The sequence below is a fragment of the Pygocentrus nattereri genome, chromosome 14, assembly GCF_015220715.1.
Source record: "Pygocentrus nattereri isolate fPygNat1 chromosome 14, fPygNat1.pri, whole genome shotgun sequence".
NCBI classification, from domain to species: domain Eukaryota; kingdom Metazoa; phylum Chordata; class Actinopteri; order Characiformes; family Serrasalmidae; genus Pygocentrus; species Pygocentrus nattereri.
In genome coordinates this window covers 19494811-19746004 of record NC_051224.1, presented here as the reverse complement: position 1 = coordinate 19746004, position 251194 = coordinate 19494811, and the positions used below count along the sequence as shown (strand labels likewise).

Sequence of the window (251194 nt, the reverse complement as noted above, 5' to 3'; positions counted from 1 at the left end):
GGAACGTTACCTCACTGGCGGGGAAGGAGCCTGAGTTGGTGCGTGAGGTTGAGAGATACCGGCTAGATATTGTCGGGCTCACCTCAACACACAGCTTGGGCTCTGGGTCCAATCTCCTTGAGAGGGGCTGGACTTTATTCTTTTCTGGAGTTGCCCATGGTGAGACGCGACGGGCAGGTGTGGGCTTTCTAATAGCCCCTCGACTCGATGCCTGTATGTTGGGGTTTTCTCCGGTGGACGAGAGGGTAGCTTCCCTACGCCTTCGGGTTGGGGAACGGGTCCTGACTGCTGTCTGTGCTTATGCACCGAACAGCAGTTCAGAGTACCCAGCCTTCTTAGAGTCCTTGGAAAGGGTGCTTGAAAGTGCTCCTCCTGGAGACTCTATTGTCCTACTGGGGGACTTTAACGCTCACGTGGGCAATGACAGTGAGACCTGGAGGGGTGTGATTGGGAGGAATGGCCTCTCTGATCTGAACCCGAGTGGTGTTCAGTTTTTGGACTTCTGTGCAAACCACAGTTTGTCCATCACGAACACCATGTTTGAACACAAGGATGTCCATAAGTGCACATGGCACCAGGACACCCTAGGCCGCAGTTCATTGATTGACTTTGTAGTCGTGTCATCGGACTTGCGGTCATGTGTTTTGGACACTCGGGTAAAGAGAGGAGCTGAGCTGTCAACTGATCACCACCTGGTGGTGAGTTGGTTCAGGTGGTGGGGGAAGATGCCGGTCAGACCAGGCAAGCCCAAACGTATAGTGAGGGTTTGCTGGGAACGTCTGGCAGAAGAACCTGTCAGATTGATCTTCAACTCACACCTCCGTCAGAACTTTGACCAGATATCGGGGGAGGTGGGGGACATAGACTCAGAATGGGCCATGTTCCGTTCCTCCATTGTTGAAGCGGCTGACTGTAGCTGTGGCCGTAAGGTAGTTGGTGCCTGTCGGGGCGGTAATCCTCGAACCCGGTGGTGGACACCCCAGGTGAGAGATGCCGTCAAGCTGAAGAAGGAGTCCTACCGGGTATGGTTGGCCTGTGGGACACCAGAGGCAGCTGGCAGGTATCGACAGGCAAAGCGATCTGCGGCTTCAGTCGTCGCCAAGGCAAAAACCCGTGTATGGGAGGAGTTTGGTGAGGCCTTGGAAAGTGACTTTATGTCGGCTCCGAAAAGATTCTGGCAAACCGTCAGGCGACTCAGAAGGGGAAAGCAGTGTGCCACTAGCACTGTATATAGTGGAGATGGTGTGCTGCTGACTTCGACTGAAGACGTCATTGGGCGGTGGAAGGAATACTTTGAGGACCTTCTCAATCCCACCGACACGTTCTCCAGTGAGGAGGCAGAGTCTGGGGACATGGGAATAGGCTTGACCATTACTGAGGCCTAAGTCGCTAAGGTGGTTAAGAAGCTCCTTGGTGGCAAGGCTCCAGGGGTGGATGAGATCCGCCCTGAGTTCCTCAAGGCTCTGGATGTTGTGGGGCTGTCTTGGCTGACACGCCTTTTCAACATTGCGTGGACATCGGGGGCGGTGCCACTGGATTGGCAGACTGGGGTGGTGGTGCCTCTTTTTAAAAAAGGGGACCGGAGGGTGTGTTCCAACTACAGGGGAATCACACTCCTCAGCCTCCCTGGCAAGGTCTATGCAGGGGTACTGGAGAAGAGAGTCCGGCTTATAGTTGAACTTCGGATCCAGGAGGAGCAGTGCGGGTTCCGTCCTGGTCGTGGAACACTGGACCAACTTTTCACCCTCTCCAGGATTCTGGAGGGTTCATGGGAGTTTGCCCAACCAGTCCACATGTGCTTTGTGGATCTGGAGAAGGCATTCGACTGTGTTCCCCGGAGTATTCTGTGGGAGGTGCTTCGGGAGTACGGGGTACATGGCTCTTTGCTACGAGCCATTCAGGCCCTGTACAAACAGAGCAGGAGTTTGGTTCGCATGGCCGGCAGTAAGTCAGACTTGTTCCCAGTGAGAGTTGGACTCCGTCAGGGCTGCCCTTTGTCACCGATTCTATTCATAATTTTTATGGATAGAATTTCTAGGCGCAGTCAGGGGATGGAGGGTGTCCGGTTTGGTGACCTCAGGGTCACATCGCTGCTGTTTGCAGATGATGTGGTCCTATTGGGGACATCAGGCCGCGAACTTCAGCTTTCGCTGGATCGGTTTGCAGCCGAGTGTGAAGCGGCTGGGATGAGAATCAGTACCTCCAAATCCGAGACCATGGTTCTCAGGCGGAAAAGGGTGGAGAGCCCTCTCTGGGTCGGGGATAGGCTCTTGCCTCAAGTGGAGGAGTTCAAGTATCTCGGGGTCTTGTTCACGAGTGATGGTACAAGGGAGCGGGAGATTGACAGGCGGATTGGTGCTGGGTCAGCAGTGATGCGGGCTCTTTACCGGTCTGTTGTGGTAAAGAAAGAGCTGAGCCATAAGGCAAGGCTCTCGATTTACCGGTCAATCTACGTTCCCACCCTCACCTATGGTCATGAGCTTTGGGTAATGACCGAAAGAATAAGATCGCGAATACAAGCGGCCGAAATGAGTTTCCTCCGCAGGGTGTCTGGGCTCTCCCTTAGAGATAGGGTGAGAAGTTCGGTCATCCGGGAGGGACTCGGAGTAGAGCCGCTGCTTCTTCACATCGAGAGGAGTCAGCTGAGGTGGTTCGGGCATCTGATTAGGATGCCTCCTGGACGCCTCCCTCGGGAGGTGTCACAGGCAAGTCCACCTGGGAGGAGACCCCGGGGAAGACCCAGGACACGCTGGCGTGACTATATCGCCCAGCTGGCCTGGGAGCGCCTCGGAATCCCCCTTGGAGAGCTAGTGGAAGTGGCTGGGGAAAGGGAGGTCTGGGCCTCACTGCTTAGGATGCTGCCCCCGCGACCCGAACCCCGGAGAAGCGGAAGCTAATGGATGGATGGATGGATGGATAAACCTACACTTTCTTCAACAAATACAAACACAATAAAAACATTCAACAAACACAACCCCATTTCCAAAAACATTGGGACACTAGAATGTAAATAAAAATAGAATGCAATTATATGCAAATCAAATTAACCATATTTTTAAAGGAATGTGCTATAAATACAACAAATCAAATGTTGAAATTGAGGAATTTTTTAAAAAAAATATTTGCCCATTTTGAGTTTACCGAACACATTACAACAAAGTTGGAATGGGAGCATGTTCACCACTGTGTTTCATCACCTTTTAACAACACTTTGTGTTTGTGAACTCAGGAGACACTGCTGTAGTTTTGAAAGTGAAAGTTTTCCCATTGTTGTTTGATACAGGATTTCAGCTGCTCAACAGTGGAGTCTCTTTTGTTAAATTTTTCATTTCATAATGCGCCAAATGTTTTCAGTGGTGAAAGGTCTGGACTGCAGGCAGGCCAGTTTATCACCTGGACTCTTATAATACAGAGCAATGCTGCCGTAATATGTGCAGAATGTGGTTTGACACAGTCTTACTGAAATAATCAAGGCCTTCCCTGAAAAAGACGTTGTCTGGATGGCAGCATATGTTGCCATATCATTTAGCTTTAATTGTACCTTCACAGATGTGCAGGTCACCCATATTTTTTTATTTACATTTTGCACAGAATCCCAACTTTTTTGGAAATAGAGTTGTACATACAAATCCACACATTCTCCAAAAAACCCAAACATTCTCCAACAAATACGAACAAACCCAAACCTGTTTTAGAATGTTCTCTTTTGTTCACACTGTTCTAGAATATTCTTCCCCTTTCGACTTGTCTTAAGTGTTCATACTACCAGGCCTAATTCACCAGTGTTTTTTTTTTTTTGTTTGTTTGTTTTTTTTTTTAATTGGGATTTGCTCTTAGCTAAGATCAGAATCTGTGCACACACAGGGGCACAAAGGTGTGAACAGTTCTGGGGTTTAAGAACACGTCATTCTAACAATCTTTTTCTTAGGACCTTTCTCAAGAACAAATTTAATAATAAACTTAAGATATTGAAGATATTGTTAAAAGAGGCCTGATGTTCTTAAATGTTCTTTGCTCTGTTCTCATTCATTGGCTGTGAGTCGGCCTGAAACACAATGCACCGTTGTGCAATGTCTAACACACATTTACTTGTTCACCACTCCTGGTTCTGGAGTACCATCTGCCCTGCACAGTTGAGTGTTTCCATGCTCTAAATCACCCACTGTATGTCAAGAAGGGCTTATTCATTAACTGCTTAGTTGCGTTAGCTGTGTTGCAAGCGGAGACAGTGCAGAGCAGGGGGTTTTACAGGACCAGGGTTGGGAAGCATTGTTCTAAAATTATTTACACCCATTCAGTGTTCTAGAATGTTCTAGTCCAATTTACTGTTCCAAAATGTTCTCACCCATAGACACTGTTCTAGAAAGTTTTCCTCAGTAGAACAGTTGGTTTTATTTGACTTTATAGTGAAAACTGAAACTATGGATTCTGAGAAGGGTTTGCTGTTAAATCCCTGCTCTATTTTTGTCCTCCTCGCTTCCCTTTGTTGTTTCCCTCTCTTTTTTTTATCCCTCCGTTTGTTGGGTGAGGTCAGCGCTTCTGTCTCTCTTAATCCCCAGTGGTGGTCGTCTTTCTGTCCCGGCGTTCACTGCTAATCCGCCCGTGGCCGTGTGCCGTAGCTGCCACCAGCCACTCTGTATAAAAAGCTCCCTATTGTTCCCCACCACAGTCTCTGGGACCCCTACTCCAGTGAGTGTGTGTGGCTGTGTGTGTTTGTGTGTGTGTGTGTTTATCGCTCTCGACCAAACCTCTTCTTTTGACTAAGGTAAAAAAAAACCTCTGATCTTTTACTCACTCAAATACTCACTGATTAAACACTATTGTGGGATGTAACGGTGAACTCACTGACATTATTAAGACTCTACTCTGACATCCCTGCATGACTGTCTGTAGGTTATCATTTATGACTACTCCAGCATGTATGCATGACCACCTTTATTTCCCTGTGCCTGCTGATTAAATGCTGTAATACATTTTAAATATTTATGCAGCACCGTAAAAAAAAATAGTTTATCATTGAGTTCTTTAGACAGATTAGAAATTATAAACAATTTGCAAAGTAAACAAGGAATGTAAGAGGGGAAGGACAGTAAAAAGAAAAGTAAAGTGTAAAAAAAAGGCTGAAATAAGACCAAAAAAAGTGATAAAATACAAATTACAGGAGAGAAAAAGAATGCATTTCATTAAAAAAGGAAACTACAGATGAAAAGAAGACAGAATTTAGTAAAATGTAATGTACGAGATTAAAAAAAATACAATTGAGTAAAAATACAGAATAGAAAGGCAATAAAAATTTTGTGAAATACAATAAAATGGAATAGGAAGACAGTAAAATTTAGCAAATTTCAAAATACAGAAGAAAAAATGTAGTAAAAGTCAGAAGTGAAAAGAAAATTTCATAAAATAGAAAATACAGATGTATTATATCTGTATATATGTATATAAAAAAGTAAAATGTCAAATGCAAAAGAGAGATAAAGACAATAAAATACAAAGTACAGATTAGAAATGCAATAAAAATGAGTGAAATACAAAACAACAAAAAAAGACAATAAATTAGTAAAATTTTGTAAAATGCAGAGGACAAAATTTTAGTAAATTTCAAAACACTGAAGAGAAATAGACAAAGGTTAACAAAGCTCAGAAGCCAGTGAGGACTCATGCGACTGAGCTGATGCCAGACACAATGGTTTTGTATTCTGTTGCTGTTGTGCCTCCTAACTGAACTATTAATAAAATCTACTCTCACAGTCATAATAATGCGCTGTGTGCCCTTGACTAAAATTAACCCCTGTACAAATCCCACAACTAATGCGCCCCCCAGGTACCCCACAGTAACTTTACACCCTCATTTTCTGTCGCTTACCCCACAGTATCATCCCCTAATGACCATCCCAATGCTTCCCCCTGGCCAATCGTTGCCCATCCCTTCACGCTTGTGTGTATTTACAGTGCATTACAATGAACAGTGGACTCTGCCATTTATGGGCGGCACACATGTTGTATATTAGCCTTTGTTAAATTGGCCATTGTGGCCTACAAGCGCCTCCTTCCAGGTCTCTGAAATCATTCTCTGGAGCCATTCTGATGCACGTCAGGGGGGAATTCTGATGAAAAGCACAATGTACAGCTGAAACAGTTTCAGTTGCTTACATCAGAACTGTTTTTGAAAAGAAGCTAATAGAGCAATGAAATTAATGAAAACAGGGATTTATATGGTAAAGATTAAGTACAAAAATGGTTGAGCTCACAAAAAAGTGAAAGCTAAAGTGAAAGCTAAAGTGAGCTCATGAGTTGTGAGGTGTTTTTAACTGAGAACGAAAGCAAAAGGCTGTCTCTCCACCATATTTCTGACCACTTTCACTTCTGAAAATGAATAAAATGACCTCAAAACTGTCAATCCAGAAGTTTCTTTGGGATGAGCCAGAGTCTTTGTGAAACTATCCAGCCAAAATCATTATTGGAAATAATTGATAGCTAAACTGTTGTTGGAAGCCAATGGAAAACTGGAGGGGGACGGGCGGCATTGGACTAAAGGTGCTGAAAGATACGTTCTTTCTCACCTCCATATGGCAAAGACACAAGTGCTATAAATTGTTTCAGATCTCAACGCTGAAGCAGATGGCACTCAGGCCACAGAAATAACTCTGATGTGATATTCATGTGGTTCTTCAGGAGAGAAAATCCAGAGAATGAGGCTCAAATGTTTCCTCTCTTATATACTCAAAACAGGAAACCATTAAACTCTGCATATAGGCCTGTAGGCGTCCGGACAAGCCATAAAGGCCATGATAGCGACTCGGTTCTAGGGAAGCGAGATGATGTCCCTGGTGCAAAAATAAAGTAAAAGGCCAAAGAAACAAATGAAAGAAGAGAAAGTGACAGTCATTGTATCTCATTCTGCTCCCACTGTCTTCACATTCCCACCTGTTAACACCCCATCGCTCTTGCCCTGAAGCAGCCACAATGATATCAGCACTTTGGCACAACACGGCTCTTTACAGCTGGTGCTGCTGCATATCATGCCTGACCTCCAGTTGGCTATGTCTGGCCATGGCTACCAACTGTCCTGACATTTCTCCACTTCTTTCCTGCCATCATGCATTCATAGGGATGCCAACGCCATCCACAGGTTTTTTTACTGCCAATCAAGGCTTCAACTCTGCACACTGATACTCTAATAACATCTTTTAAAATGTGTAAATACATTAATGAAGGAAATTTCTTAAACAGCCTAAAACATAAGCATTGTGGTGTGTTCAAAAGGATATTTCTCCATTCCATTCAAAATGCTGACAAAGAGACAAGGTTCCAAGTAACCCTTGTTCACGAGCCATGTGAAATCAGCAGCCCAAGCTGGCGATATTTTGTACCAATTCCACTGATTTTCCAAAATATCTGCATAATTCTTTGGTTAAGATGTAAACAAAGTCTTTCAGATGTGAAATTCTAGTACCTTACCAAGTTCAAATTCTTCACAGTGGCAGAGCTGGGAACCAAGCATCTCAAGAGTTTAATGCCTTAGCTGCTGGGGGGAAAAAAAAAAGCAAAGCTGGTCTATGGTGGTTTATGCTTGCCTGGTGCTAGTTTAGTTGGTCACCCCAGCCTGATCATGCTGGTTGACCAGCCAACATATCGCTGTTGTTGGATCAAAAACTTGTATCTCCAAAATTGTAACTTTACGGGAGAAGGAAAAAACATATTCTACTTTTAATGTAAGTCAATGGAACCAGACTTTTTTCCAAGTAATTTTAAGTCATTTCTTTTGGTCCAATCATCATGGAATTTACACAAAATATATAGGATTATAATGTCAAAAACTGAAAATGACAAAGATGGAGATTGAAGCTTTTGTTCCGACAGCAGCGATATGCTGGTTTTGGTGATGATCAGCTTATCAGCTTCCACTGCTGCTGACCATAATACCAACATCCAAAACACAACATCGCTGCTGTCAGAAAAACCTTGTATCTCCAAAATGGTAACTTTACAGGAGAAGGAAAAACTTTTGCTTGTTTTACATAAGTCAATGGAACCAGACATTTTTCCAAGTAATTTTGAGCTGTTTATTTTGGTCTATTCATCATGCAATGTACACACACAACATAAAGGGCAACAGGCATTTTCAAATTATGTAAAAAACTAAAATGACAAAAATGGAGATACCAGGTTTTGTTCAGACAGCAGCGATGTACAGTATAAGCTGGTTTTGCTCATTGCCAACAATGCTGGTTGGTGCTGGCTTTTTAGCAGGGTCTAAAAACTCCCTCACACCAATGAAATGGATACAAATACACCTGAGATATTGTTTTATGATAGTTTTGAAAAATGTTTTTGCCTAAAATGTTTATTTAATCAGTTCATGGTGAATAGGTACATGTATTTGGTCATGAGACAGAATAGTCCCCAAAGAAACCTTTTTTCGGATTTAACACTATTTTACTTCCATCAGCATTCAATATAAAAACATGGAAGACGTGTAGGTTCACTGGTCATTTTGGATAATAAATAAAATAGCTATATTTTTGCTGTCGACATAACAACCCCTGGTTCCTATCAGCACCACTGTAATGAAAATAGGGTTGGTAGATATCTCGACAATGAACCATTTCAAGCCAAATATGACTTTGTTTAAATCTCCAACCCTGAGTTACTTTTTGGAAAATTATTGCTGGAATTGCTTTTAAAGCATGGCCTCATTTCTAACCCCAAAGGTCTAACATTACATTTTCACTTCAGAAGAAAATTAAATACTTTTACAGCCTCAAAACCAAACATCCCTCTCCACACCCCCTCCAACTTAATATAAATGTATAGATCAATATTTTCCAGTGAAATTAGATCTACTGACCTCCAAAAAAGTGAAGTAATTCCCTAAAATGTGAAGCTCCAGATTTCAAATTTCAGAATTAATTACACCATTCAGTAAATGTTTTACGGTTATATTTGGCCCCCATTTTGGGGGGGCGAGGGGTCTTCTCCCTTCAAATTACTCTAAATCTATAAATCCCACTTTAATTTCTACATCATAATGTTTGTAAGTGATTGTGACAGTAAGTCTGCGTCTAGTGAACAGGAATGTTCAGTCAATAAGCTAGCATTAGTAAATAATTGTTTTGCAGCAAGCGATGTGATTGGTCCATATAAACCTTGTTCATGTGATGCATTTAGCTGTTACTGAATGCCAACTGAATGCAAACAAACTGGTGGTTGTGACTTTTCTGAGTGAAAGTGAACAAGTGAATGCACTGATGAGATCTGTGGATGTTTATTTTGTACATCCTTTAACTTTGTGGGTCAAGCAGTTCAAGACCACATTCTCTGATTCAAATCACAATTTTGATCCATACAATAATGAATAGATTTTAGTTTAATTTGAACTTTTTGGTCATTGTGTCACTTTTTTTTTTCTTGTTGTTTATTTTATTTCCCAACTTTTACTTCTTAACTAGTGCTGAGTTATTGTTTAACATGTTCTGTTCATTTATTTATTTCATTAGCATTTTATTGTTGCAAATTTTAATATTTGTTACATTTTTACCTATTAAATTTACTATTATTATTACTATTTTTATTACTTAGAATGTAATGTGTTTTACAGTCCAATTTCTGTATTGGCTTGGATGTATTCTGTATTGTAAATTGAGTTAAATTAAGGTTGATTGATGTCAATGATTCTATGTGTTCCTCTCTTTCTCGTAGTCACTTCAGGGTCTGATTTAATCATGTCTGATGTAGAGGAAGAGTATGAGTGAGTAGTGTTTGGTTTCGTTTTGATTGTAATCAGACTTTTTTTTACCTTGCTGTTAAATTGTCTGTAAACTAATAAGGTTTTTTTTAACATTTGGACAGTCTTCAGTTCCTTTACCTTTTTTCTCTCTTTTCTACTCTTTTCCTCAATCAGGGAGCAGGCAGAGGGTGAGTACCAGACATCAGGAGAGTGCTACAGTCTACAGATGACAAACAGCTGAGTGATGTTTCTAAAGCACTCCTGGATGTTATAGAGGAAAAAGTTGCATGATTGAGCTGAGAACAAGAGTTGGTTTTGGGATGGAATGACCAACGAGTTCTCAAAGGAGATGGCAAAGTTTTCATGGGGACTCACAGAGGAAACCTGTATTGTTTTCCTTGATCGAGATTCATTAATAAATATCATACACTGCTACCAAGCTGGAAGGGAGAAGACTAGCACTGGCGCTAACTCAACGTCAGTGGAGCTCAGCATGATAACTACTAATTCTGTTATGTCAGCTAGCAGATGCCAGCCACATTGGCCAGCGTGATGCAAGTAAGGCTGGGAGTCAATCACAGACATATTCAGTTTCTTGATTCCAGGCATTCAGTAACTGAGAATGAACTCCAACGCTTTGGACTTAATTCCACACAGAAGCATTCAGGTTTGCCCAAACCAAAGTGCCTATTTGAATGTCTGTCCTCTCTGTGGCCATCTTTGTAACAGCCTCAGGCAGCTATTCCTACTCATGCAAGACCTTATCTTATCTATTTGAAATGACTGGTAAAATATGACAAAACAGCCTAAATAGTTTGTGTTGTTTGGTTCAAATAACTAAATTATGTAAACCAGTGCATGAGCTTGTTTTGGATGCTGCACATGCCCCCATGAGGAGGAGGGTTTCCTGCTAGCGGCTTAACCACCAAACCGATTGGCTCAACAGCAAACTCATTCATTGTTTCCAACTAATGTCCGGTCTCCTCCTTTATAACAGCTCTGCTCGTGCACACAAAATATTGGCATAGAAATAAACATTAGAATAATAAACAATTTAGCCAACAATGAACAATTTAGCCAGCCACTGATAGTCAGCTAAATTAATTTAGCTAGCATTAGCTCTCAGGATTTACTTGCTAAGATCACACATAATTAATATTGTATGCTTTATTTTTGCCAGATATCCTGCTCTTTATCTTGATTTTCGGAAAGAATGTTTTTGTTTGGACTCTTGAAATTAACTCCATTGATTCCTATCAATAATGCTGAGTGATAGGGGACTCACCCACACAAAGAGAGTGAGGACTGTTATTTTCTCTTAGACTTCCATTGACGGATGGCTGTGGCATCATGGGTGATTCAACGCTTATGTGGTTTCTGAGCCTGTATGGCAAACTGTTATCTATAAAAATGGCCAAAACTATGGACAAAAGTCAGGCATTAAGATGATGACAACATGCGTCTGTCCATGTTTGTAGATCATATAGTCAGAAAATACATAATTCTAATATACATTACTGAACTGCTTGGCAATTTGAGGTAAATGTGTAATAATCAAGGCATGCAGTTAGCACCTAGCATCTATGCAGTTAGTATGCTAACTAGTGTAGATAAACTTCCATTGCTTGTTAGCTACATTGGTCTCATACCTCCAGTGCAAAACTAATGAAGCTAAATTCAGACACTGAACATGTCTTGACTGATCAACCACATTTGAGGTAGATATTACCAAACTGTGTAATATTTTTTATTTGGACTGTAAACATTTTTCTGTCTGCTATCATCTCTGTTAGAGGGAGAAGAGGAACAAGAGGAGGCTACAGGGCAGGAGGATGAAGGTGAGAAAGTTCAGCATTCAGTGTTCACACTCCAGTCATTCTTCAAAAGCAGAACTAGCCAACATTTGTAGGTTTCTTAGACACAGTAGAATGTTCTTCTTATCAGAAGTGTTCCTTCTGGGCTGAGAATGACTGGTGTGTCCTTCCTGGACTTACTTGTGATGTATCCTGTTTACTTTCATGTCAGCGTATAAATAGATACTCTTTTTAAAATGTCTGGATCATTTTCCATCATGTAAACATACTTTACTTTTCAATCCCATTCAATGGTTCCTTCTGGCCTACATCATAGAGCAAGAGTACACAGAGTACCAAGGTACTTTTTATTTTTTTAAGGTGTTTTTTTTTTCTTTTCTTAGGTGAAATGCTAGAACTAGCACACTGAATTCTAGGTCTCACTTTATTTGAATAGTTCACTATTGTCCCAGTAGATTACCTACAGATGGTCAAATTGTTAACAAACTGTATGTTGAAGCTCAATTGGTTCTAAACAGTGGTGGGGTTAGGATTTAGACCAGGGTGAGGGTTGGGTTTAGTGTTCGGGTTGAAGTTAGGGTTAGAGCCACGATTAGAGTTAAAGAAAATTATGGTCAGTTTAGTAGATATTTAGTTGAATGTAATTTAAAAGTAAATGTAGTATTTATAAAGCATCTACAGTGGACTATCCAAATAAAGTGTTAACTAATTCTGTTCTGACAGTTTAGTGATGCACTGAAGTGAAAATCCCAAATTCAGAACCAAAAAATTAAAATAAACTGGCAACAAAATTACAGAGTATATAAAAGAAATTTTATAAAAATATTACAGTATACTGGCTACAGTATGTACCACAAAATCCAACATCCTTGGAAACAGACAGCAGTTAGTCATCCAAACCAAAACATTCCATTATTTTTTAGCTATTCTCTACTTTTTTGCACTGTTGTTTGTGAGCTTTTTGTCACTTCAAAAGCTAAAGCTACAGATTTTGTTAGCGTGATCCTTTATGGATCTGTAGTTTTCCTGTGTTCTGTGTGTCGAGTGGGATGTTGTGTTCAAATGGTATCAAAGCTGTAATGAAATTCTTGAGAGCTGAAACTCTTATAGATACTTGACATGAACAGATATTATAAATCTCATGTCTAATGTCCTTCGTAGAAGCGCCAAATTTTGAAAACATTTTTAAGGGTTGAAATTTCTGTGCATCCCTAATAAGTCGTTTCATTCAACTGTTGTCATGTATTTGCATATTTGGAATGAAATTAATACCTTTAATAAGCCCCCCTCATCCCTTGCACTGCAATATATATTGCTGGTCAAAAGTTTGTGTATTTTTGCCAGAAGCTATTTTTTTCATATAATCAAGATTGTTGTTCATTGTAAACATGCATTTTAAAGTGCAGGAGCACACAATGCAGAACACTAAGCAAAACAAAGGGTAAAATCAAAGAAATGTTCAAATATTTTTAAACTCTTATATTGCTAAATATGCCTTGATGTGACCACAAAATGTTACATGTTTTGTTAATTTTTTAAGCAAAAAATAAGACTGTTCCTCCACAGAGGAAACATTTAGGCACCTTTTAATACACGATTAGTTTTTGTGGTGAATTTTAAAAGTTGGAAAAAAAATAAGACATTAAATGTGGCCTGTGCAAAAGATATACAAATATATACTGAGCTATTTACTGAGCACTATATACATAAAGTGTGTTCTGAGCTGCAGACGTGTTAAGTTATTCTCAACAAAGCAACAAATGTCATTTGACTGGGGGTGTTCACTCCATTGCAAAAGACTGTACATAGAGTTCATGAAAATCAGTTGCGTGCAGAACATGCAGGCAGAATGTGTTCGGTTTGCACCTGAAACTGGTGCAAAAGGTTTAACGCATTAGGCCTTCATAACAGTTTGCAACAAAGCAACAAACGTCATTTGACTGGGGGTGTTCACTCCGTTTCAAAAGACTGTACATAGAGTTCATAAAAACCAGTTGCGTGCAGAACATGCGGGCAGAATGTGTTCAGTTTGCGCCTGAAACTGGTGCAAAAGGTTTAACGCATTAGGCCTTCATAACAGTAGACGCCCACTTATATAGGTTAGTTGCAGGAAATCACCTAACATGCCCTTGCTGACTTTTAACTGGAAAACAAAATTAAAAGTAAATACCTTTACTTTTGGGTGGCCAATGAATGTTTCAATGACATTTGCAAGAAATTTACTACCGTTTTCATTTACAAATTAAAATTCTGTAATATAACATAAAAAAGCAGCATATTAAAGACTATAGTTTAAAGCATATCTGATGATAAAAACTGGTTTCAGACAGGTTTACTCAAACTTTTGATTACATTTCCAGCACATATACAGTCGTTTGCAAGTGTGAGCACCCAAATCAAATTACATCATTGATTTTATAATTGAACACAAGTTAGCACATCCTATAGAGGGAACAACTACTTCTAGAATGCAATTGCTGTTTTTTGTTGAATTTATTTTAAAAAATGAAAAAATGAAACATTAAATATGCAGTAGTTTTTGCACTTGTCACATGTAGCTGTGACTGAGTAATTAGGGATGAACTGTAGCAGCCATAGGCACCATACTTAAGGAGTGCTCACATGTTGCTCTGTGCTCAGTATTGAGTTCCCTTTTTAAATTATTCTTTGATTAGTTTGTTTTCCCAGCTCTTAGCCCATTTTCTTTTCTGAATTGCACTATTGTCCCCACTTCTACTTGCTCAACACTTGAGGCTGTCCTTTAGTGTCCACCAGGAGGTTCCTCCTGTAGTGTTCCCAACTTTTAACATAGGACTAGTGAGTTTGATCCTCATTCAGGGCGAACCTCCTGGGCTCATTACACCAATATGTTAAACTCAACAAATAAACAGTAATTCTGCAGTAACCTTACGGAATATATATATATATAAAAAAAAGACATTTATTAATTTGATTAGCGGTGCCAAACTTTTGCATGTGGCCTAGGACTGCTCTCCATTCCGTTTTGATGTGATATGTGATTGTAAATGTCTCAAAAACTACATCTCCCATCTACAAATGGGAAAAGCAGCCATTCACTCATCCTTTAGCAGACTTCCAGTTGTCCTCCAAATCCTAGTTTAGATGAAGTCCTAGTCTTGTCAGCAGCAAGCTGGTCTCAGATCAGTGTCTATGACCGGTTTCCACCACCATACTTCTCTTACAGGCTGTCCCAGCTGTGTGATGGGAAGTAGTTTTCTGACCTGCAGCAGTGAAAGCCTTTGAATACCACATCCATGTCAATTTTTATCTGTTTTGTTTGGAGCTTTTGTCCAGATTCTTTCTCTCTCTTCACCTCTTTGGTTCCATCTCTCTCTCCTTTCCATCTTTTCTCTTTTTCTCTAATTTTGTCATTGCTTCTCTGCTACTGTCTCCAGAGGAGACCCAGGAAGAAGGTGAGAATGTTACAAGTTCTCTTACATACCACTGACACAGCCATGGACCTCTGATCTTAGGCCATGAGTCTACTTTACCCTTCATCCATCATAGTGTTCAACCACAAATCACATAAAAAGACTTTTTACTGTAGTGTGTTTGTAAGCATGCCTGAGCACTAATCACACTGGCTTATTGTTTTGTTTGTTATAATGTGTATGTTGAAGAGACAAGTTCATTGAAAATGATCAGCCCAAACATACAATGTTGCTCAAATTTGAGAGACCACCGTTTTATTGAATTAATTTTCAGCCAAAACAGCCTTGAAGTTCAAATTTTTCATTTCTCAGCTTTCAGTTTTTCAAATAAATCTGTGGGGATATTTTTCCACACCTCCAAAGTAATTTTAGAAGTGATTTGCCATTTTCTGCCGAAGTCCATTGTTCAGCTTCTTTGCTTGATATGTCCATCTCCTTTTCTCAGTAAGAGCTTCTTGACAGCTACACATCCTTTCAGACCCATAGAGCTGTCACCATCTTCTCACAGTGGAAGGATGGACAGAAGCACCTGAATTGTTTTCAGATCTGAAGCAGCTTGATTTTCTCCTCTCTGTCAAAGACGAAAGCTTTAAGTGCTGTTTATCTGATGGTGACAGTGTTGGTGGTCTACCAGGGCTTGCCTGTTTGTTAGTGGTCCTATTTTCTCTATTTGTTTTTTTTTATTTTTTTTTATTAATTTTAAGTTTTGGGAATTCCTACATGTGTACATACAAGTAAATGAACCATGTGTGTCATGAACTTTACATTAACTAACTAGCAGATTGGCAGGCTTCGTTGACTGAGAACCCCTTGACTAACATCCTTGCCTACACCACTGCAGAGTTGGTTGACCTGAAGGTTACAGTGATTGATTTATCTTCTGTTAATGTCATTTTCTTTTTCTGCCTTTTTCTGCCTTTATTGCCCCACCATCTGTTTATCTCAGAGGAGGAACGGCCACGACCCAAGTACGTTCAGAAATATCTCTTCCAGTTTTACTTTCAGCATGTGATCAAATCAAATCCCTTATCTTTGAGTGTTACTCTGATGTAATGTTCACAAAGGTCACTGGATTTTTCGCTTACTGTTCTCTCTCTCTCTCTCTCTCTCTCTCTCTCTCTCTCTCCTCTATCTCTCTCTCTCTCTCTCTCTCCCCGCTCAAAACACTTTATCTCATCCATAACCTCCTCTATTCCCAGGCCAATGGCTCCTCAACTTGCGCCTCCAAAGATCCCAGAAGGAGAGAGGGTTGATTTTGATGTGAGTGTGATAGGACTCTGTTTGGCCTGTTTGGTGTCTGTTTGTTTAATTTGGCACTGGAGCTGCAGGACTAACAAGTAATGGAAGATAGCAAGATAGCAGCTAGCATTTTGTAAACTTCATGCTTAACTCAGCGCTCAATAAAGTGTACTTTAATAGTTTTGTTATATTTAATATATATTATATATTTAATATTGGATGATTATAACTTATTATGATTGTGTTGATTGATATTTGTATCAAAATGTGTTATTATAGCACAAAATTGACATTTTGTCAATTGAAAACAGACTTTTAGTATATCGGAAAAAATAGTCCCAGATAGCAAGCGTGTATCGGTCTGCTAGTTTGATGAGGTTGCCATCTCACTGAGTGACCACCCCAATTGTTACCCGCATACAAGGTCTAACGAGTACTTAATGTCCTTAAAAAGATTTTAAATACAGTATTTATTTTGGAAATATTACAAATATTATACTACTGTTATTACAAACTACAGAGAGAAAATATTACAGATACTGAGAGAAATATTACAAACTATTAAGAGAAAAGGAAAAATAATGACTAGGCATAATATGATTTTGTTGAAAATGTGGTTGCTGTCACTGTGCTGAATTAAAATGAATTAAAAACCCAGTTCCAAAAAATTTGGGAGTGTAACATATTGTAAAGAATGTGACGTACAAAAACTATGGCATATTTAATATGTTGTTTTATTTTTTCCAATATGTTAAATTCATTGTTTCCCAATAAATTGGGACACTGTGCAAAAAGTAAATAAAAACAAAATGAATTATGTGCAAATTATTTAAACCCTTTATATAAATGAAAATAGTACAAATACAACAAGTTGGATGTTTAAACTGAGAAATGTTATTGTTTTCTTAAAAATATATGCCCATTTTGAATTTGATGTCGCAACATATCTAAAACGCTTCATCACCTCTTCTTTTAACAGCACTCTGTATTTGAGAACTGAGAAGACTATTTGCTATGGTTCTGAAAGAGAAATGTTTTCCCATTCTTACTTGATATAGGATGTCAGCTTAATAGTTCGGGGTCTGCTTTATTGTATTTTTTTCACCTGGTGACAGGTCTGGACTGTAGGCAGGTCAGTTTATCGGCTGAACTAATATACAACCCTGCTATTATAATATGTACAGAATATGGTTTGACACTGTCTTGCTGAAATAGGCAAGGCCTTCTCTGAAGAAGATGTTGTCTGGATGGCAGCATATGTTGCTCCAAAACCTGTATATAATGTTCAGCATTAATGGTGCCTTCAGTCACCCATGCCATGTGCATCAATGCACTCCATACAAACATGGGTGCTCGCTTTTGAACTGTATAACAAGATGGATTAACAATCCCTCCCCTTTTTAGCCCATAGAATTTGGAATTCATGATTTCCAAAAAGAATTTCAAACAGTTACAGAGTGTTGCAGAAAAAAGGGGAGCTGCAGTACAATGGTAAACATGCCCATGTCCCTGTTGCCCATGTTGCTGCTATCAAACTCAAAATAGGCATATAATATTCAAAAAACAATAAATCTTCTCAGTTTAAACATTGTCATTCTCTTTAGTATTTTGTAAATATTGCTGTTTTTTAATTATTGCAAATTGTATAGTTTATGTACACATATTTTTTGAACTACTACTACTTCATGCTAGTTTTAACAGTTTGTATATCTTCACCATCACGTTTCTTAGCAGTCATGGTACAGTTAAACCTTAAGAAACTGTGTAAGAATTATATTAATCCTGACATCTTGTCTCATTGAAGTGGCTCCGAAAGGACAAACAGAATTAATGAAAGGGAACCTGAAGGGTGGAGAAAGTTTGATGCTGCATTAATACGTGAAGTAAAGAGGATTTTTGTTATTCTTTAGCATGTAATGTTGTGCTCATTATCTGAGCTTAGACTTTATATAAGAGCCTACTATTAGATCAGAGTGGAGGAGAGGAAGAGTTTTTCATGACTTTTAGTCATTTTGTGTTGTTTCCAACTTTCTTTTTCCAGCCATAACTTCTCTCACAAAAATATTTTACCCTTAAAAGCTTTCCTGTCATTCCTGAACTGAAAGTACAGACACATCTGTGGAAAAAAGCTTTTACAATAGCTTGTAATTGCTTATTATTTAAATATGTATTGAGGATGTTATTGTCTCTAAATGATTGTTTTGTGGTGTGATATTATTGTATGATCTGTGTGAGATTTACATTAATAATATTATCACATCATATATAATTTACATCATGCTGGCACACACAGGAACAAGTTTGCAAAAAGGCTTTAGTTTTTGAGGTACCCCCACCCAAGGTAGAACAAAGCACAACCATGTTTTATGTAATTGAATATCTCTGGCTTGTGAAGTGGATGGTTGTATGAAAATATTTTACTGCAAAATTTGTGTAATTAATTTATATTTGGATGCTCCCCAAAAAACAGAATGTGTGCAGATTTGGGCCTGGCTTATAGGTAGAGTGTCTACATTATTTTTTATATTTCAGAAAATAAAATTCAAAATGTGGCTAACTTTAGATTGACTGTGCACAAATACATGCTCTATTTCCTAAAGAAAATATAACACCAATATCTTTGTCCATTTCCTAAATACAGGCCTTTAAACATACGCTAGATTTCCTAAAGTATTCCTATGTACTCCTATGATATTTGATATTCGCTCGTCTATATGATATATAGACGAGCGAATATCAAATATCATAGGAGTCTGTTGGTTGAAATATCATAGGAGTCTGTTGGTTGAAATATCATAGGAGTCTGTTGGTTGAATTGTTTAACACAAAACACAGATTAATGCAAATCCATGAAACAATAGTAATTCAAAGATTTTGAAAAAAAAAGTAAAACAATTGGGTTTTAATTAATTCATATGTTCTGTGTTCAAAAATAAATAATAAAAAATTAAATGGTGGCTCCCAAGTTGTGCAACTGTCTAACTGTTGGCCCTATCATCAGGATCAGCACGCTTCCCCTCTCCCCTCATCACACAGTGCAATACTAGTCAGTGCAGGCGTCTGTTAGCTGATGTAACAGATCTGGTGGTTGATGCTTTCCTCCAAGCGCGCATCATCCAACATCAGCATAAAGTTAAAATTTAAATTTACAGTTAAATATCTTTCATTTAGTTTGTTAGTGTGCTCAGCTATTTAACATTATTTTTGCTATTTTGGTGGACTTTTCTCAACACAGCAGTGATGATTACATGTTTGTTTTTAAACTTTATTGTGCTGAGTATGGTCCATGATCTAAATACTATCTATGTGTTTGTGCACAGTCAGTGTAAAGTTGGCCATATTGTGAATTTTATTTTCTAAAAATATAAAGGATAATGCAGACACTGTCCTATTAAGCCAGGACTATATTTGCACATTTTCTGATATTGGGGAGTGTCCAAATATTAATGAATCACACACATTTTGCAGTAAAATATTTTAATATAAACATCCATTTCACAAACTAGAGATTTCAGATTAAAATGTGGTTGTGTTTTGTTCAACCTTGTGTGGGGGAATCTCAGAAACTAAGGCCTTTTTGGGAATTTATTCCTCTGCTAATGGTAATAGTGCCAATTAGCATAAACATGCATATTCATAGATCTTCGCATTCGTAAAGAGTGCCGATATTTAGGGATGTTGCTATGCTTTTTATTAGTAGTTTCTTGGTCAAAACAGTAACAAAAATGATAATTTATTATTCAACATAGTATATTTTTTATGGTGTAATTTATGACTTTATGGGAAAAATTACTCTTAAGTATAATGCTTTTGTCTGTAAAATTGGACAAAAGTATAGACCAAATTCAGGATTTGAGGTGGCTGCTATGGCTATTTTAGGTAGGAAACTATTTTCTTTGTTTCTTTCTCTCTCAACTCTTCAGGACATCCACAGGAAGCGAATGGAGAAGGACCTACTGGAGTTGCAGACGCTGATTGAAGCCCACTTTGAGCAGAGGAAGAAGGAGGAAGAGGAGCTGATTGGCCTGAAGGACCGAATTGTTAGTCTTGCCACCATACAGCTTTTGTTATAAGTGCATATGAAATTCTCTCAGTGTTTGCTTTAGGGGTCTTAGTTGTAACACTATGTTAAAACTAACTTCACCATGTGGAAAACTGTGCTTTAGCCCTGATCTGCTCTCAGTGGCTGTGTTTACATGCAGATTTTTGCCAATATGATTCATGTTCTGATTATGGATTAAGACTGAGGTGTTTATGCTCACTCTACTCTGTAGTCTGATGAAAATCTCTATTTTCATGAACACTACAAGTAATCCGATCCAAAATGATGCACATCACTTAGTGTAGATGTTACCATGAAAACCAGCAGCATGTGAGTCCAGTCAGTGAGATGAGCAGCAGTGAGCAGTGCTTGTGTTTTTAATTACTTTAAAATGACTTAGGAAAATGCCCTTCACATGTACTTATTAAAGAAGGCTGAGAGGAAGGCATCATGTCTGAGACACATAAGCTGGACATCCATCCCACCTTCGTCTTTTAAAGATCAGAGCATAAACTTTGTCTCCTCTGCAGACCAGTTTCTGCTCCTGCTATGAACCGTATAAACTTTCATTATGACATGGCGCACGTGATCGGAACATACTTAAACTTTCCGATTGGGAGTGTAATCGGATACAGGCGTTTACATGGCTATTATTCTTCTATTTAACATATTATTTACAAGATTACCCACCTTGTTCAATCTGAAATAAACTATATGTATTTCAAATGGCCTCAGTCAGACTAGTCTGCTTCTATTGAGTTGTTTATATGGACACATTCTATTCCGATTGTGCTATTAGTTGGACTATTAATGGGTTATTAGGCTACTGTCAGATCATTTCATGATTTATAATGTGGCCCAATTACAACCACAGAGAGGGAGGTTAAAATAATATTAAGTGAATTCTGTGAACACTTGCCTTTCTTTTTTTATGGTACACAGTCTTCAGAGTGAACCTAGAGAAATATCTGTCTGAAAATTTGCAGATGACGTTGCGATGGGAATATCAGAAAGTGATCAACAACACACCCAGCTTGAACCAATTTTAATGGCATAATATTTCCATGTTACTTTTTAGTCTGCATTAGTTTGTAGCCGGCTCGCTCACACATTATATCTGTTATGTATGTTAACTTTGTTAATATATGTCCATTTATTTATCTTAATATTAATATAATATTAAAATTTCTAGTATATATGTTTTAATACATAATACATTAAATAATACAATAAAATTGATCTTAAATGTATAACAAATATGTTTCTATGTTAACAAACATATTACTGCCCATTTTCTATTGATAAAAAAAAAGGCGAAGTTAATGCTTCTTCCACACTTTTGGCCTTCAGTACGTTTCTGTCTGTCACACATCCTGTCTCTATCCCCAACTTTTCCTCCTCTTCCCATTTGTCCTTTTCCCCATTTTTTTGGCTTGCCCACTCACTTACTCATCACTTACTGCTTCTTGTATTCTTTCTTGGACTTGCTTCTTCTCCCCATCTGCAGGAGAGACGTCGCTCAGAGCGAGCCGAGCAGCAGCGTGTGAGAGCTGAGAAGGAGCGAGATCGGCAGACAAGGATCGCTGTAAGATCCACATAATCGACCAACAAATATTAGTCTTATTTACAACACTCACTGCTGAAAGATGGATGTTAGGCCCTTAGATATTTACAAGAGATTTGCTCTATCTATACCCAAGACACTCACTGAGTAGTAATAAGCTAAATTTGATCATTTATAGAGTACTTTGTATTGAGAGGTGTCTGTCCCAAACCCAAACTACTACATTTACACTTGTAAAAGTAATTCTTACATTTGTTTTGTATCTTAATGTTCTTTCAAAGGATCTTTATTTCTTTTAAAGTGAAGTTGAAATATTTAGATTTATCATGAGTTAAATTAAAATTTTTTCATGTCACTAACAAAACAAACAGTTTTAATCCGTACTTGGAGCCTTATTTTAGCTCATTTTAGAGCTGGAAGTGAGATTACATCCCTGTCCCTCATGGCCACATGGTGAGCTATTCAGTCCCATTGTTTTAAAGTAAATGTGTTCCAAAGTTTGAAAATCACTGTGGAACATTTAAGTTATCACTACTGAAATACATTTTTTTTTTAAGTTAAGTCAACTTTTTTTTTCTATTGTAAGGAAAAATATTTAGATTTTAAACCTGCGTTTGCTAGTAATTTACTGCCTAGCGATTTTGAGTTTTGCTCAAAATGAGCTAAAATTGTCACTGCTGAAACGGTCACTACCAAAGTACAACTCCAATTCCAGTGAAGTTGGGATGTTGTGTAAAACATAAATGAAAACAGAATACGATGATTTGCAAATCCGTTTCAACCTATATTCAATTGAATACACTACAAAGACAATATATTTAATGTTCAAATGGATAAACTTTATTGTTTTTTGCAAATATTCACTCATTTTGAATTTAATGCCTGCAACATGTTCCCAAGAAGTTCGGACAGGAGCATGTTTACCACTGTGTTACATCACCTTTCCTTTTAACAACACTCAGTAAGCGTTTGGGAACTGAGGACACTAATTGTTGAAGCTTTGTAGGTGTAATTCTTTCACATTCTTTCTTGATGTACAACTTCAGTTGCTCAACAGTCTCCGCTGTCGTATTTTGTGCTTCATAATGCGCCACACATTTTCAATGGGAGACAGGTCTGGACTGCAGGCAGGCCAATCTAGTACCTGCACTCTTTTACTACGAAGCCACGCTGTTGTAACACGTGCAGAATGTGGCTTGGCGTTGTCTTGCTGAAATAAGCAGGATGTCCCTGAAAAAGACGTTGCTTGGATGGGACCATATGTTGCTCCAAAACCTGTATGTACCTTTCAGCATTAATGGTGCCTTCCCAGGTGTGCAAGTTACCCATGCCATGGGTACTAACACACCCCCACACCATCAGAGATGCTGGCTTTTGAACTTTGCGCTGATAACAATCCGGGCAGTCCTTTTCCTTTTTGGCCCGGAGGACACGACGTCCATGATTTCCAAGAACAATTTGAAATGTGGACTCGTCAGACCACAGGACACTTTTCCACTTTGCGTCAGTCCATCTCAGATGAGCTCGGGCCCAGAGAAGCTGGCGGCATTTCTGGGTGTTGTTGATATATGGCTTTCACTTTGCATGGCAGAGTTTTAACTTGCACTTGTAGATGGAGCGACAAACTGTTTTCACTGACAGTGGTTTTCTGAAGTGTTCCTGAGCCCATGTGGTAATATCCGTTACAGAATGATGTCTGTTTTTAATGCAGTGCCGCCTGAGGGATCGAAGGTCACAGGCATTCAATGTTGGTTTTCTGCCTTGCCGCTTACTTGCAGAGATTTCTCCAGATTCTCTGAAACTTTTGATGGTATTATGGACTGTAGATGATGAAATCCCTAAATTCCTCGAAATTGCACTTTGAGAAACGTTGTTCTTAAACTGTTGGACTATTTGCTCTTGTTCACAAAGTGGTGAACCTCGCCCCATCCTTGCTTGTGAATGACTGAGCCTTTCAGGGATGCTCCCTTTACAGTGGGGCAAAAAAGTATTTAGTCAGCCACTGATTGTGCAGGTTCTCCTACTTAGAAAGATGAGAGAGGTCTGTAATTTTCATCATAGGTAGACCTCAACTATGAGAGTCAAAATGAGAAAAAAATCCAGGAAATCACATTGTAGGATTTTTAAAGAATTTATTTGTAAATTATGGTGGAAAATAAGTATTTGGTCACCCACAAACAAGCAAGATTTCTAGCTCTCACAGACCTGTAACTGTCCTCTGTCCTCCACTCGTTACCTGTATTAATGGCACCTGTTTGACCTCGTTATCTGTATAAAAGACACCTGTCCACAGCCTCAAACAGTCAGACTCCAAACTCAACCATGGCCAAGACCAAAGAGCTGTCGAAGGACACCAGGAAGAAAATTGTAGACCTTCACCAGGCTGGGAAGAGTGACTCTACAATAGGCAAGCAGGTTGGTGTGAATAAATCAACTGTGGGAGCAATTGTAAGAAAATGGAAGACATATAAGACCATTTATAATCTCCCTCGATCTGGGGCCCCACGCAAGATCTCATCCCATGGGGTCAAAATGATCATGAGAACAGTGAACAAAAATCCCAGAACTACACAGAGGGACCTGATGAATGACCTGCAGAGAGCTGGGACCAAAGTAACAAAGGCTACCATCAGTAACACACTACGCCAAGAGGGACTCAAATCCTGCAGTGCTAGGCGTGTCCCCCTACTTAACCCAGTACGTGTCCAGGCCTGTCTGAAGTTTGCCAGAGAGCATGGATGATTCAGAAGAGGGTTGGGAGAATATCATGTGGTCACAATGAAACCAAAATAGAACTTTTTGGTAAAAACTCAACTCATTGTGTTTGGAGGCTGGGTCTTCCAGCATAACAATAATCCCAAACACACCACTCGGGCAACGAAGGAGTGACTCCGTAAAAAGCATTTCAAGGTCCTGGAGTGGCCTAGTCAGTCTCCAGACCTCAACCCCATAGAAAATTTGTGGAGGGAGTTGAAAGTCCGTGTTGCCCAGCGACAGCCCCAAAACATCACTGCTCTAGTGGAGATCTGCAGGAGGAATGGGCCAAAATACCAGCTACAGTGTGTGCAAGCCTGGTGAAGACTTACAGGAAATGTTTGACTTCTGTCATTGCCAACAAAGGTTATGTTACAAAGTATTGAGTTGAACTTTTGTTATTGACCAAATACTTATTATCCACCATAATTTACTAATAAATTCTTTAAAAATCCTACAATGTGATTTCCTGGATTTTTTTGTCATATTGTCTCTCATGGTTGAGGTCTACCTATGATGAAAATTACAGACGTCTCTCATCTTTCTAAGTAGGAGAACTTGCACAATCAGTGGCTGACTTAATACTTTTTTGCCCCACTGCATACCCAATCATGACAGTCACCTGTTTCCAATTAACCTGTTCACATGTGGAATGTTCCACAAAAACAGGTATTTTTTTAGCATTCCTCAACTTCCCAAGCTTTTGTTGCCCCTGTCCCAACTTCTTTGGAACACATTGCAGGCATCAAATTCAAAATGAGTGAATATTTGTAAAAAACAATAAAGTTTATCCGTTTGAACATTAAATATATTGTCTTTGTAGTGTATTCAATTGAATATAGGTTGAAAAGGATTTGCAAATCATCGTATTCTGTTTTCATTTATGTTTTACACAATGTCCCAACTTAATTGGAATTGGGGTTGTATTTGGTAACGTTTTGGTAGTGTTACGGTTGTTTTGGTAGTGAAAAAATTGAATTTGCAATCATTTATTTTATATATATATATATATATATATATTATATATTGTATTTTCGTGTAGATTTAATTCTGCTTTCCTGTAGATTTCAGTTCCAACTCTAATCTAATACAGCAAGGACTCTGTACAGGCCAGTCAAGTTTATCCACACCAAACTCGCTCATCCATGTCTTTATGGACCTTCCTTTGTGCGCTGGTGTGCAGTCATGTTGGAACAGGAAGGGGCCGTCCCCAAACTGTTCCCACAAAGTTGGGAGTGTGAAATTGTCCAAAATCTCTTGGTGCTGAAGCATTAAGAGTTCCTTTCACTGGAACTAAGGGGCCGAGCCCAACTCCTGAAAAACAACCACATATCATAATCCCCCCTCCACCAAGCTTTACACTTGGTACAGTGCTGTCAGACAAGTACCGTTTTCCTGGCAGCTGCCAAACCCAGACTCATCCATTGGATTGCTAGATGGAGTAGTGTGATTTGTCACTCCAGAGAACACATCTCTACTGCTATAGAGTCAAGTGGCAGTGCTTTACACCACTGCATTCAATGCTTTGCATTGCACTTGGTGATGTAAGGCTTGGATGCAACTGCTCAGCCATGGAAACCCATTCCATGAAGCTCTCCACGCTGTTCTTGAGCTAGTCTGAAGGTCACATGAAGTTTGGAGGTCTGTAGTGATTGACTTTGCAGAAAGTTGGCGACATTCATGCACTATGCGCCTCAACATCCACTGATCCCGTGCTGTCGGTTTACGTGGCCTACCACGTGGCTAAGTTTCTGTTGTTCACAATTGCTTCCACTTTGTTATAATACCACCGACAGTTGACTGTGGAATATTTAGTAGTGAGGAAATTTCACGACTGGACTTGTTGCACAGGTGGCATCCCATCACGGTACCATGCTGGAATTCACTGAGCTCCTGAGAGCGACCCATTCTTTCATTAATGTTTGTAGAAGCGGTCTGCAGGCCTATGTGTTTGGTTTTATACACCTCTGACCATGAAAGTGATTGAAACACCTGAATTCAATGGATTTGGATGGGTGAGTGAATACTTTTGGCAGTTCAGTGTCCATGCAAAACATGATTTTCTAAAATCAACATAGTGTCAGAAATCTACATACAGCACACCTAATATTTGGTTGAATATCTCTTAACAAGGTGAGCCTTGACTAGATGTTTTTAGTAGCTATTAACATTAACAAGGTCCTGGCAGAATTCTGGTTTAATATTTCACCACTCATCTTTGCAGAATTGGAAGAGTTCAACTAAATTTGTTATTTTTATGGCAAGGATTCAACGTTTAAGCATAGTCCACATATTGTCGATAGATATAGGTGAGGTCTTTGGAAATGCCTATCCAAAAACTGAATGTTAACCTGCTTTATCTGCTTGACAACCAGATTTGAATGAGATCTGGAGCCTATCCCAGCAGTCATCGGGCGGAAGGCACGATACACCCTGGACAGGTGGCCAGTCCATCGCAGGGCAGACAGACAGACACAGTCACTCACATCCAAGGGGAATTTATGTCCAATTGGCCTGACTGCATGTCTTTGGACTGGGGGAAGAAACCGGAAAACCCAGAGGAAACCCCCGCAGACACAGGGAGAACATGCAAACTCCACACAGAGAGGACCCGGGTCACCCGGCTGTGGAAATGAATCCAGGCCCTCCTCGCTGTGAGGCGACAGCCCTACCCACCGTGCCACCGTGCAGCAGTGCACAGTAGTTTTATAAAAAACTGCCCATTCATTTGAACTAAACACCTGGCATGCTGGAAACTGTAGTGCAGCTAATGGTAAAATGGGCTAATATTAATAAAAATTCAAACAAATCCAAATAGGATTGTGACACAGACCTGACTTCGTCCGTGGGCCTTGTGTTTGACACATGTGGTCTTGTTGATAGTTTGAGGTTGTGCTAAAAAAACATTCTGAGGTGTCATGTTCCAGTTCCACTGACAGGAGAACAGTCCCAGAGCATGATTCTACCACCACCATGCTTACCAGTTTGTACAGTGTTTTTGGGGTTGAATGCCTCACCTTTACTCTGCCAAAGAGCTCAATCTTTCTCTCATCTCCCCATAAAAATTTCCTCCACACAGCTTTTTCTTTGTCAAATCTGTCAGCTGCAAACTTTAGTCGAGCTTGAAGGTGTTGACTTAAGAGCAGGGGCTTCTTTCTCGGATGGCTGCCTCTCAGTCCATGGTGATGTAAAATTTGGCTGTTGACAGTGGTGTTCCAGCAGCTTCCTGTTAATGGCAGACTTATGCCAGACCATGTGAACTAATTTCCTCTCAGCTGAAGCTGACACTTGTCAGACATTTGCAAAGCAACTACACCTCCCAGTAACTTGTACTCACATACAATGGTTTGAACTGATGACCTTGGAACCTGGAATTGTGTAGAAATGGCTCCAAAAGACATTCCTGACATGAGTCGATTGTCCTTATCAGAGCTACACTGAGCTCCTGGGACTGTTCCATTGTGCTGTGTGTTGGTCAATCAAGTTAAAAAACATTTTGGAATTTTTCGCACCACTGAATTATTAATCTGAGGGGTGTATGTGTAATTTTGACTCTGTATGTATAATTTTGACTCTACGTTGTTTTAAAAAAGTAAAATCTGTGCATCAAATTCTTTTTTTTTTTTCTTTCTACAAAAGATGCATGTTGTACACTCTGCCTCGGAAAGTGAACATTTCAAAGAAATCACTGAGAGATCAATACTGCCGTGTGATTTCTTGACACTTATTAAGAAGTGATTAAGTCTTTTAGCTGATCGACTTTGCCAAAGTTGCAATATATTTTTTTTAATATCCTTCCTTTCGTGTCCACCCTCTGTTTCTCAGGAGGAGCGCCAGAGGAAGGAAGATGAGGAGGCAAAAAAGAGAGCAGATGACGAGGCCAAGAAAAAGAAGGTTTTGTCTAATATGGGGGCTAACTTTGGCGGTTTCCTAGCCAAGGTAATCAGCAGAGTCTTTCTGAGCTCATGTGAACTGTGCACTGACAACAAGCTGAGTGGTCTTTAGCCTTGAGAACACAGTGTCCATGATTTACAAAAAAGGTTATTATATAACATATGTTGATTTGTTGGACCACCGAACACTTTTCCACTTCGTCTCAGTCCATTTTAAATGCGCTCAGGCCCAGAGAAGGTGGCAGCTGTTTCTGGATCCTGTTTATGTATGGTTTCTTCTATGCGTTTTGGGCCCAAAAATCATGGCCAACCAATACTGGTTTTTGGCCTTGTCCCCTGCATGCGGAGATTTCTCCAGAATCTGAATCTTTTAATGTTATTCTGTACCATTAATGTTGAAAAGCAAAAGTTATTTGCTATTTTACGTTGAGAAACATTATTTTTGAATTGCTGCACTATTTGATTGTGCAGTCTTTCACAGAGTGGTAAATCCATTTTACTTCTGAAAGACTCAGGTTCTCTGAGATGCTCTTTTTATACCAAGTCATGTTATTGACCTGTTGCCAATCAACCAAAAAAAAGTGTGTATTTGTTTTTCAAAATAGGCAAATATGTTTCAGTAAACAATCAAATTTCTCAGTTTCAACATTTACTATGTTGTCATTGTACTATTTTCAATGAAATATAGGGTTTAAATGATTTGCATTTGCATTTTGTTTTTGTTGGGTTTTTTTTTACATTTTGCAGTGTTCCAACTTTTTTGGAAATGTACATATGGGGCATATATATTGCATCCTGACATCAAGTTTTTGTGTTTGACAGGCAGAGCAGAGGCGAGGGAAGCGTTTGACTGGAAGAGAAATCAAAAGGAAGACTCTGGCTGAGAGACGCTCTCCTCTGGGCATTGAGAACCTGAGAGAGGACGGTCTGCGGTAAACATACATACACATTCAAATGGTTTATCACAGTTCATTTACAGTTGTTTAGACATTTTCTGAAAATGTGCCTCATTTTCTCAATACACAAACTGCAGAACACCACAGATCTGACAGAAACTAGTCAAGCTCTTCATTCAAAACTCTTTTCCCCTTTTCAGAATAGTCTTACAAGGCTGATGTAAACAGTTCCACATGGTGTGTCAAGTACAGGAGGTCTTGGTCGCCAAACTGCTGGTTGTCCAAGTGGTTCCCAGAAAGTAAAAAGGGCTTTGTACATTATTGGTTTACTTTTGGAGGCAAACCAGATCTTTTGAGTTGGGACTGTAGCCACCTCTCACAGGAGGGTACTGCTCTCATTTCTTGCAGAATAGCACATTTTGTGTACAGTGGTCATCGGTGTAGGGCAGTCAGCCACTGAAAAACCAGGACCAAGGCCAGGCAGCAGACAGACTAGCTTAAAAGACTGCTTTGAGATGCCACATAGGTTCCATTGTGTCTGTTCCACAAGTCAAACAAAACATTTTGTACTAGTGAAATCAATATCAGTCTAGTTCAACTAGTTCATAATGACAGCACCTTTGGTTTAAAACTAAGACTGCTTAACATGAGATCTCTTATATCTAAAGCTATTGTTGTAAGTGAACTTATTACTGATCATGATTTTGATACTCTCTGCATCACAGAAACATGGATTTGATCCAAAGAATACTTTGCTCTAAACAAAGCCACTCCACATGCTACACACATACACACCACAGCCCTCATTTAAATGGCCGAGTTGGGGGCAGAGCAACCGTTCATACAAATACTTTAGGCATTAATCAGAAAGCAGAGTACAAATTCACTTCTTTTGAATCTTTCTTTTCTTTTTCTTAATATAAGTGATCAAAGAACAAATAAGAATTTATTTTATACAATAACACTCTCAAATAAAGTAATACTTTTCAAAGATTTTATTATATTTACATTAACAAACTACAGGGTCCACTAAGTGAAGTGTTTTTTGTATCATTTGTATCTATTTTAGACACCGTTAGTTTTACTCAAAATATAATGACGCTCACTCATTGCAGCCACGCTCTTGACTTCATTTTGACCTTTGGTGTAAGGTAGTTGAGCTGAAGTTTGCCTTTAAAAGCTGATTTTAGTTTTCCTGTGGGCAGATTTGCTTTGTGTGCTCAAACAGGTGGGCCTTAGGTTGGAAAAGCTTGAGAACCACTGTTAAGATGAGGTCTTTTTCAGGAACATCTGTGCTTATTTCAGCATTACAACACGAAGCATGCTCTCAGTGTTGTCAACATGTCACCACAGCATGGCTGTGTAGTCAGACAGTGCACGTGCTAGACTGGCCTGCCTGCAGTCCAGACCTTAAAAGCAAAGGTGGGGCTCCTGAGTAGCACAACCATCTAAACATTGACCCTTTCATCAAGAGATTATTTGTTAGATCCCAGATGCTACAGCCATCTGTGGCTGGGAGTCCAAGAGAGCACAACTGGCCCCGCTCTCTAGGTGGATAGGATGGCCCCCACTTCTCCCCCATCATTCAACACAGTGCTAGCTAGTGCAGGTGTCTGTTAGCTGAGCCTTGTGTTGTGCCTTCACCCTCCTACCACTGGTGGTATCATGTGATTAGGGGGTGGAATTTAGTACGACACCCCCCACCACAAACAAAAAAAGGAGAAGTCATGGTAAATACAGGGTGATTTAAAAAGATTCATCCAATTTTCAAATTATTCATTTTACTTGTAAATCATTACAGAACAATGCAGTAAACTGTAGATGGTTTAAATAAGCATGAAGTTCATTATGTAATTTTGCAAGTGCTCTCCTCCAGCTGTACAGACAACATCAAGGCCATAGTCAGGTTCATCCCATACTTGATTGAGCATGTTGGGTGTCGCTGCACTCACGGCTAGGCTATTTCAGGGGATCATCCAGTGCTGCGGAAACGAAAATGCACGCTCTGAGCTATTGGAGGTTCACTGACCACAAAAATCACACTGCACAGTTACAACGGATTTTCTCTTATAGAGAAGGAGAACGTAGAACGCTTTCTGCTGAGGATGTTGCCATCTCAGACTGAAGGGAGCTGTCTTCCACTGATAGTCAGAAACTCTATGATTTTCTAAGTGAAAGTATTCTAACACATCCTCTGCAGGGAACACACTTAAATATTTTAAATGATTTAAATGAAACTTAAATTATTTTCTGACCATTGAATATAACATGATGGGAAAACAGGGAAAACAAATAAAACATAACGTACAAAGTTGCCATAACTTTTGCGCAGGGCAGATTTGTGTACAAACCAGGGGTGTACAGTACCAGCAAGTGTTTAAAGCCCACAAAATGCTCTTAACGACTAAAAACATGGTGCCCGGGCTGGCTGTTTGCTTTTGGAATAGGGGGAGAACTTGTGTCTTTGTGAATGTTTTTGTCTGTTGTCTGTATCTGTAATGTGCATATTAAATTTTTTCAGTTTCATAGTTTGTTTTGTCTTTCTGACCATCTCAGAACAATAAAGGTAGTAAACTGTCACTGGGGCAGTACCCCTCTTGTCACGGGGGTGGGACCCTCAAGGGTACATCTCAGTACTTTCATAACTGTACTGAAATCCATTGAAATGATATTTTCTTGTCTCCCTACACCCCGTCTCGTCTTCAGGACTTTAATTTTAATGATCTGTTTTAAAACATTTGGTTATGCAAAGGTACAAATATGTATTTTTCACCTGGAAAAACCTATTTAAGGTTCACAATCAGACCACTGTTGTACCTCTGAGGGAATATTTCCGTTGTTTGTACCTTGATGAATGTAAAACGTACCTGCACAGAACCTTCATTTCTAACAGTGCACCTCTGTGGTCAACAGGCAGCGAGCTCAGGAGATGTGGAACTGGATCTACCAGTTGGAGTCAGAGAAGTTTGATTTCATGGATCAGATGAAGAGGCAGAAGTATGAGGTCAGCTGCTTTAATTGCTCTGATTGTTCCCTGGTTGCCATCTGAAGGACAAATGTGTGTAAAATGGGGAGATGTGAAAGTGTGAAAGACTGCAGAGAGAGACAGTAGTGTAGTGCAGAAGAAAGCAGTATTTGGGGCTGATGTTGTAAATGAATTTTCGTTACTGATGCCAATGTTCTTTGCTGCAGCAGCTGTGAATGTTCTCTAAAAAAAATGTTTGAGATCCTTAGGAGTCATTTCCTCTCCCTCGGTTTTATCTTGGCAGATCATTGTGTTGCTGAACAGGATTTCACATGCCCAAAAATTGTAAGTCACTCATATTTCCTCATATTACAGAGCATGAATACACCCACTTTATTGCAAGATCTTTTGCTTTATTGAGTGTGTTATTTCATTTCAAATGCTTTTGTCCACAGCAAAAAGGGCCACGGAAAGGGAAAGGTTGGAGGTCGCTGGAAATGAACTGGTCTGCTCTTCCAGAAGCTGCAAACAGAAGTTAAACCTGACAAACAGAAAACAGAAGTGAAAACAGAAAAGAAGCCTTTTTCTGTTCCTCTTCGCTCATTCACGCGCTTTTCCTTTTCTTCATTAAAAAGTCTGGAAGGGGAAATGTGATTGGGTGTATTCGTAATAAAAAAGCTCTCACATGCATTTATTTGCCTCCTCAGCTTTTTTACTATGAAATCAGACAGGGAAGTTTCTGAGAAGAACTTCCAAAACTGATGCATCACGTTCTGCTAATGTGGCTACTGGGGGCTTTTAAAGGGCCATGGAAAAAAATTATTTTCCTCATTTTTTATGAAATAAGAGTTTTGTGTTTTACGTAAATATTGTTAATGTTTCAAAATCTTTCAGGGAACAGTTCCTATATGGAAGCCAAAAACGGCCCATTTTGAATTTGTTGTGATGTCACAAAAACTAACATATTTACAGCATATTTACATTTACAGATCGGAGGTCTCAGGTCTAGAAATGAGATAAAGTGGCTGGATTTTAGCTCAGTAATCAGATTTCTCAGTCTGCACATGTGCAGAATAGACTGTGCCGAGATATAACAAAGAAATAAGCAATTGAAGCAATGTTGAAACCGATTACATGCTTGATAAAATGAAAGATTTGAATATTCTTCATCTTCTAGATAAAGTATATTCATATTTTCAGTTAAAATGGTGTGATTTTTTTTTTCTTTTAATTAGGCTACATTTACTTCACGTCTTCTTCTGTGAGTTAATTGGCTGGTTGCAAAACAGAAATCTGATTACTGTCTGACTTATGTGGACCTGGAGTTCCCCCATTATCTCATTACTTAAGTGCATGTAAACGCATTGATCAGATTACTGACAAAATCAGATTTTCTGCAGTTATCGGATCATTAAGTACATGTAAACACACTCAATGTTATGTTTACGACTGGAATTAGGACCAGGGTTAGATTTAGGATCAGGGGTTGGGTTTGACTTTGAGAGTTACAGTTTGAGAAAATGACTTTAATAGATGTTTATTCAGTGCAACCACTAATCTAAAATTGTATGCAAGGTTTGAACACCCCTGGTCAAACGTTTTATTGATTTTTTTTAAGTTCACGCATCCTCTGCAGGTAACAGGCTGAAATATTATGATTTTCTGACAGTTTAAGTGACCATTTGGATTTGTTTGCTGTATATAACGTTGGGAAAACAAAGAAAGCATAATGTATCAAGGTGCCATAACTTTTGCACAGGCCACATTTTATGCAAATATACAAAAACTGTGCATTGCAATGTTCAGATCTGTGTGAAGTTATATAGTACTTATTTTCAACAATTTTAATGTTAGATAAGTATGTGCAGTTTACAGCAGGCCAGATAAAAATGAATTATGATTTTTATTATATAAATATATATTATAATATATATTATCTAAAATGCAAAGAAAAATATGATATGGGCCCATTAAGCAGCAGCAGGGACAGCTACGGTGTGCTCGTACTCTAATGTAAGGTTTAAATGAGTTCTTTTTCTGTTGTGTATTGAGTTAGAACTTTAATTTACATTCAACAAAGACACTATTCTTTTAATATGAACACACTGTCATGCAGCAGTCTGACAATCAGACTCTTATTCAGCTATGATCAGTGTACAGGCCCAACAGTGCTCGTGTTGACCTCGTTGACAAGTGTCCTCAGTTGCTCTGTTAGCACTGCAAGTGTTCTGGTTTCTAATGTGGCTACTTTCTGCAGTATCTTGTGACAGTTTGAGCAGCAGAAAGAGTGTAAGGAGCCATGAATTTGTGAGGTCCAAAGCAGCCCAGTGCATTGTGTTGGGGCCTTCTAGGTCTAATGAATTATGGGAATACAAAAAAATAATTTCTATTTATAAGAATTATGATGTTTATTGCAGTTAAACCTTGCAAGTGTTGTAGTATTTCATTAAGGTTTGGTCAGAAATGGGTTAAAGTTGAACCAGTCAACTGAAAGTTGTCCAATCAGAATTCCCCCCTGTGGTATCTAGGTTACAGCCATTGAAAAGGACATCAGGAACTGAAAAGAAGGCCTTACACAATAGAATAACTACAGACATAATTAGGACATGCTAGAACAATCAACCAGTTCTGTTTTGAGCTGCGTTGGGTGGGACCAAATTTATGAGATAAAACGTCACTTTAGGCCTTCTGGAAGTTTTAAAAACTGACTGCAAATACGAGCCACAGTCTAACCAGGTTTCAGTCAGATGTTAGAATGGGAAAACACTGATTCATACTGTAAAGCTGTGGTAATTTGGTGACCAAAAGGTACTGATAAAGCAAAGGATTTGCAGTAAACAGTGCTGTATTATCATATGTTCATTGTTATATGACAGTTAGTTGAAGACATGAAGTTAAAAAGTTATTAAATGACCACAATACACAGCGGTCTCCTGGTCTCCTGACCACTGAATGGTCTCCTCATTCAGTGGTCAATGGTTGCATGGCAACAGTACTATACTCTAAAGGAACTACATTTCTTGGTGGAATACTTTTTTGTCATTTTTAATAATAAATGTTTATTATATGTATGTTGGCCACCGTTTTATAAAAGCAATAAGATTTTATCACCCTTCCCATGATAAAATCCCAGTAACGCACAGCCTCATGTGGCTTATTGCTTTATTATCATAGACAGAGAGTTTTATAGCCCAAACAGAAGTGTGATGGTTTACCATCTGCTTCTTTAGTAAACAGAATGTAGCAAAGAATTTGGGGAAATATAAAATTCTGGCGGCGGCACGGTGGCGTGGTGGGTAGCGCTGTCGCCTCACAGCGAGGAGGGCCTGGGTTCGATTCCCCGGCTGGGCAACCAGGGTCCTCTCTGTGTGGAGTTTGCATGTTCTCCCCGTGTCTGTGTGGGTTTCCTCCGGGTTCTCCGGTTTCCTCCCACAGTCCAAAAGACATGCAGTCAGGCCAATTGGACATGCTGAATTGCCCCTAGGTGTGAGTGTGTGAGTGACTGTCTGTCTGTCTGCCCTGCGATGGACTGGTGACCTGTCCAGGGTGTATCCTGCCTTTCGCCCGAAGACTGCTGGGATAGGCTCCAGCATCCCCCCGGACCCTGACGGAGAAGCGGCTTAGAAAATGGATGGATGGATAAAATTCTGGCAATAATATCTATTGATATATTAGGGATCTAAAGGCCAGCAGCAAGAGTGTGCACCGCCAGTATCTATAGCTGGAGTTATACCTGTCTGTGCTCACATAACACGGTTTGAAGCAAATATGTGTTTAGTCAAGCAGTCTGTCCGATGCTAAGGGCTATAGGCCTCCATTACCAAGAAACATGAGCTGCGTTGCTCCAGTGCATCTAGAGTAATAGAGGAAATGTGTCATTTTCTGCTGGAGAGATATAACTCCAGCACAAGTGTGTGTTTTGGACTGAGGCCCACCATAGCTTCACTCAAGTGTGACTGAGTGAGTGATTGAGTGTCTGAATCACATGTCAGGACATATATTTTTTCTGAGTTATTCAACTCTACAAGCCCTCATAAAACTGGGATTGCTTACACTGCCTCACAGGGATGTCCTGAACATGCCCGGCAAACCGTTTTTGACTTGCGTAAGTTGTTGGCAGATGGGTGCCCAGTAATGACACTCTTATTATTGCTATTGTAATCCCTGCCTTGCCCCTGGCAACTGTGTGTGGGAGTTGAGAAACAATGCATAAGGGTGTGAGGAGGAGCTTGCCCAAAAGCAAGACAGACTTTTGTTAGCTGTCTGTTGTTGTAACACACCACCTAGTGGCCTACAAGTGCAATACACTTTCAGTTTGTTTGACTATGTAAGGCAAGTGCTGGTGCTCTGAAGAGGACCTCTCTTGGTAATCTACTTAAAATAAAGAAGTAAATTTTGAAGATTTACCTGAATTTATCGATTCTCCGGCATTTTTTGTTTCAGATTTTGTGAAATCCCAAAGTCTTTGATCAACTTCTTACAGTAAATCACATGCATTTCACATGTGAAGTGTTTGAAAAACACATTTTCACAATTAAAAGTGTGACCTAATGCATAACGTGATGATTTTATTTTAATTATGTGATCACATGACAATGTAAATAACATGATCACATAATATGGATAGTATCATGTTACATTATGTAAATGTGAACATGTGACATGTCAATAATGTGATCATGCGACTGTGAATTACAACCCCATTTCCAATGAAGTTGGGATGTTGTGTCAAACAAATAAAAACAGATACGATGATTTGCTAATCCTTTTCAACCTATATTCAATTGAATACACTACAAAGACAAGTTATTTAATGTTCAAACAGATAAACTTAAAATAAACAATAAACAATTAACAATAAAATTTATCCATTTGAACATTAAATATCTTGTCTTTGTAGTGTATTCAATTGAATACAGGTTGAAAAGGATTTGCAAATCATCGTATTCTGTTTTTAGTTATGTTTTGGAATTATCATTATATATCATATTGGAATGACATTATCACAAGTGGCATCATGCTCCTGCGATCACATGTGACATAAATTATAAGTGACCAGGTGACATTACATGAATAATATACTCATATGACAATGTGAATAATGTGACAGTGTGGATAACAGTCACATTATATCATGTAATGTGATCACCTCCTCTCCATGGATCACCACCTTATCGTGGTGGAGAGGTTTGTGTGCTTGAAGGACCCTAGGAGCTATGTTGTCTGGAGCAAAAGCTCCTGGTAGGGTCTCCCATGGCAAACTGGTCCTAGGTGACAGGCCAGACAAAGTGTGATCCATAACCACCCCTATGAGGACAACAAAGCAGGACTTGTGTACCCTGCCCGGATCAGGGTTACCGGGGCCCCACCCTGGAGCCAGGCCTGGGGGAGGGGCTCGCCAGCGAGCGTCTGGTGGCTGGGCATTCACTCATGGTGCCCAGCCGGGCCCAGCCCGAAGGAGCTACATGAGTCCCCCCTCCCATCGACCCACCACCGATGGGAGGGGCAGTAGTAGGGGTGCGGTGCATTGTGGATCGGGCAGTGTCCGAAGGCGTGGGCCTTGGCGTTCTGATCCTCGGTTGCTGAAACTGGCTTTTGGAACTTGGAACGTTACCTCACTGGCGGGGAAGGAGCCTGAGTTGGTGCGCGAGGTTGAGAGATACCGGCTAGATATAGTCGGGCTCACCTCAACACACAGCTTGGGCTCTGGGTCCAATCTCCTTGAGAGGGGCTGGACTTTTTCTTTTCTGGAGTTGCCCATGGTGAGAGGCGGCGGGCAGGTGTGGGCTTTCTCATAGCCCCTCGACTCGGCGCCTGTATGTTGGGGTTTTCCCCGGTGGACGAGAGGGTAGCTTCCCTACGCCTTCGGGTTGGGGAACGGGTCCTGACTGTTGTCTGTGCTTATGCACCAAACAGCAGTTCAGATACCCAGCCTTCATAGAGTCCTTGGAAGGGGTGCTTGAAAGTGCTCCTCCTGGAGACTCGATTGTCCTACTGGGGGACTTCAACGCTCACGTGGCCAATGACAGTAAGACCTGGAGGGGTGTGATTGGGAGGAATGGCCTCTCTGATCTGAACCCGAGTGGTGTTCAGTTTTTGGACTTCTGTGCAAACCACAGTTTGTCCATAACGAACACCATGTTTGAACACAAGGATGTCCATAAGTGCACATGGCACCAGGACACCCTAGGCCGCAGTTCAATGATTGACTTTGTTGTCGTGTCAGCGGACTTGCGGCCATGTGTACTGGACACTCGGGTAAAGAGAGGAGCTGAGCTGTCAACTGATCACCACCTGGTGGTGAGTTGGATCAGGTGTTGGGGGAAGATGCCAGTCAGACCAGGCAAACCCAAACGTATAGTGAGGGTTTGCTGGGAACGTCTGGCAGAAGAACCTGTCAGATTGATCTTCATCTCACACCTCCATCAGAACTTTGACCAGATATCGGGGGAGGTGGGGGACATAGACTCAGAATGGGCCATGTTCCGCTCCTCCATTGTTGAAGCGGCTGACTGTAGCTGTGGTCGCAAGATAGGACACCAGAGGCAGCTGGCAGGTATCGACAGGCCAAGCGATCTGCGGCTTCAGTCGTTGCCAAGGCAAAAACCCAGGTGTGGGAAGAGTTCGGTGAGGCCTTGGAAAGTGACTTCGGAAAGTCGGCTCCGAAAAGATTCTGGCAAACCGTCAGGCGACTCAGAAGGGGAAAGCAGTGTGCCACTAGCACTGTATATAGTGGAGATGGTGTGCTGCTGACTTCGACTGAAGACGTCATTGGGCGGTGGAAGGAATACTTTGAGGACCTTCTCAATCCCACCAACACGTTCTCCAGTGAGGAGGCAGAGTCTGGGGACATGGGAATAGGCTTGTCCATTACTGAGGCCGAAGTCGCTAAGGTAGTTAAAAAGCTCCTTGGGCAGGCTGCAGGGGTGGATGAGATCCGTCCCGAGTTCCTCAAGGCTCTGGATGTTGTGGGGCTGTCTTGGCTGACACGCCTTTTCAACATTGCGTGGACATCGGGGGTGGTGCCACTGGATTGGCAGACTGGGGTGGTGGTGCCTCTTTTTAAAAAGGGGGACCGGAGGGTGTGTTCCAACTACAGGGGAATCACACTCCTCAGCCTCCCTGGTAAGGTCTATGCAGGGTACTGGAGAGAGTCCGGCTTATAGTCGAACCTCGGATTCAGGAGGAGCAGTGCGGGTTCCGCCCTGGTCGTGGAACACTGGACCAACTCTTTACCCTCTCCAGGATTCTCGAGGGTTCATGGGAGTTTGCCCAACCAGTCCACATGTGCTTTGTGGATTGGAGAAGGCATTCGACTGTGTTCCCCGGGGTATTCTGTGGGAGGTGCTTCGGGAGTACGGGGTACATGGCTCTTTGCTACGAGCCATTCAGGCCCTGTACAAACAAAGCAGGAGTTTGGTTCGCATGGCCGGCAGTAAGTCAGACTTTCCCAGTGAGAGTTGGACTCCGTCAGGGCTGCCCTTTGTCACCGATTCTATTCATAATTTTTATGGATAGAATTTCTAGGCGCAGTCAGGGGATGGAGGGTGTCCGGTTTGGTGACCTCAGGGTCACATCTGCTGTTTGCAGATGATGTGGTCCTATTGGGGACATCAGGCCGTGAACTTCAGCTTTCACTGGATCGGTTTGCAGCCGAGTGTGAAGCGGCCGGGATGAGATCAGTACCTCCAAATCCGGCCATGGTTCTCAGCGGGAAAGGGTGGAGAGCCCTCTCTGGGTCGGGGATGAGCTCTTGCCTCAAGTGGAGGAGTTTAAGTATCTCGGGGTCTTGTTCACGAGTGATAGTACAAGGGAGCGGGAGATTGACAGGCGGATTGGTGCTGGGTCAGCAGTGATGCGGGCTCTTTACTGGTCTGTTGTGGTAAAGAAAGAGCTGAGCCATAAGGCAAGGCTCTCAATTTACTGGTCGATCTACGTTCCCACCCTCACCTATGGTCATGAGCTTTGGGTAATGACCGAAAGAACGAGATCGCGAATACAAGCGGCCGAAATGAGTTTCCTCCGCAGGGTGGTTGGACTCTCCTTAGAGATAGGGTGAGAAGTTCGGTCATCCGGGAGGGACTCGGAGTAGAGCCGCTGCTTCTTCACGTCGAGAGGAGCCAGTTGAGGTGGTTCGGGCATCTTGTTAGGATGCCTCCTGGACGCCTCCCTTGGGAGGTGTCACAGGCAAGTCCACCGGGGAGGAGACCCCGGGGAAGACCCAGGACACGCTGGCGTGACTATATCGCGCAGCTGGCCTGGGAGCGCCTCGGAATCCCTCCCAGGGAGCTAGTGGAAGTGGCTGGGGAAAGGGAGGTCTGGGCTTCATTGCTCAGGATACTGCCCCCGCGACCCGAACCCCGGAGAAGCGGAAGATGATGGATGGATGGATGGATGGATGGATGTGATCACCTGTGACTGTGTGAATAAGTCACACTACATCATGTAACATGATTACATATGACAGTGTGAATTTCACATTACATCATGTAATGTGATGATGTGACAGTGCACATACAGTGCATCCGGAAAGTATTCACAGCGCTTCACTTTTTCCACATTTTGTTTTGTTACAGCCTTATTCCAAATTGAATTAAAAATCTTTTTCCTCTAAATTCTACACAAAATACCCCATTGTGACCATGTGAAAAACGTTTTCTCGAGAGTTTTGAAAATTTATTAAAATTAAAAAACAAAGAAATCATATTTACATAAGTATTCACAGCCTTTGCTTAATACTTTGTAGAACCACCTTTGGCAGCAACTACAGCCTCAAGTCTTTTTGAATATGATGCCACAAGCTTGGCACACCTATCTTTAGGCAGTTTTGCCCATTCTTCTTTGCAGTACCTCTGAAGCTCCATCAGGTTGGATGGGAGACGTCTGTGCACAGCCATTTTCAGATCTCTCCAGAGATGTTCAATCGGATTCAAGTCTGGGCTCTGGCTGGGCCACTCCAGGACATTCACAGAGTGGTCCTGAAGCCACTGCTTTGAGATCTTGGCTGTGTGCTTCGGATCGTTGTCCTGCTGAAAAATGAACCGTCGCCCCAGTCTGAGGTCAAGAGCGCTCTGGAGCAGGTTTTTATCCAGGATGTCTCTGTACATTGCGGCATTCATCTTCCCTCTATCCTGACTAGTCTGCCAGTTCCTGCTGCTGAGAAACATCCCCATAGCATGATGCTGCCACCACCATGCTTGACTGTAGGGATGGTATTGGCCTCGTGATGAGCAGTGCCTGGTTTCCTCCAAACATGACGCCTGGCATTCACACCAAAGAGTTCAATCTTTGTCTCATCAGACCAGAGAATTTTGTTTCTCATGGTCTGAGAGTCCTTCAGGTGCCTTTTTGCAAATTCCAGACGGGCTGCCTTGTGCCTTTTACTAAGGAGTGGCTTTCGCCTGGCCACTCTGCCATACAGGCCTGATTGGTGGATTGCTGCAGAGATGGTTGTCCTTCTGCAAGGTTCTCCTCTCTCCACGGAGGAACGCTGGAGCTCTGACAGAGTGATCATTGGGTTCTTGGTCACCTCCCTGACCAAGGCCCTTCTCCCCCGATCGCTCAATTTAGACGGCCGGCCAGCTCTAGGAAGAGTCCTGGTGGTTCCGAACTTCTTCCATTTACGAATGATGGAGGCCAATGTGCTCATTGGGACCTTCAACGCAGCAGTAATTTTTCTGTATCCTTCCCCAGATTTGTGCCTCGAGACAATTTTGTCTCAGAGGTCTACAGACAATTCCTTTGACTTCATGCTTGGTGTTTGCGCTCTGACATGCAGTCAACTGTGGGACCTTATATAGACAGGTGTGTGCCTTTCCAAATCATGTCCAATCAACCACAGGTGGACTCCATTTAAGCTGTAGAAACATCTCAAGGATGATCAGTGGAAACAGGATGCACCTGAGCTCAATTTTGAGCTTCATGGCAAAGGCTGTGAATACTTATGTAAATATGATTTCTTTGTTTTTTAATTTTAATACATTTTCAAAACTCTCGAGAAAACTTTTTTCACATGGTCACAATGGGGTATTTTGTGTAGAATTTTGAGGAAAAAGATTAATATAATTCAATTTGGAATAAGGCTGTAACAAAACAAAATGTGGAAAAAGTGAAGCGCTGTGAATACTTTCCGGATGCACTGTAACAGTCACATTACATCATGTAACATGGTCACATGTAACTTTGTGAGTGTCACGTTACATTGTGTAGCATGGATCATTTGTCCATGAATAAGTCACTCTACATCATGTAACATGATCACAAGTGACTGTAAATAAGATCACATGACATGTGACATCAAGTTAATAATATATGATTACATTAACTTTGCAAATAATGTTCTCGCATCATGATATGTGAATAACATGATCGTTACACCATGACTCATGTGAAAAGTGTAAATAATTCAACAATAATCACAAAGAAACAATAATCACATGTGAGAACTCTAAGCGAGGGATGTTGTGATTTTTCTGGAAAGGCCATCAGCTGGTTCAATAAATGTTGAGGAGCTTTTAATCTCGCATGGGGATTTTCATACAGTGACAGATAATAAAGTAGTGCCACTACACTGGCAGCATATTCCTGCTGAAAAGTAATCTGATATTAAAACAACTGCACTGTGCAGATTTTATATTTGATTGAACATTTTATGACAATGTTCTATAAAAACTTGTTTTGCATAAATTCTTTACCTGCCCAGGGGTCCGCTGGGTCTGCATTAGCCAGACTCACAGATCTGTGCTCTGAGGTTTGGCAAATTAAGAGTCCTTGTCAGAATAAACCTAGAGAATAACTGCAGGAGAACAATCCGAAGAATAAACATGCAGAACATCTCTCTAGCACTCAATGTATTGTATTTTTAATTCATAGATGCACAAATATTAAAAGCGATGGTTCTTTAAGGGTTCTTTAATAAAGAAAAGAGCTCTATATAGAACATGAACACTCAAAGAACACTTTGGGTGATTAAAGCATTATTTGCATCATTAAAGAGTTATTCAGATTGATGGAAAGTGTTTATATATGTATACATATACATAGAACCTTTTTTGAAAAGGGTTCTATACAGCATTAAAAAGGATTCTGCAAACTTCAACTAGTCCAAAACATCGCAACCAGGGTCCTCACTAAAACTGGAACATTTGATCATATCAGGGCTATCATCACTTCATTGGCTGCCTGTTAAATTCCGTATTGATTATAAAATTCTTTTATTGACATATAAAGCCCTACATGGGCTCGCTCCGGAGTACCTGCAAGACCTTATTTTCCATTATGAGCCATCAAGACTACTCAGATCCCAGACTGCTGGCTTATTAATAGTTCCCAGAATTCATAAGGCTGCAGCTGGGGGAAGAGCCTTTTCTTATAAAGCCCCCAAACTCTGGAATGATCTTCCAGAAAATGTTCGGGACTCAGACACAGTCTCAGTCTTTAAAGCTAAGCTGAAAACTCACTTGTTCAGTTTAGCTTTTGGTAGGTAATGTTCCCCCTTAGATAAAAGGCAGCAGATCCAGGGGTCCATGGTAATTATGGTAAACTGAGACGCTGTTGCTGTCATCCCGCTGCTCGCACACAGTCACTCAGGTTTGTGGACAGTGCCAAGGTTTGGTGATGATGTTTGTGGAGGGATGCCAAACTGTTTCAGAGTGCTCTCTCGTGTCTGTGTGTCCTTCTGGTTCTCTCCTTTTAGTTAAGCTGTCATAGTCAGATCTGCCGGAGTCGTTAGCCACAGTCTGGAAATGTTTACATCCCCTGTTTTACGTACAAACAGACAGAATAAAACTGATTCCCTCTCCCTGCCTTTTTTCAGAGTATACAATCACCCACATGTCCGGCCGGACACTGAAGGACAACTGACTGTCGAGCCCTCCTGCTACCCACTTCAGACCAGCTGCCCACGCCCAGCTACCACCACCTGCCTTGGAATAGCTGCCCACCCTACACTGATGTTCTTATAGACTCCTAGCTATTACTACTACCAATACTACTGCTATTAATATTAGTAATATAATCACTTGTAGGCAGTTTGACCAGAGGAGAATGGGTCCCCCCTGGTGAGCCTGGTTCCTCCCAAGGTTTCTTCCTCAGTTCAGCTCTGAGGGAGTTTTTCCTTGCCACTGTTGCACCTGGTTTGCTCACCTGGGGGTTTTTACATTCTTGTTAAAACTCTGTCTTTTCTGGAATTCCATGAAGCTGCCTTGTGACAACATCCGTTGTAAAAAAGCACTACAAATAAATTTGATTTGATTTGATTTGATTCTTCTGTTGTTACAGGCTTGACAATAGAAGAACCCTTTACGTCCATCTAAAGCACATTCTCCATCAATCTGAATAAGGCTTTAAAGATGCAAAGAACCCTTTAATCACACAAAAGGTTCTTTGAGTGTTCATGGTACATTAGCTATGAGGCTAATGTAGCTAACAGGTAATATCAGCTTTGCCTCAAGCTACCTGCATTCCTAAATCATCATATGCTTGCCTCAAGCCTTGTGGAGTAGTTAAATAATCCTTACAAGTCTTGCTTATGATGTTTCTGATGTCGCTGCTGTGGGAACAAAACCTTGTATCTCAAAAATGGTAACTTTACAGGAGAAGAAGAAAAACTAACTATACTTTTAATGTAAGTCAATGGAACCAGACTTCCATGTCATTTTAGGCCATTTCTATCTTTTCATTCACTATGAAATTTATACACAATGTAAAGGACAACAGGCATTTTATTCAATTATGTTAAAAGCCGAAAAGCGCAGAAAATGAAGATATGAGCTTTTGTTCCGACAGCAGTGATGTGTATACTAATATACACACACTGGAATGAGAGGTATCCACAGTTGTGCAATCACACAGTGACTCATCTAACTGCTCAGTGCTCCTCCCTCCTGCTGAGTGACCTTAGTGTCCTCTCTCTCATCCCCTCCACCCCTCTCTAATTCCTCACTCACATGTTTGGCTTAGGCCAGCTCTGCTCCTGGATCACGTCAGAAACAGAACACAAGATTAATCCAGACTCTCTGCTGTCGGTCAGCAGTGGCTCCGGCTCCACTGCACCCCACATACCATCGCACTGTCCCAGCCACCAAACAATGCTCCACACACATCAACCCTGACCTTTCATATAGTTCTACAGGTCAAACACACAGTTTTACACCTAAAAAGGGCCCAATCGTAGCTGATTAGTTGAGACATGCTTGGTTTCTTAAGTTTGCTTCTTCTGCGCTAGAACTATGAGGCTAGGCAACAAGTAATGGAAACTGAAGTTCACAAATTAGCTACAAATTAACTCCATACCTAAATCATCACATGCCCACTTTACAGCACGTTATCAAGTAATTGCGAAAAGCAGGTCGCAAAACTAAAACCAGCAGCAGCCACCATCTTGAAGACTTCCATCCATTGCAACTAAAATAATGGAAGTTTGTAACTGCATCACACATTTACTTCAAGCAATATCAGATGAGATCATCTCGAATAGACTCCTTATGTCATTTTTGACACTGAACTTGAGACTTTCATGGCTATAACTTCTGTGTTTAGCTATGTGACTGCTTTTCAGTTGGGGTAATTAATATTATACAGTGTCGGAAACACAAGCAAGTTAATTAGCTAATTAGCTGCTATTACCTGTTAGCTACATTAGCCTCATAGCTCATGTACACAAAAAAAAAAAAAAGAAGAAGCAAACTTCAGACACCAAACATGATTTGGATGATAAGCAACACTTTTGATCAGATGACAAATTGTGTAAATTTGCTTACTAGCAAAATCCTTGCTGTAATTTTATGGAACAAATCAATCATATCGCTGCTGTCGTTTTTCAGTTTTGGGCATAATTTGAAAATGCCAGTTGCATTTACATTGTGTGTAAATTTCATGATGAATGGACCAAAAGAAATAACTCAAAAAGACTTGGAAAAAATTCTGGTTCCATTGACTTACATTAAAAGTAAAGTTGGTTTTTTCCTTCTCCTGTAAATGTAGCATTTTGGAGATACAAGGTTTTCTTCCGACAACAGCGGTCTGTTAATCAATCAAAATTTAAATCTCACAGAAGTGCATAGTACAAGAAACTATTTGATAGCAGCCCGCTACATTTACATGAACCTGCCCTGCTGAAAAAACAACCATTAAAAAATGGTTGGTTCTTGAGGTTCCTTGTGGTATCCAGTATCACTTATGGTATTTTGTGTTTTCCTGATGGCTCGATATCACAGTGTTGATAGTAAAGGACTTTAATGGTTTAAAAAGGTATTCTGAGACTGGCATTTCCAAATTATGTCAAAAACTGAAAAAATGGAGATATGACGTTTTCTTCAGACAACAGTGATATATAAATAAAAAATACTTCACACATAATGTTGATTTTATCCTGTCATTGTATTTACAGTCATTATCACAGTTCAAGGATGGAAAACAGAACAATATTCAATACAATTCAATACAATATACACATTCACTATCAATATATATACACACACACACACACACACACACACACACACACACACACACACACACACACACACACACACACATGCACTCATGAACACAAGAAAATGTTCCAAATACAATATAGTGACAGCTCTTATAAGGACAGTAATAACGCTCCCTTTGTGTGGATGGTTTGGTTGTGAGTGCTTGTTCTAGTGCAGACAGGACGGGTCACAGGTTACTCACAGTGAAACGTGACAGAAACATCGTCAGAAACATCGTTAATGAAAGGACTGATGTGTGAATGTAAAATATGTGTTTCCAAAATTGCAGTTTTGTGTGGAGCGGAGGAGACAGGTGAGTAAATCCAATTGCTGGGTCCTCAGGTGTGTATTTATCACGTAGGTATTAGAGTCACTCTATGAGATCGGTGCCAAAAAGACATGCTATTTTGATCTTTTTCATGTCCAGTTTTCTTGGACTTCATAACTGCAATTACATGTGGCTCCCAACTTAACGAGCATTTTTGTGCCAAATAACACAGAGTACAGCCCCACCATACGGAAGCTGTGACAGGGTTGAATATTACAGGGCAAACAGGCCATCATACTCCCTGTTATCAAGCTTAGACTTTCTAACATTCGTTTTTCATCAGCAAATGACGTGACTTTTGTGTGAACATCGTAAAAATTTTGAAAAGAATAACTTTCTGTTTTTCTGTGTGTATATTTTGTGATGGAGTGGACACGTTATGTGTAATGGACAACAAACGATCAAAAAGCAACTAACTATCGATGTTGGCAATAAAAACAAATAATACACTATGTTGATTATATGCTTTAAATCTGTATATTTACACTTGGAAAAATATTTTTTGTCTCATGGCATCAAATCAGACTCAGATGACTCTCCTTTCATGGAATGACTCATTAGCGTACGGGAAGGTTAATAATGACAATCATGTTCTTCGTTGTTGTTGGAAGAAAACCTTGTATCTCCGTTTTTGCCATGTTACCCTTTACATTGTATGTAAAGGTCATGATGAATGGGCCAAAACAAACGACCCAAAATGACTTGGAAAAAAAGTCTGATTCGATTGACTTACGTTAAAAGTAAAGTAGTGTTTTTGGAGATATGAGGTTTTTTTTCCGACAACAGTGTTATGTAAAGTTGAGGTGATGTTTTGTTTTCTATGTAAGTGACTGTAAATTGCTGCTGTCTTAGAAGATAAATGGAGCAGATGTGAGCGTTATGTGCGTTTAGCGGATGGGAGCCTTCAGTGCTGCGTCCACCTCCTCCTCCGGCTGCAGGGTGTGCCACTGGGCCACGGGGCGTCTGGGATTGGCCAGCATGTCTGACCAGTGGCGCAAGCCAACTCCGCTGGCTCCATAGCCAATCCAGCACTTCCCAATAGCATCATTACTGCCCAGCTTATCGTAGTCGTACACTGTGATCAGCACCTGGATCTTCTGCAGAGTTGCAGAGCACAGACAATGTGAATGAACAGAGGTTCTTAATACTCTCTACTCAGCTGCCCCCACTTGGTTTAGTTCAGTATAACTGAGCCTTCTCACTAGCAGAGTGCTCTGTAATGATCTGTGGCCTCTGTGTGTGTATGAAGACAAGGGCTGCTAATTAATGAATTGGTTAAAGTTTTGTGGAATGTCAAAATCCCAAAATAGAGGTTTTCATTTTTTTAACTGTAGTCATAACAGAGTAATTACTGTTTGGTCTCTTCTTTGACAACATTACTGCTGTAAACAGAAAATTCCACACATAAAAAGGTTTGTTTAGCCTGTGATTGAGTAGCTGCTTGGATTCTGATCTAGCCTATTATTGATCACCTGTGACTAGTTATCCTTTTTATGGTTATCTTATTGATCTAGAATTAATTTGCCTATTATTGAGGAGGCTGCGTCTTATTGATCTATGATTGATTAGCATATGACTACCACGTGATTAGCCTAAGGTTAGCTGAAGATTGGCTAGCCTATTATTGTTTAGTCTATAAATTGTTAGCTGGTTAGCAAATGCTTGATTAGCCTATGATTGGTTGGCTGGTTACTCTATGATTGATTGGCCTAAGATTGGTTAGCCTTTTATTGCTTAGCCTGTAAATGCTTAGCTGGTTAGCAAATGATTGATAAGCTTATAATTGCTTGTCTGGCTAGTCTATGATTGATTGATTGGCTAGCTTGTTGTTCTATGATTGAATAGGTTATAATTGTTTAGTCTTTGATTAGGTGTTGCATCCACTCTCTCCTTTTTTGCAGCTCAGAACCCTCTACATTCTAACTAGCTGAACTAGCTAGTGATCTCAAATGATACTAGATAGGTCTCCAGTCCATCACTTCCCTCATTACTGCCATAAGAATTGCTGTCAGATAGAGTTGGCATCTCAAATGTAGGCCAGACTTATGCTATTCTACAGAGCAATATGTGAATGAAATAGCTAACTATTTCTTGCCTATGCGTAAGTCATTAGCAAGCTGTACTGATGCTGTGATCAACCATACTTTACCTGTATCTGTGCAAAGGGGATCTCAAAGCTGAAGCTTTCATTGAAGTACGGGTTCAGTGTGTTCTGTTTAACCGTCGTCTTCTTCTTTTTCAGGCGTTTCCCGTTGTGCTGCAGAACCACCTTTACAAAAGGATCTATGAGATGCAAGAATGAGCATAAATAAACAATGGTAATCGCTTCATTCACAAAACACAAAGAGATCTGAGAGCACATCTTCTCCACTCAGACACGCCTAACTACACTAATGAAGGGCTTGATTATTATCTGATGGCATGTTAGAGTAGTGAATATATGGGGTCCTTTGGAGTGGGATTGACCACCTGGTTCACGTGTGTTTATCCCAACGGTCACTGGGGTCCACCAAAATGGTTTACGTTATTGCTCAAACCCAGCTCCCATCACATCTATACCAGGTATGCAGATACATTAACTGCTTGGTTCATGTTGTTTTAGAGATCTATCCAGCACTTACCTGATAAACCACCCACATCCATCTTCTTGAGGTTTTTCGCCTCCATCACACAGACAGTAAGCTTCCCAGATGTGGGGACGTATCGCAGGGAGATGCAGATGTCACCTAGCTTTTCTTGCTGCTCAGAGAGAGGAAAGTAGAAAGGCAGATAGATAAATGTTCTAGTGCAGTGGTTCCTAACCTGAAGTACACTGGAGTACCTGCCTGACTGATTTCCCTGCTCTCACCTGATCCAGCTGACTCGTCATTGAACAAACTCTGGGTGGGAGTGGGGAGTCCACTTATGTGTACAGGGTAACAGTCCTCCATAGGCAAGGCTCACTGCTCAGTGGCGACTGTTCCCAATCCTACGCCTGAGGTCCCTGTTTTAACGAACTGGATTTTGACCATTGGCTAATTGCTAAACCCTTCATGAGCCGAACCAGGTGGGTTAGAGCAAAAAGTGGAGAGCACATGGTGTCCAGGGTAAGGACTGGGATCATTTTGCAATTCAAATCTGCAAGCACACGCAGTAGTCCAAATTTTTGTTCTGTTCCAGCTCTCAGAACATCTGAGCCACATGTCTACATAGTTGTGTCTGGCCAACATAACACAAAAGTTAATAAGAACAGGGATGTTTCCAGCACAAATAGAGTTGACAAAACTTTCTTTTTTCGATGGTATAGCCAATTTGATGCATTTAATCTCCATTTATATAGCTGATTACAGTTATAAAAAGTAACATATTTGACCAGAAATGTGTCGTTGGATGCCATCATGAATAGACAAAAATAAACAAGGAATTTTAACAACAGATACCTCACAAAAATGTCTTTGACTGTTGTTCATTTGCATCCAGCATTGTTGATGGACACAGCCCACAAGTGAGGTACTGGCCAAGGAACTGGGGGGTGGGGGATTTCATGTGGCATGCACGCAACACATAACATAGCAGTACTGGGGCCTTCATCAAGGGCCACAACAATGCAGACTCAGCAGTTGTCTACAACCCAAAATTCAGGGAAAATGCATGTGTTTATCAATTAAACTTGCCGACAAGCTGCAGTATGCTTGTAATCTGAATTACGCCACTATAGAAGAGCAAATAGCTCATTGTAAAAAAAAACAGAAAAAAAAAGTATGACCAAAATGGCACCTGCAGAGTCTGTGCATTGTTGACAGTCAAGGACTTATGTTGCCCTTTGGGACTGGGCTCAAGAGTTTCTAATGTGTGCCAGAAGAGAGCAGCTGGAAGCTGGAATATAGATGTGCTGGATAAGGGAACCCACTGACCGGGTTGACCCTCCATAACAGTGGTTCCCAGTGCTGGTCCCATAGTACAGAGGCTTTGCATACTTTGGTCCTTTGACATTTTAGCTAATTAACAAGCCTTTCCTGAGTTGAAGTGTGATAAATACACAGGACAGGGTTGAGAAATGCTGGTCTAGGAGGAAGACTACTTTACACTAACAGAAACAAAATCTCGAAGCCTTACCTCTTCTTTCTCTCCTCCCACCAGATCCTTCCACTCATGAATAGGCTGTCCGAGGTCAATGCTGTTCATGGGAATTTTAATCTCTCCAATCACGTCATGCTTACCGAAGCGGTCAAAGTCAAACACCTGCAAAACCAAAGTCTGCCCGGCCAGGTCGTTGAAAGGAATCTGAAGAAAGGTGACAGGAGAAAGTACATATAATGTCAAGGACAGCTGCCATTTCCCATGGTATACAAAGATAACAAAACAAAAAAATGGAGCTACAATACGACAGTAATGAAATATAAAGATGACATAAGATTGTCTGCTTTAAACTTGACACAAGTTTAAAAGTTAAAGAAGAATAAAAACTCTCAGCCCAGCAGACAGAAGGATGAACTTCATGATGTGAGAATGTGATGTAATGGCACCTTGAATATGAACGTTTCATTGAAAACAGGGCATAAGTTCTTGCGCTGGACTTTGGTCTCAAACTTCTTCTTCTTGTCAGGGAGCATGTACACTTTGACATAGGGGTCAGAGGTGCCACCTATATCCATAGCAGGCAGGTCTTGGGCTTGCAGAACACCAACAATGAGCTGTAAAAGAAAGTATTAAATGAAAATGTTTATGACCGCAAACTCAAATCAGGTTGGTGTGTATAAGGTGTTGTACACTGCAAGCAAGGGTTCTGTCCAGTTGTACAGTCAAATGTTTCACATGACTGTATTGTGCGGTGCTGTTGCCACACAGTGGCTCAGTGATAGCTGACAGGCTAATAGCTACACATGCCGCAAAACTCAGTCACTTGACTTTGTGCTGTCAGATATGAGTATTTATCCTCTAAATCTGTGCTGTTGAACATTAGCTAGTTGGAGCTGAGTCTCTTCTGTGGTGGATGGCCCTTTGACCTGCTAACTAAGCTACAGTTAGCTTACCTAGAGAACTACAGCTCCTAACCAAAGCTCAGGTTTGATTTTTCGGTTATTTGTCCCTCTAACACAAGTTGCTCAATTTTGCAGCCTTCAAATTCAAGTTATTAACATCTAAACTTGTATCAATGTAGCTTCTGCCAGAACTGAACCTGTTCTGTGGTGAGCAGAGCTGTTCACCTTTTAGGCAAAAAACTGCTAACCAGCTCTTCACTCCTGGTTAGCAGCACCATGTAACAGTTAGCAACTCTTGTAGATTGATGGTTTGATGAATTGGCATGGATTTTTTATATGCAAGACACACTTCAAATGCATTGCTTCATACAGAACTACATACCAAACACTAAAGAATATTATGCAAAAAAAAATTTTTGGTAATTTTTGTACATTTTCAAATGTATTTGATAAATACACTCTGGGGGAAAGTGTGAACTTTTGGTTTTGCTTTATTGTTTTTGGTTCTGAAATAATGCAGTACTCAGTGAATAACTACATCATTAAGCCATCCTACCCAAGTGCTTCTATGGCCCTGAGTATAGTTAAGTAATGAACATGTAATTTAAAGGCTGGTGTAGGAGCTTCTTACACTGTTAAAAGGATACACCCTGCTGTGATGCCAAATGCATCACCTCAGCTGGCAGCAAAATCCCCATTACTGATTTGATCAGAGAGGTTATTTCAGTTCATTTACTTCTAACATAAATAATCAACTTGGCTGGACTCATGACTGCCACAAAACACCAAAGTGTGATGTTGTAAAAAGTTTTACATTAGCAGATTCCAGGATTTATTGTTATTGCAGCTCTCAGGAAGAAAGAGATTGCAAAGCCATATATCTAAAGCAATGGCAAATTGTGACTATTTTAGATCTAAGTGTTCTGTTTGGGCCTTACATGTCAAAACTCCTCGTTTATAATGGTACTTTTTGCTAGTGTCAGTATGACATTTGAGTAATATGTTAGTATGTTATGCATGTATCAGTTTTAAAGTGACTCAGTAAAGAGCTCTGACACAGGGCTGCTGCTATTTTCCATTTCTACCAACTGACTGAAGCACATTGGTTAGACGGCCATTTGTATTCACAGTCAGTGAAGCTCTATTTAGAATTTCCAGAAGGTATAGTGACAATTTTCTCACAAAATTGGTCCCACCCATTGGAAATCAAAGTATGATCAGTTGACTTCTGGTTGCTAATCATATTAGCAGCTAATCTGACATGTTCGACCTTCTGTTCAGCTCCTGAAGTCCTAACCAATTGTACAGCTTGCTTGGCTGAATCGATCTAGATACCACAGAGGAAAATCCTAATTGAATCACTTTCACTGGCTGTTTCAAGAATTTAACACTTTTCTCCAGCCAAACTTAATGTGATACCTACAGGGTATTGAAAAGAAAATAAATAAAATTTACACACATGCTTTTGTTTATTTTACAGAAATTATAAGGCTTTCTCTGAAGGCCTAGAAGTCCTTGAGGGTTCTCTCTTGACCTAAAGCAGGTCATTACCTATTTGAGCTTTTTCTTTTTCACATGCAAACTCACTTGATTGTCTGTGAAGTTATAATCCAGAGTGTATTCCAGTTTGCCAAAGAATTCCTGCTCTTTTTCCTCACCCTCTTCCGGCTTAGCCTCCTCCTGAAAGGAAAGAGAATTAGAAGCACAGTTTCTCTTACGCTTCCTCAATCAAACAACCAACTGCAGCTAATCTATCATGTCTTTGCATGTTCATTTAAAGTACCATCAAACCTGGACCAAACACACTTTTCCTGGATCTGTTTATCCACAAAATCTAACCCTTCATTTTTTCTCACCGCGTCCTCCTCTCCCTCGCCCTCCTTTTTCCTCCGCCGGCGTCCAGCCTTCCTCTCACGCACTTTCTTTGCTTTTTTCTTCCCACCTAGACACTTCTTATAGATGCAGAAGGCAAAGCAGCCGACAAGGGCGAGGCCCACCACCACGATAGCCCCGATCGCCCACATGGGCACTGAAAGAGAAAGCCGGATTGGACAGAGTGAATGATTGGACAGAGTGATGGATGATGGGCAAGTAGATGGATGGATAGGTAGGAGAGTAAAAGGGAAACAAGTGGAAGTGAAAATGCTGACTTACATTTGATCTTGTGGTCTGTGATGAGTGATGGAATGGATGAAGAGAGAAATATGAGAGTTATGATGAAGACAGAGATGGAAGAGAATCTCATATTTTCATTTCATTTCATATATAAATGGTTGTAGACATGGTGACCACTGGTTCTTAACACCACCAATGGAAAGAAATCTGAGTAAGTGTTAAGTGTCTCTACAATTGACCATTTCACACCAAATCACTCTGAATGACCATTTATACCCAATCATTTCTTGAGAAGTTCTGAGATTCATCTTGTTTAAAAAATGAGCAATTCTAGTGTTAACTTTATTATAAATTCATTACAGTGCTTTTCAAATTCTAAATTATTATGGAATCATCTATTCATCAGCCTTCATTTTTTCATATCATACTCAGGTCTTCATTTTTTTACAGCTAACAATAAATTAGGGTCTCACTTTATTTGGATAGTCCAATATAGTCCCAGGTAAATTATCTACAGATGTTTAACCTCATAAATTGGTAAAACTGGTAAAAAAACTTGGGTTTATTCTAAACAGTGGTTGGGTTAGGGTCAGAATTTGGGCCAGGATTAGGGCTATGAACAGAGTGAGGGCTGGGTTTAGGTTTTGGGTTGAGGTTATGGTTAGGGTTAGGATTAGAGCAGGATTAGAGTTAAAGACGTTGATGGTCAGTTTAGTAGATATTTAGTTGAATGTAACTTAAGTTAAAAATTATCTACAAAGCATCTAAAGTGGGCCATCCACATAAAGTGTTACCTAAATTTGTTATAAAATGTTGGGTAACATAATAGAATAATTTCATATGCAGTATATATATATATATATATATATATATATATATATATATATATATATATATATACATATATATGTGTGTGTGTGTGTGTGTGTGTGTGTGTGTGTGTGTGTGTGTGTGTGTGTGTATTTTTGTGAAATCCCACGACTCGTGATTGTGATGTTTTATCATGTTATGATATGGGGAAAGTGTCACTGTGGAATGTGTAAATGTGCTTTATTGAAGCTGTCTGATATTATCTGAGCCTCTCACTCACTTGGAAGGTGTCCGAGCTCATTGAAGAACTTGTTCTTCATGTTCAGGAAGTTGTGGCTGTGGTGAGAAGGTGGAGCGGGTGGGGCTGGGGCGGGGGCAGGTTCTGCCTCGGGCTCTGCTGCCCTCCGCATGCGCTGCTGCAGGCTGACCAATCGCATGGCTGATCAGCTGCGGTGTAAGAACACAGACCTAGTTTGAACAGAGAGCCCAATAATACAGCAGAAGATTACACAGCAGATCCTTCATTACTGAATCAAAAACTGCACCTGTCTCTCTAATCTCACCCTCTTTTTCTGCTTCTCTCTCTTTTTTTCCCCCTCTCTCTCTTTGAGATCCCCTACATGATCTCTTTCCTAAGGTGCAGTGCCCTCTTAACCCTACCTGTCTTCACTACACCTTAATACTGGCCCGCTACGTTCCTCTCTCTTCATCCTTTTCAGTGCTTGGCATGAGTTTGTTGGATGGATTCCACTGTTGAAGGAATACTGCAATGTTTTCACACCTTTTTCAACCTGTCTGACACGTCCATACCATGCGGTCAGCTGCAACTAGAAGCCAATGATATTGGCCCAATACCGTTTCACCCCTCACCCCAATCATTTAGTCCTCAGCTTTGAATGTTCACGTCTTGGGGAAGGGTGCCCCAAGTTTTGAAATACAGGGGTAGGGCAAAGTGTTTGGACTACATGGCCTGCCAAATAAAGGTTTCTCAGAGACTCACTCCAAACAGAGTGATATGAGAAAAAAAGAAAAACCAGCAAGACGGCGGCACAAACGACCAAAGAAACCCACAAATGTAAGACTTTTCTCCTTTAAAAAATTATGAAAACTGCTGTATTGTCTTAGCTTAATGTCGTTTCGATGTACCATGGGCTTTTATTTCATAACAAACTTCTAAAAATTGCTAGTAGTTTGCTAATGTATTGGTAACTAGCTAAATTTCCCTTTCCACCTTAAATTGTTCAGCAGTTCTGACGTCTGAAGCGCCAGATTGTAAGTGCTGCTCCATTTAAGGTGGAATGGGAAAATTCAAACAAGAACTGGCTAATATCTGAGCATCATATCACCAAAGAATTAGAGGGAGGGCGATAATAGATCATTTCCCTCTTTTAAGGCACATAATTCTGTAAATGTAACTAAAGCCCAGCAGTGAGGAGCTGAACTTTACCCTCCTCTGCTGTCTCCAGTCACTGAAGACGGGCAGGGTCGCCTAAAGAGAAGAGCTAGTAGCCTGTTAATAAAGTAATGCTCTTCTTATTTGAGGGTTTATTTTGTAGAGGAAGATTTCAACCACTACCCATTGTTACTCACTTCTGAGGGGCAAGGTAACACTTGAAAACAAAGGGTATGGGTAAAAATACAAAATGGGATTGGGATTCCTTTAATATTTGATGTCAGAAAGTGCCCTGATGTCAGCACTTAAACCACTCAGGCGTTTAAACCAAAAAGTTTCACTATGTGCTTTTAACAATAGTTTGGAAAACTGTCACATCGTTATTTAGGCCAAACCTGCTTGTCACAACACTTATACACTTTTACACCCGGCATTAACATGATTCTTGGGTAGTCAGATCATAAGTGAACAGCGCTAAATACAGCTGTATACAGATCTTGGAGATGCACTGTGATTCAGTCACTTAGACCACCTTTGGAGGTGGTCGGTTTGCATATAACTACATTATGCGACCAAATGTGTTCCTAACAACAAAGAACCACTTAATCAATTACATCACCACAGCATCTGTGTAGCTTTTCTTTGTAGCAATCCATGCAATCTAAACAGGCTCAAACACGAACAACAACTTGTAGGACATTTTGTCTAACAACAAACGCAGCTGCGAACAGCTATAATTTCACTGTCTGCTAATGATTAGCTCACTAAAGATGAATGTTAAGAACTGGTGATTAGGGCTTTAGATGAACATGTAGCTTAGTGTTAGCTTATTATCACATAGCTGCTTTAAGCTAACAACTTTAGGCAGACGTTTTAACAGTAAAAATCAAACATTACTCAAAAAAGTTTCAAAGAACATGCATTATCCCCAAAACTTTTAAGAAGCAGTGCATACGTCATGAATTTAAGATGCACATTTGCTCCCAAAGTTAATTCTGGGGATTAGGGAACTGGGTATTAGGGCTAGGCATCATGGTCAATGTTACAAACTTACTATGTATCTGTGTTTTTGATATCAATCAAATTCTCATTTAAAAAGTACAGAAGTTCCTTTGGTTGGATAATCAGAACACCATCCCGACTTTCCGAGTAGGAATTCTCAGTTGAGGAGGCATTTTCACAAACGTGTGAGTAATCATTCGGCACACATTAGCACTCTCAGGCTGCACTCCACTCTGCTGCACTGTCCTCCTCTCACTCGCAACAGACGCGTAACGAGATTAATTGCCGATGGTAATCCACAAATCCCAGGGCTTAAGTAAATTAGGAACAGGCCAGTCGCTCTGCCCCTCCTCATGCTTATTCCCACTAAGCCAGCCACACCCCCCCTGCTGCTGACTCACCAGTCTGCCTCAGTTTTAGCCTCATCAAAGTTTTTTTTTCCTGTTTTCATTGTATCTCTCTTCCATGCAGTGCAATGGGCAGTGATACCCTACAACTGCACCAGCAGTGGTGAATGAAGTACACAAATCATGTACTCGAGTTAGAGAAACCCAAGGTAAAATATTACTTCAGTAAAAGTCCTTACTCTAGACCTCAAAATGAATAAAAGTACAAAAGCATTTGGCTTCAAATGTACTTAAGTATCAAAAGTAGTACTAAAAGATTAATTATGACTCTGATGTCCTGTTATCATTTTTATAACAAGACTTGGTTCATGATCTCAGTTTAGGTGAAAATCCTCCAGTGTCTCTCTTGGTAAACCAGTCTTTTAGTAGAACGTCATTAATTAGTGATGCTGACGTCTATTAAAATGATCATAAACACAAAACACTGAAGGCAAAGAGTTTCCATCATGGAGAATCGAGTGGCTCTGAAATCACTTTTACAAACAAGCAAAGTTTCAGTTTAAGATTACTTTGTAAATTAGTTACAAGTTGAATAAAAACTGGCTTTAAACTCAGGATCAGAAATAAGTTTCCTTTACTGTATTGATCTGTAGGTCTCTGTTCATAAACATTAACTAACCAAAACCAATTTACTATAAAATGAAAGTGTTTGTATGAATTCATAAAAAAAGAAACATGTCAGTCACGACTGCTTATGTGTACATATTTCTGTATTGTGGTCTATTTACAAAGTTAGGTTAGTTCATCATTTAGGTGACGTATGTGCTCCCAAATCTTTACACTGCTGCACTGACGTTGAACCGTGTGCTGCACTGGGTCGGTATGACCAACAGGTCAAAACAAGCTCAGAACAAAGTGACCGCTGTGCCCTGATTGGTGCTCTTGCTTTGCACTTCTTTTGTTTTGATATGTTACATTTTTATACACACACAAAACAAAAGGAACGACAGATTTTGAATAATGTAGTAGAGTAAAAAGTCAGATATTTGAGTTTGAAATGTAGTGGAGTGAAAGTAAAAAGTCGCCCAAAATGGAAAAACTTCAGTAAAGTACAGATACACGAAAAAACTACTTAAGTACAGTAACGAATTACATTTACTTAGTTACTGTTCACCACTGTGCACCAGTGCCTTCTCAGTCTACATATATACATAGTTGTGTTTTATGTAGCTTCCACCATTCTTTAAGATACATATCAGTAAGGCACAGTTGGCTCAGGTTCACCCTCAGGAATAGAGCTAGTGGGTCAGCTTGAGTTCCTATTGGCAGGCATTCAGGCTCTTTTCAGTGAGTCAGGTCATTTGGCTCAGCTCACCAATAAGAACCAACTCTTTCAGCTCCAAAATAGCTCTTTATTAAATAACATGGGGGCCTCATTCACCAATATCTTTTATGTTTTTTTCTTAAATTTATTCTTGAGAAAAAGTCTACCTTAGATTCATGACGTGTTCTTAAACCACAGAACTGTTCTCACCTCTGTGCTCTTAAGTGTGTACAGATTCTGTTCTTACCTAAGAACAAATCCCAATAAGAAAACACTGGTGAATGTCAGAATCTTTGTGAAAACTGTGTAAGTGGATTTTAAGAAGAAATGTCTGTATAAGAACAGTTGGAGTATGAGGCAGATTGTGTTTTTTCTCCCAAAGTTAGCCAGGTTAGCAATATTATCTACCATTTTACTTACAATACAACCTTAGTTTAACTTTTAATTTATGAATTAACAAAATCTGCATTGTTTTTTTAATCTAATGTTGATAAGTATTTTGACTGGATGAATTTCAAGAGGCAGGGATTAGAACTACATGACAACCACTAAGAACAAAACCAGAGGCCCTAAACTGATAAAACAAGCAGTAAGTGTTGGGGATGATGAGTGGGTGGAGCCAGTTGTTCCAAGGAGATCATTGAGGAGGGTGCTTTGATTTTCAGCCACAGCCTCATAAAATCTGCCCAATTTTTCAGTATTTCCTGTGTCCACTCTTTAACTTTATTAGAGCTTCCACTCTTTTCAGCAGACACACTTTCAGTTCCTCAAAGAAGCCTGCAAAGTTCAGTCTTAGAAGTTGGTTTTGCATTTTCTGATCCTCACAATCCAACTAATTCCAAACTCAATCAGTGGTGTTGAGGTCTGGACTCTGGGGTAGTCAGCCCATTGTTCAGCTTGTTTGTTTGATGTGTGTGTCTCCTTTTCTCAGTGAGGTTCTTCTTGTCAGCTACACATCCTTTCAGACCCATAGCACTAAGTTGTCTTCTCACAGTGGAAGAATGAACAAACACACCAGTGGATTGTTTTCAGAGATCTCTCAGAAAACCTGTGGATTGTTTTCAGAGATCTCTCATCTCTCAGAGATGAAAGCTTTAAGTGCTGTTTAAGGTAGTTTTGGTGTTTCTCCTTATCTTTTAATTAATTTATGAATTCTTCTTTGCAAAAGTTCTGTTTTTTTTATTATGTTATATGTAAAAAATACTTGTCTTTAATGGCTTTTTGACTAGCTTTTTGACTGGGAGTTAAACAAATGAAGGGTGGAAATGTGGATCTCTTATAGACAGTTACAAATCTCTAGTAATTAGACAGCCCAGTGATTTATGCCACACCCTAGTTTGCTGGAGTTTTAGGTTCAGTTCCCTGCTCAGGCAGTGCTGTGAGGCTGCTTTGAATAAGACTCCTAATAATTTGTTTTTGTATAAAACATGATTAGACTGGGTAAAAGTATTTGCTATATGCTGTAATTGAAATTCAACTTCACTCAGATTCAGGTTAATACTTTTCTATATTTAGGCCGAAGCCCCCATCTGTGCTCGGGCCCACAGTAAATGTTGTGAGAGTTCGAGGAGGTTGTTAGCAGAACTAATAAGCTTTGTGCTTTTAAGCAGTCAATAGAGGTGACACCACCACAGCCTCAGCCGAAGGTCAGCTTATCTCTGTGCCATATGGACTGAACATAATGATGCAGAAGGTGAGTATTATGGTCATGTAAAAGAGATCAAGTGAAGAGAACAGCCACATGTGAGAAATATTTACTTCCCTTCATAACCAGGGGGTGTTTCTCAAAGCAGAGTTTTGCAGATTAAAGGGCCAATATTGTACATTTTCCCCTTGAGGTCTACTTGTATCAATCCATGTTTAACCATTCGAATTGTATGAGTTCTCTGTTTAACTGTAAGAACTGAACAGGCAGTTTGCATTACTGTGCCTTCTGTGTATAATTGACCTCTATTGTGATTAGCTGCCCTATATTGTGCCTTATTAGAGCTAAAACACTCCTTGTAACATCAGCGAGAATGGGCTGCACTAAACCGCTATAGGCCAAATACACGTACATACATGAATAAAAAAAAGAAGCCAGAACAGACATATATTTAACAAAAAAGCCTCAACAACTTAATATAATATAGATTTCTTTTTCACTGTCTCTGCTCTTTGTCTTTATCATAGCTTCTATTTCAGGAAAGTCATTCTGTTTTTCAAAGAAATCTGCAGCCACACCCCCCGGTTCAAAGTTCAGTCTTAGAAGTTGGTTGCATTTTCTGCTTCTGGCTTCTGGGGTGGTCGGTCCATTGTTCTAAGAACACCAGCAGCTTCTTTGTTTAATTTGTGTGTCTCCTTTTCTCAATAAGAGCTTCTTGACAGCTACGCATCCTTTCAGACCCATAGCGTTGAGTTGTCTTCACACATTGGAAGGATGGACAGAAACCCCTGTGGATGTTTTTAGATCTGAAGCAGCTTGATTTTCTCCTCTATCTCTCAAAGATGAAAGCTTTAAGCGCTGTTTATCTAATGGGGGCAGTTTTGATGTCTATCAGGTCTTTCAGGTTGTTGTTAGGAGTCCCATTTTCTCTGTAGCTTTAATAGTTTTAGAAGTCCAGCTCTAGAAACTCCTGTTTTCCTTCCACTTTCTTTAGCCATGTGTGTCATATCTAATATCATATATAACCTGCATTTAATGACTGCTTTGACTGTAGGTCTAGGTAGCCTTTCACAATTAGCCAACACTACAGCACCAACTGTCTTTTTTTCATTAATTGAATGTACATGACCCTGACAACATCTGCACAGGAGTCAAACCAGACCAGTTTCCAGTGAAACTCTAGGCCTTAAAGGAAACCATCTTGCCATGTATAATTCTAAACCACTTTTGCATTTATCTGACGTTTCTCGTTTTTAGAAAGAGATGAAATGCGTCACGTGTCACTGAATAGGTGGACAGCTGCTCGCTGAGGCACCTTTTAGCCGAACAGCAGCGATGGGTCAGACAGGGTTTTGCTTTCATCCCTACTTTGTGTCCGGCTAAAACGGTCGTATTTTGGAGGATTACCGAAATACCAGACTACGTAAGAGCCAAAAAAATGGAATGAGAGAAGGAGGGAGGGCTACACGGCTCTGTCCAGCACACGCGCAACGCGGAACCAAAGCTTGGCGAGCTTATTACGCACAGCTTTTACGCACAGGTTTGCTGCCTAGCAAAACTGTATACAGGTCATACGTTAATGGCGAGGATGTTTTGCGTGCTCTGGCGTCCAAAAACGCGTAACTGATGTATTTCGTCCCCAGTAATGTGATAAAAAAGAGATTAAACCGCCTCTAGCCTGCCGTGCGCCTTTAGAACAGCCAGTGCGCGCAAAGACAGATAGACAAAATCGACTAACTAAAGTTTAGATGGCCTTCTTTAAGGCTTTCCTGTATATTTGAGCTCGCCTGGTGTATATAAATCCACATATTTGTAATAATCCGACACTAATAGAACAAGTATGTACACATGCACTATTAAACGTCCTCTAGTGATGCTCTATAATGAGTCATAACGCGCAAGCACAGCAGCAAACTCACCTGATAATGATCTCCAGTCACTCGTCTCCTCTTTTATAGATGGAAACTGGACACCTCCGCTTGGTTGGAGAGGATTCTTTGCGCGCGACCTGCACTCGCTCTCCTCTCTAATCTCTTCTCTGTCTGTCTGTCTGTCTGTCTGTCTCTCTCTCTCTCTCTCTCTCTCTCTCTCTCTCTCCCTCTCTCTCTCTGTCACTTAACTTGGATTAATCTTTCTTTCCTCTCTGGGCTGCTCTCTGTCCCCACTGACTGTCCTCCTGTCCTGAAACCTGTGCTTTGGTTTACTTGCGACACCAATTAACGTCTCTGCCATCAATTTGTCTTTATATATTCCTTTATATGTATCAACTGTCGCACCGTTTAAGGTAGAACGGACAATTCGAAAAAGTAGCTCTTAACAGTAAGTAGCAAACAGAAGCTTCGTGGAACTCTGTCAGTACAGCCTACGGCATTATATCACTTTTCATATAGTGCATAATCCCCGCCATTCTGCTCTTCATCCCATTGTAATTTCCCATCTAACTGTTCTGAGACCCTTTATAGTCTTAATCCGATTACTCGGCGAGCGCGCGGGAGCTTTATGGGATACACTGGCATATGCAGATGGACAAACTGATAAATCCTATTCGAAGATTTATGACACTGCGACTGGAAAGGTCAAACTCAGGACACGACAATATGTCAGAAGCTATATGTCAGTAAACGCCTCGAAATTTCAATCTCCAGCCACATTCAGAGGGATTTGGTAAAAATCTGATTGCCCTTTTATGGGAAACAGTACCCCCACGCGGTGGGAAGTGGTATTGCATGTTTTTAAAACCTCCACTTCCACACGGGGCGCCACTTGGCCCCCTCGGCCCACAAAAATTTTATTTTTTGAATAAGTTTTTTGTAAGATTGTTGATTCTCAATAAAAACTCTTCTGTAAGTAATAATGAAAGTTTCAAACAGGACCAACAGCTATTCAACTTGCGCTGTGTCACGCAACCACTGATTCTTCTACGTCTTCCATCATCTATCTATCTACATGCAGGGCGTTGTACGGCAAAATAGTGCTCTGTTTTACAATTTATAATTATTTTAACATTATTTCAGCACTACACTTTTGGATAGTAAATAAAATGCCTATAGTCCGTATCTCCACCACTGTAAAGAAATGAACACCTCATTATTCAGTAACGTTGCCGTGTGGTATTATGACTACCTGATGGCAACTGCTAATTCACCCTTTAACCCTGCAGGTTGACACGCAGACTGCTGGTCACCATAGCAACACCAACAACAGTCTCGCCAAGTAAGCAGCTAACGAAATGGCAAAAAGAAATATTTAAGATGTACATCGATAATTTGGAGACAAATTGACTTATGTGCATTTACAATCACTCCAGCTGGTTTCCTGATACATTTAATCTGCAACAAGAAACTGTCAAACACTAAACTGAAGTTAGCTTTTCATTCGCCAGCTTCTCGTCAAACCTTGAGAGACATTTTACAAGAAATTATTCCACTTTTGGAAATATTTCCTGCCAGAGATGCGAGAAAACTAGCTATAAAAATATACTAAATATATTAGCTATATAAAGCTATATATATATATATATATATAAAGCTACAGAGCAAATTAAGTCTGCATTTTCATTTATATTTTTTTAGCCTGTACTAGTACATTAGCATATACTGAGACATTGTAACACAGCCAAATGGTAAAACGGACATAAAATGTGGCTAAAAACAACAGGTGTTTTCTAATTATATCAAAAACGTCAAAAATGGAGATATGAGGTTTTGTTCTGAAAACAGCAATATTCTACTAATATTAGAGATTAAATCTAGGAAAAAATATACCACAATAATTTTAACTTCTTTCATGATACACGATATGTACTAGGATATTCACCATTCACAAAAACTGGAATGGCCAAAACACACCAGCAAAACCACAGTGCCACACAACATTAAGAACACCATGTTTCTTTGGTAACACTTTATTTGGCAGCAACCTACATAGACACATCATAACACCGACATAAAGATTGTTATAAATGGAAAGAATTTTGTCTGTCATTTTAGTTGCATTAACACAATGTCACTTCACAAAACATTCTGTGTCATATTGTAAATACTGATATAAGCTAGTTTATATATGCAAGTATTGCTTTATGAATACATCATTGCATGTTTAAGAAGTTCCTATGGAGGTAGCCTTCAAAATGTGTTACTGATTTATTTAATATTTGCCAAATATAAGCCATTATTTAAAAAAGAACGTAAAAACAACCAGTAAAAATAAATGAATAAAATAAGATATTGTCATAAAGGTCTGACGTCCAGTCAGCTGCTTGGACTGGGTAGTTTATGCGGTTAATGTACGCTGTTTTTTATTGTTTACAGAACCTCTATAATCTCTATAATTTTATGATATGTACAGTTGTTTTGGATGTGCTGATAATACCCATATTTTACTCGCAAAAGTATACTGTGGCATGATTTATCACAATAACAATAACATATTATCATATCACCCAACCTTATTACAGGGCACTGTATCATTCTGGATGTATCCTGGAATTGCACAGTTCTGGTTTGATAAACGCAGCTGTTTTCCCACTAATGTAAGCCTGTGAGAGACGTGGAGTCCAGTAATTGTACACGGCAGTTGTGTAAACCTTGACACACAAAGAAAGAGGAGTAATTACCTGTTAGCACTCTGTATAAACCCTCAACAGGCATGGCTTCACTCGGCCACCCAGTGGCCTACTGCTCACGTACACAACGGCTCATTACCACCTTCACAGGGTCAAACAGGGGACACTGTTTCAACAATTATACTGACCAAGTCTGTCTCCTGCACACTTTCAACACTGTTGTCTATATTTTTAAATCACTGTTTCTGAAATTGTATGTTGGTTTGATGTGAAACGATTCATTGTAGAGAAACGTAGCCACTGATTTCTGTGCGATATGCACATATAGAGCTACTTTATTTACTACCCAAAACACCAGTGAACCTACGTGTGTTCTCAGAGTTTTTAGTGTAACGTTGATGATGGAAATTTTATTCTTTTACATTTCATTTGTATCCATTTTGCTTGCAACACCCTGCATGAGCCTCTCCAATTCAGAAGCATTTCACAAAAAAGTCCAGACCTTCTCAAAACTGTCTTAAAACAATGTCTCAGGCGTCAAGAAGCTTATTCATAACCACTTTGTGTAATAAGTTTGTGAGGTAGCTTTTAGAGAGACATTAAACTCTTCAGACGTCTGGTTCCTATTGCCACCACTGTATACAGTTCTAACTCCCAAATTTTCCCTAGAATGCAATGTTTCACACCAAAGCTTTCTAAACAACTTTGTTTGCATCTTAACTAATTTCATTATGTGGTAATTCTGAGGAATAAAAACATTTGAATTTCCTTTGTGAGGTCAAATAACATTGATCCAGTGGAAACAGAAAGCAGGAATGGCCAAATGAAGGCCTGTTTATATGATCCTTGTCTACAGATTACTACTGAATGAAATAAGGTTGCATTATTTGTAAATTCTCAGAGACGCATTTTATCAAATTAGCCAAACGCTCCTACAGTTCAGACTAAACCCATCACGATCATGAAATGTAAGCGAACAATAAACTGCTAAATAAATAAATCTTTTTGTTGTTCTTGTTGATTGTAGGCAACTATTTAAGTATGAGCCTAAAGTAGTCCATTTGGCTGATCAGCTATCTAGCTTTCTTGCTATACATACTAGTCACTTCCAACGGACAACAGAAACATCTCAAGCTCAAATTAATGTTACTCACTGCTGGCTTCTAAAGGTGTTACAGCACCAAATCAAAAGTTAGAATGTTTGCTGACTTCTTAAGACCAATCGCACACTTTACAATAAACACACTTTCTGCCTTCGTTAACATGCATTTGCCTTAAATAACTGATGAAAACGCACCCAGTTCACTGTTTGCTTCAATGTAAGCATAGAATTGTGAAAGAGAGCAACGTTGAGAAATAACTGCAGCCAGTACAAGTAACAGTACTCAGGCATTTATGTAATAACTAACTGACCGAGTTCAGCTCAGCCGTGATTAGAGACAAGCTTCACTGAAGGAAAAAAAAAAAAGAAAGAAAGAAAACACCACGCACACCAAGCCTTTCATTTCCAGCTCAAAATGTTTATTTGTCAGATTTGTTCACAATTTAGATGTAGAGATCCTCCACAGCCATAACGAGATCTTTGTAACAGGACAGAGAAGACAGAGAAAAACCTGAAGCTACTGGTGATCTTTCACAACTCTTGTCTACACATTTCCTTGATTCCAGCTGGAGCTTCTGAAAGCACTGGATGAAGCCTGGGACCTAATTTAGCTCTTGCTCCCCAGAGTGTGCTTGTCAAACAGGTACTCGGCCATCTTGTTGTTTCCAGTGTCCATCTTGGTGAGGTTGGTGATGTAGTGACCCAGCTTTTTGATCATCTCCACCTGCTCATTCAGGTAGTGCGACTCCAGGAAGTCACACAGCTGTTGGGCAGAAAAGAATCAGACATGTATGGAAATGTGTGCCTCTTCACAATCAAGGCTTCATTCAGTTTGATGATTTCCATAGAACGAGGTGTTTTACACCATTTGCCATGTGTTAGGTAGCAGTTGGGTTTGATGTATCTGATGCCTTTTATTCGTGAAGCACTTTTCATTCATACAACACAGACAGAGCTCGGATAATAAATGTACATTTAGACATATTTACAGCAAATGGCAGATCCTTTTAGTAACTTACAATCTGATTGTTTTTACACAGGCAGGCAAAGGCAGTGTTAGGAGTCTTACCCAAGGTCTCTTATTGGTATAGCATAGCGTGCTTGCTGAGGTGGGGACTGAGCCCAACTCTGCACCATGGCAGGCCAGACAGTGGTGTTACCTGCTATACTATATCAACGAGTACTGTCTGCAGAATTATCACAATATGCGATATTGTGGTCTGTACTTAGAGCCTTAGCATATAGCATAGTCCTAAAAAAGTTTAAGGGTACTTAATTGTACATGTACACTCAAAGAACCCTCAGCATGATTAAAGGGTTCTTTGCATGATAACTGACAAGACTGTTCTAATTTCCACAGCGTCTCCTAGCACACATAATGAAACCCTAGTCATTCTGTGCAAACAGTAATTCAGGGACTCACATGAGGGTCACCCTTCTCTGTGGCGATCCTGTGCAGGTCCAACAGAGCCTGGTTGACCTTCTTCTCCAACTGCAGGGCACACTGCATGGCCTCCAGTCCAGTTCCCCACTCATCACGCTCAGGTTTCTGAAGAGAAAAGCATTGCTAAGTGACTCAGCTCATCTCTGATGTTGGAAAGCTTGGCCAACACTGTACAGTCCTTTGCTGTACTTGTTTGAATCAATTAGCACTACTTTGTAGTCAAATACTATTCTATATGAACACTTGAAGTGAAGGTAGATGCTTCTTTCTTATAGCAAGTATTGTCCGATCCAGTCCAGGGATCAAGTTCACATTTCACCATGTTGTAACCCACTGGCTTACAGGCTCCACTTTCCCTCAAGACTTTCCTTCTCTCCCTTCTGTGGATGTACCTTGATGTCCTGGAGGAAAATGCGTCCACCTCTCTTGTTCTGGAATTCCAGAAGCTTCTCAGCATGCTCGCGTTCCTCATGGCTGTTCTCCTTGAAGAAGTGAGCAAAACCCTTGAGGGCCACATCATCCCTTGAGAAGTAGAAGGCCTGTTTGGAAGGGGAAAACATCACAGCTAAGACTAGGAAATTATCAGGTTTTAAATACCAATTATACCCAACATGTTTGTTTATTGCTGTAAAGTAACTTCAGGCGAGGCACTAAGAATCTAACTGCACCGTTTAAAGTGGAGCGGGAAAATTTCGAAAAAGAGGAGCCAGAATGTCACTGAGCCTCAGGTACCAAAACGTCATTGCTGCACCATTTAAGGTGGAAATGAAAATTCGGGGGGAAAAAATTAAATTCACCTGAGGCGCAAGAATGTAACTACTGCACAACTTAAGGTGGAACGGGAAAATTAAAAAGACGCCAACTTCACAACTCACCATGGAGGTGTAGGTGTAGGAGGCGTAAAGCTCCATGTTCACCATCCTGTTGATGGCAGCCTCGCAGTCGCGGTGGTAGTTCTGACGGATCTGAGACTCCATTTCGACTGATTTTCCTCCTTTTTCTTATCTAAAGGTACAAAAATAAACTGTGTTGCGGAGCTGGTCTCCAAAATAATAAATAGTGCAGGACGAAGAAGAAGTTCCGTTCAATCACTGTTGAAGCAAGAACCTCCTGAGCGTCGTCCCAGAGCTGTGAGGTGGAGGCTGTTTGCGCTCAGTATTTATCACAGTGAAAAGCAGCGGGGCCGCAGCCAGCCAATCAGGTGCAAGGATCCAATGCTGACGTAATGCTGAATAGCCAATCCTAACCAAAATTGTCAAGAAAGTCAAGAAGGGGTTATTATAAAAATTACAAAAGATAATAATTATTAAACTTTAATATTGTATTTGCTCGGAGTTGACAGATCTGTGAGCAGGTTTGTTTGTTAGATTTCAGTGCAGCTCAGACCAAAACAGGCCCAGAGGAGGTGATGATGAACGGTGACGCAGCTGTTTTAAGGTTCGTCGCATTGGAAGCTAAAGCTGCAGCGATGGGCACCTCTGATTACTAGAGTTGTAAATAAAACAGCAACCTGTTTTAACCCAGAGAAATATTTTTGCTTGTAGAAACAAACGCCAAAAGACATTAACTAGCTGTCTTTTTGGATACCTACTGAAATATTACAATTTATTTATTAAATAATAATAAATTATTAAATCATTATTTATTAAAGTTGCAACATTTCCAAGCACTATGACTCTAAAACATCCATGCCAAGAAGAAAATATATTAAAAGTAGTATGAAAAATTAAAGTGTTAAAAAGATAAACAGCAGTGAAGGAATTGGAATAAAAACAGGTTAAAAAAACCTGCCTGAAAACTTAATAACTCCAAATAATTTCTTTTCAATGGTGGTGAAGGGAATCAGACGTCTGAAGCACTTCATGTCTGTAAGAGTTACATTACGTAACACTGTGACATGAAATACGTTGCCTGACACCTTGTCTCATGATGCTTTTGGTCTATTTCTATCTATCTGTCCATCTGACTGTCTGTCTGTCTGTCTAAATATCAATATATCTGTCTATTTGTAAATTTATCTGTCAGTCAATCTGTTTATGTGTCTGTTTGTCTGTCTGTCTATCAATCTATCTGTCACTCAATCTATTTATTAATCAATGTTTCTGTCTGGCTCCTGTTTCCCCTCACAGTCCAAAGACATGCAGTCAGGCCAATTGGACATGCTAAATTGCCCCAAGGTGTGAGTGAGTGAGTGTGTGTGTGTGTGTGTGTGTGTGTGTGTGTGTGTGTGTGAATGTATAAGTCTGTCTGTCTGTCCTGCGATGGACTGGTGACCTGTCCAGGGTGTATCTTCCCTTCTACCCAATGACTGCAGTGTCTACAAACTGCTGCACTAATAAAATGTTAGTGAAGTGCACAGTATAGAAAAAGGACACTGTTTGTAGGTTACTTTTCTTTATTTATGCATTGGGTTGTTTACATAGATGATGTAAGTAAATGAACATTTTCTCTGTGGACGTCATGCAGTGGAAACTCTCAGGACCTGAAGTTGTGCTGAGACATTATGACTCAGCATTTGCTCACTTCCGCACCTCCGTTAACTTCTCCAATTACTGGGAGAAGAGACTGAACACATGAACCAGGGCATGCATCACTTATACATCAGCAGCAGAAGAGATTAGCAGTTAATCACATCTACTCAGTCATATGTATTAAAGTAAAATGTTGATGGATTTGTACTTTCCTGAGTATTTTTACATAATACTTTTTTGTATCTTTGTGAGGAAAAGGATCGTTTTACTGGTATTTAAAGGTGCTGTAGTTCTGTACGGATCTCGTGTAAGTGGTGTTTGTTTGGACTGCAGTCATTATTTCAAATAGGTATGACAATAGGCTGCTTTATGCACATTACAGACTGTAGTCCATCTGTTTCTCTGCATACTTTGTTAGCCCCCTTTTCCCCTGTTCTTCAGTGGTCAGGACCCCCACAGGACCACGACAGAGCAGGTACTATTTGGGTAGTGGATCATTCTCAGCGCTGCAGTAACATTGATGTGGTGGTGTGTTAGTGTTGTGCTGGTCTGAGTGGATTTTAAACACCTCAGTGTCATTGCTGGACTGAATACATTGTCCAGATGTTTATTATGGCTATTTTTAAAGAAAATAGCAAGCTAGAAAGATGCAGTATTCATATATAAAAGGTAAACAGCACTTCACCTCATTGCAATTACACATTCATGCCTACTGCACTCACTCTGTGGCAAAATGCCTTTAAAAATTGTCAACCTGACCACAGTTTTACTTTCATAGACCTGTCAATCATCCCCTCAGGGTGGGGCCAACAGCAGAAAATACAATATGTGACTCTGCAAAAAGGAGAGGTGCTGTTTCCCTTCTATGTTTGGATATTGCGTGTGTGTACCTCGGTGTTATCTTTGATAATGCAATTTCAAATGCTTTATTACACTCTGCGAAATAAAGGTAGTAAACTGTCACTGGGGCAGGACCCCTCTCTCACTGGGTTGGGACTCTCAAGGGATCATCTCAGTACCTTTACTCAGGGAGTATAACTGTACCAAAATCCATTGAAATTATATTTTCTAAGATGTATTGACTCCTCATACCCTGTCTTGTCTCCAGCCTTTTTATTTTATTGTTCTGTTTTAAAACCTTTGGTTATGAAAAGGTACAAATACAAACTTTTCACTTTTAAAAAAACGTCTTTCAGGTTCACAATCAGCCCTTAAAACCACTGTTATAGCTTTGAGGGAACATTTACATTGTTTGTACCTTGATTAACAAAAAATGTACCTGCACAGAACCTTTATTTCTAAAAGTGCAAAGTGTCTAAATCTCTGTGTAAATAAAATGTCACAACTAGCGCATCAAATGGTAAATTAAAATAGCAAAACTGAATTTTAATTTTCATTTTGAGTCCAAAACTGCACATATAAATGTGACATTTAAAGTCAAATATGAGAATCTCTGGCTATTTTACATATTACAGTTTCATTTTAATTTTGCTAGTGATATGCTTTCATAGCATCATAGCACCACTGTGGAGCCATGACGTTGCCATCCAGTCTGACAACAGTTTTAAGGACATTTTTGAGTAAGCTCTACTTAAACTGCATTTTGTAGACCTAGCTTAGATAAAGCATTTTTTAAAAATCAATTATTTACTAATTAAGAGAACTTCTGACTAAACTAAGTTGAGGGGAAAAAAAGTTATGCAGAAACCGTAATTAAAATTTTAAGCTGATGATTTTTTTTGTTTACACTGAACACTGTATATGTGAAAACTTATTGGATTATTTGTCAATGTCAATAATGTTATTTTCTTACTTGAATGATGCAGAACTAACCAAAGACCTTGTAGGAAACCAGGCCATGACTAAAGACAAGCTTACTACCCACCCAGCTATGACCAGAGAGAGGGACAAGCTATATTCTAAAATCTTCCTTTTAAAAACAGACTCAAGAGTCACATGTTCAGGTCAAAATGTTTATTCATCAGATTTGTTCACAATTTAGTGTTAACATGTGGAGATCCTCCATAGCCATAATAAGATCTTCACAACAGGACAGAGAAGACTGAGTAAAACAGAGCTACTCTTGACCTTCCATCTCTTCAAGCCTGTGTTTTTCAGATGGAGGTTCTGTGAAGCACTGGATGAAGCCTGGGACCTAATTTAGCTCTTGCTCCCCAGAGTGTGCTTGTCAAACAGGTACTCAGCCATCCTGTTGTTTCCAGCGTCCATCTTGGTGAGGTTAGTGATGTGGTCACCCAGTTTCTTGATCATCTCCACCTGCTCGTTCAGGTAGTGCGACTCCAGGAAGTCACACAGCTGTTGGATACAGAGAGAGTGATAATCAGGCAGAGCTCACAGGTGATAACATCATATTAACTCTCAGTCTGTGAGTCTGATGTCCAGCTGCTGAAACTGCCACTGTCCAGCTCTAATCGGCAGCTTTTAATGACCATGTTTCTGATTGGTAAGCTGTGATTTTTGGTGGAGGGTTTATCTTGCCAGCGTAGGTGGCATTTAAGCACCGGTGGGCATCATTTTTGCTCGAGAGCCAAGAGCTTTGGGTACATTTGTGCTGTGTAAATTTCAAGGTTTTCAGTCCAGTAACTAAACAGAGACAATATGCACTAATCAGTGTCTTTATTTCATAATGCAAATGTGCCAGGTTTAGCCACTGTAGTGCTAAGTAGTAGGAACAATGCATTGTGACACTGTAGTATCACAATGCAAAAATGAGACAATATACTATGGAGATCTGACCTCATTCGTGTCATCATTCTGTAGTTGTCCTTATTAGAAACTCCACATTCAAGCTGGTTTGCTTGATAAAAATAAATAACTTTTTGAGCTGTTTTCATGCCGTGTGGTAAACAAAGCTGTTCCAAATACAATATATTTTGCTGTATACACATTTTTTCTGACACTGACTGGCAACCTCACCAAAATACACCACACAAGCTGGCAAGTGTTGTCAAATGTTTTAGCCTACACTTTGATTAGATGGCGGTGTTATGTAAAAGTGTGACATTATTTATATTTTGACTGCTAAATGACCTTACAAGAGAATCCAGTGGTCCTCAGGGTTGGGGGGGTGTACACAGGACAAAATATCTTGTTTGTGGCACTTCTGTTTACCACAGAACCCCCACCCCCCCATCCCCCTCAACCCCCCCTCCCCCCCGAAGCGTAGTTCTTTTTCGCATAGAGAAAACAGGCCTAGACCCAGATTTCCTATTATAGGCTGACTATAGCATGACACATTGACTTAAAAGGTTTCTGGATGTCATGGTCTTGAATACAATTGCTTTGTTTAAGCACCTAAGAGCAACCCACACCAGCATGTTCATTAATAAGGTGTGGAACATTATTTATGCAGGCATCACTTTCAAAAAACAAAATATACAGAGACAATGTGACTCCTAACAACCATGCAAGACCTAGTCAGCCACCAAAACCTTAAAGCTTTCATCTTCAGAGAGAGGGGAATCTCAAGTTCCACTCTTGACCGAAGTGCATAGGTATTTCGGTTTCGCTGACCCTTTTTTTGGGGGACAAAGAATTCACTATATTAATTCATCAGTGACCCAAATGTTGGGGTGTGAATCAAACTCTGACTGTGCTATCACAATACATACAGCAGAGGTTCTCCAACTAGTGCCAAACCATCTCAATGAGTGTGCTCACTATGGAAGAAATATGGAAGACTGCAAAAGGATGGTATTTGGTCTGCTGTGTGACACAGATATCATGACAGGTCATGCATACTCACATGAGGGTCACCCTTCTCTGTGGCCAGCTTGTGCAGGTCCAGCAGAGCCTGGTTGACCTTCTTTTCCAGTTGCAGGGCGCACTGCATGGCCTCCAGTCCATTTCCCCACTCATCACGCTCAGGTTTCTGATAGAATAAAGAAATAAAAGCTCTCAATTCTAGCGGTTGGAGTCTCTTGTTTCATTTCCCCAAAATCTGCTGAATGGAGCTATACCTTGATATCCTGGAGGAAAATGCGTCCACCTCTCTTGTTCTGGAATTCCAGAAACTTCTCAGCATGCTCACGCTCCTCATGGCTGTTCTCCTTGAAGAAATGGGCGAAACCCTCGAGGGCCACATCATCCCGAGAGAAGTAGTAGGCCTGCAGAAAAGAAAATCAGAGGTAAGACTGGAAGGGAGATTAAAACAGTTTTTGTACCAATGTACAGATTTAGACAACTCACCATGGAGGTGTAGGTGTAGGAGGCGTAAAACTCCATGTTCACCATCCTGTTGATGGCAGCCTCGCAGTCGCGGTGGTAGTTCTGACGGATCTGAGACTCCATTTCGACTGATTTTCCTCCTTTTTCTTATCAAAAGGTACAAAAATAAACTGTGTTGCGGAGCTGGTCTCCAAAATAATAAATAGTGCAGGACGAAGAAGAAGTTCCGTTCAATCACTGTTGAAGCAAGAACCTCCTGAGAGTCCTCCCAGAGCTGTGAGGTGGAGGCTGTTTGCGCTCAGTATTTATCACAGTGAAAAAGCTGCAGCCAGCCAATCAGATGTAATGACCGTGTAGGCAGGCAAGAGAAGGAGCGGCCAACCCTAAAGAAAAAAATGCTGACTCAAGGGGTTATTAGAAAGGTTACAAAAGGTTTTAAGAGATATTAAAATTTATTATGCTTTAATCTAACGTGTTCACAGAGTAATTAGCCTTGAACATGGTTGTTTGTGCCAGAGTATCAATGCATGTCAGACCAAAATAGGCCACCACAAAGGGTTGAGTCCCAAAGGAGGTACTTGATCTCCTGATGACGAACGGTGACACAGCTGTTTTAAGGTTTGCAACCTTAGAGCTTGACATGCAAGTGCTGCAGAGAGGATGACGCTAGGTTTGAGATGTCATTTGGTTGAAATAGAATCATAACTTTTTTAAGATTTTGACTGGCCTGCAGACCAACACGACATATTATTGGTGCACCTGTTTTTAAGGCAAAAAGTACAATATCACAAAAGAATGAATGATAATGAAATACTAATAACTTACATAACAACTACAAGAGCACTGTTGCGCATTAGAAAAATTAGCAAAAACATTCCTACAGCTTTTCCTGTATGGGTCATTCTACCGAATTGGTCAGAGATCAACAAGTCAGAGATAAAAGTCAGAGATGAAAACACATTATGGACTCTTAGCTGATGTTAGACCAAAATTGTTTTATTTGAGTGGCCCTATAACTTAATTATCTTAGTTTTATTCAAATAAATGACTGACCGTTCCATCATTACGCTATTGAAACTTTATCAAATGTGTTTCAGTAATTTTAACTCATTTTGAGCATAACTAAAAAATAACAGCCAGTACAGGACAAGCAAATACAGTGTTGAATAGCTGTACATAGATAAAATCATAATATTTTTTATTAAAACACAAAAAGTTTACTTAATTTGTGTTTCAGTTGTAACAGTTCTTAATGTTCCACACTAATTTTCAGACTTTGGGACACATTTACTTCAAAAGAGTGGAATCTGGTCACCATGTGGCTTCCGACTCTGAAATGCAGAGATGTGGCTAAAATAAGGCTCCACCTACAGACTAACACTCTTGTGTTTCAGTAGTGACATGAACATGTGGGACAGCATGTTTTAAATACTTTTTTAACATAAAAATTAAACATAAGTCTAAATCTTTCAACTTCACTTCAAAACAAATTAAAAAGATATATTGAAAAAGATATTAAAAAAAATATGACTTATGGTCAGGACTTTGGGACAGACACCTCCCAATAGAAAGCCACCTTATTAATGGTGATTTTTGTATATATTTAGCTATCAACACATTTCTTGGGTTTAAACAGATCATAATACAATCTTAGTAAATCAAAGGCATGAACACTAAATAGTTTTTTAATTTAGATTTTATTGTGGGACCATAGTTTAAAACTTATGATACCATAAAAGATGGTTAGGAAGTTAAGGAAGAGAAAGTCAAAGGACAAAAAGCGGAAAATACAACTTCTAAGCTTCTAAGACTGAGCTTTGTAATGGTTAACAGTGCTGTATTTCTTTTCTATGTCGCTGCTGTCGGAAGAAAACCTTGTAACTCCTTTTTTGTTGTTTTTCAGTTTTTGATATGATTTGAAAATGCCTGTTGCTCTTTACATTGTGTGTAAATTTCATGATGAATGGAACAAAAGAAACTTCCCAAAAGGACTTGGAAAAGTCCACAGTTCCGTGGACTTACATTAAAGTAGGCTTTTTCCTTCTTCTGTAAAGTTACCATTTTGGAGATACGTCTGTAATCAGCCTTTAACACTGTGTTCATTGCAGACACTCATGTTGTAAAAATGTGAATCATTTTGCAGCCCTAATTTAAAGTATGAAAAAAAATTACAAAAAAGTAATCGCACAGTAGTCCAGTGTCCAGTGAGGCTGTTCATTTCAGATCATGGACATTTGTGTTAAATGGTCACACAGACAGATTAGCTGACAGACCTCTTTCTAAACTGAAGGTGCTACACGATCCTTGACAGAAATTGTTGACAAAGCACAGACATATCTCTACCTCCATCTCAGTCTCTGACCTTTGCCTGATACAATATGGAGTAAACATGTGAAACGCTTATGATCCAGAGAGGCACCATCACCATTTGGCTTCAACATAAACTCATTAACTTCGTTTAAACATCACTTGATATTTCCATGGTGGTTTTGCCACAGTGAACGCAGTGTACTCACAGCTGTCGTTTCATGACATTGAAGTTAATAATGTATCTACAGTAACAGGTCAGGAGTAAAAAACTCGATAGGGTCCGTTTCTTTCATTGTATGAGCCTGAGTCACCTTTTCCCTTCTGAATAATGAATGAATATTCATGTTATGTTGAGCTTATGTTGAGTAGATGTTTGGATTCAGTAAACCTGACCTGATGAATATTTTGCCTGAGAATGTCATTCAGTGAAAACTTGCAAAGTTGTACTGAGGCATCGTGACTCAGCATTTACTCAGTGCTTCTCTGCTGAGTTCACCAAGATGCACATGACTTCTTTCTCATATGTACATGCAAGGCTGGCTTTACATGATGAGCCTTTCATGCAACTAGCTGAAGGGTGTGTGAAACAATCCCAGCAAAAAGTCATTTAAAAGTATACAACACATTGGTTTATTTCATTAGTTAGCAAGATTATTAGTGTGTGCTTTTATATATCTTAACTTTCCAGCTATAATAAAAAGCGTTGTGTTATTTTACCTACATGCACTTAATAATTTTTTTGGTAAAGATATGAGAAAATCTAGTTATGAAGATTACAATACATAGAGCTAACAAACCAGAACAAGTGCTAAGCAGTTCAAATAGCTATGAGTTTAACATTAGCTTGTTAGTTAAGCTAACTATGGTGCAAATGTAGGCTAAATAACACAACACACATGATTACAGCCAGAATGCTAAGATATATGAAAAGCACAATCTTATAATTTGGCAAACTAGTGAAATAAACAAATGTGTTGTATGCTGGGACGACTTTAAAAAACGTTTTGCCAGGACTGTTTCATGCAAGCGAGGAGGGCCTGGGTTTGATTCCCCAGCCGTGTGACCGGGGTCCTCTCTGTGTGGAGTTTGCATGTTCTCCCCGTGTCTGCGTGGGTTTCCTCCGGGTTCTCCTGTTTCCTCCCACAGTCCAAAGACATGCAGTCAGGCCAATTGGACATGCTAAACTGCCCCTAGGTGTGAGTGTGTGAGTGACTGTCTGTGTCTGTCTGTCTGCCCTGCGATGGACTGGCGACCTGTCCAGGGTGTTTCCTGCCTTCCGCTCAATGACCGCTGGGATAGGCTCCAGCATCCCCCCGCGATCCTGACAGAGAAGCGGCTTAGAAAATGGATGGATGGATGGATGTTTCATGCAACCTTCAGCTAGCGGTGCAAATAAACAGAACAAGTGGTAAGTGGTGCAAAGCTATGAGATTAACGTTCTTGGCCTTGATGTGTCAATCGGTAAAATGATCGGGTCTGAGGTGATCATGTACATCATCATCACTTTGATTCATAAAACATGTTTGACAAAGTCAAGATGGTTCCAGCTATTGTGAGTGGCAGGGAGCTTTACATTATGCAACACAGATTAAATTTAGTTGCATTTCACCTCATAAAGCTGGCCTAATAGTCCACGTATGAACAGTTATAAGTTACAAATTTATGACACCACTGCTGAACTCTGAAGGAGGCTATCTGTCAATGTTAGACTGTGAGGTCAAAGTTTAGACTGGTTCCTAGGACTGGGTGTACATTCAGAGAAAGGAAAATGTTTATTCATTTCTTTCACTGTGAAAGACACTAGAATTTATAGAAATCATATCTATGCTTTTTACCTTTAAAGGGCCCATATTCATCTTTGATTTCATTAAAAATTTTCTCTTCAGATCCGCTTGTCATACGTGTGGTTTCATGTAATGAAAACAGTCATCATTCATTTTTACACCAGCATTTTCTAACCTCTCTTTATACATTACAATTAGGCACAATTCCATTTCTTATTTTTACCCCTATCCCTTGTTTTCAAGTCTCACCTTGCCCCTTGGAACTGAGTTACAAGGTGTAGTGTTTGAAATCTTCCTCTACGAAATGGAACAACCCTCAAATATAGCAGAAGATTATTTCACTAACAGGCTGCTAGCACTGCTCTATAGGCCACCCTGCCAGTCTGCAGCGATAGCAGAGGAGGGTGAAGTTCAGCTGCTCACTGTTGCTTTAGTTACATTTAGAGAATCATATACCTTCAAAGGGGGGGTAATTATTTATTATGACCCACTGCTAATTCTTCAGTGATATGAAGCTAAAGTTATATATTCACCAGCATTCAGTTTTCCTATTACACCTTAAATGGCTATAAAACAGTGGCTATCGTGATTTTTAAAAGAGAAAATACATTTGTGGGCTTCTTTGGTCGCTTGTGCAGCATCTTGTCATTTTTTTTCTTATAACACTCCATTTGGAGGGACATGTAGTCCAAACACTTCACCCTACCCCTGTATCTCAACACAAATCAGGACACCCTACCCCTAGGTGTGATTGCACAAAACAGAGGACTTAAGGATTAAGTGTTAGGGGCAAGGGGTCAAATGTGATTTTGCCTTTAACAGTCTGTATTAACACTGATATACGTAAATGAGCTCTGTTCTGATTGGCTGCCCTAAATTGTGCCTCATTCTAAAAGCAGGTGACAAAACACCTTATAACTTCAGTGTAAATGGACAGAGCAAAACTGCTATAGGCTGAAATAGTGGAAATATGTGGATATATATCCCAGAAACTAACAATTTAAAATAGGCTGCTTTTGCAGTTCAGTTTCCATATTATATATGGTGTACATGATTGATGTATGTAAATTATGGAGTCAGATGATTGGTTAGTGAGTTTAGTACAATCTGATCCAATAGATGTGAGTTGATACTCACAATGCGATGAGCACATTCTGCACGTCCACAAGTTTACTTCCTGCACATTTACAATATCACACTCTTCTAAAACATTTTACTACATGAAGTGTTCTTGTGTCCTGGTGAGTAAGAATGACTGTGAGCGTGTTTGTGTGTGTTTAGTAGGCTAATATGTGTGCATATACAGTACTAAGCAAAAGTAAGAGCCTAAGTAAGATTAAACATATGATAATCCACTTGTATAATGAAGGAGAACATGAAAGAAAAATGAGTGGAAAAAACTGGAATTTGCCAATAATGCCAACAACATATTGAAAAAAAAAGACAGGGGCATGTTTGCCACTGCGTTTCATCACCTCTTCTTGCAGGCAGGTCAGTTTAGCACCCGACTCTTTTAATACAGAGCAATGCTGTTGTAATATGTGCAGAATGCTGTTTGTCATTGTCTTGCTGAAATAATCAAGGCCTTCCCTAAAAAAGACGTTGTCTGCATGGCAGCATATGTTGCCAAAACCTGTATATATCATTCAGCATTAATGGTGCCTTCACAGATGTGCACATCACCCATGCCATGCACACTAATGCACCCCTATACCATCATGAATACTGGCTTTTGAACTGTGCATTGATAACAAGCTGAGTGGTAGACACAGTGTCCATGATTTCCAAAAAGAAGTTCAAATGTTGATTGGTCGGACCGCAGGACACTTTTCCACAGCATTCCTGGATCCTGTTTATATATGCTTTATTCTTTGTGTTTTAGAGTTTTAATTTGCATTTGTGAATCTTCTTCTTCTTCTTTCAGCTGCTCCCTTTAGGAGTTGCTACAGCGGATCATCTGCCTCCATCTTGCCCTATCCACTGCCTCCTCTACTTTTACACCAACCATCTCCATGTCCACCTTCACTACATCCATAAACCTTCTCTGAGGTCTACCTCTTCTCCTTCTACCCGGCAGCTCCATCTCCAACATTCTTTGCCCAATATATCCACTATTCCTCCTCAACACATGTCCAAACCATCTCAACTTGGCCTCTCTGGCTTTATCTCCAAACTGCTCCACCTTCACTGTCCCTCTGATCTGCTCATTTCTAATCTTGTCCAGCCTTGTCACTCCCAACGAAAATCTCAGCATCTTCATCTCTGCCACCTCCAGCTCAGCCTCCTGTCTTTTAGACAGAGCCACAGTCTCCAAACCATACATCATAGCAGGACGCACTACTGTCTTGTAAACCTTCCCTTTCACTCTTGCTGCTATCCTTCTGTCACACATCAGCCCTGACACCCGTCTCCACCCACTCCATCCTGCCTGCACCCTCTTCTTCACCTCTTTTCTGCACTGTCCATTGCTCTGGATGGTTGACCCAAGATATTTGAAGTCATCCACCTTTACGACCTCTACTCCTTGCATCTTCACCTTTCCACCTGCCTCCCTCTCATTCACACACATGTATTCCTTCTTGTCTCTACTGACCTTCATTCCTCTCCTCTCCAGTGCAAACCTCCACCTCTCCAGATTCTCTTCCACCTGCTCTCTACTCTCACTACAGATTACAATGTCATCTGCAAACATCATGGTCCATGGAGCCTCCTGCCTGACCTCATCTGTCAACCTTTCCATCACCTTTGCAAACAAGAAGGGGCTCAAAGCTGATCCTTGATGTAACCCTACCTTCACCTTGAAACCATTTGTCACTCCAACTGTACACCTCACCACTGTCTCACTATCCTCATACATGTCCTGCACCACCCTAACATACTTTTCAGCTACACCTGACTTCCTCATACAGTACCACAGTTCCTCTCTTGGCACCCTATCATATGCCTTCTCTAGATAAACAAAGACACAATGCAGCTCCTTCTGACCTTGTCTGTTGCATCTGTGGTACTCTTTCTGGGCATGAAAACAAATTGCTGCTCACTGAGCTGAACCTCTTGCCTTAGCCTTGCTTCAACAACTCTTTGCCATACCTTCATGGTGTGGCTCATCAACTTTATACCTCTGTAGTTACTGCAGCTCTGCACATCACCCTTGTTCTTAAAAATTGGGACCAGTACACTACTTCTCCAGTCATCAGGCATCCTCTCACTCTCCAGGATTTTGTTAAACAACCTGGTTAAAAAGTCCACTGCCTTCTCACCTAAACATCTCCATACCTCTACAGGTATGTCATCTGGACCAACTGCCTTTCCATTCTTCATCCTTTTTAAAGCTGCCCTCACTTCCACCTTACTAATTCTCTGCACTTCCTGATCCACTATCTCTCCCCCCCGTTGTCCTCCTCTCTCTCTCGTTTTCCTCATTCATTAGTTCTTCAAAGTACTCCTTCCACTGTTCACTCACTAGAGAAAGTGTTGTTCTTGATAGCGTTACACAACTTTGCCTTTTTTTGCCCCATCCCAACTTTTCTGAAACAAGTTGTTGGTATCAAATTCAAAATGGGCAAATATTATTAAAAAAAACAACAACATTTCTCAGTTTCATCATTTGATAAGTTGTCTTTATCTTTAATTGAAAGTACAATGTTTAAATGACCAGTACATAATTGTATTTTTATTTACATTTTGCACAGTGTCCAAAATGGGTTTGTAGTTAAATATTTTAAATATATTTTGCACATGTACTGCATATGTGTTTCTAATATAGAAAAATATATGAATGTATTCACTTGCGAACCTACACATCTTCTGTATTGTTGATGATGGTCATTAGCTACCAAGTCAGCATAGCCTCCTGCATCACCTTTCTTAAGCAACATCTTCTCTTCTGACCTCTGATGTAGTATTTCCCAAACTCTCCTGTTTATTTTTTTTTCCAGCCGTCTTTTTTCCATCCGTCTTTTCCATCCACAGATGCGCTTCTGAAAGAATGGCCTTCCCAGAACAGTTGAAGCTGTTATAGCTGCAAAGGGTGTGCTGACATCATATTAAACCCTATGGATTAAGAATGGGATCTCACTCAATATGATAAGCATGTGAAGGCAGACGAGCGAATACTTTTGGCAATATAGTGTAGATAGATAGATAGATAGATAGATAGATAGATAGATACGCATATGACTGTGTATAGATTAAGCACATTTCTGAAAAGCTGATTAGACCAGATTAGGCTAATTAGACAGAGACTACTATGAAAATAGCCACCTAAAATTTATGCTCACTTTTTAACACATACATTTCTCAACATTTTATTATGTTTTATTACTGTGTACAGAGTGTTCTGTACACTTTGGCCTTTACAGTAGCTGAAAACTAAACTGTTCACCTACCTACACGACTTTGTAACATTACAGAACACTGCACAGAACGCTACACATGGCTTGGCTCACATTTCTCTGGTTTGGATAATTGAACTTGGACTAGTTTAAATGACAGACATGGCTACCTTCTGAATTAATGATGAACACTCATTACACTGAGTAAAGAGGTGTGAGAATCAGTCCGTCCATCATAATTAACTCTATAGGGCCACACTTGATGACTGGAACCCTAACCAGCTACCAGGAGTTTGGGTTTAAAAGCATGGAAATGTTTGTTTCCAACCCTGTTTGCTAATATCCTTCCCAACAGATGTGAATGCAGACATCACTTTAGTTACTGTTCCTGCTGAAACACTTGCCAATTGAACCGTCTTTGTGACTGAAGCTACTGACCCAATACAGAAGTAGTCACTTAGATCCGTTCCTCTTGTCATCTTTCTCCACAATCGAGGTCAGTTGGGCCTGTTTAACATTTTTATACTTTCCACATGGTTTGTTGCTTGCCCAATTATATCACAGAGGACACCTGTCTGGAAGTATCTGCACTCGTTATCCTCATTATGCATTTAGTAATAAAAAACACAGATTACAGGAAAGTTTATATTCTTAGTCTTTTGTGTGTATTTAATCAAACTAAATGTAATGCTAATGCTAATACCTTTATTCTGAAAGGCATGATGTCACTGTGAGTGTTGCTCCCCACTGACCACTGACGTGAGTGAAAGAGGAGTGTCCACAGGGTCCACGTCTCAGTTCTCGCTTTACTACGTTATAAAGGTAAACAACGGAAACTCAAGTCATGTGATGTTTGGCTGTGTAAAAGTGCCTCTGCATTTCTGTTACCAATATGTAAGAGAACAACAGTGAGCAATATATAGATAGATAGATAGATAGATAGATAGATAGATAGATAGATAGATAGATAGATAGATAGATAGATAGATAGATAGATAGATAGATAAGACACAGACAAACAGACAGATAGATAGATAGAGATTTGTCACTATGACCATGAAATTCTGTCACAGAGCTTATTAAACATGACTATAGAGTGAAATCACGCTCTCTGATTGCACCAACTAAGGCTGAACTGAACTATAATCTGTGTATGTGAATAATTCAGGATCTGCAGTGTATCTAAGAGAGAGGAGAGAGTACTGCTTGACTTCTGTACTATTGATTCATCTGTGCCTGTAGTCTCCTGGGGAACATGCTCCCAGATCCCCTTAGTACAGGCTTAGCTCCCCATCCATGAACCTCTTGTGACACCTCTGCTAGGATATATATTCTGAATAGCATGATGTCACTGTGTTTATAGGGTCCACGTCTGTTCTCTCTTTATTACGTTATGAAGGTAAACAATGGAAACTCAGGTCATGTGATGTTTTGCTGTGTTTCTATTACTGTCCAGTAACAGAGAGAACATAAATCAGGCAATCTTGGTAGAATTAGCACCTAGAAGAACTCAATGGGGCACCTGCATGTGAAAGGATATTCCATCACCAGGTGGCTTTTTCTGAGCTTGCTCAACCCTTTCCTTTTATTGGTTAAAACCTCCATAATTAAGTGAACATTTTCTGTAAAGAAAGCAGCACTGTGCTTAAAACAGAGGGCACCCTTCATCTGCTTAATTTCAGTCAAAACAGTTATTTAGTACAAGTTACTCAATTTTCAATAGAGAGGAGTTTCTGTCCATCCTTCCACTGTGAGAAGGCAACTCAGCGCTATGGGTCTGAAAGGATGTGTAGCTGTTCAAGAAGCCTCACTGAGAAGACGGACACATCAAACAATGAAGCTGAACAATGGACTGACCGCCCCAGTGTCCAGACCTCAACATCACCTAATTGTTTTTGTTACTTGGGTGGTGAGAAACAGGAACTGTAACCAGTTTCTAAAACTGAACTTTGGAGGTATGAAAAATATCCCTGCAGATTTCTTTGAGAATTTGAAAGTGAATATCCAGAAAGAACAAAAGCTGGAGTTTACTTTTTATTTCATGCATGTTGAATGAAATTACAATATTAGAAAAAAGGGAAATTTCCATTTTAAATTACTAGGATTAGGATATTCCTGCCTGTGCATGCAACATATTCTTTTCCATTTTACTGGCATTAGTAATAAATTGGCTTATTTTAAGGCTGCATTAGTGTCTCATTCAGCCTTTAGAGCTCACCTTTAGAGCTTATGATACAACAAACCTCAATTTTGTGGTCCTAATTAAATATTCTTTTGTGGTGTTGATGTTGTTACTCAGAGGTCTGGTGGACCCACATCATTATTGATTTTTTTAAATCAGTACAGCCACAACAAAACAACAACACATACACACGCTAACAGCAGGCCATGTAGGAAGAAAACAGAGTGAAGGACTTCCACACTTTTTGTTCCCTGAGGGTTCAGCCCAACACTTGTAATATAAATGTGTGGGTGGTGAACAGTGTGAAGACACTGAAAATTTGTGTTATTTTATGTTCTTCACAGAAAATTTCCAAAGGTCAACAAATCTGAAGTTAAAATTGCAATAAGTTGCATCATTTTTATTTGAATTTTCTTTTTATTTAATTTGAAAACGGATCCCACAGACCCCAACACCACACAAGGGTTAAAATCCAATATTGGTAGTATACAAGGGGCAGTGAATGACTTTGTTAGCTGTTAGTGCATGTTTACTCTAAGGTGAAGAACTCTGCATTTCGGTGTAAAAATCAGACTCGCACATCCACTTTATGTAACTTTATTGGTCAGATTCAGCCATTGGATGAATTGCTGTGGACATATTCAGTAAACAGCTGCTTTGTCAATGTGATGGATACCTGAACAGAATGAAGCTGTAGGGTCTGACAAGGCAACGGTCACAAAGCAAATCTGACCAAACTCTTCACTTACTTTATATAGTGTATTTAAAAATTTCTTAATAGGTTTTGTAAACATAGAGATGTTCAGTCATGGGCCTGGTGGAGCATTTAGCTCTCAAGAGTGTGCTTGTCAAACAGGTACTCGGACATCCTGTTGTTTCCAGCGTCCATCTTGGTGAGGTTGGTGATGTGGTCCCCCAGCTTCTTGATCATCTCTACCTGCTTGTTCAGGAAGTGCGACTCCAGGAAGTCACACAGCTTTTGAAGAGATAAAGAGGGATAATGTGATGTTATGTTTCCATCATAAATTAAACTTCAGTTAGTTTATCCTTTCTTGGCCTGGATCTGCAAGTGGGTCCAGATTTCTATTCCTCACTCCTACAACTTAAAAATAACTCAGTCACTTTGCATTATTCCCAATGTTGTTACTCAGTAATAAGCTTTATGATGTAATAATCCTGAGACTTTAAGGGGTTAGTTCTCGTTATATACCGTTGAGAAAAATGTCATTGTATCCTAATTAATAAAAGTTTTGTAACAATCATTCGCTTGGAAATGATTAAAAATAGGCCTATAAGCATTTAACTGAGACAGGCAGACTGATTTAGCGGAAGAGCAGGCCTAGCACTTCCATATATGGAATGGAGAGAATTTCCACTCCGGACACAAGTTGGGTAAAAAGAAGCCTTTGTGGTAGGAAAACACCTGGAAGGTCAGGGAGAGTGAGAAAACACTGCTTGTACAGTAGAAGCTAACTGGGAATAGGAAGACTAGCTGATAAGGGTTGGTAAGAACCGGTCTTTGAGCCAAATTAATAAGAAAGTTACAAACAACGGCTTCAGGGAGGACAGGAAGACCTGATAAAACAAGGCTGAGAAAATTAATTAAAAAAACACATGTTGGATGAGAAATAATGGTTACCAAACATCTCAGGAAAATTAGACATATTGGGAATCAAAACTTGGGTCCAGGGACATTAAAAAGGAGGGGTGATGGAATCACCCCAGGGAGGGGTGATAAACTCACCCAGAAGGGATATAAAATAAAATGTGTTTGTATGGTCTTTGCATTTTGGCTGTCCGGGAGCCATCCTGTCACATGGAACTTAAACGAAGAGGGCCTTTTTCCTTTCTTCAGAAAATTTTACCTGTGGCTGAAGTTTGGTTTTTCATCTTTCTTTGACTTTTATAAGAATGCTTTTCAATCTCTGATTCGCTACCCATTTTTGCATTAGAGAACAGATTAAAATTAAAACTTTAACTTAATATTAATTAATTAGTAACGTTCTTTCACGTCGTCTGTGACTTTGGGCGGAGGATGAGATGCTCAGAGTCCCGACAATACCACCGCATGTTATTCACCTGTAACTTACTGTAACTGTAACCTGCAAATGTACATGTTTTATTTATTGCATAGAATGTACATAAACTGTGTTGTTAATCAGGTTTTGTGTGATAGCTGTAACAAAAGCTTAACATAAGTACCAATAATGAACCATTTTTAGATTGTTTATATTCAATATAATCATTTTGTTCTTCATCTTTGACTGAGCTTTGACATTTTTGGCCAGATTGATGTCACTGACTCTTATTTGTGGAATGCTTGGAAAGCTGCTGTAATCTCTTACGTATTATTGTGTAATTGTCAAACTTATGGACACAAAGATGTGTGTACACAGGCAGGTGACTCACATGAGGGTCTTCCCTCTCCATGGCTATCTTATGCAGGTCCAGTAGAGCCTGGTTGACCTTCTTCTCTAGCTGCAGAGCGCACTGCATGGCCTCCAGTCCAGTTCCCCACTCATTGCGTTCAGGTTTCTATAGCCAAAAAAAGAATATTAGCAAAAGCACAACTGAGGAAAGGCTAATTTCTCAAAGATGCTTCAGAGACACGGACCTTGATGTCCTGGAGGAAAATGGGTCCACCTCTCTTGTTCTGAAAGGACAGAAGCTTCTCTGCTTGCTCCTGATGGCAGTTCTCCTTGAAGAAATGGCAGAAGCCTTCAAGGGCTACATCATCCCGACAGAAGTAGAAAGCCTGTGGGAAAAGCAATCAAGGGATTAATATAGACTAAAATCTGAAGTTACGTCCAAAAGAAATGGATGGTGAACTGTTTGTTTTTTTACCAAAATTTGTTCACCATCACGAAAGTCTGAACGTCAGTTATTTAGCCACTGGCTACCAACTGGCTGAGCACAGTTTACAAGCGACACCATAAAATTTGAGCAGTAGAACAGTAACAGCTTTTCTCATCTTTTTTTAAAGATGAAGAAAGTGAAGTTTGTTAGACTCAACATGAAAGAAATAAAATTGGCTTCTTGTATGTTGAAGTTGACAACTTTTTCAAATTATCAGGTGCCAGAATGTAACTGCTGCACCATTTAGGGTAGAACATGACAATAAAAAGCAAAAATGCCAAAAAAAAAAAAAGATGTGATCAATCACAAGGCAGTACAGATGATGTCACCACTGTAAAGAAATTAATCACAAAAAAAGGTTAAAATGTTAATGACTAAAATGTCACTGAGTAAAATGTAGATTCATTTACTCCGTTACTTTACACTGGAGCACAAGTCTTGTCATTTCAAAATACAGAAGAACCGAGTAAATGTCTCTCTTCTTCCTGTGTCTTTGGGCCTCATCTCTCTTTCCTCCTCTTTTTATCTCTTCCCCTATGTCTTTACCTGACTTTTACATTTTCCAGTCCTCTCTATCCATCTATCTATCCATCCATCCATCCATCTATCTATCCATCTATCTATATATCTATCCAGCCATCTATCCATCGATCGATCGATCTACTCACTTTAATCCCATTTTGGCATCCTTAGACTAGCTTCCTGTATACTATAGGATCCAATTTACATTTCTTCTATTTGTTTCTAAGTCATTAAATGGAGTGGCACCGTACTATATAGGAGATTTGCTTTAACCCTATCCTGCCTCCAGGTCCTTGAAGTCATCAAATCTGCTGCTACTGACTGCCACAGTCCACTCCTGGACATTAGATCTGCACCCTCTATTCATGCTTTTAAGTCTAGATTAAAAACCTATTTTATCAATCGGATTTGTCTCTGTAAACTAATAGTTGCTGTATTTTTGTTTTCTTGTACATTAGATGGTGTCCTATATTGTCCTTTCATGTGTTCTTCCTCAGCATTTTGGGTTAAAATGTGCTTTATAAATAAATACTTACTTATCCATCCATCTATCAATTCATCTACCTCTGTTGTAACTCATCAGTCTAACAGAGTCTGGCATCTCTCTCTGTTCACTTTCATCTTTGTTTCTCATCTCTCACCCTCTCCATCTCGCTCCTCCATCCCTCTCTGTTTCTCTTTGTTAGTATAGCACTAAAAAGGGTTTTTCTATTGTCTATTGTTAGCTTGTCGTTGTAACAACAGCAGAACACGTTTTGGTCCTAAATATATATATATATAGTACCATTTTCAGAAAAGCCACCATATACAACACATTCTCCATCAATCTGAAGAACCATTTCACCAAGCGAAGAACCACTGAAGCATCAATAGAGAACTGATGTTTCTAAATAAAACCATTGACTTCACTAAAGAACCCTGGAAGAAGTGTTTTAGGAGTGTACTATACACACTATACACAGACCTAACAGACTTGTTTACTACTGTAAAGCAACATGAAAGAAGGAAAACTGGATTCTTGTTTGCTGATGTTGGCACCTTTTTCGTATTTTTAGGTGCTAAGATGTACGTTCGTGCTGCACTATTTAAGGTGGCGCGGGACAATTGGAAAGACCAACTCACCATAGAGGTGTAGGTGTAGGAGGCGCAGAGCTCCATGTTCACCATCCTGTTAACGGCGGCCTCGCAGTCGTAGTGGTAGTTCTGGCGGATCTGTGACGCCTGCATTTCGGCTGTTTTTCTCCTTTTCGTCAAAACCAAAGTACAAAAATAAAATCTAGGTGGAAAAGAGACCAAGAGGTTCCGTTCAATCACTGTTGACGCGAGAACCTCTGCTGAAGCCCAGAGCGCCTCGCGCTCTCTACTTATGATCACCACGGCAACGGACCAGCTGCGGCCAGCCAATCACAACGCGAGGATTTAAGGACGGCGTTAAATTTTCTGACACCTAAGATTCATTAAAGATTAATAATCAGGTTTATTTATTTATTCCAAACCTTTAAACCAACTACGCAGCCGTGAATGTGCAAAAACTGACCTCTCAAAATGTAAACTAATGTACTGACCACTGAATAACAGGGTAAAAGTGGGCTAATAAAGTATGCAGAGAAACAGACGGACTACAGTCTGTAACTGTACAGTTACAGTGAGTGGAGCTGATAAAATGGACAATGAGCGTAGAAACAATGACAGTGTGCATCCCTTTTTGTTGCATTGTGTGCAGGTCCGTGATTGGCCACACGATCGCGCCCTCACTTATAAAAGAGGTCACCAAGCCCCCACATTGGAGACGTTTAGGGTTTGTCATCAGAGCCGGTTTATGAGGAGCCTGGCCAGGGAACTTGCAGAGAGGAAAATTACCACTCTGCAATGTCTCCCGTGTTTCTCAAACACTAGAGGGCGCTCCCGAGCGAGTCCAAAATGAATGGGTTGATATGGAGCATCTGAGTATTATCATAGTTTAGAAATGCTTAAACATTTTTAATGTAAAATAATCCAATCACTTCCTGAACACAGAACAGCACAAAACATTTTAATATCGCTCCTATATTTTTAAGAACTTTTGAACTTGAGTTATAGGAGTATAAATGGCATCTCATGAACGACCATGATGTCAGTGAGCGCGAACAGCCAATGAGCTAACACTACTGCTGCCCAAAACCCGTTTGCTGTAGAACAAAGGACACATACAGGTAAGGTTTCTTTGCCTTTTTAGTGAAATACATTCTTTTACTTTCTAAAATTAAAGTTATGGGCAAAAAATTAGGACCTATTTATATTTTTCATTGTAAGCCAATGAGCCCTATTTACTCCTATTCATTGAGGACTCTCTTGCGGGCGCGGTCTGACGTTTGGAGTCATGTTTTTGATATAACGGGGGAAATAGGAAGTGGCCACGTTCCTCATACATCGGTTCTGGTTTTACGTTCCTGAGCGTACATTTTCCAAATCAAGGTTTCCGGTTTGGTTTTTAAAACAGTTTGTTATTTTGTATTTAGGTATATGCTCGTCCCTGAAACCATCACCCTATTCAGCTTAGCGTCTCATAAAAATAAACATGAGCTTGTTTGCTGTTAAAAAAGGTGGTGTTTGGTCTGGCAGCAGGTCTGGGTAGGGAGCCCGGTCTTATTTCTGTTATGGCCTGACCCTAGACCTAGATCTCCTAAAAGGGACTTTAATGTTGTTTAAATGTCCCTGATTATTAGTGTGAAGATGTGTTGTCTGTTATTCGTGGTTCATTGTGTCTGGGGGCTGTGGGTGTTTTGTGCAAAATCTTATTTTTGAACAATAAATATTGTGCAAATTATCTTTCGTAATTATTTACATTTTGAGCATGTTTGCTCTTGTTGAGGTACAATTTATGTTTAGTGTCTCTTGTTTTTACAGGAACTATGCCACTCATCAGACCTACAATCCTCATGAATTAGGAGTTTTATTCAAGCAACATCCAGAAGACGCTCAGTTCATTGTTTACGGCTCTGTGACACACTCTGCACAAATGACAGGTTATCAAATGAACAAAGAATTAACTGAGTAATGTGCAAACGTCAATATTTTCGTGTACTTATCTGGATTTGGAGCAAACGGTCAGTTTCCAGAGCATGGATTCCCAAATTGCAGTGTCAGTGATTCACCTTCATAAACTCTTATTGCTGGAGGCTTAGACTTGATCTGAGTCTGGGAAACTTGATTTTACCCAGCAAGCTTTTACACTTTGCATGCTTTATGACCTTGCACTCTTATTACTGCCAATTTAAGGATCTACCTTCCCTAGGAGATTGATCAGCTTTGTCAAGTAGTCTCCATTTAGTTGTAAACCCTGCTCCAATAATGTTGGTTTTTCATAACTTACTATAGAAAACCTATATTGGAATGGTCCAACACTGGTGTATATGAATGTATAAACTGAGTCTAATGCATGTACCTTTTAAAAAAAAAAATATATATATATATATATATATATATATATATATATATATATATATTCCAGTACTACAAGTGGCCCAACACCCAAGAGTTTCACTCACTGTTGCACCTCAAATGCAACACATTAAATGATTTGAAAGTGTCCCAACAGTCAGGAAGCCCAATGCAGGACAGTTAATGTATTAAGTCAGGTAACAAAGCTCCCCTTTTCTCTAAAAAAAAAAAAAAAAAAAAACCCACCCCACACACACCAACCACACAACCACCAACCTCCTAGGACCCTTAATGTGTAATGCATAAACAATCGAGTCACAAGCTCAGCTCTAAATGTTTATTCAGCAGAATCAGTCAGGGTTAAAATTAAGTAGTGCATACATTCAGCCACTTTTGGACATTAACAGTCAAAGCATGGAACTTCGTGATCTTTCCATTCAACAGCTTAAAACTCACTGCATGAATGCTACACGTGGTAATGACAATTTCTTGGAACAATGAGCAGAGATGAACAATGCAGGCCATGCGTGAAGCCTCAGCAGATTTAGCTCTTGCTCCCCAGAGTGTGCTTGTCAAACAAGTACTCTGCCATCCTGTTGTTGCCAGCATCCATCTTGGAGAGGTTGGTGATGTGGTCACCCAGTTTCTTGATGGCCTCCACTTGCTCATTGAGGTAGTGAGTCTCCAGGAAGTCGCACAGCTGTTGGAATAAACAAGAGTTTAAAACAAGACCGAAACAAAATCACTTAATATCTTTAATGGCATATGTTTGCGTTTAAGCTGCTCCAACAGGCTGTGAAGGAAAAGAAGGGAAAATGGACTACAAATGAAGCTGAACGCAGCCAGTGTGAGTACAAAGACCTTTTTGTAAGTGCTACTAAACGGAGCCTGGCTGATGTTTGCTGTGGGCGGAATACAAATTGAAGGGTGGAAAGAGGCCAATTGTCATGTGTAACCACGACTCGCCTATCTGAGGCCCTACAGACATGGGTGCGGGCATAAAATGTGCACATAAACTGCGACTCACATGAGGGTCAACCTTCTCGGAGGCGATCTTGTGCAGGTCCAGCAGAGCCTGGTTCACATTCTTCTCCAGCTGCAGAGCACACTGCATGGCCTCCAGTCCAGTTCCCCACTCATCTCGCTCAGGTTTCTGTTTTGGGAGGAGAACAAAAACTCAGAACATCATACAGCTAGTTCTGAATCAATGCTTAAGCAATTCAGCCAAGACTGGGACCAATTCAGTTATATTATTCACAAGATACCTTGATGTCCTGGAGGAAAATGCGTCCACCTCTCTTGTTCTGGAAGGAGAGGAGCTTCTCGGCATGCTCACGTTCCTCATGGCTGCACTCCTTGAAGAAATGGGCAAAACCTTCGAGGGCAACGTCATCCCTGGAGAAGTAGTAGGCCTGTAGGGAAAAGACCAACGTAAGTGAGAAAACTGACTAAGGCACATTGGCTAATCCATATTTAGGATCACAACAAAGGAGTCAGGGCTCCGCCTAAGATCTCGCGACAGCTTGGTTCCCCTTCACAGAAGGCGAGCCCGTTTACTTGATACTCCAAAAGATGGTTCTTCGTGGGCTCTTTGTTAAAGACAATGGCTCTGTAGACAACCAGAAAACTTTTTTGCATGGCAAAAAGGTTCTTCAGGAGTGATTGGCGATTTGTTGTGTTTAATGTGACGTTAGCAATGAAAAAGTTTCTGCTACGTTTAGCTACGATATCAGCCTTAGTTAACAACAGAAAGGCCCTTTTGGAGCTAGAGCCCTGTAAAAAACGATGTAATAGACATTCACCATCAATCCGAGGAACAAATTTCACTATGCAAACAATTCAAGCACAAAAATAGCTCTTCAGTTAGTATTTATCGATCTAAACAAACATCTTTGGTAAAGAACCATTTCCGTAACGCTAACCTAGCGAGTTAGCTAGCTGATAAAGCTTTGCGTAAAACAGCATCATGTCAATATCATAAGAAACCAGATGTTCAGAGTTTGTTTTTGTAGCTACTCACCATGGAGGTGTAGGTGTAGGAGGCAAAAAGCTCCATGTTCACCATCCTGTTAATAGCGGCCTCGCAGTCGCGGTGGTAGTTCTGACGGATCTGAGACTCCATTTCGGCTGATTTTCTTCCTTTTATTATCAAAACGTACAAAAATAAATTCTATACGACGATCGTCGACGAATATCTGGAAGGAAAAGTCGTGCGGGACGAAGAAGAAGTTCCGTTCAATCACTGTTGAAGCAAGAACCCCTTGAGTCTTCCCAGAGCTGTGAAATGGAGGCTGTTTGCGCTCAGTATTTATTGTCACGCTCGAAAACCGACAGCGCAGTCAGCCAATCAAATGCGGGAATCACACGAAGACGTAGGCGGGCATAAACAGCCTGGCCAATCATGAACCTCTTTACGGCTACGCAGCCGAAGTGGTTTCTGGAGACAGAAGATAACGACGTCATGTATTTTGACTTACAAACTGTGGTAAAATCGTGAATATTAAGACTCATTTTAAACAGCTTAATGTCAATAGTTGAACAATATCACTCGGTTGAAATAAATATCAAGTTTATATGATATCACATAGGGCTCATAGTGGACGAGAAAAACAGTGACGCAGCTGTTTTTCACGTTTAAATATGATATGTTTCATGTCTCCAATTAAGGGAGTGAAACTGAAATGGTGAAAAAACGCACAGATCTAGCAATTCAGTGTTAGGGTTCACAGTAGCAATACGCCAGAGTGTGTTCATAAATTGTGTGTAACCTGTTACCTAACAGTTATTATCATGCATCCGTAAGTCAACTTTGTGGGTTTAACATGACCTGCCACAAAGGTCTGCAAATAACAGGCCTACATTTATTTCTTGGACTTTGGACTGAGTACCAAGGCCACCTCAATAAAAATAAAAGCATCAGGCCATATTAAAGTCCATTTTAATCATAAACTTTATCTGCACTTGACCTTTAGCCTGTCTACCACTCGTTCCCACATAAGGAGCTATTTTGGAGGGTTTTCATACTCAAATCGTTTTAACCTCCTCATTCCAAATGTCCAATATACTGGGAATTTTCTTCTTGGGTTTTCTAGCTCTACAGAAGCTGGCCTGTCACCACACTCACTTCACTTCTATGTGCTTCTGCAGAACTCAGTCTTTGTGTCAGTTGATCATCTAATAGAATTATTATTTTTTCATTTTGTCATAAACCAAAACATGGTAGCTGGTGAGACAGACACATTTACTGCCCTGATCCGACCAAATCGAATCCCCCTGTATTTATTTCAGAAATGTTTCAGGAGGTCCCTCTGGAAAAAGGTAAAAAGGAAATAATTGCGAAATAGAGAAATTTTATTTATACATACACACATTTTGAGAAAAAATGTAATGTCCAGTAATCTGGACATTCGGACAGTGTAGTAAACGATGCTTTGATTAGTACAGTATAAATAGATTTATGCATTACAATCATTCATAAGGCAATCATTCATCATTTTTGTTTATTTAGTTAAAAGTAGTGTCTAAAGTGTATTTGGGAGTGATGGTAGATTATGTTCCATGAATTTGGGGATACTATCAATATTTAGTGATTTCAGTGGATTTCACTGTCCAGTTTTAAAAGCACAAGAAATCTGCTAATTTTGAAAAATGAATGTTTTTTTATCATCAGTATAACCGACTCAAACCAAAAACCAAACCCGTCCTGTGTTTCAGAAACACTATTTCTGTATTCACTGGCATATATAATGTATGTAATGTGTAATTCTCCATATAAATGTATGTGAAAGAGCTTTCGTAATGTTTTCTGTAATTTTTTTTCATCAGTGACCTTGATTGATTCCATCATTTGTTAACTGTAGATAGTCATTTTTAACCAGTGAGATTATATCAGAATAAGCTTTAAAATGTCGATCGTTTGGTCAAACTCATGTGTCAGATGGTGACAAAGCATTCTGCACTTCCCAAAAGCGCTTTTCCCCCCATCAATGCTTTCCTTACAGTTCACAAAGTGGAAGCTTACAAGACCAGAGATGTGCTGTGTCACCGTGAGTCAGCGCTTCCTGTTTTTTCCACACCGTCAGTATCACGGGGGAAGGGCTCGTAGCTGAGTGGCCCGTCCGCCTGAGACCGGTTTGAGTGGACCTGAAATCATGAGAAGCCATTTACACGCCTTAGAAACCGAGGCGGCAACTTACATCAGCAGAAATGCAGCGTAGCTTTGCTTATGATGCAGTTTATCTTCTCACAAATGAGTTCTGTGGTTTAATGAGAGCAGCAGCATGATTTCACATCTCGTTCATAATTAAGATTAATCAGGCTTCACTTAATAGGCTGCAAGAATGTGAAATACAGTATATATTATTGGTATTAAAGGACAAAAGGATCTGTATAATAAATATTATAATGCAGTGCTAATTATGACACATATAGTGGAGTCAGACTTCGTACTGTATCATATATTTACATATTATATATAGTAACACTATTAAACAGTTAATCAAATACCTTAAAAGAAAACATTTTAGATCATTTTTTTCTTAATGTTAGACTATTTGGTGCTATATTCCTTTTGTCTTTTACAATAAACTGAAATTATGTTGTACTGAAATACGTTTTTGTATAAAGTGACTATGAACAGACATTTGATCAGTGAGATTTGGGTGTAGCTTTTTTAATAAAGGAATTCATTATTATTTTAAGGGATGAACAATTATATCAGATTTATATCGATATAAACAGATAGTTGCTTAAACTGTATTAATAGTATTAATAGTAATAGAAAATTAATAGTGTTCATTTAATATTTCAAATGATATTTAACAAGGCAACGATGAGCTTCTGCACTAATTTACCTGCATTTTATTCATTTATAAGATGCCAATTTCTCTGTAATGCTAATCCAGGTAGACGTCATCTCAGTTTCTACATTTTCTAAATGTTTGTGTATTGCTATCAGCAGATGTGTACTGAATGAGATAAAAGTCTAAGGTGGTCAGATCAGGAGACCTTGGCGGCCACGACGACCAATCCACTTCGGAAGCTGGCACGTTCCCTGAGTTTTTCCAGCAAGATGGTGCACCACCACATTATGGGTGTCAGGTCCGAGCATTCCTAGATGAACAGTTTCCTGGAAAGTGGATTGGTCGTCGTGGCCCCCAAGGTCTCCTGATCTGACCACCTTAGACTTTTATCTTTGGGGTCATCTGAAGGCAATTGTCTATGCTGTGAAGATACGAGATGTGCAGCACCTGAAACTACGGATACTGGAAGCCTGTGCTAGCATTTCTTCTGCGGTGTTGCTATCAGTGTGTGAAGAGTGGGAGAAGAGGGTTGCATTGACGATCCAACACAATGGGCAGCACTTTGAACACATTTTATAAGTGGTCAGAAACTTGTACATAACTCATGAAAGAATAAAGTTACGTTAAAACCAAGCACAGCGTTGTTTTTCTTGTGAAATTCTCAATAAGTCTGATGTGTCACACGACCCTCTTCCCATTGAAAAAACTAAAGTTGGATCCAAAAAGGCCGACTTCAGAATGGCCACCATGGTCACCACCCATCTTGAAAGGTTTTCCCCCTCCCATAAACTAACGTGCCACAAACAGGAAGTCAATATCACCAACCATTCCCATTTTATTTGGGTGTATCTATTATAAATGGCCCACCCTGTAGAATCATCTACAGCTCTGCTCATTCGGGAAGATTTAAGTTCTGCAGTTCTCCAAAAACTGAAACCTATAAAACATCACCATATAGGAACAACTTAGACCAAAATGGTTTGATTTTATATTATTCAAAACAGTGATTCCATGCTTTTGAACAATGTATGGAATCTCACACACACACACACACACACACACACACACACACACACACACACACACACACACACACACACACACACACACACACACACACACACACACACACACACACACACACACTCATCTGCAAAAGTTTAGAAGCTAGAGTCAAATGATGTTTTCTTGATTTTTCTGAGTGACAATTGGTGAATCCTCTACATAAAACTCTGTGAAACAAAACATTTTTCTACAAATTTGAATGTACAGATTCTATTTATTTGATCAATTTAACATATAAAATAAAACAGAATAAAAACAAATAAAAATCTTTTATTTTATTTTATAAACCTTAACTTTTGCACAGAGCACATTTCATGTTTTTTCCCCCAATGTTAAATGTAAAATTACACACACACACACACACACACACACACACACACACACACACACACATATATAATTGTTGTCTAAACTTACATCTCTACAATAGTAACTTTACATGAGAAGAAAAACAGCCATTATTAACAGAGAAGATATAAGATTTAATATAAGGCTTTGTTTCAATAACAATATATTTTATCTTAAGTGTGTGTTAAACAACCAGCTTATTAACTGTGTTCCATGTTTACTATTTTAATACATATGAAAGGGAAAGAAATGTTTGTATTATTGCAACTGAAATGTTAATGTGCAGCTGCATACAGCACAGCTGTTCTTCAGTGTTACTGAATCATCAATGGGAATATTTCCCTGTCCTCAGTTATCCATTACCCAGTGACTAGTGCCTTAGCATTTAAATGATTCTGTGAGAAATGTTTTAAATACTCTTCCTTTAATACACCAGCCAATCTGTTTCTGTCTTGACTCAATACCTACAAACATGCAGCTCTCCATTTTATCTTGAACAAATCCAGGCATGAAAATAAACATTGAGCTGACCTGGCTGGGATCTGTTAAGTGGTGTTTAGCATGAACACAGTGTACTTTGACTCTTAGATAACAGCTAATGGCAAATACTTTAAGGAAACGTTCCAATATCTGTGCGCAGTAAAGTCCAGTGTTTCACATTTTGCTGCTATTATACACATTATAAACCACATTTACTTGTGCTGAAGTAAGACACTCCAGTTAGTTCACCACATCCTCATTTCCAGTCTCGTCTTGTTCAGATGATTTAGTTCTGTGACAAGTCCAGACGGGTCAGACTGCGAAACGGTTTACTGTGTACTTAACTGTGCATTTGACAAATCAGCCGCAGACATTTTTTATGCAGGTCTGAAAGAACGACCTTTGATCAAATGTGATGTTTTAAATGTACCTGTTAAATTTCTGCCTTGAAAACTGAAAACAGGCAGCAACTGTCTACAATAAGAAATATAAGGAAATTACGGAAGCATTTTGAGTTGAAACAGTATTCAGCATCAGACTTCCCTTTAATAGAGCTGAATTAGTGAATTCAGCTACTTTAAAAAGGCAATTCTACTGTTTTTTATTCTGCATAATTATATAGTTAAGAGAAAGAATTTAGTCATTCAGGGTGGTTTGGTGTGAAATGCTGCGTTCTCACGGTGGTGGTGATAGGAACCAGATGTCAGAGTTTAATGCCTCCCTCACAGACAGCTATTATAGAAAATGAACACGCCGCCTGACGTCTCAAACATTGTTTACTGTACAACGCTACTGTTCTACAATAGTGGTGAAAGTTTTGACCTCACTTTTTTAATGTTAACATGGTGGAGAGACACATGCTGGGTGTTATAAGGAAAAATAGGTTATTTTATTCCACCAATTCAATTTTAGCTCACCTATTTCCTTTCTGAATTAATCACATGACAAAGCATTCCAACCTGTTTCTGTGGGTTTTTTTCTAAGCCTCTTAATTGTGAGATGTTCATATGCTCTGAAATTCTGCTGTGTCACTGTGACTCAGGCATTTCAGAGCTACCTTCAGAGCTCTTTCCAGTCTTTTTATAATTGTAATAAGAAACCTAACTAGACGTGGACCATCTGCTGAAGACCGGTTAAACAGTAAGACAGGTAATAAAAACACAGCAGCTATTTACAAAACAAAAGGCGGCAGAAAAATTGCAGTATTAGACAGAAATGCAGGGCCACTTTAACTGTAATGTAAGCACTGCTGACACATTGGAGTTGATCATTAGACATGTGTCAGTGCTACTACAGGACATCCATCCCTCATAGTTTCTCCACATTTTCCCCTTTGACATTACTGTACATTCAGGCAAAATAGATATCAGATGAGTCTGAATGTGCCATTTTTGAGGCTACTATAGAGATACTTCTGAGGAGATTAGATATAAGATAATCAATCTCCAGTTTGTTAAAGATCACATGGACAAGCCAGAAGGCTACTGAAACAATGTTTAGTGGACAGATGAGACCAAAATAGGACTTTTTGATTTAAACGAGAAGCGCTATGTTTGTAAAAAGGAAAACACAGTATTCCAGCATAATATCCTTATCTCATCAGTGAAACATGGTGGTGGTAGTATCATGGTTTGGGCCCGTTTTGCTGCCATCACTGATGGAACGATGAATTCTGAATTATATCAGCATATTCTAAAAGAAAATGTCAGGACAGCTGTCCGTGAGCTGAAACATCGGTCATGCAACAAGACAACGGCCCAAAGCACACAAGTCATTCTACCAAAGAATGATTAAAGAATAATGAAGTTAGTGTTTTGGAATGGCCAAGTCAAAGTCCTGACCTTAATCCTATTGAAATGTTGTAGATGGACCTGAAGCTGCAGTTCCTGGGAGGAAACTCACCAGCATAACAAGCCGATGTGCAGGACTAATCAACAGTTACCGGAAACATTTATTTGCAGTTATTGCTGCATCAGACACTAAAGCAAAGGTTCGCATATGCAATATCTTAATATGTAACACTGAAATACCTCAATATGTAAATGGCCAAGTCTAATATTTTTGTTACACTTGGTTCTCTTTATCTACTATTAAGAGTTGTGCCAAAATTTAAGATCAAATTTACGCAGAACTATAGAAAATTCTAAAGGGTTCACAAACTTTCAAGCACTGCTGTATTTTTTCTGACACTGAAAAATGAAACACTGACACAGTGTTTTGCACAGTACAATGAAATAAACTGTCCCCTCCCACAAAAGGAGCTGTCCGTGTAACATAATAATGACTCACAAATATTTCGATGCACATATTGAAGACATTTTATTTAAGTATAACAGTTACATCTCTTTAATATTTTCTTACAACTATTAAGCTCTAAATTTGTTATAAAATCTTTACTCACTGAAATAAAAAGCATTCAGTTTGGGTCGTATGTTAATAGTAACCGTTACATCAAGACTGAAATCACTTGTATTCAGCCCTGTTATGGACATTCAGTGCAGCTCTGAACCTGTTTCAGCTTTTGATGTTGAGAACTCAGCTTGATCAGTAGCTGATGGGATGAATCCAGTGTGTTCAAGCAGGTAAAAGTCCCTCCAGGACTAAATGTGAGTCATACTGCATTATAATAAGGCCCTAGTGCTCTGTAAGGGCCACAATACTCTGAGGCATTTCCTCAGTGCTGAATTGCTGAAATCAGTTGTTGTTCAGAATGTCTGAAACAAATATCAGTCAACGCTGCAGTTTTAGGCCTATTACATAAGGAATAATGATATATGGTTAAGGCATAATAACACACGATTCAACGCTTCAGAAATGATCAAGTCCTTTTGGAAATGAGTCACATACACAAGAACAGGAAAAAACTATAAACAGGATCTCAACTGGAAGTGAAAACCAGCGTAGCTCATTCACAAGTAAGGCACGTTAGTTTTACAGTGATGTGAACGGCTTAGTTTACTAAAAAATTGATTGCAGTGTTGGCTAGTTGACAAATGGCAGAGCATCCTTACATGGAACTAAACATCTCATGACAGTTCATAATGACATTGTCAATGCATTACAGCAAACTATCTCTTCAAGCTTACTAAGCATTTGAGCTTACAGCTAATACAGAATCTTAAATCTTGAGTGTGAGGACGGCTTTCAATTCTAGACTAAAATCTCAGTAACGAGGAGTAAAACTTCCTTCTGGCTTTAGATGCACACAAGCTGGATAATCACACAGACCACAGAAGATCTGTTATGTTTTGGATGGTGATTAACATGTTTTAAAGTATTTTTTCCATTTAAATAACTATTCAATGCTCATACCAAGTACCTGAAACATGTATCGAAACCCTAAACACCCAGGACCCACTGGTGATCCAGGCCTCCATTCCTGACTCCTGTAACTTAAAGGAATAGTTTGGTGAAAAATCAAATGTATCACAATGCCTGCTCACGCCAGATGTAGTCAATCAGCCAAGACATGTTTGAGCTTTTCAAGTTTAGCATTATAGCTAACATGGCTAACGGTGCCAATAAACACTACAAGTCAATAGCCACCCATTTTTTTTCTCAGCACTTGTTGTCTGATGCAGCTGCCTGCTGTGTTGTAATACCTGAATACCTGTTCATTCTAACAGCTCACAGTAAGCACACAGACAAGTCTGTGGCATTCATGAAGCCCTGGATGTGGTTTGACCTGGCTGAGAGATGTTTTGAGGATGTATTTACAGAAAAGATTGGGGTGACTAGTGTCTTCTAGTGTTTATTAGCAACGGTAGCCTTTACAAAATCTGGACGGCGAACACGTTCGGGCTAATCAGCTACGACTTGGGCAAGTGGAGAATTGTGTATACTTTATTTTTCATTAAATCTGACTATTCCTTTAAAAACAGTTCAGACAGTTGGCACCGTTTTCAGTGTTGTTACTAAATAATAAGCCTCTGATTGTATGAGGCAGGAAATATAAAGTTCAGGACTAAAATCTAGGCTCTCTATTCAGTCTTATTACTTTTAAAGACTGTATTATTCAGTAACTACAGTAAATACATAAGTTTTGTAGTCCGACAGTGAAGAACTAAAGTGTGGACACACACACAGACCCTCAGGGTATATTTTATTTGAAAAAACACGAAATGACACCTATTAATTCTTGCTCTAGACTGGAATGTATTAAGTGCATATACATGGGACAATTTACTGTGGATAAAGGACAAGGAAATTAAATATTTCACTATTGATGGTATCCTTAAACAAAGGTAAAGTCTTTTGAGACAGAGCGGTTTTTACCAGGTTCCGGAGCATGTGAGGTAGATTTGGAATGCATAGTGAACTGGTTTGAAACAAGCCCTCTATTGTAAACTATATCATGGGAAAAGTGGAATCAATACTTTTACTACACGGAAAACAAAAAAATTTCAGTTCTTCATTTTTTCCTAACTGTGTGGCCTTTAGAAACCGTCTCTCTCTGTGCATTTTATAGTTTTCAGAACACGACAGGAACCTAGAATACCCTTTCCACAATCATACAGCCAAATATATTCTCATTCACTTATTCACAATAATACTTTAGGGAACTTTCCTTCAAAAAAAAAAATCGAAAAGTATTTGATTTCCATGGGTTTTACCATTTGGTAAAAAGGACTATTACCATTTTCCACCAAGTCAGTCAGTCAGTCAATCTAACTCTTTGGACATTGATACCTTTCTCTCTGACTCTTTCTTTACCTCCTACCTCCAAACTCAAGCTTCTGCTAAATCTCCCATTGCTAAGCGGTGGGGATCCACACGCTCTTCCACACCACAGCCTCCCTCCACATCTCCTCCTGTAGCGAGGGACTCGAGTGACTCCAGTACTTTCCTCCATCATTACCTTCCACTTCCTCACAGTGCAGCCACAGGCGCTTCAGAGGACTGCTGCAGGTGTGCTGAAGAAACTGACACCCCTGCAGAGACAAAGATACAGAGACTTTATAGTCTTTATTAAACTTGGCATGAAGGTTGCACTCTACAGAACACTGTCTGCTCATTTTAATGCACACTTTCCATTTATTTGCTGTTTAACCTATTTTGATAAATAAACATCAAGTACAACATATGCCAAAACTTGTGCACAGGCCACATGTATGTGATATTCAGCAAATAAACAGCAGTTGTACATTAAACATGCAGAACTCTGTTAATTCTAGCTTATTTACACTTAGAAAATCAAAAATGTAAATATGACCAGGGCACCCAAACTATATCCAGGTAATCTCCAGATACATTTCAATGCCGAGTGTAAACTGGACTATAATGGTCAGGCATAACTAGCAAATCAGACTGACCTCCAGACTGCCCCAGTACCAAATGGCCTGTATCTCGCTGTGATTGGCCAAAGCCTGGGTCAGCTGATTCCTTCTACCAGTGATGACACTAACAACACCAGCAGGAATGTCTGAGGCCTGGAGAACCTGCAAAGACAGAAAAGGAACCAAGCTGTAATCGCAGGCTAGAAGCGCATGACAGTTTACATGATGCTGATGCACTGACAGATCCAGCAAGGCAGAAAACTAGTTCAGTTCATAAACTGACTTATGGCTAAGGTGGTATCGCATGCATCTCTTTTACTGCTCTGTTGTGTCCATGACTAAATTGGATTTTAAGTAAAAAATGAAACAATCCTCCTTTAGAGGAAAAAAGCCCTGTTAATCATTCAACACAGTTGAAACTGTTCTTTGAGGAAATGTTTCCTGTTTGAGATGTGAAAAAAGTGGCTTCAGCAGAGCAAAGTATGTATGCATTTTCTCATATATATATTTGTAGCTGTTGTCAGAAGAAAACCTCAAATCTCAATTTTTTTTTAATTTAGTTTTTGACATAATATGAAAGTATATGTTGCCCTTTACACTGTGTGTAAATTTCATGATGAATGGAATAAAAGAAATGACCCAAAATGACTTGGAAAAAATTCTGGTTCCTTTGACTTACATTGAAAGTAAAGTAGAGTTTAACCTTCTACTGTAAAGTTACCATTTTTTATAGATACAAGTTTTTCTTCCGACAAAAAGCTATACTTACAGCCAAGATTGTAAAATGGACATAAAATGTTGTGGCTCCCAAGGTGGTTTTATTTTTATTGAGATGACAAAATGGCTATTCTTAACATTTGGGTTGCCAACCCCTGGTCTATAGAGACTGCATGACTATTCACTTGATTTTGTACACCTTTCAGCATTAGTTCAGCTGTTTCAGCCAAACTCAGCAATAAGAAGGGGTGTCCAAATACTTTTGTTCATACTGTGTATTTTAGGACCTTGAATTATTTTTTTTTATTGCTCAGTTATATCTTTTGTTTGCCCCTTAAAAACAATAAGAAACACATACTTTCGGACATTTCCTTTGGCAAACAAATGAATAAGTAGATCATTAGACATCAAAAGCAAACATATAATGTGTTTCAGTACAAATGAATACATACCTGAATGAAGTCGATAGCTGGAAGAGGGTATTTTTCACTTGGCACCAAGATGACCGCATTACCCATGGAAACCGCAGCCCCCAACAGGGACACCAGCGAGAGCAGGGGCTTAGCATCCGGAAGCACAACACCCACAACTCCCAAAGCTTCTGGAGCTGAGAGAGCGGAGCCAGTCTGCGGAAGCGGCTTTGGAGAGATGAACACATTATTAGTATGTCGCTATGCTGACTCACCTGCATGGAAATTGCAACACCTTATTATTGTTACAATGTTAAGCTATCTGTATATCAATGGTCATTTATTTAAACTGTTTCTGGTTTATTACATCAGGCCTCAAGAATTAAAGCTCAAAATTAGCCAAATGGCTCACACGGGCATATCTGCATTTGGTCTAATTAATGTGCATTGTCCCCTGATAAATAAAAAAAATAAACAAAACAAAATTACCATGTTTCTTTAGTTTAAATATGCAGGCAAATAGATTATGAGCTAAAATGAATCAGAAATCCCATAAAAAGGAGTTGTTTTTTTCTTACCGGCATTCCTCCACTTTGTTTATCACATCGTGCAGCCCAATCAGAAAGCCTGGAGATGCTAAGCTCCACCTCTTTATCTGCCTCCTCCATAGAGAGGCCGGTCTGAGCCTGGATTGACGCAGCCATCTCCCGCCTTCTCTTCTCCAGATGGTCAGAGAGGGAGTAGAGGGACAGGGCGCGAGCAGCTGGGCTTTTTCTCAGCCACCTGCAAATTAACACAAAACAGGATGGAGACATAGCAACAGATGAAGCAGCCAGATAGTTACAGAGTGCTCAAAGGAATGTATACAGTCTGTCTAGGTTAGACACGCTTTAATACGGCACAATGGAGGACAGCCACCTTCAGCAGACCTCATTTACATATATCACTCTTCAAGACATACATAGAAAAGTATGTTTATTTCCTGTTCACTTCTAATCAATAAAAAGAGGTTGGAAAACAGCCATGTCCAAATGACTTTTTCTGGTATGTAAACTCACTTGAAAATGATGTGAATTTCAGGGAAAATAAATGAAATACAAGAAAAATACAGGATATTTTTAAGCAATGCTAGGGCTCCACATCTGGACTGCATGCACTAAGGTGGCGGATGCAGTGGGGTTGATCCTGTGGTATGCTTAGAAAATGCATTAAATACAGTTTTTTTTATTATAAAAGCAAGAAAAAATAGTTCCATAATTCGGGCCCTTTAAGATATTGAGACATCCACTTGACAAAATGTGTCTCAGCAGTAGCTGGAGTCTATTCCACATGACCTGAGGTCAGATAAGTGGAGTCATACCCTGGTTGGACTTTCAGAGCGGCCTCCACTGCATTACGGACATCCTTCCTGCCTCCATCTGGACAGTGGGCCAACACAGCACCCCCTGGGGCCTGCACTGTCCTACTGCAGCCAGAATCAGCCTTACACAGTTTACCACCCACATACTGGGAACATGAGCAAGTGACACTGAGAGAGAGAGAGAGAGAGAGAGAGAGAGAGAGAGAGATAGAGTGAGTAGTGTAGTAGTGTAACAGTGACATCTTGTGAACAATTCAATATAAGTGCATTCTTAAATTTTATACATGCTGCTTTTTGAAGCTCAACATTGTGCTTCAAGATAAAATACATATGTGAAGTATCTGAGCGCTGGTATACAGCACAGTTCACATACCTAGATGGATCAAAGCCTTCAGGCACCATGAACCCAGATGCTGTTGTGCCAAATGCGGCATAGTCCAGTGAGGTGGGTGTGGAGCGGGGCAGTGCAGGTGAGGGAGAGGGACGCAGGAACTGATACAGACCCTACAGCACAGCAAACATCAGTTAGCCGGAGTCCACCAGGAAGGCACATGGACAGACCAGGGCTGTAGACCGAGCACACTGCATGTATCTGCAGTCTTATGTCAGCGCTTGACCACCTCTGGTCAAACTACATTTTGTTGATTTCAACAGATTTTTGACATCTACAGGGAACATTTTTAACAATTTCTAATTACATATCCTATCCTCTGCAGAGAACCCACTTCTGCACATTTTAATGCACAGTGACTGTTTATTTGCAGAATTTAGCATAACTGGAAAAAACCCATAAAAATTGCTCTCATTTTTGCATAGACAAATTTTCACATTCTACTTTTTCCAATATGTTAAAAATCAGTAACTGTGCATTAAAACCTGCAGTGGTGTGTTCACTGTATAGAATGTGTTAAATTATTTTCAATTAAATTAACAAAATGTCATTTGACTGGGGACACCCAGATTTTTGGAATACAGCTATACATATACACACACACATATATATATATATATATATATATATATATATATATATATATATATATATATATATATACACATATGCATTATTTTTTTCTAATAAGGTTATATACATACCCCCTTGAATAAAAACAGTGCCAGTTCTTTCAAATAAGGAGTTCACCAGTGGTTTGAGAGTGTTCCTGTCCATTCTAGTCCACTCTTCCATGAACTGGGTTCACATTTGAGCGAGTTTGTGTGCCTACTTTAGCTTTTAACCAGCTCTTCAAGACCAACATTTAAGATTAAGATTCGGTAAATTTGCTGGTCAACCTGCCCTGGTGTTACATCACGTCTGTTGAACCATCACATACAGACACCCTACAGCTGTTATCTATGGAAATCCAGTGAGGCCATGAGCTGTTGCTATAATTTTCTGGAATGTTATCTCGATATAACAAGATAATTAATTAATTACTTCAAGATAACAACTTTGTTAAGATAATACAAGATAATTTGTATTATAAACCTATCTTGTAGATAAATTATAAGTACCTCATGGCCTCTCTATGTCTTCTATAGTTATCCTGGGAATTTCAATGCTGTGTTCTGATCAGACATGAAATACATGAGTTCATGGATGAGTGGAACATAATGGACAGGAAGCATCTCAAGAGACTGACGTAATCCTTACCTGACAGGATTAGCACGGTTATTAAGGCAAGGGGATGCTGCACCAAATATTAGAAAAGAAATTATGCCCTTTCTGTGGGTCACGGTGTCTGTGTACTGCAAAAGCTTCAGTAAACTCAGCGCTCACACATGCAGGGGATAATGAGTAATCAATTAGAGGGCCTTTTACCTCTTTGCCTCCATCAGTACAGTTTCCACTGTCTCTCCGCCCACACTGAGGGAGTGAGGGATCCATCACTGAGTGACTGTTCACCCACACAGAGCCTACACACAAACTGCGCGCGCACACACACACACACACGCACGCACGCACGCACGCACGCACGCACGCAGACAATTGAAGATTAGACAACAATGCAAACAGACTCGCACTTAAAACATCAGGCCATGACACACAGAAAAATACATTTAAAAGCAAAGCTTTTAAAAAGTACTCTGTGAGTGATGCCATAGAGGAAACACATCTTAGGTTTCCAGAAAAACTTTTCAACGGAAACATTTTTTAAGAATGAGATGAGTGTGAAGAACCATTTGAAATAAAGATGGTACAGCTCCAATACCAGGTGTCAGTATTGGGCCAAAAAGCATCAAAAGACAGGATGTTGGAGTGCAAAATAAAGAATCCATCTGATTCTGCAACAAATCTAGACGCACAATGTCACAGAATTGCTTGTAGTGCCACAAACTGGAAAGTAGTCCTATGATAGGATCAGAGTTAATAATAATAATCATTTTATTTATATAGCACTTTTCATGCCAGTGGCAGCTTAAAGTGCTTTACAGACAGGTGAGAAGATTAAATTACAAGATAAAGATAAACACCACAAGACCTTCAGTTTTAGTTAAATGCTGAGTTAAAGAGCTACGTTTAGGTGCTTCTTAAAAGTGAGCACTGAGCTAGACTGTCTAAAAGGTGGAACTGAGTTTCCACAGTTTAGAAGCAGAATAACTGATTGAGTCTCTCCATGTTTTCTGTATTTTACAGAGGGAATCTGTAGAAGGCCACTATGCGCAGATCTTAGATTAAATGCTGGAACTTAAACTCTGTGATGTAAGCAGGTGCCAGGTTATTTTGAGCTTTAAAGACTAGTAGCAGAACTTTGAAATCTATTGTGGAGTTTTAATAAGAGTTTCCTCAAAATTAAGACTTTAAAATTAATAAAATAAGTTATAGTCATATAAATGAAGTTGACGAATCCTCACACCAAGGACAGGCCTTAATTGTTTGTGTAAGGGAGTTTGGACACTGGAATGCACCTGGAGCTTGGAGAGGCCAGCAAAATTGCTTATATAGTAAAAGGTGAAGGCAAGCTGAGTCTAAGATCACTATTTTTCTCTGAGTTTCTGTACCAACAATCAGTAATTCAGTTTTTTCATGATTTAATTGTAGAAAGTTTTGCGACATCCACTGAGAAACTTCTGACACACAGCTGGTTAGTCTGTCTACAGAGTCTTGATCTTCAGAAGGAATAGAAACGTATAGCTGGGTGTTATCAGCATAGCTATGAAAATTTATACTATGCTTCTTAATGACATCACCTACAGGTAGCATGTACAAAGAGAAAAGCAAAGGCCCTAAGACTGAACCTTGGGGGACTCCACAAGTGAAACTCTGCATTGCCTATTATTAAATATGATTTAATATTATTCTAAAACTTTGCAAAAGAGGCCGACCCTGCATTCAATACGTTGGAGCAAAATCTTGTGGTCAATGGTATCAATGGCTGCACTAAGATCTAATAAAACCAAAATAGAAGGATTTTGTGCATCAGCACTGAGCCTGAGGTCATTCATAACATGAATCAATGATGTCTCTGTACTATGGTTGTAACAAAAACCGGACAGAAATTTCTCATATAAATTGTTTGATATTAGATATGCATTGTTTGAAAACAACTTTTGTAAGACTTAACTTAAAAAACTTAGGTTTGAAATATATCTAAAATTATTTAGTATGGAAGGATCCATGCTACTCTTTTTCAGCAAAGGCTTCACGAGGGCATTTTTAAAAGCATCTGGAAAAACACCTGTTGACAGAGGACAATTTACAATAGTTAAAACATCATTGTGCACACAGTCAAAGACCATCTTAAGGAATGAAGTAGGAACAGGGTCAAGATCACATGTGGATTAACTTAGTTTGTTTTAAATAGTTGCAAGCTCCTCATAGTTGATAACAGGAAATTATGTCATTACTGATGTAGGTGGCTTATCAGGAACATTATAGGAGCTTGTTTGAGTCTGCTGAGCTACACCCTGTCGTATCATTTTATTATGAAAATGAATTCCGAACTCTTCACAGATTTTAGAAGATAAATCATTAAACGCACTAGCAGACAAGTTAGGGTTAATTAGTGGTGGTGGAAAAAAGGATTTTGGTTATTATTTTTCTGTCAATTAATTACACTGGAGAGATATGACTGTCTGGATATTTTCATAGCATTATTATAGACTGAGATCTGCTCTTTGAGAAAATCATAGTGTACCTGCAGTTTAGTTTTCCTCCATAAGCGTTTGATTTACGACAATTTCTCTTAAGCTGGCTTATTTACGCATTCATCCATGGATTTTTAAGAGTGCACAAGCTTTTCTTCTTCTTTATTGGGGCGAGAAGGTCAAGGCTTTTTAAATCTAGCACTTAGATCTGAGACTAGATCATTACAGGATGGAGTCATATATATATTCGCTGAACTATTATAAACAGTTTTAAACTTCTCAACCGTTTCTGATTCAATGTAGCGTTTTTCAAAGTTACACACAGAGCCTTGCGTTAAAGGATGTTACAATGATGTAACAAAATATCTGCATAATTAAACCATAAAAATAGCTCATTTTTAAGCTCAGTATTTTTTTCTCCCAATTAAGTCTAACCGCCGGGAGGATGAACATTATTGCACAGTACCTCTTAGCAGTCTCCAGAGCTAAGTTCAGATCTTCAGTCCAGATGGAGGCAGCTTGACCATGAGGAGTGCGGTTACCTTTATGCATGGACAGATCACATTAGACACCACTGAAATAAGACAACATATAATAGATTACAAAAAGGATCTACGGTACTTTAACTATCTGCCAAAAACCACTGAAATCCCAAAATAACCCACATTCAATGCAAAGATATATGAACTGCCTGATATTACAGGAACGATCAAGGTCAAGTCAGTCATTCCTCCTGCTACAATGAGGCAGACAGCGCAAACGAAAAGTTTGAAATCAATTGTCATAGTAATAATTATTTTGCATGTTACAATAACATGTATAATGCTAATGTTTAGTTTCATGTATATAGATATTTCAAATATTTTTGGAAACAAATAAAATCACTGTAATTATATATTTACAATCATTGCATTAAGATTTGAACACCAATTATAAATTTTGAGGCATTCTAGATACTAATTTTATTATACAGCAGTATGCAAAAGGTTGAACATCATATGACGTTTTGTTGATTTTCTAATGTAAATTGAATTCTTCAACACACTTCTACACATTGTAATGCAAAATGTGATAATTTGCTGAATTTAAAATATTGGTAAAAACATATCATATTATAGAAGTATACTATATAAGTTATTAGAGATGGGACCAATCTGATCCAACACCGGTATCGGGTCCAATTTTGATGTCACTTCACTCATTGGATATCGGATGGACAGGACCAGTCCGCTTACTGAACCATTTTCCAGTCTGTAGCTTGCACTGTTCCATGGAAAGTAACATAACACAACAGACACATCACAGATCCAGATTTCTATTCACATCTTACCGTGAACCCATGGCAACTTCAGTCTGTAACTGAGTGAGTAAATAACATTAGCTGATGATTTGACTAAAATCTTGTTTATTTGGAGATATTTTAGTCTGGAAACGCAGAAAAGCAAGACAGGAAGATAAACTTCCAGCAGACAACGCAAAGGTTAACAGAATGACAGAGAAGTTGCAGAACCTCATTATACCCAGTGACCAACAGCTATCTGTAGTGGAAAATATCTGATTTCGCAGCTTGTTGGAGAGGATTATTTCTGGAGCCCAGGAATTATTTCCATACTGAAAATGCATTTCAGAGAGTCAGAAGCTGCTTTACCTGAAATGTACAACCGGCTGTTTTCACTGTTAGCGGCGCAGCTAGCTAAATGTTAAAGCCACGACCTTAACTGATATTTAGATCTCAGATGTGTGTCCAGTGTCTCTCATAAGTCTCTCATAAGCGGAAAGATATGCACTACAGAGTGCGGTGCATCAGGTGAAACAGTGCCAGGGGGTCACACACCAGCAGTTCAGCTGCTGCCTCTACTACAGACATGAGTGACTGAAAGATTAAACAAACACAAAACCATCAATAATAATCATAATATCAAAGTAAAAAAAGAGCTCTTGTATCGGAATCTGTATCTGTATCGGCAGTTGTGTGTATCGGAATCGGATCGGAACTGACAAAAAAATTTGGATTCGCCCATCAACAAAAATTATGGCATGTTTTGTACTTTATGTTGTATTTTTTTCCAATATGTTGAACTCAGCAAATAAACTGCAATAAGTTTAGCAAATAATGCCATATTTAAATGTGTGGAGGATGAGTTAACTGAAAATCAACAAAACATGTCATGTTGACCTGTAGCGTCCAAACTTTTGCATACTCATTGTAAATTAATCCTCAAAATTTTAATACAATGTTATCATGGAATCATCAGTTTATCTTTTTAGACACACATCTAACATGTCCTCTTTCTTATTTTTTTTTTTTAAAAGATACCTACTAATTATTTAATGGTTTAAAAAATTATTTTAAAATGGTGAAGTAGCACCAGACTATAAAATGATTGTGCTTTTTTTCCATTTACCTGAAACCAGATTGCTTTTTTTGAAAATGCAGACTGCAGTGGTTTGGCCTGTAGTGTATGTGGTTTTGTCAGTCAGTTTTACCCAAAGCAACTCCCTCGGCGGCGCTCCTGAAGGACAGCAGGGGCAGCAGTGGTCCTGGGGGAGGAGAGACTGCAGCAGAGGAGGGTGGTGCCAGTCCACACAGAACTGTAGGGGGGTACAGAGCACCAGAGGCAGGCGGGGAACACGACTGGATCAGCTGGAAAAAAATCCATATTACACTATTACAACTATTACACAGAAAGTGATGACATCAACTGTTTGTGAGTGTGTCTGTGTGCAGTTATTAGGGGAGGGAATCATTTCTGGCTCTATGACAGAACATTACCACAATACTTGAGCTACAAAATGAATTTATTGCGATATCTAAAGACTTGTCGTCTGTGATTTAAGCAATTTTTTTCCTCCAAAAGAAACTTTGCTTTATTTAACAAAGTTCACACTTTGTTCATTTGACTTTAGTCTTTTTAATGAAGCAAAACAGAGGTAGATAAATTAGCATTTTAAAGCTTTCATCTTATATTTACATACTTCTGTTTCAAAAACAGCCTTTACCCTACATACAAATAAAAAATGCCCTCATCCAGAAAAATGTGACAGGTGAGGGTAATGTTAGGAGTCTGACCCAGTGACTCTTACTGCTATACTAAAGTGGTGGGATCAAACTCCATTCTCCCACAAGGATGGCACGCATGTACCTCATTTATGTAACATGTGTGGAATATTACACAAATATGGATCAATCAGTGAGAGAAGTCTTGGCACCGTCTTGTGGATTAAGGCAGGAATGCAGTTGGTCACCTTTTAGTCACTAATGTGCTCAATACATTTTAAACACATAAAAACATCACAGTTCAGCCAGTATTTCTAATATTCCTCATTTTGAGTTTGTAGTAAGAATATTATTATATATTTTAACTTTTTCTAGACATTTTTACTTGTTTATCTAGAGACATTATTTTATTCCACTGGCAGGTGATTTTGTTTTTTTTTAAGCATTCAAATTCTCCAGATAGATCTGCTTAAAACAAACAAACAAAAAAACATGAATTATGAAAGATGAATTATAATGATTAGGATTTATTGATGAGATTCTAAATGCTTTTTGCAGTTACATTCAGAATTAAATAACAATATGTTTGATACTTGGTTCTGTTCCTGATGAGAATTAATGAGATTTAAATCTTTCATCTACCTTACTGACCACTGCTCTGTGTTAACTATCTACTGTCCATGGGTGCTCAGTCCTGGTCCTGGAGATCTACAATTTTCTCCAACTCTAATATAACACACCTGATCCATCAGGGGCATCTTAGAGACGTGTCTGTTGGATCTGACCTCTCCAGGGTGTTAGATCTCCAGGATCAGGAGTGGGCACCCTTGGTCTATTGTCCAATTTGACACCCTTGGTCACTGTAGTGTTGCCTATATTAAATGTAGCACAGTGACTAGATATATCACTGCTGACATAACAAAACCTCGTATCATTTTCATTTTTTGGTTTTTGACATCATTTGAAAACACCTGTTGTCCTTTACATTGTCTGTAAATTTCATGAAGAATGGACCACACATATACAGTATATATATATAAAACTGTGTGTGCTACGAGCATCCAGATCTACTTCAAGTGTTCCGAATGAGTTCACATGATGGATCCAACAAATGTAAATAATTGTGTTTAAAACAATTAACTGCAGACTAATCTTTCACCACATAACATCACATTCAACCGTGCTGCAAGTCATATCACAACTGGTACTGGCTATATTGTATTAATACTGTGCAAATATCTGCATGAAACGCAGTTATGTAGGTTCAACTCACCGTTGCCCCCTGCTGGAGAGCATCCTGCACTGCAACATCCACCAGAGTCCTGTCTGACTCACTGCCGAGCGGGACACACTTCAGTCCAGTTATCCTCAGCTTCAGTCTAGACACAACACTGTCCAGCACGGACTCCTGAACACACAGCACCCACTGCCACTGAGAAAAAGAGAGAGAGAAAGAGGGACACTGATCGTAAGTAAAACTGAAACACTAACAGATTAGTAACGTTACATCCTGGCATATTTTACAGATGAACCATAATCACTGTGTCATCATTTCATCTTAGATCTAATAACTATAGGCTCACTGAGCACTTTACAGTGCTTTAGGTACACCTCCTTGTATCTACCCTCACTGTCCATTTTATGAGCTCTACTTACAGACTGTACTCCATCTGTTTTTGTGCACAATTTGTTATCTCACCTTTACCCCATTCATCAATGGTCAGGACACCCACTGGACCACCACATATTTTGGGTGGTGGATCACTGTCAGCACTGCAGTGACACTGATGGTGGTTAGTTAGTGTGTGTTGTGCTGGTACGAGTGGATCATACACAGCAGTAAACTGTAACTAATAAAGTGGTCAGTGAGTCTATATGAATAACAGACACACAAAGACAAAGTGCACAAAAAAAATCTTATATTAATGTTGTGTACAGCGGAATATTTTTAAAATTTGGTTTAAGAACATCTGGATATAAACCTATCTAAATGTTTCATAAGAAGAGACAAATAAAAAGAGACAGAGAGTGTGAAAGATGGGTGGAAATAGACAGACCAATACATATCTATCATCATCATCATCGTTAACCACTTAGTCCAGATAGGGTCGCGAGATATATATATATATATATATATATATATATATATATATATATATATATATATATATATATATATATATATATATATATATACACTGCTCAAAAAAATAAAGGGAACACTCAAATAACACATCCTAGATCTGAATGAATAAAATATTCTCATTGAATATTTTGTTCTGTACAAAGTTGAATGCGCTGACAACAAAATCACACAAAAATCATCAATGGAAATCAAATTTATTAACCAATGGAGGCCTGGATTTGGAGTCCCACACAAAATTAAAGTGGAAAAACACACTACAGGCTGATCCAACTTTGATGTAATGTCCTTAAAACATGTCAAAATGAGGCTCAGTATTGATTGTGGCCTCCACGTGCCTGTATGACCTCCCTACAACGCCTGGGCATGCTCCTGATGAGGTGGCGGACGGTCTCCTGAAGGATCTCCTCCCAGACCTGGACTACAGCATCCGCCAACTCCTGGACAGTCTGTGGTGCAACGTGGCGTTGGTGGATGGAGCGAGACATGATGTCCCAGATGTGCTCAATCGGATTCAGGTCTGGGGAACGGACGGGCCAGTCCATAGCTTCAATGCCTTCATCTTGCAGGAACTGCTGACACACTCCAGCCACATGAGGTCTAGCATTGTCCTGCATTAGGAGGAACCCAGGGCCAACCGCACCAGCATATGGTCTCATAAAGGGTCTGAGGATCTCATCTCAGTACCTAATGGCAGTCAGGCTACCTCTGGTGAGCACATGGAGGGCTGTGCGGCCCTCGAAAGAAATGCCACCCCACACCATTACTGACCCACTGTCAAACCAGTCATGCTGAAGGATGTTGCAGGCAGCAGATCGCTCTCCACGGCGTCTCCAGACTCTGTCACGTCTATCACATGTGCTCAGTGTGAACCTGCTTTCATCTGTGAAGAGCACAGGGCGTCAGTGGCGAATTTGCCAATCCTGGTGTTCTCTGGCAAATGCCAAGCGTCCTGCACGGTGTTGGGCTTTGAGCACAACCCCCATCTGTGGACGTCAGGCCCTCATACCATCCTCATGGAGTCGGTTTCTAACCGTTTGTGCAGACACATGCACATTTGTGGCCTGCTGGAGGTCATTTTGCAGGGCTCTGGCAGTGCTCCTCCTGTTCCTCCTTGCACAAAGACGGAGGTAGCGGTCCTGCTGCTGGGTTGTTGCCCTCCTACGGCCTCCTCCACGTCTCCTGGTGTACTGGCCTGTCTCCTGGTAGCGCCTCCAGCCTCTGGACACTACGCTGACAGACACAGCAAACCTTCTTGCCACAGCTCGCATTGATGTGCCATCCTGGATGAGCTGCACTACCTGAGCCACTTGTGGGTTGTAGAGTCCGTCTCATGCTACCACAAGTGTGAAAGCACCACCAACATTCAAAAGTGACCAAAACATCAGCCAGAAAGCAGATAGGTACTGAGAAGTGGTCTGTGGTCCCCACCTGACCAGTGTGTCTTGCCAATTGCCAATAATTTCCACCTGTTGTCTATTCCCTTTGCATAACAGCCGTGAAATTGATTGTCAATCAGTGTTGCTTCCAGTTTGATTTCACAGAAGTTTGATTTACTTGGAGTTATATTGTGTTGTTTAAGTGTTCCCTTTATTTTTATATATATATATATATATATATATATATATATATATATATATATATATATATATATATATATATATATATATATATATACACAAACACACACACACACAAAAAGTTAGGGATATTTGGCTTTCAGGTGAAATTTCAGGATGAACCTAAAATGCACTCTAACCTTTACAGGTGAACTTAACGTGACCTTCTCTAAATTTTTGAATGCACATGTCCAACTGTTCAATGTTTCAGTACTTTTTGCACAACTTGCTGTTCTCTAACAAGGAGCTTAACAGCAAGGTGTGTCTAGTCAATACAGAACTGCCCTACATTTTGTGAATGGTACAGTGACAAGCCCATACTACTTGAACAACATCATTATTCCAGACATTGTGCCTCTGTATGAACAACACAGGCCTAATTTCATCTCTGTACTCTGTTCAAGAAGAGTGGGATGCCATGCCTCAGCAGACAATAAGTCGACTTGTGAACAGCATGAGACGTTGTGGTCAAGCTGTAATTGATGCTCAAGGGCAGATGACAAGTTATTAAGACATTGGCATTTTTTTGGGTATACCCACCACTGTTGTTGACTTTTGTTTCAATAAATTGTTTGAGATGAGGAAATCACCATTGCATGTTTCTACTTAAATGGCCTACTTTCATGATATCATATCACAAACTTTTTACATTTTCCATAAATTTCACCTGAATTATGTGTATACGTGTGTATATATATATATATATATATATATATATATATATATATATATATATATATATATAGACAGTAAGATAGATATTTTGAGAAGGAGAGAAAGAGAGAGAGATTGCTTCCAGCTGACTTTGTGATGTTTCATTTCTCAGCCTTCATTCAGACTGATTCACTTACATCTTTCTTCTTTTTGAACGCTGCCTCTATCACTCCATCAACAGCACTGTCAATATCCGCAGACTCAAAGATGATAAAGGGACACTCGGCACTGACAGACAGACACAGGGAGATGGTGAGGCCCCAGCCAGCCGTCTGTTTAGCCAATACTTCTCCGTCCTGGAGGAACAAACAAGACAAAAAGATGACATTATCAGAGCTTTACACTGTGTGCACAATTATTAGGCAAGCGAGTATTTTGACCATATTATCCTTATTAGGCATATTTTCTAACTCCAAGCTGGATAAACTTGAATGCTTAATGGATTTATGCATAGCAGGTGATGTGTATCTGTGTAATGAGGGAGGGTGTGGCCTAAGGAGGTCAACACCCTATATCAAGGTGTGCATAATTATTAGGCAGCTTTTTTCTTTAGCCAAAAAAGAGATTGAACTGACTCCGAAAAGTCAAAAATTACCAAAAGTCTCTCAGAGGGATGCAGAACTCTTGAAATTGCTAAGATATTGGAGCGTGATCACAGAACCATCAAACGTTTTGTTGCAAATATTCAACAGGGTCGCAAGAAATGTGCTGAGAAAAAAAGATGCAAATTAACTGCCAAGGATTTGAGAAGAATCAAGCGTGAAGCTACCAGGAACCCATTATCTTCCAGTTCTGTCCTATTCCAGAACTGCAACCTAGCTGGAGTATCAAGAAGTACAAGATGTTCAGCGCTCAGAAACATGGCCAAGGTAAGGAAGGCTGAAACCCGACCACCACTGAACAAGACACATAAGCTGAAGTGTCTAGACTGGTCCAAGAAGAATCTGAAGACAGATTTTTCAAAGGTTTTATGGACTGACAATGGCTGCATGTTCCAATGATGAGTTTTTATCGCTGCTGTCAACAAAACCTCATATCTCCAAAATGGTAACTTCACAGGAGAAGGAAAAAACATACTTTACTTTTAATGTAAGTCAATGGAACCAGAATTTTTTCAGAGTAATTTTGGTCCCTTTGTTTTAGTCCATTCATCATGAAATTTACACACAATATAAAGATCAACAGGTACTTCTAAATTATGTCAAAAACTTAAAAACAACAAAACTGGAGTTACAAGGTTTTGTTCCAACAACAGTGATATATCATATCATATATAAGTATATAACACATACTGTAAATAGCTCAACTCCTGCATGATTGAACCCTCTTGCTCTTGTTCATACAGCTCGTGGATTCTTGTCATAGTGGAGGCCCTTGAGAGAAACTTAAAGCTCCTCTTTCCTGTTGCTTTTGTTAGTTTGCTGCTCATTGATTTAGCAATAATTCTCATGTGATCTATGTGAATTGTGCTTAATTTATCATCTTAAAAACATTTTAAAGCTGTATAATTGAGCTATAAGCTACAATCACAGATTCTATCATAACAACATACAGCACACTACAGCTGGGCTTCAGTCTGCACTACTACAGATGGGCTAAAGGGTCAAACTTGGAAAATGTGCTTACTGTGTACAAAATAGAAGGATTAATAAATTAATAAATTAATAAAAGAAACAATACATTCATAAATCATAAATGTATGCACTTTGTTTATTTCTTTTCTCTCTTCTTTTTAGAATTTAACCATATCTTAAACAGCACACTTTCCTCAAAGCAGACTTTATCCCTCACACATACACACCTGCTGGCTCCCGCTGTAGGTCAGGTAGCTGATCTGGTTATTCTTAGCCACTCTGGCTCCCACAGACGTGTCACCTGTCACCACACTGAGCACTCCAGCAGGAAGCGCCGTCTCCATGAACAGCTGAGCCAATAAGAGCGTAGGTGGGGCCAGTTTCACTCCAGGAACCATAATGACTGCATTGCCTATAAAACAGTAACAGACCATGCGTCAAATCTGGTCACTCAAACGTAGAAAGAGCAAGCAGTAATGCACGTGTGTATACTGTGAACTAGGGGTGCGAGGAACAACTCGAGTCTTAGATGCGTCGTGATGCGGATGTGAAGGATTCTGAACAGATTCATAAATGTCAAAAAACGATTTTCTAAATTTTAATTTATCCCGTAATGTTGACGGAACGCAATGGGCGGAACTTGGAAGTGGGTATGTGCAGGGCCCAGACAGCCTGTGGCAGCACATAACAAAAACAAAAGTGGATGAGCAAGAAATCCGACCAGCTCTGCATTAAAAGCTGGGTTAGATCAGTCACAACCCAAATGTCAAGAAAACCCATTTTGTCCTTTCAACAAAAATCAGACCACCTTGGCAGCCACAATATTTAATGTCCAGTATGTCTCAGGGTGTGTTAATGTCCTAGTACAGACTAGAAATATAAACGAGAGCGCAGATTTAACGTTACTCTGCTCTGCTTTAAGCTTTAGTTCAGCTATAGCCGCTTTCCTCCCGTCTCTGACAGGACACTTTTCCTCAGAAGCAGGGCAGCTTATTGTAAAATGTCTCTCATCGTTCGGCTGTTTTACGAGGCTGAAGTCACTTCTTATTCTCCAGCTTCTTGTTTGAATTTTTCCGCTCCATCTTAAATTCTGACTGAGCCACCGAATGTAAATGCGGCACCATTTAAAGTGGATCAGGAAAATTCAAAAGAGAAGTGACTTTATCTTCACAACTTTTTAGTGTTTTGACAGTCTCTCATTGCAGATTTAATGTTCTAGGAAACCAACTGCGCTGCTTGTAAATGCAAATAAGTCCATTCGTCTCCAAATGTTCATCTTAAATCTCTTTGCATTTTTGTAGCTACTAGTCAGGTGAGACTTCGCTGCTATGAGACATTTCTCAGTCACTGAGAACCAAGGCTTTTGCGTTATGTTGCACACTTTGGAGCCGAGATTCACCATCCAGTCTCGAGGATATTTTACTGACACACTTACTCCTTTGCTTTAAAACTACCGAGTCCTCACACAGTGGGAAAATAGAAATCCTTTATAGAAAAAAAGACGCATCAAGATGCATTGAGAATCGTTTTGTAATCGCATCCCAGCCCTCTGAATCGTAATCGATTCGAATCGTGAGGTGCCTAAAGATTCCCACCCCTACTGTGAACATATGCCCGTTTTCTTTACTACATCACTTTATCATTCAAACATGCATTTTTATTTAACTCCCTAAACAGCAGGCTTATTATTCAGTTATTATACCTTAATATTTATTACTATAATGCATCCTCTTAACATCTCTTAATGTAACAAAAACGAACGGTTTTTATGGTATGGCATTTAAGATGGTTCCTAGGGTGTTGGCATTCCTATGGTATTTCAGATGCTTGCTAGGTGGTTCATATGGTATTCCAGGTGGTTGCTAAGGTGTTGGAAGATGGCTGATATGGTATCTGAAGCGACTGCTAAGTGGTTGATATGATGTTTCAAGTGGTTGCTAGGCAGTTGCTATGGTATTACATGTTGTTGCTTTTAATATCCCTTTAATAAAGTTTTTTATTTCTACTGATCCATTAGTCATGAAATGCTCACACAATGTAACAGAAACCTACTGTTTTTTTTTAATGTACAAAATGAAAAACAAATGTTTTGTTTCAAACATAAATTTATCTTGCTCAAAATATAAAACTTGACTTGTGAAAAGGCAGGTTGATCTGACTGCCAAAAACAGGAGGTTGTGGATCCAAAGAGCTATTATCTGTATTAAATGTTTGTGTAGCCAGGTTTATATCCACATATTCTTATGTAAATTTTGACAAGCTAATAATAATAGGGATTGATGTAAACATCATAGACTGAACTAGAATTTGCATAAAAGCTTGTGCTCTTGCTTGAATTTTTAGCTGAATAAAAAAAGCAACAAAATCCTACAAAAACCCATATGCAGAGTAAACAATTTAAATAAAGTAAGTAGACATTTCTGTTGTTTTTTTGGCTGTAGCTACAACACATGGCAGAAGGCAGCAGATACCAGTGCACTGATAAAGAAATTAAAGTACTAAACTACTAAACACAAAATAAACCATAACAATGATATTAGAGCACAGGTTCCCAACCCTGGTCCCAGATTACCCCATGTCCTACACATTTCAATGTTTTCCTGCTCTAACACATCCGCTTAATCTCAAAATGGGCTGAATAATTAGCTGAATAATTACATGTGTTATGAGCAGAAAAACACAAAACATGTGCAGACTTGGGGGTGCTCCAGGACCACGGGCTGGGAATCACTGTATTAAACCCAGTACATATATCTCTGAAATTCACTTAAATTTAACTTGACAGAAAAGTGTAAGTGAGACTCACCCATAGCCAGAGCCGGTAAGACCTTGAGCCATATGGAGTGGAATGAGCAGTCATCAGAAACAACCACCGCAACCACACCTAGAGCACACAACACACAATTCATATTCTGGCTATTAAATTTATGAAATGCATGTATGCAAAAGTTTAAAGGTCCCATTAAATTATGATTTTTTTTTCTTTCTAAGTGAAAGAAAGTTCACACATCCTCTACAAGGACCAAACCAAAGGAGAATTACACAGATTTCTCTGTCGTTAAGATGTAAACACAGTAATTCAGAATGGTTTGGTTTGAAATGCTGTTTTATAAGCTTACCGAGTCAGAACTGTTCACAGTGGTGATGATAGGAACCAGATGTCTGATGAGTTCAATGCCTCACAGAAAGTTACGGTATGAAATGGTTACCAATAAAGATTGCTTTAGAACAACGTTGCAATATAATTTTGGCCTAAAATATAGAAAAAGCACATGCAGAGTAAAGACATAAATGCAGGATATTGTACGACAAAATAGTCCCCAAAGATAATGTATTTTTTCAGATTTACCTTGATTCTACCACTATCAGCATTACATATAAATACTCAGAAGACATGTGTAGGTTCACTGTTGGTTTTTGATACTAAATAAAGTGTCTATATTTGCACCCATTGCTATTCTTGGTTCCTATCACCACCACTGTAAAGAAATCTGAGTCTGCAAATTTCTCTACAATGAACCACTTAACACCAAACCACTCTGAATGTTCATATCATTGATTAAATTACTCAGCAATTTTAAAACATCACTGGAATTCCCCTTTATATATGGCAGCTTTCTGCGTATTTTAGTGCACTTACACTTACTTTGCTGAATTTTATGGGATTTCTTTCCCAATATGTTAATTTCAGCACATAAACAGTAATTACCAGTAAATAAACACTCGATTTCTCACCTCTTGGGATCCACTCAGGCATGAGAGTGTCTTGTAATTGAGCCCACCCAGCGTAGTACTGGGTCAGTCTGATTAGAGCAGGCAGAGAGCAGGGAGACTGACACAGATCACATAGTTCACTCACACATTGAGTGTATCTCTGCAGAGTGCTTGCCAACCTGGAGCACAGAGAGACACAAATACAAACAAATAAACAGTTCTGTGTGAGACAATCACAAGAGTTTCTATGCGTTAGCTTCTATTCCTTGTTAGCTACATCAGCCTCGTAGCTCCAGTGCAAAATCAAAGAAGCAAACTTCAGGCACCAAACATGCCCTGGATGATCAACTACATTTGGGTTAAGCAGGGAGGAAACTGTGTAGCCTTCATTTTAGCTTGAGTACCACTGTAAGGCCTTGTGGAACACCACTTTAGGTTGTACACAGTTCAGCAATACATTGTCCATTCTGTGGACCTGGTGTACCTGAGCAGGACTTTAGCTCTGCGGTGGCCACTCAGTTCACTCCAGGTTTTAAAGCCTGCAGATGCAGAGGAGCCACAGGATGAAATATCCTCATCCTTTGCACAGATTACACTGCAGACAGTCCCACCTGATGAGGAAGAGAACAAAATCAGGAGACCAGGAGAAGAAGCTCAGGTAATCATTTTGAAAGTCTAGACACATGAAAAGACTCATTTGTGTGGTTTTATGTTCAAAAATGGTCATAATACATTTTTAGATGACCATTTTTAACGCTTCTTTATCCCTTAGAATTAAACAGGCAGCTTTTCTTACTTTTTTTGTTTTGAAATTCAGTTTTTCATGATATGGACCCTGTAATGTAAATTAATGTATCCATACTTTATTGCAAGTAATTTTGGACCATTTCTAGTAGTGCATATAAATTTACAGTGCAGCAGATCTTCAAACTGTGCCAAAAAAAATGTAACAAGGACACAAAGTGTCACTGATGCAAAGCGCCAAAAGCTATTTGGGGAAGAAAAAAAAAAGACACATTTTTTTTTTGATCTAACAGCAATGACACAGTAGTTTCACGGGCCACTTCGCTACTGGGGGCCAGTGGTGGTTGCTTATTTTTGCCTGGTCTGTCGCTGAGTGAGGGGGCACACACTCAAACTACTGAGAGAAAACACAAGGCAACACTAAATAAAGTCAAACAGATAAAGGAGGAGTGTGGAGGGAGAAGAGGGGGGATAGAGCATAAAATAATCATGTAACAGTTTAAACAGTCACTGACCTGTGGAATCAGTTACAGTGTGTGTCTGTCTGTCCACTGGACACACAAACTTCCCGTCCATGAAGAAACCCAGAGAATAAGAGTGCCGCTCGAGCCAAGCCTGAGAGCAGCGACAAACACAGGACAGGACCCTATTACTGTTATTGCTGTTATCTTTAATGGAGCTCACAGACCCACTAAACAAGACTAAATCATTACTGTATTGGTTTATGTTCCTTGTTGCATTTCCGACTTTAAGTTCCTGAAATATTACGGCCAAATACTGTGATTTTTAATATCCCTCAAACTGTGTGGGCTCAATGAACATATGAAACACAATAGCACATTTCCTGCCCTTTCTATTAGCCAAAGTCACAACATAATTGCCATTATTCACTCTTTAAAGGCATTTTAAAATAAAATTGAAAAATCAGTTGACTTAACAACATGAAATGAAATCAAATAAAGTGCTTCCCCTAAAATTAGAGGCTTTTATTAATTTAGCACTATGAGTCGTATATAATTATTCTACTGTATCTTGGCTCAGGTCTAGCAGCAGCCAATCTTGGCTGGTTCAAATTGTGCATCCCTATTATTATTATTATTATTATCCAGTGCCATCAAGTCGATTCCAACTCCTGGCATACAGGTAGTGTTGCACAGGTTCATTATATAGCTGTACAATTACAGACTATAGCCCATCTGTCACCATGCACAATTTAAAACCATTGGTGGGTTTCTGGGTGTCTGTAAATGAATGGCTATAAAATGCCATTAATAATTATTCAAAATGCAATATAATTATTAAATCATTACAGAGACCAAGACTGCCTTGCTCGGTGCCCCTGGCCACAAAACTTACGAGCTTGGATTAATTAAAAAAGACACTTTCATTTTAAATATCGTAAAATAAACAGAGAACTGCTGTAATGATTAGAGGATCTATGATGTTTTATGTTTATTATTTGAATTATCCTTTAAATTCTCTTCGCAGGGAGGGTTTCTGTAGATCATGCACCAAACTCCCACAGATCTGTCCATTTTCTGAACTTTACACCAGCCTTTAAAAACTGCGGTGCACTCTGTTCTGAACGGCCCTGTTCAAACGTTATTTTTTTTTATCCACCGGTTTTCCGACTGAGCCCGCCTCCTTTCATCAGTGGTTGGTAGTAACTCTCCTCTTGCGCTAGGATTGGCTACCGATATCCCAACTGACAGTCCACTTGTCCACGTGAACTACTAGCCAATCACAGAAGGGAGGTGGGACACTATTAGCCAATCGTAGCCCAGGAGGTGTGGCCTCTCTGAAAACGTGTGGGGAAAAAAAATCCAAGAGTCACTTGTGCTGTCACATGTTCTCCTTATGGGTAACCCTAATTAACAGTGACACGCAAGCCATTACAGAGGCTACCGAAGATAAATGACACTTTCATAGCTTAAAGCTGCAAAAAATATTGTTAATAAACCGGGTAAAACTCTCTTTATGTGTTATATCTGACCTGGCCACCTTAATAACTCACCCGGGCAGTAGCCGCAGTGCTGGGGCTGTAGGCTCCGTACTCCATGGACTGAAATATATCGTACACAGTTTTTGAAGTGCTATTTGCCATAACACGAGCTGAGACGAAGCTGCACAGAAACCGCCTCTGAATCCGAGTGACTGAATTAGCTACCCGAGCTAGCTGCTCCACAGATGTTTTAGCGCGACCAGACCAATGGAAATGCCCCGATTTAAAGCGCGGTGGTTTTAATGAGGGGTGGCAAACTGCAGATGAACACCAGCATGAATAACCGCCTCAAATGTGTTAACTTATTAGTTAACTTCTGCCCAGTAGCGAACACTCTCCACACTGCCACTCTCAAAGTCCTCCCACAGTTTTCCTCTACGGCTTCTGAGCTTGTAACTCAGACACATTGCTGCCACCTACAGTAGGAGCCTGAATAGAGCACACTGACCCTCTAAATAAACTACAAAACACTGCTCATAATACAACCAGAACAACGCGTTTCATGAAGAAAATGCAAAGTAATTGAGCAGTTATTCAAGAACGGTTGCTAGGTTGTTACTATGAGTTTGGTATGGTATCTAAAGTAGTTGCTAGGGTGTTCCATGTGGTTGCTAGGGCATTGCTAGGCAGTTGCTATTGTATCCCAGGTGGTTACAAAGGTATTGCTATGAGGTAGCTATGGTATCTCAAGTGGTTGCTAAGGTTTTTCTATGTGATTTCTATCGTTTCCAAGGAGGTTGCTGGGGTGTTGCTAGACAGTTTCTATTGCATCCCAGGTGGCTGCAATGGTATTGCTTTGGGGTTGCTATGGTATCTCAGGTGGTTGCTAAGGTGCGGCTAGGTGGTTGATATTGTATCCCAGGTGGTTGCTATCGTGTTGCTATAAAGTTGCTATTGTATCCCAGGTGGATGCTATTGCATCCTAAATAATTGATATACTATTGCTAGGTGGTTGTTATGGTATCCCAGGGCTTTGCAAGGTAGTTACTGGTTGTTGCTATTATATACCACATGGTTAATAGGCTATTGCTAGTGGACTTGTATTATTATGATGTAAGCTGAGATGCATGAAAAGTGTATGTCTGATGTGAAAAACTGTACACAAGGCCACCTTTCCTGATCAGACCGAATATTCTGGAGTTGAAAATGTGTGAACTGAAAACTGTGGGACCGAAAATCTGACCGAAAAATAGGAAAAACAAGAAACATATAAATCGGATAACAAGTGTTTAGTTGCATTATTTAAGTAGCTCCTACATAAAATGCAGCTGATTTACAGGATATTCAAATAGAACAGTAAAGCAGTGTAACATACACAAAACAGTGAACAGCAAACAACAGGATTTGTTGAACAGTGAAGAAAGTTTTTATGAACTTGTTTGTGATGTGTTTGATCCTTTGCGCATTTTTCCCCCTCAGGAAAGCTTCAGCCACAGTCCAGCCCCTGACACAAACAGGTGTATGCAGCACTGCAGAACAGACTAAGACTGCGTCCCAAACAGTTTCCAATGGTCATTTTTTTACACCATATTTAGTAGGTAGTGTGTGGTTTGGGACACAGCCCCAGGTTTATCTTTCTTTTTTTGAAATCAAAACATAGAACATAGTACTATCAGACGCATTAAAAATACAAATAGGCCTACAACAGTGTACACATGCAGAAAATTGGCTAGGGGCGGTACACATAGCTACAAAAACATGGTGAAGTACATGCATGCTTTAACTGTTTTTATAGCTTTTTATTTCAAGAGGGCTGGACTTATTCAGTAATATGTGCCGTCTCCTTTTCGAAGACAACAAAAAATGGCCTACATTTGTGAACATCCATCCATCCATCCATCCATCCATCCATCCATCCATCCATTATCTAAGCCGCTTCTCCGTCAGGGTCGCGGGGGAATGCTGGAGCCCATCCCAGCAGTCTTCGGGCGGAAGGCAGGATACACCCTGGACAGGTCGCCAGTCCATCGCAGGACATTTGTGAACATAAAACAATAAAAAAGCAATTAAACGCATAAGATTACCTCTGTGATTTTTCACAACACCATATAAGACATGTTTCCACAATAAACATTACTTTTCAACAATAAAAGTGAAGCTACAAGTGAAGCTACGAAGCAATATCGCGAGAGGGTTCACTGTGAGGCGAGAACTGTTCCATGTAAACTGCGCATGCGCTTGTTTTCTGACTTCAAACCGTGAAACCTGAACTTTGGTGAACTTCCAGTCATCCCTCCCTCCGCCCGAACAGAGGGAGAGAGAGACGTTTTCAGGAGAACTGAAGCGGTTGCAGCGTCCCAATAAGCCATAACGAGTCTTATTTGATATGGCTTGTGAGGGAAGAAATGGTAAGTTTAACTGTATTTTAATTCACCGCGAGATGTGGACAGTGCCGAGTTTTGAAACGTTCCCATCTAACGTTCGCTGTTATTCCTTTATAGACGACCTGATTGGCGAGGCTCTGTTGATCGGGTGAGTTTTTAGCTTGTCATTTCTTTTTACTTCAGGTCGCACCATTTAAGGTGGAACGGGAAAAAACTCTGGCAAAGCTGAGGCTAATTTTAGCTTCGTCTTCTGATCTGCTTTCCCGCCTTCCTGTATTATTCATGTGAGTCCAGTGCTAATTCCGTTGCTCCAGTCCAGGTGAGATTAAACCAGACTAGAAAATGTAAAATACAGCGCAGTTATTTATTAAAGTGTGTATGAAAGCAGAATTAGGCTGCAGGAATGAAAGCCATCCTCTGTAGGTTTCATTGAGCAAGACGTTTCCAGTAATCGAAAGTGAAAGCAGACTTAGTTTCGAAGGTTAAAATGAGTCTGTTTTAAATAAAGATGCTGCTGATCATTTCCAGTCGATTCTAGTCGAGTTTTTTGGAATTAGTTTTTTGTATAAACTAATCAGGTTCCACATTTTATTGGAAATAGTTTATATAATTGCTTAATTCAAATCACTGGATGACGGTTGGAGTTAAAGTGCACTACACTGACTCACCGAGTTTATATTACGGGATATTGTTCAGGTAATAAAGTGTACTGTACTGCAGAAATAGCTTAAATAAAATAGAAGCAAATGGTTTTATCCAGTGTGGAGTCATCGGACAGCATGTCTCATGGTTTAGCGATGATGGGATACGAGGGGACTTTCTTTTTGACAGATCATATCTTTGCAGTCATATGATCAGCCAGGCGTACCTATGACAAGCAGTGTGGACTGACCAATGTGACAATGATTTCCTAGCTCTAGGATGGCTTTTGGACTGCTACGCAAAACATTTTAAAAGTTACACAGTATTTTATCTTAATGGTATTCCTTGTGTGGTGTACTGTTAATACAGACCTGGACATTTTGAGGGATGTTTGTTGTCAGTCTGTGAATCCTGATAGTGTTTCATGAGATTGTGAGAGGCTGATTGGTTGGCATTACTGCTAGTGAGTGCTGATTGGTTAGCATTACTGCTAGTGAGTGCTGATTGGTTGGCATTACTGCTAGTGAGTGCTGATTGGTTGCATTACTGCTAGTGAGTGCTGATTGGTTGACATTACTGCTAGTGAGTGCTGATTGGTTGGCATTACTGCTAGTGAGTGCTGATTGGTTGGCATTACTGCTAGTGAGTGCTGATTGGTTGGCATTACTGTTAGTGAGTGCTGATTGGTTGGCGAGCGGAGCAGCTCATTGGCTGTTTGCGCTAACAGACGTCATGGACTTACATGAGGTGCCGTTTTAAACTCCTATAGCTCGAAGTTAAAAGCTCTTAAAATATAACAGCAGTGTTAAAATGTTTCGGTGTACAGTAAGTGAATGCATTCTTTTGCATTAAAATGTTTAAGGATTTATAAACTATGATTTTGCTCAAATGCTCTCTTCACTCATTCATTTTGGACTTGCTCCTTCAGGTTCTTTTTTTAAAGAGTGCCCGGCGGGTAAACCTCAGTGAGCTAATTGTTCAGCCATGCAAACGTTGTGAAGCAAAACGTGGTGCAGAGCCGCTGTGTAGTGCCTTTGTTTTCGCTGTTAGCTGTGCAGCCTTTGCATTCTAACTAGTAAATTATGGAGTCAAATTAGGGTCTTTAATGGTGACGAGAAAAAAAATATATCGCAAATATAAGATTAGCGTTTTGCATTTTACGTTCCTATTTTGTTTCTGCAATACTTTCCCTCTTTTGCGTTTCTTTCGTTTGCGCGTCACTGCTTTTCTTTGCGTTTCACATTTTACGTTCATCATTTTTTTCCGCGCTTCTCTCTTTTCTTTGCTCCGGTTTTACCCTCTGTGTGGGGGCGGGGAAAGAGGCGTGGCCAAGAGCGAAAGGCGTGTCGTGAACGTTCTGCGTCATCAGTTGGAGCCACCGTCACACAGCGCGGCAATTCGGTTTACTGGTATCATGGCAGACGGTCGCCCAGCTGGACCACAGGTATATACACTCTATAGATTGATGGTAATAATCGACCTGTGCTAGGCATGGTTGAGGAGGAGGAGTAACAGGAGAAGGAGGAGGGGGTGGGAGGGGTTGTCTCGGTTGCTGGACCTGACCTCCCTGTTGACTTAAGCTTTGGGTCAGCAAATGTATAAGAGTCTGAGTGGCCGGAGTGACATCAGGATACTGTTTCTGCTAAATATAAAGTGGCCGATAACAGTGTATTATACAGAGTAAGGTTAACCCAGCTAGCTCCATGACTAACAACCAACTACCTCCACATGCACAGCCTAAATTATGGTTCCTAAATTAAAAGTCTTCATTTAACATTTCTTGAAGACGTAAAAGCAGCTGCCACCAGCCCAGTCCACTGCTCAAACTAACTGAAGTTAGCTCGTAATTAATCTACTGGAGTTCATTAGTTTACTTTACCGTTTACGAAGATAATATGTTTAAAGAAATACGGTTTGGGATCCAGCGGTGGACGCCGTGGGAACCATTTGGCTATATAGTGGAACTGGTATCCATGTTTTCCATGTTAGCTAGCTAGCCGACTCTTCTCACAGCCCTGATCACACTGCACAGTTTAGTCAGTGAAAACAAATCTAGCTACCGAATTAGATAATATGTCTATAAAAGTCGATTATTACCATCAGTCTATAAACCTGTGGGCGACCGTCTGCCATGATACCAGTAAACCGAACGCCTTTCGCTCTTGGCCACGCCTCTTTCCCCGCCCCCACACAGAGGGTAAAACCGGAGCAAAGAAAAGAGAGAAGCGTGAAAAAAAATTATGAACGTAAAATGCGAGACGCAAAGAAAAACAGTGTGACGCGCAAACAAAAGAAAGAAACGCAAAAGAGGGAAAGTATTGCAGAAACAAAATAGGAACGTAAAATGCAAAACGCTAATCTTATATTTGCGATATTTTTTTTCTTCTCGTCACCATTAAAGACCCTAATTTGACTCCATAGTAAATGAGCATAATAAAGTGAAGTTGTATCAACAGATCCAAAAGTTGGAGTAGTTTGCAACCTGAAGCCCAGCAAATGTTTTGATTTTGAAATGTTAAAATGTTTTTTTTGTTGTTTTTTTTTTTAAGTGGTTTAATTGCTATGGCTTACAAACGGCTTTGTCCAACCTTATTTTGGGCTCTGATAAGGGTAATGCTTCAGATTGCAGTGATTTCTGGGTAAGTTCTGCAGCTGAAGTTGTCATTTATGTCCACTTGATCCTTTGCCACACCAAGGGCTAATCTAACACTTCATTTGAGCTAATAAAGTAATAGAATGGCTCTGGGGATTCCCTTAGGTGGAAATGATGAGGCTAATTTCACAAAGGCATGTAAAACTGTGTGGTCAGTCTCCTTCGTTTAAGCAATAGATGTACCCTAGATCATCACAGCCATGATGTGCCAAATATATCAATTGTGTTTTATATCAAATCCGCCCGATGACTGCTGGGATAGGCTCCAGCACCCTCCTGCGACCCTGATGGAGAAGCGGCTTGGAAAATGGATGGATGGATGGGTGTTTTAATATTGGTAGTTTCTGTTGCCAAAAAAGTATCTGTGTACGGGCAGAGCTATTAAAGTATTTTTAAAACTGCAAATGGCAGTATAAGGTACATATTGCTGCTGTTGGAAGAAAACCTTGTATCTCCATTTTTCAGTTTTTGACATAATTTGGAAATGCCTGTTGCCCTTTACATTGTCTGTTAATTTCATGAAGAATGGGCCAGAATCTGGTTCCTTTCAATTACATTAAATGTAAAGAAGTTTTTTTCTTTTTCTGTAAAGTTACCATTTTGGAGATATGAGGTTTTCTTCCGACAGCAGCAATATATTAGTATTTAATAGATGAAACTGAATGTGGTTTTGTTCCAGTCAAGTCTGCACAGCATTTCTTGTTTGCTGAATTACATTTGGTTTCATTCTTTTAGTTTGTTTTCATTTTAGTTTATTTAGTTGCTCACAGCTGCTGACTGAAAAACTTGTTTTTATTTGATAGAAGTACCTAATGTATCCATTTTCCCTTTCTTTATGTGCAAAAGTACAAACTTAGTAATGGTCAGCTGCAGTGTCAAGTGAGTCATTACTTACGACACAGTGCTGAATGGAATAAGACAGTTATTTTGCTGTTACCACAAGTAGGACAATTACAAACCAGATTGTGCTATGATAACTAAGTGTTGTATAATGAGGTATAGTACTGTGTGTTAACTGCATTATTACAGCTGTAGCTTTGATATCAGTATCTGTGTCTTTCAGAGTGGTAGAGGATCAGGTGAGGAACGTAACTACAGAAGTAGACACCTCGTCTCTTGGCCTTCCAAAATCTCAACCAATAGCCAATGCTCAAGACCAGATGCTGGTGGAACAGCTGGCGCTAACAATCAGAGTGATTGGCGACCGGCTGGATCAGGATCAAGAGTTTAATGAGTAAGTGACAAGACATGGTATTTTATTCCTCTTGTAGAATTGTGAGAGATCACATTTGCATTCTCTTAGACAAAAAATACATTTATCAAGCCAGATTTAACAGATTCTGTTTCAACTACACTAACAAAAATGATACACGGTCAGTATTAAGTTTATCAAACATATATATATGTGCCGTTTAAGATTTGATCTTGCTGATTTCAGGTTTGCAGCTGTTAAAAATGAATAACGTTAATGAAATGTTCTGAACTTTTTTGAGCATAGCCAAATTGTTTGAGCGTACCCATGTGTGCTTGTTATAGAGCGGCATTTTCATTATATATTGTAAATATATAAAATAGATCGCTCTCAGGAGCTCAGTGAATTCCATTGTACCATGATAGGATGCCACCTGTGCAACAAGTCCAGTCGTGAAATTTCCTCACTACTAAATATTCCACAGTCAACTATCAGTGGTATTTTAACAAAGTGGAAGGCCACGTAAAATGGCAGAGTGGGAGCAGCGGATGCTGAGGCACATAGTGCGCAGAGGTCACCAACTTTCTGCAGAATCAGTCACTACAGGCCTCCAAACCTCATGTGGCCTTCAGATTAGCTCAAGAACAGCGTAGAGAGCTTCATGGAATGGTTTACCATGGCCGAGCATCTGCATCCAAGCCTTACATCACCAAGCACAATGCAAAGCGTTGAATGCAGTGGTGTAAAGCGTCACCACTGGACTCTAGAGGAAAGCCTAACTGCAAAGGGTGGGCCAACATAATATTAAACCCTATGGATTAAGAATGGGATGTAACTCAAGTTCATATGTGTGTGAAGTCAGAGTGAATACTTTTGGAAATATAGTGTGCGCATATATATATATATATATATATATATATATATATATATATATATATATATATATATATATATATATATATATATATATATATACACACACACATATACATACATACACACATACAGCGGTTGAAATAAGTATTGAACATGTCACCAGTTTTCTAAGTAAATATATTTCTATGACATGAAATTCTCACCAGATGTCTAACAACCCATCCAATCCATATATGCAAAGAAATCAAACCATAGATGTCCATAAATTAAGTTATGTGTAATAATGAGAAATGACACAGGGAAAAAGTATTGAACACACTTACTGATATTTATTTAATACTTTGTGCAAACGTCTTTGTTGGTGATGACAGCTTCAAGATGCCTCCTGTATAGAGAAACTAGTCGCATGCATTCTTCAGGTGTGATTTTGGCCCATTCTTTCACACAAACACTCTTTAAATCCTCAAGGTTCAAACAACTGTAACCAATGCCGTCAATATGTTTTGCAACAATAAGGTTGTGAAGGTCTTGAGAGACCTCACTGGTTTTACCCATCATAAGATGTTTCTTGTGTGGTGCTTTGGTAATGAGACACCTTTTTATAGGCCATCAGTTGAACCAGCTGATAATAATTTGCACTCAGTGTCAGGATTGCTTTCTAATTATTAAAAGATTTCAGCTGGTGTCATGACTTCACATGGCTTTTTGCACCTCTCTTTCTTCATGTGTTCAATAATTTTTCCCTGTGTCATTTCTCATTATTACACATAACTTAATATATGGACATCTATGGTTTGATTTCTTTGCATGTGTTTTTTTGTGACCGATGATTATATTGTTGTCTCTCATTATAGCACTAAATGACACATTCTGTTTGATGTACATTAGCAGAAAAAAATAGAATAATCCAATAAAACGCAAATAATTTTTGCATGATGTCATCAGTCACATCACATTTTTATCACACTGCTTAAAATTTCAGCACCCCCAAGTTAAAACATCTTCCCGCGTCCCTGATCTTGCCGGAAGGTTAGCACGAGATATTGATGTATTTTTTCATTACACATCACTGCATTCAGTGGCATGAATCAAATAGTATGTAGTCTGATTCCTCATCATTGAGCTCACTGAAAAGAGATGTCCATTCCCATTTCCCCACATTCTCATTTTCAGTATACACCATAAAAATAAAACGTTTGACATGTTTCACTAAAAGATGCTTGGAGGAACAAGTGGATTCTGTGGCCAAAGCAGGACTACACAGTAACACTTTACCAGTAGATGCTACTCTTAATAACAGGTATAATTAAACAAGCTATCCATTCTTCTAGTGAGCTTATGTGATTAATTGTGCTCTATGGCAATAAACGAGAACGTCACAGAGACTGGTGCTCATCCCAAGTGTTTGGTTTTGTGAACATTATCTCTGTTCAATTCTAAAACAGTAGCCAATACAATTCAGTAGACACCTTTACTGCTGCTTCACAACAATCCAAAAAGCTCCATAACTTAATCAAAAGCAATAATTGATTAGAACTAACATTGACTCTGCAGTGATCAGTATGCAGTTTGCATTATGATGATGCATATTTGCAGACTGATAACACATGTGAGTCTGTGCTTGGTATTTTATTACTCAGTGAAATCAATTTTTTTGTTTTTAAAAAACTCTGATTACACGATTGTCATAGATTATTCAATTACTAAAACATTTAGCAGTAATGGCCCTCATACAGTCCAAATGCATAACTACATTAGAAGCTGTATAACTCATTAGCCACATTCACGTGCAGCCTAATAATCCAGTAATTATCCAACTAATAGCCCAATAGGAATAGAATACATCCATATAAACACCTCAGTCAGAATAGACTAGTCTGATTGAGGTCACTCAGAATACAATTTATATGTGATTGAACACGGTGGGTAATCCTGTAAATAATCGGTTAAATAGAAGAATAATAACCGTGTAAACGCCTGTGTCTGATTACATTTCTAGTTGGTACGTTCTGCGTATGTCTGTCACATCATGGTGAAAGCAGAGCCGGTTTAGAGGAGCCTGTTATGTCAAAAATATGACTGCTAATCAGCAGAGGGTGCCCGCGAGTGAGGCCTCAATGAATGGGAGTGAATGGAGCTCAATAGATAAAAACAAAAAGTTAAAATAGTTTATAATCACTCATTCAGAACAGAGTTTTAGAAAGTAGAAGGATGTAAATCACTAAAAAACAAACCTTGACTGCTAGAGTGTGATGATTGATGGGTGAGCGGAGATGAGGCTCCGTTTTAAACTCCTATAAATCGAGTTTGAAAGCTCTTAAAAATATAACAGCGGTGTTGAAATGTTTTTTTTATGCGGTTCACTGTTCAGGAAATGAATATGCCCTTTTACATTAAAAATCTTTAAGCATTTATAAACTATGATTTTGCTCAAATGCTCCATATCAACCCATTCGTTTTGGACTCACTCGGGAGCGCCCTCTAGCATCCGAGAAACCCAGAAGACACTGCAGAGTGGAAATTCTCCTCTCTACAAGTTCTCTGGTGAAAGTTTATAATGGTCAACATAGTGGGAGCAGAAATTGCTCTGCAGAGGAGACGAAGTTTATGCTCTGATCTTTAAAAGACGGCGGTAGGACGGACGTCCAGCTTGTGTGTCTCACAACACGACGTCTGCCTCTCGGCCCTCTTTAATAAGGACGTGTGCTCATCAAGCACTTAAAAACACACAGCTACAGCTCAAACACACTGCTGCTCGTCTCACACTGATGCTCGTTGTCATGGTATGGTGAGCATAAACACCTCAGTCTTCATCTGTAATCGAAATGTATTCATATGGATTGGCAAAAGTCTTTGCATGTGAACACAGACATTCAGTCTTGCAAACATCAAAACTTACCACTGCCGTTTTCTCCCCTCCTGTCCTCCTCTCAGCATGATCAACAGATTAGGACGTGTGGCTGATAAAAGCAGTTTCTGGAAGCTCGTGGAGAGAGTCTTCAGCAATGATGAGATTAACTGGGGAAGAATTATTGTGCTCTTCTACTCCATTGGAAAGCTGTCAGCGAAGGTCTTGCTTGTTTTCTTTCTTTAGTGCGCTGACCTGTCCTGTAGTTCTGTTTGCATTTGCATTGTAATTTCTTCTCTCTTTCTTCTCTAGATGGTACTTGCGCATTTGCCAGCAGTGTTCACAGATATAGTGGCTTTAAGTTTGGATTACTTCAGGAAAAAACTATTGCAGTGGATTTGCAACATGGGAGGATGGGTAAGAAGGACCAGTGCACACAACTCAGTAATTCTAAACATGCTCGTATGAGGGAGTCAGAAAATCATATGCATCATATGAAATCGTATACCTAACATATGATCTCAATCACAGCGGCAATGTGATTTCTGCTTGTTTTGTAGGAAGTCCCCCAATTGAATGATGCATTTGTATACATTGTTGGGGTATATTTTAATAGAAATATGTATAATTTACCAAATGAAAAGCAGACATAATTTTTTTTAGGTGAGCATGCAAGTCAAACTTTATAAACACTGTCTCAAACTGTGTCTTAAAGTGTCGTAATATACCTTAAATGTACCCCCAATGATAAAAGTGTGCTTTCACCAAAAAAGAACAGTGTATAACTGTCTAAATTTTAATCATAATCTTAGTGTTCCCTTCTGTTTTGTTCTCTACTCACAGATTAACAGTATTTCAGGAGTGACTCGATTCTCCATAGAGCAGTTTTCTGCTTCATCCTTAAGCAGCATCCCTCCTTCTGCTGGACTTATGCTGGTGTTCATCACTGGAGCGCTGCTGGGTGGGATCATTATGTGGAGACTGAACAGGTGCAACTGAGAGAAACTAATCAGAAAGAAAGTGAGAGTGAAGAGGGACTGAGGGAACGACCAAGCAGGCAGGCAGACAGCAGATGAAACAAATGTGACTTTAGGCAGGGAGCAATGAGAACAATCAAGTGCCAAAACATTACTTTATTTTATTGCAGTTAGATTTACAGGGAGAATGCACAGTAACGATCATGTCTGTAAATGTGCCAAATTTTAGCCAAATTGGCTATTTTCCAACTGTAGCGCCTGGGCAGGTACAGAAAGATGACCGACATTCTCAGAATTACATGAAACATGTATGACTGAATGCAATGTACCATATGCAATAAAGCATTTGTTTTTAGTTGATAAAGAATTATAAAATGACGATATTACAAAAGGGCATATAATTGTATATAATATGTATGTGTCTTAATCACTGGTTCTCTACAGAGAATACATTTCTGCACATTTTACTACAATATATTGTTAATGTACTGAATTTAACATATTAAAAAAAAAATTGACATGTACAAAAGTTATTACACATTTAACAAGGCGAGTTTCATTTTTCCAATATGTTAAACTCTGCAAATGAATGGAAATTGTGCTGTAACATTTGCAGAAAAGTTTGTTTACTGTAGAGGATGTGTTGACTTATTTTGACCTACAACATCTACAAAACAGCTCATTTGACTGGGGCTATTCAGATTATGCACACAAACACGATACACACAGGACGTTCAACATTTAATGCTTGTATTTATTTCTATAGAATAGTTTTATTGTCTGATTAAGAATCTTAATTATGAATTTATATTGGTCATAAATTGGAGTAAGAGAATTGCGAATGCAATTTATTAACTAGAATAGTTTTTGAATTTTTGAGAGTGACTGATGTCGTGATAAGAGTACTGTAATATCTCCGTCTGCACTTGTCACAGACCACAACACCAGCGTCTTTTTGTTAGCTTTCAGTCAGCAAGCAGGTGCAACTTCTACCTCATTCATAAATAGAGTACTGTCATTTGAATATAGATGAAAGCTGTAGAAGAGTTGTCGTTTTTATTGATCATATTATTGATTGATTTATATTATTCCACTGTAAAATAGCTAATGTGTGTTTTTCCTGGTACAGTTGCTATTTTCACAACCTAAAGAGCAGTTTAGTAACTTGGCCCATTTGGTTTGGAATCACTTGATACATTTTTTGCTATTTTATATACATGAATAACTTCCCCCAAATGATAAATAATGGTACGTTCTGTTTACATTAATGGCCTAGAGTTTTGATCCACATTCTCGTTTATATGATTATAGATAATTCATTGTTATAGATATTTAGTTGTTTTCTATGTTTCCTGCGCTCTGATCTGATGGCAAATTGAATAACTTTATACTCAGCAGCTTAAGTCTCAGTGTTCTACAGCTCTCTCAGTCATTTAGCTTCATCTATAGCTCTCCTCATCATTCTGGACACAACTAGCATTTTTTACATTTTTATTTACAGCTTCCTAAAGTCCTACAAATCATCCAAAAGCTAAAAGCAGTGATTCCAAACTTTTGAATGGTGGTTTACTGTGAGTGGTTTATGGTAGTGAAGTAGCGTCAAATAAAAAGAACTTCATTATAAGCATTATACTATTATATGTATACTTTGTGATGCACAGTTAATAAAGTTATGTATGCTTATGGTATGTCTGTATGTATGTATGCATGCTTAGATCTTGTGTAATTGCACCACCCCTGAATTCTGTATTACTTTATACTATTCAAAGAACTTTTTGGATTTTACTGGGCTTTGCACAGCAGTTTACTTTGCAATAAAAGATGAATATTTTCTAAATAAATGGCCGTAATAAAATGCTTTGTCTTTGGCTTGCGTGATAAATAAGTTAGAAATCACTGTACAGTGATAGAACAAACTGACAGTAAAACAAACTGCCTTTAAAGAAACAGGCACAACTTTTTGAGAAGGGCTGAGCACTTACTTTGAGGAGAAAACGTGGGAATGATTTAGCCTTCAGACACATTGTGTCACAAACTCTTATTTTTAAAATGTTGGACACACTAAATTTTAGACTTTTATCAGTTCTATTTATCCATATTCACCTAACTGCGCTGAATAGTCCTATAAATTAAGCAGGCATTTCCACTGTACAGAGTGTAGAGGTCAATAAAGGGCAAGACATCCTGCACCTGAGGGACACAACACTCCTGGTAATAGATTACTTGAATATATACACCGTTCAGGCATAACATGACCTCTTCCTTGTTTCTACACTCACTGTCCATTTTATCAGCTCCACTTACTGTATAGATGCACTTTGTAGGTCTACAATTACAGACTGTAGTCCATCTGTTTCTCTGCATGCTTCGTTAGCCCCCTTTTACCCTGTTCTTTAGTGATCAGGACCCCCACAGACCCTCACAGAGCAGGTACTATTTTGGTGGTGGATCATTCTCAGCACTGCAGTGCATTTCTGTGATGGCAAAAAATAATATGTACTGAATGGCTGTTTTGATTGGACATGAAATAACCATAGGGTGGTCATGGTCTCTGACTTCATGTTTCTACTTGAGAAAGTACAAAAGCACTTGTTTCTAAAAGGTACTAAAGTATCAAAAGAGTAAAAGTACTGTGCGTTATTATAGTAATTAACCTTTTTCATGTTTGCAGCCACACAAGTCTCAGTAATATTTAATAAAAACAAAATAAAATAGGTATAAACAAGGTTTACCTGTAACAATACTGAAAAGCAAGTATTCAAATGGAAATTTCAACAGATGACACTTGAGGAAGAGAGCGTGTGACTGACATGCCAAATGGCCAATCACATCCAATTTAGCTGGAAAAACAAAACTTTGTTTCGCAGCAGAATGACAAGAACAGTGCACAGACGTGTGTGTAGACAGGCAGGCAGACTGCCAATCAGGATGCAACTGACAGAATCCCAATAGTCAGCTGTGTGTGCTAAAATTCACAGATGTTACTTTTCCATGTGGATGGAGCGTCTAAGGTTGAGAGTAGTTTTCGATCTTCACAGACAATATTTCTCCACCACCACAGTCCACATAAAAGATGTGAAAGGTTTATTCCACTTACAACTAGCAATGAAAGTGATGTGCAATCACAAAAAATAAAGAAAGAGAAAGAAAGAAAACAGGACACATATTGAAAATTTTGGCATGAGCTTTTATTATTTTTATAGATTTTTTATAGGCTTTTCTTTTTAAATCGGACTTTCATTTTTTCCCCCGTTTATTTTTGACCGTTTAATGTTTATTTTTTTCCTATTGGTAATGAAGAAGACTTTATCAGGTAGGTTAGCATTCACCTTCAAACATTCATACCTTTAGTAGTATAATGTTTTAAGTCTCAGTTTTTCTTTAAACTGTTCAATTATTACAGTTTATTATTTTTTTTCTCTTTACATGTTTCAAAAATATAAAAGGTAAATAATAAACATTCCATTGAAATATATTTTATACAGTTCTGTTGGTTTTTTTTTTCTTTTTGTATTGACATTAAAACTGTGTCCAGCATCGGTCTTAATAGCATAAACCATCCATTGATTTAGTAACCATCTTCTTTTCTCTGTTCTCTCTTTGTCTTATTTTGTTTTATTAGATGGTCATTTGGTGTAAGGGTCAGATTATCAGGCCGGGCCGCTAAAAATGATGTTACCAACTGCAATGGCATAGATAGTTTAGGTGCGGAGGAATGGAAGTGAACTCTCCCAATATAAATAATCCAAAAATGACACTTTAACAACTTCAGAATCACAAAAGAATCAAAAATTGCAGAGCAATGCCAACCTTAAAGTGCAATGTCTCATATTTGTGTGTGTATGTGTGTGTGTGGATTCCTAAGTGAGCGACAGACAGAGGGTCCAGGAGAAAAAGATGGTTACCTCATTCTGACCATTCACAAGTTAAAGTCTTCTTTTTTTAATCCCATGCATGCAGTATATTTCAACTTCAAACAATATGATAGAAAAACACAAGAACAAGGGATGCAAAAGAGCTTCTTTCTCAAAAATAGAGAAGGACAAGGAGCAGAGGGACATAGAGAGAGAGAGGGGGGGGTGAAGAGAGATGCATACAGGTAAGAGAGAAAGAGTGAAGACTGATTCTGGCTTTGTTCTAATCCTCTCTGATATGTTCTGATATTTGGGTTTCAAGTAAAAGTTACGCGAGTGTTGAGCTGTCATTCATCTTGGGGGGGTGGTGTGGTCTCACTCTGCACCTCCAAAACATTAAACACGATCTGCAGAAGAACCAGACAGCTCGGTCTGACCGCCACACACGTACGAGAACAAACACATGTACACTCACTCAAAGCTTGACTCGTCGACATGGCTCAATGCCGCAAAGAAATATTCGTAGATACAATCTCTCAGGCACGCTGGATATTCCCACTTATTGTGAATGAGATGGAAAAGGACAGCAGGGTGGGATCGCACCTAATTATTGCTCCGACTGAATGGCGTCAACGAAAATTGGTCTTTTGTCCACAGGATGACCTTCCTAAGAAGCACTCGCCACAACGGTGGACAACAAATTGCTCTATAAGAAGCGATCCCTGTATCACTTCTTGGTTCTCAGGTCAGTTTCAGGAAATGTCTGATGACCTTTTAGCTATGCACTTCAATGTTTTAAAAGCATGAGTTTTGATCATCCTCTCTGGTTCCTCTGCCACCTTCCTGCATGTAGCAAGAGGGAGAATGAAAGTGGGAGGCCTATAAAAGGCCTGAAGAACAGAGGAGGAGAGAAAATAGCTAAACGGTGGACTCCTGCTCAGCTGCCCCCAGCGTTCCAGGCTCTGCTGACCTACTGCTTTGTTTAAGGAGCAGCAACGGCCTCTCTGGTTTGTGAAGCCCTTTTTGGATTGACCTAGAGGTTCTTCTTGCCTATCCAAACCACAGGGATGTAGTTGCCTGTGTTCTGAACTTTATCTGCCCCTCAGTCGGACCACTCAAATGCACAACCATAAGCTAACTGGCCTGAGTATGCTGCCTGTGTGAGTGACATGTCTTGCAACAGTCTTGCATAGGTTCAGTTTTTACTCAAGTTCCCATCCAGGCCTAGTCCTGTTGACGCATAGAGATGAAAAGCATGCATCAGTTCTTGAAGTCAAACCTCAAAACACTGATTTAGACCTACATGGTTGTGTTCCTGTGGTACAACAATAAAAGCTGGAGTGAGACTCCAGTGACTTTCATTCTTTGACCTATTGAGCCACATATATTGAATAAGCAGTATCCATTACACATGATCCATCCCCCTCTGGGAGGATCTTGGCATCAAACCAAGGAGCTGCTAAGGAAGACTTGAAAAGCACCTTCGTTTTTTCTTTCGACTCAATCCACTAAGGTGCATTTGAGAATTTAGTGACCATTCTTGCATGCGGACTGCTCTGAGTGCACCGATATGTTGGTAATTTACCTTATCAAACTAAGGAAGAGACAAATGAAAACAGCAATGCTAACTTCCAACTACATTTGGTTCAGAAGATCATATATAACCTCTATTTATGGGCCTGCCAAAAGCCTGATCTATGCGTTCAAAAAGCTTAAGCGATTAAGATCAACATGACTTAAAACTGGGTTTGGGTTAGTGATATTAAAATAGCATCGCTCTTACGCGCCAGCAGCTGCTACCATCTATGTTACTGTATTATTATACTGCTGCTATCCATGTGCTCTCCTGAGAACTCCTGGGTGTCTGCTTCACCATTTGTACTACCAATAGCTGAATGAAAAAGAAAAAAGAAACTGTGACTTATGGACAAACAAAACATTCAAAAGTCAATTTCCCCTGTGGCCTCACCACATACAGATAGAACACAATGATATACAGCCCAAACCAAGAAAGTACTAAACATCGTCTTCAAGATCTCAGATCTCCAGGATGAAGCAGCCACCCAAGACCCTCATGCACCACACCCATGAGCATTAGGCCTCCAGAGCAGTTGTGCTGCGACTGCTGACATCAGCAAAGACGCAGACTGGTCACAGGAGGATGTAACGTCCAGAGCGGACTGCAGGCGTCAGCAGGAGAACAAAGAGTCAGGAGAGCTGGAGCAGGCAGGAGTTATAGAGAAGAAACAACTGGAGTTGAAATGGAGATTAATCTCGCTGATCATCTAAGATTTCGTTTGGGGTATCTTACATCTAATAAAGCATAGTTCTGACTGTATCTGCAATCATATATATATATATTTTTTTTTTGTATTAAAAAAACAAAAAATATAGAACATCTTTTCTTTTTTAAATACATTTTTTCCCTAAATTTACTTGCATATAACATAAATCTGTATTGTTTCCCCATGATTTTGCTCTTTAGTAATTCCAAGCCCTCTTTTTTGGGGGATTTGGGGCTTGCAGAAGTTGAGTCATGCAGTTTAGTCATGCTGGTAAACAAAGTCAGAAAAATGCATTTTAAATTTTTCATTCTTTTTTTTCCTTTTCTTTAAAGTGTTTAGTTCAAAGTTCACCCTGCCTTCTTGAAAACCCCCTCCATCCTTCTGTAGGTTCCATGTTTGTTGCCCTGATGCAGAAAGCTTGTCCCGTCGACCCCAACAGGCCGCTGTTTTGCCCAGTGTTCCCTCTTCTGTACGACAGGAGCGGCCCTTTAGAAACATCTCAAGTTTCTCCATCCTAACTTTTGTGTTCTCTACTCTCCTCTCTCTGATTTTATTTATTTTATGTTGTATTTCGTTCATGCCATGCAGTTCATCTACAGAGGAGGAGAAACGCTGAGATGTGCAGGGACATTGGTGTGGGAAGAGAGGAAGAGAAAGAGCGAGAAGAAAGACTGGAAGAGAGGCTGAGGTTCTTTCCCATGTAGTGCTCGAAGTCACACGTCTGAGGGTCTGGAGACGTACTGAGCTCACCCCTCAGACAAGCTTTTTTTTTTAATGGAAGTTTATCTGTCCTTGTGTGCAGTGCAAGTGGAATCCAGGATGTCTGAGATGAAAGAGGAGGGTCCATCCAGGTGGACCACCATCATGCCAGCCACTTAACTATGGCCTTCTAAACAGCAAGTATGGGAATCTTTCCACGCAATTCTTTATCCAGAAAATTTTTGCAGCTGTACTGGCCTTAGCTTGCATGGTAAGCTTAGATGCGAAGGGAGCCAATGAGTCAACTTAAAAAAAACAAAAAAACAATAGGTTTCCTAGAGTGGTCCACTTAAAATCATCTTCTGCCCAGTTAAATCTCAGTCACAAAGGCTGGGCAGGTTTGCTGAAACGTAATGTGGAGTGATATTCATGCAGATAAGCACAGCTGGACTGAAACGACGATCCAGTTTGGAAGACTGTGTAAAGTCCCACATCCTCCGGGCATTAACACGGCTGTGCTTGGGTCGACCCAGTCCGAGGTAGCATCTATGAATGGAGAGCAATCTTGCTTTTTCATGAAGTCTTACGAGCACCACACTTATCTCCTTTTTCACTTCTTCTTTCTCTCTCTCTCTCTCTTTTCCCTGTGGGTTCTCTTGGTGACTCTGGAAGTGGCCTCTGGAGTTGCAATGCTGTGTGAGTGGGGACATTGGGGGGGGTCTTCTTTAGGGAGAAAGAAGTCAGTTCAGAAACTCAGCACTGTAGGAGACAGAGAAAGAAAGAGAGAGTAGGAAAATGGAGGAAACAGAAGTCAGAGAAAGGAAAGGAAATAATGAAACCCCACATTACTGAAGCCATTTAACTGTAAAAGCCAAAGTGGTGGTAAGCCAAGTACACTTTCCTATGAGCATATGAGCGCATGTTCACTCTTCACATGGACACAGCTGATTTCTGTAAGTGACAACGTCCAAAAACCAGGTGATACAATGTAAAACAAACCAAAACTATTCATGAGAGAGCCCACCTTAAAAGAATGGTTAGGTGAAAACTAATGTACAGAAATTTCCACTTGCACCTCAGATGTAGTCAGTCAGCTGGTGTCAAAATTTTGCTTCTTTCATTTAACGCTGGAGCTACAAGGCTAATAGTGGGTGACACCAGAAGTAAAAAATAGTCCCCCAAACCTTTTCTGTAAAAACATCCCCAGAACTCTCAACCTCTTAAACCACATCTTGGTCTTCAGTAAGGTCAAACAGACTTGCTGATGTGCTATAAACAGGAACAAAATCATTGTGTAGCCGAACACAGACGTTTTGAACAAGTGGTGAGCTGAATTACGGATGATGTCCACGATTTCTGTTTTTTTTTGTTTGTTTGTTTTGTTTACTCTTCAATATCACTGTTGTCGGAACAAAACTTCGTGTCTCCAGAATGGTAACTTTACAGGAGAAGGAAAAAACCTACTTGACTTTCAATGTAAGTCAATGGAGCCAGATGTTTTTTTTGGGCCATGTCTTTTGTCCCTTCATCATATATAATGTACAGAGGAGCAAGGGTTTTCAAATTATGTCAAAAACTGAAAAACGTCAAAAATGAAGATACAAGGTTTTGCTCCGACGACAGCGATAAGTTTATAAATATTATGAAGTTACACCTGAATATTGGAACTGTAGATATGTTTACAAATAGAAACAACAAAAAGTCATACATGTAATCTAGCGTCTACATGTCTGCATGACACGCATGCAAGTGAAGGGGAGTTGGATCTTGAAAGGACTAAAATGGCTACTCGTTATGCTTAATTATACAATGACATTTCATTCATTTTTATACTTCACAGTAAGCCATACTGAGCACTAAACCACAGACAGTCTAGGAGACCTTAATGAAAACCTAGATGTGGACTGAATGAATTGAATAGAGAACTTTTGGGGATTTATTCATGGAAAAGATTTGGGTGACTATTAGCTTCTAGTCTTTGTTAGCAATATTAGCCTCGTAACCCAAATTCTAAACTAAAGAAGCAAAATCTGGATACCAAACATGCCTTGGCGGATTGACTACACCTGGGTTTAGATTCAATTATTTAAATTCTCACCGAATCATTCCTTTAACATGCGCACAAAAAAGCGAAGGAAAAAAAAATAGAAAAAGCTTGTACTGTAAATGTTAGAAACACTCACAGAAGCCTGTTTAGCACACACACGGAAACACACACATGCGGTGAACTCAAAAAGTCTCACACACGTCTGTGTAGCACACACACACACACACACACACACACACACACACACACACACACACTCTCTAATGAGAGTCCCAGTCTTTGAAGGCCACAAGATCTGCTCGACAGAGGGGGGTTAACATCATTTTTTAATCCAAAAATTAGTGACAGATTGGCCAAATGATTGCCATCTTGCAGGACTAGGGGCCTCTAGGACTGACCAGAAGGAAGCAAACGGCTCAGTGAAGCCCCTTGACGCCGTCAACGAAAAGGGTGCGTCCCAAAATGACTCCCTATTCCCTATGAAGTGCCCTTGGTTTTTGGCTTTTGACTGAATGCAGAGCTTCTTGCTGCCCACAGCATAGGGAATAGAGAAACCAGTGCAGTGTTTGAGACACAGCGGGCGGAAAAAGAATGACACACAGCGAGGAATGTGAGTACAGCAGGAAAATAAATAAATAAATAAACAAACAAACACACAATTAAAGCGAAAGAACGAAACCCAAAAGATTCACACAAAACACGAAAGCACACGGTCGAGCACAGTACATGGAGACACAGAGCAGGGAACACGCACACGGAACACCAAACATACATCCTTACACTGAGAAGCGAGCAGCTTCCTTCCTTCCTTCCTCCTCTCTTTTTCTTTCCTTTCGTTTCTTTCTTCCCCAAACTGTCCTCCATTTCTCGAAGGGGGAGGAGAGGGTCTTTCTTCCTCTCTGTCGACAATCCTCTTTCAACACACACTCGTTTTCCCCACACATACAATCTGTCCGTCTGTCTTTCACTCTTTCATCTCGAGTCCTGTTTCCGCGTGCATGTGTGATGCTTGTAATCCACATCATAGTTCCAAGTTCTGACAAATCTTTCTTTTTTTTTATATTCTTATCCAGGACATTTGGAAGCAGTTGTATAGAGATTTGACAAATAAAAAAAATTAAAAAAAATCAATAAAATCAATAACACAAAAATAAAATAAAATGACTGTAGATCTGACTGTGAGGAAATGAAGATAGAATGGTCACAGAGGACGAGGAAATAAAAAGCACAAGGACACCATGGACAAAAGGAAGATCTGTTTTGGTGATGAGGACAAAAAAAATAAAAAATAAAAAATAAAAATAGATCACATTCATATTTCCAAGTGCACATGCTGAGACAGAAAACCCATCTTTTCTTTCATCGTTTCCTCCCTTTCTCTCACTCTCTCTCATTCTGAATGACATCTTTTTGGAAGACCCACGGAGAGAGAGAGAGATATACCTGAGTTGTGACAGGGGAGGAATATAGGTTGACAAGAGACAGAGAGGTGTATGGGTAATGGAGTTCAAACCCGGACTATGCTCCCTGTTTTGTTCGGTGTTCCTCTAAAGACTAAAGAGGTTCTGCACTGCAAAAATCCTTTTTTGAGTGAAATCATCCTACATTTAGTCAATATTACAAATATTTCTCATTGTGAGCAAATCAGAAGACTACGCAATGTTTTTTTGCTTGTTTTAAGTAATGCTGCCTTGTAGAATTACACCAATGGGAAACATCTTGAAAGCTGCTTTCAAGAAATAATGCAGGTAATTTAGCCTGTCAAGAATGAATGCAGATAATACTGCGTATTTCAAGGACAAATACAGATAATTTTGCTTGCTTCAAGAATTAATACAAGCAAGAATAAATGCAGATAAATTAGCTTTTTTCTGGAAATAATGCATATATCCTGGCTAGCTTCAAGAATGAACGCAGATAAGTTAGCTTTTTTTCCTGGAAAAAAATGCATGTAACCTGTTTTCAGAAAACATATCTGGCAATACAATCTCAACACTTTCACTGAATTAAATCACTTATGACACAGAAACTTAGAAACAGCCAGAAGAATCTTATAATATTCCCACAACAATCCCATAATAAGAAATATTAGATTTATTGACTACATTCGTGATTTCACCTGCCCTATATGGGCTCTATGTAGCGACCAGTTAGGCACATCGTTCTCTACTAGCAGCTACATAAACCAAACCCACAGCCGCAGCCCTCCTCTTTCCTGTGACGGGATGAAGAGTTGTTTCCTCCTGCTCCGCTTGGCCTAGCTCTACCCCTGGGAAATATAGCTACTATATGCATATAGAAAAAAATCACAAGATGCACAAGGATGCAGCACTAAGCATTCCAGTAGTATGCGAGGCAACATGCGCTGCTGAAGGCAGTAGTAGCATCATCGTTATCATTTACTCTCCCCCTCAGAACAGATTTAACTTCTAGCGGCAGCTACGATAGTGTCCTCTGGGTATTAGAGAACACGCGATAGACTGTTAGACATCTCTGGTAGTAAAGATCAGAGACTCCAATCTCAAACTGAGTGATTAAATGATCCTTAAGACAGTCTAAGTGACCTCAGGACAGGTAAACATTCAAGACAGGCAACCTCATCTTACTCCACTAAAGTGACCATTTAGCTGCTAATCTAAAATAGCATTTGCTACATCAATTTACCCCTCGTTAAATGCTACTAGTATCCAAAGAGGGGGAGCTGCCCCCCACTAACATGGATAAAAGATGAACCAGGTACGCACATGTAAATTCATCTCTTCCACGTACTGTAGAAAGAACAGAAGTGGGTGGGATGAAACAGGTGGAGGGATAACAGGAAACAATGATGAACAGTGAGACTGGAGAGAAGGGTGGAAAAGTTGGTGAGGAAGCAACCACTGTTACAGCAATTGGGGGTCGGGTGTTGGTTTGGGAAAGCATACGTGAAAGGAGGACGAGTGGAGTTTTCTGTTCTAGATTAGTTCACAGTTACAGCTTCTTTTTGCATATATCTGATAAGCACTGGGCTTTCAGAATAGTTCTCTGTGAAAAGATGAAAAAAAAGGAATAAATCATGAAATGATTACAAGACCACTGCGTACAAACAGAGAAAAAAAGGAAAATAAAACAGCTGTAAATGTTTACAGAATTAAATCATACCCCAATAAAACCTTTTTTAGCCCCAATAAAAACAAGCCCCCCCCTTTTTACAGTTACAATGGTCTCTGCCACCCAATAGCATCTTAGCATGCAGAACTAAGCCCCACCCCTTCAGCAGTTGAGTTAGATTGGTAACAAAACACCAATCTTGTTTTTTGTATGTTTGTTTTCAAAAAACCTCATACATGCAAATCAGTAATATGTATGTGCATATGAATATTCATACATCCATATGTACACACCCATATGAATATACACATACATAAAGCTTTAGATAAAATCAGTTTGCTTATCAAAACATACTTCTTAAGGATCATATAGACATTTTCCTTATTGCTCGCAAAGGGAAAAAACATGCAATCATGAAGTACAAAGTCATTCTTTAAAACTGTACACACATCATTGAGACCTGATGTAGGCCTGAGTTATCAGCCTCTTACGCAGAACGCACAAAGCAATGAAGGGGACGGGAACAGGAAGATGAAGTGGATGAGAAACAGAGAGGACTGATATGGGGAGTGAGCTCAACCGTAAGGGCAGGGATGTGATTGGCTACACTACTATGCATTTCCTTCTTTCATCGTTACTCTTTCTTTCTTCCCTCAATTTTTCCTCAACATTCTGAACTACTCTTAAATGGGAATTCCATTCATTTTTCAAATGTCTGCATGATGAAATGGTTGGCGTGTAAGCAAAGTCATTCAGCGTGGTGTGATGTAAAATGCTCTTGAGAAAATTCACAGTGGTAGTGATGGGAACCAGACGTCTGAGGAGTTTAATGACTCTAAGAGCTCCCTCACAGAAACCTAAATTTGCTATGAACACACTGCCTGATATCTGGAACATGGTTTTACACTAGTTTTGAGAAAGTTTTGGCCTAAACCATATTCGAATATACCTGTTCGAAGTGGAGAGGTACATGTAGATTGTTGTAATGTAAACAGTCCCCAAAGAAAACTTATTTTTTTAAGACTGACCACTATTTTATCATCAACATTACATATAAAACTCTAACTGACATTGTGACCCCCTGGTTCCTATCACCACCACTGTAAAGAAATCTGAGTCAATAGGCTTCTTCGCAATGAACCATCTCATATCAAACTGCTCTGGACCCAGTTTCCCAAAAGCTTTTTCGTGTTAGGATCTTAACTGTTCAGTGTGATGTTTGGAAAACTCTGAATTACTGTTTACATCTCAATAAGTTCTGTAGACATTTTGAAAAATGTGGAATACCCTTTTACTCTATCAGAAGTTCAAGAATGTGCATATCCTTCTAAAAGTACTTGCATTAAAAAAGAAACTACAAATGCACAGATGACAATTAAACATAAGGTTTGACCTGAATTGATTCTCAATTAGCTGGACACAACTGTTTAATTGATTCAGTAAGGGCCAGGACTGCTGTTTTTTTGGTTTTTATTGCTCAGTTGTCTTATTCTGGTGATCACAATGGTCTGAGTCCTTCACTGTAATAAGTCTGTGGTCCACCTGCATCACATACAGCTACATTGGGGCATTTCAAATGTGGATCTATGGCCTGAGTCAATGTTCAGTGCAGTGGGCCTTTGCCTTCGGTGACATTATAGTTCATGTATATACACTGTTATTCATTCCTGAAGCAGTACTTATACTCTCCATGTTTGTGCTTGGAGCGCAACAAAACAACTTTTTCACCCTCATTCCGCTCTCTGTTTCTTCGTTTATGACAGGGGAAAGGACTTAACGTAACAGGTTGGGACATGTGACAACGGTGAACGGAAAACAACATAAACCCTTCTCTATACATATTCTATCAGCGTAATGACTAAAATATTCATAAATACAAAAATAATCCAACAGGATGGCTTTGTAGACCTCAGTTCACATATGTAACAGTGGATAAGGTGACCAGAAATGGCATCAATGATTAACTAGAGCATATAAAAGGTTTCGGTTACATGATGACCAAAAAAATGTCTTTACAACCACAAAGTGAGTAATGCTACCGGCATCTACATTGTTCAATACATTTTCAGTATTGTCATTTCTTGTTATCTTCACATTCTTTTCAATGGATAAACAAAAACAAAAACAAAAACAAAAGCTTCGTAAGCTGCCATTACAGTGAAGGTTTCACTAAAGAGTGTGGACACAGTCTTGGATCTGAGCACCACAGTCACAGATGTGCAACAGATCAATGTGATCAAAATACATCTCTCTCTCTCTCTCTCTCTCTCTCTCTCTCACTCACTTTCCCTTCTTTTCTTTCACTTTTTTCTCTTTAAAATTGCATTTTCGGTAGATTTGCATTTAGCGATCCCCTCTTTTTTCCTTCTCCTACTGACCGCTGTCAGTCCAGCATCCATTCAACGTTCCCTCCTTTTTTTTATTGGAACAGGAAGATCAGCATCCAAGAGACAGAGCAGGTCAAAAGAAAAGGAAAAGGGAAGAAAGAACAGTGAAGGAAAGAAATAAAGGGGAAGAAGAATCAAGGAGGAAACTAAAAAGTGAACTCAAAATTTACTGCATTCAAATGATTAGAATCACAGTATCTAAGGGATGGATGGCCTTAATGAGGAGATGAACAATGATAACGACAAAGGGGAGGAGAATGAAGAGGAGGGTGAAAGGTCCAGCTTGACAGGCAACCCTAGAGGCCACTGTCCAGTTTAGCACAATGCCAGCGTGGCAAAGGAGGGAGGGGTACAACAGCTCATCTCCAGTCTTGATATGTCATATTTATGAGCATGACGCAAGAAGATTGTAGAGTAAGACGTTTCCTTCATGCACTAGTCTATAAAAGAGGGGAGGGGTCCTGAAGCAGTGCAGAAGGTCATAGGCCCTTGATAAGCTGATGGCTCCTCCTTTTTCTGGCTCTCTGTTTACATCACTGCCGTCACGTTTTTGTGGTGCTTGTGAAGAAGGGCCGATCCAAGTCTCAACGTAGTCTTGAAACAAAAGAGCTAAATAGCAGATTTACATGTATCTACCTGATATCCAATAAGGTCCTCTCAGAAACACAGAGATTTCAACCCAAAACCCACCCGTGTACCCCTATCTACAGTCCCTGTTGCCTAATATAAAAATAGTCAGCTTATTTCTTAATATAATGTTCATGTTTCACTTCGTTTTTTAGTAGTTTACATAGGATGAACTATTTATCTTCAAGGTATTTTAAGCGGCCAGTGCTAGCTTCTCTGATGCTGTCATAAGAGTCTGTATTGCACCAAAAACGATTTCAGCGTTTTCCAGTGTCCTCAAACTGATAATACTAATCATTGTAACAGTATCCACTGTAACCAAAAAAGGTTAGAAAATATATATGAGGCTGATACAGGAGTCCTGACTGACTCAATATATCAATGATATACAATGTGTACATGTCCTTGTGTTTCTGGGTGGTATAACCAAAAAAAAAAAAAAAAAAGAACTTACCAGTGAATTTACCAGTACACTAACAGGCTATTCTATATATCGTAGATGTTTATTTAGATGGGTAGACGAACATGTCTTTCTAGTGGTTAAAGGGGAAATTCCTTTAGTTGTTTATTTATGCACTACTTGCTTTTTCTTTGCAGTGAATTCTCGCATGCACTACAACTACTGAATGTTTTCTAAGGGCTGTGACTGCATCATTCCAAGCTTTGCTTTCAGGCAAACTCCTTTAAAGGCCTATATTGGTGCATCAGAAGGGCTCTCAGATTCTGTTCCTTGGTGAATAAGTCTACTGCATCATGGTCTATATTCTCTACAATACCAGCAAACAGGCATGGGAAGCCCTCTACTGTCAGCTCACTAAGTGGTTAAATGTTCTTACCATATAAATAACCTAGAGAACGCTCATCACTGACCGATGACCAATGATGGCTTTTATCGCAATGGTTTTTATATTTTCAATAAGGCATAATATTGCTGCATTTAAACAGCACATACTTCTTTATAGTTGCCGGTCAGAAATATTGCCTGAAGCTTATGTGTATGAGAGTTCAGTTACAGAGAAAGCTCTGAATATTTAAACTGCTTTAGCACTTAAAGTCAGGAACACCATTCCTAAAACCACTTTGAGGCAAGACACAGTGAAAACCATGTTCTTTAACCAAATACCCAACTCAACCCTTGATAATCCAATCCAATTAAACCCAACCAAACCCAACTAACCCAATTCTACCCAACCAAACCATTGTAATCCAATTCAACTCTACCCATCCCCACTAACCCAGTTCAACTCAACCAAACCCCACTAACCCAATTTAAGCCCCTGCTCCAAACCAACTAACCCAATCAAACCCCAGTAACACAATTCATCCCTTCTGACCCAATTCAACCCGTACTGACCCAATTCAACCCTTCCCCACCCTACTGATCCAATCCAACCCTACGTAGCCCTACTGACCCAATTCAACCCTTCCCCACCCTACTGATCCAATCCAACCCAACATAACCCTACTGACCCAATTCAACCCTTCCCCACCCTACTGATCCAAACCAACCCATTATAACCCTAAAAACCTAATTTCTTCCTAATGAATCCAACCTAGACCTACTTAACCATATTTGGCCTAACCAAGGTCAACCCTACTAACCCAATCCAATGCAGCATAAAGCAACCCTAAAGAAACACAAATCAACCCAACCTTACCAACCCAGTTCAACCTGATCCAGCCTCATCTAACCCTATTAAACCCATTCAACCCAACCCAACTAATGTAATTCCACCCAACTACCTAATCCAATCCAGACCAACCTTGCCCCGCCCCAAACCCCACCTCAATGTAACTCATTCCACCTTTCAAGTCAGAGCTTTTGCAACTGTGCTGCGTTGTGAGTGGTTATTATCATCACTATTAATGTCGCCTCATGGTGCATATGTGGAGTGTCTCTCAAGGGTTATTTCTAGTTGGTATGGTTTGTCTTTTTTCTCTCTCCATCGATGTGTTACAAAATGGAAGGAATGGGGGAACGACAACGGCGGAGAGGGCCAGGAGATTCATAGGGTTCATAGGGGGAGCTGTTGATGGGGGTAACAGGGGTCAATCGCAGGGGAGCACCAGTCATCCCCGAAATGTTATTCAGGCTCCTGGATTTCTCATAGCCAGTGGCTGGAGGAAGAGATGGTGGAGGTGGAGAGTACAGGTGTCATTCCAGAGAAACCATGTGGAGGGAGGGTGTAAAGGTGAGATGTGGATTCAGTTGTAGTTAGAGGTGGATGATAGAGGTGTCAGTAATGGTTAACATGTGAAATGTGAGCACGGGGGTCATACAATTGCCAAAAAATAAGAATAAGAAAATATTAAATAAAGGCAGGACAAACAAAAGAACAATTGAAATGAAATGAAATAGTGAAAATGAAATACAAAGGCAGACAGACAGAGACAGACAGAGACAGAGACAGAGACAAGGACAAAACAGGAAAATGAGAATTATGAAATATGTCATCAAAATTCTTCTTTTGTATTCAAATGCCACAGCAGTATTTTAAAGAGCTCCCACTAGTGGCAGCCACATACAGTCGTGATGGAGGTAGGGCACTTGTGGAGCAGGTGGATGAAGCACCTGATGTGTAACTCGATAAACACTCTGTGAGCTCAAGAGGAAAAACAGCGAGTTTAGCATCCAGGTGTTTGATCCAGTCTCGGACAGGACACTCCGCATTCTGACACAACCGCGCGGGTCAGACAGACAGCAGCCAAAGAGCTCTGTCCAGTCAAAGCGCTGGGGAGGGCAGCCCCATCCGGCACTCTGGACCATGTGAAGCTCCTTGTGTTTCAAAAGCAATTCTTTTTGTAGTAAATTTGACTTTTTAGGCCTTTAGAAGCTGTTAAACATGTGTAATACATTCTGCTAAAGCGTGCTTCTACATACAGAAAGTCTTGGACAATATGAGCTTCATGTGGCCCAGAAGCACCTGAGATCTTTCCTTCCACATCAATTTCCAAGGATTTCCAAGTGCTAATGACATAGTTTCTGTCTTTTTACTTATGATCTTGTATATCTGGCAGAGGGGAGCAATAGTTTTCAATTACTATGTTCCAAAACAGCTCCAGTTTTGGTACACAGAAGCAAGATTTATTGGGCCCAAATATGGGCTTTGAATGAGGTGCAACATTTCAAAATATTACGGACTTCTCATATACTACCTTTCAAACATTTGGAATAACTTCATATTACATCATGTTACTGTTACTCATTGATAAGATTCACATTTGTGAAGTTTTCGGAACAAAGAGAAGTGATAATGGTAAAAAAATAGCAAAAGATTTTTAACGAAGAATCTTAATGATCTAGTTCATCTATATATCTATATAAAATTAGCGACTGGATTAGCAAGATGTGGTCATAGCTTTCTGAATACGAGCCACTCTGGATACTAAGTTTATATAACTTAATTACCGATACTATGGAGCTCTCTCTATTATTATGGGATCATTTGCAGCTTTATCATCAAAAACGCATGATTTTTTACAGCTTTCTACAAATTGTTTGAAATTTTAAACATTAATATCATATTAGATATTTGTTCATACATGTCTTCGCAGCAAAATTTGTTTAATATAATTGCAAATGTTCCAAATGTTTCAACGGTAGTGTATCTGCATGAAATTTCCAAAATATGAGTGGATTCCATCTTCATCAATTTATCAAATGTCTTTCTCAAGTGAGATTTGATTTGCCTAAATCCCCCCTTTTTATGACAGTTCCACAAATCTAAACTGCCAGATACAAACCGCTGACTCCTATATCCAACCACGTGAGAAAATGTGTAAATAAAGTAGAGGGTAGGTATCTGCCTCAGACATTGTCACTTCAGGCATGGCCTTCACTGGGAGTGGATGAGGAAGGAAAGGCAGCAGTATTACATTAAAGACACCCCCATATAGACACAAGAGAACTCCCCCCACACTGACACAACATGAGTAAAGATTAATTGAACAAACAAAACACAGAAAAAAAAGGAAAATCTCATTAGAAAGAAAAATGCTGGCTGTTTAAAGTCCTTCTGTCCATGTGTTAGCCGTCTTTTCTTCAGTCCCTGGTGTGACACAGGTCCGTAAGAAGGCGTGTGGGCGAGTGTGTGTGTGTGTGTGTGTGTGTGTGTGTGTGTGTGTGTGTGTGTGTGTGTGTGTGTGTGTGTGTGTGTGTGTGTGTGTGCACGCTGCTGGGACACACCGGGCGCCGCACCAGCAACTGTCACTCAAACTCCTACACTAGTGCGTCGCTATAGGAGCCACGCAGCGAGGCATGCTGGGTAATGGCAGACAGATCTGGGTCAGCGTGTTCCTCAGACCAGACCAGCCAAGGCAAAGTGGCCAAGGGCAGGTGGTCTAAGGTATGGCAGCAGAATCTACAGCTTGGCTCACGCCAAAGGAACACTTGAAGTATATGGGCATGCGTAACACCGCAGTCAGACCGACAGCGAATTCAATTTGCCTGCCAAAAAAAGCCAATTTTCCCTGAATGGGGAGAAAAAATTAAACAACTTATTAAATTAAACTTTCGGTACTGGTTCAGTTTGCGGCAAGCAGGGTACAAAGTAACATCTTACTGTAATTTATTTTTCCTGTCACAAAGTAACATAATGCATTAATCACATTACAATTACTGACTTTACAATAACTACGTTACTCATATTTCTCTTATGTCTCTAACAGCTAAATGTATTATGCTAGATGCATTTTAAACATTCTCCTCTAAATACTGTCATATATCAAAGTTTGAGTGCCCTTGGTCAAATTACATGTGAAGGAAAGTACACATGCTCTAACCCACTTCTGTACAGTTTAATTACCAATTACTGTTTATTTACTGAATCTAACATGTTTGTAGAAAAATGCTAGATTTCAGTGTGTTGTCTGTAAAGGATGTGATAACTTACTTTCACTTAGGAAAACTGATAAATTCACGGTTGTTACTGCTCGAGAATTCCACATTTCCTTCCTCTTCCAAGAATGCACTGCTGATTGTTAAAATTGTCATTCAATAATTTTTTGGTGTGAATAAACCTTAAAAACAATGTGAATCGAAACGCAGAATTCATTTTTCCTTTTTACTACAATGTACTTCTGAGTGAAGCTGGAAGGTCAGGCAGGAAATAACTGTGGGCGAAACATGATTTTATTCTTCAGGGTTAGATTGGGGCATGAAAAACGGGTGCCCTGAAAAGAACATGGAGTCAGACTCTGAGGCTCAGGAATCCATCTCTTTTGCAGAAAAGCCAAAGAAAAAAAAAGACAAACATATATTGTCAAAAAATGAAGTATTCTGTGCATGTTCTGTGATTTCTGAAATGATTCAACATTTCTTGAAAGCCTGATTTTTTACTCTTTTAAACTGTAGATGAGGTGAAGCACCATTTAGCAGGCTAGCCTTCAGGCATCTGCATCGCGTTGCCTTTCTTGCATTTTCAGTTACATATTGTTAAAACACTTGTATATGAGTGTAATTACCCAACGTGTGAGTGAGATATGATGTGTGTGTCTGCAGACGTAGCCCTCATCATCAGCTGACCCTCCTCTTTAGAAAACTTTAGAAAACAGCAAAATTCTGCTATTTAATTTGATGATATTTAACCTACCAGCATAAATAAACTGATTAACTCATAAGTGGCTTTACAACGGGTTCAAAAACAAAAGAGGGAGTGAAGTGATGAAAGGAGGTGGCAGAAGGAGGAAAAAACATGCTAAGAAATTATTAGTTAGTACATTTATTTTTTCCTGCAAGGAGACAGAACCAGGCGGAAAGCCACTACGCTTTGGTCAAAGATTCTGAAGAAATAAGAATTCTGTCATTCGAATAAAAACAAAATAGATTGTGCTTAGACTAGCAAGGTCAAAAAGGTCCATTCTGATTTCAGGCTGCCTTTAAAGCAACAATATGGACATTTAGAGATCTTGGTCAAAACCCGGTGAAGGACACTTTATGTGGGTGAATTATCTACTACTGTCATCACATTTTCATCAGCGTAATGTTGGTTTTGCATTTGAAGCCTAAATACCAAGCCAGAACTCCTGTTTGAGCCTGTGCATGTGATGTTCATATGTAAAGACAAATTAAGTAGAAAGTCACCTACAACTTTGAAATGATTAAATCAGCGCATGCACATTTTAGTTTTTCCCTCCTAAATCAGTAATGTCACTTCTTCTTACACAATCTTGCACAACCTTCCACAGTGCAGCTTTAAGCATGTGATACATAATACGATCCCTCTCTCCCTCTCTCTCCTTCTCCCTTTCCTCTGGCTGCTCTCTCTTTCTCTCTGTGTGCAGGATAGATACACAGCAACCAAGCACTGTGCATGAAACACTAATGACATTACTTAAAGCTCCAGTGAGCTCTTGCTTCTCTCTCTATGAGAAATGGGCAGTATCTGTGAGTGAGTGAAGAAGCCTATCTAGTACAGAGAGCAGTGCAAGTGTGTATAACTAAAGGTTTATGTGTGAACATGGTCAAAATTGCATGACATTCATTCGTCACATGAGATGGGGAATTCACCAGTTCATTTCTGTGTAACGGCTTTGTGACATAAATAACGTGAGCCAGCTAAGTATACATTACTGCTGTTATATGTATAGAAAGCACAGCTGTTGGGAAACCCAGTCTGTGAATTTTAAGCATTGCTTGCTGCCAGATTACCCAGAATGCCTCTGCGACAACAGCGAACAGACCATGCAGCATGCTGGCCACCATGGGGAAGAGGAGCAGTGTTTTGGGGAGAGGAAGAGGGAGACAGAGAAATCCCTCTAAAACCAAACAGCCAAAACGTTCAGACTCAAATTACAGAAATTACAACATATACCTCTGAAATTGTACCTCATTTTGCTTTGTTGAAGGAACTACAGAGTCACAGAACAGAGATGTTCTCTATGGGAAAATAAATGCTGTTTTCGAAAATTCCTGCAACTGCACCTTGTGGTAAACTAAAACGCTTGAAATTCCAAATGTTGCTGGATCCTATATATATTATATATATACATATATAAACCATCCAGCTATTGAAACTGTAGCACTGGCTGCCAAAACAGCTTAACAACAACACTTGATGACGCTTACTGGTTTGTGTGGGGTATTTTGGTGAGGATGTCCAATTTTGATGTCAGTTAACCTTCCATGCTACAAAAAGGCTAACGCTCCTCTGCATTGAACTGATGTAGTATAAAAGAAAGTCTATTGTCAAACTTCAACACTGTTATATACCAACACCAGCTACTTAAACTACATCTACTACTGTTAAAGTAATTTATGCATGATGATGAATTTATTTAGGATGATGCAACTTTAGAGGCCTATTTGTTTTTGTACCCTTCCTGGAAACCACAATGTTTCACACTCTCTGCAATAAACAATATATAAACACACACATACTCTCACACATTCTACATTTAGATGTTTTGTGAGAGGTTATGGATGACCGGGGTTTCATTCTAATTAACAGACTACTTGCAATTAAGTAAACTTTACTTCACAGCTATTTGTTAAACAGCTACCTATTTCCTGTGACAGTAACATCATTTGATCTTACGAAATACACCTCTTTACGAGGGTATTACATAGCTGAGAACATGAAACACAAAGTCTTAAAAACTCATGGTGTGAATTTACCCAGTAGGTGCAGGAGAATCACAGCAGGCTTCTATATTAAGAGCTCATAGCTAAGCGCTGTGGAAGCTCTATCATGCAGACAAGCTGTTCTCAGTCTAAATTTGGTGGGAAAGCCTGCTGCCGGCGCGTGTACATACCTCAGGTCAGACTTTAGTAACGCTACGGGGGCTGTAGGGCCGGCCTGAGGGTGGGATGGGAGATGGCACAGTGAAGAGTAAATATTAGACCTGGTAAAGTCCTGCAGTGGAAATTAATTCGGCACAAAGTAATACAGCTCAGTGCGTTTTTGTACAGCAATTTTCTGTAACTGTTCAGAAACCTGCCTTTGGCTCTGGAAATGAAAATATACTATTAAATTACACCCTGAAGAGAGTAAAGATACACTAAAGGAAGATGGTCTACACATTTCCATGGCCAAGATAATTACCGAGATTTTGTTTTCGTTTTTGTTTAAGAGATCCATCAAATTATAAACAACTGTAAGATGTAAACCGTATAAAACATCAGCAATGCAGGCAGGTTGATAATGCTTTCAAAAGTAGATAGGGCATTAACATTAGAGCTCTAGTTAACTGATAAAGTCCAGGTTAATATTTGCAATATCCAGCACTGGATATGCGTTCACACAGACACGGACAGTGGCATGTCATGACACACAAAACAGGACAAAGTGCCAGGGACGTGGGAAGTGGGGGTGCTGAGGGGGCTGCAGCATCCCCAGATTTCTGGACTGTTTAACTGCAACTGCTCAAAATAATAACAATAAAAACCCCAGAACTTGAATTTTAAAGAATGTGCTAATTTTAGTGTGGAGTTTGTATTTTTTCCCATATTTTCAAAATCTGCAGGAAACGTTACACTGTTATGGTTGTCGTGTGACATGAATTTTAGATGATGATTATATGTCACATTAATGACTGTCCCATGATGTCTCAATGAATGCATTTACTGCTTTGTTTTATTTACATTTATTTGCCTCAACCCAACACACCCAATTCACATAATTGCAGTCATCTTAAATAACTGTCATCATCTCAAATAACTGTGCGATTATGTAATAACTGCGATAGGCCTATATTATAAGTTAATGCTGCGCTCCATTACAGCAAGCCAAATCTCTTCCCTTACCAAATGCGGGCTGCTTTAGGGCATGTTGAAAAAAAACAAGTAAGTTTACATGCCCAGTTTCATTTTCTGCAGAGCTGAAGGCTACTTCTGAGCCCCAGAGCGCATTAACATTGTCTCTTAAACTTAAAAAGTCAACTAACACAAAAATGTATCACTTTTTGAATGCATTTATTTTCAATCACTATATCTCCAGTTTGGTGTACAGTTAAATTTCAGCATGTGGCTTGTCCATGTCAACAACCTGACTGGTCTCTGCACAGTTCATTTACACAAAGTGTGTATTTTGCTGTCCTTTGCCTTATTATAGCATGTTATGACACATTGTTTTCCCAAAATGCTACAAAAAAAGACTGCATTTTGCATGATGTCACTGTATACATCACATATATGCTGCGTAAAATTTCAGCACCCTCGACTTCCCATGTCCCAGCAAAACAAAAATTACACATAGAAACGATGCACAAACACATGTACACCACAGAAGACCGTAACACAGTGAACTGAATATCCTTACTAGGGGGATGAAGTGGTAACAGCGTTATGATGCACAAAGTTATAACAGGCACAACAATTACAGACACTTGAAAACAAACACAGTGGAGTTGATACAGTTCATGTATGACACCAGCATACATGAGAGAGGCAGCATGTGGTCATGAAAGGAAAACATACCTGCTCACAAGCGTACACACACAAGCCTACTGCCTTTCTACATTAGTGAAAAATAATGCAGTTCACCCAACAAAACAAAACACACCTACATATAGTACATCCTCATAACGGAAACCAACCATAACCTCATCATGACCCGACAAGAATGGATATCCTACACATGCTGTTCTGAACCACATAAAGCCATTACCTGGCCAATTCAGGTCAAGCCATTACAGTCAATTTGAAATAAAGCCTCTTCACAAAATTATCAGATGCCCACTGACCCTTAGCCAGCAATGGGGCATCTACAAATGCTACATCCTACCCATCGGCAGGCAGCATGGGTCAGAAGGGGACGGGACTGGTGCTGAAGAGTGAAAGGAGTTTGCTGGCTTTCTGCCTGGTGAACACATGTTTCTGCAGTGCTGATTAAAACTGCAAAATGGACACCATACTGTGAGAGCAGCAGCTCCTGCATATCTCCAGGACCAGCCCTGCCTCTCCGCCCTGCTGCTCAGTCCTCACTGCTCAGCCTGGGCCATGTCAAGATTTTTTCTTCACGGAATGACTGCACAAGGATTTTGTGAGATTGTTTTTCGCAATCTAAGGACATTTCTTTACTCAAATTTCACTGCAATTCAATTAGATTATTCTGGTCTGAATGAATGAACAATAATATTGCAGTGTCATGTCATTAACTGTCATGTCACCAGTAACTGTCATGACAGATGTCATAACGTTTTATGATGGCTAACTATACAACAGAAATTCTTATGTGATACAAGCTGTAATGACAGCAAACATTGTGGCATCTGTTATAACACATACCAACAATAGCAAAATGACACATATCTGAACAAAATCTGTCATGACAACTCATACAGCACATACCATGTGCCATGTCAAGTCTATGGCATGGTTATGTCAATGTTATGTAGCAGGGATAAAGTGTTGTCACACTGGTATGTTTGAAAATACACAATGGCCAAAAGATTAGTGCATTTAGACAATATTACTATAACGGACCATTCTTATTGCTTTGTCTACAATTCCATCTGGCTGATTCATCACATCCACATCGATGCATCATTGTACATTTTTACACCCCTAATATTTCCACATCATTACTATCATATCACTCAGCCTTACAATGAAGGTTGTAGGATTGGGGCTGGTGTGAGCTCGGAGCAGCTCTGCAGGTGAACTGGACTGAGACAGATCACTAGTCCTCCCCCTCCCTCTGCACCCCCACAACACGACAGAGCATTGACCTGAGCAAAATGAGAATGCTGACCTCCCTGATGCAGCAGCAGCAGCACCAGGACATGCAGCAAAAGCCTATAAAGTTCCAGCCACTGCAAAGCCCAGTCTGCATTGCAGTCAATTTTCTCCAGCACAGCAAATCTGAGGAATCATTTATTTGAATGAGAATTGCAAAAGTGGCCAAAAAATCAGAAAAAAGGTTTTTACATTTAAATGCTACTGTATTACAAGTATGTTGTAATTTTATATGAATTATTTCTTACTCGTAGTTCATTAAAACAAGTGGATTGCTTCTGCTGAAAGTGCATAAAGTTTCGATACCTATGTTTGTGAGAAGATGAGATGTTATAATTTTAATTTAATATTTTGAAGAAACCGTTATTTTAATTTTTGGCTTTACTCTAAACTTATTTCTTGAACAAAACCAAAGCATATAAGAAGGGCACAATCAACCTTGCTGATAAATCTGTAAATTGAATGTAAAAATAATTAACTTTGTAATTGGATGTAAATCTATATAAATAATTACATAATATAAACCAAATATTCAGCAAAAACAATCACTAGACTTCTGAAGGCCCCTGCACACCATCAAATAGCAGATACAAAGCAACTACCCTACACAGACTGAGTCACTGTGATTCTAAATGTCACTATAAGCACTGATAAACGTCAAGTTCAAATTAATTTTTGCACTCATACAAACTTAATGGAATAAAATCAACATCATTTATGAATTAACACATTTTGGTATCAGCTTACTATTCCTCAAAAACTCACTGCTTTTCAAGTTAAAGGTAAACGGTAAAAACTTGTCTGCATTTCTCTGTTCATCTTAAAGACTTTATCAGACTGCCTCTCTTTAATTTTCAGGCTATTTTACCACAGGTAAGGGTGTTATTAGGCACAATGTGAAGCAGCAACAACCATGCTAAGCTCAATTAGCACCTCTATGAGACTTCCAGTCCTATTTACCATCAATCTATCTTATTTATTCACCCACATAATGTGTCACATTCCTGTACACCAGAAGCCAGAAGCGCACTATAAAGGAAGAAGGGATCCATTTAAGATTCAGCCTGGGTCAAGCAGTCATAGCTGTGTGTATTTCTATTATTTTACAACGTCTTGAGAAAATCAAATTTTAGAACTGGAAATGTTTGCTTTATATTCTGGCTTTTTGTGTTGTGGTTGTGGGTTTAATTTAATGCGATTAATGCAGTAATGGCGAGTAGTGCGCTGGGACATAGAGAGAAATTTCTCTGGTGTGCGGTGGCCTCAAGTGTTAAAAGGTAAATTTGCGATGAAGCAGGTTTATATCCAAGCCCATTCTTTCAGAAACGTTTTTAAACATCAACATAATGCCGTTATACACCGTACTTTTATTGATGACCTCTGAACCAGCCCAGGTGAAATATTGATCTGTAAAGTGTCTACAGGAAACCGAATCTCAATAAATATCTCGGGTAGTTTAGGGCTAGCTACAGCCATCTAAGTCAATTTGGAAAGGCCACAGAGTCCTTGGGCCGTGTGTGGCAATGATGATTGAAAAAGACTGTGGTAAAACTGACAATGAATAGATCCAAGTCACTACTGGCCCAGGGGTTACAGCAATGATTCAGAAGTTCGGCTGGAGAAAAATCAATGAAGGATCATTTCCAGCACAGGCCAGCAATGAGAGGATTGTAGAGAGAGAGGGAGAAAGAAAGAGAAGGAGAGAGAGAGAGAGAGAGAGAGAGAGAGAGAGAGAGAGAGAGAGAGGTGTGACTGTAGCCCCGCAGTGCTGCATTTCTCTGTCGCTGGAAGACAAAGGGCTGGAGAGGAAATTGACTACAGTGCACTGAGGCAGCTTGCGGTGGCCAGCGGCCAGACTGCAGATTCACTTCCATAACCGGAATGAGACGGTCTGCTCTATCAGCTTCATTCGGTCAAAGAGCGGCCAGTGGTTTGGGTTCTCCATCGCAGCTCTCATTGTGCTGAAGTCCAGGCAAGGACAACAACCATCAAGACATTCAATACAACCAAAGAGGTCTTTATGGTGGAAAAATGAACAAGGAGGAAATAAAACCAAAGAAATAAGAAAAAAAGAAGGAAACCACCAACAGTGAACACAACAACTGTAGTAATAATAATAACAACAACAATAATAATGACCTCAGTGCATCTTGGGAGCATGATTAGATGTCTGGATGCTATGACAGACTATGAAATTTGTAACTGACAGCTTGCTATACTGTAATCATCTTGATCAAGAGCGTGTAATTAAAACTCTACAGCCTATCACTCTTTCATCATGTGCTTTCTGTAATACCCTGCTCAGTCCCAGAATGCTCTCTTCCACTGTTTCCTTGGCAACAGTGGGTAAGAAGGGGAGGTGGGATAGTGGGAAATAGATGGGGATACACATCACCACCAACACAACGAAAACAACAACAACAACAACAACAAACATGGTAGAAAAAAATAACAAATGTACACAATACCACACACACACACACACACACAGGTAAGTAACTACACCCCCTCCTAACCTTTGACCTTTGCCTTCTTGCTCTCCTGCATTTATCAGCAAAGGTCAAAGTGACAAGACAGTAGCAAAGAGGGAGACTAGACAAAGAGAGAGAGATGGTGTGTAATAATCTGGAAGGAGAGTAACATGTTCAAGGAATATAGCTAAAGGTAGAGAGAGAAAGAGAGAGAGAGAGAGAGATAAATAAGGTGAAGACCTGCATTAAAGGGAAATTCAACTGACTCAAAATTAAACTAACTCACTGGTGCATAATTAAATCTTTAAGATAGATGCCATTCAGACAGGTTTGATGTGAAATGCACTATTCTAGAAAAATAGCAGTGGTTCAAAGTCCCCCCTCGGAGACCTCACAGTTTCTCTCTACAGTGAACCATTTCACATCAAACCACTCTAAACAATTCATTTACATCTCAACCATTAAATTATGCAGATTTTGAGAAATCAGTGGAATTCCCTTTTAAGAACAAAAGGCCACAGCAGGAGAGGCCAGTTAGGCGTCTGCTCCCGGGTCAACATTTGAAAGCTTGTTGAGGCTATATATTCCCATATGGGCACAGCCCACACCATCACCACTACAACAGGCCAGGTGTGTCACAGAAGCCCAGCAGTAACTTACCTGCACCATGATCAATTTGGTGCCGAAGACAAGTCTCTATACAGTGTGTCTCTGTATGTCTGTGTAGTGGAGTTCTATTTGTCAGTAAGTACGTCAGTATGCTAATGTGTCACTCCAGCTTTTTGTCACACTCTAAGACAGTCAGCAGGTGTCCTGGTCTACACTCTGTGTGCATGTGTTTGTTTTCATACATTTTCAGGACAAAAATATCATCTGACTATGTAGGAAAACCAGAGAAAAACAGTTGTGATCGACCTTGTCAGGATCTTTGCGTCAGTCCTTAGTAAAGTGCTTTTAACAAAAGCTACGAGTATCAAGGCGAAGAGAGTCATTTTGGTTAATGTGGTTAAGATCAGGGTTAGGGTTAGATTTAGAAAATTCATATTACACGTAGATACATATAATTTAACACATATGTGTGACTCCCCGTCTGGACAAGGTTTAAAAACAAACGTGTGTGTGTATGTGTGTGTGAGGGGATGAAGGGAGACAGGAGAAGTGTCCTGGCTCACTCACACAACCAGGTCTGTGGCTCACGTCCTCACGCATTAGACAGCAGTGTTTGAGCACAGCCAGGCCTCCTCGGACAGCGTCCTGCTGTTCAGAGTCCAGAATGCATCTGGGGTGTTGCTGCCTTAATGTGTTTGAAGAGTTGCCCTGTTTCACACTTGCAAAATCTCAGTTATGAAGACTTCACACTGATGTGCTTTGTAGTCAGAAACTAGACTCATTAGTGCACCCCATTTAGTAAACCCACTGGTAGTTAGCAACATCTATTATGGCATCTCTCAAACATTTTCTGTATTATAAAATGTACAAAATGCAACCAAAAATCCTAATTCCCATCTACAAAATCCTAATTTTAAGTGGTAAAAGTGCTTTGTAGTCAGACAAATGGAGTCACTAGTCAGACCTATAAACAATCCTTTAACGTTAACCTCACATTCGCCAACTATCTAACCTGGTTCATTTTGGAATCATTCCCAATTTTCCACCTTTTAGATATGTACATAACGTAGCCACCCGTCACATATATCCCTCGCAAAGTCACTGATTCAAATTCTTTTCAATTCAGTTCTTTGTATTTGGAAACTTGGTAAACTCACCACTAGTTAGCTAGATAACCGCTTTGGTTATTATCCTTTTAACAACTGTACAAGAACTTTGGAATTTGAAACAAACATGACTTGTTAATAGAGTTTGTATGGTAATCTCTAACGCTAGCTTGTATCTATTTTGGTATCCTAACATTTTCCGTGCATTGAAAAAAATTTATACAATGAATTAGCCTCATTTGCCACTTGCAACAATTGTAATTTCGAGACCAATCAAGTACTAGTCCAGCAGATTTGATCACTACACTACTAACCTCAGATCAAAGGTCTCAAATACCTTCATGCAGAGTTTGGTACCAACCTGCACCCAATAAGCTGTGCTGCCCCCTAAATTAATGCTAATGCATCTGTTCCAGCCAGTCACGGACTCCAGAAGAGGTTAATCAGCAAAGCAGGTGTGGCAGATTGTGATCAGAACTAGTCTCTGCAGGAAGGCAGATCAGGCCCAGATCATTAGCTTGTTAGCCTGTGCATTTTGGCATCATCCTAACATTTTCCAACACTGTAAAAAAGTCCATAATCACATTTCCTCACTGGCTTAGTATTAGTTACAAAGTCTCTTCAATTCAAGTGCTTTCTAACATTTCCCACATTGTATTTTTGTGCTTTGTAGTTGCTAAATATAACATGCAACAAATCATTAAATGTACCAACAGATGAAGTAAAAAAAAAGTTTTTGTTTAATTTTGGGGGCTGATAACTTGGTTTTTATAACATCTTGGCTAAAAGACAGCGGGCTAAACAGTCTACACGACAGCTGAAAGGCTGAACAGCTTCTCCATTAATATTAGGCTTTGAATTAAAGCATTAACTTAAATATTCAAAGCAAAAGAATAGCTTCCTTAAATGACTTAGATGCTTCAAGTCTCTGCACATTTGGTTAGATCTGCCTTAAGTTTTAAACCCAGTGTGGAAAAATTAAAGCATATAGCTTTGTGTCACTGTTGTGCCCAACAACACCCATTATTCGTAATAAAAGCACAGTAACACAGGGCCTGCTATGGCTTTTTGCTTTAATAATTCGTAATAATCAGTCCTGTTTCCTACTTGCAAAGACATGATTATGAAGTCTCTGCATTTAAGTTCTTTAGTAGCTGGAGCCATGAGGGTTTGCTAGCCTAGTCTCTTATACATCGCTACCATTAGCTGGTTAGCTTCTTGGTGTCATCCTCTATTTCCCCCATAATGCAACCAAAGGTTACAAGTCATAAACTTGAGGTTGACAGCTTCTACCTGTAATTATGACCTGAAAGGACAATCATGTGCAGCTTTTAGGATCTGGAACTCTACTTATGATTATTCTGACAACACATGAAGGCAGCAAGTGCACTGATGGGTTGAAGTTCTACTCTGTGGCTGCTGCCTCCTTGTGGCTGGAGGGCTGTGCTGAAGCACTGCTCACGCGAGCCCAGGGGTGGAGGGCAGTTCCAGGAAGGAGAAGAAACCAGCTTTATTCAAACACAAACAAAACACAAGCCCACTCAGTGGCCCAGCACCCCGACACACACACACAGACACAACACAGTGTTGAACGGGGAGAATTTGGGGTCTTACTTTCTAGCAAACCCAATAAAAAAGTTGCAAATTAGTGAAGGTGTGTTGTGACAGTGGCAGCAACCTTCTGAGGGACGTGTGGGGTGGCTGGTCACTGCGAGAGCACAGGGAGGAGGAGGAGGAGGAGGAGGAAGAGGCCACAGTGACACCAAACAGAGCACGGAAGACACACACATGAGGACACAAGGACAGACACAGACGGGACAGTGACAGACAGTGTAACGGTGTAGCAACAAGAGCTGACATACAAACGCATGACACGACACAACCTGAGGAAGAGGAAAACAACAACAGCGTGTCAGATAAACAAACTCTACTCGTGTCAGAGACCACCCAAACTCCCCCAAAAGACACACACAGTCCACAGCTTAGAGTACAAAATGAAACATACAAACATGTTCATTCAGACAGGAGAGCAGATAAAGTGAGTAATTGTGAAGTGTTTACTTTGTGCTGTTGATTAGTGCTTTGAGTAATGTTGCTGTGTAATAATCTGGAAGGAGAGTAACATGTTCAAGGAATATAGATAAGGGTAGAGGGGGGGGGGGGGGGGGGGGGGGGGGGAGAAAGAGAGAGAGAGAAAGAGAGAGAGAGAGAAAGAGAGAGAGAGGAAAGTAAGATCATCTTAAATCTATTCAATAAATCCAGGTATAATCATTTAAAACAAGTGAAAAATATCTAAATATAAGTTGAAAAAAATCTTACATTTGAGATATATATGTAGATATACTGAGTGCAGCGCAGAACCCTGAAATGGTTAATGATCCAATCAGGATTTTTTTTCTGTGGCCTCTAGGTAGACACAGCCAAGCTTTTCCCTTTGGTTAGGACTTCAGAAGATGAACTGAAGGCCTTAAATGTTGGATTAACTACCAACATAATTAGGAACTGACAGTAGAACGTAGGAGCAAATTTGAAAAAAAGTCACTCAAGGCCTTCTAGAAGTCCTAGATATGCCACTGACTGTGTAAACAAGCTGTGGTCGACACAGGTTTCCAATCAGTTGTTAGAAACACAAAACTGCGGTGGCAGCTCAAGATAAATATATGTTAATATATGTTAATGTTTGCTGCATAAAATATATGAAATGTCTTTTTTAAATCTTCAAATGTCCAAGTTTAACCTAGAAAGGACAAAAATGATCATGCATCCCAGTGTTGGCTTACCTTATTCAAAACATTATTATTGATGGCTAATGGCTGAGTATATTTAAGATGATTTCACTTGCCATTGTATCATCTTTTGCACTGTAGAAAACCAGAGAGACAGAGAGAGTGAGAGAGAGTGAGAGAGAAAGATAGAGAGCGAGAGAGAGAGAGATAGTGAGAGAGAGATAGCGAGACAGAGAGCATGAGAGAGCGAGAGAGAGAGAGCAAGAGAGAGCGAGAGAGAGAGAGCAAGAGAGAGAGAGAGCAAGAGAGAGCGAGAGAGAGCGAGAGAGAGAGAGAGCAAGAGAGAGCTAGAGAGAGAGAGCGAGAGAGAGAGAGCAAGAGAGAGAGAGAGAATGGAAATGAAGGATGGGGAGAAGGATAGATATGATATTCCTCAGGGACAAAGAGGCCATAATGGAACTGGAAAGACTCAATACATGAGTCAAATACTCCAGGGAAACATTCATTCAAATGTATGTGTGTTTGTTTGTGTGTGTGTGTGTGTTGGGGGGAAGTTGTCCCGACTGAAGAACATTAAAAGCTTTTAGTCTAATCTAGTAATCAAATCTAGTGTAATGTATGTGGGAGGTGTATATGAATTAAACTGGCAGTTTAAAATCAGTGTAAACGTGATAACACAATAACACACACACACACACACACACACACGCACACACACACGCACAGGGGTAGACAGATTTGCCCTGCCCACTGGGCCTCTGAGCCAATGAATCTTGTAGCTAAAGTTAAGCATCTGTGACCAGAATAACACATTTTTCATAAATACACTGTATTTACTAGGTTTATGTATGGGTACTTGGTTCAAATACTAAAATCAGAATTTGGGCATTTGTTACATTAGGTGAAAATACACAGTGGTTCAATGAAACACCAACTTTATGTTTTAACAGGACTGCAAAATGTGAGTTTTGTGAGTAAGTGTATCACACTTTGCTACTTTGAGACATGTGCTTGAACTGGTGCAATTAGGCTAAGTAGCTAAGTACTGTAAATGATGTTAACAATGAATTCACATTTCTCTGACAAATTACTACCCTGCATAGAGTCCTCATCATCCAAAGTTGTTAGTCCATTAGCGTATTTGAAGAGGCAGCTTCTGTAATTCATCTGACACAAAAACCTACAGATATCACGTTGGGTATTTTTATATAATAATACATTTTAACGTTAGCCTGTGTGTTAACCTATATGATCTAAAAGGTAAGCCTTTTGTTCCAGTTGTTAACTCTTATGGTTAATGCTCAAATATCAAATTTTTTTGGAATGCACATTCCTAGTATTTGCAATTAAATTCATGAATTAATTGAACTTAATTAATTAAAATCTGTATTCTAACATTGCTGCTGTGGTGACTATGGTAGTCATTCTGCATTTATGGTGCGTCCTGACATCTGATTATTTCATTAGGCACCGTATAGCTACTGCAGTTACAGCTTCTCCGTGTAACTGCTGCATATTCAACACCTTATTTTATTTAAGACCTCATGCATTAAGTGATAGTAGCAGACTTTTGCCAATGGCCAGCTTGGAATCAGCCAGTGAAATTCAGCCAATGTCCAGCTCACAATGTGTTAACTGTAACCACCACAGTGGCAGTCTTGATCATTGTGATTACAGTTGTGACAAAACCTGATTTGTCTATTTCTTTCTCTGACCAAACAATGTGTGGGCAACATTTCTCTGGGCAATAGGCAATGTCTACCCCTGCACCCACGTACACAGTCTTTCACCTATAAACTAAGAAGAGTGAAAATGCTGCGTACAGTATCTATATGAAATCATGAATTAAATGCATTTTAAATAAACAACCGTCATATTAAATCACTAGACGTACTGTCTGTGTGTGTGTTTGCAAACATTTTGCTCATGTTTATAAAAAATCGAAGAATCTCTGGTGAACATGAGAATTTGTCTCCAATCTATACATGAATGTATGTGGCATGAGTGTATGTGGCATGCTATTGCCTCACATATATGCATAACAAGTGTGCACAACATTCTTATGCATATGTATATTTTGTATGTAATAAAGTTTCTTTCATACTAGTGTTATCTCGGACCCTCAAAGAAATCCTATTGGACCGTGAGAGTAATCGCTCCACCGCAAAGCAGGTAGTGCTGGGTGACATTACACTATGATGCTAATTTTTTAGTTTTATTGGTACTGACACATAACAAACACTATGTCTATGAAGTATATCTTTCTGAGCGAGTGCACTTGTGCTATGTTTCAATGCTGTTAAATTCATGTGTGACTATGCTGCAACACACATAGCAAAACACTGCAGCATAATTACACAAGATTTATCAAGCTCAATAACCAGTCACCTATTACTATCAATGCTTCATTTGATTCATGTTATTTAAACAGGAGACTGATTTTTTGTTTACAAATTTAAAATGCCAGTTAGGCTCATTAAAGAGCAAATGATGTTATTTATATTGTGACTTTGACTAATAAAATGTTCTAGAAATGTGCTGGAGTGTTTCAGGTTTTCATTTAGCCCACACAGTGTGAGCTTCGGGTTAAAAAACACAATCAGCCCGTTCATGTGGAAAGCCTTTTGAATTTGATAGATATTGCCCAGCGCTAAGTGCAGGTGCCGTTTTTAGTGTTACCTCTGTGCCGCTATGGTTTGATCCAGGAGGAGGCGGAGTTTGCATTGAGGTCCTGCTGTAGCAGAGGCACCTCCGGCTTCAGCCACTCCTCTCCTGGGAGGGAGGCAGCTGCAGATTCTAGGGGTTTATATTGTGTGGGGAGTAGTGGGAGCAGGGTACAGGTGTGTGAAAGAATTCAAGTTTGGGACCAGTGTGGTCGGAGGGGGTGGGTGGGGGGGGGTGTGGCGCAAGAAGGGCAAGAGTGGAGGAGAGAGGGCATGCAGAGGAAGATGAAGAGGATGATGTAAAAGAGTGGTAAAGTATAAGGCAAAGGAAGAAGGGGGAGAGCAGGATAGATGAAGGGGTGCAAGAAAAGATAGAGGTGAGCAGCACAGATGGATAAAAGAATCAAACAAGGAGAAGCAGGAAGTTGGACATATAGAGACCAATGGAGAGAGAGAATAAAATTAATGAATGAGAGCAAGAAAGCAAGGGCGAGCAAGACAGATAGACAGATAGACAGACAGACAGACAGACAGACAGATAGATAGATAGATAGATAGATAGATAGATAGATAGATAGATAGATAGATAGATAGATAGATAAGCAGACAGGTGGACAGACAGACAAGTAGCTACACAGATAGACAGACAGACATATAGATAGATAGATAGATAGATAGATAGATAGATAGATAGACAGACAGACAGACAGACAGACAGACAGACAGACAGACAGACAGACAGACAGACAGATAGATAGATAGATAGATAGATAGATAGATAGATAGATAGATAGATAGATAGATAGATAAGCCGACAGGTGGACAGACTGACAAGTACCTACACAGACAGACAGACAGACAGACAGACAGACAGACAGACAGACAGACAGACAGACAGACAGATAGATAGATAGATAGATAGATAGATAGATAGATAGATAGATAGATAGATAGATAGATAGATAGATAGATAGATAAGCCGACAGGTGGACAGACTGACAAGTAGCTACACACACACACAGACAGACAGACAGACATATAGATAAGATAGGTATTAGATAGAGAGATTGATGGAAACAAGAAAGAAAGAGCAACAGATAGCTAGACACAGACAGACAAACAGATGGACAGATGGATGGATATATACAGATGGATAAATAGACAGACAGACAGATAGATCGACAGACAGACAGACAGGTAGACAGACAGATAGATCGATAGACAGACAGGTAGACAGACAGATAGATAGACAGAGAGCACTGAAAGAGAGCTTGTTGGCCAGATGCAGTAGATGTTACTACTAAATTCTCCACATTTCTGAGTCTGTATATGGGTTATGACCACATTTATGCAGGAGTTGCATCATTTGAAAAACTTGTGAAAAACAATGTGTATTGCTGATTACCACTGCAGTAATGCGCATAATGTGTATGATATTTTATTCCAACAGGGTTTCATTTCCCTTGGCTTGTTGGTGGTTGGTCATGTGACATCATATTTCCCTATTTCTCTACTTCCTGATAGAACAAATTCTGTGTTTGAAATGAGAACAGATGAATAGATTTGCATTCGTCCAGTTCAATGCTTGCGCGTGAGCGGCTCTGCTGACAACTGACTGCTGTTGGAATGATGGATGAATATGAAGCAGAACAATTGGGGAGGTGGAGAGCGGTGAGGGGGAGGGCCAGAGTGTGTTTAGCACTCGAGTTGATATATCAGTCATAATGTCATATGGCAGGGGCTGTCCATCTCCGGTCCTAGATGGCTTCAGTCCAGGACAGTTTGGTGATTTCACCACAGATTGCTCTGCAATTAGCCAGTGGTTTTAGTAGATGTGATTGAGTAGGCATGGGAAATAACTAGGGTTGACAATTCCCAATATTCACCATGTTTGCATATTAAAACAGTACAGGGCTACCAAATGCAGCAGCTGTCCTTGATGTATGCTCAAATGCAACTGCTATTAAACTGACTGAAATGACAGCCTCTTTATGTCGACTTAATAAAACTAATTAATGTTTTCGCTCTACTCTGTAAAGTTACCATTTTGGACATACTTGTTTTAATTTGGACAGAGATGATATATGTAAATTTAAAAAATCAATGCAGTATTTGATAAAAAATTATACATATTGAATTGTGTCAATGCTCAATGTTTTACTTTTGAAACTGTAAAAGTGCCTTTGTGTCATCTCTATACATTTTTTGCTGTAATTGTAGGCCCACACATATTATATGTCTAATTATTTGAATTATTTTAGCTTTGACTGAATCTAAAACACTGCTTATGGTGTAAGTTGTCTGTTGATGTTAAAAGGCTAGCTAACATTCTGATGAAATTCAAAGGTTATTCTGCATATTCCATGTCCCCATTTTTGTGTATACAATAGCACTAAATTTCAGTCAGTAGGGCAAAAGCTGCAAAACATTATTTCCCGAATCAACAAACTGTGCTTTGGCCCTCCAGGACCAGAAGAAGACACCTCTGCCATATGGTATGTAAATAACTACGGTCTGTTGGTGCATTATGAAGTTCTGATATGATGACCTTGTATTGAGAAGCAGTGTGTGTGTGTGTAGGTGTGTATGTACATGTATGAGTATCATCTGAAACTCATGCGGTCCTTACCTCTCCTGATTCTGCCCTCTCTAATGTACACTGAAAGTGTGAGTGTGCTCAGGTGTGTGCGTACCTTTCCTGACGTTGCTGTCTGTGGTGCGGAACTCTCCGGTACTGAGGAGAAAGCACGCGCGGTCGTGCGGGTAACGCTCGCGCCCTGTCCCGGAGCCCAGCCCACCAGTGGCTGGACTCCTGTCATCCGGACCCAGCACCTGGTCTATTGTGGGGCAGTCTTCATTAGCCAGGGCGGCGTTAGCGGCATCACCATTCTGCTTTGAGTCTATGACAGAAGAAAGAGGAAGCGTGAGAAACTTTTTGTTTACATTCTTTTGATTTAACATTTACTTAAAGCAGCACTCCAGAAGTATTAAATAGCCATGCGTCCCTCAGCCTTGCTGTTCTGAGTTTGTGATTTCTTGTATCTTTTTAATCATTTTATTAATGTTCTTTCAATATAATACCCATAATGCATTACCCAAATACATCACATAACTATGGAGAATCCCTGTTATGTAAACCAATCCTGATTACGAGTCTAGCCACTGATCTATATACAACCAAGATAGCTAGCAAACATGAAAATGCTTATAACCAACAGAAAAGATGTCAAACTGAGATAAAGTATAGTTGTATGTAAAAGTTTGGGCACCCCCAATCAAATTAACACATCCTCTACAGAGAACACAGTTCTGCCAGTTTAATGCACAATGATTGTTTATTTGCTAAATTTAATATACTGGGGGGAAAAGACACAATGTGACCTGTGCAAAAGATACAACATGTTTAATGTTTTATTCTAATATGTTAAACTCAGCAAATAACTAGATACTGTGCACAGACATTTCCAGAAGGAGACAGAAGGCATAATATAAAGTATATAAAGAACAAATATTTTTCACAAACATATACATTGGAATACGCTTCAGACTTTTACTGTTACTCAATAAAAAAGCATTTTTTCAGTGATGTAAACGGTGTTCTGAATGTGTGTGTGCACTACTATCGCAGTGCATCCAAAAATAAAGGCAGCACAAAACAGCTTCTTTTGACAGTAATAGGAAACATGGTAGCACACAGAAAGCTCCAGTTCCCCACTTTACTATGATCACTGTGAACTCTATGCTCAGCTTTTATTAAATCAAATGAGATAAAGACAGTAAGACACACTGTCAGTAAGAGAGGAGCCTGGGAGTCAAGTGACAAAAGAACAGCAACAAACTGCAGCTGTGTTACATACATACACAGTCACACAAGTCTTTATAACAAATATCTACACAGATAATATTCTTCTATTATTTACAGGATTACCCACCTCATTCAATCGGATAGAAACCGTATTCCAAATGGCCTCAATCAGACTAGACTATATATATTGAGGTGGATACATGGACGTTTTTTATTCCGATTGAGCTGTTAGTTGGATTATTAGGCTACATGTAAATGCAGCTAGTAAGAGTGAGAGTGAGAGAGAGAAAGACAGACACATTTCCATTAATCTTTATCTAGGAAAAGAGAAGAACAGCACAGCAGAGTGTCATTCAATTTAATTCAATTTAGTGGATTCAACTGGAGCTCTATATTAAAGGTTTTTCTTTTTTCTTTTTTACCCCAATTCTCATGAACACAATGTGTCTATATATGTGCTTCTCATTATAGAAACTTAATATTTTGGCTTTTTTATTGGGAAAGAGTATATATAGGGGTCTGGTTCCACTGGCTTACATGAAAGTACACACACACACACACACACACACACACACACACATTTTTTTAATATTTATTTATGTGTGCTTCTCTCTATTGATGTGTGTATATATCAAGGCCCCCTGCCTAAACTTGCCTGTTTACAATACACATATACATTGTCACTGTTGGGGCCTTTTAAAATTTTTTTTAAACAAATTTTTAAAAAAATGCAAGCTGTCTTTTAAGTTGTGTTAAATTTCATAATGAACAAAGAAAATTCTCCAAAGCTATTAAGAAAAAAAAAGAACTTCATTCAAAGTTAATAGTCATTTTTATTTTGAGAAAGTTATTTTGTCAAAATGTCCATAATTGGACAAAATGCTGCTGCTAGATTTCCTACATGCTCTACAGGGTGGGTGCTACAAAGTACTCCTGGCTAGAAAGTGAGATGGCTAATCAGGCGATGTGGTCACCTCTGTTGTTGCATTCAATGAACAAAAGAGACAATTGAACTGTTAACTGAAATGCTATATATGGTGATTAATCACTGAGGATTTCAGTTCCTTCCTGCTCCAGTTAGAGGAGTTTCACTTTCCATAAAATGTGATGAAATTCTAGGAGGAATGAAACTAGCAATCAGGAGGCTCAGAAAAAAAAAGTCTCTTCTTGCCACCTCAGTGCTGTGACAGGTTACATGACCAGCAATGTGGACATCACTACGCTAATGTGAACCCCTTACATAAACCCTGCATGAAGCAAGGCAAAGCAAGGCAAGCCTGTTTATAAAGCACCTGTTTATAAAGCACCTGTTTATAAAGCACCTGTTTATAAAGCACCTGTTTATAAAGCATACAGTGCAGCCATGAAAAGTGTTATACAAATAACTGAAATAAAAATGTAAGAAGTAGCAGAGTAAAGGAGAAAGGAAAAATTCTCAAAACATGATTGTAACAACCTACACAGCCAGATGATAATGTGCATCAGCCTGCACACTCTCTTAGAGTTTAAATGGATTCCAAACCTGGCTCAGTTACAAAAGGGAGAAGACAAAAAGATCCTCATCTTATCTTTTATTTAGTGGTTGATTTGGTGGGACTTGTGACTATTACACATCCATTTCCACCTATTCTTTATCCTATAACCTACATTTCTGCATGATTAGATTATTACGATGCAAACAATGTCATTCAGAGTGGTTTGAGGTGAAAGGCGCAATTCAAGAGAAACTTATGAAGCCAGAATTGTTCACAGTGATGGTGATGGGAACCAGATGTGTAAAGCATTTAATGTCTCTAAAAGCTCCACACAGAAACTTATTAGATGAAACAGTTAAAGACATGCTGCTTGATTTTACGATAGTTTTCTTTTTTTAGTACATGCAGGGTGTTGTAAGACAAAATAGTCCCCAAAGAAAAGTTATTTATTCAGATTTACCACTATTTTAACATCATCGACTCAGAAAACATGCGTAGGTTCAAAGGTAGTTTTGGATAGTAAATAAAATGGCTGTATTTGCGTTGTAGACAGCTGGACCCCTGGTTCTCATCACTACCACTGTGAAATCTGAGTCTGTATGTTTCTTTATAATTCATTACTTTACATGAAACCATTTTCAATGACTTAGATTACTTTAGAGATTGAATTATGCATAACTACTGTGGAAAATATATGCCTTTTTAAACAAGGACTAAACAAGCTGTTTTTACTATTGTACCTTTAGGAGTAATTTATTTAAATAATCTCTGTACTGACTGGCTGACTTGTATTGTGCCTCCTTCAAATAGTAGGGCTGGCTTAAATGTTTAAAACAAACTCTCACAACCCTGTTGAGTTTGAAACAGGCAGTTCTGGCAATTTGAATTCCAAATTTAGACTGTGGAACTGAATATTCTACAGTGCTTACATACTACACTGAGGTCTTACGTTGAGCACGCCGTTTTGAACACATTGGATTACGAGCATTTTTATTACATACAACTACAACTAAAACCTTTTTCCTGTGTTTTCAAACTTGCTTGCTTCGAAATGTTAATCCTTTCTCTTCTCTTGCCTCCTTTCATCTCAGCATGTGTCTGAATGTCCTGTGTTTATAAAATCTTCTAAATTCCATTTGAAAAGCCCTCAAAACTAGTTTCACATTCACAAAATGGACACGTATAGCAAACTGTCAACATGAACATATGTTCACAAACTGTCTTACCAAGGGATGACGCCAAGCTGACCGCTAAAATGTCTGACCCTGATGCTTTTTATGACGTTCTTGCTGTAAAAATCAGCCAAAAAAATAAAAAGATGAAAGGAAAGTCCACACATTTTTTAAATATTACATAATTAAATGGTTAAGATGTGAACATCTTATGTTTGCATCATAGGTGTGAAATGCTCAGTTCTAGAGAAACTTACCAAGTCAGAATTGTTCACACTGGTTGTGATAGGAACCAGACGTATGAAGCTTTTAGTGTCTCTAAAAGCGCCCTCACACAAAGTTATTACATGAAATAAATATGATGCCTGAGATATTATTTTACAAGTTTTGAGAAGATTTTGGCCTGAAGATTGAGAAGATTTAGCTGAAGCTAAATTTGCTGATTAGCTGTCTTTCGTCACTCTGAAGGTACAGGGAATGCTAATGTGTAATTTCTCCTTCATATAAAACCAAAAGGCAAAACCAAAATAAACCAATTAAGTTATGAGATTCAACTCCTCCACGAAGTGAGAATCAGGCTTTCTAAAAGCTTAGGTAATGCTGAGGACCCAAACATTTTGGCTTTATGTCAGAGGAGATGTGTTTAGTCATTTCAATCCTCCTCCTCCAAAAGTGGCTCCAGCTGGAGGATGCAGCAGATGACAACACAGCCAGAGCAGATGACAGAAACATGCTGGCTGGAAATCGAGGTGATCTGGAGGGCTGAGCTGACATGACATCTGAGCCACATGCAGTTCAGTCATTACTGTTCTACATCCACCATAATGGTATATAACTTTATGTAATTAGAAATGATCCTGACATCTTCATAGCATGCTCTTTTAAATCTGATAACCTTGTAATGTATCAAAATATAAAGGGCTCATGTACTATATTAGTACTAATACACTACTAATCTACTAAGACACTACTAAGTTGAGCTCCACATTCAAAGGAAATTCCAGAGATTTTTCAGAATTTCTGTATAATTACATGAAACGGTTATGAATGCACTGCCTGATACATAAGAAACCATTTTACAATACTTTTGAGATATGGGTCTAGTCTAAAACATGCATTTTTAAATTGGTGGAGGGCGTTCTAATGTGAAGTAATCACCAAAATTTTTTTTTTATTTAACACTATTTTACCATCATCATGAACACTATATATTAAAATGGATAGTAAATAAAACAACTCTGTGTTGTAGACATCAAGGTTCCTGGTTCCCATCACCACCACTGTAAAGAAATCAGTCAGTAAGTTTCTCTACAGCAAACTAATCCACCTCACACTGCTCCCAATGACTTTGTTTGTTCAATCACTGAATTATGCAGAATTTTTTTGTAAAAATGGTGGAATTCCTCTTTAAAAATATGCAAATGGATTTGGCCATCTTGGAGCAGATCTTTGCTCCAAATACTCAATCAGCAATTTTTTTATTTTGATTTTAGCCAATCTGTGCTGCAATTTTACGTCTCACACAATGTGAGGTAGGTAAGTGCACTCGGGCTATATTTAAATGCAGCGGCTACCAAGACGTCGTTGCATTAAGTATGACTCATTGAACTTAATAGACAGTTATCTCTATGTTATTTAAACAGAAAACTGATTTTTCAATTACAAATTTAGATTGACCGTTTCACCCACCAAAGCGTAAATAATGATATTTACAGTTGTGTCTCTGGATAATAGAAAGTGATGGAAATGTCTTCATTGGCTGCTCTGGCTGGTGTGCATGGATGGATGTGTAAATATGTGCATATACACAAAAAAATCATGCACACACTCACCCCACACACCTGCTCTGTTGATCTCGATGATCTCTTCCTGCGCTAAGGGGCAGTCTCCTCCCATGCTGCCCGAGCCCACCATACCGCCTAGCACGTTACCCATGATCCTGTGCGGCGAGGCGGTGGCCATGGCCAGAGCATCAGGCTTGCAGTAGTTGGGTGAGCCGGGCTGCGGCGCACGAGGGATGTGCTTGTTCTTCTTCTTGGGCAGCTTCTGCTTGGCCATAGCCAGTGAGTAGTACATGCCGAAGTTGTTGACGATGACTGGCACAGGCATGGCGATGGTCAGCACGCCAGCCAGAGCACACAGAGCACCCACTAACATACCTGACCACGTTTCCGGGTACATGTCCCCATAGCCTAGTGTCGTCATGGTGACCACAGCCCACCAGAAGCCGATGGGGATGTTTTTGAAGGCCGTGTGGGCACTGGCCGTGGGGTCCTCGGGGTCCGCACCAATACGTTCAGCATAGTAGATCATAGTGGCGAAGATGAGGACTCCCAGGGCAAGGAAGATGATGAGCAGCAAGAACTCGTTGGTGCTGGCCCGAAGCGTGTGGCCCAAAACCCGCAGGCCCACGAAATGGCGGGTCAGTTTGAAGATTCGGAGGATTCGGACAAATCGCACCACCCTCAGGAAGCCCAGGACGTCCTTGGCCGCTTTGGAGGACAGGCCGCTCAGTGCCACCTCCAGGTAGAAGGGCAGAATGGCCACGAAGTCGATGATGTTCAGCGCGCTCTTAAAGAACTCGGCCTTGTCTGGGCAGAAGATAACGCGGGTGAACACCTCAATGGTGAACCACACCACACAGACGCCCTCAACATAGGTCAGCCAACTGTCCGTCACCACCTCGAACGACACCTCTTCCCGTGTCACATTGCCCACTGTCACGTTCTCAGTCTTGTTATAGATGGTGTTGAAGGCCTCATGCGTTTCCAAGCAGAACGTGGAGATGGAGATGAGGATGAAGAGTAGTGACCCAAAAGCCACATACTGAAAAAGAGAGACAGTGAACGTGTAAGCTTAGTGCATTCACTTTTCAAAAGATTTCCTCTAATGTAATAACACATCCTCTGTACTTGAGAGATTAGAATAAAGAAGACTGAGCAAAAGAGAGAGAGACAGAAAATTTTACATTGCATTAGCACTGAAAGACTTCCTCCAAAATAGGGCTCTACATTAGCTAAATTAGTTACTGAACTAAATGTCAATGCAAGCTTTTAGAAAAAATTGACCCCAGTTTTGTCACAATACCAAATCTGTTGTAATCAATATGATGAAATTCCACAATTCCAATTTGATACCACAGTAAAAGTAGAAATTCCACTAAACACAACCCTTTATTTCTGAACTATTATTATTATAAAAATTCTCAATGACTAGCTATCAAATACTGAACTAGTAAGCTTGAGGCCAAAGCACATACACCAAATATTTTGAAACAATTACCAACACAGTAATAGTTTACAGTGTCCAGAAAATTGAGAAATGCAGAAATTGAGCGACAGGCCCTCCGTTTAGTGATGCAGGCAACAATGTGATGGACTATTCACAGTCAGTAGGTCTTAGAAGAGCACTGAACTCTTTTAAAGAGCCAAAACAAACCATGTTGCACAAACTCAAACCAGCACATCTTTCTGGCTCAAAACAACAACTTCGCTGTTACATTTGACTTTGTTTGTGAAGTATAAGGTTAGTTAATGATAGAGGTGCTATCAGTACTGTGCAGCATGTTTTTCTTATGTGAGTGCAGAATTCTTTAGTTAGTCAAGTTTGTGGTACTGATTTAACTACACCACTACTATAAAACAGAATTGTTACATTTTGCCCAATTTGGTATTGACTTAGCACTAAATTACCAATACTTTTGATGTCCTATGCTGTTTACTTTAAAAATAAGCCCACTGTGTTGAGCTCTATACTTTTCATGATGCACATGATCAGTCCAACAGATTGTAGTATGTTAGCGTAGAGGGGAATACAGCTTCTATTGTTTAATTACTCCAAGAAAGAAGCAGCTTTTTATCACTAAAACCCTTGCAGGAATGTCTGTTCACTCTGTGACCATCTTGACAGTTGTATTCAGTCATATTGGACCAGGCTCTGATATCTTTAAACTGGGAGGGTAACTCTCAAAAATAACAGCCACATCAACATTTCAGAAACACTGCATAGATAGATTAGTGTTTGGCTTTTCCTGCTTGCGTTTGTTTTAGTAAACTGAGATTTATATTGATGGGCAGGGCCTGAAACAGAAGCCAATTTGACTATTAGAACAGCTCCGTTACATTTTTCAAAAGGGGTCTCCTCTTCCTTTATAATGTCTGTTTTCACTGAGTTTAAATCATGGAGGCACTGTGGAGGCAAGAGTAGACGTTTGCTGAAGGGTTGAAAGCACACGTGGAACCAACAACTTGAATATCTTCTTTCTTTCCTACTTAGAACTTGAGATATCAAGACATCATTGCCACTGGATGGATATAACACAACAAAGCAACCTATGCCTCGACACAATATAACACCTCTGGGATACGTCATTTAGAAGAGAGGAAGAAGTGGAAGGAATTAATAAAAAAAGACAGACATAGTGAGATATGTGTGCAAAGGGGTGCCAAATAGGCGGGAATCTGGATGATCAGAGAGGGATACAGAGTGAGATAAGTGTGAGAACCAAAGGGGAGTTACAGGAACATAAAGAATTATACGGCATATATAATATATATAATATACGGCAAATATAGAGCAGACATGAACAGAAGAGTGGGAAGTAAGGTCAAAAAGAAATGAGCAGCACAAGACTGAATATAACAGAGAGAGAGAGGGAGGGAGTAAAAGGAGAAGATGACCACATCAATATTCATAGAGAGTGGACAGAGAACAGCGAAATCAAAACTCAATCACCTTCACTGCCCCTGGAAAGGGCTGGTCATGCAGCGCAGATTAAGTGCTACTTCAGGACAAAATTACACTGTCAGTGTTACTTGACATTCATTTTAGAAAAGATGGACAAAGATCTGGACAAAGATGGTAAAGAAAAAATAATTCATCCCAATGCAGAGCAGTAGTGTACAGGCTGATGATTAGCGTAACTGAACTTAACAGAAATTCTAAATTTTAAAGTCAAAATGCGTTCTGAGTAAAACAGTGACCTACTGGCCAATCAGGGCTTTCTTTATCATACACAGATGCTCCTTACAGGGATTGCAAGAACCAGTTCACAATAACAGAAAATAAAGTTTATGTTGCATCTAATTTAGTGGTTCACCAAAAGAGTGGAGTCACCTTTTGTACCTTTATTCCTGAGAATGTCGAGCTGCTGTTTTTAACATTTGACTGATATCTGGTTAGCCTAATGCTCGTCGCAGCAAGTGATGCATCTAGAACCTCCAGAAGGCCTGATAGTGACTCATAAAAACGTATTATAGATTAAAGGATAATTGGTTAATTCCTTTGTCTCTTCCTAATTATGCTGGTGCTTCATACGATGCGCCAGGCCCTCAGATCAGCTCCTGAAGGCCTAACCAATGGAGAGCTTGCTTGGCTGTATCTACCTACATACTGCAGTAAAAACTGTTTTCTCTTGGCCATCTATAAAATTTGATCTGGTTTCCAAACAAAACCTAACAATGACATGAGAGTATTACTATTTTATTAGCAGAGTTTAAATACACCAAACATTTAGATTCTATTAAATAAAAATGAACTAAAATTACAGACATGTATTTTTCAGCACTAAGCAGACATTAAGACTTCTCTGTTCCGCACTGCCTGATTGAAAAACGCTAAGAGAGGGCTCACTGACACGGTGACAGAAGACAGCCCTGCTGTGATGTGTTTTGAGCCAATGCAGAGGGAATCTGAAACTTAACCTAGCAACAGGCTGCAGACAGAGGGCGCCAGACACAGACAGTTGAAGAGTGCGGGTATGTGTTAATGTGCCATGAAGACCCTGAATGCAGCAGCAACCCTCCTGCCACTGCAAAGAGATGGAGAAAACACCACAGAGAGAGAAAAAGAAGGAAGAAAAAGAAGCAAGATGTTGAGATCCAGCAGAAGCTAAATTTCAGAAGCTTGGTGAATTCAAATAAACATACTAGATTTCGATTAAAGGTTCTTCGAAACAGTTATGATGAAAGAAGAAAAAAAACAGCGAAATATAGAGAGATTGATTATGCATGAGGATGTTATAGTGAGTTATAGAGGAGTGTGTTATGTGCAGTCTCCATTGTGAAAACAGAGATGTGTGTGCTCTGCTGCAGATGGATGTGTATTGATCGGTGTGAGCGTTCATCCTTTATCTAAACCTCTCCTCCTATCACCTACAATCAATACAATCTGTTCATCTCAGCCTGTCTGCTCATGCCAGTGTTCACTCACACACACACACACACACACACACACACACAAAGGCTTGTTTTTATGCAGTGATATGTCCAATATCTGTATTTATATACAGTACTGTGTAAGTCAAAGACCACATTTCTTTTGTAATACATAAGAAATAAAAATAAGTAGTTAATAAGTCAGAAGACAAAAAGGAAAGCTAAAATATGGTGTGCATGTGCAGCTGTGAATCGCCCTGCAAAGCCTGACATAATCATTTAAAGGTCCAGGCATCAGGGCGGATTGGCGAGTCAAATGTTTTTACATATTAATGCCACGTATATAGGCTCAAAAAGAAAGTCCAGCTTGGTGTGTTGGTCTAAAATCAAAATCAACATTAGCTTAATAATATGATGACAAGAGAAGGTAATTTACTCACATCTTTAGACATGTCCTTCATCAAGTTTTGAATCCTCTTTAACTCTTTCAACATGGCTGCAATCATCAGATTAACAATATGTTCAGTGAAAAGACAAACTGGGGATTAATATGGGGTTGTGAAACGCTGATATCGCAGTTGGAGCTGGAGAAAATATTTCACTACAAACTGGCAGATGACTTGACAGAAGAGTGCCTTGACTTCTGGATCCAACATTATAAACATGACAACGGCTTTTATCTGTCTGTTTTACACGCAGCTCCTCTGTCTCCGCACTCTCCTGTTTAGGCGCGTTCATGCATGTCTCGTCACCTTTTTCTCTAATTGGCTGCCGGTTGAATCACTCATTGAGTACATCTCTGACCTTCTCACATTACCAGATCAACCGCACCATCAGTTGCTTCCGACTGAGCACCTGACCTGGAAAATCGGACAAAAAATCCTCTAGTGTGGGCCCAGCGTTAGTGAAAAAAGGGAACAGACCAAAAAAAAAAAAAAAGAACATGTGCAAATCCAACAAAGAAGCTGCTGGTGTTCTCAGAATAGTGGACTGACCTCCTCAGAGCCCAGACCTCAACATCATAGAATGTATTTGGAGACATTTGGTCCTTGCCAGTGTTGGGGTACACACACACACAAAAAATCCATTACAAAGTACTTTTTTCAAACTATAATTACTTTACTTACTACCTCCTGGAGAAAATGCTCATTACTTTCCTGAGTTACTCTCTGAAACCCAAACAACTGGTAAGTACAAGTACAGTTCTGTTAGCTCTTTATTTAGAAAGAAACAGTCAACCACACTAAACTTCAGTTAAAAAGCAAGTCACTGCTCCTGACCTTACTCTCAACAATGCCAGTTATGGTTAATTAAAATGATTAATTTGGCTAATGCTGCTTGAAAAAGTAGAAAGCAGCCACTGGACCAGAAACATCCATCCATCCATCCATTTTTTAAGCCGCTCCTCCCTCAGGGTCAAGGGGGGGTGCTGGAGCCTATCCCAACAGTCTTCGGGCGAAAGGCAGGATACACCCTGGACGGGTCGCTAGTCCATCGCAGGGCAGAGGACCAGAAACAGTTGTCTCTAAATAAAGTTTTTATGATTAATATTTCAAGCTTACAGAGCTGTTTCTGAATGTTCTAGTCTGGTCTGTTTAGGTGAGGTAAAGTCTCTTTATCAGCACAGGGATCTTTTTCCATGAATTTCATTTTGGCTGGATTAGGTGAATTAGGTTCAATTTTATTCCAAATATACCATATATTAATTTCTAATCGTTTTGGATATAAAGGGATTTATTTATGTTTTTTAAAGTAACAGCTGGTGTATAATGGAAAACACATTATTATTTTTCTAATAAATGTGGTATAAATTATAGCACACAAATGTATGAGTAAAACCCACATCCAACCATTTATATCACAAAAAAGTGTCTATAATGCATATTGGAATTAAATCCTTCATAAATACATTAGTGTATGTTTAAATGTGTTGCGGGTAATTCATGTTGTTCTCTTACAAATGTAGAGCAAGTAACGTAATTCTTTTGAACTAAGTAACTGCAATGTGATTACAATTTCAACTGTAACACAGTATGCTGGTTTATTTCAGGATAAATAACCACATTACTGTAACGTGTTACTTAAAGGGCTTAAATGGGTCTTGGAGCAGTCCCTAAAGATGCTTGCAATGGATGGCTCTTTAAAAGAGGCTTCATTGTAAATGAAATGTGGGATATTTTATAAAGAACGTCCACACAATATAAAGATTCTATACAGATTAATTTTCTTTTCCCAGAACCACACATTCGAGTTGAGAACCATTTAGGAGCCTTAATGTTTAAGTGTAGACGTTCACCCACATATGAGCATGCACACACTGACGAGGTTACTTAAACGCTTAAACATTTGACAGAAGAGCCTAAAAAGTCTCATCTTTAAGGACGATTCTCAAATAGCAGCAGGCAGGTCAATCGTCCCCTGACAGATGAGGAGCAGTCAAATGAAGGACTGATGCATCCTGGGAGAATAAACCAATTCCCCAACCCGATTAGCATGAACTAATTTGACGAGCCCATCTCATCTCGGCCTGCCCTCAAAATCCTGATGAAGAGCCGTTTGTGTGTCGATCCAACACACCATCACGGCCAACGTCACTCTCGCACACAAACACTGCTGCTCCACATGCTCACCGGCTCTAGAACTCTCCATACTTGGCTGTATGACACAATGTGAATGTGCATTAGGAATGGAAATAAGCATCAGTGCACTATGATATACCAGTCTGCAGGTGGGGATTACACAGCACTGATTTTGAAGTAGAATTTATCAGAACAATATTTAATAAAATATTCACTGACCAGAACAAAACTCTTGTGCTATCCATGCAGAGGTCTGGGGTTCGGTTCCTGTACCAGGCAAGAATATCGTGCTACACCAATAACAGTCCTTGGGCAACAATAATAACACTACATTCACTTACATTTGTAACATCATTAAACTGTAAGTCACTCTGGATAAGAGCATCTGCCAAATGCATATACATCAACCAGCCACTTCATTAAGCACCTCCTTGTTCCTACACTCTTTGTCCATTTTATCAGCTCAACTTACTCTATAGGAGCACTTTGTAGTTCTACAATTACAGACTGTAGTCCATCTGTAGTCCATCCTTTGACCCTGTTCTTTAGTGGTCAGGACTCCCACAGGACCACCACAGAGCACATACTTTTTAGGTGGTCGATCATTCTCAGTACTCAGTACTCTCAGTACTGATGTGTTAGTGGTGGTGTGTTACTGTGTGTTGCGCTGGTCTGAGAGGATCAGACAGCAGTGCTGCTGGAGTTTTTAAACACCTCACTGTCACTGGTGGACTGGGAATAGTCCACCAACCAAAAATATCCTTTCTTTCCTGTGACCAATGATGAAGGACTAGAGGATAACCAGTGTAGATGTTTCATATGTACCCATATAAGCAAACAATTATTGAGAGAAAAAGAATTCTGGTGCTGCAAGACAGTTTGCCCAGGCTTGGCTGCTGCTATAGTGCCCTCTAGTGTAATGCTCAGAATGTACATCGCGCTTGCGTTGCATCACATCGTGAATGCGCAAAACCATGTCTGCACACCTTGAAGTGTCTGTGTACTTGGGGTGAACCATATTTCTGCCTTAACCCAGTCGTCATTTGTAAGATTCACTGTTGTGAGGAAAGTTTAGAATGAGCTGTCTGATGTATCTAATCTATTTATTCATTGCTGTTGTTGATCCCCCCACCAAACTGCAGGATACATCACTTCTCAGCATTACTATCATTTACAATCATTATCTTCCAATAAGTTTACATAAAAGTCCTGTTTTGTCATATTTGTCAAATGAGTGTATTTTTACTATTCTGAATTGTACCAAACAGATTGAATAAAACTCCAGAAATGACGCACTGAATCGTTTCCTAAACAACTGTAATCTAACTGAATTGTTGTGAGGTCAGAGATTTACAGCTGTAATATGCATGCAGTGTGTGTATGTGTGGTGTACAGCGCAGGCACGGCAGGTTGTTTTTTACCCTTCAGTTCCAGGATGCCTCTCCAGCCTGCATGGAGAGCACAGAGAACATGAGTGTGTTTAAACATTTAAAGGATGAGTGAGGACCAGAGAGAGGCTCCTGAAGCACCAGCCTTAACGCTGCCCCTGAGACACAAAACACATTCTCCACTGCTCTGAGAGCGTCCAGTCCCTCAGCAGATGCACTAAAGCATTTTAGCACCAGTCACGCCACCAAATACCTTTTAAATCAATATTTTTTCAGTGCTTTCAGGAATTGGCTTTTTGTTGCACAGTGCCAAGCACATGATGTTTCAAAATTTCCTCTGGCTGTTACTTCTATCTGCAAATATTTATCCAGAAAACATATTTTATTCATTAATTAACCTCTTATTACCTCTCAAGGTCCATCATGTTTTGCATGCAAAATTTGCTTCTTTAGTTGTCCACTTAAGCTACAAATGCAATATAACAGAAGTTAGATTTTGAGTGACCCAGACTTCCATTCCTTGTTAGCCTCATAGTCCCAGTGCAAAACTAAATAAGCAAACTTCAGACATAAAATGTGCATTGGCTGATTTACTAAGTTTGAGATACATAATGCATGTCTGCACAGATGCCAGACGTGGTTTGAGCCCTTTTGCCTTTAGTGTGTTCCAGTGGCCTCTCGGCCTGCGTGTGTAATAACTGTATTTTGTTTTGCTTCGTTATTGTTCATGATCTGGTTCAGTGAGGCACATTTGTTTCAGGATTGGATCTGATACATGGGTCAGCTCAGATTCCACAAGCCTCGTGGCTATTGAGGTCATTACTCAAAAAAAAGTAATGCATTACTCATTACTCATAAAAAATTAATGCATTACACATTACTAATTACTCATTACTCATAAAAAAGTAATGCATTGCACATTACTGATTACTCATAAAAAAGTAATGCATTACATATTTTCTGCCGTCGCAAAGTAATTTGTTACACTTCAGCACAAACTCTGGTCAAAGTCATGTGATGAGAGGTCAGCTGATACTTGTGTAGGTGTGCACTATTAGTAAATGTGATTACTGGATTTAGGAACAGTAATGTGTTACATTACCACATTACAGACAACTGTAATGTGATTACTTGGTAGTTCATTATCCTAAACACTGATCTTGCGTTTAAGTCACTTTTGTGTTGTTTCATCCTGTGTTATTTTCAGTTTAGTTTACCCATAAGTCACGTCACAGCCACAAAATAAGTGAATTTTTTCAAGCCATCATTCAATAAATGTCATCTGTTACTAAATGTTGAACAGTGCTGCTAATTAGGAGAGAAGAGCTGGTTAGCATTAGCTTAGCTACCGTGATAATAGCTGTGCTCACCACAGAATATTTTTGATTCTGGCTAATTAAAGCACTAACACAAGTTTAGATGATAATAATTCAAATATGAAAAAGTAAAGTCGATCAGCTACCATGGCACCACCCAGCCCATTTTGATCAAGAACAAGTGAAATACATACTTAGGTAGAGACAATAAAACAATAATAATGAAGATGCAGGAAATGAGACAGACAGACAGACAGACAGATAATACAATGAATAAGTACTACATACAATGGCTTATATTGCTTCTAGCTAGAAATGTCTGTATCTCCACTATAAAAGTAGTTTGGCTCTCTAAATGATGACACCACAGACACTGCAATCATTCCAGGCAGAATAAGTGTGAAAAGACCAACACTACTGCTGATGCATCAAGCAGTAGTTTAATAATATTACAAAAAAATAATAAAAATCACAGCATCATCATTTTAAAACTCCAACAATGGCAGAATGGTCAAATACTGCATTTGCATTGTCTAACACAGCCTGAAAGGCATCAGGTTTGATTCAGCAAGCTAATAAAATGTTTATATTGATTATCTTCTACTAAGAAAATCTCTCTTTGTTCAGCTTTTCCAGGAGAAAGAGTTTTTGTCTGCATTAGCTGTTTGGAAAATGTAAGCATCTGCAGAGCTCTCTGAACAGTGGACACAAGCACACAGCAGACCCCAAAGATTTTAGAGATCAATGCACCGCTGTGTCTTACTACTGAACACTGATATTTTGTTGTATCACACAGAACACCTGTGATAAATACAGAGCGGTGCATTCTGTATTGTGAGGAAGTGTTCACGCTAGCATTAGCGTGTCTCTGGAGTCTGAGCTCAGTACAAAACACACAAAAACAGACTGCAGCAATCTTAAGCTCATGCAACCTTCCCTTCAAACAGTACTGCAGTACCACGTCACCACACACCTAATCTAACCAAACCCAAACCTTAAACGGCCCATATCCTACACTTTCCTTGCATTTTTCTCTTGAGGTCCACGTGTGATTGGCTTTTTGTTTCAGAAAATAGCCATTAATTTTTACACAAACATTTTTCAATGTCTTTTTATCTCTTTGTGGTTTTGGTCACTATGTATTTAAGATCACTGTGCATTTGCTATATGCAAATTACCTCTGTTTTGATTGGCTGCACTGTATTGTGCCATGTTCAAAAAGTCCAGGCATGAAACACTCCTTATGAGCTCCGTGTGAATGGTTGGGGCTAAAGTGCTGTAGGCTGAATAGGCAGAGGGGTGCACTGATACAGATAAGGGTGTGGAGTAACGACCTGTAGCTGCACTTATTTACTCGTGCTCATAAATATGCACCAATACCAACACCCAATACCACCTGACATCCTGTAACGTAATGCTACATTCTTAAAAAAGATAGTTCTTCACGGGTTCCTTAGTACAGGGAATGGTTCTATTAAGATTTCACCGCCGCATTTAACCCATCCGTGAAGTGAAACATCACACATGTACTAGTGAGCACTCACACACTAGGGGGCAGTGAGCACACTTGCCCAGAGCGGTGGGCAGCCCTTTCAAGAGCGCCCAGGAAGCAGTTGGGGGTTAGGTGCCTTGCTCAAGGACACCTGAGTCATGTACTGTCGGCTCTGTGGATCGAACCGGCGACCTTCTGGTCACGGATCCCCAATCTCCAGCCCACGACTGCCCCCTAATATATATATAGAGTCAGGCTCGAACGTACTGATGTACTGATCGGCAGTCCATGGAGTTAATGCTGCGCCCCTGGGAAGCTCTTACATTAGTCAGTATAGTATCAGAATCAGTATCAATAACATATCACTGCTGTCGGAACAAAACCGTCTGCTGTCCTTTATATTTTGTGTAAATTTCATGGTGAGTGGACCAAAATAATGGCCAAAAAGTACTTTGAAAAAAAGCTTGATTCCATTGACTTACATTACAAGCAAAGTATGTTTATTCCAAAGTATGTTACCATTTTGGAGATACAAGGTTTTGTTCCACCAGCAGCAAAATACTCAATCTTTTAAAATTTGTCATTGATGCACCACTATTAGTGTCCACATAAGGAATAAACAGGAGTGAATGGTACATTTTGCAACATGTCGTTCATGCCACCTCAAACGTTTACATCAAAAAGAAGGAGATAAATACCATAATAAATAGCCATACCAACAAAATGTTCGTCATTTGGACCTACCACCTTTGCTGTATATGCCACCATCTCCAGCAAACCTGCACTCTTTAGGGAAACTTTTAGGACAGATACGCTATTTGCTGCTCATAATTCAAATGAGCAGTCAAGTCACTGCTGGATAAATGGCTCTATAAATCATTTAGAGTGGGTGTTTATGAATGTCCATATGCCATGGCCTAAAAACAGGAGCGTAGATTTGTGTAGTGGCTGCAGCAAAAGGTAGAGGCTCTGACACACGGCTCAGTTAAACTACAACGGCTGGAAAAGGCTGGAAAACTGCACTGTCTGAACACCGATGGACAAAATATAACCGTGTTAACAGGATGAAATCAAATCAGCTACTTGTTATAATTAATGCAGTTATTAAACACTAGATTTTCTTTATGATTCATGCAGTTCAGTGATCTAAAGGTACTGGTGACACTCAGAAAATGTGACAACTCATCTCCTCTAATGTCTTTACTTCTCTCCATATTTCCGTATTCTGCGCTCTATCATGCACAAAGTCTCACAAGCTAGACTTCTCCCTACCTGCCTTCCTAGTTTAGTGGGTTTCATCACTCAACATGGCTAAGAAACACCTATGTTGATAGGAAGGGGAATTCTGATTTGACATGCAAAGTGACCAATCACAGATGATTGGTTACAAAATTTTTCTACAACAAAAACACACTGATGTGAAACAAAATGGCATGCGTCTGGAAACACACTGAGAAATAGGGCTGCAACAAAATAACTTACTAGCCGAATAATCTATCAATTACTGAAAGAAATAATCGATTATTCAGATTATGAACCACTACATTACCAAATAACTTCTATGTAGCTAGGTTTTAAATGTAGCTTAAGGTTGTTTTATGCATTTGCTAAATAACAGTGGAGACGTATAGATGAACAAAATTTAAGAATTCACTGTTTTAATGAATTTTCCTGCTAATACAAAAGAATAATACTCCAATATATTTGTACTGCTTAAATTTGTAACCAAGGATGTGCAAATTAGCAGCAAGAAAATATAACAAAACTAAGTCAGTTTTCCTTTAATCAGGTAAATAAACAAGTCTAAGTGAATTTAAAGGTTAAATGTAAACAGTGCAGTCTGTGATCTGTGCATTCTGCTGTCTGTCTACAGTCACAGGTCTTGGTTGACTGAAATGGAGGAAAGTCAGTATCTCTCTGTGCTCCTGTGAGAGGTTTGATCTCCTCTGAGAGCAGATATTCACCAGTGCAGAGTAGATGCGCTCTGATGGAGTGGATGGGAAAGTGGCGAATGTGAACAATTTTGTGTAAACACTTCAATTCAAAGGTAACCCTTTGTCCGTGTGTTCACGGAGAAATACCTCCTGAAACTGTTTGTGAGTGAAGGGAAACGTTGGCAGAGAACAGAAAACTGTGGAAACGCTCTCCGGTTGAAGTGGCACAAATCCGATATTTTTGCCCTAATGCGACTCAGATCTGATTTTTTCAGGGGTGTGTGGACATGCATATCTGATCTTATCAAATCTGTCCTGAGCCACTTTCATACGTGGCCCTAGATCGGATACGTTTCCGATTCGTGGCCACGCAACCTTAGTACGAACGTTCAGATCGGAATTCATGGGCTTTTCAGCAAACCTCATTCTGCTTGTTAGTTTCTGCTGATGATGCATGAGATTCATTCATGTGACGTTGAGGATGTGCGCGTGAGGGTCATTTCAGGATGCCGGTTCGTTCACATTAATGGCAGATTTGAGTCACTGACCTAAGCAAGTGTGAACTGCGGTGTCAGAGAGAGATGGGATTTGAGCAAAAAATCGGATTTGAGCAATGAGGCTTGTAATGTGAACGTAGGTTAATATGACGACGCAGTGTTTAAAAATGTTATCTGGAAAGTGAACAGGGTCGCTGTAAATAATAGTTACTTGCTTCTCTGTTCCCTTAACAATACCAGAGAAAAGCATTTTGAAACGGAAACTGTTACAGCTCGGCTCATAACATGTAGTAGGATGGAATTTAACATTAACATTAGCCAACTAGCTCACCAGCACAACTATCGCTGCGTCCCAATACCACACACTTCTGTATTTCACACACTACACTAATGAGTGCACTTCTAATGCTATATGTGCTATTTTTACACAGGATTTAGCGTGTTAGTATGCGGTTTGGGACGAGGCGTATCTTACAGAGATGAATCTTATTCATCCAGTAAGCTAAGGTCAGCTTTACAGTTGAATACAGTTGAGTTTAGCTCACAGACTTAAGGATTTTGTTCTTGAGGCTGCCATCGCGCTGCTGTTGACTCCAGTGAGCGGTAATGTCAAAACCTTCCCAGTGAGCATGAGAAAGACGTGTAATGACGTCACCAACTAATCGACTGCTAAATTAGTTGCCAACTAATTTGGTCATCACTTTTAGTCAACTAAGTCGAATAATCGTTGCACCCCTATTGAGAAATCTCATTTACTAGTTACTAAAGGCTCCAAATAAAACTCTTTAATAACGTTTTCAGCAGTGGTGCAAAGAATTTCACATTTTGTTTTTCAATCTTGCAACGATCTCTCATCCCAAAAGGCTCTTTGTTGCAAAACTGTGTAGAGCAAATGTTTGTTTACTGTGAGACGGCTTAAAACCAGACACAAGCTCTTGCGTACACAGGTTCGTACACTAAATATCAGACTGTCTATGTACTTTGGCGGCAAAGTGTCTGAAGCTGAGAGTATTGTAACATCACTCCTCTCCTCTGTTGGCTCAGGCTCTCTGCATCTCCTGTCATAACCTTTCATGTTTTTTTTTCTTTTTTACTCATGAATAATGGACTGATGTGTAAACACGGCATGTCCAGCCAACTCACCATTAGCTGGAAACAGAGCCTGACCGCTCTGGCATAAAAACGCACTCAGCACAATCCTCACAATCGCTGTGTTGCTCTAAAGCAAGGCCGTGCAAAGAGATGCATATGAAACAAATGACTGTTTGTCATCAACAGAATCGATTCATGAGAAACTGTTACACAGCTAATATTTTAACTCTTAGTGTAGGAACCACTTTGCTTTAGCACAGAAGAATTTTGATTTGTACAATTATGTATACATTTCTGCTGCTTTGGCTTTTTGGTAACAAAACGGTAGTATGTGCAGGCCACACCCTTTTTAGTTTAGTGACTTATAGCTCCTGTGCTTTCTTTTTAATTAGGTTGGTCTTAGTCTTGTGGCCACACCATAAGCATGCTATATGAATAACTTTCCATTAACATCCCATAATGTATCTCATCGGCATATCTTTGGTTTCAGTCTAACTGGACAGTCCTAATCTTGGGTAAAAGATAACTGTGCAAGCATAATCCGATCTAACAGGTTACCTTATCTGTCTGTCTGTCATCCACTCATACATTATACTGAAGGGACAATATATCTCTGCTGTGGGAAACAAAACCTTGTATCTCCAAAACGGTAACTTTACAAGAGAAGGAATCATTTTGGGTCGTTTCTTTTGGTCCATTCATCATAAAATTTACATACAATGTAAAGAGTAATGGGTATTTTCACATTATGTCAAAAACTGACTTTCTTCTGATACGTAAAAATGTGAATTTTGCTGAATGCAGCATAGAATAGGCAGGGGATGAAACAGGATATTATTGATTATCATGATGTTTCCCTGTCCGCTGGTGCACGGTGATGTCATCAAAATTTGGATGATGTTTTAGAGGTGGGGCAAAAGTCAACACAATTCAATACAAGATTACAGAGAAACAAGTATTTTGTCTTTCAAATGACGTGATGAATCATGTTCAATATGATCAGGTAACTGAAGTTAAAAGGTAAAAAAGGTGTTTTTCTTTATTTTTAGAAATACACCAGTAGAAAGGGGGAGGAAATAAAGGAGAGGAAGAGGGACAGAGTAAAGGGAAAAGAAAGAATAAAAAACGAATAATATAAGAGTACAGTGAAGTGTAAGTGGAAAGAGGAAGAGAGCTTCAGACAGCAGATCAAAACACAGTATTACTGCCAATTAGCCTGCATGGAAGAAGCTCAGTACAGACAGCTCAGCACTCAGAGCCAGATAATGTATAACTGACCCAACTCAGAAGAGAGAAAGCATGATTAAGCACTACAGACTAGACGCTCAACAAAAGTCCACAGCTCATGAAACCAAGTGAGAGAGCAGTGACTCCATCGCATTACCCAGGCGCACGAGTAGGAGTTTAACTCCCAGCGATACAGCATCCTATCTGCTAGTACCCTTAAAGCACAGCAGAGGCCTCGCTGAGATATGTTCAGCACAATGTGATGACTATAGCCCCACTGCTGTGATAACAAACACAAAGAACGGAGTCTGAACTCTGAAGGCCGCAGCACAATGACCAAAAAATAAAAAAAACATTTTAACCCTGCGTTCACACCAGGAACGAATTTTTGCCCCTTGTCACCTAAATCACTCATGCATGTGTGCATTTCTGAACTCCAACTGACCGTTAGCTATCTTATTTTCACTGACGCCAAGCACAAATCAGATGCCTTCCAGCTGAAAATAAAAATCCTGATGAGAAATCGATTGTGTTTATTTAATCCCTGTGTCTGTGCAGTCAGTAAGTGAGGAAAACAGTATTTGGGATACTTGTCTATTTTTGACGAAAGCACGGACTATTCCATCTCTTGTAGGAACAATTATCTAGGAAGCAAAAACAGAGCATAGTGTTCTACAGTGGCGGAGATAAAGCTAAAGTTCAATTCCGCTCAACTTCGTCGCATCGCCAACGTTCGTGCTGCCTCCCATCACCGCACATCACCAGCTCTCATTGATTATAAATGATCTCCGGCTGCTTTGTCGCATCGCATCGCTGCTGGTGTGATCGCAGGGTAATGGACTTTACCTATGTTTTTCACATTTTTCAGTGTTCGAATTTAGTTAGACATGCTACATGCAGTATTAGCAGCACTAAGAGATCCTCTGCGTTTGGTAACAGTTATAGCTCCATGTTGACGCTTTGCTACTTTTACAACATTTTACACCAGTGTAAACGGAGGAGGATTGAACTCCAATGTGGGGAATAGGGATTAGGAACCGTTTCTATTCTATTTCATAGTGTTTTATACAGAACTTCAATTTAGGGAAATCGTGATTAAAGGTCCATTTCTGTTCACTATAGTATTATTCTATATAGCGCCCCAGTGTAGAGAATACTAATTAAAAGGCCATTTCTGTACCTTATAATAGTGTTATATATATATATATATATATATATATATATATATATATATATATATATATATATATATATATATATATATAGCACTCCAAAGTAGGAAATAGTAATTAGGGACCACATCTGTTCACCTATAACAGTGTTCTACACGATGCTCTTATAGGAACAGTGATTAGGAGACCATTTATGCTCCCTATAGCAGTGTTCTATGTAGTGCATGTCATCATGATTAGGGGACATTTCTGTTCACTATAATAGTGTTCTACATGGTGTTCCCATGTAGGGAATAGTGATTAAGGACTGTTTCAGATGTAATACATCAGTCATCTATACAATATTTTCTTTTTATTGTATTATATAAACTGTAACATGTGAATGAAGGAGGAAACCCATTCACATGTATGTGAGTGATGTTATGTATACTGTCTGAGGTCACAGGATGTGAAGGACTGCAGCATTAGCTCTTATTTTCACCCCGGAGCATGTGTTGCAGAAGTACTGGTACTTTGGAGTGTGTGTGTGTGTGTGTGTGCTCAGTCAGAGCCGCAGGCTTGTTTTAGATTGCGTACTCTGGGTGAGGAAAAAGTTTACTGCACTGCTCTGACTGCAGTGCTGTTATGCTGGTGTGTGTATAGTGAGTGAGAGAGAAGGAGAGAGAGAGCGACAGAACGAGAGAAAAAAAGAAGGGAGGAGGGGTATGCAGTGGGTTGGGGTGGGAGGAGTGCAGCAGAGATGGTTTGGAGAGGTGTAACGAGTGAGCTGGGCTGAGCGGCTGGGACAGTGCCCTCTGTCTGCGACAGGTGGTAGTGCAGGTCTCTGAGGAACAGCAGAGCAAAGCTAAAACCTGCCTCCTCTCCCCATTCAGAGCTTCCATTACTGCCTTCTGCTGCTGCCCTACACCCGGGAGCTGCTCTATTCATATCACATACACCACACAGAGACAGAGAGAGAGAAAGAGAAAGAGAGAGAGAGAGAGAGAGAGAGGGGGAGAGAGAGATTCCCCTACTAAACAGCAAAGCACTGCACCATATGACTAGAAAAGCATTAATACTCACATTATACAGTACACAGACTATTCTATTTTACATACAGGAGATGACGCTGATCCAATCGGGGTGGTATCGGGCTGACTGCAACAGAAAATGGTGGATTGGATATTGGAGAGAAAAAAGAATCCAATCATTCAATCCAATCTTAAGAGAAGCGCTTCAATTAAAATAGCTCATTTTAAAGTGTAGTAGCTTTAAAAGAAAACAAAAAACAGCAATTATCTCAAGGTTTCAACATCAGTCTCAGTATTGGACAGAAAAAAAATCAATAGTGTGCCATCTCTAATGCATACCAGAACTCTCCACCAGCGTTATACTGAGGCCTGAATCTGAACCATGCACACGACTGTGTCCTAATCAGACCAGGTCTGGACGAATAAAGAAAATCTGAAATGCAAACCGGACTCAAACCCACTACCACTGCTCCTGAACAGACCCAGCACATTACTATCATACCTCTACCACTAACATTCAGGCTTTCCTCCATTCTTACTTTAAACTGCATTGTATTGGAATGCACGCAATGACATTTGCTCAAGTCCAGACAAACAGGACCAGATATTCTCAGTATGGCCACCAGCTCTTTCATTTATAAAACATGTACAACATTTTCTTGCGCAAAAGAAGGAAACCAACTAAAAACAAAATCCAACTAAAAACAAAAAAGAAATGTTCCAGTTAGTTTTGCGCAGTGGCAGCCATGCACGCATGAAGAAGCAGTTTTTCACCGCTTCTTTGAGGCAGTGTGTCCCTATAATCATAAACAATACAGCTTACAGAATAGGAATAATCTGAGAAAGTGCACAAAATGTTCATAGGATTTTTTCTTTAAAAACGACAAAAAAGAAACGTTTTGTAAGATATGAATGATCAACCCAAAACCAGTCAGGCTATGGTCAGGCAGCACAACTCTAATATGTACACAGAGAAAAAGCAAGAAATACAAAAAGAATGCGCACATACAGCCATATGCAAAAGTTACATTACATTACATTTACATTTAGCAGACGCTTTTATCCAAAGCGACTTACAAATAATGTTGGTGCAAATTACATGCTGTGTTGATTTTCTAAGTGAAAATACATTTTCACATCCTCCACAGAGAACACACTTAAATATGCAAATCTTTAAGCACGGTTTCCATTTATTTGTTGAGTATAATGAACTGGATAAAAAACGTATACATAGAATGTGGCATTTTTCAATTTGACTACCTTTATACAGGCCATATTGTATGCTTTACATTTCCACAATATCTTAGATTGGGTCAATGAATAGCAAGTGTGTGTTAAAATATACAGAAGTGTGTTCTCTGCAGAGGATGTTTACTTATGCTCACTAAGAAAATCACATAGGTCACTTGAGCAGGGGTGCACAAACCTTTGCATAAGACTACACATACCAACCCAGTATTCTAGGTATTAGTGTTCAATAAAAACCTTTTTGCTGTACAAAATTTAATTACTTAATTAACTCTTACAGGTATGTGAATATACAAATAAGTCCAAAACATCTTTCATGTGTACTCAAAAACATAGAACACCCAAAACTGGAAAAAAAGGAAAACTGGTGATGCCAAAAGCTGTGACATGTGAGGCCAGTGAGAACAGATTGGAAAAAGAGCACGTGGGTCATGTTGCTCTTTCTGCTGACACGAGATGGAGTCCAAAGCAGGCTGAGAACAGTACCGCACTGTGTAAGCATGCTAACGGGATGTAGGACACATGGGGCTATTTGCAGAGCGGTCACCTGCGGCGTGAAAGGTCACGTCTGCCGCCGCCGAAACACCTGGTCCAGGAGCTCCTCCTGATGCATGATTACTCAGCTCCAACCACAAAACCTCACAAGCCTCAGGGGAAAGCATAGAGCAAAACACAACTCAGGCCAGAGTTGTGCTGATACTACGATTAATCGTGAAACGATTCTATTATTCACAGTTTTACACTGATATTTACTGACATCAATATCGCTGATTATGATCTGATCACAGGCTTTTAGTAAACGATAAAACGCAATACGAAGTCTTAAATTTAAATTCTAGTACGAATCAGTCAAACGGGTCCATAGGTGGTGCCGACCCCAGACCTGAACCTAAAGGTTGGAAGTACACTGGCCTAAAAACAGCATTACTGAGAGCCTCAACATGCTCAGAGGAGACTGCTAAGTTGTGCAGTAGGGGTGTAAACAACTGTTTGTAGACAAACCAACTGATTAAACAGGCAGAATCAGCCACACAGGCCCTCTGTACATATAATTAGTGATCTCTGATCTAAAGCACATTCAGGGTGCCCTTCAAAAAGAAAAATTGGTCAGTCTCAACTGTAAATGTAAACAGTCACTCAGAGTGCTCTGATGAGTAATGGTTCATCGCAGAGACACATACAGGCTTTCATTTCTCTATAATGGTGGTTTTATATATTAATTATAAAATTTTTTCCTCTGTTTGTTTTGCTCTTGTTGTGTTTTGGTTTTGTAATCTGGTGTTGACCAGAGGAGGATGGGTTCTCCTTTTGAGTCTTGCTTCTTCTCAAAGTTTCTTCCTCTTGTTCTTGGGGAGTTTTTCCTTTCCACTGGCGCCATTGGTGATGCTCATGGAGGCTTAGACACAGATTTTCTCTAGAGCCTGCTTTAAAAAGTGCTACACAATAAACCTTGACTTGAAATAATTGTGCTTGAATTAACCGTTTTCTGTGATGTCACAAAAAAACAGATATTTACATATATCCATCTATTTAGCCTACGGCAGTTTAGCCCTGCCACTCGTGAAAGTAGAGGAGGCAATGGATAGGGCAAGATGGAGGCAGATGATCCGCTGTGGCGACCCCTAAAGGGAGCAGCCGAAAGAAGAAGAAAGAGTTTAGCCCTGCCCACTGCTGCCGAAGTTATAAGGAGTGTTTCATCCCAGACTACTTTTTGAACAAGGTGCAACATAGGGCAGCCAATCAAAACAGAAAAAAATTTACATAAATTAGTCTTAAAAGCCACAATAGCCTGTTTAATTATAAGGACAAAGAGAGGTTGGAAATGGTCACGTAAAAATGAATTTTGACTGTTTTTGGTACATAAACCCACACATATGTTCTAAATTGCCCTCAGAGTAAAAAAGAAAAGAAAAATGTAGGATATGGGCTCATTAAGCATTTTAGAGTCGCCTCATAAAAATGCATCATTTCACAAGCATGGGAAAGATCATTAAAAGGCTCATGAGTGACAACATACAAACAAGTCTGAGGTGAGATCCTCCTCAAATTCTCCTCTCACACTCCCAGTCTGAAATCACTGAATCTGTGACAGCACTTGTTAACACATTATTAGAGGCTATTTATAACAGCGTCATTAAGCAGACAAGTGTGTCAGGACACTAGGTAATATCCCAGAGTCTCGATATGGCTGTTATGACACATTGCAGATTGTACTGTGACATTTCTTCAGGGATCTTTCACTGGTAGGTCTGTCACAATGCTGCCACTGATGCGGGTCATTCGGCCAGCCAAAAAAAAAAAAAAAAAAAAAAATGGGAAGGGCTGAGCATTTCCGCAAATGTCATGTTGACAAAAGACAGGTGGACTGAAAGCGGAAGTATAAAAAGAAGAACAGAATCTAGAAAAAAATTCCAGCAAAATAAATGAGAAACTGTGAATTTCTAATCAAGACCAAATGTTGTGGATTGCCTGGATGCTTTGGATAAGCAGCAAGGCTTTAAAGGTCAGGACCCACAGGTTTCCTGGCGTTTCTCACTTGGTGCTTATGTTGCAAATGAGACGATCATTACTGCTGTGAATAACGGATCGTAAAACAGTCCAAATAGAGATTTCAAGCTTTCTAAATCACTATATGGCTGGACAATTTGATGGATAAAACTGATGCAAAAAACTGAACAATTCAACAGACGTGTGCCGGGACAGTGACCTAGATAAGTTTAATATAACTAACTTGAGGGAGATTTCCACATAAGTACATAAGCACATAAATTCAAAGCAAACTAATTTAATATTCTGTTTATTTTGTCACCTTGTATGAACATTTTACTTTTTCTGACCATTCTCACTGCATATGCAAGTAAAAATCATACGGCACACTTCATAATCATTCAACAATACATAACATAGACATCATACACTACAATGACCTTAAGATGGATGCATTACAATGCATGAGGTTACAGAGGACTAGCTTTTAAACAGTGATTTCAAACTTTTGAACGGTACTGCACAGTAATGTGCAAAAGTCAGAGACCCTTCATTTATTTCGTTTCTATTTTTCATTTCAAGTACAAGTTATGGATTTTTCAGGAGACGTTTTTGGTATTAGATAAGATAACTCACTTGAGGAAGGGAGAGTAAAAGGAAAACAAATGAAAATATAGCAGCTTCCAAAAGTAAAAGACACTAACAACCATGCAAGACCACATAGACCACCAAAACTGTCCCCATCAGACCACAGTACCTAAATTTGCAACCAAAGTGTAAGACTAAACCATGGAGGAGTGAAAAAAAAAACTGAAAGTAAGTCTCCTGAAAAGAATCGTAGCTACAATAAAGACACGATAAATAGCAAAAAACATATTTAGTTCTTGAGGATTCTGTATTTTTTTTCCTGTGACATGGAAAAATGAATAACATGCACATTCACAGTGATACAGAATGTGCACTGACACAGTGCAAAAGGCACTCAGCTCTTAGTAATGCTGCCTTGCCTGCTCACTAACCTCCAACACCACAGGCTACTCTCAGAGTGAACTCGTCTCTGCCGTTATCCACGCTAAATGAAAACCTGTCTGTATATCTGTTTCACAGCAGAGCCATTCATACTATAGGAGGATTCCCCGACCTCCATCAGCATCCATTACACTCTTACAGGACCGATCAGAAACACACCCACACAAACGCCAACACACAGGCAAACACTCACTGACACATATAAGCACAAACCACCAACACAGACACCAACACACAGCACACAGGCATCAGAGGCAGAGATACAAACACACACACAGTGATTTGGTTATTGTTTAAAAAATGTAAAGTTTTCCATTTTCAAAATATACTGATCCACACCAAAAGCATTTATCAAAATCTCTCCATGTCACTGCAAAGGTGATTATTTAGGTGAAAAACAGAGTGGTGGAGAGAGTTTAATTATAAATCAGTGGATTAAACCATTCGACTAACCATGTTCTACTACACAGTTATACTGCACATGTTCCACCTAGACTCTGTAGACCATGGAACAAGTACAGGAGCTTTATGGGTACATACAGAGTTTGGTTTGGTAGATAATGTAATGTGTTATGGATGCATGTTTGTGAGGCAAAAGAAAGAGAGAGAGAGAGAGAAAGAGAGAGAGAGAGAGAGAGAGAGAGAGAGAGAGAGATAGGGAGAGAGATACACAGGAGATACTACTGTATTGCCTGGAGCTCTCTCTCTCTGTTCACCTTATTCTCTTTGACTATTTTTTACCCTTCTCTCTCTCCCCTTGCTGCACCATAATGGCATGGACCAGCAAACACCAAAGGTCTAAGAGAGAAGGAGAGGAAGAAAAAAACGAACAGAGAGAGAGAGAGAGAGAGAGAGAGAGAGAAAGAGAGAGTGTGCAAGATAAATGAAATAGGGAGGAGAGGAGGATGTATGTGAAAAATGCAGTGGAGAGTAAGGAGATTTGGAGGAGGGAAAAGAGGAAGATAGGGACAGACAGAGAGCAAGAAAGAGAGAGAGGGCAAATAAAAAGAAAGGGGAGGAGAGAAAGAGGAGAAGGTGGGATGAGTAGAGAAAAAAGAAATGGGGAAGGGATGGAAAAAAGAAAAAGAAAAGAAGATAGAAATGGTAGATAGATTATTGGCAGAAAGATGGATAAAAAACAGAAAGAAAGAAGCAGAGAAAGAGACTGGGAGAGAGACAGAAAGAAGGGGGCAGAGAGAAACAGACAGAGAGAGAAACAGAGGAGGAGAGAGAGAGAGAGAGAGAGAGAGAGAGAGAGAGAGAGAGAGAGTGAGGGGGGGTGCTCTTAAAGGTGTGTGAGGATCAGTGCTACGCTTTGTGAGAGTCACACACCAGCCAAATGCTGCTCGCTCTGGCTCCTGAACTGAGCTAAGGCCACACCACAGCGCTGCCAAATAGTGATCCCCCATCTAGGCAGTGTGGTGCAGAGGGGAGGAAAATTCCACCGAGAGCAGAATGTGTCACAGCACGCGCACACACACACGCGCACACGCGCACACACACACACACACACACACACACACACACACACACACACAGCTCCACTGCATTAGCAGAGTGTAAGCTGAAACCAGTGCAGGGGAGCAAAACTGCAGACAGAGCGCAGCACAAAAGCGCAGAGGAGGAAGGGAGGCATGCACTCGTTCATTCACCGTACGTCTGCAAAGTCATTTAACCTCACCGCCAGAATATAAACCAAAATCAATACGTACTCATAGCCTGAACGCAGCACAAAACCAATCAACACGTGCTGCGTTTGGACAAGCAGGGTGCTATGAGTTATGTGCATGTGCGCAAGTATGATGTCATTACGGAAACACTTGTCTTATTGATCACCGGCAGTGCTGAGAGTGCATGTACTGTGAGGTCAAAAATCACAGACCATCCTTTGTTCTTAAGATTTCAGTCAAAACAACCATTAAGTACAAATTATTCATTTTTCTAATTAGAGCAAATAAGACGAATGCAGGAAATGCAACTACACCATACCAATGCAGTTCAATTTTTTCAGACTGATGATGATACCACACCTAGTATCCGACTACATTTTAAAGTAGTTGAGGGTGTAAATGAGTGACACATACCTTAAAATTAAATCATTAAAATTCAGTTGATTTGAAATGATGTGCATTAGCTAGCTCAATGCATGCCTGGTCATAGTATTGTGTTTTGTGCTGGTACGAGTGGATCAGACACAGCAGTGTAAAAACTTGTATCTCAATTTTTACCATTTTTCTCCTGACAACAGCAGTATACTTTATATTACCAAAAGTATTTGCTTGTCTGCCTTCACACGCATATGAAATTGAGTGACATCCCATTCTCAATCCACAGGGTTTAATAGGATGTCGGCCCACCCTTTGCAGCTATAACAGCTTCAACTTCATGTGCATCACCCCTCACTGTCTGCACATTAACACCACACTGGAGACCATCTCAGACCCCTACAGCACTCTTACAATAAACAAATCCAGAGTTTGAGCTAGAGTGGGCATAGAAAAATGGAGGACACTGAAGGGATTGATGGACATGCGTAGCCTGAAGTAACAGCCAGTTACCCGCAAAAGGGACTGGACTCTACTTCAACTTCCACCACTGTACTATATTTCATTTTTTTTAATTAATGATTTTGATGTGGTATTTGCACGTCATTTGAAACGTACTATTCACTTCTCAATCTACATATGGAAGCATATCGTGGCTGTCCAAAATAAAAACGGGTATCTCCAAAATGGCAACTCTACAGGACAAGGCAAAAACACTCCTTACTCATAATGGACGTTAATGTAAAGAGATTTGTTCCAAGTCATTCAGGAACATTTCTATTGGTCCACATCATGAAATGTGATTGCTGTGCTCAAATGATGCACAAAAATGAAAAGAAATATAGAGATGCTTAGGCTTTTTGGTATGCACAGAGTCTATATATATATATATATATAAGAATTAATCACAGTAGTGAGATGACAAGCATGAACATCTCCAAATTGCTACTGTCAGAACAAAACTCATATCTCCGTTTTTGTTTTTCAGTTTTTCACATGGTTTAAGTGCCTGTTGATCTTTCCACTGTGTGTAAATTTCATGATGAACGGACCAAAAGAAATGGCCAAAAATGACTCAGGGGGGGAAAAAGTCTGGCTCCATTGACTTACATTAAAAAGTATTGTATGTTTTTTCCTTCTCCTGTACAGTTATCACTTTGGACATTCAAGGTTTTGTTCCAACAGCAGCGATATGCTGACTTCATGTTGAAATGATGAGGGGTTTTTTTCCACCTTGGGCTGTGGTACAATATAGGGTATCCAATCAGAACAGAAGTCATTTACATAAATCAATCTTAATGGGCTGATATCATAGAAAAACCTCTTAAAAATGATCAGGGGTCATTTCAGGGGTGTCCAGTCTTAACCTCTAAAGGCCAGTGTGGCTGCAGGTTTCACTCAAAATGAGCTGAAGCACATCTGACCCCACTTTAATCAAGGTTATGTCTTCAAACTGCTGATCATGTGAGCTCCTGCTCTGCTGGAATGAAAACCTGCAGCCATATCAGCCCTTTTTGGATAAGGCTGGACACCTACGCCCTTTATGGACACTAACAGCAGCAGTCTGCTTTAAATCCAGTTTTTGTGATGTTATCAAAATAACTAATTCACAGATACCCACCTATTTAGCCTACAGCAATTTAGCCCCACCCGTTTACAGTAAAGTCACAAGGAGAGTTTCAGCCTGGACTGCTTTTACACTGACAGCCGTTTTTGGCTTCAGAAGTGGACTTCAGGGTAACTACACTGTAAACCATTACTGCAGAACAGTACACACAGCACAGTATTCAATGACTGGTCACCAACACCTGAACACAGCACATGTCTCCAGGGCAAAAGATGTACATTCATCAGACATTCAATATCAATCACTTTCATACAAACACTGCTCAGACTACACTGAATAACACACCACACATGTCACACTCCCACCTCAGTGAAACTGAATCCCAACAGATACTATGATATCACATCCCTCACTCACTCAGTGTAGTCAGTTGAGATGCAGTGGTGGCAGCACTCTCTCTCTCTCAGCTCAGCACTTTAACAGATTAATTACAGTGAGTGAGTGAGAGGGAGAGAGAGAGAGAGAGAGAGAGAGAGAGAGAGAGAGAGAGAGAGAGAAATAGAGCCCTCTCAAATCGTAGACACAGCAGCTCTTAAAGACAAGGAAGCTACATAAAGGGGAAAGTCGAAGGAAAATATGTGAACACACAGTTGTAGGATTCCCAACAACACATCTGCAAGACATGGTAGACCAGCAACACTGTCAGACAAACAGCATTTAAAAGCTTTCATCTTTGAGAGAGAGGAGAAAATCAAACTGCTCAAAACTCAGATCTGAAAACATCCACAGGTGTTTCTGTCCATACCTCACTGTGAGAAGACAACTCATCGCTATGGGTCTGAAAGGATGTGTAGCTGTCAAGAAGTTCTTACAGAGAACACATACATATATGTCCATACAGAGGTCCTGACCACTGAAGAACAGGGTAAACGGGGGCTAATGAAGTATGCAGAGAAACAGATGGACTACAGTCTGTAATTGTAGATCTACAAAGTGCAACTATACAGTGTATAATATGTTCAGTCACACAGTAGCAAAGGGGGGGGGGGGGGGGGTTCTAATAATGCTACAGCTGTGTAACATATTGGAAGAGACATAAAAGAAAGTGGTGCGTAACAGAGAGAGAAAAAGAGACAAAGAGAGGTGTGTATTGTTTGTGAATGGACCATCATCTCTCATTGATAAAACCAAACCAGCGCTGAGGGAGCGCAGCTTTCTAAAGCCGCCCACCACATCTCTCCATCTCTCCATCTCTCCATCTCTCTCGTTCACCTCTGCCTGGCCTGCAGTTACACGCCAAGTGAAGAGCTTTTACTCATATAATTTCCCCTGTGAAGAGCGATGAGGATCAGTGTTCTCCAGCCAATCGGCACTGCAGCTCTGTGAGTCGAGTTACTACAGCAGGCATCGAGTAAAAAAGGGAGAACAGGGTCAGGGTTGAGATGTTCTGCTACTTTCATCTATTTTTGGTGATTCTCTTTCATTACTGTACATATTATTTAAGAGTCTATATACTGTACATTACGTTATGTTTCTTTCTTGCTTGATTAAAGCAGAGAGTAGAGAGCAGACTGAAGGGTCGATTCTGGGTGGTCTTGCAGTGTTGCTACATTCTGTACATTTTCAGCTCAGAGAACTCTACAGCTGTTGTGTTGGTTTGAAGTGTTTTACACATTATATATATAAAATGTGTAAAACACTTCAAACCAACACAACAGCTGTGTATACTATATATATAGTACGGTGCGAAAGTCCCAAAGGCACCCAAGACACATTTAGTAGTATGTAGTATGCGTTTATTTGCCGAGAAGTGTTATTTGAATAAACAAAATGTATAGAATATTAATTAATAATGATTGTGTGTGTATATATATATATATATATATATATATATATATATATATATATATATATATATATGTCTGTGTGTGTGTGTGTTTTTCTGGATGTTAGTGTGTGTGTTTAACCATTATCAATCCTCTCCTTGAGGAATCCCAATATTACAGTATTATATGCAGTAAAAAAGCAACTCCTGGTTTGACCAATCAGTGTTTCATAAAATTGAGCTCATGATGTAAGTGATGATATTAAAAAGTCTCTGTGGTGACTGTGAAGGTGTCCAGGAAAAATATGGACCCAAGAAATTCTTGTTACTTTTTACTGTTTTTATGTTTATTTGAATTATGAATATGACTTTATATTATTAATATATATTGTGATAAACTCACTGCTGAAGTAAATTGTTTAAAAATGTGCTTAGATGCCTAAACTCTCACACAGTACTGTGTGTGTGTGTGTGTGTGTGTGTGTGTGTGTGTGTGTGTGTGTATATATATATATATATATATATATATATATATATATATATACACACATATACATATACACACACACACACACACACATACATGTACAATGCAATAAAATTGCCATAATAAATACAATAGATGTACAATAACTTCACATCACATTCAAGTCATCATCTGCTTACAAACATGGTACAAATTGAATCTTTACTTTCCTCAGAAATTCTGTTTCAATGGGCTACAAGTGAGAAACAATGCCTATAAAATTATATAAAACCAAATGATCTGCAGTGACAGGTGTTGGTAAGTGACACACATTTAACTACTGTAATGTTTTATGAAGCTCATTAAGTGATGGTTAAATTGAATGTACTTGTATATTCATATCAATTAACCCTTTACAGTACAGGCTTATTTTTCAGTTATTCATCTGAAGACGTATAACTTAGGATGAAGACACTTTAACAAGAATAAAACCTAACTGGTATTATGGAGGAAAAAAAAACATCAGTTTTAATCGTCTCAGTGGAGGAAGGATGGTGTTTAGGGCTAGACTCCTTCTATATTGGACTTTAAACACTCAGGAGATGATGATGATGCCGTTGTGAAGTAATGGCAATCAATATCTTTGAGCAATCTAGCTGAGCACAGTCTACTGTTTTGCTAATTTGGCATCACAAAACTCATCAGAAGGAAACTTGCTATTTGGCTCACAGTTCATGCCCTGACAAAACTATTCACCATAACACAAAAAACAACAACAACAACAACAAAAACTGAAATTAAATAAAAACTGAACTGCAATTCCATTTTGGGAAAGAAAAAAAAATATTCATGCACTAAACAAAACAAAATATAAACATAAATACAAATAAAGACTAATAAAAACCTAACTATAATAACACTGTTCAACACTGGATGGAAGCCTAAGAAGAAAATGCTACAAGGATACTGTGCTTTGTTCAGTCTGAGAGCAGCAGGAAAGCCTGAGCTCTGGGCACTGCTGTGTACCTTCCCTTCCTCCTGCTCTTGTCTGATGGATCTATTAGCGGCCCAGATGGCATCTTTCTACTGTCGTCCTTTAACTTGCAAATCAGACAAACGTCTTACGGCTCTGTCCTCATCGAGATGTAGAAGCCATGCTGTTTATGTGTCTGTTTATAATAATGGTAGTATAATTGTTTTAATAAAACGTATTCAAATAAAGTGAATGCATTAACAAAGTTAAGGGCTGCTATTCTGTCTTGCGATAATGCAGAATTACAAATGATGCATGCAGTCGGGTTTATACATGGAGCATTTTACAAAGGTAAAGCCAATCAGATTTCAAAAGCGGAACTATGCATTATATCTATATTGTTTACTTATTTGTATAGGTGTTTCCTTATTAATACAGCAGTAACTAATGTTCATATGTAAGGTACCTGATAGTGGGCACACTGAAATAAAAATTAGAGAAGTGAAACCGAAGTACGCTGATGATAGGATGCTTCTCAGGCGATGATAATCATGCTGGGAAAGAGACCTGACAGAGAACAAGAGGACTAATTTGACTTTAAACAGCTGGCTAAATAATATTAAACATTAAAAGTTGTAAAATTACTCAAATATAGTCAGGCTGTAGCTGGTCAATACAGAATGTAAATCAAATGTACACATAATTATGTGACAATCTAATTGCATTTAAATAGTATAGCAAAAGTAACCATAATAACTCTGTAAAAAGTTTTAAAAACTTCCACTGGACAATTGCAGGGCTAAAATATGACTGGGTAACATCTGCAGTCTCTGACATAACAAAAAATAAGCACAAGATTAGTACCAGAACATTCATTTCAGATATAAGGATAAATGCCAGAGTAACAGTTTCTCTGTATCTGTTTATTACAGTGTATTATGATGTTTTTATGAGGTAATACCCCAATATACCATTTCATACCAAATAGGACCATGTATGCATACTGTAGTTCATCACTGATGTAACTGCTACCAAAATAGCTTGTTTGCATTGTTCTTAAATTTAATATGAATTTATCAAAAGTATTTTTATACCATTTCTGGTCCATTCATCATGATATGTTCACACAAAGCAACAACAGCTGATGTTTCCAAATAGGAAACTGTCCAGTAAGTGTTTATTTGCTCATAATAATGCTAATAATACAATAAAATCTACCCAACTTTGATGAACAGGTGCCAATGCTACAAAACACAAACTCAGAATCCATAAAAAAGAACTTGGCGTGAAAATAGCCAAAGATTTTTGAACCGAACTGTTTGACAATTCATGTCTGCTTGCATAAAGTTTTTTAAATACTGACAACCTAACACACACACACACACACACACACAGACACACACACACACACCTCTTCTCGCTTCCTCTCGTACACACACAGAAGGAAAAACACGGCTTTGCAGTTTTTCTGCTTAGTATTCAATCCTAATGACTGCAGTGCACTGTGTACATTTGTCCTTGCAAATATTCCTTTCCTCCTCCTCCTCGTCCTCTCTCACTCCATCATTCTGCAGCTCCCTATCAGTCCTCCCTGACCTGCTGCAATCTCTCAGACTCATCACTGCACCTCCACTGAAAAATCAACACAACTACAGCTAAGAAGAAGGAAAACTGGAAGGAGCAACTGTGTTGTACTTCATGTGAAAATAATTTAAACAGGAGACCAACAAATTCAATGCGGCATTTTCTCATTACCCTTCTCTCTCTGTCGCTCTATTCTCCTATCTCTCTCTCCAATAGTGTTTTTCTGTCTCCACTACTCCTTCCTCTCTCCTTCATCCTCCTCTCTCCCTATCTTTCTCACTTTTCCACTCTCTCTCCCTCTCTCTGGCAATGTTCTCTGTTCTAAAATGATGAAGTATCTTTCTCTTTGTCCTTAATCTAAGTGAGAGCTCTGTTCATAAAGTGCCGGCTAACAGTGATGGTGCAAAGTCACACAAGAACACACAGACGTGCAAACGCAGACACACACACACACACACACACACACACACACACACACACACACACACACACACAGCAAACAACACAAAATTTTGAAACAAAGAGGAACGGAACACCTGGCAACACTTGTGATGAAACACCAGCCCAACTTCATCACTTCATTATTCAGCATCTTATGGTATCTATTAGAGCTCATGCCATAAATGCCACAACACAATTTCTGCTCAATTTGACTGCTCACAATAACATGTTAGCACTAATTTAACACAGATGTACATTTTTTGGCCGTTTCAAACTAAACATGGACATTTTAAGCTTATTAAAACACACTAACCCTGTATCAGTTTTACAGTGACTCTTCCAGTAAAGAGTTCTGATATAGAGCTGCTTCTGTTTTCTAACCAAAAAAGACAGGAACAGCATATGAAAACGCAATGCCCCTCTCATCTGAGCATCTCTCATTTGGGTTTTATCCTGAAAGGGGTTTTTGTACTGTTTCTAACTCTGTTGCACTATTTTATAAGATCACTATTATGCAGAAGAACATGCAACATTTGTTTTGAATCATAAAAATGTCAAAACAAACTATGTAGTGTAAAGTTAGAATGCTGCAGAATTTAGATATATTTAACATATGTCAAAAATCAAGTCTTGATTCCAGTATTGAAAATCTTTTTCAAGCCGTGGTGGTTTATGTTTGTATGGTGTGCAGGCTACCAGATAGAATTCTTAACTAGGATTGGGTATTGAAATTCAATACTTCTTCAAAACTCAGAACTTCTACAGTGAATTACTTCAATACTACAATTTGCTGAAATATTCAATGACATTTAATCCCAAATTCCAGTACCTAGTTAGTCAGTCTTATCACCATTAATGAGCCAATAAGCATGCCTCCTCCAAAATCTAGACTGTTGACTGGCTGTCAAAATTACATTCCATATGCATGCTATTGACATCAACACTTACGAATTCATCTATAATCATTTATGGTATTTGGCAGATGTTCTTATCCACAGCGACTTACAATTTGATCATTGTTACACAGGTAGGTGAAGGCTATGTTAGGAGTCTTGCCCAAGGACCCTTATTGGTATAGTGTAGGGTGTTTGCCCAGGTGGGGATTGAACCCCAGTCTACAGCTTAGAAGGCAGAGACGTTACCCACTACACTAACCAACCACCCCCATAATCAGCTGTAGTCAGTAGATCCACTTCCACCACCTCCATTTCTGGTACAGGTCAAACCCACTTTCAGTTTGTAATTTGAAAGAAGGTGTCAGAAAATGTAGAGTTCAGAAATTAGTATTGAAGTCCTAGTATTGATATCAACACTAAGCGATACTCAGCCCTACTCTTATTCCCACTGTTTATTCTGAGGCCTCCCCCCTCCAACTATGACTGAAACAAATATCACATAGCTGCTTGCATGACCAGACACAGGCTTCAAAGATGTTACCTAGAAAGATACACCCAGAGCTTTTTCTGAGTATAATAGTGACTACATGTTTGGCAGTTGATTATTTTTTTTGTTTCATTTTTGCGTCTGTCGTTTGAATATACAGCCATCTTTACTGTTCTTGTACATATTTCCTGTTTTTGTATCAAGAAGTCATAATTCATTAATCCATGACCATTTTTAACCTCTCATCCTTAGAACTTTTTTTTGTTATTGTAACTTGTTTTTGTAGTTCTGTGTGACAAGTGGCCAAAACTAAACTCTTCTATTTCAAAAAAGCAAAGAAAATTCGGTTTTCCATGATATGGGCTTTACACTGACAAATGAACGCCTCCTTCACTGCTCTCTGCGGTCAACCCTCTGTTGCCTTCTGTTCTATTGCTATGAACAAATCAGGATGTTCCATTTCTTTATCACCTTATCTTCACTCTTTCCCTCCACCGATTCTCTCTTTCTCTCTCACTTGCTCTCCTTCGTCTGGTTTGCTGCAGTATTACTGTCATGATCTTTTCAGAGGGAGGGAGGTCCAGCCTTCTAGCGCAAAGCAGGAACGATCCGGTGGAAGTTCAGTCCAAATTGTCTCTCTCGTCTCCTACAGCGTCCCATTCACTTCTCAAACCATAATTTATGAACTGAAGCAGCAGTCTGCACCCTCAAATGATTCGATAACTGTTAATCATTGTAATTCTCATTCCCTATTCTCATTATAACTGCAGTCAGAGCTCTGCCAGGATGGGTCTCGGTTACACTAGCTGTCAAGATCCAAGAGTGAGGCTGAGGGTTCATCCAGTGCACACACAAACATCAGGGGGACAGGATCATTTCCTTTTTTTGGGAATAGCTATGATCATGATAAATTACATTCCAGTGTGCTTTCCAGAGCACATCTCAGGTATCACCAGTACTTCTAGAGCACCAAAGAACTGCAGGGATCATAAAAAGACAGATTTAGACAAATTACTGGACACAGAAACACACAAACAGTGAAAAAGGTAACCGTTCAGAAAACAACCTCCTGCAGGAGGGAGTGTGATAGCACCAGTTCTTACCAAGGTCAAAAGGTCAATGTGCACAAAACTTCTCTGACATTTCATTTTAAGACTCCGCATCTCTTATAAGACTATCTGTTATAAAAAGACTTTACCTATCATTTGTGTTCTACTGGCTCAATAATAGGGCATGGTGCTTGGACCCCGAAGATTGCCACTTGTAATGCAATTTGTAGACGGTTGTTTATTTCTTATAACAGATATGACAGTTCACAGAAATTAGTATGTTCTACATCAATGTTAGAAGCAAAATAAACCAAAGCTAACTAAGTTTGATAATAGCAATGATCATTTACACATATTAACTTTTTCCAGTCCACTGTTAGAAAGCTACTTAAGAAATTTGCAACCAAGTTTACTGTTCACGAAAAGTAGCTCTCTTTTCACATTTCAGGAATGTTTTTATTAGTTTAGATTGGCCAATAAAGACTAAATACTATATCTGTGGGTTGGATGAATACTGACTGAGCTGATGCTGCGCAGTGTTTAGAGGAGAGAAAGGATCCACCACTTTTTTTCAAAACAGCAACTACTACACTGTAACTGCATAAACTGCATTGTAACAAGTAGTTCCCTGGATGTCAGCCGAATGTGAAGTCTTCCTATTTTTTATCAACAGTTTTATACTAAAAACTTTTTTTCTGTCTTCCAATTTGTATGCAAACTTGTTAGTAAACTCCATTGTAATAGATGCTATGTACCATAAAGATGTATTCATGTATTGTAATGCACTTTGCAATTCTGAGATTGCACAAATATGCTACAATATGCAAATTAGCCTATTTTTACAGTTACATTACAATTACAGTGGGTTTTTTTTGGCCATGTGCTGTCAAAAAACCTGACCAATCATAAGTGAGTTGTTCTGTGGGTGTTCAGACAATTGAATATATTCATGTCCTGCAACAAATGTGAGATATTTGTGTCAAAATAACACTGGCCAATCTTTAATTACATCACATCTTGTTTTTAATATACTGACTAAAGTGTATCGTAAGTACAATCTGCAGTGACAGAATTGCAGTACAATACTTTGTCCATATCATTCAGCCCTATAGTGGGCAGTTCTCCCTGAGGACCACTGGGGAATGACACACAGTGCTACATCTACCAGCTTAATAAGCCATGCTTCTTAAAAGAAACAGCAAGACCTGTATGTTGCAGAACAGAGGGAGAAGAGTGTTCTCGCCCCATATGCCCCCTGCTAATTTTCTCACTATATATAGAGGGTGGTGGATGGGGAAACAGAGGGGGAGTGAGGAGGTGCATGCACGGCTGCATAAATAGGTCTCATTTGAAAATAAATCTTGCTGCAAATGCACAACAAAAAGCAAACCTCTGGACAGCTGCGTAATTAAGGGTGTAACTCTGGCTGCACTTTCAAAAAAAAGGATCCTCAGTGGTTCTACGTATGGTTCTCTCTTGAATTTGTTTGGAACCGGTGCATTAGTGGAGGTTTATTTATCTTTAAACATTTGTAAATCTCATGTACTAAAGCATGTACTAAATTCAAGAACTTGAAATAAGCAACAAATAATACACTATCATGCTCAAACTACTCAATCACTTAACTGTCCCACAGGTTGAACTACACAGCCAACAGTACATTTAATACAATTTCAGGGCAGATTTCTTACAGTTTTGACTTTTGATTTTTGCTCAAAATTTACTTAATCTCAAAATAATTACTTATCCTGAAATAATAAAATTGTATTCCTCAAGTAATTACTTTAAAATATTATAAAAAGTTCACAAAAATAAGTCATTATTTTGACCCAGTACAACATTATTTCAAGATACAGTCATTATTTTAAAGAACTCCTATAAATAAATAAATAAAACAGCTCAAGAAAGTAATTATTTTAACATAGTAAGTTACTATTTCAAGTCTAAATACTGACATACTGTTAGTAGGAATGTGCTACCATATGTATCAGATCAGTGCCATCTTATTTTTCGCACCTTTAGAAATGTAGACTCATGCATTTATATATATATAAAAAAAATCAAGGAAATGTGTTACAAACTGTAACCTATAATGACTGAACATACTGCCAGGTTACCTGGAATTACCCAGCCTCGCTGTGTATGTGTATACAACCTATAAGAAAGCTGATGCTGTGCTGTGTGTGTGTAAACTGAGGGCTGCCGCGCTTGGTGCGTCCCCCGTGTTGGTAATAAATAAATCAAACCTCGTTGTGGAAGTGAGAAGTGATACCCTTACGCCTACGTTGGAGGCGCGACACACTTTTCAAGTACAAAAGAGCCCAGAGCTGTGACGTGCGGGGTTATTTTCAGCGCCTGTGTTCACCATTCAGTGTCACTAAATGTTTCCAAACACCTGCAGGGGAGACGGTCCTGCACAGAGGGAAAGAGCTGCTGCGAGCACAGGCTATGTGCACTGCACATGCAGGTTTACGCCTAAAAAAGGTTCTTTAAAGGTTTGTTAGTGAAGGCAATGGCTATACACTCTTAAAAATGGAACGATGCCCACAGACAAGGTTCCTGAAGAACCTTTCAAAGGCTTAAAGAACTTTTACATAATCTAAAGATTCTTACAACAATGGTTCTCTCAAGATTCTTCAGGAAACCAAAAATGGTTCTTCTAAGGTCATTAATAGGCGGACCGCAGTCCGAGACTGGACCCAGAAGTGGACCTGGACCTAAAACCGATGGAGAACTATTTCATTTTGATGGGGTTTAGTTTTTTTATTCGGTGTAACTTTTCTAGCCTTAACGGTATGGCTTTAGCGACCCAGGAGATTCACAGACCAATCACAAGCATTGTAGATTTCACACATGACTCTACTCAGCCAATAAGATCTGTGCATTACGATTAGCACTGAGACTCGAGCGAGTGATGCACAAAAAGTGGAGGGATGAGGTGAGAAACAGCAGTCGGAGGGAAGTTATTTCACGTCATGTTCTGAAAAGAGAAAACTAACAATAAATGTTGTTGAAATATCACTGAATTGTACTTCAGTTGATTTGATATTCAGTTGTCGACTACATAAGATGTTGACATACCTACTAGGCTACTTCAGTAAACAGTATATGATACTGAATCATGATAGTTAGACATTATGATGTTCCAGACCTTTGCTTGAGGAAATTCTCTCTAACTGGATTTTAATTAAAGACCCCTGTTCTATGGCATTTGCAAAAACCTTATCTGGTACCTTTGTTTTTAAGAGTATATCGCTGCTATCAGAACAAAACCTCGTTCTCCATTTTGTTTTTCAGTTTTTGACATAAAATTGAAAATACCTGTTGCCCTTTAAATTACGTGTAAAAGTCATGAATAACAGACCAAAAGAAATCACCCAAAATGACTTGGAAAAAAAGTCTGGTTCCATTAACTTACATTAAAAATAAAACAGGATTTGTTTCCTTCTCCTGTAAAGTTACCATTTTGGAGATACGAGGTTGTCTTACGACAACAGAGATATACAGAATTGTGACTCCAATAACTATTTGAATGCATACACTGCACAGTTAAACGGTTCTTCTTCATGGTGGAGAACCTGGTATATGTAGTTCTTTGAAGAACGTTTCAGAAATGAGTGTACATAGCAGCAAAAACAGTTCTGCCATTGTTTCCAGCCATTGAACCCATTAGATCATTGTTTGCATCACTTCCAGTGGAGTTATCCACTTCCATGCAGTACTTGTATATTAATTATTTCCCACCTGTAGCTCAATAAAGCAAGCAAAGAAGTTCTGTGGAAAGTGCGGATTCTGAACTTTAAATTTTGATGAAAAGTTGTCATTTTTATAAGGAAACAAGCAGAATCAGAAGGGCAGACTTGAATCTGACAACAAAGAAAGTAAATAAAATGTTAATGTAATTATATAATTACTGCATTTAAACAGCAACACTAACTGAAACTGCAGACTTGGAAGGGTTATTCCCTGCCACTTTTGGTTTCAGCACTGGACAGCTCCACATTTAGAGTACTACTGCTGCTCAAGCCACAGCAACAACAGTCTAATGATGGTGTTCTCAGTTCTAGTTAGTTATAATCTGTAATTTATCACGTTTTTGACTGTTTCAGTGTGCATCACAATATAATGAATTCATACTGTTGCTGTCCAAAAAATCATGTATATCCAACACGAACACTTTACTTTAAAGGCAAACATAGTCCCAGCTTTTAATTTAAGTTAGTGAAAAGAAAATGTTATTCCAAGTGCGTGTGGAGCCTTTCTATTTTTCCATTCATGATTAAAAGTTATTACACAAAACAAAAAGCAGCTGCTGTGTTCAAATGGTGTAGAAAAATAAAAGTCGATAAAAAGGGAGAGGCATGGGGTTTTTTTGGACAGCAAAGATAAATAAATAAAACATTTCAGGTGACTAACAATCTATTTTTGAGGCTTAACAGTGGCTTATTATTCTGGGATGTCCCTTCACTTTTAAAGACAACTAAACAACTAAAGCAAATTTCATTTTTTGAATTAACAGAACTTATATATATCATATGCTATGTAAATATGCAAAGGATATACTTACTCCTACACTCTCCGTTTACTTTGTCTATTTTTTATTTCTGCCTAATATATGTAAGTTTATGTGCAATTACGTGTCTTGCTACTGTAACATTGCAACTTAACTTCAAGTTCACAAAAGTTCTGTCTGTATGTCTACCTAGACAAATCTATGGTGCATCCACGTAAGTATGCAGCAGCTTCTCTGGGTCCCAGCAAAAGAGTGCAAAATTTCATAAGATATTTGTCTCATAAACGTGTCAAAGACATTCAGGCTTACATTTCTGATCGTCAATCCTGCTGGAATTTCGTAAATATTACACATCATTCACAGTGTCAAAATCAGAGCCTTGGCTTGCTGCAGGAACCAGGTCCTGAGCCTACACACGACTAATGCAGCTGACCGAGTGAGGCGGAGAGAAAACCGACATGCGGTAAACTGCTGTCTGCTGTCTAAGGCAGGTTGAATTACTAACCAAAAGACAAGCTGTTCTTTTTTTCATTACTCTCTAGTGTCTGCTGTAAACAGACTGGACAACATCAGTCTGCAGCTGACTTCTCCTCAACAGATCCCACATTAATCTTCACAAGAAATTCCCTCAAACAAGGTGATGCATACATGTCAAACCAAATATATATTTTATGTAGAAGCTGTCAAGAGAAATTGACTTCACATTGGAACAAGTATCTGGATTTAAGGAAGTGAGCCTTTTGCCTTAAAACCTTGAATGCAAAACTACAACAATAATAACCGGACATCAACAAAACTGACATGACAAATAAGAAACAACTACTTTAAAAATGAGAAGGGATTTCTTATTGAGATACGGTGGGAAAATTAGAAAAGGTTTCCTACCGTAACACAGTACTTAAGTGATCAGTTACAACATGGTTTAACACAGATTATCTCAGTCTAAGGTGAAACACTGAGGTCTGACAGTAATGAATGGCTTTTCACCCCGCCAGACAAATTTGGTAGCGGGAACAAAGTAGCTTACTAAGAGTAATGTATAGCGGATTTATTTTGACTCCAGGCTGTTGCTAAGAAACGCTGCATGTGTTTGTGAAGTCCATTTAACACTTGTTCATCCTTGGCGAATGGGTTTTTGTAGGTGAGCGGCTGTTGTGCCGCGGGTTGTTGATCGTCCATCAGCCCAAACAACATGTGGTACACAGTAAGCAAGCCTGTGGCACAAGTCAGAGCTCTGAATCTCAGGTGAATCTCCTGTGCTTATCAGGAAACCTGTTTTATCTCCTAAACTTTGCACTAACTCCTGTCCTCTTTGGAGGCAAATATAAGGAATGCTGTATGGCAACATGGAGGATCTGTGACCATCATATCACACTGGATTATTTCTTTACAACATCTGAAAAACGCCACTCACCTACGCCACTTTACATGGTTTGAACTCGTCACAATTAACAGACAAGTATTTCATATTCATAACACTAATGTACAGCTGCATACACTTCTGCACATTGTAATGTACAATTACTGTGTATCTGCTGGATTTAACACACAGGAAAAAACGAAATGTGAGCTGGTGCAAAAGTTAACACACATTTTATTTCTTTGAAGACATTAACTCAAATAAATATATAGAAATCGTACACTAAAATATCCTGGAAATGTCCCATTTATGAGAGAGAGAGAGAGAGAGAGAGAGAGAGAGAGAGAGAGAAACAGAGAGAGAGAAGGAGAGAGATAGAAAGAGAGAGACAGAGAGAGAAAGAGTGAAAAAGAGAGAAAGAAAGAGAGAGAAAGAGAGAGAGACAGACAGAGAGAGACAGACAGTGAGAGAGAGAGACAGACAGAGACAGAGAGAGATATAGAGAGAGAGATATATATAGAGAGAGAGAGAGACAGAGAGAGACAGAGAGAGAGAGAGAGACAGAGAGAGACAGAGAGAGAGAGAGAGAGAGAGAGAGAGAGAGAGAGAGAGAGACAGAGAGAGACAGAGAGAGAGAGAGACAGAGAGGGAAAGAGAGAGAAAGAGATAGAGAGAGAGAGATAGATAGAGAAAAAGAGAGAGAGAGACAGAGCTTGGTGCTGATGTTCATAATGTAATCCTGCTCTTTGTCACACTGCTCCTGAGAGCAGCATCCGTGAGATTTATGGCTTGACTGTGAGCAAGCAGCTCCTAATGAAATGCACTGCGTCTCTGAATGGCCATGAGGTCAGGGCAAGCGAACAGGTTTCTGACCGCCAACAAAGCCGCAGTGTGGGGACCATGCGGTGAGAGAGGAGACCAAGTGTAAACATCATATTACTTTTAAAAACTGTACTCGGTGGTAGGGATAAAACAAAACCACACAACAAACAATAACATAATTGTCACGTTCCAGAACAAGGGCATACATTTTTAGTCAATATATATTAGTAGGTTTTATTTTGAGACTACTGGAAGAATATTAAAACACTATTTCTAGACAGTATCACTTGTTTTAAGTCATTTAACGAGGTGAAATCATCTTATTCTATTGGATGATACTTTAGCTTGTTTCAAGCATTATTTCTTACAACAGCACATCTTATTCTCTGCACAATGATTCATTTCACTAGATAAAATAACTTAAAAACAAGTGAACATATCTAGAAACAGGTGGTCTTATAACATTCTCATAATCATATCTAGAAATTATAGTTAACCAAAACTGATCATTATTCTGTATAAACTACTAAGCTTTAAAATGAGCTATATATGATAGAGGTACTTGTCTTAAAGGGGCATTTCTGTCTAAAACTAGCATTTACATTATCTGTCATGTAATGTATTAATTCTGTTGCACAGCACTGCATCCGTCAGCCTCACTGGTTTGACAGAAGTTTTCACAACGTCGCATCCTTGTTCTGTTTCCATCGAATGCTCTTCCACTACATCACCCAGAATGCATTATGCAAACACATCAAACAAACATAGTGATAAAGAAATTCTGATTGCTTGCATAGCCACTGCTGTAGAGGTTGACACATGCAGATGTGATGTGCATGGAGATGCTAGCTATCAGAGTTCCTTCTTCTATCACCAGGTAGAATAAACCATTTCAAACAGTCTGTCCTAAAGTATCACCTTCAAAATACAACAGAAGGGGATTTTTCTAGTCTTTAAACTGTAAAGCCTATTGCGGTACATGCAGACACACTAAATGTCCAAAAGTTTGGAGGACACCCCTTATTAGTGAATTCAATTGCATTAAGACACAGAAGCCCAAAAGCACACACAGCTTGTATTGTCTCCGTAGAAAAGCACTGACAATAGAACAGGATGCTCTGCAACAGCTGCACACGAGCCTTAGGTCACAATGTCCAATGACAAGCGTAGGCTAGAGGGGTATGAAGCCCGCCAGCATTGAGCTGTGGAGCAGTTGAACTGTGTTCTCTAGAGTGATGGAGCACCAACCAATACCTTTGGGATGAGCTGGATGGCATCATTTGTGATCCAGAACTAATCATCCAACATCAATAGCTGATCTCATTAATGCTCCTGCTCTTGAATGCAAGTAAATCCTCACAGTAATGTTCCAACATTTAGTGCAGTCTTCCACGAAGAGTAGAGTTAGAGTTAGTCAGCTACTGCAGCAGAGAGGGACACACTCCTTTTTAATACTCTTGATTTTGGAAGAAGCACTGGATGAGCAGGTGTCCACAACTTTTGATTGTTGTATGTTTACAACTGATGGTTACATTTTTCATTTTGGCCAAACTGTCCCTTTAAGATGAGCATCTACATGCCCACAGTAAGAAATACACCGCTACTACAGGGCAGGTGTGGGCTGGAGGTTAGGGAGCTGGCCCTGTGACCGGGAAGGCTGCCGGTTCGATCCCCAGGGCTGACAGTCCATGATTGAGGTGTCCTTGAGCAAAACACCTAACCCCCAACTGCTCCCCGGGCGCCGTGGTTAGGGCTGCCCACCGCTCCGGGCAAGTGTGCTCACTGCCCCCTAGTGTGTGTGTGTTCACTAGTGTGTATGTGGTGTTTCACTTCATGGATGAGTTAAATGCGGAGGTGGAATTTCCCTGGTTGTGGGATCAAAAAAGTATCACTTACTCTTAATCATTCAAGCTTTGTTACAGGACATATGCTATTATCGAATGGGTAAAACAATGCATGGGAAAGCTAGTGACGTGACCTCTGTTCATGAAGAAGGCCCTTCAATAAAATGAGCCAATCAGCTTTCCTGGAAAAGTTACAAGCAGGACACCCCCTCAAAATTGTGACTATCCGGTATGTGCAGCAGTCAGAACAAGCTGGAAAAATGCATTTTAGTGAGCTATTTAAACCAAACGCTATAATCTTTTTGCACAATTTTATCAGTGATTTCAAACTTGCTTTTTTGGGGGTTTACAGTTCTCTCCTCATTCGGAGAGACACATCTGGTCTTGTATGTGTGGAAATAACTGCCTGGGGGCGTTGCCAAGATGGCTACTGAGTGGCCAGACTTTCCTATAAAGACTGGATTCGTTCAACCCAAGTAGGGATTTCCAAAAAAAACGTAGAAACCAAACAGCGCAAGACATCATCTTTTCATAATTGTGTTTTTTTAGAAGCTGTGTAGTGTACCGTGTAGGATTTAAATGGCTGTGAATCTTCTGCCTGATTCAGATATTGTTTAAGTTCTGAAGGGATCGGCCTAAAATAAGATCTGTTTATGGCTGTAAAGCAAAACACTCCCCAAAGAATCTTTTTTACAGATTCACCACCATTTAATTCAGATTTAAAGAAATCTGAGCCTGTAAGTTTCTCTACAACTCACGTTATATCACTCTGAATAACTTTGTTGACATCTCAACGATTATATATGATAAATTACATATTTTGAAAAAAGTGGTGGGCACCACTTTAAAATAAGACAGCTCTTATAAGGGGTTTATGAACTATTTAAAAATAGTTTGATAATGGTTATTAGTTCATAAACACTTCAGTAATAAGCAGTTATAACAATAAACAGCAAAGGTTAGCTGTTATAGCTGAATAATATGAACATGTGATGACACTAACAGGTTTAATGCTAACTGATTAAAAAAAAAAAAGACAAAGACCAGTAAACAAAAAAATTCTGTATAAATGAATGTGGGTTCACTATCAGGCAAACAACAGGTCAATGTTTCGCTTTTTCTTTGTGTTGTAAACGCTTATTGATGTTCTGATTAATGAACATTAGAACATGAAACTCATTTTAGACCATTCATGAACGCTGTATAGGTCTAGTCTTATTTTGAACTCGTACCAACTGGTGGAATTCCCGTTTATCTATGCATCCTTGGCAACACTCACATTAAGGCATTCGTATTTCATAGTAAAGTGTAATATAACAGATACATTCACAAATATGAGCAAAAATATCACAGCCTTGTTAAAACCTGAAGTCAGCGTTTCCTCGAGCGTTTAACCGAGTACTTGAATAGCCGTGCGCATCTCTAATATTGGCATGATACAGCTTCCTGCTCGATACCTGCATTTCTGCTCGAAGCAACCTGACAGTGATTCTGTTTCTGTGCTCTGGAGGAGCAAATAAGTCAAAATACTCTATAAGAAAAGCCATGTGAGGGGTCTGCTTTACTAATACAGTTAAATGACTGACAGAATCCAGACAGCAGCACGAGTGTAATGGACAAATGAGGAGAAACACACACACACACACACACACACACACACACACACACACACACACACACACACATATATATATATATATATATATATATATATACATATAAAAACACACACACACAATCTATTTATCTTTTCTCTCTTTTCACCCCCTCCCCTCTCTCTCCTTCACTGTTATACAGCCTTTCTGTGCTGCAGCAGAAATCAGCGCGCAGTCAGCTAGTATGAGACGCCGCAGTGTTACGCTATAGCACAGGAGTAGAGAGAAGGGGGGGCTAGAGGGCGAGAAAGAAGGAGAGTGAGAAAGAAAGAAAAGGCAAGAGAGATAAGACAAATAGGAAAGAGAGAAGAGAGAGAGACAGAAGAAGAAAGAAAATGAATGAAAGCAGAGAGAGGAAAGAGACGGAGAAAGGGGAGAGAGAAAGACAGAGGGAGAAAGAGAGGGAGGCAGAAAGGAAAAGGGACACAGTGATGGAAGGAGGGAGACAAAGAAAGAAAGTGGGAGAAAGACAGAAAGAGAGAGAGGCAAGGAGGAAAAGAGAGGAGAGGAACACAGAGAGAGCTAGAGGGAGAAAGAGAGGATGTAAGCGATGATTAGCAGCGCAGCATGACGCTCTGCACTCGTTCAGTAGCTGCTAATAAAGCAGCAAGTGTGTCATCAGTGATAAAGAACCCTGTAAGCACTTGCTGACAATGAAGAGAGTCCTACTGTTACTGCCACTGATTTGACGCACTCTGGTACTTCAAATGTACTTTCAACAATAATCACAACCAAAGCTGCTCAAAAATAAATAAATAAATACATAACTAAATAAATAAAATGATTCAAAAGACAGCAAAGCAAGGTGAGAAATGATCAAATATCATGATCTACTCATTTGCTGCCCATTCAAGCTGAACCCGTGTAGCTGATGGCATGAGGCAATATTAAAAGGGAAAGTCCACCATATTTTTCCTGAAGAGTTTAATTTCTATAAAAGCACCCTCACAGTTTTTACATGGTTATGAAACCATGCCTGATGCCTCAAAACAGTTTTACAATAGTTTTGAGATATGATTAAACCCAATAAAAACTCTGAAGACACCAGTAGGTTCACTGCACATTATGGGCACATTATGGGCTTCCTATCCCCACCACTGTAAAGAATGCAGTAAGCAGGTACGTCTCCCTACAGGGCACCATTTCACACCAAACCACTCTGAGTGATTCTATTTACTCCACAATTATCTCAACAACTGAATTATGCATAGGCTTTAATGGATTTATAGATAGCGTATAAAGAAAAAATACTGCTTTGCAGCTGTGTGTTACATTTTATAATTTACCTATACCTTTAACAAATACCTGATCATTTTAACGGCTGCATGTTGAACTTGAAGAGAAACAATAAAAAAAATCTAATGTAAAAAAGCTAAGAACTCTGGGAAGCACAGACTTTGGGAGTTTCTCCTCTTGTAAATTAAATTATACAACTAAAAATCATGTCAGTCAGTAAACCACTGGTTAACTAGAAATCTGGAGCTCTTCATTTTTGACTATACAAATTGACATCAACACAACAGGTTATCAGAATTCTTGGCAGCTTAAAATGGGTACCAGGGATCTCCTGAATGGCGCAACCATAAAAGCAATGGCCCTATCAAATTTTCAGCCCAAGCTGATGTCTCTCGAGAGAGAGTGTAACTGGCCTTGCTCTCTCGGGGTGTGTAGCTGTCCCTCTCCCCCACCGTCCCCTAGTGCAATGTAAGCAGAAGTGTAACGGAATTGGTAGTCAGAGTTGTCCCACAGGGACACTGCATTAGTGCCACTTCATGTGTCTCGGAGGAAAGCACACAGTAGCCTTCACCCTCCCAGCTGGTTAGCAGCGTGTGATATATGGGAATTGGCCATTAAACTGAGAGAGAACTGGGTAAACATAAAACTAATGTTAAAAATATATAAATAAATAAATAAATTTCAGTATCAGTGACAGCATGTTTTTATTGGCTGAATGCTACTGCTGACCTTTCATTTAAACCTGGAGATTCATGTATGGACCGACTCTTCGAAAAACATGTAGAGAAATGTAAAGAGAGTGAGTCAAATACACCATAAGTCAAGCATTCATAGGCTGCAATTACGTTTTGGGGGGTTTCATGGGTTACTGCACAGTGAAGGGGATTGTTTTACATCAGCAGAAAACGTGGACGTCACGCGTAAGCCAGTCAATAAACCATCTTCATGTGTCCTCATCTGCAAAAAATACGGCTTAACAGATAACAATCCGATTCACAGGAAGGCTTTGTCACTTTAAATGAGTATAGATTTTTAGATAACTAGAGATAGAGAGTGACAGAGAGAGAGACTAAATTAATTACATACACTATTGCTAACTAGATGCCACGAAAAGAAAACAGTTCATTTTCCCAGCAAGTAAAGCATTTATAGTAAAAGAGAAACTGCAGTGTTTTGTCAAAATATGGAAAGTATGTCATTAAATTTGAATGATATTGATATTTTACGCAGGTCACACTGTCAGGATAGATCGAGTGTAGTTTGTTTTTTCGGTGTACTCACACCAACACCAGCATGGTGGAAAAAATCTGTCATTTCCAACCTGACTAGTTTTGATCAGCTACAACAACATCTTAACTGGTAAAGAGGGTTCAGTGTGATGCTCACTCTACCATTTAAGACTTGTGTTTGCGCCAAGAGGCTTTCGGGGGAACCCAGCCCAGCTTCGTATCACCTGTAGCAACTCTAAACTGGTAATAAAAAGACCCTACCTGCCCAACTAGCTACACTGGAAAACTTGTTTGTCAGTTGACCATGTGGTAGTTAGCAGATTAACCGGTTATAACTCCAATACACCTTCTGAAAGAAACACTGCAAAGCAACTTAAATCTATAAAGTGAACAAAAGCAATGCTTTACAAAATTTCTAAACTCAAACATGTTTAATCAACTTCTACTCGGTTCCACCTTTTACAGTGCATCATTCTATATATCTCTATCTATCATATGAAAAGGCTCAATTGTGAGTGTGCTTTGTAGTGTGAACAAGCAGGCAATGTGTTTCTCACTCTGCAAACAGCCCTGCTGGAGAGCAGAGCTGATTATTTGGCGCTGGTGGTCACGGCTCATGCTGAGTAAGCATGAAAGAGAACCACTAGTGCTGCTGCAGACCAAAGAGAAAAGCCGGCGGCCAGAGAGATCGGTCCAGTTCTACTGGGCAGAAATGCCCACTCAAAACCTCAGAGGCCAAAAATATGGGGCACACCTACATTTTCTCAGGTTGTACACGTGTATGTGTGTGAGTGTGCCGGTGCAAGAGTGAGAGAGTTTAACACCATTAACACCATTCACATCACAACAACACTTTTAAACCTAAACATAACAATTATTTCTATAATAGATTACTCTATCGACTATTATTAGTTTCTATGTCATTCTGTCTCACTTCTGTGCCCAGCCACAGCGCTGCCATGCTTCAAATTTCCATGCGGTATCCGCTTGATGGTGCAACAAAACAAGAGAAGCCATGTCGCCCCCTACACTTCCTGGCGGATAGTGCAATCTGTCAGTGACTGTGTGCATCAGCGCTTTTGTTTTAAGTAGATGTGACTCTTTTCCATAATCAACCTGTGATTGATACTGTCAACAAGTACTGCCGTTATGCTACCTACACAACACTACAAGTATATGTAAATGCAAACAACCACGTGGAAAACTCATGGCAATGGATTAACACTAAAAAATGCTACTACATTTAGCTGCGTGGCCCTCTTGTATAACCAGGGAGCACTTGTAGCACTACCTGTAGCGATCACTAGCTTAGTCTACGGAGGTCAATTTGAAGCATTGTGGCATTTAGACTTTATCCAGTGATAACAAAAGCATGATGTTATAACTGGTGAAATTCATAATGAATAAATGTGAATAAATGTTTTATTTCTCCTCATTCATAGCTTGATGAAAAGTTCTACTGAAAGTGAGGAATCAGTTTGAATGGAACTGAAGAAGGATGACTGGAACTTGATGACAAGTTATTGCTGTGTGCACATTCTTGTTCTGCAGAAAGAAAAAAAACATGCTTTAACAGTTTTCTGACATCAAAACTAATAATAAAAGTCAGAAGTACAGATCTGAACCTGAGGTAAATTGAATGTAAATGTAATTAATTACATAACTATGCAATGAATCACATATTTGCATATTAATCAGTGCGAACTGTGATTATTACTGCTAGGCCTTCGGTTTGGGCCATAAATTCTCACATCTCAGAAAAAATAAAACTCAATATTGCTAACGTCCCTATGCTAGTAGTTTGTTAACACACTAAGCTAAAGGTGATTTACGTGAACACTTTCTAATGAGGCTGACGGTTCTTTTCTTTTCGTTTAAGGCGGAATGGAACATGTGTTAGCACCAGAGCGCCACGGTAGGATGGAAAATTCAAAAAGACAATTCTAAATTAAACAGACATCTGAAGCTTCCAAAGACATTCCATGTTTTACCTGAAGCTTGTGAGACATATTAGTGTTTATTCTAACTTGTAGGAGTTCCACAGTTTGACTCTTTCAGTAGTGAGCTATAGTGAGCAGTAGTGAGCAGCTCTGATATAGAGCTGCTGCTGCTGCTGCTCTCTGTTTCTAACGACCCACTGTTTAGGCTGCTGTTTGTATTCAGCCAGTGACTTATCTAGAACTTCCAGAAGGCTTAGAATGACTTCCTATCACAAAATTGGTCCAACCAATTCCTCTGCCATTCATATATATATACTGATAGGAAAGCTAAGGCGTTAGGGCTTCAGTTCAGCTCCTGAAGTCCTAACCAATAGGAAAGCTCATTTAGCTATATATCTCAATACAATGAAGCAAAAACATGTTTTAGGAATTCACACATTGTCTTTCCGTCCAAAACTTTATATTGCAACAGAAGTAGTACTGCAAAACTTGTAGAGTTTAAACCCAAGCATGATTCTCATGAATTAAAAATAAAGTGAAATAATACTATGCTATACTAATAGAAACTATGCAACCCTTCAAAGTTGAGTTATTACTGATATTTTGTAATATAATTAAAATCATAGGGGAGTGCCTCAGGATCTTCTAGAAGCATATTCACAAAAGGTTTCAGTTACATTAACTATGCTGGTTTATTGTGTAAAGGACGAATGAATGAATAAAACAGCAGTTCAACCTATAAGCCTAAATCAGATGCAACAAAAAAGCAGATCATCATCACATCATCAACAGTTTTAACTTCTTTAGTTGATTTTTGGCAATAACTGTTGCTTTATTAATGTAGAAATTGCGTACATTGTTTTAGACGGTGTGAAAATACAGTTTAATGTGTGGTCCATGGGTTTCCAAAACCAAACAAATGTGTTCTTGTGAACATGGGAGCAAACACAGAGGGAGGGAGGTTTTCTTGAACTGAGGCGAATGAGCAAGGGAGAAAGAAAGCGAGAAATGGATAGATGCATGAAGACAGAGGAACGCATGAGGGAATGATAGCCTAAGAGAAGTGAAAGAGCGCGTGGGGAGATAATGCGCTAATCGAGATTGAATGATGCGAGTGGCGAAAACGATGGAGTCGAGCGAGGGAGCGAGAGAGCAGAGCTCTGGAGGAGGAGGGGAAAAAAAGTCGATTTAATCAAGCGTGGGAAAGTGGCAGTGGGGGGCAGTGCAGATGCAGCAAGAGTGAGACGCAGAGTTAACGGGCAAATAATGCGTAAAAACGGAGAGATCACTTGGAGAGGAGAGAGGACAGAGCTAGAGCCACGTTTTAGAGAGGAAGACAGTGAGCAAGAGAGATGGGGAGAGATACAGAGACACAGAGAGAGAGAGAGAGAGACAAAAGGAAAAAAGAGGAGATAAAAAAGGAAAGAAAAAGAAGTGGGAGAGAAAGCAAACAAGAGATAGAAACAGAGACAGTAAGAAAAAGATAGAGAAGAGAGACAGAAATAGAAATAAGATGGAGTAAATAAGTAAATAAGATAAATACAGAGAAAAAGTAAGCAAGAGAGAAGGAAAAAGACAGACAGAGAAGGGGAGAGAAACGGAGAGAGAGAGAGAGCCCAATAAAAAAAGCCAAGAGAGCCGTCAAACTTTTATCCCAATAAAATCTACAGCTTCTCGTTTACAGCATGCGCCACTATGACAAACCTGTATTTCCTCACTCTGAGTTTTCACCATCTCCTTTGGAAGCATGCGCATGGTTTCCTAAACAGGATTTAGTGTCCGAAACCTTCACCCACCTACCCGTTCATTCCGTCACTCACACTCACTCACCCGGGCGTATTTGGACGAGTATGGATCCTCGAAAAGCGCCCAAATGCGCGGCCGCCAGACGCTCCACCAGCTGGGCTTGCGGCCGTCCTCCTGCAGGCAGAGGCGCTTCAGGTCACCATCAGCGCCGCCGGTGAGTGCCGGGTCGTCCTCGGGTGGGTCAGGTTCGGGTGTCTCAAAGCTATCCAGGGCCTCCTCAGCGTCCCGGTGCTGCCGGTAGTTCATCCAGCAGCAGGCTTCCACGTCCGTCTCATCAATGCCCCAGAAGGCGAGCTCTTCTTCAAAAAGCGGTCCGCACACATCGTTAGGGCAGTGCAGCTTGCCTGTTCTATAGTAATTGAGTATGAACGCAAAGGTGTTGGGGTGCCGGTCGAAGAAGAACTCGTCCGACTTCGGATCGTAGTCGAAGTTGCTGAAGGCATCCGGCTCCGTCAGCCACGACAGACGCGTGCCGGGCAGCGTTTTTAGCGTGCTGCGGTACGTCTCGTGTCGAATCCCCCCGCAGTTGATCACGATCTTTTCGTTGTCTGACGGACAAGTCATGTCGGCGCTGTAACATGCTTTGTTGGACGACTTGTTCCCACCCTTGCGCCCTTTGAAAGAGGAGACACACACCGAACTGAGCATAGAGGAGGACGGGGAGGGGGGGAGGAGAGAGAGAACAGAGAGGGGAGGGGGGAGGAGGAGCCTGCAGAGAGAGAGAGGGATAGCAAGAGAGAGAGAGGGGGAGAGAGGAGAAGAGATTTGTTAAAAGGATGCTCAACACAGCAAGTTACATCTACCTGCTATCATCCAATTTTACTGCACAAATCAGCCTTAAACCTAATGTATTTAAAAGGGATGCATAATGATATCTTTATGGCACGATATCTGTCTAAAGGAATTATCAGCATCACACAGATGTTGAGATTTGCCCAATATTTTAAACACATATTTATTGCACTCCAGAAAAGCTGAATCTTTAAGCAATGCTAGGCTACTGAGCTAAAACATCTACACTTCACTGAGCTGAGTTCATATGTAAGGACATTAATGTTATATTTCTCCACAATGCTAATAGATGTAGACTTAATCCGTACATTGTATAAATGCTTATGTATCAGCACCTGCATTGACATTGGTAGACATGTACATGAAAATATGAGATTTCCCTTTCAGTCCACAATTACAATTCAAATGGCCAATATTAGTGATATCATGATAAAGTATACCATAATATGCTTTTCTGAACATATTGTGAATCTTGTCAGTACTTAAAAATACTTCCCTACTACACATTTGATTACAAAAAGCATTATCAGTCCTATGAAATGCTGAAATTGCAAAGATTTTGATATTTGTTTTGTAAATGTGGCACTGCTTTGTCTGTTCCAACCACTCAGCTGTCCAAAAAAAACATAAAAAATTGTAATATTATGCTTTTGCTGTATCGCCCATCTCTAAATACTACTAATGCTGACGCTATTACTGTTTTTAGCTTTAGCCATACTACGGATCACTTTTAAACAGAGTCAGAACCCACATAAGAAAGTCTATTAGATATTCCTTAACTTAATTCCTTAACTCACAGTTTGACGTATGCATGTGACGATTTAGGTGTGCAATGCTCATCCATGTACAAAATGGTCCATTACTTGTTAATTACATTAGCATCATAGCTCCAATGCAAAACAAAGGAAACAAACTTCATGCACCAAAAACACGTCTTGGCTGAGCGACTACATTTGGGACCATTTTCAGACAAAAGATTTGTTTACAAAAGACCAACCAAGCCAATGCTAAAGAGCTGGTACTACACAGATAACTTAACATCCATAATATATAAGAATTTCAGTATTATCTTGCAGTATTACCCATGCTAGACACCAAACATGCTGTTTGACTACATCTTGTGTAAATTTGAGTTGATTTTATTGCTGCATAATTCAATTGCTGAGATATAAAACAAACTCATTTGGAGTGATTTGGTGTGAAATCGATTATAGAGAAACATACCAACTGATTTTTTTACAGTGGTGGTGACAAGAACCAGGGGTCACACTTTCTACAATGCAAATATAACCATTTTATTTCACTAAATAAAACAACTAGATAACCATCATGTGTCTGGAGTTCATGTATTCACTGTTGATGGTGATGGAAAATCTGAAAGACGTTTTCTTTGGCTATTTTGCCTCACATGTATCTTGAACACATTTAAGAAATATGTTTTAGTCAGAAATTGCCTAAACCTAGCATAAAACAAACTTGTCAGACTGAGTATTCATATCTATTAGGAACAACATTCTGCAAGATATCTTTAGGAGCATTAAACTCTTCGGACGTCTAGTTCTGATCGCTACCACTGTAAACAATGCTTGTTTCTCCAGCTTCTCCAGAACTAAGCATTTCAAATAAAAGCACTCATCAACCAATGACTTTGTTTACATGTCAACGTTTTAATTATAGCTTTTATATATATATATATATATATATATATATATATATATATATATATATAAAATTGGTGTAATTCCCCTTAAACTACATAGGTGGCCAGTCCGCAATATCAGTAAATCTAGATACACTAAGATACACTAACTAGGCACTGCAAAGCTGGGCAGAAAGGGGTCCTCTACATGCATGTGACACAGCTGAACTAATATGAGTAGCAGAAAACATCAAATACTATGACAGAGGTTACAGTTAGAGACGAGAAAAAAAAATCGAATTTTCCAAGTTTTCTCTCCATATTTCAAACATTTACAGTACATGTAACCACCTCTCAGGCTGAGAAGATGACAGGTGGATGAATGGCCTCTAAAATGTTAGGACATTTTAAATGCACACGTGCTACACACGCTGACAGACGCTCGAGAGCTGAGTGATATCTAATGCGGAGCAGCTGGGGGTTGTCATATACGCTTTAAATATTGCATAACAAATAGGTTTCCCTTATGAGGGTCTGTTCTCCTCCACTGCCTCAGCTATCACCCCCACCCCTCCATCACCATGCTCTGAGCATAACCAATGAGGAGAGAGGGGGAAACGAGTGGGAGGGGGAAGACAGGAGAAGGAGGAGGAGGGGGAAAAAAAGCTAAAGGTAGAACGATTATTTGCTGAGCTCCACAAAATGGGGAGAAAAGACTGCAGAGCATTAACTCTCTCTCACACTCTCTCTTTCTCACTCTATCAGTGCAGTACTTCAATGTTATGCAGTCCATTCAGAACAGGGTACGCTGTTAACCCTTTCGGTGCTGGTAAGACACAGAATGAAGATCTAAATATCAATACATACGATTTAGGGGTGCAAATAAAACCTACACCTATTGCAATTACACTGGAACATAATGCAGTTACAATATACCTTGAAATATATTAATAATATGCTGGTAAATCATTCATTTGACATTATGCAAGATAAACCTGCAAAATATAGCTATTGAAATTGTACTGCTACATACTGTGACTGATATGCCTTGCAATGTATTAAAGTTGTACTGGTGAATCAATAATGCAACATAATTAAGGATACATTTGCAAAATATAGTTACTGTGAATATATTGGTGCATACTGTGATTGTGATGTACTTTATTGTGATATATATAATGAATTAATAACGTGACCGTTCAGAACTGGCCTACAACATACATCAAGTGTGATTGTGTTGGTAACATACCAAACATATTGCAATACACTAAAACACATACTAAACTCAATATGGCACTGGCCTGCTTATTCTGACCCAAATAATCTACGCTTATTGGATTACATGAACACCTTGACCACCAGAGAAACTCATCTGCAAATGTGATTGGTCAGGATGCTCACAGCAAAACAGTAAAAAAACACTGAATTGCATACTGCAGCCCTCTGTGATATCATTATTGCGAAGGCAATCATAAACAGGGCAGCTATTTTGTGCAGCCATTGCTAAGCTATGCTAAAGGACAAACCTTAGCTAGTAAATCCTAACTGTTACAGCAGTGACCTCTCCCACCCCCCCACCCCCACCCCCCTCTCTCTAACGCTCCTGCTCTTGCATTAATGCTGCACTGTGTGCAGGGAGGAGGGCAGCAGTGGAGAAGTGAATGATTTTCTGCTGCAGTAAAACAAAGAATGACTCCTCCTCCTCCTCCTCATATCCTCCTTCCTACCCCTTTCTCCTTTCTCTGAATGGCTAAGGGACCTAAATGAGCTTCCTTTCTTTCTCATTCCCTCATAATCCCTTACTCTCACGTTCAGGTTCCGCATAAAACACGTAGATCACAGTGAGCAGGCTGACCTCTCCCTTCCGCTCTCTCTCTCTCTCTTATGCACACACTACTAGAGCTAGGCAATATGAACTTGAAGCTCAAATCACAATATTATCTACTAGCCAGACTAGAGATGTAAAAGTGTAGGTAATTAACTGCTAATCAACAATTGTTCAACCAATGGATTTCAACAGGCAGGTTTATCAGTGAGTTCATGCATTCAATCTGATGACTGCAGAAAATCAGATTGTTAGTACTTCGTTAAATGCTTTTACATGGACTTGGGCAATCAGATAATGTGTCTACATGAACCAGTCAGGAATCTGACCTCTGCTTTGCAACCTGCCAATAAATTCACAGAAAAACACATGATGTAAACGTCACGTAAAACTTTGACATCATACCACGGCTTTTTATTTTTAACCGAGCAGAAAATATGAATAATCACCAGTTAATGATTAATAGCCAACTAATAAAGGCCTTTATCAGTCAATAGAATTTGCCAAAATTTGCATCCCTAATACAAACCATAACAAAATTATATCACAGTACACCGAACAAATAAACAAACTAATTGATTACATCTATAATAATGACAAAAAGAAGCTATAAGTCCATGGGCAACTGGATGCCATAAAATGTCCCACTATCAAACTCGAATGTGGTATCTGTATCACTGACACATAAAAGCCAGGTGTAAAATTACACCCCGCCGCCCCCCAAATCGTTTCATCAAGACACATATCTCCACAAGCTTACACACGACAGATCGCCAAATCACAAGTTTGAACACAGCCCTACCAATTATCACGGTCACCTCGGCTTCTGTGTAAATTTACCTTCACAATTAAAATGAATGCTTCAGCATATACTATCAACCCAGCAAACAGGGCTATAAAATTAAACGACATTTTCAATGAGTCAACATGAAAGAACCAGCATGGCTGCATGTCTGTATTTTAAATGCAGAAGAAAAAAAAAATCAAACAAACTGGAACACCAAAAAAAAACTCTAAGCTAGAGCCACCACGATCATGACATTTTAGCTGACAATCAATGGTCATGAGTATTTGGGATTAACAATCACAAACGGCTCTTCATCTGAGCTCAAAAGTGGCCAAGTTAGCTTTTGAGCCATCTGACTTCCAAGCTATGTTCACTAGCCACTGGTGCAGGTCACTGGCTCTAGCAGTCATGTCAAACTTGGTACACTATATTGTTGGGTGTGCGCACACACTCTCACACAAATCTCTCAGTTAAACTGAATCAGTTATTCTAAAACAAACCTTATTTTTTCAAGCGTGAAAATAGAACCAAAACATTCATTCTGCTTTCTATTATTTGAATTTATTTCCCTATTTTTTCATGGCTTAATTTAATTGTGGAATCTAATAATGTGGGAAACAATTGCAGTCAGGTTAAATAATAGGCTAGCAAGCATCTCAAATAACTGATCATCTCAAATAACTGTGATTAGGGGATTATGTAACAATTATGACAGGCCTAGTCTAGGCTACCAGGTCTTATAGAGAGCTAGCAGGCAAACAGGCTTCTCCAGTAATATTCAGAGTCAAATTTAAGTTTCAATGCTCACCATAAACCGGCACCATACAAAGTAAAGAATGTCTTACATGCCTTAAATGTCCCAGTTTAAACTAAAACATACCAAAAAATCTCACCACAATTAGCTTAGCGCAAACAATCTCAAAGTGGCTCATGGAAATGAGTAATATTGTAACAGTTTGGATAAAAAGGCTATTTGTAAGGTGAATATTCATAAATTAAACAGACAACTAAGACATGTTTCTAATTATATGACCAAAAAATTCAAAAGTCCATGAAATTAATGATCATCACACGCTTTATGTTGCGCTTGTGTGTTTATATCTGAACAGCCAATTAGAGAACTCTCTCTCATCTCCAACAACGTGCTCAATCCACCAAAACAAGGCTAAAGATGATAAGATAAGATGCCTTTATTGTCAGTGCACAGTGTACAACGAAATTGAGCAGCAATCCAACGGCACTTTCTACACACAAAACAATTAAACAGAAGGCTAAAATATAAAGCGCAGATTTAAGAAAAATAGTATAAAAATCGTAGATATAAAGAAAAGGACTATAAAAATATATTCTAAACAGACAATAGACAACTGAGGTAGCAGTTAGTTATTGCACATTTCTGAATAGCTTATAGAGTTATATAATGTTGCACATCTTAAGAATTATTGCACAGAAAGAATATAGATTGTACACTTGAGAAAAAAATAGTGTAGTGAATAATAAATAAAGAGTCAACTAGAGTCAGAGACACATAACACGCAACAACTACAGAAGCCAGTCAGCCTCAATAATGGCCTGTGCCCAACAGCCAACTTGGTGTGTCAGGGCTCTAAAATGCAATGTTTCCTCTTGATCTCATCTGTATCCACCCCTCTAATGTTTAGCTTCAGCAATATGCTTGTTTTCTGCTTAGTGTCTCCTTGTTTTCTCATATTCATTCACTCAGCATTCCTCTAGTCTCTCTCCTTCCTGAATTGCCACTGGTGTAGCCTCCCAGGGCTCTTGCTTCATTAAGCGCCTGCAAATTGTCACAGGAACCTAGCAAGAAAACCACTGGGAGAAGAAGGCACCAAGTGAAGTAACAAGACTGGCTGATTCTTTTTTTCCCCCGTGTAGACAGAAAGCACTCCATCACTTTCATTATATGGTAGAATGTTAATGGCAAAGGATGCAGTACTAACATCAGAGGCAGTGGTGGACAGGTTGTACATGTAATCACAAGTATCTATACTTTAACTAAGTATTTCTATTTGTTCATACGTTTAGGGTGCTTTCACACACCTTGTTTGCTCCGGACCTTTGGACTTTTCAGTTTGGTCCGAAACGAAATAGCATGTGTTTAAAAACACAAAGGACCACAAGGACCCAAATTTGGTCCAACCCACACAGGCTGGCTCAGTGTAGATCCAACTGAACCATCGCTTCACCTCCAATGTAAAAACACTTATTTGGACAGTTTGTATTTTGGGACCAATCATAGAAAGTTGAGGCAAGCTATCATCAGCCATTAAACAATAAAAGAAAAAAAAACTGGGAGAGAAGTAAAAATGAGACACTGTGGTTTATGAGGAGAGGAGAACATGAAATCTAAAAAAAAAAATAATTTTATTTTGTAATTTGGTCCAGCAAAAAAGTCAACAGCCACCTTGAAAAAGCCATTGAAATTCCAAAACATACACCTTATTTTCTGAGATGAAGAGAGAATTTTCATTATTCTCCGTTCAAACAGTAGACTTCCTTGATACTTGATACCCCCATGTGAGACACACAGTTCTCTACAACCAATCAAAGTGTGGGTAGACCCAGCCTGCATAGGTGATGTCGACAGGCCATGTTTTTTCATTATATTAAACAAAAATATGTATTTGTGCTTATGTGCCTAGATAGCAAATTAAATACAGATGATTTATTTGGTGTTGTAGTCTTTGTGGAAAAAGCTGTTGAGGTAACACTGTTTCTCAGCCCTTCATTTGACAAAAAATGTGCAGTTCTGACGTGAGCCGAGTTTAACATTTCATATTAAATTATTTTGCAGAATAGAAGATGGTGCTTTTGCAATTTTGCACGTTTCTATTTATTTAAGGAGAGTTTAAAAGAAGTTCATTTGACTGTTTTATACATTCCAAAAATAAGTCTGCACTTGCATTACATCCAGCCAGAAACACAGTACTTTAATAGTAACTTATCGCTTCTCATTTCGTCATCATGACATCTGGTCACTTTACCGAACTTACTTGAAGCTGAAGCCAGTTTAGCAAATCCTTCCAGGTGAATATAAAGTCACCAAACATTATTATATAACCAACATGTACACCAGAATGCATAGTAGAACAGTTATTCATATAATATTCATATAATAATCACTTCATTACTATTACTATTAAATGTTCTCTAAGGTGACAAAAGCTGGTGAAGAAGCTAACACCACCATTAGCCGCACCTCAAAACCAAGGATACAGCTGGAAAAAGCTGCGGTTCTCGAATGTTACGTCACTGAAGGCCAACTTCTTTTGGAGGCTCTTGCAATTACAGCCGAGAGATACGTCTTTCGTTTCTGGCAAATCCTTCAAGGCGTTCAGTCACACCCAATCCTTCACGCATGGTGCAAAAACATTGAATAAAAGATTATATTTTATTGCAAGCTTTTTTTTATATATATGTTTTAAGTATCATAAATGTGTCTTTTGCATCAGTAAGCGTGCTCAGGCAATCTCGTAAGAGGAGCCTACACCAGTGCTAGCAATGTCTATCCTACTTCTAGGGCTAAACGATATGTGGAAAATGTCTAACTGCGATTTTTAAGGATAAGGTTACATTTCTCCATTTAAAACTTCTTAAAACAACTGCGAATAATATAAATAATTAAAACTACCATTCAAAAATTGCACTTTCGTTATTAAAACAATTAATCTTTCAGCATTGTTAAAATGAGAAGTCTGCTTGACTTAAATGTATAAAGTAACTGATGAAATGGCTTTTCATAAACTGACTCAACTTCAGGACACCAGAGTTCAGCCAACTCAACCTTCTTTGTTGAGTCAAAAATTCTCCCAGCTATTGTTTCGAGTGCTGCATCCAAATTAGACAAACAAAATATAATTAGCATTTTCACTCAACTAGATGGCACTCCTTCCATCACATAGTCCCATCTGACATGTTTTCCTCTTGAGCTTACAGATATAAACAGCAGTAGCATTACTGGGAGTTAAACTCACGATCTGATGATGTTGGGATGAAGTATTAGACAGCGGCACCACATGAGACGATGCCATCCTTCAAAGTTAAAACAGCAGATATTTTCTTCAGTGTATTAAACATTTGTGGTCACAAAATCTGAGGTGCTTCACATGTTCCTGAGTGGAGCAACAGACTGAGCCATGATCCCAACAGGAGGTTGTGAGTTTGGATTCAAGCGATGCCATAGCCATCTGTAAGTGCATACCCAAGAGGAAAAAATGTCTGATAATATTGTGCGCTGGAAAGAGTCCTAGCTAGTGGGAAAGATGAGGTCAGAAATTTGTTCTACCTAATTTAGATGCAGAACTAAAAATTAAGAGAACTTTTGACTCAACTAAGAAGTTTGACTTGTGTGAACTCAGGTGTCCTCAAGTTGTGTCAACTGGAGAAATGCCATGTAACCAGTTACTATATAGTTGAGCTGACCTGAAAGCATCACTTTGAGAAGTATTTTTACACTTGACAGAAAAATATAAGCTAAGCACCACCTTCTAGAACACTTTGTGTGAATATGCAAGTGCTGAAAAGCCCACTATATTTTAGCTAGTAGTAATAACCAGCATTAAGATAACTAAGCATATTAACTAGGTCATTACTCGCGATATTAATTACATTCTCTTAAGTAAGTGAAAGAACAAACTAGAACCGCAAGCTATGCTGGTACCCATTTAGGTCAGATCTTGTTTTTAAATGTGCCTTCCCTTTAAAGGGAAACCAATTTTTCAAAAACTACAAAATAAATGGTTGAGATGTAATCAAAGTAATAAAGAGTGGTTTGGTGTTAAATGCAAAGAGACAATTAATTACAGTGGTGGTAACAGGAACCAGATGTCTGAGACAGATAATTGCTTCTGATAGACGGTTATTGGATGAAACAATTAGATAAAAGCTGCCTGATGTCTGACATGATGGTTCATGATGTTATTGTGAAGTTTTGGCTTAATGTCTGCTTTAATCAGTTTATTTTAATCCATTCATGGCAGAGGGGTAAACACAGTACGGTGTAGCAAACTAGTCCATTTGTCATAAAATAGTCAGATTTATCACTATTTTACGATAAATGTTCCATGTAAAAGCTCAGAAGACACGTGTAGGTTCACTGGTGGTTTTGGATAACAAATAAAATGGCTATTTGTGTTGTAGACATTGACCTGTTTCTATCATCAAAACTGTGATGAAATCTGTGCCTCTACACTGAACCACTCCACATGAAACCACTCTGAATTACTCCTCAAAGACTGAATCATTTAGAAATTTTGAAAAAGTGGTGGTATTCCCCTTTGACACTAGTTTCTAAATCCATTGTGTTGGTTCTCCTCTGGGCTGCTCTGCTGTTGCTGGCTTACATGGCAGCACTTGATTTAAATTTAAGACCAAAACAATCCCAAAAGAAAGAAACAAATTATAACAGCTTTGCTGGTGTCTTCAATATTAGATGTACTAAGAAGTAAGAAAAACCAGAAACGATTCTCTTTTTTTTTTAACTCAAACTTGTAGCTAACTAGATAGTTAACTAGCTTATCTGACTGATACTTTTACATTTTATATTACTTCTGTGATACTATTACTGAATTTAAAATAATCCTTGTAACTCTATGAACCTTCAAAGCTTCACTGTGTTGTTACACAATAGCCAAGGTCATAAAATAGCAGTTTTAACAAAAAAAGACCGAGTTACCATTTGAGTTTAGCATCGCTCTAACAACTTTTTTACAGCTCGGTAGCGTCATTTTCCCACCCGTAGTCCGCCAACCGGTGTTGGGATTGGCTAGTAGTGTAAACTCACAAGGGGCCCACCAATCTCTTGTCGTAATACAGGTGGGAAATAAAAAGCAGCTCTGACTCTTGCGACCGTTACTAGAAACAGACGGTAGAATTTCACAGGCTAGCACTGCTAGATAAACTGACTAAGTATCTGTGATCTGGTGACAACTAACCACACATTTAAAATGCTATTGTGGAGTAAAGGTTATTAAGCATTTGTGGTTGTGTTTTTGTGATTTAGAACAGCAAAAATATCAATATTTCAATCAAGAAAATGCAGTTTCAACATCTGAGTATTGGTAATTCATGCCATGTAGTACACTCATTATTACTCATTATTACTGTGAGATATTTAGGATAAGGAATAAAATGATCCATAGCTAATGCTAAACTGCTCTTCTTTTTCTAGATAAACATAGATCCCAAACGCATGCCCTCCAGTAAATGAACCAAACCATTTCCCACTGAGCCAAATGGTTCCCAGGGCCGTACTGCACCACTCGACGCTGGTGCAGACTCATAAGACCAGTTACATTTACTTTTTCATCTGTTCTACTGCTAAATGAGTGGTTGAGTCTCATTAGCTAACTAATGAGAGGAGGGTGGATAACGGCTCCAAACACCACAGTACAGGTTTAACTTTCAGTCCATTGTGGAAATATCAAAATTGTTTTGCATTATTTACTCTAGTGTAGCATTATTTACTCCTGTTTAGCATTATTTACTCCTAGGTAATAGTATACTGAATATGCTTATAGGGACCAGCATATTAGAGTAGGCCCGCTTCGCTCAAGTGTGTACGTGCATAGCTGCACATAGGGTCCTCATGTAACCTTTTGCTCTATAACATTTTGTTCTAAAAGTTTCTAAAAAAATTATGTTCAGCGTCTGTACAGGAAACAGACTGGAGGGAAGTGAGAGAGAGAACCACACTGAAACCACGGCATGCAGATGTATAAATTAAAAAGGCTAGTCAGAGACACAGGAAGGTGACAACGAAGGCAAAGTTAGAAAGATAATTCCATGAGTCGGGGGGGGGGGCGTTAAGAGCAAAACTGTTGTGGCTCAGACTTGGTTGTCCTCCCACGCATATGGGAGGGGGTTTTGATTATAAAATGTATTTCTGCACACCCGGAGTTTGAGTTTTTCTGGCAGACTTTGTGAATTTCAGACTAAGCTCCCGGAGCTCCGCTAATAAAACTGCTGCAACTTCAACTTTACTGCATGTAGTCGGTTTTCTTGATCCATGTGACCAGATCCAATGAACACACGAGCGCTGTCAAGTGAGGGATAGTAGAGCGCACTCAACACCATCTAACACCAGCTGTTTGACGTGGCTTCCTCAGATTTGACCTATTATTTTGTAAACTTTCATGTGTAAAAGAGCTGGCAGCATGCAAGCTAGGCTAATAGTGAATAGCTATGTTGTTGTCATCCCACCAAACAGTTTCGTGGCCTTGAACACGTTGAAAAAACTGTGCTGAGCTGGTTTAAGTGTTCTGTGTCGACCTGTGCCAATGTGGAAACGCCACTGGAACAGTTACCCTCCATGCTCAGAATAGTTCGACCCTGCAGCGGAAAGGAAGTGACGCGCAACTCTGGATTCTCTAGAGTCGACTCAGCTTCTCGACTTCAGCAGCTTGAACTGATGGGAGTCGACTCCACTTAATTATAACCAAAATGACACCAGAGCGTTTGATAAACGGATACAGCAGAGCTGAAACCATCCTAAATGGGTTATCCAATGTTTTGAACAGCTACAGATTATAAAGACATGGTGAAAACTCAGATTACACCTAGCATACCTATACTGTATATATGTCAGCTAGCTTAAACAATTATATTGTTTGAACACATTTTCCCCATCAGATAGTCTGTTCCACATTATGCTGAAGGGAGCTCGAGCTTAAGCAGGCTACAGGAGGAGGGAAACAACGTACTAGGAAAAAAACATTACAGTAGCAGTAGTTCAGTTGGATGTTATGTTCTGTTCTTTTCATTAGGGCTGAAGTTAGCTTCTTATCCAAATGTCCGTTCTACCTTAAACAGCAGTTGCCAGAATGTAACTGCAGCACCATTTAAGGTGGAAAGAAAAATAATAAGAAGCCAACTTCAGTGTTCTCCTATTTTCAGTGCTGTGAAAATACTGTTTTAATTTCATCTATCATTTCTAACTGTTATTTATCGCAACTCTAATGATGAATCAAATGAAGAGTTTGGTCTCCTGTAAGCAGGGCGGTGCACTTTAGAGGTACATTTTTCTGACCATATTTTACACTTACAACAGCTGGTGAGTAGCTGCTGTAAGTTCACAGCTGTGTCAAAATGTCCACCAAGCCAATTACACTGAAAACAGAATCGAATAGTCGACTCCAAGCATTTTGACTTTCAGTAATTGGGCAAGACTCCCAACTCCCAGATGTACTGTAGTTGAATAAGAGACTGTGGCATTGACTTCCTATCAGTCCCGATACAGCTCTCTCAGGTGGTCCATAGCTAATGGTCTAGGTGTTCCACTATGAAACATTTAGAGAAAAAAAATGCATTTATTACATAAAACAATGGATTTTTGAGGACTTTTTCGGTAACAACAGCACATGCTCCATATTCAGATTCAAAAGTGGCTGTATGTCGTACTGTTTGGCATTTAATGATTTAATGATTTAATTTTTTTAAATCCAAGTCCAAACATTTCCATTCCTTCACCTCCATTTACTGGGATTCATTTACCGAGGAGGAAACTGGATGATACACTGGGAAAAGCGGTGAATATTAGGATGTAAATGTGAAAAAAAAAACAGGGAAATAAACAATTGCCTATTAAGACTTAACCACAATACTCAGACCAGCATTTGTGAAGCCTACAGTCAATTGTGGTCATGTAAATTAGCCGAGCCTAGCACAAATCTAGTCCCTTTTGCAATGAAGCACAAATGTATAATGCTAAATCATCCTGAGTCAAATGTGAATGTGTGGAAATGGAGGGTAATGAAATGTAGGCTACTGTGCTAAAAACACAGAGAGGGACGGATTACACTCGGAGTACCAAGAGCAAAGGGGGGTAAGATAGAGCATCATCAGGAACACTGCTCTGAGACAGGTCAATAACAAAAGAGAAGGGAAGGGAAGCCAAGAAAAGACGAAAAGGCGAACAGGAGTCAGCAGGATGTGTAAATGCGATAGGATTATTGCAGAAAATGAGGTAAACAGAAAGGAAGGGGGGAGGGAGGAAAACAGAAACAGAGAGAAGATGCAAAAGAAGAGAGCGAGGGAGCAGTTGGAGGAGAGACAGACAGTGATAGATTATTAGGTGTGCTGAGTGAGCAAAAACAACTCCCACAGATAAAAGGAAATCATTGTTAAGTGTGTGCGTGTAAGCAGGAGTACTCCAAGTGCGTTGGGGTGGGGGGTTGCCTGGAAAAATGAACGTGGCAGTGGAGGACTGGGACACCGGCTGAGAAACTACGTGTAGAAAGACGGTGAGATACAGTATGTCCAAAGATTTCCAGCATTTCTTCTGAAATGAAGGATATCAACATGGGGATATATCATATTATATATTGAGTGTGTCCCCCTTTGCTGCAGTAACAGCATCTACTCCTCTTGAAAGGCTTTACACTAGATGTTGGAACACTGGCGTGAGGATTTGCTTGCAATCAGCCCCAAGAGCATTGCACTGATATTACATGACTAGTTCTTGGTCACAACTGCCACTTCAACTCATCCCAAAGCCAATCGGAGCTCTATCACTAGCCCTGGTGTTGAAATTCAATATCAACTGAAGTGCCTCAGTAGTACTATAGTACTATAGCCAATCAATACCGAATTTTAATACCTAAGCTGTCGGTCTTGGCGTTGGTGAGCCAGTAGATATGCTTTCAAAATTCTAGCCTGCTGATTGGGTGTCTTAAATTCCTTCTGTATGCGAGTCATTAACACCTGCGTTTCTAAATAGCCTCTAACCTGTTCTGGTCAGTAAACCTGCCCACTTCCAGCACCTCACTCTCGTTCCTGGATTAAGCCACACCTACTTTCAGTTTGCATTTCAAGGGTTCATATAATGGAAAAATCACTTTTTATTGAAATAAAATAGCTTTTTGTAGAATATAATGTAATGCAACACAGAATAGATAGTTTCAAGACATATTGTACTCTATCACCTCCTTGTTTCTACTCTCATTGTCCATTTTATCAGCTCCACTTACTGTATAGTTGCACTTTGTAGTTCTACAATTACAGACTGTAGTCCATCTGTTTCTCTGATATTTTGTTAGTCCCCTTTTACCTGTTCTTCAGTGATCAGGACCCCATGGACCCTCACAGAGCAGGTACTACTTGGGTGGTGGATCATTCTCAGAACTGCAGTAACAATGATGTGGTGGTGGCGTGTTAGTGTGTGTTGTGCTGGTCTGAGTGCATCAGACACAGCAGTGCTGCTGGACTGTGTTAGTGGTGTGTTAGTGTGTGATAGCTCATCTGCCGTTGCAGTGTGTGTTGGTCATCCTCTAGTCCTTCATCAGTGGTCACAGGACGCTGCCCAGAGGACGCTGTTGGCTGGATATTTTGGTTGGTGGACTATTCTCAGTCCAGCAGCACTGCTGTGTCTGATGCACTCAGACCAGCACAACACACACTAACACGCCACCACCACATCAGTGTCACTACAGTGCTGAGAATGATCCACCACCCAAATAGTACCTCCTGCTCTGTGAGGGTCCATGGGGGTCCTGACCACTAAAGATCACAGTAAAAGGGAGCTAACAAAGTATGCAGAGCAACAGATGGACTACAGTCTGTAATTGTAGAATTACAAAGTGCTCCTATATGGTCAGAGGAGCTGATAAAGTGGACAATGAGTGCAGAAACAAAGAGGTGCTCATAAAGTTATGCCTGATTGGTGTATATATAAACAGTTTGTTCTGAAATCATTGTTTTTGTGATGTCACGAAGACCAACAAACACACACACACACACGTCTATTCAGCCTATAACAGTTTAGCTCCACCCACTCAAACTGAAGTTATAAGGACTGTTTTAGTCTGACAATGAGGCACAATACAGAACAGCCAATTGGAACAAAGCTCATTTAAATATGTCAGCCTTAAAGGCACAGTAAAAAGCAGCCTCTTTGTTTTTAAGGGATAGAGTGGAAAATTGACAAAACTGAATTACATCTTTTGAGTATCAATATCTATTTTTAACTATAACCAGCCCTATCCATCTCACCAGAGAAGGCAGTCCCACTACTCCACAGCCCAATGTTGGGTGGTTTCATACCCCTCTAAATTATGTTTGGCATTGGACATGGTGACCTTACACTTATGTACTGCTGCTTCAGGGTGTCCCATTTTATTAGTTAATGCTTTTCTCTGGAGATGATACAAGCAGTGTGAGCACAACTGAACCAGTGTCAGCACTGGCTGCACCTTAAAATATCAGAACTCATTCATTAGAAGATATCTGCATACTTATATGCCCGAGTCACTGGGCAAAAAGCAAAGGACGGTAAGGAGACGCAGGAAAATCTAGCATTTCTCCCCCTTTTCCTATCTGCTTTCAGACTCTCTGGCTAGCCGGTGTGCTGAGGCATGGCTGCATCAAGCCATATCCCCCTCCTCCCTCCCCTTGTCTGTCCCTCTGTGGTGCAGTGTTGGTTCTCCTGCTTTTTTCTCCTGTGTACCCCACTGCAGTTTACACTCAGTGGTGCTCAAGGGCCACCTAGAGGGCAAATAAGGCAACTACAACCCCCAAAATGCTGCAGTCCCCCCCCCTTTTCTTTCCTTCTTGCCTCAGTGTGGACGGCTTATGATGCTTCTGATGATTTTAAGCTCTACATCCAGCTTCAGTACGTGCATATAAGCAAGTCTATATTGCGCTTTCAACAGTTTAAATATCCTACTAAGAAGGCCTGAATGGGATCACGCTTGGCACGCTTGCTGCACTCTCTATCCCTCTTTTTTGCATGAACCCCAACACTCATGTAAGCTGCTCTAATTAACCCTCCTCCAAAATAACAGAAGGGAACGATCAAACGAGGGAGGAAAAGTAACCAAATACCATTACAACCAATCGTATTTAAAAAAAAAACAACAACAACATACAGCCTGAAGGTCATCTGTAGGACTTTGACCTCAAGGCCAAAAAATATGAAGGCCTGTCCAATCCCAAACCCTTAAGCATAGATAAGAGACATGAGAGTGAAAAGAGGGGCGTTTTAAAAACAATGGGTCCTAATAAGAAAAGAAATAGACTTATTGGCTATGTTTCTTGCAAGCACGTGTGACAGCTTTAAGACCAGTGTCGCTACGCATATCTAGAACTAACAGTATTCTTAAGATAGTTTTATGCCCCCTCCTCCTCCTCCTCACCTGCCCCCCCAAGCTCCATCTCTCGTTAAAACCTAATTAATAAAAGTGCCCTCTCCGGTTAATTACCATCCCTTTATAGTTTCCCATTAAGCACTCAGGGAATGAAGCCAGGGAGAGAAGGTAGAGAGATGGGATATAATTGTGTTAAGCCAAATCACATCTGAACTTGATGGAAACTATTCTTAGCAGGGGAATAGAGACAGGACGAAGTGAGGTGGGGGCACCAAAGAGAAGAGGGAAAGGACAAGGTGGAGAGAGACGACGTGGGGTTAAAGGAGAAAACCTAGTGTGGTGGAGGTGTTGATAAATCAAGCAAAGCACAGTTAAGAGAAAGAGTGTACATGTAAGTGTGTAGAGAGGCAGGAAGTCTCAGGTATCCAGATAATTCAAGCCCAATCCTCACTTTGCGATCAAGTTATGCAGCTTATTGAGAGACTTGTGGAACACTAAAGGAATTCCCCAGCATCGCTGCTGCATCGGTAGCATAGGTCACCTGCTATGGACAGTTATTCTGACATACTTAGAAAACCTGAAACACATTTATAATAGAAGACAACCAGGGTATGCCCACTGGCTAAGTACAGGCTGCTTTATAATAATATATAATAATAATAATTCCTTTAAAATGGTCTAGAGTAGACTTACAAAATAAAGGGACTGGTGACTGGACAAGGGGACAAAGTCATCTTTAAAGAATTTTACACAAATCTGGTCACTCAGAAAGCAAGTAAAGTATAACTTGGGGGGGGGGGGGGGGGGGGGGGGGCGGAAAAGGGAGGGGGGACGGGGTTATAGGGTGCACAAGGAAAACAAACAGAAAGGCTAGCTGTATGCTACTGAAGCTTTCAGTGTATTTGTGTAAGCCAAAAGTCTAGTATCTGACAGACTGCCCTGTTGTGTCTAGCTTTGCTTTATATGAGGCTGAAATCAGCTTCTCAGTCGAATTTTCCGTTCCACCTTAAATGGTGCAGCAGTTACATTATGGCACCTCAGGCTCCAGAACGTAACTGCTGCAACATTTAAGGTGGAACGGAAAATTCGACTAAGAAGTCTATTTTAGCCACGTTAGCTTTGCTTTCCGTCTGTTTTTTTTTTACTTCTATTTCTATTTCTAAACCCATAGGCACAGTGGGAGGGACAGGTGAAGTCACAGGTGTGCACCTACTTGTTGAGCCTGAATGCGCACTATTATCATCATCATCATCATCATTATTTTTATCAGACGTGTAGAGGAGAAGGGAGATGGGAGATGTGCACAAAAAAGACCACGACACCAACACAAATCCACACAGCACGGCACACCACAACACCTATGAAGTACTTACTCACTCGCTCTGGGCTCTGGCTGGCTTTCGTTGTGTATGGAGTGTGTGTGCGTGCTAACGAACACACACACACATAGACATACACACACGCACACTAAACATACAGAAACTACGTGTGAATTTGGCTAGTTTCTCACTGGAGGGCTGGAGTCCGCGGTGTGGAGGCCGACCTGCCTTGCCTGCCTGCCTGCTCGTTCTTTCGCTGGACGCTCTTAAGCCTCTTTAATAATAAAGCACCGCACTAAAAGCTTTCTGTGCTGCAGCGCTCCTCAGAACTGACTTCTCCTCCTCCATGCTCGAGTAGCCTGCCCTCATGCTCGTGCTCAGGCTCGCGCTCGCCCCTGACAGCTCACACATTCTCTGGGTTTCCTCCTCAATGCACTGCTCCTCTTCTTATTAAGTTACCTCTGCAATTGCTACACAAAAACCAAGGCTGCTTCTTCACCCTTGATCCCCTGCTTTCAATTAGGTCCTGTTTTTGTCTGTCTTCCCTGAACCGCACGAGACCTATCCATCCATCCACCCTCCCTCTCTCTCTCTCTCTCTCTCTCTCTCTCTCTCTCACGCCTGAGATTCGCGTGCTCCCGGACTTCCCAAACAGACAATGAGCTTCAAAATAATAATAGCAGTAATAATAAATCTGCCACCTGCTTATGTGTGTCGACCACACAGAGTTAACGACACGGGGTGTGTGCGGCTTAATTAGTCCCTGAAAGCTGAAGCTGAAGCTAACCAGTGGCGTCCTCTTCCCTCGTGTTTAAGTTAAATTTGTTGTTTTTTTTCGCGCAGTGTCGCCCTGCTCATCTACTGCGCTCTCTCTCTCTCTCTCTCTCTCTCTCTCTCTCTCTCTCTCTCTCTCTCTCTCCCCCTCCCCCCCGCGTTATTTTTCCCCCCACCTGTATTCCGGCAAACCCCCGCCCTCTCCCGCGAATCAGGATTGGCTGGAGGAATTCGGCTCTTAGATTGGCTAATTCATGTCCCTCTTCTTGCGCTGATTGGCTAGTGGGCTAATTTCAAAAGCCTCTGGATTGCTCGAGAGCAGCTAAAGAAAAATGAGGCTTAATAATGTAATAAAAAAATGTCTCGTTAACCGTCCCAAAAACCACTTTATCAGCTCCACTTACCATATAGGC

At 39.7% G+C, this 251194-nt stretch overlaps 9 protein-coding genes across 31 annotated transcripts; 2 read left to right on the top strand and 7 right to left on the bottom strand.

The window, feature by feature from the left end:
- The first annotated feature begins 4644 nt into the window (after nucleotides 1-4644).
- On the top strand, nucleotides 4645-33039 carry tnnt1 (troponin T type 1 (skeletal, slow)). Of its 2 annotated transcripts, XM_017697378.2 has the most exons (15): nucleotides 4645-4765; nucleotides 9703-9751; nucleotides 9905-9918; nucleotides 11524-11568; nucleotides 11861-11884; nucleotides 14961-14978; nucleotides 15943-15964; nucleotides 16196-16256; nucleotides 20159-20275; nucleotides 21785-21862; nucleotides 28421-28534; nucleotides 29311-29420; nucleotides 32298-32388; nucleotides 32654-32694; nucleotides 32805-33039. In XM_017697378.2, exons 2-15 carry the CDS (start codon nucleotides 9726-9728, stop codon nucleotides 32848-32850), a joined length of 807 nt encoding a protein of 268 aa, XP_017552867.1. In that variant the 5' UTR covers nucleotides 4645-4765; nucleotides 9703-9725; the 3' UTR covers nucleotides 32851-33039. The 2 variants fall into 2 exon arrangements, with proteins under 2 accessions (XP_017552867.1, XP_017552868.1); XM_017697379.2 differs by lacking the exon at nucleotides 11861-11884.
- Nucleotides 33040-46709: 13670 nt separating this feature from the next.
- Nucleotides 46710-62802, bottom strand: syt5a (synaptotagmin Va). Of its 3 annotated transcripts, none has more exons than XM_017697465.2 (10): nucleotides 62671-62802; nucleotides 55321-55508; nucleotides 54270-54284; nucleotides 53972-54144; nucleotides 53703-53795; nucleotides 51660-51827; nucleotides 51250-51417; nucleotides 49776-49893; nucleotides 49304-49437; nucleotides 46710-48251 (listed from the first exon to the last, which is right to left on the bottom strand). In XM_017697465.2, the coding sequence occupies exons 2-10, from the start codon at nucleotides 55475-55477 to the stop codon at nucleotides 48042-48044; spliced, it is 1236 nt and encodes a 411-aa protein (XP_017552954.1). In that variant the 5' UTR covers nucleotides 55478-55508; nucleotides 62671-62802; the 3' UTR covers nucleotides 46710-48041. The 3 variants fall into 3 exon arrangements, with proteins under 3 accessions (XP_017552954.1, XP_017552955.1, XP_017552956.1); XM_017697466.2 differs by having other exon boundaries at nucleotides 55321-55487; XM_017697467.2 differs by lacking the exon at nucleotides 54270-54284.
- A 4012-nt stretch (nucleotides 62803-66814) lies between these two features.
- On the bottom strand, nucleotides 66815-69001 carry LOC108427382 (ferritin, middle subunit-like). The gene is made up of 4 exons (XM_017697468.2): nucleotides 68737-69001; nucleotides 68254-68400; nucleotides 67841-67966; nucleotides 66815-67180 (listed from the first exon to the last, which is right to left on the bottom strand). Exons 1-4 carry the CDS (start codon nucleotides 68836-68838, stop codon nucleotides 67025-67027), a joined length of 531 nt encoding a protein of 176 aa, XP_017552957.1. The 5' UTR covers nucleotides 68839-69001; the 3' UTR covers nucleotides 66815-67024.
- A 3290-nt stretch (nucleotides 69002-72291) lies between these two features.
- LOC108427383 (ferritin, middle subunit-like) lies at nucleotides 72292-74784 on the bottom strand. The gene is made up of 4 exons (XM_017697471.1): nucleotides 74542-74784; nucleotides 74313-74459; nucleotides 74099-74224; nucleotides 72292-72648 (listed from the first exon to the last, which is right to left on the bottom strand). The coding sequence occupies exons 1-4, from the start codon at nucleotides 74641-74643 to the stop codon at nucleotides 72493-72495; spliced, it is 531 nt and encodes a 176-aa protein (XP_017552960.1). The 5' UTR covers nucleotides 74644-74784; the 3' UTR covers nucleotides 72292-72492.
- Nucleotides 74785-85711: 10927 nt separating this feature from the next.
- On the bottom strand, nucleotides 85712-89892 carry LOC108427384 (ferritin, middle subunit-like). Its single transcript, XM_017697472.2, has 4 exons — nucleotides 89631-89892; nucleotides 87745-87885; nucleotides 87540-87665; nucleotides 85712-86106 (listed from the first exon to the last, which is right to left on the bottom strand). The coding sequence occupies exons 1-4, from the start codon at nucleotides 89733-89735 to the stop codon at nucleotides 85957-85959; spliced, it is 522 nt and encodes a 173-aa protein (XP_017552961.1). The 5' UTR covers nucleotides 89736-89892; the 3' UTR covers nucleotides 85712-85956.
- A 2453-nt stretch (nucleotides 89893-92345) lies between these two features.
- LOC108427385 (ferritin, middle subunit) lies at nucleotides 92346-94228 on the bottom strand. Its single transcript, XM_017697473.2, has 4 exons — nucleotides 93949-94228; nucleotides 93194-93340; nucleotides 92956-93081; nucleotides 92346-92628 (listed from the first exon to the last, which is right to left on the bottom strand). The coding sequence occupies exons 1-4, from the start codon at nucleotides 94048-94050 to the stop codon at nucleotides 92473-92475; spliced, it is 531 nt and encodes a 176-aa protein (XP_017552962.1). The 5' UTR covers nucleotides 94051-94228; the 3' UTR covers nucleotides 92346-92472.
- A 6689-nt stretch (nucleotides 94229-100917) lies between these two features.
- Nucleotides 100918-126354, bottom strand: aldh16a1 (aldehyde dehydrogenase 16 family, member A1). Its single transcript, XM_017697474.2, has 17 exons — nucleotides 125993-126354; nucleotides 124494-124593; nucleotides 123719-123845; nucleotides 123256-123413; nucleotides 122327-122404; nucleotides 119748-119932; nucleotides 118084-118242; nucleotides 114744-114902; nucleotides 112960-113116; nucleotides 110939-111014; nucleotides 108206-108311; nucleotides 106760-106890; nucleotides 106387-106554; nucleotides 105605-105809; nucleotides 105069-105254; nucleotides 103936-104061; nucleotides 100918-103554 (listed from the first exon to the last, which is right to left on the bottom strand). The coding sequence occupies exons 1-17, from the start codon at nucleotides 126080-126082 to the stop codon at nucleotides 103378-103380; spliced, it is 2388 nt and encodes a 795-aa protein (XP_017552963.1). The 5' UTR covers nucleotides 126083-126354; the 3' UTR covers nucleotides 100918-103377.
- A 1836-nt stretch (nucleotides 126355-128190) lies between these two features.
- On the top strand, nucleotides 128191-139347 carry LOC108427387 (apoptosis regulator BAX-like). Of its 2 annotated transcripts, none has more exons than XM_017697476.2 (6): nucleotides 128191-128328; nucleotides 128422-128452; nucleotides 132663-132833; nucleotides 136602-136737; nucleotides 136828-136932; nucleotides 137359-139347. In XM_017697476.2, the coding sequence occupies exons 1-6, from the start codon at nucleotides 128307-128309 to the stop codon at nucleotides 137512-137514; spliced, it is 621 nt and encodes a 206-aa protein (XP_017552965.1). In that variant the 5' UTR covers nucleotides 128191-128306; the 3' UTR covers nucleotides 137515-139347. The 2 variants fall into 2 exon arrangements, with proteins under 2 accessions (XP_017552965.1, XP_017552964.1); XM_017697475.2 differs by lacking the exon at nucleotides 128422-128452 and adding an exon at nucleotides 128488-128588 and having other exon boundaries at nucleotides 128213-128328.
- Nucleotides 139348-140982: 1635 nt separating this feature from the next.
- On the bottom strand, nucleotides 140983-250865 carry kcnc3a (potassium voltage-gated channel, Shaw-related subfamily, member 3a). 19 transcript variants are annotated; one of them, XR_005131432.1, is made up of 7 exons: nucleotides 250062-250865; nucleotides 231572-232256; nucleotides 181016-182009; nucleotides 175425-175631; nucleotides 172748-172864; nucleotides 147158-151879; nucleotides 140983-145089 (listed from the first exon to the last, which is right to left on the bottom strand). XR_005131432.1 is itself a non-coding variant. In XM_037544938.1 (6 exons), the coding sequence occupies exons 2-5, from the start codon at nucleotides 232193-232195 to the stop codon at nucleotides 172758-172760; spliced, it is 1932 nt and encodes a 643-aa protein (XP_037400835.1). In that variant the 5' UTR covers nucleotides 232196-232256; nucleotides 250062-250865; the 3' UTR covers nucleotides 140983-145089; nucleotides 172748-172757. The 19 variants fall into 19 exon arrangements, 14 of the variants coding, with proteins under 14 accessions (XP_037400835.1, XP_017552971.1, XP_037400834.1 ...); XR_005131433.1 differs by having other exon boundaries at nucleotides 147158-149401; XR_005131434.1 differs by having other exon boundaries at nucleotides 181025-182009.
- Nucleotides 250866-251194: the final 329 nt, after the last annotated feature.

Excerpts from the sequence above, each read along its gene's own strand:
- LOC108427387 (XM_017697475.2), top strand. Across the intron at positions 128,589-132,662 it reads CGCCTTCCTGTATTATTCAT|AGTGGTAGAGGATCAGGTGA; the intron begins GTGAGTCCAGTG and ends TGTGTCTTTCAG. Across the intron at positions 136,933-137,358 it reads TTTGCAACATGGGAGGATGG|ATTAACAGTATTTCAGGAGT; the intron begins GTAAGAAGGACC and ends CTCTACTCACAG.
- LOC108427384 (XM_017697472.2), bottom strand. The coding sequence starts at position 89,735 with ATGCAGGCGTCACAGATCCGCCAGAACTACCACTACGACTGCGAGGCC. Across the intron at positions 87,666-87,744 it reads TTTTCCTCCAGGACATCAAG|AAACCTGAACGCAATGAGTG; the intron begins GTCCGTGTCTCT and ends TTTTGGCTATAG. Across the intron at positions 86,107-87,539 it reads TGGAGAGGGAAGACCCTCAT|CTGTGTGACTTCCTGGAGTC; the intron begins GTGAGTCACCTG and ends TCTCTTCAAAAG.
- LOC108427382 (XM_017697468.2), bottom strand. The coding sequence starts at position 68,838 with ATGGAGTCTCAGATCCGTCAGAACTACCACCGCGACTGCGAGGCTGCC. Across the intron at positions 67,967-68,253 it reads TTTTCCTCCAGGACATCAAG|AAACCTGAGCGTGATGAGTG; the intron begins GTACATCCACAG and ends TTTTCTCTTCAG. Across the intron at positions 67,181-67,840 it reads CAGAGAAGGGTGACCCTCAT|CTGTGTGACTTCCTGGAGTC; the intron begins GTGAGTCCCTGA and ends TCTGCCCAACAG.
- kcnc3a (XM_037544931.1), bottom strand. The coding sequence starts at position 232,195 with ATGCTCAGTTCGGTGTGTGTCTCCTCTTTCAAAGGGCGCAAGGGTGGG. Across the intron at positions 182,010-231,571 it reads ACTCGTCCAAATACGCCCGG|TATGTGGCTTTTGGGTCACT; the intron begins GTGAGTGAGTGT and ends TCTCTTTTTCAG. Across the intron at positions 169,226-175,424 it reads AGACAGCAACGTCAGGAAAG|GTTGTGTCGTGTCATGCGTT; the intron begins GTACGCACACAC and ends CCTCTTCCTCAG.
- tnnt1 (XM_017697378.2), top strand. The coding sequence starts at position 9,726 with ATGTCTGATGTAGAGGAAGAGTATGA. Across the intron at positions 15,965-16,195 it reads GAGGAACGGCCACGACCCAA|GCCAATGGCTCCTCAACTTG; the intron begins GTACGTTCAGAA and ends CTCTATTCCCAG. Across the intron at positions 20,276-21,784 it reads TTGGCCTGAAGGACCGAATT|GAGAGACGTCGCTCAGAGCG; the intron begins GTTAGTCTTGCC and ends CCCCATCTGCAG.
- LOC108427383 (XM_017697471.1), bottom strand. The coding sequence starts at position 74,643 with ATGGAGTCTCAGATCCGTCAGAACTACCACCGCGACTGCGAGGCTGCC. Across the intron at positions 74,460-74,541 it reads CCTACACCTACACCTCCATG|GCCTACTACTTCTCTCGGGA; the intron begins GTGAGTTGTCTA and ends TCTTTTCTGCAG. Across the intron at positions 74,225-74,312 it reads TTTTCCTCCAGGATATCAAG|AAACCTGAGCGTGATGAGTG; the intron begins GTATAGCTCCAT and ends TTATTCTATCAG.
- aldh16a1 (XM_017697474.2), bottom strand. The coding sequence starts at position 126,082 with ATGGCAAATAGCACTTCAAAAACTGTGTACGATATATTTCAGTCCATG. Across the intron at positions 108,312-110,938 it reads GCTCTGGAGACTGCTAAGAG|TTTGTGTGTAGGCTCTGTGT; the intron begins GTACTGTGCAAT and ends GTGCGCGCGCAG. Across the intron at positions 106,891-108,205 it reads GTACTGATGGAGGCAAAGAG|GGTCTGTATCAGTTCCTGCG; the intron begins GTAAAAGGCCCT and ends GCTGTGCTGTAG.
- syt5a (XM_017697465.2), bottom strand. The coding sequence starts at position 55,477 with ATGCGATTGGTCAGCCTGCAGCAGCGCATGCGGAGGGCAGCAGAGCCC. Across the intron at positions 51,418-51,659 it reads ATGAAACGTTCATATTCAAG|ATTCCTTTCAACGACCTGGC; the intron begins GTGCCATTACAT and ends ACCTTTCTTCAG. Across the intron at positions 48,252-49,303 it reads TCCCCTTTGCACAGATACAG|AAGATCCAGGTGCTGATCAC; the intron begins GTAAAGTATGGT and ends GCAACTCTGCAG.
- LOC108427385 (XM_017697473.2), bottom strand. The coding sequence starts at position 94,050 with ATGGAGTCTCAGATCCGTCAGAACTACCACCGCGACTGCGAGGCCGCT. Across the intron at positions 93,341-93,948 it reads CCTACACCTACACCTCCATG|GCCTACTACTTCTCCAGGGA; the intron begins GTGAGTAGCTAC and ends TTTTCCCTACAG. Across the intron at positions 92,629-92,955 it reads CCGAGAAGGTTGACCCTCAT|CTGTGCGACTTCCTGGAGAC; the intron begins GTGAGTCGCAGT and ends TTATTCCAACAG.